The sequence below is a fragment of the Pocillopora damicornis genome, chromosome 6 (genome assembly GCF_964200805.1).
Source record: "Pocillopora damicornis chromosome 6, jaPocDami1.2, whole genome shotgun sequence".
Classification (NCBI taxonomy): Eukaryota; Metazoa; Cnidaria; class Anthozoa; order Scleractinia; family Pocilloporidae; genus Pocillopora; species Pocillopora damicornis.
In genome coordinates, this window is record NC_142675.1 from 16,216,813 (window position 1) to 16,499,246 (window position 282,434).

A 282,434-nucleotide genomic window follows, 5' to 3' on the forward strand; every position below is an offset into this window, starting at 1 on the left:
TTTTATACTTATTTGAACCAGGAAAGAATACAGCAAATGAACTTATGTAACTAACAATAAACGATTACGTAACGCGACGCCGAGAACAAAAAAACTACGAATACTTTGAACAACAGCACTAAAAACCAAACTTTACGTGATGAAATAACTGGAATCATTAGACAACAAAGAATTGACAAAAAATTCGCGGAAGAATTTACTTCTCGTGGCTACGCTGTTGAACAGTCTCTTTTGAAGCAAATGAAACCTGATAGCACCGTAAGTCATTGGGAAACGTTTTACGGAAATGAAAGTGAGGATTCTTTCACACATTTTCTGTTCCGAATTGTCGTCTGCAAGAAAAAAGTAACGCCTTTGAAACATTTGAGAACAGCGCTGGAACTTACCTTCGTGTTTTCTAGCATATGTAAGCGCTGTTAATTGAAGCAAAATTGCCATCACAGTAATCAAAATCACAATCTTTCCCATTGTTACCACACGTTTTTCCTCTCACACAAAAAAACGCACGGCTTCGATCCGAGAAACAGAGCGAAATGATATTTTGACGTCACAGTTTCAGTTTATGACGCACTTGCGCGAGACAAGTCGGTCCCAGACTCCTCGACTTTTCTTTCTAGTTTTCGAGAGAGTCTTATTGAGATTTTTTACAATGCAAGGAATTCTGTTCGTTGCCTGCCCAAAAAAGAAAGGAACAAATTATGGTAAAAAAATTCAAACAACTTCTTTAGGCTTTTTCTAGTTTAATTAGCTGTTGTTTTTTTTTTCCTTTGGGGAATGTTTTATTTGCCCAAACATGGACGTGGTTAAACTGCACTCTTTGGATGATATTACTTCATTTAATACACAAAAACCTTTCAATGACTTTTTAATACTGTATATATACAATCTGTCGATGGAGTAGCCTAAAATACACACGCACATTTAGCGAGTTGCGTAGTATTTTCCGAGTTCCCGAGGAATGAGAAAAAAATTACCTTTTCGGGTATTTTGGCTTGTAACGTTCCTTACGGCCTTATCTGAGCATCGTATCGATCGTATAAGGCATATGCGAAAGACGAAAACAAGACAAAAGAAACCACTGAAGTGTTCCTTATAACCAGCAAAACGATTTGATGCCCAAAAGTAAAGTTCGTTGCTTTGTAATCCACTATGGAATAACTTCAGAAAAATTGTAAGGATTTTGATATTAAGGTGTTCTGTAAATGAACTTAACAACTGCGTTTGTATGGTGCCGGTAGTTGATGACATCTGTTGGGGGGAATTCTGTTCTAAGTAATTGAACCAGCTTTCCAGAGTCAGTCCTTGAAAACAGTTAGAGCATGCTGTATGTCAGGCATTATACAGAGTCCTAGTCAAAAGTGTGGTTCGTAAGTCGATGATGCTCAGCAAAGTGATTGTTGCCATCACCATTACTCTTCGCTTATATGTGATCAGTCAGTGTACATCAATCAGGGCTAAAACCCGAAATCCATTTCGTTTTCCAGACCCTGTCGCTCGCGATTTCAATTTCCTCCGAAGACGGGCTTTCAGCCTCCGGTTCAAGGTCTTCTTCCTTGAATGGAACCTTCTTCTTCATAAATTTTCCATCAATTTCATGTTGCGTTCGACGTTAGGAAAACGCATACTATTCGTGTTGCCTTTCTCTGGATGCTAAGCATTTTAGGGGTTTGAGCGTCATCCTGGATTTCCTCTTCCTTCGTTGTTCCACCCCTTTCTAATTAGCAATTATTCAACGAAGTGAGGGTGAATATCTACTACTTTCACTGACACTGTGGTGAATAATTGTTTGAGAATATACCACTCAAAAACCCAAAAATGAGTATATTTCTGTAAAAATGCCTTAAATTTCTGGAAATCTAAGCTCTTGACAGGCGAATTTGTCTCATCGGCTGCCCGGAGGTAAATAGTACTTGGTACGGCACTTTCGACCTCGCCAATCAGCGCGCGAGTAGAGTACTAAGGGGAACTGACTGACCACTTAAGTAGGTGAAATGCGAGCGCTTTAAATCGTGGTCCCGCGAGTTGACTCCCATCGGTTTGGATGCAATGGGAAGGTAAGTAGACAATTTGCAGCCATTTGATAGAACGAAATGAGTTACCACAAATCAGAACTGTGGGTCACGCCAGCATTCGATGTTGGAAGATTTGATTATACACGAGACATGAATATGCATTCTTAAGCTAGATCGAATGCACTTTACGTATCCATGATTATTAATTTTTTTACTCGCAACATTATTTTTCATGAACCTTTCTACGAGCACCTACAGGGTTCTACAGAGAGGCACTTGGTCGAACAATGAGATCATTGAGCCCCCAGTGTAGTTTACCAGCAGACTATCTGGGAAAATTGTGCGCCATTTGTGCTAAATCAAATTTTATTTGCCAGGCTGCCAGGCGTCGATTCCAGTACACAAATTTACATATCATAACGACAAGAGAAGCGAATATAACGCGGTTACGGGATTGTCGGAGAGCTTTCGAAAGCGTGTGTTCGTTTTCGTTAAAGTGTGGTTCGAGAAATATTTCTCTGGATGAGAAACGGCGGCTAAAAATCCCCGTATCTTTGTGGGCAACATGATATGAAAAGGAAGTGACGTCGTAAGGGTGGGCTTCGAAGCAAAGTGTGAGTGATACTTCAGCGAAGTTGTCTGTTTGCCGTCCTTAAATATCGCCGCCGCAATCCGATAACGCCGTATGACAGTGCTGTGTGCCAAGCCGACGTGGTATTTCGTAAGATTTTCTCCATGTTGATAGCTCTCAGCGAACGATTTTTGAGGGACGTTCTCGATGGATCGCCACCTACGTTCATCTACGGCAAGTGTGAATGGCGACGATCACTGTTATTACGACAATGAATCGAGTTACCAAGATACAAGCGTCTACGATTGTGATGGCAATATGTTGCCAGACTTACTGGATTCTCAAATAGACAGTTCCCTAAAAGGATTGGACATGGGTGCCATAAAGAAAAACTCTTACGATCGAACTCGAGCTGCGATGGCGGTAAGACCAAACTTCATTTAAGGGTTGTACAATTGGAAGTGCTTTTATTTCACAAGACATTTCGATTGATCGATTGAGTTGTAGTTCAGGGTTTAGTGTTTATCCACAAGTATTACTCATTCATCAGTGTTTCAGTTTCCCTGGCAGGAAACAGCTGTAGAGGCAGTAATATTGTGGTTTGGCGTTTCTGTTGAAAGTCGATTTAGGGTTTTAACTTGTTCTGCACGAACTGATCATCTCTCGGGCGCGTGATGCAACGGAAATTTAGGTACGCACTTGAAATCATAACACAGGAATGCCGTGTTATGAGCGTATTGCTAGATTCTACATAGAAAATCTGTCGGAGCCGAAGATAGTATGACGGGCCTTTTTCATTGAGTTGCTACGAGTACGATGTTAAGATTCCCTTCGTGATAATAGCCTGCGATGGAAAATTCTTCTGTTTTCCATGTCAGTGTATAAATGAAGTGTCATAAAGGCGGATTTGATTAAACAAACATAAATCCCCAGATGTCAATTTTCCATGTGTCTGATATTATTTTGGAGGCATTAAATAGAAGTTCTTTTCCATTTCTCAACGGTAACAGCCATTACCTAAAAACATATTGTTAATGTTCCTAGAATCTTCTAACTGAAAGTTGATTTAATGGAAAAAAACAAGAATTGCAAAATCATATGTGCTGTTATTGAGAATTTAATCAGGGAAAAGTTTCAAGGAAACCTGAGGTCTATTGTCTTATCTCAACATCAGCTTTGTTGGGGTGTTAGTTTTAAACAACCTGTCAATAAATTGTGAATCCCTTGGAAATCACCGTGAAGAGCTTAATAATTGAAAATGGTTTGAGATAGTGACCTCCAGGAGTGCTAGAGAGTGTACAAAAATAGGACTTTGAATGATGAATAACTGGCAGTTTGCCGTACTTCCAGGAATTTCAAATTTAATGACAGTGAAAAGTGAGTCAGATATTTTAGTCTTGTTTTAAATTTTCTTGAGCAACAAGTTGGACTCTGCAGGAATCAAGTTTGGGAGATAAGTTTGGAAGATATCAGTGTAAGCTCTTGGATTTAGGGGATTAAAATAGCTCATGATTTCAAGATTACTGTTTTTTTGCTCTTTGTGTCTGCTTAGACAGGGTTTTCATCAAGAAGAGTATTAGTCAAAGAGTAGTTTAAAATGAAAAAGAATGCTCCATTTTTCTTGACTAAAAACAGCTCTGGATATCAAAACATACACAGAAAATTCTGCATAGTCAACAATTTTCTTATATCTTATGTGTAATGAATACTCAGACATGATATAAAATCTAAGAGGTTAGATGGTCAAGAGCTGTGTATTTAGTAGGACTTTTTGCATGCCACCCATGTTTTCATATTCTCTCTGGTCTGTAAAGACTTCATGTGATACCATTCAAACAAATCATTTAGTCAGCTTCAAGAGATAGCTGATTAAATGGGCAAATATTTAAATCACCTTCATTTAGAATTTGAGTTCAAAGGGAAGTGAAAGTACTATATTTTGTTTATTTTTCCTAATACAACAATGAATTTTTTTAATCAATCTGTTTGCACAGATTCATCACTAATGGGAAGTTCATGTACTGTGCTGTTGTTTTCTGATAATGTATTTTCTTGCAAGTATCTTAATGACAATCTAAGATTGTGGCTAGAATTTGATGCCTTCTTTTAAACTTTTAATGCGAGGTATTTGTGGCATGTTTCTAACTTATCGCAGTACACACATGTATATCTCTGAACACCTCTTCTAATTTAATTTTACATCAGTAACTGAATGAAAACCGATATGCAATTAGTTTCTTCTGAAAAAATTGTTTCACAATCAGTAAGATCTAAGCTGATCGTCTGATCAACTTGAAACTAGGAAATACAAACTTAAGGGTGAAACATCACTTATAGGGATTTTAGGATCCAAAAAAAATTGTAGATTGTTGAACTCTCACTGGAACACACTGATTACCTTTAGTTTTTATGAATGCTTGTCTTAACCATTGAACTCTTATGAGTGACCAAGACTGAATTTCTCCCTACAATACTTATGCAGAGTCAAGCAGACAAGTAATGAGAATAAAGTGAAATATCAATTAGGGATTATCAGTTGATCCAGTACCAAGTTCTCCAAAGTAGCATTGTAAGAATTGTATGGCAGACAGTAGGGAGAATTACTAATAAGATCTTAGGAGTGAAAGGGCTAAGTGTGAGTGTCTTTTCATCACTACACGTGAGGGATATGTATTTATGAAATTCTTAATTTGCTTGATCTCAACAGGCAATAAATCCAATGCTAGCGAAAAAAGTGTTACCTCTGGTAAGTGGAAATATTTCTACTGCTTTTTCTCCTCCTGCTATTTTTCAGATAGACCTAAATGCAATAACATTGTTATAGAAAAAAGCAAATGCATAAAACTGAAAAGGAAAAAACCAAATAGAAATTAGCATATTGAAATACCCTCTAGCTAGACTACATGCCTGGCAGCCAAACAATTCTCACATAATTTCCACTAAAAAATAATTTTAAACTTCTTGAGAGTCTTAGATGTTGGGTTAGAATTTTCAAGAAGTTCCAAAAATAGAGAAAGATGTTTTTCATCTTGTCACAAGCGTGGGACAAAGAAAAAAAATTCTGAGTCCCCATGAGGAATCAAACCTCAGACCTTTAGATTCTGGTCTGAGGCTCAATTCCTTATGGGGACTCAGAATTTTTTTCTTTGTCCCAAGCTCGTGACAAGATCAAAAACATCTTTCTCTATTTTTTTTCCGAGCCCAAAACTTACCATCTCTCTTATTCTATGTACAAGTTCCAAAAAAATAAAAATAAAATTCATGCTAGTGCCGTATGCTATATGCTAACTAACTTGAATTTGGCTTTTTCTTATTTTTCTATTTTGATTTTTTATGACATCTTTACGGCAATTTGGTGTAGATTTGTAGTGACTTGAACTACTGTACTGGGCATTGCCTTTTTACTTCTGAACAAGCTTTAAGAAAAATACATTAATGTTTTTAGCTGAATTGTAACTACTACATCTCCTTGATCATTTTTTGTAACTTTTAGAGGAATCATCCTTTGAGAAAAGTAAATTTGTTATTTTTTGTGGTGGCTTAAATTAAAAGTGGTTTTGAGAAATTCTTATCGATGATGTAAAAATCAATTTAAGTTGTGGTTGATGACTTTTGGGTTTGTTATTGTATGACTACTAGAAGTCATAGCTCTGCAGACAAATCCTTACAATGCAGACAAAATGTCTGGAGGTGCCAGGACTATGTCAACACATCCAGTTTTCCTTAGGATATCTATGTTTTGAAGCTGAGAGACATGTTTGAAAAATGAACAGCAGTGGGTACATCTAATTATGGGAAAAATCTTTATCATCTTCTTGGATGTATTCTCAAATTAAGTAAATGTTTCAAAAAGTACTGCAAAGAAACATACAAAGCTTGTTCTGTTAGCTGGGTCTTGTGTTGACAGGGTGTCGTGGCAGTTCCGCAAAATCAGTTGATGGAAGTTTCTAGGTGTTTTAATTCAGAATGTAATTGTGGGACATGAAACATCAATTGAAAAAAGGATTGGAAGAGATCACACAAAGTAGTCAATTTTTTTTAAGCCCAAAGAAGTACACATCCTATACTCATGGTTTATTTTTGATAAATTTTATTTGTTTGGGAAGGTTAGAACTTTCCTAATACAAGTCACACCGTTCATATTAAGAGTCCGAGCTCCAAACAATAAATTCCCCAATTTTAAATCATAAATTTTGTCTTTTGATTTTCACTGTTATTTATTTCTTTTTAATCTCAGCCAAATGAAGTGACAGTAGAGGAAGCCGCAGCAATTAGTATTCAAGCTTATTTTAGAGGATATTTAGCCAGAAAGCTCTTTGTTCAGCTGCTCTATGAAAGATTCATCAAGGTTGGTTAAAAACACAAATATGTCAAAAGTACAGTTCTGCTTGGCTGTACAATTATAGCAATGTTGTCAAGTGATCTGCCATTGGTCTTGCGAAGTTCTCTGAGGCACCCTTTTAATCCTTAAAGCTCCCAGAAGTAACTGACCAACACAGAAAAATTTTTCACACATTATCAATACAAGATCAAGGAGACGAGAAATGAAAATAAAGAAAAACATCAACCAGGGGATTAATAATTGATTCAATACCAAATTCTTAAAACTAAAATCATAAGAATTTTACAGCAGATGTTAAGGAGAATTGCCAGTGAGATCTTGGGAGTGAAAGGATTAATTTCAGAAATTACTTTTATGAAATAGTTAAGTTTACAATTCAGTGCTTTTTTTTGCTTGAAATGCATGGTAAATTCAGTATTAAGCTAATAGTTAAGTGGCCATCATGTGTACTATGAGTGATGATTATTCAAATTATATGCATCCTACTAATGTTCCTGTGATGTGTTTATACATGTACTTTAAAGAGATAAAGATCACTTTTGAAAATTGAAGGAAAATGATAAGATTTCAAGCTTGCACAGAATCTTGCTCTTGGTCATTTTCAAATATTTTTTAATAGGCAATAATAAAGCCTCCTACTCCTTAAGACAGGGATGTTGTTTAAATTTTAGCTCTATCTGTTGAATAAACAAATGAGGATTGTACATTATTATGCCATATAGCCATTGCTTATTCACTTTAACTTGCAAATTTTATTCAACAGTTTTATACAAATTATATTCAGTCTGAGGATTGTGAAAACTTTAACTGAAATGTCACAGATAATCTAAGAAAACAATTACCCTGTGGTAATTTCTGACTGATAAGCCCTCTAACTAGAATTGATTCAGACATCTCCTGAGTGTTTGTTCAGGTTGGAATATCCTTTAGTTTATTTTGTTCAGTTTTCTCATAAAGACTGTGGCAGCTAATTTAAATTGGAATTGAATTTTGTTTTGCTGTATTTGATGGATGTTGTTCTCTGTGATAACTGTAGGAGGAAGAAGAAAGAGAAGCAAAAATGAGAGAGCAAGTGGAAGAAGGAGAAATTTTGGTGGAAAAGTGAGTAGAATGGATGATTTCACCATCTCTTTTCAATGGTTAATAGTTCATTGTACAAATTTATCTTTAAACACAAGGCCATGGATGGATATGTCTGCAGGGTTATTCAAACGTATATTATCACATTTTGATTCAGATGTTCTTTAAATGACCAAAAATAGATTTTTTGTTAAATTGCTACCTTCGTTATGATACAGAATTTTTAAGGAAGGAGAAATATTTTATATCTGCAATTTTTCTCCTGTGGTATTTTATTGGAGGGAAGACTATAATGATATTATGGCTCACAGTAAATATGCTGTAGACACAATGAAACTGATTGAATTTATGATTTTAAGGCTATCCATTAGAGAGCATATTTTTCATGTGTGTTCTTATCCATGTTTTGTAGGAAATGTTGTTAAGTTGCTAATAAGATTAACATTGCAGAGTTTTTTCTAACTATATATGGTAGATCTTTCAAATTTGCTGCGTCATAAGTTCAAATCTGCATAATCCCACTGGTAGCAAAGCTGGATTCCAATTTGTTTACAATTAATGTGACTAAAAAAGTCCATGAATTCAGATTTTATAGCTCAATACTAATGTTAGTGCATTAAAATGTGCACTGTATTTCTCAAGTTAAAACTTTGAATTTTGGTTCACTCCAAACCTAATTTGAGTCTTTTTTTTGTCTTCATTTTTAGTATGAGAAGGATTTTTTCCTTAAGCTTTTTGATATTTTGTATTAAAATCTCCTTTTATTGGCAGAATATCATTGAGGAAGATGTGTAGAATTTTTGATATTGTACAAGATAAGAATAACATGCCCTTATTTGGAAATAACTTTCTAGATTTTTTAAGCTGGCTGTCCTTCAAAAAAGGTGATTTTATGAGTTGCTTCAAGACAGCAATTTGAAAGTCGTGTTTTGTGTAGGACCTGACTCTGAACTGAGTTGTAAATTGTTGAAAATATAAAGGGAATATTACATCACATCCAAAAATAGTACAGTGAAAATTTTTTTGACCGTTTTGTCTGGGGCTTTTATGTTAAAAAAATAATTGAAAATTTTCCCGTTTCAAAACCATACAGTGTCAATTTTATTATTAACATTTTGATGTATCAAACTTGAAATTATAATGCATGTAAGGGTTATAGAATAAAACAAAACACAGAGGGTAATTTTTTTTTAATCAACCACAAAATGCCAAAAATAACATGGGCTGAGTTTATGGTGATAGATTGAAAGCAAGATTTTATTTGTAATACTGGTATGTGGTGTTTCACACTTTGTCATGTCCAGACATGTGAATATATTTAATTTTAAGTCACTGTTCTCATTAATGAATTTTTCTGTACAGAAACAGTCAAATTTCTTCATAATGTTTTTTACTTTTATTTTAACAGCTATCGCTTGAACCTTGAAATGGAAGAAAATACCTGTTTGCGCAAAAACCTCCGGCGAGGAATTGAATGTGATGTTATAACGTGAGTTGCATTCTTTTAAGTTTTTATCACCTAAATCTGATGTCCTAAGTTATAATAAATTTTTTCTTGTATGAAGAGTAAATATAATTATTTCAAATTGTTATGCGCATACTGAAATTCAATTTTCCCAGAGAAACATTTTTTCAGCTCAAAGCAGCTTTTGTTCTCTTCCTTTAAAGTCTTGGATTTGGGTCGTTAAAGGGGCAGTGACTTTTGAATTTTGAATATATGAAGTAAACTAGTGTTAAGGGCTAGTGCATAATTCTTCCACTCAAACTTACAGTGACATGTAATGACTCTGTAAGATGCAATTGTCTTAACTGTTAATACTTTCTTGTTATCAGTTCTTTTAATATCATGATTTTCTATAAATGCCCCCCCCCCCCAAAGAATTGCTTCCCCTAAATAAGTGCCTCATTTTAGTGGCCAGGGGAAAATTTAACAAATGCAGCTGCACTTAAAGGGCTAAATGCAACTGTTATAGTTATTAACCTTTTACACCTTAAATGAGTATGCATTTTCTTCATAATGTTCTCTATGTATTTCTTAACATGTTGACAAGGAGGATTTGTTTAACAATCAAGGGCTTCTTTTGTTCATGATCATCTCCTTTTTTTTTTTACCTTAATGTTTGATTCAAGGGTGATGCTTGTAGGAGAAATCAGATGCTATGGTCACCCTTAGGGGTTAAAGAGTTAAGAAAAAACTATCAGGAAACTATCGATGTTTACAGTGAGGTTAGGAAAAATTAGAGGGTGCCATCTTTCTTATTTCTACTCATTTTAATTTGTTGAAGCATCCAAAGAGCCTGGAGACAACATAAGAAACAATCTCAAGATCAGATCATTGTCGGACAAGGGACCACAAACTCACACGACATGCCAGGTTTTGATGCGGCATCACAACCGTTTTTTTCCACTCCAGACATGGGAAGTTTACATATAAGGACAAACCCATTTATGAAGAGTGCAGACAATGCTTCTTTTTGCGATGATGATAATCTTTCGGATGTTTTCAATGACAGCCTTGAACAGGTAGAAGAGGAAAATTTAAGAAATACTCAAGAACATGGACCTCATAGACATGTTTTATATGATGGCAATCATGTCTTGGAAAGAGACACATTTAATGATGAACTACCTGGAATGGATTCTGTCAGCTCGCCAGCTGAGTTGCCATCACCAACAACTGACTGGGAATCAATAGAATCATGTCTCACTTCAGAGGGTGAAACACAGGACTTCGAAAGCAGTGAGCTACCAGACACATCCAATGGAAGGCTAAAACACTTTTCCTTAAAACCAAATGATTTGCAAATATGCTTTGTTGACGATACGCTCCTAAGTGACGTTGAAGGGGATGAAGATGGCTGTGTCATAAAAGAGTATATTATTGAAAAACAGGATGTTTCAGATGAAGAAAAACGAGATTCGGGTTGCGTGGCAGGTGATGATGAGGCATCGGAGTCCTTTAGTATTAAAACAGTTAGACCAGAAACACTGGAAAGACATGAAATATCTCAGGAGGAATCTGAGAAAGTGTTGATAGAACTGAGAAAGCAGGACAGTGAAAATGAAAAACAGGAAAATTATGCAAATGTAATGCTTGGATGGACTGAAGAGAGGTTACAAGAACTAAATTTGGAAGAACTGCAAGCACTCCAGAAAAATATGAGTCAACTGATTGAAGGTAAAGTGATGTGGAAAATTCTAGGACTCAAGTGTTGTCAATGCATGAATTGAAAATGTTTGATATTGAGCTTAATCACAGATGTTGAGTGATGCAGACTTGAACTGGAATAACAGATTTCTTAACTCTTTACACCCTTACATTAGTATTAATCTTCTCCATACTTTTCTGTATACATTCCCTTTGGTACTGACAAGGAGAATCCATTTAACCCTTTTACTCCTGAGATCTAATTAGTAATTCTCCTTACTGTCTGCCATACAATTCTTATGACGTTAGCTTAGGGAATTTGGTATTGGATCAGCTAATAATCCCATAATTGATATTCTTCTCTATTCTCATCACCTACCTGCTTGATATTGTATTGATATTGTAAGGAGAACTTCTGTCTTGGTCACTTGTGGGAGTGAAAGGGTTAACAATCAAATCTTCTTAGATTGGTGATCATTTTCTTTGTTCTCATGATCTTAATGACTGATTCAGCGGCATTACTGTAAGGAGAAATTAGATGCTGGTCACTTGTGGGGTTTAAAAGGTTATGTTGAGGTTTCTTTTTTTTATTTGTATGCTACAAGTCTTCGGTCGCAAACATTTAATTTTCTTTGCTAAAACAAGGTTTTTTTATTTTATTGGTTTTGAGTCAGTTCATGTTTCAAATAAAATTATGAGTGTCTTCTTTAGTTTTTGAAAAAACTGTGGTGCACTTTTGTTTTAATTATTTTGATGTTTGCTTCATAGCTCAAAATGAAGTGCTGGTAACTGAGTTAATGAACAGAGATGCTCTTCATCTTAGACAAGATTCTCTTCTCATGGATGTTGAGGATGCTTCAAAGTAAGTCATTGGTTATTTGTGTTTGCTTGAGAACAACAAATAATTTTCATATTAATTGAAGATTTGAGTCTTCTTAGAAATGGCCTATTCCAGGTGCAAACTTGCAGAAAAGTCCTGGCCATCTAGGTTTCTTCACACAGTTCTAACATTCCTTAGACAAACTTGAAGCACTGTTCATTTAAAACTTAACATTCCCAGTTCAAGGTGTCAAGAAAAAGTTTATTCACACAATAAACAATCAAGAGAAATAGTTAATGAAATTCAGTTCTTTTCACTTTCTTAAAACCCTATTCTGTTTTGTTTTGTTTTGCCATTGTTTTTTGGCTTTTTATTGACATGTGTAATCCTCTTTTCAGTTCAAAGTGATGAATCTATCTTGTTGACACTTCTTCAAGGCACAACTTATCATCTTAATCTAACATAAAAATTTAAAAAATTAGACAAATTTCAGTTTCTTATGAGATCAGTACCAAATGTTAATGAATCTATTTTATCCTTGTTTACTTGGGGATATACATTGTAACATGTGCTTCACAAATCTTATCATCTTACTTATTAAAACATAAACAACAAATAGTAATTTCTTAGTGCAACTTGTTGTTTTTCCATTGCATTACAATGTAATCAAGTGATGGGCAACCTTTTCTAATTAATTTGTGTGTGAGAATGTTATCATTAGACCCTTAACCTCTACAATTAACAGAGGATAATTGTGTTGTTTGGCTAACTCTTAACTTTGAAAGTAAGAACTTCATAGATTATTTATTAAAACCGATTATTAAAAATTATTTATTATCAACTTGTATTCATCTTGTCTCCAAGATTTCTGCTAAACAAGAGGCTTAACCCTCCTTTTAAAACTGCTTTTAAACACTGTATCTTTTACTTAAAGTATCTTACAGATGCCGCAACTTCTTATTAGGTAAACATGACTGAACATTAAGATGTAAAATAATTTGTTTTCTTTATAGTCAGATAACTGGGCAACATTATTTATTATTTCTTTTGTTTTTGTTTGTTTATGTTAACATTATTTGATTCTTCATTATTTTTATTTCAAACATCACTCACACCAGGAAACTGAAACATCTTCGAACAAAGACTTTCTGAGTCTGGCTTCATTGGGATTACACTTCTGTGTTGTTCAGTAGGACGGATTTCATTAGCTACAAGATCTGGCACATTTTATTTGTTGTTTTGCTTCACTTTTTTGTTGTTTACTTTTGTTTATTTTGCACAGAACTGCACAGGCACAATATCAGAAGACACAGAAAGGCAGAAAGTGATAGTTCTTCTCTGCACCCTTTATTGCTCATGAACAATGTTATTTTTGGTTTTTGTCCTGTTGATATTTTTGTTTTACTGAGAGTTGTTAGAGATACACAAATTATTTCAATTATCAGTGGAGCATGAAGTGATTGTATTTTATTTTTAATAAGTGAGGAAAAGGAAAAAGCTAGTTTATTTTTAAGGCTGTTATTCTTCCAAATGAAAGTGCAATTGTGATACTAGTAAGCAAATTGCTCTCCTAAAAATCTGAATAGGAATCCTATGAAAACTGAAACATTTTGACAGTTCTTACCCCATGTGATGGGTGTAGCTCATCTCTTAAGAGTTCCTCAGTGGTTCTGTTTATCTGCTTGGCTTGCCTTGTAATAATTATCTTAGGAAATTACAATCAGTTTGCACAAGTCACTAAACTGTTAAATTTATTATTAAAAATGGGTTTGAAAATAGTTTATTTTTGTATCATGTTTGTTAATATAGCTGAAGTTAAGGGTCAAAGATGTCTGGAAAGAGAGATGCGTAAAGCTGGTCACACAATAAATGCAATAATTATGTTATTGGTACTGCAAAGTGCTATTACCTAGACTCCTTATTAAGCAGACAACAGCATGAGTCACATAAATACTTCTTGATACAGGTTTCATTGTGTTGCAAATAGCACATCAACAAAACTATACTGAAAGAAGTCAAACCATTATTTATTTGCCAGGGTTGAATATTTGAACTATATCTTTTACAATAAAGAGCTTTCACTGGTTCTCATGATCAAACAACCCACTCTGGTTATTGTCATTTTGGATCAATATCAGTGTCTTAGCAACTGCACACCAAGCCCTCCCCTAATCCACTAATCCAACATTAACCCTAACTTCTTAACGGTTGACTGTTGTTAGGTTGGGGGATGCTTCAGTGTGTGGTTGCTCAGATACTGACATTAATCTACCTTTTTTTTTTTCTGCCTTCGTGGGTACAAATTGCTCCAAAGCTCAAGCCTCCCTGTTGATTAAATTTTGTTTTCCTTTTAATCTGATTAAAAAGAAAAGTCTCCTTTGAAATTTATCCCACCCATTTCATGGTGTTTGTTTTTTTTTTTCGGATTTTTAGTTGCTTCTTACACAGTTGCATATTTATCTCTCTTACCTCCAAACTCAGGCATGAATAATGGTTGGAACTTCCATTGCAGTCCTAGAATCTAAGATTTTTATAAGTGCTCATTAGTCACCTTATGGTGTAAGTAATCTCTCAAGTTGTCTTAACCCTATCACTCCCAAGATCTTACTTGTAATTCTCCTTACTGTCTGATACATTTATTCTAATATTAATTCTGAACAATTAGTGTTGGATCAAGAAAAAAATTTTCAGTCAATATTTTTCTTTATTCTCATCATTTGTCCTCTTGATATTGTATTTGTATTGTGAGGAGAAATTATGTCTTGGTTGATACAGGGAGTGAAAGGGCCCAACAAGCTCTTTCTTAATGGCAGACACTGCCATTATGTTTTTATGTTCACACTAGTAAGCCTTGCTGCTTCTGCTTATGAATGAACATTGTATTGATGTAACACATGTTATGAAGGTCAGCATTTGCAAATTGGGTCTAATCAAAAACCCAATTGAAATTGTTTATTTTTGGGAAAGAAAGGAGCTTTAGACAAAAGATAATGTTATTATAGATACTTAGTTGTGAATCATTGATTATTGTTGTGTAATGCTGTAAGGAAACTTCTATGATTGCCTCTTTGTTGCCCTCAGGTTAAATTAGTTTTTGACTTCTTTGTGTTGTTGCTTTGTTTGTTACTCACTGTTTGTCACTAAGATGGCATGACTCAACCTGACTTAAGTCATTTCTGGAATGCTTTGTGTTATATGTAGCTGTGGAGTTGTGCAATGTGTAGCATTACTATAATAGAAAAACTTTCTATGGCGCCATTTATTGATTGAAAGAAATAGTAATAGTTTAGAAACACTGTTGCAGTTTTTAAAGTCGATTTGTGCACAATGAAATAAATCGTTTGAAAACTAAAATGTACTGCTTGTGATAGTAGCCTGTTTTAATTCCTTTGAGAATGTGGCAGATTACTTGTAGAATTATTTTTGCGAGTTGTTTAATAAGCTATCGGAACAACGTTTTAGCATAGAAGAGAAAGCAGGCCCCTTCAAAGTTCCCTTGCCCCTCCCTTGAGATTTAGAAAGGAACGACCTCGAAACAGTTTCCCTCGGTTACCAGAAGGAGGTCTCGGCACGACTATCCGTTTGAACTGTTAATTTACAAAGAAAATCCTCTATGCCTTGTGGTAACATAAAAATCTCCGGTTTTTGACAAATAAGTCTTGCATCAATCATGTATCCAATTCTAAATCAAGTAACTGTAGAGCTATTAAGGTAAGATTTGAGAGAAAAGTTGTATATTGTCTTTGTGGAAATCTCCTTTTTGTTCAGTAACTGCAGCGGTTGGTTGGCGAAAGCCAGCACAAAGTTTAATCGTGACCAAATTTATTTTGTTTTCTCTTTATTAAAACAACCAAAAAAATCAAATAAACGCTGTAGGAAACGAAGAGATTCAAGGTATCGTGTAGATAAAAAGTTTCACAGATATATACAGAAAATAACAACGGTAAGATTTTTCTTTTGTTGCAATTTTTATTGTATGTAAGTACTTTATAACGACGTCTCGCAAAGTTACTAGGAGTGAGCTTGCATTTTAACCAAGAGTTAAAATGAAATTGCCCGGCTTATTTCATGACATCAAGAGCTCAGGAGTTCTTTGAAGTTATTGATGTACACGCGCCAACATGCGCATAAACAATCAGGTGAAGGTGTACAGATTCGTTCATCTCGTGAAAGGTGTATCCCAACAAGTTACGGAGATTCGTGAACTTTAAGACATGAAAGCATTGTTTGTGCATCACTATCGAGATACAGCCTTGATCTGACAATTTTATCGTTTGTGAATATCCTATTTTTTAATATATCAGAATGCCTTCAATGAGATGTGAAACGTGCTGGAATTTTTTAGAGCGTTAGTCGCTAAAGGCACACCCAGGAGAAATCACAGATTCCTAAGTGCTTTCCAAACTTCCCAAGTACTTTATTTCTCAATGAACCCCACAGCTGACGTACAAACCAATCGAATAATATGTATGTAACATTATCGAAACTGTTATTTCAAGGTTTTGCAAGGAGAAATTCCCTCTGCCAAGGCGAGATGAGAACACACACATTTATTTTAATTTTAGCAATCCATTTTTGTGTTCTCTGTCCGTGCTATCACTGTAACATATAACATAATTTCAGGGCAAAACATCTTTTGTTTTTGCCCACGTAGCTGACATGTTGGTCTCCTTTAAGTTGAATGACATTCTCATAACAAGAATCTACTCAAGTTATTGTGATATGCAAGCTCTCTAAATTTCAAATGAAAATGTGCACTTATAGAACAAGAAGAAAATTGAGCTGACAACAGAAGATTGCAGTTAATGGGATTTACATTTTACCTCACAATTTGAACTGTTTTCTCTATTTCTTCAAATTGCTTGGCAGAGTTCAGTTTTTAATGGCTTCATCATGGTAGTGATAGTCATGAATTCTTTTGTCATTGGCTTTGAGACAGTGGAGGAATGGAAGGTCCCTTATAAGAATGTCTTCAAAGCTTCGGATGAGCTGTTTCTTGGCATTTACACCATGGAGTTCCTGATGAAGCTGTATGCTGAACCAAGGGGTTACTGGAAAAGCAGTTATAACAGATTTGACTTTTCTATCCTGGCATTGTCATATGTTCAAGTCATCATGGATGAGCTGAATGTGGGTGATAAGATTCTCACACCTTTGAGGCTCTTAAGAGGTTTGTGAGAGTCACCTTGACAGTTAGATTGAGGAGAAGGGAAGTCTACACACAAGAGTGACTTGCACAATCGTCTCAGCTTATCCAAACGAGAACAAAGCTTCCCAGACCAGGTCTTCAACCTTGTTCAGTCAAGCTGAGTGAGCGGATAATTAGGCAACCAGTTCTCCCCAAATTTTTCTTTCAGATCCTTAGTAACCCAGATAAACACATAACTTTTCCTTATAATATCCATATATTATCCAACAAACAGGTAATGCGATTACTCAGACTAACCAGGTAAAAGTTATCTTGATCCAATACCAAATTCTCATAACTAATTTAACTAATTTACAAGGAAATGTGTAGTACCTAGGGGGGAGAATTAACAATTAAATCTTGGGATTAAAGGGTTTAATTTGTAGCAACTTGTTCTATCTTCTGTTTGCAGCTGCTCAAATATTACGGACCATCTCCTTCATTGAAGGCCTCCAAGTTCTTGTCACAGCACTGATTGACACTATTAGGAACTCTGTGCTCAATGTGGTGATCCTTCTTGCCATGCTGATGGCTTTCTTTGCTGTAGTTGGTTATTATATTTTTGGTTATGAAGAGGAGACTGGTGATAAAGAGAACTGGGGAACTCTCAGCACTGCTATGTTGACACTTTTCACATTTGTTACTGTGAGTTGTGTTCATGTTTTTTTTGTTTTGTGTTCAAACTGTTGTATCTAAAAGTGAATTGAATTTGGCAAGTTAGGAGGTTTCTGTCTTCTTAAACCCACCTATTCCCAGGTGAAGGTTAAATATGAACTTCAGCCTATTAAAAGCCCTTATCCATGTCTCTGTAGTGTGGCATAACTTTGCTGTTTTCCCAGGACAGGATGTCACTCCACTTCAGGTTAATTACCCTAGCTGTTTGAAGGCTGAGAAGCATTAACCAAGGGTTAAAAATCAATCCAGGTTTCTTTACTCCTTTGTACAAAAGACTTTATTGAGATATGTTCCTCTTTTATTATTAGAGCATCCAATCATCAGACTATAGACAAAAAGAATTTAAATTGAAATTTTCTTTTAAAGCTTGCAGATCTGAAAACAGATTACCCAGACTAACCCTGGGCTTTCTTAACCCAGCTTTGAACCACCCAGCCCTGATGCAGAGAAGCACTAATGGAATAAAATGACTTGCCCAAGAACATAAGACAATGATCTGACCCAGTCTTGAAACCAGAGCTCTTAATAGGGAGTCTAGTGGGCTAAATATTAGTCCACTGTATCTCCGATTATATTATTCCCCTTTCCAGGAATGAGCAGTAAATGATGTCTTATAGGAATGTCAATTCATTGATTTTGAACACAGACAGGTGGTTCTATAGCATGTGTTAAATTTATGTAATTAAATTTACAATTTGTAAATTGTTCTGTCCAGGTGGACGGTTGGACAGAAATCCAGAAAGACTTGGACAAAAGACCCTACAGCCAGTGGTTTACTGTGATCTTTATTTTCTTGGGCCACTTCATTTTCACCAATTTGTTTATTGGAATAATCATCATGGTAAGTCTAGTTTGTTAATAATTTATTGTCCTAACATCCTTGCTTTTATTGAAAAACATTTTTCATAAATCCCTGTTTGCGACTGTATACAGCAGGGCTGTACAAACCTGTATGGCCCCTTGAGATGCCAGCTGAAAAAAGTTAATGAAGCCGAAGACAGAGCAATATTCCAAATGATGAAATGTTTTTCATGTCTGCCAGACAGGAAAATAAAATTTTGCCTCTTGTTCGTGACACACAGACTTAACTGTGCTTAGTCTATGGGTCATGATCTCAAGCCAGATAGCAGTATTTTCCTATCTGGCCCTCTCATTCAGTCAATAAGTACATGGTATTGTTAATGCAAATTTTTTTGATAGTCATTCACTTCCTAGCCTTGTATGCCAATTGGTTATTGGTGGTGTTAACAACGGAGTTGAAAACATAAATTGGCCACCATAAAGAGTTTAAAGGCTGACTTTTCAAGCATTAGCCCTTTGTTAGAGCAATTGGTCTTTGACTGTGTGTTAACATTTCAATAACTTCTGTTTCTATATACGTATTTTTTAATATAATTTTCCATGATTAAAAACATTGTCTAACATTATAAATGTTTTGTAGAACATACACGAGGCCACAGAGAAGTTCATTGCCCAGCAGAGACAGGAACGTGAAGCAATTCTACAGGTTGAAACTTATCAACCATATAATTAATGAGTTCAAGTTTTTTTTACTTTTCAGAAGTGTCAAGGGTCCTTAATTTTAAAAGTTTACAGATAAATGGTTATTACTGGCAATTTAAAATTCAAAGAAATTCTTCAGGAAGAAGATTTTGTGTCGCTGACAATCAAGTTTTTTTTATGTAGATGAAGAAAGATTTCCTCTTCCAAAGACAACATGATGATGTCAAAGAAATGTTAGAAAAACAGGTATTTAACTGTTAGATTATGAGAAAGTCTGTTCACGAGAAACATGGGAAAGTTGCATGAAAAGTCCAATAATTTGTATAAATACCTTGAAGTTCTTAGATGGTCCTAACTGTACCTGCAGTCAGCAAAGAGAAGGATCATAACCAAAGCTTGAATGCACGTAGCCCATTTGATGTATTCTTGGTGACAAAAATCTTGTATGTTAAAATCTAGATAACCTAGAAACACCTGAAATGCAGACTATTTAGTGAGTGATTATCTCTGTCAAAATAATACTTTACATTTAAATAATTTTGACCAGAAAGATTGTCAAACTTAATGACAGACAGTTTTACTCATTATGCCCGAGAAGGTACATTTGGGCTCCATTGAAGAAATCAATTAAGATTCTAAGTAATTCCCAAGAATTAAAACATGAATCTTATGTCATCTTGAAAAGTTTTCCACGAACATTTCAACATTTGGTGTCTGGTCATTTTCAGAAATTCTCAGTAGTTCCAAGTTTTGAGTTTATTTTCTTTTGCATGTCTTGGAATTATAAGGAATATTCCTAAGGATTCCAATGATCTCTGTGTTTCTGTGGAATTTATTTTACAAGGAGGATTTTCTAGTACTGACCACCTTATTTCCATCCATTAGAAAAACAGCCAGTATGCTAACTTTGAAGAGATGACCCAGAGCTTCCAACAGACACTACGCCATGATGATTATGTAATCATGTCTGATCCTTGTGCCAATTTAACATGGATAGAGGCATTCCTTACTACAACAGACCATCTGGATCTTTACACTTACAGGTTTAGTCTGATTTCAAAAATTTATTTATCTATCTAAAGCATGAACTACAAGTAGTCCCTCATTTTGGCAAAGTCTGTCATACATGTTTTGTAAGGGGGGGAAGCCCTGATAAGTTGGAAAAAAAAATAGTACTTAGAGGGGAATAGCTCACATGCAACACTTGGGGTCTGGGAATCAAACTTTTAAGGCCCACATTGGTCAGAGGCAACTGTTGGACTTACATTATTCCTGCTTTGACCAACTTTTCACTGTAACCGGGTTGAATAGGTGAGTGGAGTGTTGTTGGAGAGAAAACATCGTGACAACTGATGGAGAAAGGCCAGGAGAGCATGGAGGAGAATCAACTATAAACCCAAACTATAATGTGACATTAGGTCTGGGAATGGAAACCAAGTCACAGCAGTAAAAAGCAAGTGCTGTCATAAATGCTCCATCCCAAGGAACATCCCTCCCCCTTAAGAGGGTCATTGGGAATCCCAAGTGCAAAGAATAAGCTGCCAAGTTTACAATCCTATGTCCCAGGGAAGGGGGGGTGGCCCAGAAGCCTCAACAGGATATGGGTAATAGTGATGCACAGTCTACATGTGTATGGCCACTTGGATAATTTTTGCAAATCTATAACCCCAAATATTCTGTCTGATTGTGCTTAGATTTGTATGGGTAAGGTTTATGTACCACACTCTATAGCAGTTTTATGTGACAAACAGATTGGCAAAACAATAGAATATCTTCTTGACAGAGTCAGGATTGCTAGGTCTTGATGCCACACCCTTATTCCTCCTCTGCCATCAAGGGTCATTTAACTTCATGGTCAGCCTTTAGTATGACATTAAATACTTAAAATTATTTTCTCTCCTTTTCAGATGCCAGCAAATCCAATTTCAAATTGCCAATGTTTTGGCAGATATGGCAGAGATGAAGTTAAAGGAGAAAGAGCAGCAAGAGGATGCAGTCCAAGCTTCAGCACTGCCAAGAGGAATGCAGTTGTTCATGAGAGCAAAGGCTGCAATGGCAAAGAAGAGTGCTTGATGCAAAACATCCCCTATCATTTATTGGTGTACTTCTTATTTTCTGCTGAAAGCTCACACAAAACATAATTTGGTCATATGGATTGGTGCTGCAATCAAGTTCAAAGAAATTTTTTGAAGCCTGTTATTAAAAAGTGGTCTCCCTTCATTTGGCCACTAATTTTGAGGTTTGGTTTAAAATATCACAACTTTGCATGTGTACATAAAAGTAAAGTACACAAAATTATCATTGAGTTTTATGTAGTTTTCAAAATTTATTTTCTGTTCTGTGACAATTGTTGTAAAGCATAAATATGCAAAATATATTGCAAAACTATTTTTTGGTACTAAATATATTAATACACTGTGCTTTTCTTTGAAAATGTGATGTCAATTTTGAAAACAAATTGTATTTCACTATTTAAAAATTGTTAGAACCTTTCATTACCATAGAGCGACATTTAAGTCTGCCTCTTTATTCTTAGTGAAAAATATTGTTGCTTTCTTAACAAAAAATTTGGGGCATTGTGGCTATATAGAAGCACAAAAAGTAACACAAGTTGGGATTTCCACTGGTTTTCATAATTAATCAGACTTATTTCTGTGAAGTTGGATCCCCAAAAGCTGCTCTAGATGTTGTCACAAATGAGTTGTACTGTTTCTTGAGCACTTTTGGATCAAGTTCTGGCTGATGACCTGGAAATGCTATTGGTTCTCTTGCTTTAAAAGAAAAAAAAAAAAATTTAAAATCAGATCTTCAACCACAAGTTTACTTTCACATGACTCTACTTAACAGTTAAGCCTGGTTTTTACTGGTTGTATGCACTGGCACAAGGAAAAGAAGAAGGGAAAATTCTGATTTGAATGTTCTGTTTTATCGAAAACCTATTGGTTGCTGCACTGGTAAAACCATATTTATTTTATAAAAGCAATATATAATAACTGACACAGGATGTTGGGCAAAAAAATTAAGTGAAAAGTTTCACCTCTCCCCACCTGCATGGTAAGTTACAAACTTTTCTTGTATTCTCCCAACATCCTAAGTGGGTTATTACACTGATATATGTCATAAACCAATAAAATGAGCATTCTATTGCTTGTTCAGTAATGTACACCAGTAAAGGGCAGAAAGTGAGAATTGAAGGTTTAATATACTGGAAGTCAATGTAAAGGAAGTGGGAGATTAGTACGCCTGTCCACCTCAGAACCCCCTCCTTCCCCCAATTGCTACTAGGAATGGCAGGCCTTAGTTCCAATCATTGTTTACTAGTCTTTATATCAATAATAACTGTGGTTATGTTCAACCTGGGGTTGCTTAAAGGCTCGTGATACCTTATGGAGGCTGTGATAATGGTATCCCTTAGTGTTTAGCTTTTACAGTAAATGGAATGTAACGCAACCCCCACTACGTCACGCTTTGAAGAATTACGAACTAGGAAAAAAAATTTACATTCTTGCTCACCTTCAAGATGTTTTAACGCCTCTGGTACTTTGCTTCTGTCAACTGCATGATATCCAGTACCATACGTCGTTTCAAAATAGTGATTATACTGCAGATTTGAATCGAAAAAGTTGCGGTTAAGGTACTTACGGCTGGACTTTGTTCGCTCTGATTTGCGAGAAATCTAAGATAAAAAAATCCTGATTGAATTGATGGCCTTACAGAGGGCCTTACAGTTATTGTACCTGTGAAGGAATTGGTTTTGGTTTTGAAATTCTATTGATGTCAAATCGCTGTTCATTCCAGTTGCCGATCAGAGTATTTGTGTTGTAGGAACTCTCGGTATTCGTGCATCTCCAACCAAACTGCTGAAGTTTTTTTTCGTCTGTATGATCCCAAACTTCCCCGTGGCCTGTAGCTCTAAGCTCACTCACAAATGGCATTATATTCTGAGAGGAAGCGTATGTCATCTTGGTGTGATATTGGATAATTTGTCCACCGTTATTCTTTCTCCGATCTTATCTTCTTTTCGAAACTTTGTTGATATGACAACAATGCGCCTCTTCGCTCGAGGCATGGGTTCCAGCGCTGGTGTAAGCCGCCTAGTCGGCATGGCAACAGGTTAAAGTAAATCTCACGCCGGCCATTTTGTTTTGACAGAATATGAAGACTTTTTTACGCTGAAATAACCGTATTCATTCAGAGGAAAAGCCATGTCTTCAACACAGACTGTAACTCAAGGAAAACTTCAAAACTCCAGAACTCACGACTACCTTTATGGTAAGTAATTGGGCTGATATTGAAACAAAGCTGAAATTTATTTTTCTCAAGCTCCATTTGCTAGACGTACCCTGTGATTGAAACTTCTCCTTTTTTTTCGCGAAACGAACTTACCAAGCACCCTTCAATTTTTTTCCTTTGTTTGTGCACTGTGAGGATAATAACGAAATAAGTGGTCTAGTATACTTTCGAGACAATCCTCGGCATTTACCCTAAACGATTATACCTTGTCCCACTGATACCCATCGGTGTAACCTTGTGCATTTGATGATTGAAGAAGATCTTATGGACGGGAGAAAAATAATTTTTGAATATGGAAGGTGCATCAAATTGAAATGAGAACAAATTTAAATAACGAACGAATCAAGGCCATCTAAGTATTTTAACGAGGGAGCAATAATCGTTACACTTTGTGTGTTGCATTGTGGCGAGATCTGATTAGCAGTGTCAAAATACATACTGCAGCTATACACTTTATTATACTGAAACCTGGTATACATATGTTTTAAGCGTATCTTTTTTCTTTCAGATCCACTTTACACATTATCAAGTGATAGGGACCATGCAAGAGCAACGTTTAAGGCGCACACTGGGACAGATAGAATCGTAAGGCTGAAATATGATGTCCACTCTTTAATTGCATTGATCTTTAGGGTATCTTATCAGTTTCGGACAGTCTGCTTTGAAGCAATAGTCATCAAATTTCATCTTTTCTCTGTCTATGCTACAGAAACGAGTTCCACATTTCAAGACAATGTTCAGTGACCTGCGTCACTATCCAAGATACAGCATCCATCTGGAGGTGACAGACCCTGTGCCTAAGTTCATACCGCGACAGTGGAGGGGATATGCTGATCAAGATAGAGAAGCTCTCATCAGATACACCAAGTAAGGCTTACTGTATTTCTTGAATATTGATTGCAAAACCAGCATCTATAACCCTACCAGCATGGTATTTTTCCAATATAAGGATGGATAATACCATTATCCATCATCCTTTGCCTTTTCTGATATGTTTGATCAGATAAGCATGATAATTTTTACAAATGCTATTTAATGAATTGCTGTTATGCAAGGCTTTTTATAGATAAAACACAGTTATGCGGGCCTCTTTGTAGTTAAGATTGTTCTTTATTAAGACTTTTACTCATTAGCTAAGTTTAAGGAGAAGCTTCAAAACAGGTTCCTATCCAATCCTAACCTGAATTTATCAAAAGAATTTGAAAAAAAGAAAAGAAAAAACAGATAATTTCAAGATTGTAAGAGTCCTTGTCAATCTTTAAAACAAGCAACATATATATGCATAAATTTGAATGAAATTTCACTTAAAGCATAAATGTAGTACCAGTAATTCTTTATTTTGGATGTAATTTATAGTATTGGGTTTTTCATCTCTATCAGGTTCAACTATGATCCATCAGTTCAAGTTCCTCCTAAACATCATGAGAAGGTGCATGTTTCTGGGACAGACCGATATAAGTTTTTCCGCAGGCCAATTATTCCATTTTTGCAGCAAGTTCCTCCAGATGTTCTCCTGCAGTCGTCTAAGTAAGAGACAATTATGTTCCAGTTTGAGTTTACTGTGGCTGATATTATGATTTGGTCAGCCATTTTAATTATTTGACACTAATTATCACTGTAAATGCATAATTACAGAATGGACCCCTTAGCTGCCCCTGAAATGGAAGCTGAAAGGCCACCCACCCCAGCTACACGTACAGTAGAAGTACAAACTGATTACAGAGACAGTGAGACACAAACAGACCCATATACTCCAGAGTATGTTGTACGACCAGGTTCACAACCCGAGCTACTCACACTGGCTACTCTTTCATATGGTAAATTTAGTACAAACTAGTGATTTATATAGGCTTGATTACCAGCGCCTGTTAAGGAAATGAATTAAACTCCTCTCCTAAAGAGAGGAGCACTGATGACGGTAACCTGATGAAAACAACAGAGCATTACCAGTGATACATTTATCATTATTTTTATTTCCTTACTTTTCTCATGCTGCTTAAGTACATGTTTGTGAGTGCCTGCTATTGTTGTTGTTTATGTGTCTGTTTACTTTCCTTTTTAACCTAAAATATCTTGTACCTAAATCACACAATAAAACTGATACCTCACTTTTGTAAAATAGGAGCCTGTAGCTTGCATAAGCCTCTTGGTTTCCGTACAGGTTTCCTTGCCACATGCTAAATCTTCAGCTATATCATATTTATGCATATGAAATTACTCTTTTATTTCTACTGATGCGTTCTAATTACAAAATGGCATAAAATAAACAAATAAACAAAAATTAATAAATAAACAAATAAAAAATGCAAACTTAAGTTATACCTAATACATGTAGATGGCAAGCTTAATGATTGTTATGTTACAGTTAAAGTGTGCATGCTTGGATCCAATCGACTGAAGATCAATTTGTTGAGTTATTGGAAATAATTGTTGCAACTACAGAGCAGTTCTTTGTTTAGTTTTCTAGATACATTTAATTGAAACAGCAACAGCAATACACTTGATACAACCATTGCCTTTAGTTCAGTCACAGTTGTCTCAGTTTTATATAATAATGAACATGAAGGGTAACTAACAGCCAGAAATAACCTTAACCCTTTACACCCAAACATCAATATCCATATTCTCTATACTGTCCTCCATACATTTCCTAAGGTGCTGATAAAGAGAATTTGTTTAATAATCAAGAGCTTTTTTAATTGGTGATCATTTCCTTTATTCTTGTGACCTACATATGTGATTCAGGGATGATATCATAAGGAGAAATTATATGCTGGTCACTATCAGGGGCCAAAGGGTTAATTTGATAAAATGCCAGGTTGCTTGATGGAATTAATTACCAATATATAATTTTGCAGATTATGAAATAAATAATTGAAATAAAGAGTTGACAATGCACTGTATCTATAGAAGTGCATTTTCCATTTAATCAAATCAGGTATCTGAAGTTTAGAACAAAAATAGCAGACAAAGTACTTAGTGCTACAAACGCAGGAATAATGAACTTGAACATATTTTCAATTATTATTTCTTGAAGGTCATGGCTTGCCAGCCGGACTAGCGGAAGTAGAGATGATTGAAAGGGCAAGGGCCAAACGAGCTTGGTAAGAAAAATTTTTCTTGATAAAAGGATGAAGGAATTTTATGCTTATGGATGAGCTTTGGTCTTCAGTTCATGATGCCTATCAAGAATACCTAAGACAAATAGGTTTTACATCTTTGAAACCCTTCAGCTTTGAACCGCATAATAGTCTCAACAGGTTGCGTCTACATGTTTGACGTGAGCTGATGTAGTTCATGTCCTCTCGTCTCTACAGGGAGGCAACACTTCCAGCTCTAAATGACACAGAAAATCTTGAAAAGAGAAAGCGAATGATGGACGAACAAGAACGAAGAGAGTGGTCATTCAGAGAACAAGAAATTGAGAAGTAAGTTTTCTGTTCACTCATTTGATAGAAATTTGTACTGAATATATATTAAAGAAATAAAAAACGCGCCGAGTGCATTATTGAGTTAGATAAGCAAGAGGGAATTTTTAAGAACACGAGAGAAGTGCCGAGAAGTACGAACCGAAGGCGAGTGCTTCTTGCACTTCTCAAGAGTTCTTAAAAATTCCCAAGTGCTTATATAACTCAACACTGCTCGAGGAATAAGTCTTTTTATTTCTTTTATAAAATGTATCGTGAATTGCGCGCGCACGTGCCGATGACTTAGGCTGCGTGTATGACGTAAGGCGAGTGCTTTATGGAAATACAATTAACCCGTTCTGACCAATCACGGCGCGCGCATTTATAAAAGCGTATCTGGACCCTTAAAGAAAATAACATTAACCACTATATTTCATGGCGCATCCTTTCATCAAGATCGCCCCACAACTGCGCAAACAAAAGATGCAACCTCTGCCTTAAAGAAAAATTACTCATCTTTCGCCGCCCCGAATTATTATCACTCAATAAACGTAATGAGCTCGTGTCCTCATGCCGCCGCAGAAACAAAATGTTACTGCGTAACAATTGAAGTATTGATTTTATGCAAATTAAAGTATATCAACGATGGTACGAATATTCTGGACAATAAAATCCCCTGATGAGTGAGCAGCTACGAAACAGGCTTGTATGGATGAAAGTATAGTCTCTCTGTTTTTTTTCCCCTATCGCAACATATATCGCGCTTTACTTCTACATATTGAGCACTGTAAAACGGAAAAATCAATACACAGACTTCCTATATATATATATATATATATATATATATATATATATATATATATATATATATATATATATATATATATATATCTGAAGACATTGAATTCCGTAAATCTCACCCTTCCTCCTTTTAAAGGTTGCAAGAGGCACGACTTGAGGTGTTGAAGAGAATCCTTGAACAAAGAGAGGAAGATCACGCTGAGCTGAACACAAAGAGACTGGATAGACTATGGTTAGTTTAGTTTGTAACTTATGCCCCATGATGTTTTATTTTATCCTAGAAACCTGCGCAAGGAAACATTTCTTGATAAATTCCAGTTGAGAACTCTTCTTGTCTGTGAAAGAACAAAACGTTTCTCGTTTGCTAAACACCTCCCCCCCCCCAAAAAAAAAGAGAGAGAGAGAGGTGCTTTAAGGCAAATTTATTGTTTATTTTCTTTGCACAGGTCAAACAAGCAGCAAGAAAAAGATAAGAAATTTCAAAGAATTCAAACGGAGCATATTAAAAGTAAGTTGCCGTCTTGTTTTCAGCTTGTACACTGTATTTCTCTCGTTCAGCAGGTGTATAATTATGTAACTTTATTAGAACACTCAGGTAGTACGTGCGCCATAACCGGTCAAATAAACGGGTCATATTTCACTGTACGGCCCGCTAAATTTAAGCGTTTGTTTGAATTGAAAGCCTGAGTAATTATGATTTTCTTGCTAATCTCGTTTTCTCGGTCTGTACTGCAAGTTATGAACCTCGTTTTTTCCACTCGGTACATAAGTTTCATAAATTACCTCGAACTCGGTTAGTACGAGGTTTCTAAGGAAGTTATACACGGTAAACTAAAACATGCCCTTCCGTTTAGCAGTTGTGTTGAATTTCATATGTTGCAGATAATTCCACAATAATCCAGTTGCTGTTTATCCTTCACATATTTTACTAAACTGCGGAGTCTTTAAATGATGTTCAAATTTCAAATGTTGCCAATAATTCCACAATAAGCCAGTTGCTGTTTTTCCCTCACATATTTTACTTAACTGCGGAGTCTTCAAATGATGTTTAACTTTTTTTTAGAAATTACACCTAGTCTTGAAATGTTTTTTTGGTATTTGCTGAAAAATGTTTTTGTCTTTCCAGCTGTGAGAAAGTTAAATGAAAAAAGACGTACAGTAGAAGGCAAACTGGAGCGACGAGACATAGTGCGAGACTATTCTAAGTTCGACTCTCAGACATATGCTCCTATGTCTCGTGTGGGAGTATTCGTGGACCGGGGATCTGAACAATATAATGTGAAGAGCTTCCATCTGAACACCTATCAGGGCCTTCTTGAGCTAGAGGCTTCACTCCCAGACTTTGTGACGCAGCCCCGGATTCAGGCTCCGAAGCCAAAGTCCAGCGGTAAGGGAGGCTTTGTCAAACGGAAGCAGCGACGTCAGAGGGAGCTGGAAGAGGTGGCGAATGCGATTGAGTTAGCGAAGAAACCGCCAGAGCCTGAAAAACCTCTGAAGTTTTTGGTGAAGGTGGAGAAACCGATACCGCGCCCCCCGACCCCATCAGTGCAAGTTCCATCCCAGGTGAGAGAGACAAAACTCACTAACTCACTAATAACGAGCGCGCGCAATTCATGATACATTTTATAAAAGAGAAAAGAGAGCAGTGCGGAGAAGCACGATCCGAAGGCGAGTGTTTCTCGCACTTCTCGAGTGTTCTTAACAATTCTCAAGTGATGAAATTAGGAGATCCTCGCAGCTAAGAACACTACTGAAACGAGTAGTTGTAAATAGGACCTGAAAAAAATTCAGGCCCGTACGGGATTTGAACCCATGACCTCTGCGATACCGGTGCAGCGCTCTACCAATTGAGCTAACAAGCCAACTGGGAGCTGGTCAATGAATTGGGTACAAATAAATTCTCAAGTGCTTATATAACTCAACAATGCACTCGGCGCGTTTTATATTTGTTTATTAAATTTGATTTATTGGCCGCCTTCCGCAAAACAACAGCGTCAAATCGCCAACTTTTGCGTGGTCTTTACGTTACGATCTGGAACTCAACGCTGCGCTCACACGTTGTACTTAAGTTGGGGTCTGTTGCCGTGATAGAAGGTAATTACAACCAGCCATTGTTGAATTCTGAAGAACAATGTGACTCCCTTTTTTAATCGACTTTTTCCCTCGGTGTTGTTCTCCTAACCTCTAAGTTCCTTAATTCCAATTAGAAAAGAGCTGTGAATGCGTGTTAAACGCGCGAAAGTGCACGTGATCGAGCCGTGACTGACGAGGCCCCATCTGATTAGTCGACTAGTCCTTACATACATACATACATACATACACACTTTATTGATGCTCCCTAAGTGGGCTTTTCAGCTCAATAGAATAAAAAAATACAAATATATAAATTAATTGAGAATGTAAATACAATAATATTACAATTACAAAATACATATCAATAATACAATATAATATATCAACTTAATAAAACATTTGCAAGATGACGTCTAAAATTCCTGGGGCATTTTAAGGACTTAATGTTATCATTCAAGGAGTTCCAGAGTTTGGCTCCTCTGAAAGCAAAGGAGCGCTGCCCTGTTGACAGGCGACATAAAGGTATATCCAAAGCACCAGATGATCGAGTTTGTCTATTATGGACTTGAGAACGTGATTTAAACATATCAGCAAGATAGTCTGGAACAAGCTTGTTAATACATTTGTGCATCATAGTAGCGTCATTTAGAATGAGTTTCTCTCTAATAGGAAGCCATTTCAACGATCGCAACCCATCCGAAATATGGTCATACTTTCTTAGTCCCAGAATAATTCGCCCAGCAAAGTTTTGGACTTTTTGTAACTTGTCAATATTGCTACTGCTGGTATTACTCCAGACAGTTGAACAATATTGGAGTTTACTAAAGACAAATGAATTTATTACTAACAGAAGTGTTTTCCTATCCAGGAGGTGCTTGATTCTGTTAATTTGGTACAATTTAAAAAGGCATTTAGAGGCAATCTCAGTGATATGTTGGTTATAACTGAGGTGTGTGTCGAGAAGAACACCCAAGTCCTTAACGACAGGCACAGGTGTTATTTCTTTGTCAAAAAGTGTTATACTGAATGATGACAGTTTCTTTAAAAGTTGTGGTAATCCAACAGCTAGAACCTTAGTTTTGTCCGGATTAATCAAAAGAGAGTTTTTACAGCACCACTGAGATATTCTCGTAAGATCTTCGTTTAAGGCGAGAATGGACGTGGGTAATTCGGCAGGTGAAAAGGACAAATACAATTTACAATTATCAACATAGGAGGCAGATAGACAACGTTTAGGAACAGAAAGGAGGTCGTTAACATAGATTGTAAACAAAACCGGACCTAAAATAGAGCCTTGCGGAACTCCGAACTCAAGTGGGAGTACTTTAGAAACTGCGTCACCGATTCGAACGCACTGTTGTCGGTTAGAAAGGTAACTCTGAAACCAATTCAACGCACCCTGGGAAAAATCGAGATTTTGTAGCTTGGATAACAAGATGTCGTGTCGAATACTAATATGTCCTTCTCGACATCTTTGAAAGTAAATTTACTACGTAATTCAGAAACTAACACAATTCTACTCCCAGGTTCTTTTCATCATTCTTGTAAAACCTGTTCGATAAATCTTGGTGCCTGAGGACTCTTTGATTCCGTACCGTCCATATGTTACGACAACAGTACCATGTCATGAGATCTTCGTTTGGACTGACACATTTTCTTTCTTCCTCTTTCTTTTATTTCAGCTTGAAGAGGAACAGGAGCTCGCCTTGATTTTCTTGCAGAAAGTTATCCGTGGTCGTGCCATTCAAAATATGGTGAGTTAGAACTAATGCTTTCTGTTTCTCTACTTTGTTCAGTTATGGACAAGCGGCACTATCAGTTCTTTATTTTCTCGTACATGTAATGTTTTTAATTATTATTTTATTTTGTATTTGTACCTTAGATGTTTGAAGGAAAGGAGAAGCGTCTGGAGTTGATTCAAGAGTTACGCAGTACGCATGCGCTGCAAGAAGCTGGGCAGGTAGAAAAGAGAAATGAGCGACAAGCTGTGTTGAGCTTGCAGAGGCAGAGGAGACTGGATACTAACAAGGTACATTGTTTGTCAGCCAATGATTTTACAGATCGAATGGACCGTATGTTTTTAGCGTTGTATGAAAAACAGAACCTGATTGGAGAATCTTCGTGAAATGATGAGCTTTCTAATAAATTTTATATCGCACATCGCCCCTTTAGTGTGACGAATTGTCCAAGAAATTCTCAGTCCTAATGGCCGCAGTGAATTGCGTGTACTATTTTGTTCCATGTAAGACACATTAGTCAGCTTTCTTCACTGGCTTTATTGCGGACCGTGATGTTCTTTTTTGAGCACTGGTGGGATCGTTGTGTTGTGTTTGTGGGCATTACAGTTAACTCTCACAGTTCTTTCCTACCCCTGGGAGTGGCGATGTGAGAATTGACGATATAACTGTTAAGGCGTTATCAGTAATAAAACTAGCATCCTAGCCAGGGAAGGGTAACAATACCCCTTTATTCATCATGTACAAAAATCGAGAGAAGCTCTGTTGGTGTAGGACAGTGTAGGCCAGTTGATCGTCGAGAAAACATAACTTTCTGCCACTGAACTCGTCTCCATAACGACGCCCGCGAACATTCTTTGACACCCCCCCTCCCCCCCCCCCTCTTCTAATGTAGTTAATCGCCAATGTTTGTGTGCCATCTTGGAGACCATCACTGAGCGGGGCACGAGACGCAGAAGGTGTCCCAACAGTGTAGCTTGAAGTGTTATTCAATCCTGATTCCCCTTTACTAACATACACACACGTTTCTTTGCCTGTATCTACACTCCTTTGCCGAGACAGTTTCTCGCTTGTCAATCTCTCTTCTTAGCGATCTCGATATTTCTTTTGATTGTTTAAACTGGTTGTCACTTATAAAACTGCTCGCCATGCTATGTCCCAATATGTTCTCACTCATTTCGTTTAACCAGGAATCTTTTGTGGAAGAAGCCCTAGCTCAGATGGAAGGCTCGACCCTTGCAGACATGTTTGACTTCTTGAGTAAGGAGCTGATTCGACTTCAGGTGAGAAATTTTTTACGATTAAGTCTGAATTCATTCAACAACATCCTGTCTCGTTTTGTCCACTAAAGCGTTTGGTCGGAAGTGTTTCATTCGCTGCCGAACGTCTTTCAAAGCGCCTTGAAAGGAATTCCTTTTAGCCTGCCTTCTCCTTTAAATTATTGTCGTTAGAGTTGCTTGATCAAGTAGTGACTGTTGTATGTTTAATTTTCCTTGAGCAACGCTGACTAACATAGAATTTTAAATGAATTTTCACCATCATTCGTTTGAAAAGGAAGGAGAAACTGCTAGAAATTGAATTTCTTAAATTGTTTCAAATTTGAGAGAATTTTTCAAGCGATTTTCCACTTTTTTATCTGTTCTGTATCTGGCGTGTGTGCGGCGAAAGGAAGGTTTATGAAGCAACTTTGCGTTAGTGCGTCAACTGGGGAAGTGAATTACGTTTGGAAATCGAGATATAAATCACCTTATATGGTCCACAAAAATAAAATAGATATCCGTAACAATAAATTTGAAATCGCATTGTTGCGGGCAAAGTTTAAATACTCTAAAAACGATCAAAATAAAAGCGGGAAGCTTTTACTTTTTTTGTTTTCCTTTTGCTCTTAGTAGACAAAAGATTTGGAGATAAAGTGCTAGTATCATTACTTTCTTGGCTGATATGTTTTTCAGGAATTTTTCCTTTCTTGTTTTGTTCTTATTACTTCGTAATATCGCTTGAGGAACGAAAATTTTGTGTTTGTGGTATTCTTTTCTCACTAATTTTTCCTAAAAGACTTGTCAGGACATAATTAAACAGTATGCGGTCAAAGTCTTTCGACGAATCACCACGAGCGATCGAACCGCGCATTACCGCTCTCGAAGATGTTCTTTCAATTTTGTCCTTTTTTAAAAGGCTTTCAAGTCTTGATTTATCTCGAACCGCAAATATGTCTTGTTTGATGGACTGACCAAGTGTGTGATGGTTCGAATATTTTAGGAAGAGAGAAGAATCCATGCTTTTGCCATGTTGGCTGAACGACAACGAAGGATTCGTGAAGCCGAAGAGGGCGGACGAAGACAACTTGAAGAGAGACGGCGGCGCGAAGAAGATGAGATTTTCAAACAGGTGAGAAAGAACGAGTAGTACACTACCTAAACATAGTAGTGTAACCATTAACCTTCGATGGTATTCTTCAAATATATTTTATTTTCATGCTTCTACTAAATCCACCTTGTTCGCTTTTTACGTAAAGCGGAGGCGCAAATGTAGGGAAACTGTAAATTCAGTTTTCTTTCCAGAAACGACGCGTAGTTAGACGCAAATGTCGCCATTAACAGCAAGAACCGACAATTAATTGTGTGCAGATGATTCCAAAGTTGTAGTGTCTTATTTTCCTCCGTTGATTGTCAAAGCAGAATCGAGGAAGATAATTAAAAGGCATGTTGCAGCTTAAGATACTTAAGATACTGCTAGAATTTTTAACCGACACTTTGCTTTCACCTAAATGGTTTCTATTTGATAGGGACTTTCGTTTTATTTTAACAATTAATGATGTTATTCTCGCTTTGAAAAATAATTATAAAAAACAATGATTTAAACAGTGCTTTACTGTCACCAGTATAGCGGCTGAATAGTAAAAATTATTTCAAAATAAAGAAACCCGCAGGTTTATGAAATTTTTTTTACGTTTGCCTTAGACTGGCTACTTTGTTGTTGTTCATGTACTTGCTAATATGTCAAAACCTCAATTTAAACTCCGAAACTCCGGTAAGAAATCTTACGGAATGATGGGTTTTTTTTAAAGAAAAATTGTATTTCAGCAGCAGTACCTCGATATCAAATTGAAAGTTTTTCATTTCCCCTTTCTCCCTTTTTTTTCTCCATTTTGTCTAGTCCTTTAGTGATTGTGTGATTCGGGCCGCTGATTTTGAAAGAAGTAGCCTGTCACGTCAGTTATCTCACATGTGATTGGTTGATTTGTGTTCAGGTTGTCAGGGTTCATCAGTCTACTGTGGATACGTACCTTGAGGATATCATCATGGGAGCCATCGACAAAACGGCCGAAGAACAGGTGAGTTTAGGATGTTTGTCTGGTTCTAAAGTTTATTCGCTCTCTTAGAGTACCCGAAAACTCCTATCTGGTCACGCATTCTTACAAAAGGAAGTCCTTGCAATCTTCAGAAAACGATGGGTGAACAACGAGACAGAGTTAGCGTTGTGGAAATTTTCTGTATCCAACCCAAAGAGAGTTGATGAAAATTTTTGGGTGGTGCTCAGGAGTTTTTTTAAAAAGCTAAAAATCGGAGTAAGGTATGATGCTGAACTGGAATAGCCAAAGAAGAGGAGGTCAGCGGCAGAGTTGGCGAGGACAGAGAACAAGCCCGGCTTCCGTTTAGTTCATAGAGGTTGAGGAGTGAAAGTCAAAGCAAGCAAATTTCTTCAGTGTCTCAATCTATTTTGGCTCTGAAGTGGACCAACTTATTCTGTGTGGCTGGCAAATTTTATCAACAACGTTTCCTTGTTGTTGCAGTCCAATTTATTGAGATACCAACGTAGGAAGTGTTTTATCAGACTGTAGCATACTAGTCTAATCATGGCTATAACACGATACCAACCTTTTCAGGCTCGTAAAGAAATCCAAGACCAAGCAGACAAGATCAACCAAATTGCTTACGACATGGAGAAAACGTAAGGGGTACTTTAACTGTTGCACTGAGGATATTATGATTTAAGGATGAAGATATTAAAGTATTCCGGATTTTACGTGGAAGCGTTGGAGGACTGAGAGCGAAAAATTTTAGAATTGCAGTCTCAGTTTGTTCCAGTTTTAAGTTCTCGTCAACCTTGGTGTTAAACCTGATTATCTCCTTTCTCCTTCAAAATTTAGGAAAGGAAGTTTGTAATTCCAAATATATTTTTGTTTTGGGTTTTTGTGGTTTTTCTCAATCAAGTGCATATTTATATCTGAAGATGGTTCGCAATAGTCCTGTCCTCTGAAAACCTTACTATTATTATCAACTTCTGCAGCCGAACCAGACTTCAATCTGAAGAAATTGTTGCCGAGCTGGTCACGTCGTTCTTGTTGCCAGAAGTGCAGAAAATCACCATGAGAGAGAACGGTAAGCCAGACGTCACTCGTTTTTTGCCAAAAACAAAATCATTCCTTTCGCTGTAGCTTGCGTAACTGCTAGTTTTGTAAGCTTTTAGCGGCGAAGCGACGAGAGGGTCTGAGACGAGAAAATGAGTCCACGTAGACAGCTATTCAGGCTAATTGCAGAGAACCTAGAAGCTATCAGGATACTTAACAACTAGATTATGAGCTCGAGATTTCTATATTTTCCTCAGTAAAGTAAATCTTTATTGAGGATACCCATTTCACCAGAAAAGAGAGAATTAAGGCGACACTCAAATCGACCACAATACATGGAAATCTAGAGCGAGTAATCCTATTGTTTTAGAATAACGCTGCTAGACTTTCAAACCTAAAAAACAAGACAAGCTATGTTTTAAGGCTATTTTTTTAAACCACACAAAGTTAGGCCACTCATTCTACTCACTACAATCACGGATTATATAATAAGCTGAATTAGACGCGAATTTTGTTATTTGCCAGAGGACTGACGCAAAGATGAGGTCACCATGAAAACATTTTGCTCCTTTATTACGTTAAACAAATAGATTCCATGTTGCCGTTGGCCAGTTCAGTAATAGATCACATAAGACATCAAAAAGTGGCAGTAACATCAGTGACACTCGGCTGCACCTTATGTGCTACTTTTTTCTTCTTAGCACATTATGATGTCCTATGTGATATCCTACAGAACGGATGGACGGTAACATGGAATCCATTTGTGAAATAAGATAAAGCGAATATCGTAGCCAATCAGAATGCACCATTTTTGATATAACGTTGGTAGGTTTATGTTAATTAACAGTACTGTCTGGTTTAATTCGCAGTGAAGAGAAGCCAAAGGAAACATCTTCTTGCAGCTCATAGGATTATCCATGGCGAAACAGAGCCTGTTATGGAACAGTATCCGCAACCAGAGCCTCCGATGGAAGTAAAACAACCAGAGAAACAACCTGACGAACCGGTGGAACCTGAAAGGCCACCTTCAGGGCAACAAGTGTCATCCCGACCGCCTTCGGGTCAGAAGCCGTCGTCTCGACCTTCGTCGATGAAATCTTCGCCTTCGAGACCGGTTTCCGGAAAATCACACAAATCGGACGTTGGAAGCTCTAAACAGCCATCTCGAACAGCCAGCCCAAAGTCCGAACAATCCTCAAGAGCAGGGTCACCAAAGACGCGCGGTTCCTCTCGTCCAAGTACGGCCAGGTCTCGGCCTCATTCGTCTCCTTCTCGTCCCTCGCCGGAACCTTCAAACGCTACCGACGAGGCGTCATAGAGCATTTAAACACAATTTTGAAAGTTAAAATTTCATAGACTTCCTAGTAGAGAGAAACAATTCATTCGATCATTCCATCTGCGATGCTATAAGTGAATTTCATGTTTTAATTTGCCGGGTAATAAAAATCTGTTATGGGAGAGGATTCATAGATTTTCATCTATAGATCACCACCATCGTCCTCTAAAGTACATACGTTAGGTACTATTCTTGTAAATAAAACTCATTATGCATATTACGAATTCCAATTTCTGCTTGACTATGTACCATTTGTTTGGAATTCTCACTTGGATTTTCTAATAAATAGTTTTGAATTTTATTTTATTTTGTCGGGAACACGTCAGTGAGATGGTAATTGCAAATGGTGCTGCACCCGTAAAATTTCTACAGAATACGGTGAGGGCCTGGACAATAACAAATGTGGCATTTTAATTATGGTCTTAAAGAGTTGATGTGTTACTGACTAATTAAGGGTATTTTTACCGAATCTAATTTTCTTAAGTCCATGGATTTCTCCCTTGGTTTTCTAACTATTTCAGGTTTTTAAGCATCAATAACAGAGTAAATTACGTGAACGTTCGATAGAGGAAAGTCCTGCAAGTCTTTATCATTACTAACCCGCTGGAAAAATTTCTCATCCACTTCTGCAATCTTGAATAGAAAACACGAACGGTGCGCACGACCAAGTTCTTGTTTCGCCTAAATTCATTTCCTTGTCAATTTTCGTTCCCAGCCTCCTCTCTTTTGGTGAAGAGGTCGATGATCGTAACATACTGAAACTTGGATGGCGAAGACCTGATGGAAAAACAACTGAGAAAAAGGAAAAATGACCTTAAGAAGCCAACAAGTCATATTCACAAGTAATAATTAGAAGGACGATTACAATAAATGTCTGATCAGTTTTTTTGAATAAGATTGATTAGGGTAGTTGATGCGATTCCACCAAATTTTAATACTCAACAACTTGATTCGGCGAGAGATAGAAATTTATTTAACACATCTAAATTCGTAACCCTTGGGTATCCAATTTAGCATTGATTTCTTTACCGTAGTTAACTGCCATTTTTTTGTATCTTCCGTTCCATTGAGGGCACGAAAAAAAGCCTTTCGTTCACTTCCTGTCAAAAATCAAGTCCTAAAATTTACCCTTTTTTCTTTGTTTTAGCTGAACGGATGTGTAACCCCACTAAGGAGCAAAACCACGCATTTTGGACTAAAAAAGAAAAAAAATTGAAAGATTATTCACCCGAATATTTCTTCAACGTATCAGCTCGCACTTTATCAAAAATATGAATCCTGAAATCCTGAAATTTAAAGGATCTCATATTTATGTTTTTCCTTATTTTTATGTCTTCATTATCAGTATTTGGTGACAATTTGTTCTTGCCAAAGTAATTTCATGTAGCAACCCGTCTGTGATAAATTACCCTAGTGAATTTTTTGTTGAAAAAAACTCCTCATCTGTTGGACTTGAATTACCCCTTTTTAACAACTTATTCACCAAAGTGAAGCAAGAATAAGCTTTCTCGTGTATTTGAAAAATGCAATCATAGAAATTTCCGTTTCAACTTGAAAATAGGACAACTGAAGTTTCACAGAAAAACTGATATCGTGCGTTTCCAATTACTACGATTTAAATTGGTAAAATTTGCAATATTTACCTAGGATTTGTTTTTGCTATCTCTCTCAACTGCTTGCAAATTCGTCTTTTTTTCCCGTTTTCTTTTAATTTACTGAAGCTGAAAAAGGTCTGTCGAGTATCTAAACATTTAGAATAAAGTTCTGGAATTTGTGAAACCCTGCTCTCTCTGCCTTCAGTAAGCGACTGAAAATGTCCAGTATCCCGGCCGTTTTGTCGAGATCTTATTCATTAAACCCATCGGCTTTGCTTGTCAATTATAGCATCCTCTGGATATATTCATTCTTAATTCATGTCAGAAATGTGTGTAGGTAAAGATAAACAAAGATCCCCTCGAAACTTGAATTGATAAAAACGTATTTTCACTGCATCACTAGAATAATGAATTAAACGCGCTAGAAAGCTGAAACGACAATATACAATTGCTCTAGCGCCCTATTCATACCTTTAAGACCCATAAAATAACCAATATGGTAAAGGTTTTTCAAATGTAAACAAATAACATCGCCGACAACTTAGCCTAAAGTACCTGTATCAATCAATTTCCATCAATCTGCACAGCACTGGACTGCTAGTACTAATTAAAATTCATAATATCGATCGAGTTATCGTCCTCGTTTTGGTATTCCTCAATTAATCTTCGTGTACCCAAAGAAAATTTTACTTCAAAAACAAAATAAAGAGGATTAAAGAATGTTAAAATGCGATCTACAGTCGATGGGAGGAATTCTCTCCGTTTCCGCAAATTCGCCCATTCGCGTGCCTGAAGCACACTCTGTTCTAAAACGGAAGTCAGAGCCGATAAAATTAGCAGTACGATACGAATTTATCTTCACTAATGCAGATTCATAATATCTGCTCTGTTTAACGTCGGTGTGGTTTTTTCATTGAGATATTTGAGCGATAAGAGCGTTTTCGAGAGTTCTCAGTCACCTTTCTTATTTAATGTAAATGCGGTTATGATAAGAAGAGCAACTATTTCAGTCAAAGGTTTATCCATTATTTCCAGAATAAATTTTTTTTCATCAAAATGGTTAGCTAAAACAGTAATGTAGATTTTTAAAAGTCGTCGGCATTGTAAAGAACAACCTCTGGATAATTAAGGACCGTTAAAATTACCTCGTCTACGACTCGTTCGGCGGTGAATTTTTGTTTTAATTAATTAAAAAAATTCGGGGCACGTGTAATTTTTTTCGTCTGAATCGATATCTTTCCAAAGAATTACTCTATACGGGGCATCTAATATCATCATTTAGCTCCATTTATGGTATAAAGAACCCTCGAAGTAGAATCATAGAAGGATTTCAGACGAAATTAGAGGGAAAGTTTTAAATTATTCACCAAAAGATTAGCCGCTTCCTTGCACCTGTTCAGCTCTTTTATCGAAGAATTGACTCTTGTGACGTCACATAATACTTCTGTAGCCAATGCGCATGTCCTAGCACTGGTTCTGTGGAAAAGGGTGCGCTAAATCGAAGCTACCTAAGGGGTTTTGGGCATTGTAGTACTAACTTAACACCGATGAGGAACGGATTTTTTGCAGTATTTTGCCATCTGTTAGTCACTTCAGTGTGACTCATCTTCGATTTTCCTTCACACGCTATAATTTTCTCGCAGAGAGACGTGGCTTGCCGAACTTCGTTCGAGCTGGTCTGGTCAGGGTGTTTGTGTTCGCCCTATTAAGACCTGAGTTTTCAGCTGGCCGCTCCATTTTGTTCATCTTTGAAGGCGTTGACGATCGCAGTCGAACTTGTGCTTCATGATCTTGCCTACTTGTGGTTGACATGGAGAGCAGCGACGCGAAGAAAGCGGGTACTCGGTTAGTAGGCACGAAAGAATTTATGTTTTTCCTATATGGTATGTTTGTTTTCATCGATAAGGGTGAGTTAGCCTTGTTCCTTGTTCAGTTTCATCTGCAATTAAGGCACAGTTTATTTCGATTCCCCTTGCGATTCGCTCGAAAGCTCGTTAATTTAGACAGGTATACACGATCTAATTTGACTGCGCTATGCTGTTATGAGGTCGAAAACAGTGCCCTATATCTATCCACTCGGTTTGTGATCTCAGCTTACAAGTCATCTTCTTTTTGCAGTGTATTCAAGAAGTCGTCCCCAAACAGCAAGGTACAGTTAATTTTCCTTGCTTTAGCTTTTAAAGAAATTTAATTGCCCGACACGCATCGTTTTGAAACATTTCGAACTATATATAGTCGATGTAGTATTTTCTTAAACGAGGGTATTAAATTTACCATGCACGATAGCGCAGTGTTTTGGTGTTTAGCTTCGTTAAATATATTCTAATTCGTGTATATATTTGATGGCTTGTGGTTCAAATGTTCACACTTTTGGTGTTGAGGTATAATAAGCCACCGAAATACGTCGTTTTTTGGGTTGGGATCGAGATTATTTTGAAAGAAAATCAGTGGAAACATGAGCTTTTATGCATGTCTGAGGTTTCGTTTGTGGGTCCAAACTGATGTAAACATCGCACAGAATGCTTGCACTTATCTCTATGTTTATACCTTCTGTAATTTTCTTCTTGGCTTAATAAAGTTGTGTACATATCAAATTTAGAACTAGGTAGTTTGAATAAATTAGAGCCACAAACAAACGAAAACGAAGGGAAGCATCTTTGCAGATGTTTCCTGCTATAGCTTAGCATCTAGGTTGGCTGAAAATTATCATATGAAAGGAGGTTTAAAAAGATTTGTTCAGTCCTAAAAAGGACGCGAAATGTCTTTATTTTGAACGATGTTAAATTAATTGTTTTAAGATATAGCTCTAGCTGTAATTCTGAAGCAGATGTAAGTTTGTACTATGGAGTACATCTTGTTTTGTTTCGCTTTTTAATTGAGCATGCTTTTGGAAAACAAGCCTTGGAAGAACATGAGATTAAAAAAGATGATGCCTGAAGCACATAAATTAATAGGCGCGTGAGGATAATGGCTGCGGGCAAGAGGTATACCTTAAAAACGAAGGCCATTTCTCTCTGTGTTTACTATACAAAGTGATTAAGAGAGAAATACTCGACTGAAAGCAAGTTTAGATGGATTGATTTGAAAAATTGCACAATTTACCCTTATCCTATTTTAGAGGAATTAGAATCAACTGATTTGTTGAAATTTTAAAAAAAAATTTTTTTCAGAAATTTTTCTTAAAACTTTTGATTAATTGAAAGAAACTCACATTTTTAAAAATGATATTTTCAAGACATTTTTTAAGACTGTTATTTAATTTTTCTTTTTAGTTGTTATCTTTTGATGGGTTAAATATTCTCAAACCTTATCCATGTTGGTACATATTTGCTTAAATGTGTGATTTAGTTACGTTTCCTTTTAGCAAAGTAATGTAGTGCAAAGAATTCTTGAAATTAACTTCAATGTACCTTAGACTTGGCGTCTTTCTGTTGCAATTAGCCACTTCGCTTAAAACACTTTTTAAACATCTGTGTTAAGTAGATGATAGCATCATTTGCTTTAGTCTGAATCAAGGGTAGTGGATTTGTGTAATATTCATTAATAAGTCTAGACACAGGCTAAGGCATCCACACAGGTAGAACTTACCCCAATATTAACCCTTTGCACCCTTGCATCAATATGTTTATTCTCCCTACCACCTCTCACATATTTCCAATGCCACTTACAAGAAGAATTTAAGGATTATAAGCTTCTTTAGTTTTGGTGTTACAACTGTGAAAACTGAATATGAAAGCAATCTTAACAAATGATGAACACTATCTATTAAGCAGTAGTGAAAATAAGGCCTGAAAAAAATTCAGGCATTTACAGGATTTGAACCAATGACCTTTGAAATACTGGTGCAGTGCTCTACCATTTGAGCTAACAAGCTAACCGAGAACTGGTCATTATGTTAGTTCATTAAAAAAAACCAGTAAAGTGATGAATCAATCAGCGAGAATATATGAAAATCATGTGTGTACTGCAGCATGAATGTAAAAGTGATCTTTGCAGTAATGAATATTACTTAAGCAGTGGTGAAAATGATACCTGATTAGTATGAGGTCTCATTATTGCAAAGATTGCTTTCATATTCACTTTGTAAACCGCCGTTCACAAAATATGATTTTCATATATTCATTCTCACTGTGAAAACTGTTCTACGAGTATTGTTGTGATGATTGCTGAAAGCACTAGCCCCAAGGTTGGCTATATCTGGTGTTAGCTGTTCTTTCAGGAGAGGAGCTCCTTTTCAAATGAAGACACTTAGTTAAACATTGTGTAGAACTATCAGAAAACAGCCCTGGAAGGGAGATAGCCTAAAAGCAAGCTTTGTCAAGCTTGTGGATGCTCAAAAGAGTTTGCCTGTAGGCTACACATATGTCGAAGGATGTTAACAAAACAAAGCAGCTCTTATTGCAACCAACTTGCTAAATAAACACTTCAATTCCAAAAATCTTAAAACTACTTCATTGTAGAGGTGATAGTGCATTTCTGTTGAGCTATCAGAATACAAATCTTTTGAGAGCCAATGATTAATGTGTTGCAGATATTCTGTATAAACGAGTTTAAAAAAATTGAAAATGTTAGTGTCATTTCTGTGGATTTAAGTTTTGGGTAATAAATTACAGTGCATTTAGTAGCTGATTCAATAGAATTTTTTTTATCCAATTCTGATATCTTTCCTCTTAACCACTTAATTGACTATTATCAGGAGACTCAACAATCAGATAACTCTTGAAGGAGTAAATGGATTAACACATTACAATTTTTTATCTCAATTAAATTCATGACCCTCCCACCTAAGCTAATTCTCAGGGAAATGCAGAAGAATTCATGGTTATGTAATAATGCATTGAATGAATCTTTTGATTTTGAAATTGTAACTCTTGGACAACATTATAATTTGTGTATGGTTTAAGAAAGAAGATAACCAGATTCAGAAGACCAGGTGCCTGTAATTTTATTTTCTCAACTAGAGAAATATTAATGCTAACATCTGTTACCCCACAGATCACTACTTATTTAGGCAAACGGGATTTTGTAGACCACATTGAACACATTGATCCTGTGGGTAAGTTAATATCTGACTGTGATTTCTTAAGCCTTTCACTCCCACGATCTCATTAGTAATTCTCCTTACTGTCTGCCTCACAATTCTCATGACATTAGTTTGTAGAATATGGTATTGGATCAACAAACAATCCTTTAGCCAATGTTTTTTTGTCGTTCTTATCACTGGTCTGCTGGATATTGCATTGATATTGTAAGGAGAAATTCTGTCTTGGTCACTCATGAGAGTTAAAGGGTTAGCAGAATTAAGTTGAAAAAAAAGTGATCTGGTGAAAATGCAGGCACATAAAATTATGAGTCTTCTGTCTAAGTTACTTTTTTGGGGTTATTTTGCAGATGGTGTTGTTCTGATAGATCCAGAGTTTGTCAAAGATGGGAAAAAAGGTATTACAAAATTGTGCTTGTCATGAATTATATCAGAAGCTTAAACCTAGACTAAAAGCATCACAGAGTTTACACAACTAGTACAATTTGTAATAAACGTTTATTTTGACAAAATATGTTTATGAGTAGGGCTATAGGTGACTTCTGATTGACTGAGCTGGGGTCACAAAAACCCTGTAAACACTATCTACTTATCCTGGATTAGTTGCTGTCAAATTCTATAGTTGGTGTGCTATTTCAGGGTGAATCTTTTCCAGTTGAAAAACATTTTAAATGACAAACGGGATAGCTGATTCCTGTAAATTATAGCCACTTTGCTGACTGGCATATGTAGATTTAAATTTTGACAATTTTTTCCTAGGGTAAATAGCAGTTTTGACCTCCTCTTTTAAGAGAGACAGAGAAATTGCTAGAAAAAAAATAGTGTTCAAAATTTTTGACAACTATCAACTGTTAGGTCCAATTTAGACATTGTGCTCCTGCCCTGTCAAATTTTATTTAGGAATTAAGTTTGACAAGAGCATGGTGGAAGTATGTTGTCTAGATGAAAATTTTTAATTAAATTCTGCAAGCAATTGAGTTTGACAAGCTCTGCCATGCTACACAACTCTGGCACTACTCCAATTCAAATGTTGTGCCGCTGCCTAACCAAACAAAAGTTATAAATAATGTTTAACTTAAATAAAGGCAGGATTGCACTCCCACTGAGAGTAACAAGAATAAATTAATACTTGGCCTCCGTTAATCCTGAATTTTGCATGACTCGAGCCCAACATGTGAATCAGAGTCATGATTCTGCTGTGCTAGAGTCAAACCTAATTCTAATTATGTTTGGCTTTGAAGTAGCAGAAGGTCTGAACAGGACCCTAGACATTTTTGAGAAAATCATGCCAAACAATTTTCTAGCATTTGAAAAAGTTACTTTGGTGATTAGAACAACATGCAAGTGTCATTTATTTTTTCTTTTTCCTATCAGTGTTTGCCCATGTTCTGGCAGCATTTAAGTAAGTCACAAATATTTACACTCTTATTTTGAATGTTCCTTGTGACTTATTACTTGTTTGTTCAAGGTCTTTTGTATATTTGTTTAATAAAAGTGCAAAGTGGAATTCCACATTAACACATAGAAAGTGAGAGTTACCCCTAATTTGTGGTTGAGTTCTGTCACTAATATTTTCAAATTTGCATATGATGTCTTTTTGAAAACTTTTTGATAAAGAATGTTTTTCCTCTTACTGATAGATATGGACGTGAAGATTTGGATGTGCTTGGACTAACTTTCAGAAAAGACTTGTTTCTGGTTTGTAAAGATTGAAATTTCCTTTCTACAGTTATGAGATTATTGTCATGAGCCACCCTTTTACTACAAAACAGGAGATGTTTTGAATTGATCATTTTAATTTTAGCACCTACATGAAGCCTGGGCAACTCTGAACAAGTCAAGTCTCACCATTAGTCCTGTTTTAGATTGAATGTCTTGTTAATGATGTAGTCTTAGACCCTGTACTGGGTTTAACCTTTAAACTCCCAGAAGTGATCAACATGTTACTTCCCCCAACAATATCCATACATTATCTAGCAAACAGGGGATGAGAATACTCAAACTTATTGCAGAGGAGTTGTCTTTCTTGATTTAACACCAAGCTCTCATTACTTCTTTACAAGAAAATGTGTAGCAGGTAGAAGGGCAAATTAAAAATCAGATCTAGGGAGGTAAGGGTTAAATGAATGAAAATCAGAAACAGAAAACTGAATTTTCCATAGGACTTAAGTACTTGCAAACTTGTGTTTTCAATGGGCTAAATTTGGAGTCAACAAACATTGGTTTAAGCAGCTTCTATGAAGGAAAAACTATTTAACCTTCTCATGCAAAACAGCTTTTACAACACATTTAAGCAAAGTATGAAAGATTTCAGCTCCCAAATTCACCAGCAGTTGATGAGTGTAGTTGCAGAGAGTCATTTCTATCAGTGGTCATTGGTATGTTACTCTTCATTTTTACAGGCCACTACGCAAGTTTATCCACCAAAAACAGAAGATCCAGTTCAGCTTACAAGGCTTCAAGAAAGGCTGCTGAAGAAACTTGGGTCCAATGCCTATCCTTTCAAATTTGAGGTTTGCTTTCCTCTGGAAATCCTTGAAAGTAATTCATTAATGTTCACAATAAAGTAGTTCTTTGTATTCAAGTGGTAAGTCAGTTACTGCTCATCGTGGGTCCTAAAAGTGAAAGAAGTACCATTACTACAGTAACTTTTAAAAAAATATTATTTTTACCAACTAGTACATTTATACGTACATTTGTCTAATTGCATTTGTTGTGATTCCTGTTAGTTGCCCCCAGGTTCTCCTTCATCTGTAACTCTACAACCAGCTCCAGGAGACACTGGCAAGGTATGCAGAATAATACTAGTCAAACTCTTTTTTAGGTGAACTTTGTAAGATGTAGAGGTACATTTGTTCAGCTTCAGTCAATTTGTTTTGTCAAAATGAATTAGAGATGCTGCATGAATGTGTTTTTTGCAAAGTAGCATGTGTTATTTCTTGATTGCATTCACTGAGACAACTGCTTAATGTTATTTTCAGCCTTGTGGGGTAGACTATGAACTTAAAACTTACATCAGTGAATCTATGGAAGAAAAACCACACAAAAGGTAATTCAATCACTTACTGCAGATAGCTTGTAGCACTTTGACAATCTTCTTATGGTTACTTACAATTCCATAACTCTCTTTTTAAGGTGCAAGGTGTGTTCCTTTGTTGTTCTCTGAATATTTTTATTATTTGATTTTAGAAACACAGTACGGTTGGCCATCAGAAAGATTACTTATGCACCAGAGCGACCCTTGCCTCAGGTAAGCTGAAAAATTAGATCTGGGGTAAAGAATGAGCACCTTCACTATTTGGGACCTTGCTTAGCACTTTGAGTATACATTTAACTGAATTAATTTTGGGAGCCACATCTTTTGTGTGCTTCATCTTTATCTTTTATTAGTAGTATTATTTATCTTTGTGTTGAATTTCACTCCACAGCCTCAGGCTGAGACGGAAAAGGAATTCATGCTTAGCACTCATAAGCTCCACATTGAAGCTTCTTTGGACAAAGAGGTAATGTTAGTTTTTAGAGGCACAGAGGATGGAGTAGGGGGGAGGGGTAAAGGTACAGTGTTGGATACCAAAGTTCTATGGGTGGGGTGGGAAAGGGTGTGCACTGAGTAGGTGGTGTAGAAGGGCACAATGGCAAAGGGATAGGAGCAGAAGAAGGTGTGAAATTGCAAGGGGGGTGTAGAAGATCAGGAAAAGGTGGAAGTTGCCTGGAGCAACAGAAATGTGTAGGGAGGGTTGGGGAGATTGTGATGCAGATGTCACCCTCCTCTTGCATTTGCAGTAAAGTGAATCTTATGCAGTTATGGATGTAGAAAATACTTTGGCTGAAAAATCTTTTTCTTTTGCAGATGTATTACCATGGGGAGGAGATTGGGGTTAATGTACATATTGCAAATAGTTCTTCCAGGACATGCAAGAAAATAAAAGTCACAAGTAAGGGAATTGGATGAAAAAAATACTCCAAATTTATATATTTTGGTTTTTTGTTTGTTTCATTATTTTTTTCTTCTTCTTCTTTGTTTGTTTGGTTTTTTTCCCCATTGCAAACTTTGTATCCACTGCCTTTAAAAGACAGATTTCTCAAATTGTTATGAGCACAGCAATGTTCTCATCTTTTCACTACATGCATGTGTTTACATTGTGGAATTCTTAGAAAGCCACAAGCTCTTTAGACTTTTAGCCTAGAATTGTGTCTTTCTTTTGCAGTACGACAGTTTGCTGACATCTGCTTATTTTCAACTGCACAGTACAAGTGTCCTGTGGCATCGTTAGAATCTGAGTAAGCATTAAGGATAAAGTTAGCAACAAATTCTGGTTACATTTTAAATCACTATGAATTGTTGCATCAAAAAAAAAGTTTTAAGAGGGATATTGTATATCTATTACTTGTGAGAGGAAGAAAAATCTGTGTCCTTCATTAAGATGCAAACTACAGCCAGTTCTGATGTTGTAGTGGGATGCACTAACATTTGTTTTTGTATTCTCCCCACTTCTCTTTTTATGTTCCCCATGTTACTGAGAAGGAGAATTTGTTTCCCAATCAGGAGCTTCTTAAGTGGTGATTGTTTCCTTTATTCTTACCCTCTCACAATTGTACATTTGATGTAAGAAAGGAGAAAGATGCCAGTTACTTTTAGGATTAAAGGAATTGTCAAATGTACAGCTTAACTTTGTTTACCTAGATTACAGGAATAAATGTAATAATTTTAAATTTGATTGTTTCACTTTTTATTCTCCTTGTAGAGATGGTTTTCCTGTGGGACAGAGTGGAACCTTATCAAAAGTGTACCGCCTCACACCACTCCTGAATAATAACAGGGTATGATATAAAGGCTGTTTGTTATCCTACACCACTTATGTTTATAGAAATAACTATATACCAGTATTTAGATGCTAAGTCATTCGGTAACTGACAATGAGAAGACGGTATGATTTCTATTTCTCTTCCCCCTTCCATCTCCTTCCTTTGACCGTCACTCGCCCCTTTGGTACAAATTTATTTCTCTCCCAAGCCTTTCACCAACAAAATACTGAGCACTCATTCGTCAAAATCACCCGGCTCTGCAGGCGTATTGATACCAACTAGTGTTACTCCTGAGCATTCAACACGTACTTGCATGATGTTGATAATGGTCACTTATCTAATGCTGGTTTCTGATTTTTTCTTGTTATGTAAGGATAAAAGAGGCTTGGCACTCGATGGAAAATTAAAACATGAGGATACTAATTTAGCCTCCTCGACGATGTAAGTAGAACTTAGCCCACACATCCTGATCAATTCAAAACTTGTATTACGTCCATTTTGAAATCACTTGTGATCCTTGTAATCTGATTGGCTCTCATTGGTGTGATTTATTCGTGAGTCGCACCATTTTTTCTCAAAATAGCATTTTTTTCCTCAGCCAATGAGGAAGCTTTACTAAAGTATTTAAATATTGCTGGCTTAGATTATTTTTGACGCTTGTATTAATCTGCAGTTGCTTTATGGTGCGTAAATCTTCCTCCCTCGCTAGAACTTTGTCACGATTTTCAGTAAATTTGATTACAAAGCAGCCTGCTGTCACTGTTCTCTACGTGAGTTCGTGGTATGAAAGGTTTTAACTGTACTTTTTTATTTTGTTATCTCCTTCCTCATTTTTAGAATGGATGACACCATTCCTAAAGAAAATCTTGGAATCATAGTAAAATACAAGGTCAAAGTGCGAGTCATAGTGGCTTATGGCGGGTAAGAGCGGCAATCTTGCTTCTTTTTGGCAGGGGGGGAGTGGGGTGGGGAAGGGGTTTGGATGAGAGTTTAAGTAAAAGGCAGAGGCTGTTCTCTTGCTAGGTCCACCCAATGTGACAAATATCATTCGCGTTTAAAATTCTCCATGCTTTGTCGTTAAATCCCCTCTCTTTTTCTATCAGTGATGTGACACTGGAGTTACCGTTCACATTAAGTCATCCCAAACCTCCAGATGAGACACCGCCGTCCACACCAGCCCCACAAGTACCCACAGAGGAAGCAGCAGGTAGGACACTGGGAGTGGGAAAGGGGGTCGGGTAGGAAAGTCGAACTGCTCGAGAATGTTGTGCCCCACTTGAAGTTTTCGAGGTCTTTTCTCTTTTCAAAGATTTTACTTCTATACGGTACTGCTTCCCGTAAGCGACCAAGGATTCTTTCACTTGAAAACTCTTGAATGAAAAACAAAATTCTCGACTCGTGATAAATTATCAACTCCCTTTCTGCTCCAAGTATTTCCAACTCAAATAAACTGCATGAAACTGTAAGAAGGTCATCAGCCAAAACTCTTATTTGAAGCAAATTTGAAGTGTACTTATTTTATTCGTCACTTTAACTTAAATATTTTTTGCAAACGCTTGGTAAGGAGGCAGAAAAGTGTGAGATCTTTTTCTCTGAAAATCGCCGAATGTCGTTTCCATACGTTGAGAAAAGTTAAAGAGTCGTCAGAGGAGACTGGACGCTACGATCTTTAACCCTTTAAACCTAAGAGTGACTAGCATCTAGTTTCTCCTTACAGTAATACTGCTGAGTCATTCATTGCAGTCCATGAGAATAAAGGAAATGATTACTAACTAAAGAAACTCTAGATTGTTAAACAAATTCTCCTTGTCAGCACTTTAGGAAATGTAGGAAGAACAGTGGGGAGAATATACATACTGATATTAGGGAGTAAAGGGTTAAGGGGTTAGTAACAGCTTGTATCTCGAGGAGAGATTAGCTTTAATGTTCAATTACTCATTTTTTATAATGACTAGGAGACGTATGACCTTGATTCTCCATATAACAAGACATTTTCATCAGTTTAACGAAAAAAAAAGGCTTTTTATGTTACTTGTTAGCGTATCGTCACGTTACTGACTCCAGTATGATTTGTTTGTAGGGGGTGCCGCTTCAGGTGACATTCCTGTAGACCACAACTTAATCGACTTTGACACTGAGTGAGTAAAAACGCGTACACAAACGCGCGTAAAAATAACAAGGATTTCAAATAAAGCCGGTGGCCAGCGGTCTACCGCCGCTCGTAAGATCACAGGCTGTTGTGTTTGGGTTTCGCCTAGCGGTAAAGCCGTTTATTACACCATCGGCAGCCGCTTATGGAAAAAGCCCGGAAGTGCCGGGCATGTGAAAAGTAGTTTTAAGGATTGAAAGTAACAGTTTGTGAAAATTCCATAGAAATGGTCAAGAGCCATACTTGATGTTGGATAATAAATTTGGATTCAATAGTGGAAAGGTTTTCAACATTTTTGTTTGTAGCACTCTCTACATTAGCTATTCAAAGCCAGTGTGAGGCTTAAAACTACTAACCAGCGGGAAAAAAAAGACTGAGTGATAAGTAAGGTAGTTCACTAAACCATTGCAGTCTGTTAATCCTTAAACCCCAAAGAGTAACTGACTTCTAACTACGGCTTACAATGTAACCCTTGAATTACCCGCGAAGGTCACGAGAGTAAAGATAGTGATCAGGACTTAGAAAATGTATAGGGAACGGTATGGAAAATATGTATGGTGATGTTAGGGTGTAAAGGTCAAATAGGAAAACAATGTAAAGTTCTCTGACCTTTTTTACAGAACATTGAGAGAAAGTTACTTATGAAAAGGATAATATTCTTGATATAATTCCAGACTTTCGTAACTAGTATAGATGAAAATGTGTTGATGTTAGTGATGAGAATTCATCGAATCGTCGTATTTTATTCCAGTGGTCCTGACAAGAATGAGGATGACGATCTCATCTTTGAAGACTTCGCTCGCCTCAGGCTCAAAGGAGGAGAACACCTTGACAGTGCAGACGCCTGACTTCCATTCAACGCGACAATTCACATGGGAGGGGAGAGAGAGAGGGAAGAATTGTCTTTCTAAAGAAACTGTGTCTACTTACTTCGTGGATTAGTTTCCTCTCCTAAGAGTTACAAATTTGAAGATATTGTCTTGATCTACTTAAATATTGTCAGACCACTTAGGAAAAGTAATGTATGGTATTCAATAGGAAGAAATGTCTTGAACTTGGAATTTCTCAGAAGAGGTTTACCGAGAGGTGGTAATATTACAGTATTAGTTTCAAAACCTCTCGGTTCCTCTGTAGACTTGTTTTCAGATTCAGCTACAAACGGTAAATAGAAGAGCGCTCTTGTGCGAATTTATGTATGAAAAAGCGATATTATTCGATTTCATTTTGACATAGTTAAAAACCGTTCTTAGACATAATTTTGGCATCATTATTTCTTTCTATGAAGAACTTTTTTCAAATCACTCAACAACCAAAAGACTGATTCGAAGACTCCAAACATTTTAATCATAGAAGACTAAGCGAAAAATAATTTGTTTTGTGTTATTTCTTTTATTTTTTCCTTGTGGAAGAACCTGCAGGATATTATCTGAGTGGAAATCGTGTAGTGAAAGGGATACGTTTAGTATGAAATATCGCCAGATATGTATACACAACTTCCTTGTTAAGACTTAAATTGCTATTCTCCCTATGTTATAACTACTTACGAAGACTGTAACTCGATCCTGTTTGATAGGAGCCTAGGGCAAGATTTTGAAAATTAGAAGAATGTCACTGTATTATTTCATGAATCAACGTCACAGAGGAGACGTGCTTGGGACTGGGGAGGGATAACAGTATTAAAATTGATCAGATGTATGTTGTATGCTTCACTCGTAGCGATTCACATCTGTGGCTAATAAAATTGATAAATTGTTACTGGATCAAGCTTTCAATCTCAAAATCGCTTTTGAAGGGAAAGACGAGCATGTCAGCTTTTGGAGTGGTGTGGTTTGAGGGTGCGTGAGACTCCCTTTCGAACTCAACGTCGAATCTAGGGCCTCCTTCCCGTTCCCTAGGGGGGGGGGGAGAGATGGAGAGAGAGGAGTAGGAAGAAGGGGAACCCTAGGGACGAGGTTGTCTCAAACAGGGCTGAAGAATACAGACCAAGCGCGCGTCAGAGAGCCCCCTTCAGCTTGTTTACCCATTTTAGGTTGTGATAATATTTTGGTGAAATCTTTCCTATGTATACATAATTTAAAACAAAACTTACAAGCCAAAGACGTCGATCTCTCAACTGATCCAGACCTTGAATGATAAAATATCATGATAGCCCTCAGAGATTTCTCAAATTAACATACATCTTGTCCATTTTAACCATATCTTGACAGATCCAAATCTTAACTAATAGGATGTCATGATAGCTTTAAGAGACTTCTCAAATTAATATATCTTGGCTTTTTTAACGAGATCTCCAGGGTTCCAATCGTCTTGGCGACAGCCATTAAGTCATCTTTTTGTTTGTCCGAACTGAAGATCTCTCCAGAAGTATTTTAGAACGTTAACGCGGTAGTTTGTTAAAAGAAAAAATTCATGTGGCAGTCCATGTGGCATGTATCATTATGATCTCATATTCTATGTCAGTTTGATCTATAAATTTTCACCGAAAGACTCTTTTTCGGGCTATGCGACAAATTTAAATGAAACCGCATAGTCCTCTTCCCGTTGTCATGGTTACTGAGGACACCTCCAAACAGGGAGAATGTTTTGAAAATATCGGTATACAGTGAACAAATATCAGAGTACACAAAACGAACCCTGATGATAATTAAAAAAACATATATAAACAGTGAGTGAGAGGTATTTAATAATATCTTTCCCATAAGCGGCTGCCGATGGTGTCATTAGCCAGCAGGTAAAACCCAAACACGAGAGCATGCGCGAAGGCTGAAAAGACGGCGGAGAGAAGTCTTACAGCCAGTAACCGGCTTTAATTAATTGCAACCACAATGAAAGCGATAAAGTGGATAACATCAAATATATCAGTTCGTTCCATTTCAAAACGCGTTATGTCAAAGAATCGAAAATGTAATTTGAATAACAGGGAGACTCTACACGAGTTTCACGAGAAGGTTACACCAGAAATAATTTTCGTTACTGATCTGAGGAATTACTCCCAAAAAATTCAAGGAGTTGTTTGTCAGGAAAACTGGCTGGGTTGGTATGAAGCGTCCGTGAAAAGTTACCAGATCGAAAAAGGAAATAATTTACGCAATAAAGTACGTTTTAAAGTTATTTTGGCACTTGTAAAGACTGAAGAAGCGTTTCCGTTTTTTTTTTTTTTTTTTTTTTTTTTTAACTGAGGTACAAATACAAAATATGAAATAAAGTGCCATGTTGAAGAGAATAATAAATAATGTAAAAAAAAAGTTTCAACAATTAGGGAGGCTATTTATTTCATGAAGCACGGTTAGTACAGAGCAGATAATGTTTCTAATGAAACAAAGAAAAACCTGAAAGCCCAATTTCCATATTTAGTATACTTGCTTGATTTTCCGTGGATATTCTGTCGATTCGCCCATAATCTCAGTGAATGCTATAAACTTAAATGTAGTAGCTGTGCCTAATGTTTACAAATTCATAGCGCTATCATAAAATGAATTACAAGGTACAAGATAATTTGTTCCGGAGAACGACCGACACATGACAAGATTTACGACATGGATAATACCAGCTACTTAAACCATCAATGAAGAGTTTCCAGACGAAATGATAACCCTGGAAACGGCATCAGCACAACAAGAGAAAACTTGGTAGTAATGTTAAGAGTATGAAACACTGGTATGTTTTCATTCAGAGCGAAAACGGAATATTTCGGTTATTTTGTACGCGTTCTATTTGCGGGATATTTTGCGGTAGCCACTCAACTCGAACTGAATGGGTAAATTGAATAGGTATTGCCCGTGAACTAGCGATTATATTTCCATCATTAATTTGCACGCGAGAAATTGAATAAAGGGAAATAACATATAAATTCGTTTTGGAGTTCAATTATTTTGTGTGGAAATCACCGAAACGTCGATGTCTATTTGTTGAGCAGTATTTCAAAGCTAACTATTAAATCGACTTAAGAAGCACCTGTTTGATCACGTGCAAGCTCGTTATACAAGAACCAATTGCTAGCGAGATCCACAAAAACATAGACTGTTGGTTTATATTAAAGGATTGCCACTTCACCGATGTAAACTCCACAGAATAAAACAACGTTAGCCTTGTTCTGCACTGAGCAAGCGACGGTGTTTCAGTCCTTCTTAGTATTGTCGAGCGGCTCTTTTCAGCAGGGGCGTTATTCACGTCCCAAGAACTCCGCAGTGGTATTCTCCTCGGTTTACTGATTTTACATGAACATAACAACTACCCGCTATGACTTGAAGAGGTCGTGTACAGCATCCAGTTCACAGAAACCTCACTTAAGATAGTGACGCACTCATCGAAGCAGAACTGTTAGAGGCCGGGTGGTTAGGATCCTGCGATCTTCCGGTTAGAGATTCCGCATTCGCGAACCATCCGAAGCAACTGATGTTCGAGAGCGCTGTGCGTCAGTTTTGATGAACTAAAGACGGGATGAAATGAAAATGAGACCAAATACTACGAGAGAGTACGGCTTGGATGCAACTGCCATCGTTGGTTGTGGAATCTCGCTGTTTTTTTGCCTGGTTTCTACTATCGCTTTTATATTTTTCAGGTGATACATTTCTCATTGTTCATATCCTTCAATGTTTAGAATAGTTTATCTCAAGTTAGTGCTTTAAGACAGACTAAAATAGCGTTGACTCCCACAGAAAACCCTTGTTAAATTTGTCATTTCCGCCTTAACGAAATTCCTTTTGAATGAAATCGTTTTGCAACGCTTAAATGAGTCTACCTAAAACTATCACTGATCACTCTTATGAAACATGATTTATGCAGACAGGGATGGTTTTGGCAGGTACAAACAAAACTTTTAATATCATGAAATCTGCGGTGAGGAATTGTAATTGACAATGTTAGAGAATGTCTGCAAATGATAGAAATAAAATTGGAATTCGTCGAAAAAGCCTCAATCGAGGCCAGTCAAATTGACTCCTTGATGTTTCGAACTTCTGCTCGTGTGCTAAATATAGTTTGAGAAAACTGATACATACACTTCGTGTATGTGTCGCTGAAACTTCCCTGAGGCTTTCACTATCGACCCCGTATTTACCTATAAATTGACAGCACACCTTGTATTTTTAAAGTTTAATCTTATTCCGGCCGTGAGCTGAATAAATACGAACGAAATCGCGCGTCAAAAACCAATGTGGATGTATATTCCACGATTTATTGTTGTAGCAAAAATATTTCTTGAACGGAGTTCGTATTTCTTTCTTTCGAATCAGCGAGATGTGTAGTTTTGCGTCAAAATACCGTTTGTTCGATTTCCATCATCTAAGTTCAAAGTGGAAAGATAAAAGAAGACAGAACTTTCTTTCGGTTCAAAGCGGCAAACATTTAAGGCGTCGATCAAGTATATTTTTGCCCACAGCCATTACGATATACAGTAGTTTTCCTCTGTCTTTCAATATTTTGACAGCTTTTGCAATTCAATGCGGGCAAGAATAAAAAGATCATCAAGCAGAATAAAAAAAAACATTTTGAACGAGGAACTTTGCATTTTCAACCGTCAATTGACCAGTTGTTTATATATTTTCCGCGTACGGAACATTATAAAACACCAAAACATCGATCAATATTATGATGCTCTCATCTTTCGAAACTGACGAAATATAAGAATGAATTTAACCATGCGAAATACATCGCGAAATTGAAATACTGAATATACATCTAAATCATTTATATGGGGCTATTGGCAACCTCAAAACCATTTGGATGCAAAGTATATGAATGGAACTAACTCCAATTTTCCCAGATGGTATTCGGCCTGAATAATATGCCATTGTCATAAATTTGATAACGGAGAGGAAGTGCCATCTTAATCCATTCCAAATATTCCTTTAGGCATTGCCGAAAACCATGATACGATTTTCTTTCTTTTTTTAAAGAACCGATTTTAAAATGTAATTTTTATCCCGACAAGCTGTTCATTGAAAATATGGTCTAGTCTATGGCCCTAATTAGCATCCAAATGTCTTTTTTCTTTCCACAGTGTTTATTTATCATTAATTTTTCAAGTAATTGGTGCTATCTCCAATACAAGGAGATAATCGCGGAAATCTGCATACATTTATCCGTTCAATTAATGGCGAATGTACACGGATCTACTAAATAGATTTGGGAAAAATGAACCAATATGTTTGCATTTTGAAACAATGTCGGAAAACCCTTGAAGTACCTTGGCCTCTCTTTCATGATTACTTCACCAAATCTAAAACTTAGAGGATGTTTCCAACGTTCAAACTAAGTTACCAAGCGACTTTTTTTCATCGTTTCTCCTGATAGACTCGATGACTCCTCACCGACTGTGCTGTCGAAGGAAATGGGAAAATAGCGGAATTATTATCAAAATTTCCGACTTATTGCCCGAAGGAAATCTTAATGGTTTATATGATGCAAGTGTCCATTTTTTGGAAATTTTACACCTTTTTAACTGAGTCAGGTTCAAGGAATATAGCAAAAACATACAATAAATCACTGACAGTGTTTATAGATCATGAATTTTGGGTAACGCAAAAAATCTCGCGGATTTCTCCACGTTTTGAACATTTTAGTTTCCGATCTATTGGTGGAAAGTTAATTTTCTGTTTCCAGATGCTAAATTATTTGTTAACAACAAAGACACTTTGCGTGAATTTTATGAAAAATTGACGAATGTTTTACGTTTTTAAGTCGTCTGCTAGCTTTCAGGCTTAAAACTGGGGAGTGCCCTCATACAATGGCTGGGAAACACCTCCAACACGCAACCAGAATGTAATTCATTCTTTTGGCATGGCTCAAGTGCACTTTGATTCTAAGAGGCTGCCAATTTTAATTCTTTTACTTTTTTACCATTTAAAAATGCATAAAAGAGTTCAGAAGCTGACGTTTTCAGTGTCAGCCCTCCGTCATTTCCTCTCACGAAGGGTTAATGCTCAAACAACAGCTTTTTTAACTCTTTACCGTGGCCAATCAAACCAAATTATCTTGTTACACAGGATATTAATAACCTGGGAAGGTGAAAATTTCCATGCAAAAAACACTGAACTCGTTAAGGAAAACTACCTCATATGTTCGTCGCCATCTTTAATTTGAGAGGCAGGGGAAATATTTCCATCATCTAAGTTCAAAGTAGAAGAGAGACACAAATGAAGAAAGTATCACGAGTATGATTACAGACAGAATTGGACGACACGAATTCCTGTTACCAATTAATCATAACCATTACAATTTCCGAAAAAAAGTACATGTAGAACAAATATCTCCAATGGAGAAAATGTCTAAAGTAAAACAATTCCTCCATTTTGGAAATTCCCAGTTTTTCTCAGGATAAGTGGTTGTCGCTATGGTTATTGTGATCAATTCTGTGATTGGTGGATTAAGCTGAGTGGACCAAGTACGATTGGCTGCTTCAACTGTCCGAATACAGGTGTCCGATTAGAGCTAACTGTCCGATTTCACAGTCCGATTACAACTCTACATAATAATTAGAGAAAAATAAAGCAGTCAGTTCACCAATCACATTTGAGGAAATTGTAATGGTTATGATTAACAGAAAAAACATACAGAGAGACAGGTGAAGCATTATTGGATGATTGCTCAGAATCCCTCATCTGCATTACAGTTCCACTATTCACTCGCAAAAACGTATAAAGGGATTTCCGTTTGATTTGTTTTAACAACGGCTACTTTTTTTTACTCTAGGCCTCGGACAGAGTCGTTTCTCATCAAACAGCATTTGATCTTGGCTGTGGGACTGACTCAAGTTGTTCTGTTGCTTAGCATAGCTGCTTACAAAAAGGAGGTAAGAAGACTGTAAATGCTCTCCAAAATTAAAACGTTACTGTGGCAATTTTTACTTAACGAAAAACAAAGTGGAAAGGTAGCGGGTGTTGATAGGTTCAGAACCTCTTCTTGAGAGCAGACAGGCAAGAAAAACGCAGTTTTGGTTGTGAGGAAAACGGTAACCCTTTCATTTTTTAAATTCATTTAATTATTTTGGCCTAAACCTAACCTTCTAAGTGTGTCCGCCCTTTTGAACTAAGAGTCTGGAACTAGGCCAACCTTCAGCAGACTGCGAATGCAGACGTAATTCCGGTTGTCACTATCGGAAATACCTCCGTCTCTCTACCCAGGAGTATAAAAGGGTCAAGGAGGCCTGAGAAATTCCGGAGGGTAGCCATGCAACTGACTTGCATCCCTTCCAGGGGTGAGTAGCACTACTCCTAGTGGCTTCATAGTAAGCTTAAGCTAGGTGCGTCACGTGGCTCGAGAATAAATATCACCTTCACTATACTTAATGAGTGCATAACCATTTTCTTCACAGGAAGGATGTCAAGCGATGTCGGTCATTCTTCATTATTCCGTTTCATCTTGTTTTTCCTGGTGTCTAGTGGATAGTTTATTCTTGTACTTTACTCACACCAACAGCTCTCATCCTCTAAGAAAGAATATTTATTATTTGCTACTTGGCTGGGGTGAGTATCTGGCCAAAAATGTTTCAAAAGGAGAAAGTTGTAATAAAAAAATACCAATCGCCGCGGATTGTAAGACGGAGAAATTTTCAATAGAGTGAGTAATTCGGGATTGCCATGGTTTTACTGAATTTTCCTTTGCGCTTGGTCCAGAAAACTTGTCCCATCCTCTCAACTAATCAGATGCAAAACTTAAAACAATCGCGCATTGGTCATTCGCTTTTCCCGCGCTTCAAGCAGTTTACTTCTTTTCACTTTGAGTTATTATTGGTTAATGATAATGTTAACCCTTTTTTAACTAATGTTTGACTGCGGACAAAACTTTGGATTTGGGTTTTCAACTCTTGCTTGCGAACTGTTCTATTAGGGTAAAAAACAAGCAGTATCACGTGCCCTGAGGGATAAACGCACAGGATACTTTTTTCGATAAAGTTTTGGCAAAATTAGCAGGAAAAAACCTGAGAGGAAAACAGCTGTCTTCCCGTAATCAAAGTTCGCAGTAGAGAGGCAAGATTCTTGAAGAGAATCAAGAAATGAAAGGAGAAAGGAGATAAGGGAAACGAAATAAATATAAATTAACTTATAAATATAAGTTAGCGAAATAGTTGAAGCGTAATGTTAGGGGAAGGTAAATGAGAAAACATGTTTGCATGAATGAGTTACTTATGGGCAAAGAGCAGTATATACTACCACAAAATTTCTCGGCTTGATAGGTTGCCAGTTTTACTTTCGTTTTTTTCCAGATATGGGGCTTCGCTCCGCGCGCAGTGCGTGCTGCGAGCTCCGCTTTTATGCATTACGCCTGGATCAATTCAACCTTTTTTACTGCACTTTACACCTGTACAAAGTGCTTCCATTGTCATTTTAATCAGTTTTTATTTCGTATTCCTCTTTAGGGTTTCCAGTAACCGTGATAGCAATATCTCTTGCCATTGGGTTTAAATCAAAACAGTCAGAGCAAGTGTAAGCGTTACATTCTTATCACAATTATTCAAGACTGCATGAACAGCTAGCATATCAGCCAAAAGGTTGGTCAATCGATCAGTAAGTCGATCAGTGAGACATCCGGTTCGCCCGTCATTTTGTTCGTCATTTCAGTCAGTCAGCCAGATAGTCAGTCATTCAGTCAGTGAGTCAATCGATCAGTCAGTCCATCTCTCAATCTGACAATCAGTCAATCTGCAGGCAGTTAGTCCGTTCCTAATGTCACAGCTGAATCATTCAGTCTAGTTATTTCGTCAAGTATTTACTTAGTCTATACATTTTTTTGTACTAAGTTCTTGTTTTTTTCTCTCTTTGTTTTCAGTTTGTCTATTTATTGTTGCTGGCCTTCCGATCACATATTGTGGGCGCTAGTTATTCCGTGTCTTCTCATTGCAACGGTAAAAGAACTTTTTCGTGTGTGTAATTTGTATTAGGTATCATTTTTGTTTTTTATGAAGGTGAAGGGATTTCACAAATTTAGGGATACGATTGGTTGGAAAAAGAACCAGCCATCTCCATAATTGAGAATATGATGGTCTATTTACGATTAATTGATTAACAGAAAAATGAAAAGTCTAATTGTTTTAACAAAACGTTTCAGTTCTCAAAACCTATGAAAAATTTTTTCAGCCACTTTTAAAGTTATTTCAAAGATGCACTGAAGTTGAAAGAAGCACAATTTTTACAAAAAGAAGTAACATTAAGATCAACAATAGTTTCACTTACCAACTGGGTGAAAATTTTAACGAGTGCCTCAGGGCTCCAGTTACTTGGAGGACTTGATGTCATCCGTCAACGAAATTTCGAATTATCATTGTAAATCCTAACTTTCTTTTGTTTGTTTTTATACAGCTTAACTTAATGATGTTGTCCGTCGTTCTTCATCACCTACGACAACCTTCTTATGATATCTGCGCTAGAGCTGTTCTTGAAAAACGATATACAAGGTGCTGTGCTTTCTCCGTCAATTTTTATCTCAATTTCCGGAACCTTATCAAATAATTTCTGGCATTCTAAAGTTACCACGGCGAAATGATCAAATAAGGGCCAAAAGTCTTCTACTTCGATTTAGACATTCAATTGAAAATTGCTCAAAAAATCCCCGATACTCGTTTTTTCCGCAGATATGGCATCCGCACCAATAGTATAATGTTACTTAGTTTGTGTCTTGGATGGATTTTTGGTATTTTGTCTTTCCGAGAGGGCGATGATGTCCTTTTTCAACTCTCTTTTGGACTTATTAATGGGCTTCAGGTGAGTGGATTGTTCATCGTACGGACTATCTCAAAATAAATGTAAACCACATACCGACATTTTGAATAGCCTGGCTCACCATCGATTTCTCTGTGACTCAGTAGCAGAGCATCAGACAGCGAAATGGAGTTTCTTGAATCGATTCTTTGTTTGAGACCCAGTAATTTTCTTCGCCCTGCACTCGTAACAAAACAAGTAACGTCTTTCTCAAGTCAACAGGGTGAGCTCAAAATTTACCATCTCTCTTGTTCTTCTTACACATATGGCGCTTGCAAAATAATTGATCTTAAATAACGAGGGAGGCTTCTTTACAAATCAACCGCATAAACAAATTTTCAGTTGATAGGGCAAAATCTATGCGCGCAATCAGGATCGAACTAATTAAACGCGCAATCGAACTGAGTGGGGCTTGATTTCCGACGAAAGACTAAGATTGCTCTCACTACCAAGCCAATGACTAATGTACAACATTATCCTTTGAAGTTGTTCTGTTCGGGGGGATAACTAGACGCCATCTTGGATCCTAGTGTCCACTTTAGAGCACGTTAAAGATCCCTAACTTAATTCCTAGAACGATGACAGCGTAAAAAAAAAAGGTTTTGTTTGTCTTTGAAAATGGCGACCGACTTTTTTTGAATTGGCTACCACTTTGAAGAATTTAGGAGCTAAGTGGCTATCAGAAGAAAATAATTAATTTCACCCACTGTTGGGTAGATGTGTACCTGTTCGTTAGCCTGCAGTTCAAGTCGTGTGCCCTTAACGGGAGAGGGTGGCCGTCGTTTGCCGCGCCATTTGTTTGTATTAAAAACCTAAGGCATACAAATCAGGGGGGCCACCCCTTAGCCGAAAGCTTTTCCTTACCCTAAAATGTTGGCCGCCCATGCTGGGAAGGAATCTTGAGTGATCACCTTATTGCATATGACCCTTAACATCGAGTTTCTTTTATTCCAGGGAATATTTTTGTTTTTCTTCCACTGCGTTTTAAACATTGATGTAAGTAAATACTGCTCATATATTATTCGTATTTTTTTTTCAAGATCCTTCTGTGTTGGTATAAAACCAAAAGCATTTGAGTAAGGTTATCTGCTAATAGCGCCAATGTGCCCCATTTTTTTCTCGAGAAGTCTAATAAGCTACTAATTAATTCCTGCGCAGATAAAAGGTTATTACCAGTCTGGGGTTCATCGTTGTAGTCATGAAGATGGCTGTTTGACGGACAAGGAGCGCAGTAAACGAGGCAATCCTCCCGCGCATGTGCAAGACCCACAGGTAGGCATGTTGGTCATTCCTGCTATTAACAACGAACGTTTTTTGACGTGGAAGAATCTGTAGGTTATTGTTTGAAGATAAATAAAAGGATACATTGCTTTCAATGGCCATGAATATTTGCTAAAAAGAAAAATTATTCTTGGCCAAAATTAAATCTGAGATTTTAAGCTTCCCAATTTACCCACCACAGCGAGAGAAAGCTACTTGGTGAGGTGATACTTTCGTGGGTAGTATCAGATATCTCGAATTTTTATTTTAAAAAAAAATAATTGGATGAAAAATAACAAAATAAACACCCTTCTTAAGTTACAGGGATCTCGTAGAAAGATCAGCAGCAAGAGCCCGGCGATAGAACACGTTCCTTTGATATCAGTGAGGGCCCAGACAAGGTCACCTCAGGTCAGTCTCGCATTTAAACTGGACATCTTCAAAATTACATTTTTTTTTAATTGTTAGTTTACGATTTCTAAGAGGTGTTTGAGGTAATGGGGCTGAAATTTAAAATTTTCTTTACGGCAGGTCCCGATGGGCTTCTACATGTTCTATCATCCTTAATCTGCGAAAGGATTTTAAACTAAGAAATACTTTTTACACTCGTATAGGAAGAAGGTTCTTCGCGATCCCAGTCCTCCGAACCAAAAAGTGATCCTCGGCCACTAGAGGTTACAGTAGCATCAAAGGTGGAATCCGAACCAGAGGTGAAAAAGGAAACCTCCGAGAGGCCACAAAAACCTGACCACGATGCTTATCCAAGTCTACCAGGAACACCAGAGCCGCATATCACTGAAGTGAATGTAAAACAGACGAAAAGACAGAGTCTACCACCCGAACTGACGCCGAGAAAAAGCAGCAAAAACGAGGTGGAAGGAATAAGTAAATCGGCGACAATAGCTGGTCTAGCGAGCTACACGACACCAGTAGCGGACAGTGGAACCTTCCAACATCCACAAACTGAACATTTAAAGGTGAGTAGCAACGAGTCAAACCTCAAGTAATATTTCTTGCTTCACATACATCGCCAGTCAGTGTCTATCCCGGGGGAGGGGCGTTTGAGGTGGATCACACAGTTTCCAGGGGAAAAGAGGGGGGTCAGTCGATACCAAAAGAGTAGAACCGGGGGGGGAAGATAAAATATTGACTGCCAATTATGGTGGGTCATAAGAATATTACAGAGAGCCTCATGGGTGAATCAGGTTACATCAACCCCCCCCCCCCTTCCCCCCTGTGATACATAATGATCGATCCCTTGTTTGAGCCTTCATGCAACTAACGTCATCTCACTTGCTCTTCTATGTGGTAAAGTGCTGCGTTCCTGTGTCAATTATTCAGGTTCATACTAAGGTGGAGAAATCCCACAGTGAGCCGATGTTTCCTCCAGTTAATGATCCAGCGAAACCGAGCGATAAGCCGCCCGCTGGTCATATGCACAGCAGTACAGACACTCGAAAGCTTAGTGTCCAATCCTCTGCCTCGACTGGAGGATCGGGAGAAAGAAAACCCCGACGAACATCACGCGGAACGCATCAAGGCGCTTCTTTAAACGAGGTAAAGTTTACAGGGATCAATGTCAAAATCCGAGCAACTGCACACCTACCCCTCCCCTTACCCAACATCAACCGTAAATTTGACTGTTGTTGGGTTATGGGAAGGGTGGGTGCGTAGTTACTCAGATAAAGACATTGATCCGGTAATGTCACCATTTACTGAGACCGTTAAGTCTTATCATCATTTCGTTTTATATCTACTTATTCCTTTTCTCTTTGCATATACTCCTGCATTTCAGCTGGAAAGCTTGTTTTCAAATCCGGTTTACGTCAAACCTCAGAGACCATCGGTGTCCAGTTTGCACGGACCACGTGACGGGGGAGAAAGAAAACATTCACACGAGGTATAAGGATATCATGATAGAAATTCATTCCTTTCGCTTGATGCTGACGATTTGATACTATGATGTTAACTGACTTGGATACATCTGCTTTGTTTCACAGATGGCTCAGAGGCCGGGGTCACGAACATCCTCGAGAAACACGGATGAAACAATGCTTTAAAAGAAAGATAAACGTTTCCAAGCAATTAGAAGAGATCTGCCGTCTAAAAAATCCGGAATCCGTCTTATTTAAATAATATGAAATGTTCTTGTCGGAGCAATTTCGACATTCGCGAAGAAGAAATAGAAAACTTGCGTTTTTTAAAAGGATTTAATAGGCCAAAATATTAGCTCCATCCTTTGTGAAATTTAGAGTGGACTTCGAAAAAAACAAACAAACTATCACCACGAGCCTATGAAAACTCAAAGTAGACATGTACAAACCAAACATCGAAAGCCCAGGAAAAAGCACGTGGCAAAGGCGTGGTTGGTATTTATTTTTGCATGTGATTGGTGATAGGGCGGCGCGAACCTTCTCAATCATTTCCAGGGTGCAGCGAAATAGAACCAAAGCAATCCAAGATAACATTTAACGTACAATTTAGGCATCTGTAGGAGCTTTTGAATACTTAGGTACTTGAACGCAGCCACTTTGAATTAAGAGTGATAACAAAATACCTATAATTTTACAAAAAAAAACACCTGAAATAAAGTTGCACTTAAGTTGAAAAAGAGAGAGAAGGGCTTTTATGCGTATCTTCGTTTCAGTATATACAAACCATAGCCCAAAATACAAAACGGAAGCCAGTAAAGAGGGCTCTAAGTTTAACTCACAAAGAGATCAGATTCTCTTTAGCTTAATGAGTCAAGTACCTGACCATGAAATTAAAACTCCCAAGGGCTCAAATCCTCGTTTCTTTCAGTCCCACGTGTTTAAAAATTCCTTATTTCTTCTATCTTTTCAAATCTGAACTCCGAAACTTCTAACAGCGAAACACTTCTGACTTAACAAAAGAATTCTCTTTTTGGTACATACTGCACAAAAACAGAGGAATTACAAGTAAATGTGGTGGTTGTTGTCAAAATACACATTAACTCTTGCAGTTGATAGAAAAATAACCAACTGTTGACAACTCAATTTGACTTTTTTTTTTTTAGCAAACCTGATGGTTCTTAAGCAATAGAGAAGTAAATTCTCAAGTAAATTCAATTTAGAGAACAAAAAAAGGAATGAAAACCTCTCACAACAAGTTGGAAATTAATCCTTTATTAATCACTGTAAAAACCCAGGTCAATAATTACTGATTTTACACAAAGAACAAAAAATAGCTTTTCAACACACTTAAGTCAGAAACAAAGACACATGTAGAACAACTTGACAGTCTATCAAACATTATAACCAATCAGGCTTCGTCTTCCTATGACTTCACCAACATAAAACCAGAAGGCAATCTCCACAGCAACCAAAGTATTTGCAGCAGCCTCCTTAACTGTAACATCAAGGAACTTGCCCTTCATGGCAGACTCTTTCAGACCAAGAAAGCTTTTCCTAATGGCTGGCCAGTCTGATGGCTTTGGAGGAAGCATCTCCACTTTGGCATTATTCAAGAAAGTCATAACAGGGGGCTGTGCTTTCTTAGCAGCATCTGGGTGTAAAAGACAATCTGTTATCTAAATAAACAGTAATTTTTGCAAGGTCTAAAATAATTGAACAAAACTAGCTTCTGACCACACCTCAGAGTCTTCATCAGCCACTTATTTATTACCATAAAAAAAAAACAGATCACTTCTAGCTGTTTTTACACAGACATTTTTCAACAAACTGAGGTCAGAAATAAAGGAACAGACAGTACAATTACAGGACAGTTCATACAACATTCAAAACAATCAAACAAGACTGTGAGATGCAATGTCAACAATGAATGTAAACAGTAAGGTGTCACACACTTATGTAAAATGTAAAATCTTATTACTATTCTTTCCTCATTCCCTTAAGAAAATATTTTGCAAAAAACACTAAGCCAACTAAAACACCTATATCTAAAAAACACAGTTTTTAAAACTAAAATTTCTTGTTGTAACTATTGGCTGTTACCATGTAATATTCCAACACAGTGGCACTGGGACAGCTAAATCAAGAATGAGAGGGAAAGAGTAACAAATTTTGTAGAAAGGGATCCTTATGTTCTATGGCAAAAACCAATTTTAACCAATTTTGAGTTGGTTTTCCTTCTACTCGCAAAATTAACTGAGTTCAACATTTTCACATATTCCTGCTACTTTCCTTGCTTCATATAATACTTTGCCAGATTGCAATTTTTCAAAAGATCCTTACTTCAGAAAATACTTTGCCAGATTGTAATTTTTCAAAAGATCCTTGCTTCAGAAAATACTTTGCCAGATTGTAATTTTTCAAAAGATCCTTTCTTCAGAAAATACTTCGCCAGATTGTAACTTTTTAAAAGATTAAAAAGCTCGTATCTTTACAATCTAAACATTTCCCTTCCAAAACGTTTTTAGTGGCCGAATATATATTGTCATCAAAATGAGTATTGGTTAAGCGAACAGGCTAAATCACATTTATCTTGCAAAACAAAAACACTAAGACTGCTTTCAAGAGCGATAAATTGCAATAAATATCTCCAAGTAGGAATTAGATTTACACAAACAATTAAAACAACTTCTTAAATAGGTGAGAAATACAGCCACACTACGAAGCTAGACCTTCAGCCTTCGATTTGATCTCTTACGTTTTGGATCACTTTCACCAATTTGCTCCTCTAACCATCGCTTATGTTACATTGCATTCAATTTACTTAACGGTGAAAACTATTACAACAGATTTCTTGCTATAGTATTCACCACAAAGTTTTAACAGTAAGTCGAATATCAGCCCACCGATAGCTGGTCTTTTCGTTGCAAGATTACACAAACAAATAAGGTAGAAAAAAAGAGATCTAGAAGAAGAAAAGAATGATTAAAATAGCAAAAGATTACTTTGATTTCTTACCAAGGGCTAGAAATGATATTCTAGTGACCAAACGAGGCGTTGCCGTCGCAATTTTCTGTCCAAAGTTTACCAACTTCTGCGCCATTTTGGATTTTTACGGCGAGGAGCTCTACCCAACATGCAATACGACCAGCATGACTTACGTGGTCATGCGCATTATGGTAATATCATACCACGTGCGTTAGTTGTGTTCCTGAAACTTTTCCAATGGGTAGACCAGGTAAGTAATTTATCATTTCTTGCTCATCAAGCAGAATTTTATCATCTACTGATTAGAGTTACGCATTCCAGGTTTTAGTCCGCGTGGTGGCCGCGGAGGAGGTGGAAGAGGTGGCGGCGGACGAGGTTTGTAAACATCATACGCTAACTGAATTCCCAGCTGAATCGAATCGTGCTGTTATACTGCAAGGTTTTGCGTTTACCTCGTGTCTGATTATAGTTTTAAGGGATTCTTTGTCAAATCTGTGCTGCAAAGTAAATTTTCATTTTGATCAGGGATGAAGGTCTTGCATGTGAGCCCAACATTTCGATAGATATAAATGTTGATCTCACGGACAGTGCTAAAACGTGCTCCAGTGTGCTTCTAATTTCATCCTTCACAAAGTCGTGCATAATCTTGTATGAAAATTTTGTTGTTGGAAAGCTATCAAAAGTCTAATCACTCATCCGGACAGGACTTTGTGTTTGAATCTATCCTGTTGGTAATTTAATATGAGCACACAGCAACACATTACCAGAGACAGCAAGATTTTATCCATGTGACTGTTGCATGAAAACACTAGAACTACTAATACCCTCTTTGGATGAGGTACTACAGCTGCAGTCCATCATGAGTTACCACAATTCTCACAACCTGAACAATTGGTCAAGTTTTTATAGCATTTGGCTGGGTTGCAAAGAACTCAGGTCACCTGCTGAAATTTAAAGCAAGGCTGCTCAGTGATGGTGAACTTCAGAAAAGCCCATTGTGCCTTACCAAGAGAGATCTCAACAAAAAAATCCAACATGGAAGCGGCTGCTTTTTCATTCAACAAATTTTGCAGGCAGTCAGAGCCTTGAGTTCATTAGTACTCTTTTATACACTTGGGTAGAGAGAGAATCCCAAGCACTCTAAGCATAAGGTTGTCTACCTAAGAATACAGTGCTGACTCAAATCGTACCTCAATCACGGAACAGACCATGGTCCTGCTGGTTAACCCTTTCTCCTCTAGAAGAGACCAATGAGTTATTCCACTGAGCAATATCAATACATTGTCAACATGATGAGAAGAAAAGAAAAGATTGTTAACAAGGGGAAATTGTTTGATTTCAATAATAAATTCTCAGGGCTATAATCACAGGAAATATTTAAAATACAGTCCATAGAATTGATTCCTAGATCTTGGTAATAAAAAGGTGCAAAAACACAGTTTGTGGGAAGATCAGAGTGCCCTCTGTTCAGGCAGTGACAAATAGAGATATTTGAAGTGAGCTTTGACCCTTTCCAATTTTTATCTTGCCAGATTCTATGTTTGTAACACTAGTTTTCTTCAGTGCAATGGAATGGTATTCTGCAGCTACTAAGAATTGTTGTTATGTTCATAGGTGGTTTCCGTGGGGGTGGTGGTAGAGGTGGAGGATTTGGAAGAGGTGGAGGAGGAGGCAGAGGTGGAAGAGGTGGAGGCTTTGGTGGTCGTGGAGGAGGCAGAGGTGGAGGCAGAGGTTTGACGTCATTGTTTATATTATCATCAACACAACCAGCACTTAATTGTGAACACATTGTAGATTAAGTAAAAGAAAAGTTTGTGTAAAGTACAAACTCCAAAGGACCATTAAAATAGGTCACAGATCAAGAGGCCAAATGGCCCTTAAGTTTGGGTACTTATCTCTGATTTTTGTAATGCATGGCTAGGAAGGGAACTGAATGCCTACCCCTCTTGTGGCCCACAAGTGTAGGTACTTATCCTGGATTTTTGCTGTGCATGGCCAGGAGGGGAACTGTATACCTACCCCTCCTGTGGCTTATAAGTGTGGGTGCTTATACCTGATTTCTGCAGTGCATAACCAGGAGAAGAACTGTATGCCTACCTCTCCTGTGGCCCATGAGTGTGGGTACTTACCCCTGAATTTTGCAGTGCATAGCCAGGAGGAGAACTGTATGCCTACCCCTCCTGTGCCCCATAAGTGTAGATACTTATCCCTGATTTTTGCAGTGCATGGCTAGGAAGGGTACTATATGCCTACCCCTCCTGGATAGGGGTGGTAGCTCCATCACAGGTTTCCTTGGTAGTTCCCTGGTGCCCTTAACCCTTTGCAACTTACCATAAGTGAGTCTAGTCTCCATACTAGTCTTAATACATTCCCCAAGGCACTGACAAGGAGAATTTGTTTAGCCCTTGAACTCCCAGATGTGACTGTGAATTCTCCACTTGAGCTGCTGCATATTTTTTACATATCTTGCAAATTAATTACAAGAATCTGATGTTAAATCAGGATAAAAAGTTCTACCTGATAATTTTGAGTATTCTCATTACCTGTTTGCCCGCTAATATATGGATATTTTAAGCAGAAGTTACATGTTAATCACATCTGGGAATTAAAGGGTTGAAAATCAAGAGTTTCTCATTATTGATGTTGTTGTTGTTGTTGAAAGGAGGTGGTCGTGGAGGGTTTAAAGGTGGAGCCAAAGTAACAATTGAGCCACACAGACATGAAGGTAATTTTGAAAGATAGAAATGTTGTGATATTTAACATCTAAGTGTAGTTAAAAGTGATGACAAGAAAAAACTCTCCTTATTTAACTATCCTGCTCAACAGTGACAGTTTTTGTACCCAGAAATTGTTGTTAGATATGGAAAGTTCTAGCTTAAAACGAATTGAATGCAGGCTTCAGTTACAGGGTGTAATAACTCTCTCTACCCATCAACTACCATGAGTGACTAAGGCAGAATTTTTTGTTACAATATCAATCAGACTAAATATCGATTGGAGAATTATTAACTGATTCAATACCAAATTCACAGAACTGACATCTTAAAAGAATTGAGTGGCTGACAGTATGGAGAATTACTACTGAGATCTTGAAAGTGTGAGGGTTAATTTCACCATCCTGCTTATACTGATGTGGGTGGGTAATTTGAATGCAAAACATGGTATGGCAGACCAATGTTGCTTGAAGGAGTATTTTCATTCAACTTTCAAAACTAGAAACATAGGTATACAGTAAATAACCAAAAAAAAAAAAAAGGGAGGAAAAAATACAAATGATAATGGAACGTTGGCCTTTCTGGGCTCAAAACACATGGTGTTGTTGATGAATGCGAGGAAACCATAGCGCATGTCGGGGAATGCTGACATGCGCGAATGAAGGTAAGGCAATGCAACAGAAATATGTTAAAGCATATGGGTGTTGATATACTGCTCATCAAACCAATCACTGGATGCTCCAAGGCAAGCACAAGACTAAAAGTAATATTTTAGTCATTCTTTATGGTTGATTTTTCTTTTCATGACAATAGGAGTATTTATTGCTCGTGGAAAGGAAGATGCACTGGTCACAAAGAACATAGTCCCTGGAGAAACAGTATATGGAGAGAAAAAAATATCGGTGGATGCACCAGTAAGATACGCTTTTTTTTATATATTCTTTTCTTCATTCAGTAATGAACATTTCTATAAATAATTTTCTCAAATATGGGAAAACTGGTCAATGCTGTCAAAAGGTTGTTGGTTTCATTGACAAAATTTTAGGAGAATCATCATAACCATCTCAGAGAATTATCTTTGAATTAAATAAAAGTTGAGTAATCATTTTAAACCTTCTGACACCCAGATGGATTGAGAAGACATTGATCTGTAATTTGGATTGTGAAAAATCAAGGTTAATTATCTGAAGTTGGCAAACTCTTGAATCAATCAATTCATTGTTTCTTTGGATTTTGTATTTTATTTGTTTAATACACTGGGAATGTTGAAAACATGGCTATTTGACATGGTTTGATGCTACCCTGGTTTACAGATTCAATGAATGTAACCAAAGAAGTTACAATTCATAGACCCAAGGTTTTGACATTCCTGTCTATTGCCTTCATCAGGAGTGATCTAAATGCTGCAACAAGAGGTCCTTTTATACAATCTCTCATTAGCTGCCTTTTTTTCTGACAAGGTGTGAATAGGCATCCGGAAATAAGCTGCCATCATCATTATTTAAAGGAGTGTGGGAGGATGATGAACTTTAATATATTACATGGCTATTTTTTTTTCAAATTTCCAAGTGTTAAACAGATATTGAGGTAACCTTAATAAGCTACATTGTACCTGCAGGGTTTGTGGTCAGGATTGAAAACCAAATATACTGATGTGTAGGAAATGTGCGGGATTAGAAAGGGGAATTTTAAAGGACCTTTTGTTACTGTTTAGGATGTTGGTGCTGGTGCCGAAAAAGTTGAATACAGGGTGTGGAACCCATTTCGCTCCAAGCTTGCAGCAGCCATTCTTGGTGGAATCGACAAGATACATATGGCGCCTGGATCTAAGGTGTTATACCTTGGAGCTGCGTCAGGAACAACTGTGTCTCATGTTTCTGATATTGTTGGTCCAGTAAGTAATGACCTTTTACACCCTAACATCAGTATGCATATTCTCCATACTGATCTCTATACATTTCCTTGGGTGCTGACAATGAGAATTTGTCAAACAATCAAAAGTTTGTTTAGTTGTTAATCATTTTGTTTATTCTTATAATGTAAGGAGAATTAGATGATAGTCACTCTTGGGGGCTAAAGGATGAAAGAAAAGCCTTTTGACTTTTTAGAAATTAGGTAATGACTCAATACTAAAGTGTGATAATTCCCAGTATAAACTGGGAGAACTGTGAAAGGGAAACAAAAATCTCCAAAACTATCAGAAAGGTCTCTTTGCAAATATCTAAGACTAGCGTCAAGAAAATACTGGAAGATAGAAAATTTATCTACAGTCAAATAATTTTTGATTCTGTCAGGGAAAGTATAGCTTCTTACAATGTTTTGACAAATTTGTTCAAGAATTTTGTAAACTTGATCATCCCCCATGAAGAAAATATAAAAACTATGAGTGAGTGTTACTATTTCAGATCCCCTCAATGTTTATCCATCATTTGTTGCTTTTCAGGATGGTCTTGTGTATGCAGTTGAATTTTCTCACAGATCTGGCCGTGATCTCATAAATGTAGCAAAAAAAAGAACAAATGTCATTCCAATTATAGAAGATGCCAGACATCCACATAAATACAGAATGCTTGTTGGTGGGTTTTCTTGCTTCAGTTACTCGACATTGTAGTTTCTTACCTAAATCTGAGGAATTGAGTGCCTGGTAATTTTCACTGTTCTCACATCAGTGTAATATTAAGCAATTATTTTGGTGCCATTTCTTCCCAATATTTTTTTGATGAGGTAGAATTTGCAAGAACATAAGGCAAGTACATCTGTTTGTTTAATATGGTAACCAGTGAAGCCAACTTCCCAGCCAGTGTTGCATATAGATGACATGAATTACACAAGCAAAGCTGAAAAGTGTTCTACAAATTTTACTATACATGAATTAAATGTTAAACTTAAGCTATTTGAGTTCCATGCATATTTCTTTTTTATTAAATTAGATATTTGTTAAAATTTTTCTTTTCCAGGAATGGTAGATACTATTTTTGCTGATGTGGCTCAACCAGACCAAGCCCGTATTGTTGCTATTAATGCTCATAACTTCCTAAAAAATGGAGGACATTTTGTCATTTCTATAAAGGTATGCAGAAAAATGGAATAAGATGTTCATTTTTACACCTTTTCCAAGGAAATTCAGCCAATCAGAATTTAAGAAAGCTTTGTTACTCTGAGTTTTTCCAATCTGTGCTTTTGTCTTATTAGTTAGCAGCAATATTTTCAGTTTTTTTCAGCATTTAGTGTTGGTTACTTTATTTGCTAATCATCCTTTTTATTTGGTGTCATGAATTTATTTATACACCCTTTGACGAAGTTGTTAAAACATCATCACATTATGGAGCCAGATCAAAACCACTCATAATAATCTCTACATTTTTAGGCCAACTATTAAGCTTTGTTGTAGTTTATGTAAAACTCTTATCTTATACCAAGGAATATCCAATTTGTCAGTCCTGTATATCTTTTCTTGATATACACACACACACCTATTGAGTATATTAAGAAAATACAAGTGGCTTATGGTTTTTGAACTCCACAACTCCCATGAGTGACCAAGACAGAATTTCTCCTTAAAATTTTTATACAATATCAACCAGATGAGTGATGAGAATAAAGAAAAATATCAATGTGGGGATAATAAGTTGATCCAAGATTAAATTCTCTGAACTAACATTGTAAGAATTGTATGGTTGACAGTATAGAGAATTACAAATTTGACCTAGGAGTTAAAGGGTTAAGGCAATAGACCCCACTTTTTATCCACTTACTTGTGTAACAACCCATGCAGGATGTTGGTAGAACACGAAAAGAGTTGGGAAATCATTAGTCGGAAGTGAGGGATTCACAATTTTTCCTGGCTGTCTCCCAACATCCTAACTGGGTTAATAAGTGGGTGAGGCAATTTAAAGTACAGTTAATTGCTTTAATCAAATAATTTTAAAATTAAACAAAGTATGTCTTAATTTTCTATTGGGTTACCAGTGCAAAAAACAATCAGTTTTGGACCAATCAGGGCATTCATATTACGTCAGTTATTTTGTAATTCATGGTATACCACATGTAGGCATTGCATTATCAGTACAGTATTCAGGTTACGTAGTGACGGACCATATAATTGTGTCATAATCAGACATAAATGACAGATCTTGTTTCATTGTGTCACTACCAGGCAAACTGCATCGATTCAACAGCAGAACCTGCTGCAGTATTTGCAGGGGAAGTGAAGAAGATGCAAGCAGAGAAAATGAAACCCCAGGAACAGTTGACACTGGAACCGTACGAGAGAGATCATGCTGTAGTTGTTGGAATTTACAGGTAAAGCATATACAACCTCCTGTACTAAAACATACAAAACCCAAAGCTTGCCTGGAACTAGTATTTTCAAGCATTTCCTATTAATCATTTTTCATTAGTAGGGGTAAGAAGTTGGCTCATTTGGGAAATTATTTTCAGGGCATTGAAATTGAAATTATACTTGGAAAGTAACACCCCTTCTCCAAAGCCATGATTAGTTTCATTATAAACTATACCCTATTTGCAAAAAAAACATTTTAGATCCTGTTTCTTGCATATAAGCCAACATAAGGGAATACTTCTCAGAAAATACTTGTATCACACAGCAGTGCTCAATTAGACATTTCCTTCAAAGAGAAACTTATATTCTATTGACTTAAGCAAGATTTTAGAACCTTTCTGATTTTGATGTTTCCTCCACTTCCTGTCAATGTATAACGGATCAAATTCCTTGGCAGGGGAAAGATGAATGTTGATATTAACATTTGACTCTTACTTTAGCAAGGAAAAGAAGTAGTGGTCATAGAAGGAAATTTTATTGATGGACATTGCATTTCTTTTGTTACAGACCACCTCCAAAGAAGGACAAGCAGTAGAATAGATTTCAGTTTCTAGGATTTTATTGTAACTTATGTCACATTTTGAAATAAAAAAATCAGTAATTTCTATATAATTTTAACATTCCAAAGAGCTTTTGTCTTAAAATCTTTACCGCTGCCTATACTTTTTAAGGTTGCATCAGTCCTTCTCTCTGTCGGAGTCAATTTTTACTGTAATAACAACCATATTAATGGGAGTTAACTTGGCTACTAGGATATTTCCTGGTATGTGGAAGTAACCTATGTTTATTTTGATTTCCAAACCTGCAAGGAAGCCTAAAAAAGTGAATTTCAATATAATTTATTTTGAAAATGCTTCACAAAGTTGTATGGGGATGACTGATCATGTTTTGATAAATGTACATGTATATATCAACGTTGATTTGTTCCTGCGCTCTGAAATAAAGTTGTGTCTACCTGGTAAATTGGTACTTCAAGAGTGGTTCATCTAGGTTAATTAATGTGCTATTAAATCAATTTTTTTCTATCCCGTTGAGAGAGCCATGAGGTTTTTAAAAGTCTGACAGAGTCCTTTTGAGGATTATAAGCAAAAGAATGACAATTCTCTTCGAGGTCAGAATTTAAAATGAGACATTGAGAGTTTGTTAATTTTGAAAATAGACCTGCCAGTCACGAACGTTAAGTAACACAGACGTTGTCATGCAAATAGTATTGGTGCAAGAAGAAAAGGATCTGCCTTTTTCGGTGGTACATATATTTGTATAACTTCCTGAGATAGACAAGGCTCCGCACTCCTCGCGCGGCCCAAACTTGTCCCGCTTCGCCCTGACAACCTCAAGTAAGCCTCGCTGTATACTTGAATCATATAGTACGAGAAAAGGACTTTTGTCAGCAGTTCAGGTTTTTATGCCTACGGAAAATTGCACGACTAAACAGGAAAATGACAGGAAATGAAAGATGAAAATTTTCACACACTATTTGTGTTTATTTCACAAATTAAAGTCATCTATCTACAGTTTCCCTGGAAACAAAGTAATAAAAAAGAAGGCTGATTGAATTACAAAAAGCTTAAGAGAAGCTGTATGGATTTATCTGGAACACAATTTTTCCCACTTATTTTTAACGGTAACGAAAATAATTCTTTGGGTTGTTACAAAATCACAGAAATACTTTCACAAATACCACAAAGGGCGTGTTTTCAGTTGGAAACTGGTTATACGATTTCAGCCATATTGGTTATGAACTGTGTTACTTTAGCCGTTTACAAGTTGATTTCGTGGCCTGTGAAGTCGATCTGGCGAAGATGGTGAGTAGAAGAAGAAAAACATTGACACAAATTTGGCTCAGATATGAAAACATACTCAGACAGTCCACCGTTTCTAGTTTCAAAAATACAAAAAATAGGCGTTTATAAGTCGACCTTCGGCAAACTTCTCCCGTCCTTATCGCCTCGAGGAGGGAGGAGGATTTTCGTTTTTGTCACCCCCCCCCCCCTTCCCACCTTTATTGGCTGTTAATGGGAGTCAATAGTCAATTTTCTATAGCGCTCCCTTAATGAAAGGCTCTGTTGATGACAACTGACCCCCTTTGTTCCCTCTGAGAATCATGTGATCCCCAAAAAGCAAGGTCAGTTACCTTAGACGGAAATAACTCTTGCTCCTAGCATGTTGCCCCTTCCAAACGAGAAAAAAATAAAATATTTAACATTTCTTTGCAGTGTCTTGTTTGGATACATAGCTTTAGAATTTACTAAAAATACTACAATCTAATTGGCTACGCTATTCGCTATCCATTCCGTAATTGATAATGAGTAACTTGAAAAGCTTGTGTGCAGTTGCAAACAAAATAAAACAACAACACTAGCCTGTCTTTTTGTTAAGTTTTGAAAAACGACGGGAAGATGAACACTTAGATAGTAAGATCTTTCGAGCTTATAATCAAAATAAAAAAAATGAAGTTATTATTTTTTCGTGTCATTATTTAACAGGTGTTTGGAATAACGTAATTTCCACTAATGTACATATCCCGATCGGCCGATTTCGCCCTTAAAAAACATTACTTTCCAGGATTCGTATTTCATCAGTGTTCAAAGTTTCAGAACAAGATATGAAACAAAGCTCCCCTGAGGCTCTACCACTCAGGGACCTTTTAAACTTTCTTTGATAGACATTTATATCACCATACAGACCATGCGGACCTGGTTTATTCGTGTCCAATCCTTCCATCATTTCGGCATGCTGCATACGGGAGCTGAGGGAGGCCCGTCCCCTTCCCCCTGCCTCATCTCATTCGTTGGAATTTCCTTTAAAAGATAGCTTTCGAATTCAAATGAAAACCGCTCATCTGCTATTACAGGAAGTCGCACGTTTTTTGCCAGAAGCGGTTTGTAATCACAGGGTGTGTCCTTGTAAGACGACAAAGACACATTTGGATGCGGTTCTGCACGTGAAATTGGGTCAGAGTATGACGTTGTACTGCTTTGTTCGGGAGCATCAGTTCGACTGTCGGTTGGGTTGCCTGTTGATGGATTATCTTTTATCTCAGACGTTGGGGAATCTGTGGTAACGTCTGAACTTTTTGAGTTTACTTCGAGTGATTTCTTTTTTAAAAGGTCGTCCATGGGTTCCATTAATTCCACCTCTCTTGGTCGTGTTGTATTCCAGTACACCTTTTTAATGATAAACAGGTTTATCTCCGCTGTTCTGGCTCTAAACAGCAAGCGGTAAGGCCAGTTCATTTGCAGCAGTGTGGCGATCCAGTAAAATACGGGACTCATCCAAAATGGCTTCACATTCATATCGGTATAGGCAGAGATGCGCTTTCCCCAGGTCAAATCGAGAAATGCCCAGTCGGTATATCTCCAGCGAGAGGTATACTCGTCCAAGCCTTCCATCTTCTCTGACATTTCTTTCAGCTTTCTCTTACAAACCTCTTCTGTTTCTTGGTCACCGAATAAGATTTTCGGGTAGCACTTAATGCGAACCAGATCCACGCCCTTCAGGGGTGGCCTGTCTCTCTTGGAAACGTCCACCCATGACCCGATTATGAACTCTTCACATGCCAGTTGTGTCACTACGTTCACAGTATAGGTCTCTGTATGAGCTACTCGGTTTCGTTTAAGGTCCCTGCGGTGGACCGTTCTATTTCGCTCTTCGCGATGACAACACTCCACAGCAATGTTTATCCTCGGGGGGACTTCTCGCAGGCGTTGAATATACTCCAAAGCTGTGTCATCTTCTATGATGTTTTTAAGGTAATGCAGCTCTTCGGAATAGAAGCTCTCTAGCAGGACGATCACGGCACAGACGCCAAGCATCACCGAGGCAAAGATTTTCATGACGTAAAACACTGAACCGTAGGTGGTGCAATGAGTCATTTCACAACCAATAAGGAAAAAAAGCCACAGATAGAAAGAGAAAGACATGCACATAGAAACAAGCCTTGCGCACGGACAGGTGTGACGAGTTCCTTCGAATTTTTTTTCTTCCCTTAAGATTTTCTTCTCATAATCTAGGACAGCTTGTTGATATTCTTGGACAGCTTGATCGAGGTCCTCTTGATTTTTTGCAGAGGCAGCTTTCTGTAGTCGTTTCTCCTGATCCTCCTCAAACTGTTGCCTCTCTTTCTTTCTGAGCTGTTCGTAGTAGTTCAGCGGTCTTTCGAAATCGCCTACCGATCTGATTATAATGACGCAGCCAGTACAGCAGCCGAGCAAACACGGCACCAATATTTGCAAACAGACAGTCAAGCTAATGACCAGTGGCATAACACTGGGGTATTCGTCAAAATTGATCGTGGAATTCATGGCTGAGGAGGCAAATTTGTGTCCGTCTATTAAACTAATTAGTTTTCACCTTCCTCACTCTGACTTACGTTCCGAGACCCAGTTGAAACGTTGAACTTCACATGAGACAACCTAAATTGCAATTTTGTACGACTCAAACGGGTAAAGTTCAACCACTGATAAAGCATCTATCAAAAGGTGGACGTTTGTCTTCACACGTTCCATCCGATCTAGGCAGACGGACAGAACGTGTGGGTCGATCCAAATTCAGTTGGACGAACTAAACTAATTCAAACGTTAAACTTAACATAAATCTAATTCTCTCAATGATTAATTCTGTGCGCAGTTCGACGTTTAAACTGTGCCCTCGACTAAATAAAGGTAGCTAACTAAAGAGACATGATGGATGATATTGATCGCTGTCGAGATAATCCCAGTTCTTCACAGGTAAACAGCGACAACGTTGAGTCACCCGAGATCCACAGACGATGAGCTGTCCCATCTTTTCGGCAAAATCCGCCCACAAGTTAAAAAAAAAAATCAGCGAAAACACAAACTTTTTGTGCACCGTACTCCTAGAGTTTTTGTGTGACGCGCTAACATTTTAGGAGCCATAACGCTCTTGTTTCGCTGGATTTGTTCGACTCGCGCGACAGAATTCGCCGAAAAGGAGAGATTATTCATAGTCTGCGTGATCAATACAATCTTGAAACTTTCTATTTATTGATCGTTCGTGGTTTCATGAGGAACTCTTTATCGGCTAAACATTGTAATAACACCAACCTGCGCTTGAAAATTGTAAATAAGATTCTTTTTTCCTGTTTCAAGTGATAATTTGGCAAAACATGGTACAATGCATGAAAAATTGGGATAACAGGATTAAAGTTGCCCATAATTTAGGATTCTGGAATCACTTGGATCTATATACGGGTAATTTTTCATAATGCACATTCGGGCGATTTTTTTTTTGCCGAAAGTGTCACATTCTTCGTAAAGTACTCGCTTATATCCGCAAACATACGTCTAATCGAAAGACAAATGTGTTGCTTTATCCATAGGTAAAACAAGGTGTAACAAAGTTAGATATTTTTTCTGCTTGTTTCCGAAGGGTTCCGCTGAATTACCTTTATTAACTGAAACGAAGAAATCACTTCATGCGCCCAAAAAAAAGAGAATAGCTCGATCTTACCTCTTTTGCACGTCCGAAATACACGAACGTGACTTGCTTGCAGGAAGAATTGTCTGATTAAAAATTCACCCTCATCCGTTCCGTGTTGGCATATCCTACGTCTGACAGTTTCAATGACAAGTATTTTTGACACAAATGTAACACACGACGTTGAATTAACTTTATTCGTTGATAAATTCAAAGTATTCAGTTACCCAAATCAAATGAAAGAGAAACTTAATATTCGAACAATTGAAGTTACCTTCTCACTTCATAAAACTCAGTCACGTAAGAAAAATTGGCCTTTCACGCATCACGAAGAATATCCAAAATTATTTCAAGTTCACGCGAAATTCAAAATGATCATGTTTCACATGAAAATAGAAAACCAAATTCACGAATTTGGTACTTTTCTGGTCTTGATCAGACTTAAGCAACAAAATAGGACGTAATGTTTTACCTTATTTTTTAAAAGAACCACTCGTGGTCTGTTTTATGATTTCAATTGATCCATTTGAAGTCCATATACAATCAAATCCCTGATCAAAACCTAACCACAGCCGTGTGAGCACAATACGTATGCATTTTCAAATAGCCGGAAATTCATCACACAAAACAATATGGTTCACGAATCACGTTTAATTCAGCTTTTCATTCACGAGTCATGTTTGAATATAAAAGTTGTTTCAAGTGGACATGAAAAGATCTTATTATATTTTTTGAAACTGCCTATCTTATTATATTTTTTGAAACTACCTTCATACGCAGCCATTCTTGTCCCACCCATCAATCTTTCGATCTTGATTTTTCATTCAATCCCTTTTCCCCATAATTTTGCCTTGATATTATTTCCTCGCATAACCCATTGCCGTTTTAACTCGTGGATATGCGAAATATGGGAAAGAGTAATGTTGGTATTCGTAACTCGTTTTAAAAGCTCCTTCATCTTTATAATTAGGGCTAAACTGCACGAGAACTTTTGCAATCACACGGGAATAATAGGGCGCTTTTAAATCATGGGCCAATCAAAGGATTCAGAGGGACGGAATACACTTCAGGTAAGCCTATGAGAACCCAAAGAAAAAAAACCTCTCAAACGGAATAAAGCGCGGGAAAAAGAAAGGCTTGAAGTCCTTATTGGTTTCAATTACGCCTCTGATTGGTTGAGAGCGTGAGAATTTTTTTCTTCGTGAGGTCAATCACAAAGCAAAATTAACTCTTTACACTCTACCATTAGTATCGATATTCTCTTTCTCTCTCTTCATTTCCCGAGTTAACGACAAGGTGAATTTGTTTAACAATCATGAGTTTCTTAAATTGCATTTGATCAAAGGTGATACTGAAAGGGGAAATTAGATGCCCGTCACTCTCGGGGCTGAAAGGTGAAGTGAGACTGATGAAATCGCGGATTACTTTCGACACTCAGTTGCGAGTTCCTCTCTTCCTATAATTTTTTTATCCTGTCAAGATACCCATACACTTTTAGTATCTATCATTATTCCATTGCAATTAAACTGAAAGATAATTTGTAGAGTTTTGCTGATTGCTGAGCAAGGGCTTGTTAGCCGCGTCAATGTCCTGTATGATGTCATCATGTGCGCCAGGTACAGTTTGAGCAGGATAAACCTGTTTAAATGCGGTCTGTTCCGAGAAAACAGGTTGGCAAAACACCTTCTTTCTCAGCGTAAATTGAAGAGAGCTTGTTTGAGAGACGAAGAGCCATCTGTAAATCCAAGACAACTGAAGAAATGTAAAACACCAGAAGAACTGCTCGTTCATCCAGAAGGGCACGGACTCCTTCTTATGGTACAACACAACGTACGGATGGTGATTGGCTACGCTATCCACGCGGGAGAAATCAAAATGATGATTCAAATGACGTGTTTTCTCAATTAAGGCTGACTTTTGAACTTCAAACGATTCTGCAGCCGTTCTGTCAAGTGTAATGTCTATGTGAACACGAAGTCTAAAAAGTCGTCCATTTTCAGAGACTTCTAAATTTGACTCATCACACCAAGACGAGTAAACAAATGGCTGGCGAACAGTCTTCCTCCCGACCTTACTCCAGCGATCTTCTGATCCTTGATATTCTTGGCGTCCTGTTAAAACATTTGTCCGATAGACAGCCATACGTTGGTGTTTCCATTCATACCTGTCAATCACCATCTCAATTGACGGAGGCTCGCGCTGAAGAGACTTGACGTATTCCCAGGAGAACATGTTATGTAACGCTGCTCTTTCACTCGAGAAAAAAGCCTCCAAGGTAACGAACACTGCGCAGACTCCGCACATGACAGCAGCCCAATAAAACGTAAATGAGCGCGCTTTGCCATCACCTGTTGCCAGACATGCGCAAACTGCGCAAAGCCACACCCAGAAAGTGAAATTCATGAAAATGGAATACACCCGCATCATTAACATATATCGACTTTGCATTGCGTTTTGAACAGCTTCTAAACGCTCTGGGGATCCTGGTCGGCTCCTTTGAGAAAAACGGACGATTTTGACTAGCATGATGCCTAACCATATGAAAGTTGGACAAAGAACGTGACAAGCGAAAAAAGCAATGACAAATATCATGAACGCTTCAGACTGATCCAAAGGCTTTTTACTGGTCGGGATATTCTCTGGATTTCCCGTGGGGTATGGAAAAGGGCCTGGGGCGGGGACTGAAGTATGAGGCGGTATCGGACCAGAAGTTATAGGCGGTGGGACTTGACAAGTGGCCTTTGACTCAAGCAACCAGTTCTTCCTTCCATGATCCTGCTCGCAAACGAAAAACTCCACGGGCGAAGATCGGTAGCCTGTCGCGCAAAACGAAGTGGAAATGTCTCCCGGACGATTTCCGGCGTGAACTACCTCAATTGAGTTAGCTGGAATTCCCGGGTCGGAGCATGCGTCTCTATTTTCACAGTTCGGTCCGTGCGTGGAGTCCTGACAGAGACATACTGTCTCATTATCAGCGGTGTAAACGCAAGTACCCTGGCCATTACAAGGCTTGTCATAACATTCGTTTTCTCCATTGGCGATTCCTCGACATTTCATTCTCAATCCACTTCCATTAGTCCATCCCTTTGTAGTCCAACTTTCCCAATAGTTTGTCACGTACTCTGGCCTATGTGCTAGATCTTTCGTACGAAGTAAATCGGCCCCAGATCCAGTATAACTGGTGCCAACCCTCCAGTAGCCATCCCGGTAGTATAAATACCATTCCTGTCGGCTGTGCTTGAATACGGAACGGATCGACTCATAAACGTTCGGAACTTTGGCGAAAAAGTCCGTTCGAGGATCGTTAAGAATTTCAGCTTGATTTCCGGTGACGGTGTCATTCAAATAAACTTTGCCTGAATTGCATCGAAAGTATTCATCGTCCACACAAATAGCTTTGATGTAAGGTGGTCCTAAGACAGTTTTAAATGTCTTATCGAGTGGTGAATAGTACGACCACTCTTTCACGACATCACCGAACAAATCTTTCTCATTTAGCAAGCCAGACGCCAACCAAGTCTTCGGATCAAAGTCGTTGCTGAGACGACCAACAACACCAAATGTTTCTGTGACTTTGAGCCCAAAAGCGAGAAGCTTTTCTCCTTGCGATGTAAGATCTCTGTAGTAGAAGAAGAGACCCGAAGGACGATTAAGATAGACAGGAAAGCCATCGTTGTTCGAGAATAACTCGTAAACTCCTTCCACTTGGACCCATGGCAAAACATTCTCGTCGATGTTCTGGAAAAATATTTTTGGACACATTTTCTTTTGGGCAAAGCTCGGCCCAATTAATGACAGGATGAATGCCAGAAAGAAACTTGAAAACATATTTCAAGCTATCACCTGCTCACTGCGTTTTCTTTGAAAATGTTTCAGCTTTTTAAGTTGAGCAATAAAGCAATCGACAAACTTCCGGTGAATATTGCAACAAATCTTCCAAACGGCTTTGACATGCTAAAACGGACCGGAAGTAAAGAAAATTTTATTGTGACGTTAGTTTTACACTCCCTTGCCATTTATAGCGCTGAGTAGGACAAAGTCACATCTGTAAACGCATTCATCCAGGAGTTAAATAGTAAACGTGAATAATCTTTAAGAAGAATGTGTAGCGTGACGATCTTCCACTGTCACGTTCCTAACCCTGCCTGTGACTGTGACTGATCGTGTGAGGTTATACGACATAAATAACGCTTGCCAGGTTACAAAGCGCAACGCAAAATAAAGGGAGTTACTACATCACGGGCGACGAGCGGGGATAGAAAAAACGACCCAAATATGAGCGGTCAGCGGTGAAACATCTTTTATACTTCATATAGAGACATAATTTGTTGTTCCAGAGACAATCGTGTTGTAAAGCCGAAATGTTAACAGTTTACTTCACAGTTTAAGCAATTTTTCAAAAGTGTTGATTGAACTCATATCTTCTACTGCTTTAATAAACAATGGAGGCTTCGGAGAGGGAGTCAGTGGCATTTGGAAAGGCACCAAGAATAATTATATATATGGTTTGTAGCTAGCTGGTCTGTAAGATTTGCAAAGACGACGATGGAGAGGATTGGCTTGGGTGCGATAGCTGCGGCCAGTTTTTCCATGCAAGTTGTCTGGATGTGCCTTTCGCGGAGACGCTTACGCAACATTTCACCTGCCCTTAGGGTGGCTTCTTGTCAGCACAAGTAGAGTTTAAATTTTAAAGCTGACTATAACAACGAACCAGATGATGAACTTAATGTCATGTACAGACCTTAATTTGCAAGATAAGAAATACAGTCCTTGGTAGTCAATTAAGATAGATTTTCGCGAGCGTCAATGGTGCAGAATCGTAACTTGATGGAGCCAACAGTGGACAACATCCCAGAATTCAAACTTTGTGATTTTTTTCTCTGCCTAAACGCTAAGTCAGTTGTTCAATTGAATAGGAAGAAAAACATTTCGAACGGAAAACAGCATTATTTGCACGTGTGGATCTTTTGAGAAAAGGTCTCCTAAACGAGTGGTCTTGATTGTAAATATTTAAGGAATGGTAAATACATTAGCCTTAACATGGCTGTTTCTCGAAGTTCAGTGTTTTCCTACTTGCCTTTTTTCCACGTGAATTGGGGGCGATTGAATAGATATAATATGCAGTAAAAGAACTTCAGCTGATAGAAATTTTAAATTTCTCATCTTAGGCTGTGGATACAAAATTCAAGTGAAAAGGAAGCCAACTGTGATTAATGCTTTGAACAAGTCAAGATACGTTTTTTTCGTCACACAACAAGTTACATAACGTGAATATCATTCTTCTTGATGCCTTTCCCGGTGTCACCAATGCCTTTCCCGATGCCTCCGTTGGTTGATAGAGCATTAAAAGTATTGCTCCAGTTAAAGCTTGAGGAAACTTGCTTAACTTTTTAAGTAGCGAAGTGTAACTTGGTTACATTTCGGCTTTACAACACGATTGTTTTCTGCAACTACAAAACGTACATTTAATTCTTCTTGGTACCTTTCGGATGCCACCGATGCCTTCATTGTTTATTAAAGCAGTAAAAGATATATGTACAATCAACACTTTTGAATTGCTTAACATTTTATTTAGCGAAGTAAACTGTTTACACTTCGGCTTTACAACACGATTGTTTCCTGATACTACAAATGATATGTCTATATATGAGGTATGAAAGTTGTTTCACTGCTGACCACTCGTATTTGGGTCGTTTTTTCTATCCCCGCTCGTCGCCCGTGATGTAGTAACTCCCCAAAATAAACGTGCGGTGTTTTTCTTTCGAATTATTTAATTTGAATTCAAACCTAAATATTGAATATTTTGAGGAAAAAACGGGTACAGAAATGAGTGGAATGGCAGAGATCGAGGACCAAAGCCGGCGAAATGAGCTGGAAGAAGAGATGTCACGGTAATGGTCGTCAAATGTTGACTTTTAATCCGTGTTTCCAGATCTAATCTCCATAATGTCAGAACATAGTTAGTTTTTCTTGCCTCACAATGATTGAAAAATACGTTAAGCTTCCGGCTTTAACTAGTTATTACAATTTGTAACATATTATATACATATAGAATGTTTGTTTCCGCCGGGCGTCAATTAATGTTTTTTCGCTTTTTCCTATGGGTTGACAGTAGTGAAGTGCTAATTTTTGAAATGGTTCTCTTATTTCTTGTCTTTGTTTCTGAATTATTGAATAACCTTTTGGAGTTAATGTGTAACTACCATTAACCCTTAAACTCCAGTAAGTGACCAAGATAGAATTTCTCCTGACAGTACCAATGCAATATCAAGCAGATAAGTAGTAAGAATAAAGAAAATATCATTAGGGGATTACTAGTTGATCCAATTCCCAATTCTTTGAAGTGATATCACAAGAATTGCATGACAGACAGTAAGGAGAATTACTAATGAGATCATGGAAGTGGAAGGATTAAAAGTGCTTTGTGATTATGTGTAGCTTTTACCAAACCCAAAACCAAAGTGATTGTGACAGCCAATTAGGACGAAGGGAAATATGGCAACAATCTAATTACTGCAACAGGAGAGTGCTGATTTGTATTAGCATTGTCTGCTAATTGCTACAGATCAAACAGTTGTAGCAGGTATCAAGGAAAAAATTTCAATACTCAAGACTTTTGGCTGCCCCTCTTTGTTATTAAAAAGTATTTGCTCCCTGATGCTTACTACTGCCTTGCTATTTTTCAGGTTTGAACAAGAGATAGCAGAACATCCAATTTCAAGGCCAATCATAGCCACAAACACATTTCGTATGGCATCACAAGCAATCCAGAATGCAGCTACTGTTCCAGAGGTTAAACCACAACAAGAAATGCCTAATAACCAGCATTTTGTCCAAGGAGCACACCCACGTCCATTATTACAACCTTCTAATCCTAATTTACGACCACCAGTTGTCCAGGGCACTTTGAATCAAGTCCGTCCTCATATGCAGGGTCCAATCCGACATCCTGTGCAAGCCCCTCCCAATCAGTTACCTGGTCCTCGAATACCACGTACCATGACATTGCCACCCAGGATGCCTCCTATGGTACCGCAAATGGTCCCTAATCCTGGAGCCATGCCTGTTATGGGCCCTGTAGCAGTACCCATGGTCCCAGTACCCATGCCTGTTCCGTTACCTGGTATGCCAGTGGCAGGGCCAGTTGGTGCCACAGCCGTGCCAGTAATGACTCCTGAGGAACAGAAAGAGTGGGGATCTACATATTCACAGGCTGGGAACTCAGAGGCAAAGGATAAAAAAAAACCTAAAGAGAAAAAATTTTTGAGGGTGGCAGGGAACCAAGTGTGGGAGGATTCGTCATTAGCAGAGTGGGAGAATGGTGAGGTTGTTTGTGCTATGTTGCTGTATTCACCCCCAAAGAGTGACTACCATCTAATTTCTCAAAACAATATCCCTCCTGAATCATGTATTATGGTTAAGGAAATGATCACTAACTTAGGAAGCTTTTTGATTGTTGAACAAATTCTCCTCGTCAGCACCTTGGGAAATGTATTGGGAGAAGCAGAATATGAATACAGCTTTGTTATGGTGTAAAGGGTAACTTGGCCAGTGAGTCAATCAATCAGGGAGCTGATTATGGTTAGAAACCCTGGCCTTGTGTATGCATAGTACTGTAACATCTATCTGTAAATTATGCAATCATTTCCAGTCAAAGCTGGAAATATGCTGCTGTACAAATATCTTTAATGGTAGGACCTCATAATGGTAGTTTTCCTTTTATCATTAGTTATGGCAAAATTATTTGGAAGTAGAAGACTTAATATGGTAGAATTGCTGACAGTTTTAGTCGGCTACAGGCTCTTAATGAAAACATATGTATTTTCACTAATGATCATTACATTTATTGTTTTTAGACGACTTTCGTGTGTTTTGCGGTGATCTTGGAAATGAGGTTACTGATGAGATCCTCACAAGAACATTTGCAAAATATCCATCTTTACTAAGAGCTAAAGTTGTGCGTGATAAAAAGACAAACAAAAGCAAAGGGTATGGATTCCTTAGCTTCAAAGATCCTAATGACTTCGTCAAAGCTATGAAAGAAATGAATGGTAAGTCTCAGTGATGTTATTGTGGACTGTGAGGGTAAAGGTCATGCAAGTATATTTTATATGTGAGTCAAACTAGCAAACTTCACAGGTTATTCAATGGGTATTAGAACTTGGAGAGTTCGTTGGCTGCTAAGCAGATTTTTCTCTTTTGAATGTCTTGGGCTATTTTTCCTGTTCAGATCTGAGGAATATTATGATGTTACCTTGTGATTTCTCTTGCTTCTACCTTTCAAAATGAAATCCTTTTTTTAAAAGAAAGGCTGTTTTTCATATGTTGGGAAAATCCCAGATGGTCAGTGAATTTGCTGTTTCCAGACCTTCCAAGAGTTTTGTGATGGATTAAAATTTGATATCTCACAGTAGACATTCCCTATTGTCTGGAATGGGTGGTAAACAATTGGGGTGATTGGGAACATATTTATTTCCCAACACTTCCCTAGCATAAGGGTAAATTGATTATTTTTAAGTAAAAGTAATCTTCCAAATAGCAGCATAATTGTTTTTTGTACAAGACCATGATGTGGAAAAATTTGTTAAGTGTAACAAGATGAAAATATATAATTTAAGAACAGTAAGATGTTTGTACTCTTTATCAACAATTTCTTCTATTGAATTTAATTTGTACATTGGCAGGCAAATATATTGGGAATCGACCAATCAAGCTTAGGAAAAGTACTTGGAAAGACCGCAGTATAGAAGCTGTTAAGAAGAAAGCAAAAGAAAAGAAGCGCTTGGGTTACAGATAACAATAATGTGGAAGAAATGCGAACTTAGAATGTTATTAGTTCCATTATGACCTTGTATCATAAATTCCTTGTGAATATGATGCAGATGTTTGTGAAAGGCAAAAATTTAGTCTGTCTACTGCTATTTAGTGAAGAAGGCACCAAGCCAGCAGATGAAATGCAGTTCAAGCTTTTGTGAAGGCTGTAGATTCTTCCTTTCAGTTTGATTACTCACTTTAGTACCAAATCTTTTGTTAAAAGTAAACTAGCAGGTTTGACAAGGATAATTGGAAATTTTCTATTCAAACTGGAAATCTCTTTTGAACATGACCATTTCAATTAATCCTCATGCTTATAAAAACTAATAAGGGAAATGGTTGGTTGTAAATACTAAATATACAGTCTTCTTTTGTGAAATTTGTGCTTATTCTTTATTTAGCAAGTAGATTCCATGTTACACTTTTCCTGTCCAGCAGTAGAAAGAACAATAAAGGGGTACATGAGGGGCAGCCTTTGACCCATAAGAATGACTAATATCTAATTTCTCCTTGCAATATCATCCCTCAGGATGAATCCAACAAGAATGAAGGAAACGATCACATATTAATTGAGCTCATCCAATTTTTTTTTTCTTTGTACTGCTTTTCTCTGCTTTGCTTAGCTTTTCAGGACATTGACACACATCATAGCTAGCGAAGTTACTAATTAATTACAAAACCAGCTATCAGGAGGATTTTGTTTAATTAGTAAACAAAATTTAATTGGATGTTCCATGAGAACACGCATGCATGACCAATTAGAACTTCTGTTATACCGTGACCAAAAAGTACCTGCTATTGTGATAGCTTTGACACGAGAAGGATACGGAGTAGTTTACTTTTCTAGAAAGTGTAATTCAAAATGGACCTTGTTCTTGACATACTCGATCAAAATTTCTTTACACCGTACGTGTACCCCGCAACGTGGCCAGAAAATGACTGCTACAGGCAATTCATCTCGCTCTTCGTGGTCACAAACATCGGCGGCGTTGTTATGTATTTTTCGCTCGCAACTTTCAGCTTCTTTTTTGTGTTCGACCGCGCGCTTATGAAACACCCACTGATTCTAGAACACCAGATCTACAAGGAAATCATGGTGACTTTGAAATCAATACCGTTTATGAGTTTTCCCACGGTATCGCTTTTCCTTCTGGAAGTGCGAGGTTACAGTCAGTTGTACCTGCCAAGTAATTTCAGCTGGCCGCATCTCATCCGCGACATCATTTTGAGTACTACTGGCTTTCTCGTCTTCACCGACGCATTGATTTACTGGATTCATCGTGGATTACACCATCGTTCAGTGTACAAATATTTGCACAAAGTCCACCATCGTTGGAAGGTGCCAACCCCATTCGCCAGTCACGCTTTCCATCCGATCGACGGATTCCTGCAGAGTCTGCCATATCATCTTTACCCATTTATTTTTCCACTCAACAAAGTTGTGTATCTGGTGTTGTTTGTTTTCGTCAATATATGGACGGTGTCAATTCACGATGGAGACTACAGAGTGCCTGAGCTGCTGCAACCTTTCGTTAACGGATCTGCCCATCACACAGATCACCACCTCCTCTACAACTGTAATTACGGCCAATATTTCACAGTCTGGGATCGGATCGGTGGATCTTTTCGTCACCCGAGCGCGTTCCAGGAGAAAGGTCCAAAATTCGAGCTAAAGAAAACTGCTGATAAGATGGGATGAGTATTGACCGGGGTATTTGAAAGCAAAGAGTAATAACAGAACGCGAGCGAAGTTTGATAGATCGCGTGTGAAATGTACAACAACTCCTGCGTATCTGTTATTTATGGACGTAAACAGTCGCGTGTGATGTTAAAACAAATAACCCTAAAGTTTATATTGCACCACCAGTGGTACTAAAATAGTTTTTCATTGCGTTTACAATTTCTCCGAACGGTATACCAATATTACATCTTGTCCCATTTCATCTCCCCGCCCACTAATGTTGTACTTTGCACGGACTTTGACCCCTTATTGTTCCACATTGTGTAGGTAGGAGCCTAAGAAATGTTCGAAGATTTGGTAAATTTTAAACTCTATTTCCAATGAACACTAATTTGTATTAACTTCCTCAAAACTTATGTTTTTCTTTTTACTTTTTCATTATAAATTTAAGTTTGTAAATGCACTGAGACTGATGAAATATGTTTTAAGAACTTTTGTTATTGTTATAATTATTACTATTATTATCATTATCTTTATTACTATTATTTCATGATTATTGTGTTAGTCTTTCCACTCTGATTAAAAAAAAAAACTATGACAGAAAGTGAAAATAAGTTACTTATAGATAACCTCTTGGATATAATTTTGTCTCCAGAAATGTCTGTATGTAGGCATACTTCAATCTGATGTTTTTTGATAAAAAAAAAAAAAGGTGATGACTAATGACTGACAACGATTTGGAGTTTTGCTGACGTAAATGGCTTAAAAAAAGATTGTATTTGGCATTTCTTTATCAAGAATTTACCCAGGAGACTTTCAGGAAGAGAAGATTCTGTTTCCATCAAGAACTAAAAATGTTTAGTGGAATGCCAATGGACTAAATTGTTAACCTGTGTCCCCTCATTTTTTTTTCTTGATTTACAAATATCTTCAGCTAGATGCAGAATCACTTCATTAATTAATTTTTATTGTAAGAAGTGAGATTATCTAGTAGAGATCACCTTTTATAACACAGTAACTTTTTGAGTATCAGTAAGTAATTCACCTACATTTATGTTAACCCAGCTTCACAGAATAAATGAATGAACAACTACATGCATACCTTTCTCATTTGCTTTCTTACGTTAAACATTAAAATTTCCTGTATTTGTGAAACATGCAGAGGCTGATCAGTTAGAGCACTGGACTTTGGGTGAACATCTAAGGGAATGAGCCCTAGGTACCCCCTTCCCCGCTAGTGCCATCATGGTATATTCTTGGGCCAGACAATGTATTCTCACACTGCCTTTTTCTAGCCAGGAGAGTGTATATATAACCCCTAAGAGTGACTAACATCTAATTTCTCCTTAAATTATCACCTCTGAATCACACATTTAGGTCATGAGAAAAAAGGAAGTGATCACCAGCCTGAGACTCTTGATTGTTAAACAAATTCTCCTTGTCAGCACCATGGGAAATATAAAAAGAATAGTATGGAGAATATGCATATTAATCTTAGGGTGTAAAGGGTTAATACTTTTTGGTGTAGTATCACTTAGTGTTTTTACAGGATGTGCAATATTTTGATGCACCCACAAGGTGAATCAAAATACAAACAATGAGTGAAAATGCTCAGTGATAATACAAACTCAAACGTTGACTGACAAGTCATTTTTAATCTACTAACTTTTTAATTTTTTCTCCTTTGAGTCTAACATGCGCATTCAATCAAGTTTTTGTTAACTCTTAGTTGTTTACATGTAGAAATAAAATACTTGCATACACACCAAGAAACCTGATTGAATATTGGGATGTAACATGTGACTGACTTAAAGCATCCCATCCAGAGGGGAGTAGCCAGAGTACTATGGAAACCAGGATGAGCTGTGACCAGAGGAGTCACTAGGCTCAATTTTTTACTTTACCTTTGTCCTTGACTCTGGTATTTGTTACCCAGTAGAGCTGCAATCAAATTATTTTTCATTGTGCCAAAATGTCAAAGGTGCACATCCGTAACAGTAGACATCTCTATACAAAGTGCTGAAGTCACCTCTTTACAGCAAAGACTCAGTGGACATGAAGAGATGTAACTCTCCCTCCCCCCCTAGTGAAATGTGCCCCAAGACCCCTTAGAAACTTTCAGTATTGGTGAATGCTTTTCAGCCCTTAGCTTCCCCCTCCCTCCCTTGTGGTACTGGTGGCTTATGGTTGGTGCACTGTACTTGGGGTCAAGTGGTCTGGGTTGGGGACCTAGTAGGGTCATTGCATTGTGTTTTTAGAAAAACAATTAACTCTCACAGTGCCTTCCTCTACCAAGGAGTATAACTGGATACTGATGAATTGTCAGGGAAGCCTGATGAAATGCTGGAAGGAGACCTTGTGATGGACTGACATTTTATCTGGGGGGGGGGAGGGGGAAGGTAACACTGTCCTGGTTGTCTCATGCTATGGAAGTCAAGTAAAGCTCTGGCTGGTTTGCCACTTATTATAGTACAGACCTTTCCTCCCCTATCTCCTCCATCTTGCGCTAATTGAATTTTAGGTTCCACCAATGGATAAGGGGTCTGTAAAGGCAGAAAAATAATGTAGCTTAATGGATAACATTTACTTTTGAGTATTATATCAAAAAGAGTATTGGAAGTTTTTCGTTTGTTTAGAGTATTGCAGCTTTTACTACACTGATTGTCTAAAATTTGTGCCACCTTAATTAAATATTTAAATATTTATAAACATAGCTATTTGCTTCCCTTGCGAAATATGTAGTTTGTGTTTTGAACTGCAGTCCACGGGAAATTATAGCTTTCGTTTAAGAATTTTATCTTAACTTTGAAACCACTGCTGGTGGGTCGAGAAGCTGACTTTGTAATATGTCACGTGATGTACTTATTAGCGTTGCGTGACATCCCAAGGACACGACCGAGAAGGGAACTGAGAGAAGCTCGCTAAAGACTTTATTGAGTTTATTTTCGAAATTAATTCTCTACAAAACTAGGATCAGAAGGTTCTCGTTTTGAATAACCTACCCACCCTCTTAAATTTGTTCAAGTAACCGTTTCGTTCCGGTTTCCTCGTACAGACCGAAGGAGGTCAATGCGACGCAGCTGATCTGAAATTGGAAAATTTCACAAAAATGCTACCATCCTTGTAAAAGAAGACACAATTTTTTCCATGCATGGAGATATATCTCTTAAGTCTCCTTCTGCTTTTTACCTTTGTTTACCTCACTTTAGGGTATTTGGTAATTGTATACTTTGATGAAAACGGATGAAGAGAATCGCTGTAAATCCAGGAGATTCCTGAAAATAATGAACTAGGACTAAAACTCGGTGGCTTTAAATACTGGATTGCATCGATTTTTTCCAGTGCTGCACTCTTTGATGGGCCTCGCTTGGCAATCAACGGGTTATAGTTTAAACTTTTGAAATTAGAAAAAAAAATCCATATGGAATCGCCGAACTCACAAATTCTGCTTGGTAGTGGTATCGTGCTAAAATCAACTTTGCAAAGTGATTAAGCAAGACAGTTCTGGTGGAAAGGTTGGTAAGACCTAAGCCCTTGCTAATTATTTTTTGGGAAACTCGTATTTAATTATTTCGTTCTTTATTTTTTTTCATACCTCCTCGTTAGTGTTTTTTTTTTTATTAAGTTTGTTAGCGTTTTTCTTTGTCAGTTACACCTTTACGCACGTTTCTCATACCGCACATTATTTTACAGTCTAGTTGTATTTAAAGCCAGCTCCTTTTACGCATAATCACTTTTTAAGTCAGTTTACCTAAAGTCGTGCTTGGCGCAGTTCTCTGTGTATGAGTCTTCAGTACCTATTCAAATTTTTTTTACTTTGCGAGAGCTAATTATCATGCAAAATTCCCAGAAGAGCGAGGCAGCCTGTGCTGGAACCAAGATCTCTCGAAAAAGCATCGCATACATCAAAGTTCAAAGTACAATGCCAGAAACTACGTAGATATCACACTCTTTCTTCAGCTAATTTTTTTTTCCTGAATTGACTTTCATTTCATTCCCTTTAGCTTATTTGTTATCGAAAGGTGAAAGAGTTAGAATGTTTCAGCCTTGCCATAGTAACTGACTGGCTACTAAAGAAAGACTTTGAAAAGAGACAATGTCAGTAGAGGTTTATCTGACGACACAAACAAAATGAATCAAACAAACAATTAAACAAATAAAATCACAAAGGGTGTGACCTCCTGATCAAACTGTTTCCAGATCAGATATATGTTAGACTTTACACGGACGTGTCCGATTGCACATGTACTTCCGTTCGTGAGGCTGCTATGAATAAATCTAGTCGAAGTCATCTATCTAAGAGCGTTGCCTATGGAACCTGCCTCTCGATCTCTTTCTCCTGATTTTCTCTAGTTACTATGCCATAAGCATGGGTCACTACCTGGTATAGAGTTTTCAGACATACATATTTTACGCAGGTTTATCAAGAATGAGTCCGATTCTTGTTTAACTAACATATGATGAATTAAATGAAAACGAGTTTTCGTAGGGAACATTTATCTATCATATCGGAAGGTGGACCGGTAAGATTGAGGCGCAGGTCACGACAAACAATGGACTTTCAGATAAGGGGTCAAAAGGGGATTTACGAGCAAATAGAGGGTGGGGCTGAATCTCGTAGACGGATCCTGCTGTGTAACTGCACAACTTCTTCGCCGTGGAAGGTCCGGGTAAAAACTGGTGCGGAGTCACTTGTTGTTTTTTTCCTGTTTGTTTTTTTATCATTTGTTTGTTTTTTTAATTTTCAATGATGGTTTTTTATTCATATTGACAGCAAGATTGTTTATCTGAAATCTAATATTATCTCATTCATAACAGGTCAAAGCAATATCAGAAAATAGTCACTAGCTCGTCCTCTGTTATAAATAATGCATGTTTGCTCAAAACACGTGTTTCCCAGCTGACTTGAAGATAACTCGCATCATCACCGACAAGGAAAGTTTTCTCAGATGAGAGAATTTTACGGAGCTCGGAATGGCGTTATATCTCAATGTTTCATATTCATAAGGAAGGCGGTCTCTTTTTCGATTGTTTATATGAGTATCGACAAGACGAACTTGGCCTTCAGCCAATGGGATGGAATTTTTTTAAATCTTTATTGTCTAAGAGTACTTGATTTTATTCTGTAACTATTCAAAATGCTATCTTAATACAAACCAGCAGGTTGTCACAGTCATGTCAAGTGACTTTAAAGTTCAAATCCTGTCATGTATCGGCTGAGTACCATGGACATACAACCGTGACACACGGGTGCGTATTTGTCAGTTCGCATGTTACATGCGGCACGTGTCCGACGTCTTCTTTCAACACAAAGCGCAGCAAAAACACGCGAAAGAACTTGGATGCACGAAATATTCCTTTACTTTGAAAATAAGAAGAAGATTTAGAAAGAATTGCTACACTTCAATTCCTTGGTGAGTTACTATTATTTTAAAAACTGTTTTGCCCCAAGCCTTAGAGACTATAATTAAAGAACCCTCGATCATGTGCTAGTCCAATCAAAAATAGTTATTAAATCAATAATCTCGAAATTTTTCACATAGTCAAAATTTACTAGTAGGAAACATCTTGTTGGGAACTTCTCGCCAAATATTTTGTGGTTTAAAATTAGTTTAATGCGTTTTTAGTTTAGTGTGATGTATTGACATTAAGTCTTCCTGTTTCAAACTTTCAAACACTTCCGTCGTATAATGATCACCTGTCCAAAGGTTGAACAACCTCTCCCTCGCCGGGGTTGTTTATTTTTATCATGAGCCTTTGGTTTTACGAGCGATTTTTTTTATCATTTACCATATCTCTAGACCAACTGTAAAGTGTATTTTTTTTTCATATGACCAGTAAAATAAAGCCGTCAAGGCGAAACTTGAATCATCGCGTTGTCGCGTTCAGGACGCAGTCTTCCAATCGCTCAGCTCTGTTCTTCCTTTATTTACCCATAACAGACGCATATCGGTGTGCGCGCATAGGGACACTTTTACTCAACTTCCGGTATTGAGAAGAATTATTTCATCTCTTCTTGTCGTGAAAAGCGGTGATATACTTTTTCCCACCATTTCTTTGACTTTTTTTTCCTTTGACAGTTTTTTTGGGGTCGAAGTCGCCTAAGGATTTTCTATTGCTGTTTGAATCATACTAAATAGCAAAACAAAAAACAAAAAAAACAAAAAAAAAACTTGTAGAAAGTATATAAACCTTTATTTCTTGAAGATAGGGTAGAGTTGGAAGCGTTCACTAAACGCCAAACCTTCATTATATATAATTAGGAAGTTTAACAGGGGGCTTACATTTTTACTTCAATACCCTGTTCCTGGGAGCTGGATTGTAAACGTGAAAGTAAAAGTGGGGCGAGCGAGAGAAAGACGATTCGGGACTACTTTTGAAATCCTCATCAATTTTCTCATGCCTATTTACTGGTTCTTCTCGATCCGGAGAGCATTTCAGAAGCTATTTTCATTTAGGTTCTTGCTCATAAAATCACGCGCCGCTTTGGCGCGCTGATAAATGAAGAACCATAAATACCTGCATACTGCACGTGTAGAAAATTAATTAAACTCTATGGTTAAAAAATTTCGGGCTAAGTAGGAGTACCGCACTAGTTTTTAAGGTACACCTTTTTCGGAACAAATTGTTGTTTTATTTCTTTATTTGTTTACTTTTAATTGATCTATTAATACATTTACTATTTAGCATAATGTATGGGCCTCTAGGCTTTTACGTAAGCCTTGATTAACATTGAAAGCAGAAACTGTAGGCGTCTGAGTGGGCGAAGCGCGGTGTGCAACAAATGAATTGTTTGCTGTAAAAAAAAAAAACAGAAGCGTTTAAATTAAAAAAATTCCTTTAAGTCCCCAAGCGAGCTTGGCAATAAGTCTTTTTTTCACTGAGGTTCCAAACATTTTGCAGAGTGGGTTACAATACCATCCCTTACTCGTGAAAAAGAGTCCCTCGTGAAGCAAAGTGACTTTTCGAATCTTGTTTTAATAAACACTAAACTAAGAAGGTGCATAATGTCACCTGCAAGGTTAACCGGAGAGATAATTTGAGTTCGAGACTTTTTTTGTACATTCTTTTTTATTTTCTTTTTTCTTTTCGGCAGAGGAAGCGGGTGGGGAACGGCTTGCGAAACTGCCAATTTTTTTCCACCTCAGTTTCCTCCCCCCCCCCCATCCCCCCCATCCCCCCATCCCCCCCGCCATTTTCGCTTCCGAAAAAAAAATCTACACATATATTTCTAAAAGTTCATTTTGCCGTTATTGAATTCATTCGTTTGAACGAATATTTTTAATTTGGATGAATGCCTTCGTTGTTGGTAGGTGGAAAATTAGAGTTATGAGATCATCACCCTTTTAGGAGCCGGCATGATCACATTTTGACATGACTCATACTCACGTTTAATGAAGCCAGGAATATCTTAATTCTCTTGTCAAATGTTGTTAAACATGCAAAACCACAGAAATACTCCTGTCACGTATTGGAAAAGAAGTAATTTCTTTTTAATACGAACCTGGTGAATCTAGAACTGTCGAAAAATTACTAAAATGAAGTCAGTTTTGTTACTTTTATCTTTCCTCTCGTTTTGTCAAGTTCACCGTGTTTGCTTCCTTTTGTGAGAATTTTTTTCACTTCTTTTTATTGCTGCTGCTGCTTAAAAAAAAACAAAAAAAAGAGGTTTTTAGGCTAAAAAAGACCACGGTTAAGCTTGCTCTTCGTCGTTACTGATTAAATGTCGAATTCTTACAACTCTTCGTTTTTGTAATTGACATTGTCATAGCAACAGTGCGTCGCGTCATCGGGTTTTTGTTACGACCTCCTTTCAACGGTTTTATCGGACAATATTTCGTTCGAATTTCGAATTTTTTTAACGCCGAGCAATCGATCACCGTATGGAACTTCGGTTTCAGTTAAGAATTTCGTTGAAAAGCTTTCCTTGGACAAGTCAGGAGCTTAATAATTGATGTGTGAAAAGGACTGGAAAAGTTGTAATTGGGGAGCGGTTCGATTGATTCAACTTCAACGTGATTGCTGATTCAGCGCGCGATTTTTGTTTTTTCGGAAGAAGGAAATTTTGGTTGAAAGACAACTTTTTGGGGATCACAGGATTGTTAGCCCTTTGCTTGTGCTTATTCTCAACCAGAATGGATTTCTCTAAAATCTATGCGCGTTGAGGAACGAAGAGTGATCGTTGAATTTCACAGGTAAGTCCGTAGATGCGAGATATGAAAATATTTTTTCGCGAAGGACTCTCTCTTAAGAGAAGTTTTTGAATTTGGCGGTCTATCTTGTCTGCTCGGGCTCCAGATCGCTCGGAAACTTAGTGAAGATAAACCAAAGGGTTGAAGTATTCACTGAGCGGCCATGAGATGTGAGAGATCTCCTTGTAGACTCAAGGTGCTTCCCAAGAGCTGAATACTGTCAAAACACCCTTGTGGTTTATTTTTGCTAAAATGTTAATGAGCGAGCTCTGTGACAGCAGCTTGTGCGCACTGTTTGCAAAGTTTATAACGTAATATATGTTTCTAATAGGAAAGGTTATGGTTTGTTGGAAAAGGATACCCGTTGTGCATGTGAGAATCTGTCTTTAATTTACCTTGACTACTTGCGCGGTATTTTACATCTTTCATGGTGTCAGCTGCGAAAGTGCGATCTCGAAGGAGGTTTTGCTGTTTGAGAAAATCTATAACTCTGTTCTAGTCCTAAATCTGTTGATAAGTGTGGGGCGAAGTTTAGAATTGTCCTGAAAACCTTCTTGAAAGCTTTTTGCAGCCTTCTTCGTCGTTTTGAGAAGAGGGTTTCAGAGAAACTATGCCTGATAGAGATTTTGACGCGCGGCGAACTGTAGATTTTAAGTCGCCAAGGACAGCCTTACGAAGGGAAATTACCTGGTGTTATTGTCTGTGTTGTCGATCTTCCAGGTCTCAACTGTTTGAAATCAATATTCTTTAAGATTTTGAATAATTTTGGGCGGAAATGTGGTAGAAGAAAGCAAGATCCTGATGTTATCGGTTGGTTAACGTCCATTCGTTGCGCAACCGTAACTCGCTTTGTATGAAAGGTCCGAAAGTCTTGAATTGTTGGCGGTCCTCCCGACATACAGTGTCGCTTATAATCATTGTTCATTGTATGGACGCCTCAAATCCGAAAAGTACGTCTCGCTATATACTTTCAGTTTCGGTGAATTTCAACCTAAAATGCGACGAGAGACAAAGTATGAAACTTTGGAACCTCGTTCCATGAGTACGAAAGCGTCGATGTTGGCCCGCCATGTTTATAATTTCATTCATTTGAATTTTCGCCATAGCTGCCTTGTCTACCTTGATATTTCCTGTATGAGACCGGTTTTGGGTTCAGATTAGCTTTTAAGTCCAGTTTAGTTGTTTAGAGTAAATGCCTACTTCGTTAGTGAGAAAGATAAAGTTCTATCTGTATTGCTCTTGCTAGTTCTGTAGTCGTCTTTCTAGAAATCAATGACTATTGGGCTGAAGTAGCCGACAGTTCGGTGCGTGCGGCTGGCTTCTTGTTTATTATCCTGTCGCCTTCTCAGAGTAGAATGAAAAGATAAGTCGTTCTCAAATCTTTAGTTCAGATTTCCTCAGTGTCTGTAGATTGTAACAGTTCATAGAGTCGTAGATGGGTTTCCATAAAGACAATTCGTTAAGCCATTTTGCGCGGCGAGCGGATTTCAGCTTATAGACGACCTCTTGACATGGCTATGCGAAAAAAAGTATTCGATTGCGATGTCGTGAGCATTTTCTGAAAGTGTTCTTGTTCTACTGCAAGTGCTTTTCTATGAATTTGTTACATTGTCTGCGATATGTAGCATGTTTTAAAAATGCTAATATGTATACTTATTATATTCTGTTATTAATTCCACAAGTATTAAGCGAGGAACGAAATTACACGGTCCATTAAGTTGGTTTATCTTGGCCTCTTCTGTAGACAACGATTGCGCCAAAATACTGCGTGTTTTGATGTCACTCAACCATGTGGTTGCTTCCAACCCAAGATGCAGTCTCAGAATTGTACTCGGTGCTCGAGGCAATGATAAAACAAATTAATGGCAGAAGATTAAATGTCATTTCTTGTTCAACATTACATCACTTGTAGTTTTGCCTTCACCGATCCAGTTTTTCTAAAGAACTCAAGTGGACTTGTCAGTATATTGTTAAGAACGGTCAGTTTATTTTTCCAAATAAGATAAACCTAATAATCTTGGCAGAGAAATTATTTTACTTGAAAGAAATGAATGCAAGATCAACATCATTCAGAAGACCAAAGAGTGACTTGCTTACTTTTTGCCTTAAGATTGTGCTCAGCAAAGTGTATCAAACCAGGCCACTGTTGTTCAAAGGTTGGTGAATGCTCTTCACTAGGTAAATCACTATCCAGTAGATAGCACAGTACATTTCTTAAAAGTTATCCATGAGATAGTGATTTATCTGTTGGATAGCATTATCTATTCTTTGAACAACTGGGCGCAAGAACGTTCCAACCTAACAATAGAAAACTATTTTCAACTCTGATATTGGTACTTGATTTTTGATCTCAGACATTTTTTTTTTTTCAATCCAAGTAATATTTTTATCACAAAATATCTTTGTAGAAAGTTTTTGAGGTGATTAAAAGCAATAATATTTGGTTCTGAAATCGCAGCAAACTTCAAAGTAAATGGGTGTTCTTAAAAAAGCCATGTAGGTTTAAAAATGTTCATAGTGGTGAGAGAAGGGATTTATATTTAGCAAGACAAATCAATTAGTGATTAATTAATTGTCTAATGATGCTTTAAATATTTTTATGGCTTCAAAATTGTAATTGAATTATCAGAGTCAGCTTTTGATAGTGTCCAGGAAATTTCAAATGATCCACTAACTGGACTGTAATCCCATTTTGAATTATGTTTTAGGTATTGTTGGACAGATCTATTAGAAAAACAAACAAATTTCACTTGAATTGTTTACTTGACAGATTAGTGTGGACTTGATTAACAGTAATTGATTACTGAAATAGTAGCTGTATTGAATTCTTAATGCCATTTGCAGTTTTATTCAATGGTATTAATTCATTTTCAGTTCTGAATTGTAAATTAAATAAATCAGAGGTCTAATTTAATAATGGTGGAGTGGTTTTAATCCACGTACAAAAACAGCTGTGAACACACTTTTCACCCACTCCACAAAAAATCACTTTCACTCCATTTACAAGGTTTGTAATTAAGAAATGAATTCACAACAGATTGGATAATGTAACAGGAGAACGTACTAACATACAACTCCATTTCTGAATTAAAGTAGCTCAGATCCAGAATTCCCAGATCATGGATGCTTTCATTAATATTGTAATATAAGAGTTGGATGCTACGAAAGTTTCCTGTTTACTTTCGTCATGTTACTTTCAAAAGTTAAAAAGAAACATTTGCAATTAAGTGGGGAAGTTAGATGTACCTCCTTTCAGACATTTAAACCCCCAAAGAAGGAAACAAAATATAACTTAAGGGTTAACATTTCACTATATAAAACTCAACACCGTCCTCTATCTCTTGTTAAAGAGTTGGATTCAAACTTAAAAAGTCTCTTGAAAGCTGTTTGAGTGAACTTACATTATAATGCCTGGAAGACAACTGTTTAATCAATTTGAAGTTGAAAAATAAGGAAATATCCTCTATCAAGCTTGATGTTAATTAACATCTCTTTGTCAGGCAATGTGGCACATTTTGCGGGTTGAAGTGAAGATTTTGGTGAGGTAAAGTGTATTTTAGCCGATTCAAATGTTAGCGTGATTTTTTACCCTGTTTTGTTTTTTATTTTCAGTTTTAATTTTCTCAATGCCCTACAAAGAAATAATAGCAGTAATACAGGCTATGTTCTTGGGCTTTAATTTGATTTTGGCCCTTCTTAGAGTCATTTTAATCCTTGCCTAGGGAGCCTGCAAACATGAACTAAATTGGTCTACTATATATCATTTGATAACAAGTGTCATTGGGAACTTTCTGGTACTTTTTATTTATTTGTCTTCCAGAGTATTGTGTATGATATATATCCAACTAATAATTTTTAGAACTGGTAGAGTGATGTCCTGTTTCAAGAGTGAATCCTTTACTGAACAAGTCTTTTTTACAGTTACTTGTTCATGTGCACCCAAGAGAGGTTTTTGTTTCACTTAAGAAAAGAAGGTGAAAGACAGAACATGAAATAAAAGAGAAATGTAGAGTTACACAGTGGACATGACTTGAACCATTTTGTTAATTAACCAAGCATTTTAAAAACAGTTTTGTATTTCTGAGCAGTGCCATTGATACTGATAATATGTTTAAATATCAGAACAGTGGGTGGTTGTAGGAAACAATTAGTTGTTGGTTTAAATGGCTGCTGTCAGGGAAACAGTTACAAAAATTAACCGTTCAGAACCCTTTGAGAACTGGTGTCAAGAGTTGAGGTTTGAAATATTTTGAACCCTTCTTGATGTTGATCGATCAAAAAGGATAAAGGATCAGAAATGTCTGACGTGTGACTCCAGAATGCAAGCTAATGCTGAATCTATGTCTGTAAAATCAAAAGAAAGTCAATAAAATCTTGCATGAGGCCAAGCTTTTATTTGACAGTCAGATTTACATGTTTTGTGATAAATGCAATAAATGGCCTGTTTAATTATTGTTTTGGATTGAAAGTGTTTGTCCATTTTGGCAGTCTCAACAGGAGTTTCAAATCAACTTCCTAGTTGATTATTTATGAAGAATCATAGCATTTTTTTAAGAATTTCATTTATAACCAAACATTTCCTACTCAGAAGTCTTTTCTGTAATTCAAAGTACACAAGAATTAGTTATACTGTAAGTTATATAGGTAATTTCCTGTAGACAACATTCTGGAAAGTAGTTTAAAATGGCAAAAATGTGATTAAAAAAATCATATCTGTTCACAACTGCAAAGCAATTCAGTTAGCTGTTGTATGTGTGTTAATTTTGTTTTAGGTTAATTAAATAGTCATTGGTTGAAATCTAGATTTATAATTTATGTGTTTCATTCACTTGTTGGTCACAGAGCAGGGAAAAATACTTTGGGGAAGTGGATATTCTTTTCTCTCTATTTACTCAGGTAACAAAAGAAATTCATTTTTTCATTTCAGACAAGCATTGTTCATAAGTCTTCTCTTGTCATAACTGCGTGAATTAAATCGTTTTATGACCAAGTAAATACCACAAAAAAGTTAAAATTTCATCACTATTAAACACTTTTATACCTTGTGGTTGATATCCTGAAAGGTCGTGTGTGAAATTGAGTAGTTTTTTTGTGAGGTGTGGCTCAACATTTTAGCGTGGATGGGGCAAAATTTATAGTAGTGACAAGAGGTTCTTTCTACCCTGAAAACTTAGGACAATTTTCTACATCAGTCTGCAAAAGGTAGTTTTTCATTAATGTTTAACATTTCATTCATGGTTGTGAACATTAAAATTTATGTTGTAGTAATCCTTTACACTCAAGGTGTGCCCCTGTATATAGTTGATGGAAAAATGCAGGCCTTGGAATTCACAAAAGTTGGTCTTGAATTGTTCAATTTTTAGCTTGTATCCAATCATGCTTAGATCGTATTTTTTAAAATAGCAGTAGAACTACCCAAAAATAATATTTTTTCTAATGAACCTTTAGTTTTAAAAAGTTGTTCATAATACTACTCTGTAGAGATTTCCATTATTAATTTGTGAAGCTGCTTTGAGGAATTAATTTATTGAGCTTAATGTTATACAGAAATCTGTCATTTTCATTTCTAACCTACATGTAAGTGTGAGTGAAATTATTTCTCAAGTCTTTTATATTTCTCGGCAGTAAGGCTTTGTGTGCTGATAGTCTTAAATTTAGCCTTGTGAGTTAGGTTAAAAGCATGAATTGGAAATCAAATACATTGCATTGTACCCAGCATGTCACTATTTGTGACGTTAAACTGGATTTGTATCAGTCCAGGGGGTCTCTGTGCAAGCAGAAGAAAGAAAATGCCTACAACAATCATCTTAAGTTACATAAACCATTTATTGGAGAAAAAAGGGCAAACATTTATTGCTGTAGTCTTTGTATTTTTGTTTCAATTTTAACATCTGGCAGAAAAGATAACGTAACCCAACTTTTAAGTGTACGGTACTTGACAAATCGTTTTGCTCAAAAGTCAGTCTTACAATTTGCTTTTCAGTCTGTTATGTTGCACATAATTTACCCCTAAGAATTGTCACCAGTTGAGAGTAAAAAAAGCGTCATTTTACTATGAGATACTTTTCACAGCATAATTTTTATAGCATGGTGTGTTCTTGGTTTACCCATGTGTGCAATTCTGATTATGCTTGATTTTACTTGTCACAAATGAATGACACCAATTAGTGTAAAGTACTTCGTTTGAGGCCCTTCTACTCTTGACTGATATTGCTGTGGTAGAATTATTTGCTCCTATGTATTCACGTACCTTCAACCCTTCACAGTATTCATATGTTTTTCCTTTTTTTGTGTGTGTGCCCAATTGAACAGGTAGTGTCCTTGCCCGCAGTAGTTTTATTCACATTTTGATGATGACAGATATGTTCATGGTTAATTTTGAAACCTGCCATTCAAAGGAATTGATTAGCGGTAGGATTATGCTCTCTCTCCATGCGCCATTAGTTTTTATGGTGCACGTGGGCTAGACATGCCATTAGGGAAATTATTTTTGATATAAGTGTATCAGTTGTAACCTATGAAATCTTATGATAGTAGTGGTTTAGAATCTTACCAATTTGTTGTTAATATCTCCCTTTTTTTCCATTGAGTTTGTCTTTTAAAATGAAATCAAAATCCAATTAATTATTTCATTAGCTGTTGTGGATGTCATAACAAAGTAATGTTAAGGCTTTAAACTTTGAACCAAAATGAAGAAAAGGAAGAAAAAACAGACATTGAAAGCATTTTAGCCATAACAAATGCATGTGCTTTTGACACAGGTTTCTGCGTTTGTTTTGTTCCAATATTTTTGGTGTTAAAATTGCCAGCATATGAATCAGGATTGTTTCTCTTTGAGCAGCTAGGATGTCATGCTGGAGTAGGTGATGGACATTCCTCCTGGGGGTGCAACTACTGATAGAGGTCAGTGTATATCTAAAATATTTAAATTCCAGCACAGAGTCAAGTATGGTAACATGATTTACTGTTGATAAAGAAGCCACCTGGTAGCTTGTACATCTTAAAAAATTTAGAATGAATTTTCCTGTCTTCTCCATCCTCAGTCTTCCTTGTGTTACCTTGATTTACTGTTTCCTCTTTTGTTTTTTTCCTCGTTGAAGAATTATTTGACAACTCTTGTGTGTTGAAAGTAGTTTCATACAGTGCAAAAAAAAATGAGGACAAAGTTTGATGTGCATGTAGCATCTTCACAGGAACATTTACAAGAGCATTCCAAAACAATTATCTTCCAGGCAGGGAAAATGGAGGTTAATTGCTATTTTCTGAGGCTCTTGTTACAGATCTTTTGCCTCTGTGGTTTAGTTTAAAATGTTAAGACAGCTTTCCATGGGCTGTGCTTTGGCAGAACCCACGTGCCAGAGATGACAAACTGTGTGTACTTAAATAGCTGTGATTAAATGAAATGTCTTTAGAGCTGGGCATCTCAGAATTCAGAGACAGGCTTGCTAGTACTTGGTAATTCTCTAAAGAACACAACTTTTCTTTCAAGTTGTTCCATTAATGTCAGAGCTTGTCAGGACTAGTTTGAATAATGTTCTTGTTGTGGTTACCTTCACCATCTCAGAAACGTCTGTGCTTTGTACTGGCTGATTCTCTTGGCTTCTTTACTACTTCTGTTGCTATGTTACTTGGTAGTATTTTTTGCAGTTCTAATGTTACTTGTTCACTTTTTCTCTCCGCTATTCCTTAAAGATGGCAATGGAGATCAGACATCCAGAGTAGCTTCTGACATGAATTACGTTGCTGGAAACACAGAAGACCAACCGGTAGATGAGGTGGATTTTGCTGGAGTTCAAACATTCTATGGCAAGATCCCAACTACGTTTCGTGACCCGAGCTCTGCACCCCTAAGAAAGCTCAGTGTGGACTTGATCAAAACTTACAAGCACATTAACGAGGTAGTGTGGAATGTCCAATGACCTAATTCTTAATTTGGTTGTTAATTCTCCCTCTAGCTGCTAAACATTTGGTGTTAGATCAAAATAGCAACTTCTATGTGATAACTTTGAGTATTCTCGTCACCTGTTTGCTGGATAAGTTATCAACATTGTAGGGAGAAGTTACATGTTGATCACTTCTGGGAATCACAGAATGAACCTTTCCACCTTGAGCCTAACTTTAAATCTGGGGTTTTCTCTTAGTGAGTTGGGATTTGAATGCAGCAAGACAGAAGCTGTTTTAATGTATTACAGGAAGTAGATACTCTGCTTACTTCAGATGACCAAATTTTTTTTCAATCAATACTTTCTCATTAAATCAAACAAAAATTAACTAGCCTTGTAATCATGTGTAAAGCTCTTCTGATAAGGGGAAAAAAACAGTCAAGCATTTGCTTTGAAAGATACACTTTGATACAGTGTAAGTGTGTGCACTCTCTAGATTTGTTGGTCAGAAAAGAGGAGTGTTTCATAATTATGATAAAAGTAGTTATAATGATAATAATAATTATAATAATGGTGATGATAATGATAATAATAATAGTAATTATAATGAAAATAATAATAATAATAATAATAAGATTAATGACAAGAATAATAACTTTACATTTAGAGGCTTAGAGTAAAACACACAAAAGTATACAAACTGATTAACCAGTGTCCTTTGTTAATATTAAATGATTAAAAACTTAGAAATTTGCCTTTGTTAAAAACACAACATGAAGATGATTTAAAACAACACCTGAAAATATCCTAAACTACAGCTACTGTATAAATAAAATAAAAGAAGTCTGTAAGTGTATTGACAAAGAATTTAATTACAAGATAAAGTGATATAAATGCCTAGAACTATTTTTAAAATGTTGAAACCCCAAGTTCTTAACGCTAGCCAGATTTGGTTCACTCATGTTGCTCAAGGTGACTTTTTGATTGAATTTTCAAGAATTAGAGTTATTTAAAACAAGATTATATCTCACGAGTCGGGGAAAGAATTCCAATTTTAGTTTTTTTATTAATTTTTGAGTTGTGTATATTCAAACGGGACACTTGCGTCATCATTATAACAATGTTTATTTGTTTAGGTGTATTATGCCAAGAAGAAGAAACGCAAGGAGTTGGAGAAGAATGATGAAGGAGGCCACAAAAAAGAGCCGCGACTGCACAATGATGGCTATGACGATGAAAACTTTGATTACATCATTAAAACAGGGGAGAAGTGGTTTGATCGCTATGAGATTGAGTCTCTCATAGGAAAAGGCTCATTTGGCCAGGTAAAATATAAATTTTTTTTTTCTGTTTTTTTCTCTAATTTACGCATGTGTAAATCACAATCAGCACTTTAGTAATAATATATTTACTTATGTAAAGGTGATTGTTTTGTTATTTTTCAACACGACTGGCATGCAGAATATTTATTTTAATTTTCTTGATTATTTTTTGTATTTTTCTTGCTGAATGTTTACAGTAGTGTGATTTGCCCAAGTTAGGAGAAGTTGAAAGGCAATCAGAATTAGCTTTTAGGGTGGAAAGATTCCAACTTCAGCATTACAATTACACAAAATTTGATGAAAACAGAGACTAATTTTTTGCCCTATTCAGGCTGACTCACAAACAGTCCAAATATTTTTTTGGGGGTTAGAATTTGGGTGAATTAATAGTCAGCATTTTTAAGTGTTTTTCTGTGATATGTAAATGTGCAAATGCTTAGGGTTTTCCCCTGCAATTTCCAACTTAATATTTAACATATATGTGAGCAGAATATTTGAGTAAATTGTGGAGCTTCAATTTTTTTTCCAATATATACAACCATGTAATTTCTTGGTTTCTACTGAAGCAGTAGAATTTATGTCATGTTTTCAATATTTGAAATAACTTTTCATTTTCATGTTTTTACCCCTGAATGAAAGTTAGAGTATCTAGTAAACATAACAAAGTGTTGATTTCATTTATTATTCTCTCACTGGTATGTTGCATTAAACAGAAAAAAAAAAACGAGAAAAAAAAAGCTCATGATTTTAAAAAACGCAACATTAGGGTAAAAATCGAATAAAGGGGGTAAGTTTCTGAAGAAACTGGTAGCGTGACAGTGGGGGGTTTTAATAGAATAATTTTGTTTTATCAATTGATTTGATGATTTAAATCGGGCACCCTAAAAAGTTTCTAAAGCTGAGTGTTAGCACTTCGTAAGAGCGAAGATAGTTATGGAAGTAGAATCGCTCTGACGAAGGGCTTCGCTTGAGACGTCAGCTTGGAAACTCTCTACGGTGGCCAACTGGAATTATCGAGTCATAACCAGACTAGTTATTTGTTGTCTTTGTTGTTTTCTTTCCCAATTTGAAAGCATACAGGCTTCTTTGGTCACAGCACACCTTTAAATATTGTTTCTTTGTGAGTTGATCGTGTACTTTTGCTATAACAACAATGTATTTCTATTTTCTTGCGTTTAGTCTCTTGTTCAGAGCGGGCAGTAAACTTATTTGACGGTGTTTTCTTCAATTTCTTTTAAAACTCCTTATAGGTGTGCAAAGCGTATGATCATCAGGAAAACGAATACATCGCCATAAAGATAATAAAAAACAAGAAGCCATTTTTGAATCAAGCTCAGATAGAAGTTCGTTTGCTGGAGCTAATGAACTCACACGATCCGGATGGAAAATACTACATCGGTAAGAGTAACCAGGAAACAACCAATCAGTTGTAAGAAAGATATCACAATGAGCTAATGAAAACTCGCCATAGTAAAACATGCAGACGGACTCAAGCGCGGGAAAACGCGTGTGACCAACTTCTTGATCAATTCAGGTTCTACAAATGATTGGTTGAGAGCTTGGTGCAGCAAAACAATGACATCACAGTAAGCTAATAAAACTTGCATGCAAACTTACCTGTAAACTGTTGCATTTCGATCATAAAGATGCATTTGGAGTAGGTTGATTTAGAACAAAGTCGATATGTATGCTCGGTAGTCTTCGGGGATAGTCTAAGTTTGTTAAGTAGGGGTTTCAGTGGATGAATATGGTTAAACTTTCAAAATTTTGAAAAATATCGCCATTTTTATTTATGTAGACGTTGATATGGATTCATAAGCTTATTAGTGACATGCGCAGACGTTATTCAGCTTTGTCACGAGTGTAAACATTTGAAATTGTTATACGATTGTGTGACGCAAAACCAAAAGTAAATGATCGCTATGGCCAATCAGAACGAAGGACAATATCAAGAGCAAACTATACCAAGCGCGGGACAGCGCGAGTTTTTTAGTTCTGCATCTGATTGGTTGAGAGACAAGCGCCAGCTTGCACAACCAATCTCAGAGCAGAGCTGGCAAAACCAATATGATCGTGGATTACTCTGGCTGCTCAATGTACCCCTTTCCTACTATGATCAATCAAAGGAATTTCTCCTTACGAAATCAATGAAATTCTCTAGCAGTCACTGATGAGAACAACTGAAAATATCAACGAGGGAATAGCGTTAAAATTCACACGTCTTATACTTCTTAAAGCGATAGTTAGTAACAAATGTATGGTAAACTACTGCCACTAGGGTTTAACTCTTTGACCCGTAAGAGTGACTAACATCTAATTTCTCCTTACAATATCACCCCTAAATCACACATTAAGGCCATGAGAATGAAGGAAATGATCAGCAACTAAAGAATTTCTTGATTTTTAAACAAGTTCTCCTCTTTAACATCATAGGCAAGGTATATAGGACAGTATGGAGAATATACATACTGATGTTATAGTGTAAAGGGTTAACACCTGCATAAGACACAGAAGGGAGATTTCACCTTGCTTTTACTGAAATACTCTTCCACTTCATTGATTTTGTTTATTTGATCTCTCAACAGTGCGGCTTAAGAGACACTTTATGTACAGGAATCATTTGTGCTTAGTGTTCGAACTGTTATCGTACAATTTGTACGACTTGCTACGAAACACGAACTTTAGAGGAGTGTCATTGAATTTGACGAGGAAATTCGCGCAGCAGATGTGCACCGCGTTACTGTACTTGTCAACGCCTGAACTAAATATTATTCACTGCGATTTGAAACCTGAGAACATTTTGTTGTGCAATCCTAAAAGAAGTGCCATCAAGATTGTGGATTTCGGAAGTTCATGTCAGCTTGGGCAGAGGGTAAGAACGGTATCTTTGGTTTGTTCCGTCTGTTTTGATAATTTTTATAAAATAATTTTTTGCGTTTTTCCAATTATGTAATTATTGACAGCACATTTTGGTAGCAGTGAAAAGCGCGGGAAAAATCATGAAAGCGATATTAGGGTTTTTTTCTTTGCCGCTGATTGGTGGCAAAGTCAAATTCTTTATTATTATTGGTTGAGACGTGCTGCGGGGTTAAGTTTGAGACAAACCGCCTGTGAAAAGCACAGGGAAAAATCTCTTTTTTAATTATGTAGTTTTTGACAGAACATTTAGATGGCAGGGAAATGTGCGGGAAAAAACGTGAAATTAATATTAGGGTTATTTTCTTTGCTGCTGATGGCAGCAAAGACAGATTCTTTATGCTTATTTGTTGAGACGTACTGCGGGGTAAAGGTTGAGACAAACCGCTGGTGAAAAGCGCGGGAAGAATTGCGAAAGCTTGTTGACGATTATTTTTGAGGCTGACTGGGTGCTGTCAGATTTTCTCATCAAATTGGTTGAGACACGTTGCGTGTTGCTTTTTATCGTAGCGAGCACGGGAAACGTTGCTTACACCAAATTATTTTTAGTGACCTGATTGGCTGAACAGGCGACATCTACACTCGCATATTTTCCAAAAGTTGTGTTGAAGTCTCGTCCAGGGAAAGCCCTCGGACTTGAAATGGTGTTGACGGTGTTCTTACAGGAAAGGGATGTGATGGCTGTCAATAATTGAGTCATATCGAATATGCACCACGCTTGCTAGCACTTATCAATCGTTTTGCAGCGGGAAGGTAACACTCCATCTCGATTTCCAACACATCATCCGACTTCAGTGTATTATGCCCTCTCTTTCTGGATGGAAAGCCCGTCCATTTGTAAGTTACGCTCCCTTTCCTCCCCCTCCCCCCCCCCCCCCCCCCCACTCACCCACCTCCTTTTCACTAAGCTTTTTGACATGTTTTCCTGTTAGCTCGCTGGAACACAGGCTCTATGGTTGAGAGAAGCGCCGTGAGAGTGAAGTGTTTGGCCTTTAGTAAACTCTCAGATTGAAGTCTGATTGTCGACGTTATTTGTTTTGCTTTTATGGACTCGTCAATCGACTGGTGGATATTTTGTTTTTAAGTCTACTCTGATTGCATTGGCAAAGTGATTGTTTTCGAATATCGCTAGAGATCTGTTGGAAAGGTCAAGGAAAACCGAACTGAACACAAAATAAACAACTTCGATCTTTCTAAAGCATATATTTTTTTTGTGCGAATGTTATTCAGTCAACGGACTAGTGCAGTTTGTATTCTATTTAGATGAAATCTACAAGTATCTTCTGTTACGTGTGAAATTTTGCTCAAGCTCTTTTGTTGACAACTGTGGGTGCAATGTTATGAAATTTCGATGTTTGACGTTTCAGAGTCTGTAATGTTGAGGTTTTCATCCTAATATCAATTAATTTGTCGGAAATTGACTCGTGCTTATTGATTCTCGAGGGCTCTTAGTGTATAGCCGAACAATTTAAACAGAAAAGGAAAAAAATGTGGCTTTCCTATTGTCCTAAAAGCCTTGGAGCCAGAGAAAACACACCCGCGCGTAGCAGTGTTCATTGTGATATCAGAGTGAATTTTCTCCACACTTCAACGCGTTTGACGATGACAGCCGATTCATAATGAATTAGGGGAACAAAGGCAAGCAACAATACTTCTCAGAAGTACCGACATAATACGAATTAATATTTAAACAACTGTTGGTGAACACGGACCAATCACAGCGCGTTGTCTTGTACAAACAGAGCCGTGTGGTAATTGAAAAGTGTCTAGGAAGTATGCAAATCAACTCTGCTGAATAAAACTTGCCTCCTACACCACACATTTTACATTATTGATTAAAAGCAAGGTGTTTTGAGGTAATTTCTGTCATTTCCATTTCTTGAAGTTCTAGTATTTAAAGTTTGTTGTGCACGAGACTAGCACGTGTCTTAAATCTTAAATGTACGCGAAAGAAAAAAAAAAAAAAAAAAAAGAAAAAAAAACGTCGGAGGAATATTTCGCAATTACGACTTTAGCTAATTAATTACACCAACAAATAGATTGTTGATGCGTCTTTGTCGCTCTCGAGCCATCGATTGTGTTTAAATTGCCTCAACGTAATAGTTTCCTTTTCAAAATCTTTCAGAAGCCCTTTCAAATCACGAAATGACTGCAATTGAAAGTGAAAATTCCCTCCGGGCTTTTCGACGAGGCCAGACTTTCTGGCGACAATGTTTAGCAGGTGGAAGCGAAATGCTGGCCTAATATCAATTTTTTTGTAGTTAAAAGATAACCTCTATACTTCCAACCTTACCGCTGTAATGGACTGTAAAGACCTTAGTTAAAATTTTATTCAATTCAGTTTTCCTTTGAAAAAAGAATCAGGCTTATTCTTGGTAACAGCAGTTTCCGTGCGGGCATAACTTTCCCGCAGTTAAGACTTCCTTTGGAATCAAGGCGGAAGAAAACTTTGACAGATAGTTTTAACTTATAAATTGAAAAGTTTTTGACCAAAAGACATGGACTTCCTGCTGTCATCGTTATTAATAGATTTTTGTTTGAAATTCTGTCGTACTTTTATCCATCTTTCCTCTTCTCATAAACATTTTACGTCAATTATTCGAATCTCAAAGCAACTAAGCCCTTTTTCCGACTTTTCTGTCAAAATGCCCACGGTTAGCAACGTTTTAATCATAATGTTATATATTTATGTTTATTTATTCGTTCATTGATTATTATTTTTTTGCGTCTGACATAGCGCTGCAAATACGAATATATTTTTAGTGTAAACTCTGTAAGATCTTAGTTGATCAGCGTTTACTGTTATGATTGCGTTTGCAAGCTTCGTGCGTCTCGCATTTCGTCAACGCGCTTTGCACTTCTCAGGGACCGGTCGTTATGTGTTGCTTGATTTTTCTTTTTGGGGGGGGGGGGGTGAAAGGGTCGAAGGATTTTGTTTGTGCTACTATAAAATTGAGCTGATCCCCCTCTAAGGCTTATTATATTCCAATGATCCTTTAGTTCACGTCCATTTCCCTATGATGCTCGATTTCCTCTCGCGCTTTTTTCGCGTTCCATGTTAGTGGGTTTTCATTTTGGCTTTAATTCTTAATTCTTAATTCTTAATTCTTACGCAGATTTACCAATACATCCAAAGTCGGTTTTACCGTTCACCGGAAGTACTTCTAGGCGTGCCTTACGATCTTGCAATTGACATGTGGAGTTTGGGATGTATTTTGGTCGAAATGCACACCGGAGAACCACTCTTCAGTGGGGCAAACGAGGTGAATGAATGATTGTTTTTTTCTAAGTAACAACTATTACTCTCACGTAAATGTGAATAGTTATTGTCCACGACGTCAAAAATTAAAATTTTTCTGTTGTACTTTTAGTTTGAAATATCCATTACGTCCTTATTCTCATAGTTATGCTGTCTTTCTTCTTCAGTTTGATCAAATGATGAAAGTTGTCGAGGTTTTAGGCATTCCTCCAAATCACATGTTGGAAAGTGCGCCTAAAGCTAGGAAGTTTTTCGATCGCTTACCAGATGGTACATACGCTTGTAAATCTAGTAAGGACGGTAAAAAGGTAAGACAATCTGTAAATATACTAGAGACAGAAAATTAGTTGCAGCTTTCCCCACTGCTCCACCTTCTATCTTTTACCTCCTTCCCTTCTTTTCAACCCCCTCACGTTTTCCCTCTCCCTTCTCCTATCTCTCACACCCTTCCCCCCCCCGTCCCTTCTTGCTTCCCTTTGTCCTTCCTATCACCCTCCCTCCCACGGTCTCTCCTTGTTTTGTTTCCTTTCTCTCTCCATCGTTCCCTTTATACGTTTTTCCCTTTCCACCATCTCTCTTTCCCCGTTCCCGCCCTGTTTATCTCCCCTCTCTTTCTCTTCCTTCCTCGCTCCTTACACGCCAAGTGAAGGAACTTGACGTATTCTAAAATTTTGCCATGACCATGTAAATTGTGGAACTCATTGAGTTTACGACCTGTATTCCAAAGGTATTTTAATGGTTGGAGAGGGAAGTCGCCTATCCATGGATGGCAGTATATATGTCCTTTGCCTTTTCAGAAACATTTGCTTAAGCGTTTTGTTTCCTTTACCCAAGGAATACCGACCGCCGGGAACAAGGAAACTACACGATATTTTGGGATGCGAGAAAGGCGGACCGGGCGGCAGAAGACAAGGAGAATCTGGACACTCACTTCAAGATTATTTAAAATTAAAGGACCTTGTTTTGCGCATGCTTGAATATGACCCGAAAGCTCGAATAGCGCCGTACCAAGCTTTGCAACATTGCTTCTTCAAAAAGACTGCTGACGAAAGCACAAACACCTCGCATTCAGCGAATTCTTCTCCCGCCTTGGGAGGTACGACGAATAGAACTTCAAGCACAACCAGCACTGCGGTGTCCAGCAGTGGCACACGCGCATGCTCCGACCCCACTGTGCACGCGACTGTGACGTCATCTGCCATGGAATGCGACAGCCCAAGTGGAAAAGGACCACAGACATGGGGCAATGGGGGCGGAGGGATGTCATCGCAATTTAAAAGAACTAATGAGAGAACTTGTAATAATTCCGATTCGAGAATCGCTGGGCAAGGAATTCAACAAACTGCGACGTTGCCAGGGGCTCGCAGTGAAGGCTCGTCAGCCTACAGCTCCGCCTCAATTAACACATCTCTTCACAGCGGCGAGGCAGGACGAAGCCAGGGACGAGACTTCGGTGTCAGTGGAGGAGTATATTGCAGCTCAGAAACTGTTTCTAATTACTCGTCGTCTTCATCTTGCAATTCAATGACTGTTGAGCCTCATGGATCAGCTGTGGGTAGCTCTCTCCCCCCGGAAGCGTTTACGCAACTCAACTACTCTGCAACGAACTTGTCACTTAATCCGGGGGAACATGAAGTTAATTGCGTGGGATCATCCACGACAGTTCCTAATTCGGTGGCTAATCCGCGGGGGATTTCAGTGGGACACCGGAGGGATTTTGTACGACAGCATTCACCGGGAGACGAATCCCCTATGGTTGGGGTTTGCGTTCAACAAAGTCCGGTGGTTAGCAATTAGGGATCCCGAAAAAAACCTGGCAGTCGATGACATACGCGGTGACGACGCCCACCCGCCTGGTCCTGCTCTGTTCCGCTGCCCTCTGCCCCATAAATTTGCGGGCAATGTTCCTCCGGTAGGAATTTGAGGGCCGTTTTCTTCTGTACACCGTAAGTTGCCTGTATAAGGGGAAAATCCCCCTCCTTGGCGGAACAAGGGGCATAGAATACCGGGTTTTCGACTACGGCTGTCCCGCCCCCTTTGATGCCTCCAAACCTCCAAAAATGGCGTCAACGCCGTACAGTGTTCTAAGCATGCGCTTGCGATGCCAGCCGCTTAATTCTTATCTCTTGTATAGACGTGCAGCTACTAGCCCGTGCGCGCTTGCCTTTTGACAGCTAGCTGCTGTAGTTTTCGTCTTTTTTCGATTGCCTTCGGGGGAAATGCGTCTGAAATGATTTTTTCTGATTTGGAATGGTTATGTGAGTTTGGGGAGAGTGTTTTAACGTTTTGTCTATTCCTTTCGATGATTATAACACTCCTCAACACGACATGAATTTTTCCAACGTTCAGAGTGAAGCTTGACTGTTTTAAAACAGAAAATTTGTCATACCTGGAGAATTTGTTGTTGTCTTGGAACTTCATTTGAAACTTGTTCGACTCTAGGGATTTGTTTAGTCTTGGATGACATTTTTGACCCAATTAATTTGCTTCACATTTTACCGTTGATGTTCATATTGTTTTGATGTGCTCAAGTTTTTAACAGCTGCCAAATCATTGGTAATTGAAAGAGTCATCCTTTTTTTTGCCAAGCTTCGATGATGCGCAAAGATGATCTTTTGTCATTTGTTTTTATTCTGTTTGGACTCAAATACTCGTCCATTTGCTACCTTTTAAAACTTTGTTTTTATTTGATCATTTTTTACCTGGCAAGAGAAATCTTGTGTGACAACTCGCAAGTCTTGGGAATTTTTTGGTGTTCATCTTAGGCCAGTCTGTCAAAATACGGTTAACTTATTGGGAGTCTGTTCGTGTCACGTTTTCGAAGCTGTGTTCTCAACCAAAAAATTTTGGTTTTGTAGCCACGTAGCAAAATAACACTATGTAATACTGAAGTCGCACAGAATCGTGATCAGCCCTTATAAACAGCATCGGAATATGTTATTTTAGTCTCGATTTACCATATTTTATTGATAATATTTCATGTAATTTATTTATTTATTTTAGTGGCTCTAGGACCGGCATGAAAACGTTCGATGCGAACAGACCTCGTCCCCCGTCCCCCGTCCTCTCCCCCCCCCTTTCCCCCTAGGAGGGCATCGATTCTTTATACAGTTCGTCGAAAGAATTGAAATTTTGGGGATGGTTGAACATGGGATGCTTAAATTATTTATTGAATGGAAAGGAAATGGGAAATTTGTGAATAATCGTGTTGTTTCTTTGGTTAGACGCTCGCTTTTTTCCAAGTCAGGGGTTCGCGCAAACTTCATTCGAAAAAGAAATTTACTTATCCGTTCATCATAGATCGTGTGTGAACACGCGTGACCTATGCGTGATGGAACAAGGTTTACTCTTATGCTTACGTGACCATGTGTTATCACGCAAAGTGATGTCACAAGGAAATGTAGGTCTGCTCCTTGTTAATACGTTAGAGGTAGGCTGTTAAAAACTGGCCTTCCATCAAATTTGAGCTGGTAAATTAATTTTTACTAGTCGGAACTTCGCAGCTGCGAGACCTTATCTACGCGTTGGTCTTCTGTTTTTAAGTTTTACTTCTATCACCTGCAATGGTTTCAAAAGGGTTACCTTGTGGTATCATTTCTTTTTTACTTATTTCCACTTTTAGGCAGAAATTCTGCTGTGCAATTTTATTTTCTAGAGCAGCTAGCTAATGATGTGTTGAAGCTTTGTCGGCTCTCTTGCAAAAATTTTAAAGCCAGCGTTTTCTTTTACTTTATTTAATGGCACAAAATGCGTGCCTTTTGGCTCTTGCTGAAGCCTGACTTAACACCAAAAAGCGATTTAGGCAAGAAATCAATGAAAAAAAAAAAGATGTACATTTTAAGAAAAGATAGTATACTGTAAAATATTGTAAAACTTTGATTTTTAACTGGAGTCTTACAAGACTTAATAAAGTGTCATGTAAGTCTTTTTTTTTTTAATAAAAGAAGATGTAAAGTTTCACATCAAGGTATTTTATTATTCTTTAACCCTTAAACTCCTAATAGTGACTTGCATATAATTTCTCCTTACAATATCATCCCCAAATCACACATTAAGGTCATGAGAATAAAGGAAATGGTCACCAACTAGAGAAGTTCTGGATTATGAAACAAATTCTCCTCATCAGCACCTTAGGGAATGTATAGGGAACAGTATGGAGAATATGCATACTAGTTTTAGGGAGGAAAGGATCAAAGGCAGCTAAGCACTTCACCACAGGAGACCTGGTGGCCTTGTGCATGGTGCGCTGGACCAAGAGTTCCAGGTTGTGTTGTGTACTTGAGCAAAACACTTAACTGTCCCAGTGCCCCTATCCACCCACGAGTATAATGGGTACCGGCGAATTACCAAGGAAGGCTCTTGAAATGGTGGGGTAACCTTCTGATAAACTTGAATCCCATCTCGTGGGGGAGGGGAGGGGGCATTATAACTTTTCTTCTACCTCTTAGAACAACCAGCAGCATCTTATTTCTTCTCACAGTATTACTCTGATTAAAATATTAAGGTCATGAGAATAAAGGAAATGATTTCCAAGATTTGGATCGCTAAACAAATTCTCCCTATCAGTATACTAGGAAATGTACGGAGAATGTATGAAGAATGTGCCTACCAATGTTCACACCTAAAGTGTGAAGGTTAAGGCTCAGACTATGGAGACGCAAAAGGCAGCGTAAGGAGAATGCAACTTTAGAAGATGCGCTTTGCAGTCAACCTTAAGTTTTTTCCTTATCACTGAAAGTTGCACGATCAAACCTTTATCGTTGGAAGGCGCTCGATCGCATCACCACTTCTAGTAATATTAGTTCCGTTGGAAGGTGTCATAAATATAATTCGCCTGTTCCATCGGAAATCACGTTTCTCTATCGGAATTTATTTGTGACATTTGTGTGTAATGGACAACACTCATTAACATTCTTGACCACGTTTTTAATAATCACGCGAACAACGAACTGTAACAGTATTTTCTGATTGGTCAGATTTTTGCACGAAGAATTTCCGCGGGAAGATTGAGCCGATCACATGATCTGGTGCGGAAACCCTTTGCTGCTGTTATTTTGAGTGTTTCTTGCAACAGTGTGGGAGTGTGCAAGATTATCAGTTGAAAAATTTGGATTTTTTTCTAGGACAATTTCCCTCCTCATTCTTAGCGTGACCTTTATTTCATTCCACGGATCAGATGGCGAAAGCTTCAACTTTAGCGGAGACCTTAGCGAAGGAGCTGCAATGTGGATTTTGCTCGCAGCAATATAAGGAACCTAGAGTTCTGCCATGTCTTCACTCTTTCTGTAAGTCATGCCTGGAAGAAATGTTGAGTAAACAAGGAATCGGTTGGAAGGTTGGGTGTCCGTGGTGCCGAGCGAGCGTGGAGGTGAGTTGTTGATTTTAATGATGTTCTCTGTGTATCTTATTTCCGTCGCTCATCAGGAGGAAATTACCATCTTTGCACGACGAGAATTGTCTAATTTGGCTTACATTGGCCATGTTTGACATGTAACATTTAAGATAGGTTGCCAGTCCCACTGATTTTTCTCTGCCTATTATTTGTTGATAGTTTTAGCACCTGGTTTTAGAATGCTGTTGCGCGTTGCTTCCTACAGTATCAAATTGTATCCAGAAGAATCGTTTCGTCGAATAACATTCATTTTTTAAAATTTCTGATATTTTCACGAAAGAAGTAACATGTACATTGAAATTATTCTGATTGATTGCGAGTTAAAGCTGATCGAAACTGATTTATCCGCAGTTTTATGCAATAGGAATTCAGGATCTTTGCACATGGAAGGGGAGTGTCGGAAAGGTATTTCAGAACGAGGAGGGGGGACTGGTGTCATTTTCAAAACAACTCCAATGTCATTGGCAAGGTTGCAAGAGATAAGGAACTCGATTATCAGATGTTTTCTGATTAGGGTTCAGGCATCTTTCTTTGTTCAAATCTTTATTATTATCTTTTTTATTGTTTATCTCAGTTGTGTTTTTTTTGGTTGGAGTCCTTTTGAAAATTAGCACAACAGGCACAAAATGTCTTCTAAATAATCCCTCTGTTTGCCTTCCCAGATTCCCAAGGGAGAAGTTGATTTATTGCCAGATAACTTCATGCTTAACAACATGTTGGCCATGCTGACTCTTCTTTTGGAAAGAGGTAGCCTTGGGTGTGATAACTGTGACAGTGGAGACCCCCCTGTCAACAGGTGTGCTACCTGCTTTCATTTTCTGTGTGAGATTTGCACAATGGGACATAAACGGGGCCGCAGCACTAAAAGCCACCACTTGATGAACCTGGAGGAGGCTGTAGAGGAAGGACCTATGGCTGTCTACATGTCACGTCCATCCTTTTGCAAAGAGCACAATGGAGAAATGCTTAAGCTCTTTTGTGAAACATGTGACAAAACTGTATGTAGTGACTGCACAGTTGTTAAGCATCAGGGTCACAAATGCATTTTTGTGAGTGATGCATTTGAAAATGGAAAAAATAATGTAAGGAAGATTCTTTCAAAGACAAAAACTCAAGCATCCACCCTCAAGAGTGCCCTGGATGGTATTTCAGTAATGAAGAGAAGCATTGAGTCTCAAGCAAAAAAAGCTGTGGAAGAGATTGGACAGCGATTTCAGGACTTGACTGTTAGTCTTCATACTCGCAGTGAGGAATTAGTAAGTGGGGTACAAGAGCTCAAGAAGGCAAAACTGAACACTTTGCAAATTCAGCAAGAAGAATTGGAATTGGCCCTGGATATTGTGCAAAGTAGTGTAGGGTTCACCGAAAAGACTATCAAACATGGCAGTGAGGTTGAAATTTTGAACTTACACAAACAAATATCTAACAGACTACAAGAACTGAATTCTTCTACTTGGCACTTAGTACCCCGTACTGATGATGCCATTAAGTTTATAGTTGAAAAAGAACTGAAAGGAGAAGTTTCATCTTTTGGTGTTGTTACAGATGTCATGACCAACGCTGAGACATCAACCGTAATGATGGGTCATGGTTCAGAGGGCATAATCTACAGTACACTGTGTGGACAGCCTGTTCAGTTCACAATAATTGCAAGGGAATGGAATGGAAAGAAGAGAGTAGAAGGGGGTGATCCTTTCACAGCTTCTTGTGACAGTGGTGCTGGTTTTAAAGCCCTGGAGGTGAAAGACTGTGGAGATGGTACTTACATTTTCTCATACACCCCAGAACAAGAGGGTCAGTATAAACTGGTTGTGAAGCTGTTGGGTCGTGATGTGAGTGGAGGTCCGTTTACTTGGTCTGTAGAAAAATGGCATCTTCTGTGTGTTTCAGGCAGCTCTAAAGGTGAAGTGTTGTTGTCTGAAGAAAAACTGACTGCTCAGTACAATCTGAAGTCAGCGGTAACCTCTGCTGTCTCAAAACCATACTCTAATGCTTCATGTTTCACATCTGGTCAAAAATTTACTGCTTCAAATTCACCATTTGGCAGTACCAGTACTAGCACTGCAAGCTCACTTTCAAATGGAATTTCCCAAAAATCCAAAAACTCACACAACAATGGAGGCACTGATCGGCCCTTTGGTGCAAACAGTTGGGACTATGTAGTAAGTTCTACTTCATTCTACAATGGTAAACATTCATGCAAAGCTAAATTGCTTGGCAATATTCAGGAAGGTTTTAGCTTAGGGGTCATCAGCACCTGCAGAAGATCACATGGCAATCTGGCCAGTCTGGGAAACTGGTGGGTGTGGAACTCCAAACAAATGAAGCACCTTTTGCTCTCAAGTAACATGCATGTTAAGAACAGTTCTATTATAGACTTTGAAAGCAATGACATCGTAGAAATGTACCTGGACTGTGACGAAGGAACACTGATAATGTTCAATCAACGTACCAAAGAGTCAGACATTTGGTATGGCATCAACGGAGATACTTGTCCAGTGTTTCACATGACAAGCCATGGAGACCAGGTTTCTCTACTAGTTTAGAGGGCTCAGAGTTTATTTGAGGATATTAAATTATTCCTAGTTTAAACCAAAAACACATTTTAAGAAGAGTGCAATTTTAAATTGTGTCAAAAGTAATCTTGGATTGCATTCATTCTGCAGTTATTGGGTGATATGCATACCTAAAATATGCATCAGTGGCAAGCCTGCCTTTTCAAAGCCTCTGGTACTCTCCTTATGTTCACTTACGGCTCTTTTAGGCTTTTTGATATGACAATTTCCTTCACTGTCAAGTTCTGATTTGCTTTTGTTGCTTAAATTTTGATTTTTATGGGACTGAATCTTGAATTTTGATTAACAATTACTTTATACTTAGTTTTTTTTAAAGTGTAGCTGTCTCTTAACTTTTTCATTTTAGTATCAATTTATTGTATTCAATGAGTTATATCCTGTTTGAAAATTACTCACTGAAGTAGAGGTAAATATCCACCACTTTCATTGACACCGAGGTAAACAACTGTTTTAGTATGCCCAGTATATGTCATATAGCAACCTAAAAGGTACTTTATTTCTGTCAATTTAATGGTTGGAAATTAACCTCTTGACAGGCAATAATGTTTCTTTAGCTACTTGGAGGTGAATAAAGCTTGCTCATCACTTCCTAATAACCAATATATCAGCTTGGGAAATTATGCATTTATTCAGAAATAGTTTTAAGCTTGTACTCACTGTATTATGTTTTTATTAGTACAATAATTGGTCTATTTCTTGTACTTTTTTTGGGTAAAGTGACTTGATGTGAAGTTTATATGAAATAATTCATATTTGTACTGCGGTTGTAGATGAAAGTGAAATGTGATCATCGCAGTAAATTTTTTCCAATTTAAGCAATTGGAAAGAAGAAGCCTGAAAAAAAAATCAGGGCTTCAACGGGATTCGAACACGGGTTCAAATCCCGTTAAAGCCCTGATTTTTTTTTCAGGCTTCTTCTTTCCAATTGCTTAAATTGGAAAAAATTTACTGCGATGATCACATTTCACTTTCATCTACAACCGCAGTACAAATATGAATTATTTCATATAAACTTCACATCATTTCACTGCACGGGAAGATATGAACTCAATAAATTGACCTCGCTCCCAATGTGTGGCTTCATAGCTCAGTTGGTAGAGCATCGCACCGGTATCGGGGAGGTCACGGGTTCGAATCCCGTTGAAGCCCTGATTTTTTTCAGGCTTCTTCTTTCCAATTGCTTAAATTGGAAAAAATTTACTGCGATGATCACATTTCACTTTCAAAGTGACTTGAATTTAAAAGATGTAAGATCAGCTCTGATATCTGTGCTAAAAGGGTTTATAATTCAGTTTATAAGTTTGCAAAATCCATGGGAACAACTGGAAACATATGGTGTTTTTTCTTTCTATTTGAAATCTTAACCCTAAAATCAGTATGCATATTCTCCATACTGTTCTTTAAACATTTCCTAAGATGCCAACATGGAGAATGTTCCTAACAATCAATAGCTTCTTTAGTTGGTGATCAGCTCCTTTATTCTCCTGACCTTCACGTTTGATTTAGGTCTGATAGGGTAAGGAGAAATTAGATGCCAGTCACTCTTAGGGGTTAAAGGGTCAAGGTCTCATCTGATAATTATTAATGAGTAGCTCACTGGAACAATTGTTTGACATTGATGTTAAATTCCGACAGTCCATCTCACTACAGGGCATGATGTTTTATTGGGTAGTTACAATTATAGTTGAAGGTGAATAAAAAAATATTGTTATGAAAAAAAAATAAAAATAAATAAACTGAAAACAAACCTTAGAGAATTTTTTTGAAGGTATGACTAGATAATTATGATCCCACTAATACCTCAGGCCAGCCCTTCCTCTCTGCAATGAATGTGGGTGCTAGGTGACTAATACAGCCTAATCCTCTGTCTCCCAATGATTACAAGCTGTTCACGAGATCTGATTTAACATACTGGTATCTAAGTTGGAGGAAGATAGATATTTTGTTAGAACTGTTTAGAATGTTTCTCTGCAAATTCATACAGATTTGTATGAATTGAAATTCATATGTAAATCACAAGCTTATGTTAAGTTTCCACCATAAATTTCTATAATATAATAATAATTTGTACATAAAATTGAGTATCAAATGAAGGAGACCTTTAAACCATGGGCCTTAGCTAAATAATTATCACCTATTTGCTTAATTAGCAGGTATTCTTGTTTCTCATCCATATACATATATAATTGTCAAGCTCATTACAGAATGAATAGTCTCAGTGAAAATGGATGAGACCATGAAAATTAACCTGGGTGTTATTAATTTCAAATTGATGATTTTCAAAGCATCATATGTCCCTTTGTGAATAGTCCTATTTACTTTTATACGCTTGGTTGCCAAGCCTTTGAACGGGAGTGAGGATTGTTGTTAGGATGCAAACATTGCCGTTTTTCAGATGTAAATTACTTTGTTATTGTGCTAACTAGATACTGGTCTCTATCACAACTGAAGGTCACCTTCAGTCTCACTCCAAATCAAAGGCCTGGCAACTAAGTACACAACTGTAAAATGGTCTATTGCTGTCAAATCCTTATAAAGATATCTGTGTCCTTTTCATCTTTTTTATTTACCTTACTATTTCGAAGTACTTTATCAGCTTTCCAAAATCTGAGAAGTTTTATGAATTCTCCTCACAGTTTCAAGGCATGTTAAAACAGCAAACGGGTCATCAGAATGGATATAATTTTTAATCACCCAGAGCAACTTACCTAATTCATAACACATCAAAATTTTCTTAGCTTAAAATGTTCTGTGATCCATTTTTTTGGCTACAAGCCTTTCTCTTTCTTTTGGGTAACCAACTCCTTTGTTAATCAGCTGGCTTGTTTTTTTTCGTTTTTCCGGCTTAGGAAGCTCAACTGCTTTATCCATCACCATCTGGTAATAAAAATTATGGCTGGAATATTAATTACTTCATTGAGTTAATCTCCTTGAGAGGTGTCAATTTAAGATCATGGGTAGCCTGAAAATCTTTAGCCTTTTTCCAATTCTGACTGAAAAAAGAAATTTATTATTTTTTTTTTACTTGATCAAAAACCCGCAATTTCTAGGCCTGCCGAAGTGCAACTTCGACGTTGTTTCGCTCTTCACTAAAATCCCAGTTAATCTTGCCGTTAAGGTTGCGGAGGAGATACTCAGAGAAGATACTTCCCTAGGACAAAGAACTTCTTTGCCTGTGGGGGATACTATTCATCTGCTCTCTTTTTACCTCAAAACCACGCAATTTACATATAACGGCACCTACTATCAACAAGTTTTTGGTACAGCGATGGGTTCGTCTGTCTCTGCTGTCATTGCTAACATGGTAATGGAAGACGTGAAACAAAGGGCCTTAACCACTTCACCGGTTAAACCCTTTTTCTGGAAACGATATGTCGATGATGTTATTTCTGCGGTATCCGGAAATGAAGCGGAGCACCTCCTGTCGCATTTGAATTCAGTAGAGCCGTCGATCCAATTCACCCTTGAGCGTGAAAAGGATAGACATTTTCCCTTTCTTGATTTAAATGTGTCCAGAGGGGTTCAGGGTAATTTAGAGACAAGTGTCTACCGTAAACCTACCCAAACCGACTAATACTAATCGGCGTTACCACCAGCGCCTCTGTTTGGAGGCTTGGCATATTAACTCCGCCCACGCTCCTTTAAATCGTGACGATGGCGGTTTGCTTCCTGACGCTTATTTACACCTCGTCAGAAAAAAGGCCGCTAATTAGTGATCATATAAAAGAATCTCTTGTTGCAGCGTTTAGATCACTCCTGATGAAGGCATTAGACAGAGTGTCGAAACGTTGGGTCTGTGAATTGTAACTTCTTCGGTTACATTCATTAAATCTGTAAACCAGAGTAGCATCAAACCATGTCTGATTGTCCACCTGGTTGCCGTGTGAACTTTATTATATTTTAATTAGACATACTTGTACGCATTGTGTACCTACGTTAATAGAGGGTGGAACGTTATATCGACAACATAATTATCACGTGACTTTCCAGTCGATTTCCCAGAACCTCTAAGCTGTTATGATTTCCATTCGTTCGTCGAACTGACTTGTGCGATTATTTCACTCTTTTTCGTGTGAGGAAGGAGATCTACCAAAGATGGCTAAAGCTTCAACGTTGGCCGAAAATTTAGAGAAGGAGTTGGAATGCGCTGTGTGCCTGGAGCAGTTCAAAGATCCCAAAGTTCTTCCATGCCTTCATTCCTTCTGCAAAATATGTCTGGAGGGGCTGGTCTGTAGAGAAAGAAAAACTTGGAAGTTGAACTGCCCTTCTTGTCGGATTATTGTAGAGGTAAACTTGTGAATGTGGTGTACTGTTCTTTACAGTCGTGATGTGAAATCGTTGAGTGTTCGGCCACACCTCTACAGGATCTTTGTAGAACTGTACGCACATGTGTGCATTGGAGTAATGAAAGGGTGGATTTGAATTTACGCTGCACGAGTATTCTTTGAAGATTGAAGGATATGTGAAACAACAATAAAGTTATAGCACGATGTAACAACGTTCCGTAATCTTTGTGCAGAAAATGTGATTTTTCAGAGGATACTCGAAGTCGCTTTCTAGCCGCCATCGCGTTACAGAGATGGCTTTACGCCGATTTCGCTACTCGTCGATTTCGCCATATGTTCGCTACTAACATGCCAAATTCGTTGCTTCTGTTAATTCACAGTTTTAATTTCTCTTTTAACCATAAACCACAAGCAGTATCTGTAATTTATACTGCCAACTGCGTGATTGCCGTTTTGAGAAGTTAGTTAAACTGATCTTATGCAAATTGCCTTCTAGTTTGCTTTTAACCGCCTCGTTGATTTTTGAGTTATTTTTAAAGAAAAAAAAATTGTCCTTCTTGTCGCATCAGCGTAAAGGTTGGTTTGTGAAAATAAATTATTGTTGATTGTGGTGATGTGGGACTAAACTAGTGTAACAACGTTGAGGAACTAATGACGCCTCTATTAGTGTGCTTGGAAAGATCTGAATGCATAATGTAGGATGGGCTGTGCGGAAATTTTACCATCGGATGTCTTTTTCTTTTACCTCTTAAATGCTACCACCACTTTTTAATGGAGAAAAAGTGAAGTTTAAGCTGCGCTATTTCCCTTTTAATTATTAACATAATTAAGTAATTTTTGTCCACTTCCTGCTTTAGTTATTTAAATTTGTTTTTTTAGTTAAAAATGTGCAATCTGATTGTTAGATATGAGCTTGGAAACGACAAAATAAGGAGGAGAAAAGTGAATTGATTCAAATTTTCCAAATAGTATCTCTTTTTTTGTTACACAGATTCCAGATGGTGAAGTTGATTCTCTGCCAATTAATTTCTTCTTGAACAATTTATTATCTATGGTTTCCCTTCATGGAGATTCAGGGAGTAGTAAATTGGAGTGTGATAACTGTGAGAGTGGCGATCCGCCTGTGAACAGATGCAACACATGCTGCCATTTCCTCTGTGAATTTTGCACACAAGCTCATCGGAGAGGGCGTGGCACAAGCTCACATGGTGTGGTGTCGATTGAAGAAGCTAAAAAGATGGGATCTGTGGCTGTAACCAAACCAAGTCTTTGTAATGAACATGATGGAGAGCTGTTAAAGCTGTTTTGTGAGACATGTGAGGAGGCTATCTGTAGAGACTGCACCATTGTGAAGCATCGAGAGCACCATTATACTTTTGTAAAAGATGCTTTTGCAAAGAATAAGAAAATCATGGTGGAGATTCTTTCAAAGACAAAGGGACAAGCAGGGTCACTGAAGAAAGCAATAGATGGTGTCTCAGAGATGAGAAGAAGTGTTGATTTAAATGCAGGTCAAACTGTTCAAGAAGTGCTTAACTGTTTTCTGAAATTATCAGCTTGTCTGAATGCTCGCTGTGAGGAATTGATTCATGATGTTGAAGAAATAAAAAAAGTGAAACAGAAGTCTTTGGAAATTCAACAAGAAGAACTGGAAGCAGCCTTAGGAAGTGTGCAAAGTAGTGTAGAATTCACAGAGAAGGCTTTGGAAAATGGAAGTGAAGTTGAGATTTTGAACATGCGCAAGCAAATGTCAAGCCGATTAGAAGAACTAAATTCATTAAAGTGGCAGCTGGAACCACGGGTGCATGATATATTTAAGTTTCTTGCTGAGGATCAATTGCTGGAGAAGATCACTAACTTTGGTCATGTTGCTAGTTATATAAGGGCATATGCCAGTATGTCAACTGTAACTTTGGGACATGGGATAGAGGGTTTGATGTACAATACAATCAGTGGGCAGCCTGTTGAATTCATAGTAACTGCTAAAGAGTGGGATGGAAGGAAACGAGAAGAAGGTACTGATGCTTGTGAAGTAGAAATTTGCACCCAATCTGGTGAAACTGCATTTAGTGACTATGCTAAAGATATTGGCAATGGAACATACAGCTTTTGGTTTACTCCAAACACGTTACAACCAAATGAGTACCAGATGTCAGTGAAACTGAATGCTTCTCATGTGAAAGATAGTCCTTGTACATGGATTACTGAAAATTGGAAACTTTGCACAGCAAATGGCAATTACCCGTATCAATATAATTATTCCATTACCCTGGACAGTAACTCTTTGAGGGCAACCTATGGGACATATAACCATTATTTGGACACAGGTTTTTTTTCAGGCACTTATCTTCAACAGACTGTTGTTGTGCCTCCAAGTTACTATGACGTTACCTCAACTTCTACACCAGTACCTCTCACAGTCTTTGGGACATCTCAATTTCAGTTTGGTAGGCATTCATGGAAAGTACAAATATGTGGTGATAACTTTGAAAATTTTTGTTTTGGTGTTGGCGTTAGTCCTGCTGCACAGCAACCTTGTCAAAACAAGTGGACATGGACATCAGGAAACAAATGGGAGCCTTTAAATCAGCTTCAGAAAAGTACAATGACAGCTTGTAGGAGTGGAAACATAATTGAATTTTACCTGGACTGTGATAATGGAACACTTAAAATGTATAATCAGGGTACCAAAGAGTTTGACACTTGGTATGGTGTCAATGGTATAGTGCGTCCCATGTTTCAAATGGGTAGTTGTAATCAACAGGTGTCCTTAGTTTTTTAGGAAAACAAGAAAATCTATGTTCTCTGTCAGTGGTATGAAGCATCTCATGTTTGAAATGGATATTGGTAATCAACAAGTTCCTCAATTCTTTGAGAAAACAAGAATGGGCTAAGGAGAAAAATGATGTCCTCCTTCTTACTTGTTAATCTACACTTTTAAATGATGCAAAAATGTTGAATTTATGCTTTAAATTTTTAAATTGTGAAAGCCAACATCTTTCTCTATTTCTTTACCAAGCTCAAAACTTACCATCTCTCTTTTCTAATAACTTGCATATTGTACATTAGCCAAAAATACTATCAGAGTTGAGAGAGAAATGGTTAAAAACGTGGACGCACTGTACACTTTCTCCACATTGACAACCTGGGCCTGGTCATTCACAGCACAATTAACATAAACCAGGGTTAGTGTAAATTTTTAATTCATTTTAATGGCCTTGCAAAGGGATCGTTTTTTTGCTGTTAGTTTTAAGTCATGTTGAGATAAAACCCAATAAAGCCTTAACTCTTAAACATGCTCTTCTCCCCTAGAAATTAGAGCCAAGGTTAACTTTTAATCCTAGATTAGCTTTAACCACTTTTCAAACAACTAACTCCCTGGTTAAAATTTGATCTATGACAAATCCAATTCTTGTTACAACACAATTGATTATGCTACTGTACTCCTCCATGAAATAAAAGAGGAAACAATTTTTTATTTCCTTGTTTTTTGGTAAAAAAAATTATAAATATTAAATTTAGATGGATTTTAGTTTTAAGGGTGTTGTATAACTGGTACTCTAAGCTGAAATGCTTTTAAAGTCACTTTTTTTAGTAGCAACCAAAAATAATAAAGTAGTCACCAGAGATAAAATGTTGGTTGCCAGAAAATAAAGTAAAGAAGACACTTTGAACATTTAATGATGTACTGAACCAATAACAACAAAGCATGTGTTTAGAAAGAGCAGTGTGACTGACATTTGGTTTTCTTGGATAACCAAAAGAGGCAAATGTTTTTAGAAGATGATGACAGCTTATGACATAAGCTTATTTCGAAAATTTGTAAAAACATAACAACTTGCTATACAATTATGACATCTGATGATTTTCTGCAAATATCTCAGATGAAAGGTGAAAAAATTCAGAAGACAATTCAGAAATAGAGGTTGAATTCATACTGATGCAGGATATTGAGTTATGCAATTATAAGGTTTGGTAGTGTGATGTCTTAGTTGCTATGCATTTTTAGGGAAGAGTTATTGCTTAAATTTAGAAATGAGTGTAATGTAAAATAAACAAAAACAAAGAGCACACTTATCAATTTGACTATTTATTTAATTTTACAAGTATTTTGGTGAAATAACCCTCTTCAGTCTTAATCTACAGCACAGCTCAGTCTTTGTCCAACTGTTGATTGTTCTAAAAATGAGAAATCTGGGGCATAATTTAATCTAACAATGCTCTTTAATTAACAAAAAGGTCAATCAGATTCTCCCTGCCCTCTCTAGATTCCCATCCTCCAACATGTAGGCTGGTTTATACTTGTTACCACCATCACTACATTTTAAGGGAGGCTTAGGTTTAGTATTGTGGGTGCTTCCTAGTGATGTGTACCCTTGACTCTAGGTTGAGTTTCTTTCAATGTCCTCATACCTGTTCTAATGTTTCCTGTTATGAGATTCAAGTTGTACCTTCTGGTGGTTTCTGAGATGAACTCTTCTGCTTGTGGAAATTGTGACTTGTAGAGAAAGTATAAGGCCTTTAGCCCTTGGGCAGGTAGTGATAATTTATTCATTGCAGCATGCGAAAGGCAGAGCAGCCCAGTGCAGTTCTTGTGACCATTGAAACTGATGCTGAGCTCATCAAGAGAATACAGCTGAAGTGTCTGTTTTATAATAGCCCTGGCACCTTTGAGGTAAGCAATTGTGTTTGATTCATCTCCAGGATCACCCTTGCAAAATGGCTTTTGGAATTCCTAGGAATTTATTCCTAGGAATAAAGGTGTGAATTTTCACGGTAAATTCGGACTGGGAATTCCTAGGAATTCCCAACCATAACAACTCTGGTTCTAAAAACCTAGAAATTCCTAGAAATTCCCAGAAATTCCCAGAAATTCCAAGTTTATAGCCAACAGGACTTGGAATTCCTAGGAATTCCTAGGAATTCCAACTCAGAGAATCAATGACTTTCCCTGAAAAGCTGTAAATCTAAAAAGTTCCTAGGAATTTCTGGGAATTTCTGGGAATTTTTGGGAATTTTTAGGAATGTTTAAGAATTACTGGGAATTTTAAGCAAAAATATGAGGCTAATGATATAAAATAAATACTTTCAATTAAAAAAACCCAGCTAAAATTCAAGTATTCAATGAAATTTATTTAGAAGCTTAATGAAGGCTTACATGTAAAATATTTTTGATTAATTATTAACATCAATGTGTGGTAATATTAGGATGGAATTTGATTTATTTTTCTTTTCTTGAAAACTTCATACGGATTAATCCTCAATTACAGCTATTCATATAAAATAGTTCTAATCAATCATTAAATTTGGTTTGACACAAATTGTGAATAAAATCTGTTGATTCTTTTCCATAAAATACAATATCTTAAGTTATATTTGAAAACCAAGCACTCTTGGGAGTGAAGGGGCTAATTACAGACAAATAAAATTGATTTTTTGATTAAAATCTTGTTGTAACTGTAACAATAAATTAGAATGAAGTTATCCTAAACTGCAAACTTAGCTGCTGTTTGTACTGTTTGTATTTTTTTTCCTGGGCCCACAATGAGTTGGCCTTGAATGAGGTTGTCAACAAGAACCTTGACCATTTTGTATCTGGATTCCTTGACATCTGAACTTGAAAAAAAATAATATATTAAAATATGTATATTTAAAGCTCAGACCAGGCTTTTAAGATGGCTATGAGGAAAAGGGCATTCATTGGATTCTCAAATTGAGAAATCTCTGTTATATTGAGTGACTTTTATATTGGAGTTAGTACATCTCTCTCATGGATTTTACTAAAAAAGGGCTGAATACATTATTTTGTTTTTACCAAGGAGGGCTTCTTTATGTACTAAGGTTTGTTTAATAACAGTTCCTATTATGAATCTTGAATGTTCCCAAACGTGACTAGAGGAATCTTGAAACCTTACTGATAGGTTTATTTCATTGTAAAGCATAAGCTTAAGAAACTGCGGCATGCAAGTGACCGATTCGATTCTCAGAATTAGTCTAGTTTCAGTTGCGCCGAGCGTTATGTAAGCTTAATTCAACCCGCTACATCTATTCTTTTATAAGATTTTGATCACGTAACGAATATCGCAATTTTTACTCACCACAAACTTTCAAAATCGTAGCTTTACAGATGGCCACTTGACCCTTGTTTGTACCAGTCAATATGTCAACTGTTGTCCCTTCTTTTAACTCCAAGGCGCCAATGACTTTCTTTTCTTTTACAACACTCACGCTATTCTCGTTTTCCCATTGAACCACAATAAAAGCTATCTTTAGAAATGTTATATTAAGCAAAACAGTTAAGAAAAACGATCAACCGATGAAAAGTACATTCAGAGATGAGCGCCAAATGGAGTCTTCTTTGTTTCCGATCACGGGCATGATCACGTGGATCTTTTAGGACTTGTCATTGGCTAGCAAAGTGAATCCGCTGGCTTGCCGATTGCAGTGTTAAGAGAAGCGCCCAACTTTATTCTGACTTCTCCGACCGGTTCTCTGCTTCTAGAAGATGGATAGCTTGGTGATATAAATAAAGATGTGAGCTCACTCTATGTAGAAATAATCGACAAGAATCGATCGTATTACAAATGCACGATTTGTGGCCGAAAGTTGTCGAGGAAACAAAGACTCGAAACTCACTTGAGTTGTGTTAATGGCAAAGGTGAGAAATAACACAAGCCAATCACAGTTTTGAATGCGACTACAAATCGTCTTTTACCCTCATATTTATAAAAGAAGGATACCACAGCCGGAAGTATAAGAGATACATAGATGATCCCAGTGTACCAGTACCTAAATCTACAAAGCTTGACCGTAGCAAGCGTTCAGCATTACGTTCCAACACCGCCATCTCGATTCCTCAGTCAGTCGTTTCCACTGAACTTAAAGCAGTATCGACAACAGAGTAGAGTGCGTCTTACAAAGGAGAAACATTTGTACAAGAGACAGAAGTAGCTATATGCGATTACAGAGGTGTGTCGGAACTCTGGTCCACAAATAGTTATGCACTGCCCGAAGTATAAAACAATTTTGTTGATAGCTGACAGACAGAGAAGAACAACAAGTAAACTTAAGAGCTGTTATTATTGAAGTGTGACTAGCACTTTTCATTTTTATATAAAGAAGGACTTGTAATTTACACCAAAAATAAAAAGATGTCATATTTTTTGGGAGATCCAGTGATTGGGACAGTTAAGAAATTAAGTTATGAAAGGAAACTTGGTTGGTACTTCTCACTACTAACAAGTCTTGTTGACAAATATTTTCAGATCAGAGTTTCAAATAAAGTAAATTGAAGACGTCATATAAAAGGTGTTTTTCCTCTAAGGGAACATTGACTACCTCTGTCTTGTCTGCATGCCAAATGTTTGCAAAGTGTGTGGATAATCCACAAGTATTGGAATTCTTACAAAAATGTTTTGTAAGAATAAAAACAGCAAAACAAATTACAGCAATTAGTCATGAAAATAGAGCAAAAAACTGAAAAAAAAAGCAGCAACAACAATCATGAAAAAAGAAAGATTAATTAGGTGTTGAATTTGTTTGTCTAAGGCATGAAATTTCTACTAAAAGTATTGTCAACAAAAAGTCTCTGACAGCGTTTGAGGCAACTGAGCTTGACTGTTCCAAGGTTTTCTAACAAAGGCAACCAGTAATGTAGGTTAGGGAAGTAAGATAACAATGTAATTATTGTTAATTATTGTGGAAGTTGGCAATTTCCATTTAACATAACTGATAGCTGGTTCATGAGAAAATCCATATTAATGTAAAGATTTACTAAAACTTAGTTTGAGTAATAAATTTCATGATCTTTAAGTTATAAACATGTACATGTATGTATATCTCTTGGTAAGTTTTGTATAGCATACCTTTTATTGAGCCAAAGTTTTAAGCCTCTGAAATTACTCTTTTTCTTAAAACGTTCACATTCAAGGTATTGAGAATTTCTTAGAATTTATGTGGACCTCAGGGTATTAAAATTGCCTCAAATTAAATTCCCAGAAATTCCCAAGAGTTCCACACTTCTTAAATTATAGGTAGTTTGTAAAGCTGAGAATTCCTAGGAATTCCTAGGGATTCCAAGTCCTCACAAAACTGGAGTCTTCCTTTCTCAGAAATTCCCAGTTATTCCAAGCTTTTTAAATCAGAGTTAATTTGCATAGTTGGGAATTTTTGAGAATTCCTAGGAATTCCTAGGAATTCCTAGGAATTCCCAGAAATTCCCAGAAAACTGGGAATTCAGTTTGCAAGGGTTAGAATTGTTTCCATTCGCTCCGTTCGCCATCTTAACTTGATTCCGGCGAAAGTTTAAAGTTGAAACCTTGCTCATTTCACGGCCAACTGTAATTGATGTCATATCCATTTTGTTCATTTAATTTTTGCAGGATTTGATCTCTAGGCTATTTTAGTTTGTTTGATTATTTGCCTTTATTTAAAAAAAAATGAAGGAGATAAAATTTTCAAAAATTTACTTTTTGATATTCGAACCAAGGCTGTAAGTTGTCCTCCACGTGAAGAACTTTTTCCTTCTGATAACAGAGATGAGTTGTTATGTGAATGACTTAAGAAATTTATCTTTTCAAGTCAGTTTTAAGTGTAGAGCTCTTAATCTAAATAACTTACTCTAGCGAGAATAGGCAGATATTTGGGTTATGTCAAGTGATCATTAATCCTGGAAGTGTCCAAGGTAAAAGTGCACACTTGTGTAAAGTTGTCATCAACAAAATGTTCAGCGAGTTATATTTATACGCTAAGTAAATGTTTTTCTTGATTTGAATTGCCAGTCATATTCCCATTTGTGCCTGACTTGGTGAATGAACAGTTCAATTAAATGTGTTTAAATGTACTTAAATTCTTTCAAAGATAAAAACTCGATCATCCACCCACAAGAATGCCCTGGGTGGTATTTCAGCGATGAAGAGAAGCATTGAGTCTCAAGCAAAAAAGAACTGTGGAAGAGATTCAACAGCAATTTCAGGACTTGACTGTTAGTCTTAATACTTGCAGTGAGGAATTAGTAAGTGGGGTACAAGAGCTAAAGAAGGCAAAACTGAACACTTTGCAAATTCAGCAAGAAGAATTGGAATTGGCCCTGGATATTGTGCAAAGAAGTGTAGGGTTCACAGAGAAGACTATCAAACAGGGTAGTGAGGTGGAAATTTTGAACTTGCACAACAAACATCTAACAGATTACAGGAACTGAATTCTATTACTTGGTACTTAGTATCCCGTACTGATAATGTCATCAACTTTATAGTTGAGACGAAGTTTCACCTGTTCAGTTCACCATAATTGTCAGGGAATAGAATGGAAAGAAGAGAGTAGAAGGAGGTGATCCTTTCACAGCTTCTTGTGACAGTGGTGCTGGTTTTAAATCACTGGAGGTGAAAGACTGGGAAGATGGTACTTATGTTTTCTCATACACTTTGAAGAAGAGGGTCAGTATAAAATGGTTGTGAAGCTGTTGGGACATGATGTGGGTGGAGGTCTGTTTACTTGGTCCATAGAAAAATGGTGTCTTCTGCGCATTTCAGGATGCTCTGAAGGTGAAGTGCTGTAGTCTGAAGAAAAATTGACTGCCCAGTTCAATCTACTGTCAGCTGTAACCTCTGCTATTTACTGCTTCAAATTCACCATTTAGCAGTGCCAGTGAACTAGTGCTGCAAACTCACTTTCAAATGGAATTTTCTGAAAATCTAAAACCTCACACAGCAAGGGAGGCACTGGTTAGCCCTTTGGTGCAAACAGTTGGGACTACGTAGTGAGTTCTACTTCATTCTACAATGGTAAACATTCATGCAAAGCTAAATTAATTGGCAATATCCATGAAGGTTTTAGCTTTGGGGTCATCAGCACCTGCAGAGGATCACATGGTGGGTGTGGAAATCCATACAAATGAAGCACCTTTTGCTCTCAAGTAACATGCATGTTAAGAACAGTTCTGTTACAGACTTTGAGAGCAATGACATTGTAGAAATGTACGTGGACTGTAACGAGGGAACATTGATAATGTTCAATCAACGCACCAAAGAGTCAGACATTTGGCATGGCATTAATGGAGATACTTGTCCAGTGTTTCACATGAGGAGCCATGGAGACCAGGTTTCTCTATTACTTTAGAGGGCTCAGAATTTATTTGAGGAGATAAAATTATTCCTATTTGAAACCAAAAACACATTTTAAGAAGAGTGCAATTTTAAATTGTGTCAAAATTCATCTTGGATTGCATTCATTTTGCAATACTGTAAGCTCAACTATTGGGTGATATGCATACCTAAAATATGCATCAATGGTAAGCCTGTCTTTTCAAAGCCTGTGGCATTCTCCTTATGCTTCCTTATGGCTCTTTTAGGCTTTTTGATGCAACAATTTCCTTCACTGTTTAAGATTTGCTTTTTTTGCTTAAATTTTGGTTTTTATGACACTGAATCTTAAAAAAAAAAAAGAAAAATCTAGCAATTTTCCCACAAAGACTTTCAGGACTCTGTTTTTCTTTGAGATGTTCTTGGAAAAATATTGAGACCTGGAGACATTGTAAAAACTGTTGAGACTTCTTCACAGGCAGGCACCATAGAAATGTTTCAAAAGCAAAGCAACAAATCCTGGAAACCTTTGTTGGTGAAATTTGATGGCAATAAATGCCTGATTTAAATGTCAAAGGAGATCAATCCTTCTTATCTAATTATTTCTGTAGTTGTAAACTTTGTCAGTAAGCATACGATGACATGTGTTTTCACAGTTAATGAAATGTTATCCCTTTACAGTGCTGCACGAATTTGTGCATGATTTTATTTGGAAGTTCATGTTTTGTTCTACATATTTCACAAGAAAATTGATGTGCGCTTTCAGAAAACGCTGTCTTGTCTGTCAAATATTTCTTTCAACATAATAACATGTTCAGTTACCTGTTGAGGGGCCACACAGTGAAAAGTAAACAGACTTTTTTTTAATACAGATGTAAATTTGCAATGGTGCTGAACATCACGTGCCTAGTGACATGATAGATCCACAAAGACATTATGAGAAAAGTGTTTGTGCTTGTCTTCTTTGAAGAAAGACAGAAACTAGTTTGGTCAAATTTAGTTTGTTTACTAGCCAGTGTCTAGTGGGAAATAATTGAAAACCACTAGCCAAAACTGAATTTTTACTAGTCTGTGGCTTGTTGGCTTCTGTTAGTGCCAAGCTTTGCAGTTACAATGACTTCAAAGAATATGTATGTTAATGAGCCGTGCAGACCTGTGTGTGTGGATGGTATTCTCAAAGTTGAAAGCTAGTATACAGTGTAATATAATTCTTCTGAGAAGATAACTTTGCTGTGCAGGCTTTTTCTGGTTTGTAATACAGTATACCTGTAAACCAGCCAATCTGATTGTGTAAATGTATATGATCTTATCGACTGAAGCCTAATTAGTACCTTTTTAGTATAGTTATTTCTTACTACTCTCATTTGTGTGAGACATTAAAGTAATTATGATCTTTATCAACTAAAGCATCAGTACCTTTTCAGTAGAGTTATTTCCCACTTAATCAGACCTGAACTTGATTTACATTTGTGTCAAACATTTAAAGTATACTTGTACCCCACATCAACAACAAAGAAAATGATTTTCACTTGAGCAGTATACTTAAAGTGTACTTGTACCCTACATCAACAACAAAGAAAATGATTTTCACTCGAGCAGCATACTTAAAGTATACTTGTACCCTACATCAACAACAAAGAAAACGATTTTCACTTGAGCAGTATACTTAAAGTGTACTTCAAAAATGGTACTGCAGATGTACTTAAGTAAGTGCAGTACTATTGAAGTATTATTGAAGTATGATTGCAGTATAACCACTATTGACGCAGTATACTTGTAGTATACTTAAAGTATACTTCAAGGCTATCTTTTTTGGTAAGGGTGCCCCCTTTCTACGCTGGTGCGACAATGGTTGAGTCATCTGCATACTTAAAAAGGGCGGGAGTGGAACCTAGCTTAATATCAAGGTCAACAACACGTTAAATAAGTAGGGGCCGCTCACACCCCCCCCCCCCCTTATTTACTCCTCTCCATTTGTGGAGGTAGTTGTTGTTGACTATACGTTGTTGTCTGTTATAAAGAAAACTGTGATACCAGTAGATGATATAGGCATTCAGGGGCAGCAACTTTAGTTTAATAGATAGCAGCTCGTGCCTAACTAAGTCGAACGCTTTGCTGAAGTCCATTGCGAATACCCGTACTGCCTCACAGTCTGGATTAGCTAAGTGTTTGTTGATAAAGTGCTTGATCGCTAACAGTGCACCAGTGCAATTTCCACTTTCACGATGAGCAAACTGAGGGTTGCTAAGGTTTTCTTCCACAGCCTCCTTCACAAAGGTGTTATAAACAGCTTTCTCGAACACCCTGGCTATAACCGGAGTGAAATTTATACCACAGTAGTCAGACTTTTCTTTGGGTATGTTAACCTTGAGTATCGGATCGATATTCGATTTTGTCCATGACATAGGCCAGGTGTGCGTGCGCAGAGGCAAATTTCAAATATGACTGAGAATTGGTGTTAAAATCTCAGCCTGTTCCTTCCAAAGCCAAAACGGGATGCCATCAGGACCCGTAGCCGTTCGTGTGATGTTGCTAAGACTTTTCCAAACAAGCCTCTTAGGAATCTCAGGTACTTCGATTTCGCTGCCGACAACCACATCTACTGATGCAATTTAATTCAGTTCCGTACAAAGTTCATGAAAATAATCATTCAGCTGGTTGGCAAAGGTGCAGCGTTGTCTGATGTCATCGAGTTAATCTCCTTGGGAGGTCGTCAATTTAAGGTCAAAGGTAGCCAGAAAAATCTTTAGCCTTTCTTTTCTGACTCCGACTGAAAAAAAAGGATTTAATATTATTTTTTAACTTGATAAAAAACCCACATTTTCCAAGCGTGCTAAACTGCAACTAATTAGACATACTTGTACGCATTGCGTACCTACGTTGATGAAGGCTGGAATGATCTTTCGACAATATCATTATCACGTGACTTTCCACATCGATTTCCAAGAAACTCTAAGATGTTATAATTTCCATTAGTTCGTCGAGCTTACTTGTACGATTATTTCACTCTTTTTCTTGTCAGGAAGGAGATAGTTACCAAAGATGCTGAAGCTTTAACGTTGGCCGAAAATTTAGAGAAGGCGTTGGAATGCGCTGTGTGCTTGGATCAGTTCAGAGATCCCAAAGTTCTTCCATGTCTTCATTCCTTCTGTAGAAACGCTGGTCAATAGAAAAGGAAACGCCTAGAAGTTGAATTGCCCTTCTTGTCGCATTAGAGTAGAGGTTAGTTTGTGAAAATAAATTAGCGTAGATGTTAGTTTGTGAAAATAAATTACTATTGATTGTCGTGATGTGGGACTTAGTAAACTAGTGTGACAAAATTGAGGGACAAATGACGCCTCTATCGGCTTACAGTAGGGAAAGGGCTGGTGAATGTGGTTTTGAATTCATATCACACAAGTGTGGTGAAACATCAGTGACGTTGTATTGCATGGCGTGGCAGCCTTTTCTCAATTTTTTCGTTTAAAATGTGGTTTTCAGAAGATACTAATCGTTATTAAAATTCATCTCCTGGCCACCAAGGCGTGACTTAAATATACATTCCTTTTACGAAAAAGCCAACATAACATTTTAAGCAAGCAGGAAACCTTCAGACTTGAAAGCCCGTGATAAGAACCGGTGGTCGGATGTTCTAAATCCTTTTACCTCTTAAATGCTACCACCGCTCTTTAATGGACAAGAAGAGAAATTCAAGCTCCGCTATTTCCCTTTTAATTATTAACATAATTAAGTAATTTTTGTCCACTTCTCGCCTTAATTATGTAAATTTGTTTTGTTAGTTAAAGAATGTGTAATCTGATTGCCACATATGAGCCTGGAAACCATTAAACAGGCTACCATCTGTGACTGAGATTGGACAAAATAATGAGGAGAAAAGTGAATTGATTTAAATTTTCCAAATAGTATCTCTTTTTTTGTTACACAGATTCCAGATGGTGAAGTTGATTCTCTGCCAGTTAATTTCTTCCTAAACAATCTATTATCTATGGTTGCCCTTCATGGAGATTCAGGAAGTAGTGAATTGGAATGTGATAACCGTGAGAGTGGCGATCCGCCTGTGAACAGATGTAACACATGCTGCCATTTCCTCTTTGAGTTTTGCACTCAAGCCCATCGGAGAGGGCGTGGCACAAGCTCACATGGCATGGTGTCAATTGAAGGAGCCAAAAAGATGGGATCTGTGGCTGCAAAAAACTCAGTCGTTGTAAGGAACATGATGGAGAGTTGTTGAAGCTGTTTTGTGAGACATGCAATGAGGCCATCTGTAGAGACTGTATTATTGTGAAGCATTGAGAGCACCATTACACTTTTGTAAAAGATACTTTTGCAAAGAATAAGAAAAGCGTGGTGGAGATTCTTTCAAAGACAAAGGGACAAGCAGGGTCGCTGAAGAAAGCAATAGATGGTGTCTTAGAGATGAGAAGAAGTGTTGATTCAAATGCAGAACAAACTGTTCAAGAAGTGCTTAATTGTTTTCAGAAATTATCAGCTCGTCTGAATGCTTGCTGTGAGGAATTGATTCATGATGTTGAAGAACTATAAAAAAGTGAAACAGAAGTCTTTGGAAATTCAACGAGAATAACTGGAAGCTGTCTTAGGAAGTGTGCAAAGTAGTGTAGAGTGCAATTTTTTAAATGGATATTGGCAATCAACAGGTTTCCTGGGGTTTGAGGAAAACAAGAATAAGGTTAGGAGATAATTGATGTTCTCCAAGTTTCTAACTTTGAGTATCTACATTTTTATATGACGCAGAAATATTGAATTCATGTGTGAACTTTTTTTAAATTAGGAAAGCCAAGAATGAAACTAAAACTGCAAAGAATTTTGATAAACCTAAACTTTGGCCCTATTTTGGTCTTAGTCTGTTAGTAAATAAGTGGTTTTGGTAGAATTCATCACTTACAATAGATAGTTTTGGCAGTTTGTATTATAGTCAGAACTTAAAGTGCCTCAGTCTGTAATAGGGTGTAATTTCAACATTAATAAAGTTAATGAGGAGTTTCTAGATCATGCAGTGTTTATTTGTAACAAAACTAAAGGAAAAATATGAAGTATGACAGGAAAGTTCTCATTTTTGGTGTTGTGCTTAACCATCTATAGTTTGTGTCCTTAGAGGGTATAGGAATTATATAATTGACCAAATTAATCCAAAAGGCTTTAAGTATGCATGACAAAGTCAGTTTCCATTCTCCATTCAAGATAAGTGAGGTTTACACTTTTCAATTTAAAACTGGTCAGCACATGATGTCACTTTCTTACTAGAGTAACCCTTTACACCCCAACTTCAGTATCCTTATTCTCAATACTGTCCTCCATACATTTTCTAAGGTGCTAATAAGGAGAATTTTTGTAACAAAGAGCTCCAGTTTATTAAAGAGGTGGAAGATATCCTGAGGCAGCTATGGTATTACTTTCACAACTCACCAAAGAAAACAGCTTGTTTCCTAAAGTGTTAGATTCAACTTAAGAAGCTTAATTTGAACCACACAGAGAAGACAAAGAAGCTGTTAGCGAAGTGTTTAAAGAAAGCATGCCAGACAAGGTGGCTAAGGTTTGATGCATCGGTCACTGCAGCATTGCAAAGCTATGAAGCCATTGTTTGGTCCTTGCAGGAGATCGATGATGCAACAGCTATTGGATTGATCAGCAGACTGAAGAAGGTTAAATTTATTGGTACTCTTTACATCCTCCATGCCATCCCACCAGTCCTTTCCTCTCTATCAAAACAATTTCAAGCTGGTAATTTTCACTTCTCCATGATACGACCGGTAGTCAATTGAGCTGTTTCGGCACTTAGAGAATTAAAGGAAAACCAAAATACCTTTGGAGAAATTGCAGTCTGACATGGACTCTTTCACCAACATCTCAAGTGACCTGAAATTTGGCAGAGATAGTGGAAAGGAGTTAGAAGCCCTTCTGATCAACTATGTGGATGCTCTAACTTCCAACATCACGGATCGCCTTGGAAGCTATCCAAAGGTCATTGAAGCTTTTGCTATCTTTGATCCTCACCTTCTTCCCTCCAGTAATGAGGAAAGTTTCAAAGAGTATGGAGAAGCTGAGATTACAGTACTGGCCAATCACTTTTTCCCTGGCAGTGAAGACAAGAAGACCAAGTTACTCTGTCAGTGGTTCCATGTTAAGTTTTTTCTGTCTGCTGAGCAGTTAAAAGGCTTGCCGATAGGAAGTCACAGCAGCACATTCTTCATGTCTTTCCTGCTTAAAAATGAGGGCATATTCCACCCCTCAATCTCTGAAGAATTGCTGTATGTGGCTGAAGTCGGGCTTTCACAACCTTGCAGCAACGCTTGGCCAGAGAGAGGAGGGAGTGTTATAAACATTACAAAGATAGTTTCGCAACCGTCTCAGTAATGAGATGTTGAATTCGTTAATGCAAGTTGCCATCAATGCCCCAGATAGTGCCCAGTCCAGTGATGTCGTCAAATCTTCAGTTGATAATTGGTTAAAAAAAGAAGCCAAGAAAGAAACTAAAGAAGACCTCAACTGTGAGATCACTGCCTGAAGCCAATCTGGAAGCCGCTGAAGCTTCAGACAGACAGTGTCTTGGAAGTTGAACCTGGATGCGAGGAGGCTGAGGATGAGGATGTCAATGTGATTGCTGAGAATGAAGAGGCAGAAGCTGATACAACAGCCATTGGCCTCCCTGACGTTTATTATGACTCGGCTTTTGAAAGTGACAGTGACACAGATATGGAGTTTTAGTGATGAAGATCACCCCCTTCAAAATTCATCTCAGAATGACAGTGTTGACAGTCCTAAGTGACTTAATAGGAAATGGCAAAGTTTTTTCACAAATCCACCATACGAAATGGCGAAGTTTTAAAAATTCCATCTAGAAATTAAGTGTTGTGATGTTATTGATTTTGGAAACCAAGTAAATGATAAATAATTCTGTGATTGTGAAGAGGAACATCAAATGCAAACTCATGTAAACCAATCTTAATGTTGCTAAAATATGATGACAGATGCTCACATGTGAGAAGTGACTACTAAATTGTTTTTTTTTAACTCACTAATAAAAATGATTAGATCTTCTTAGAGAGGTAAAAGGAATGTTAACTGTTGCCAGTTAGAATAGTGCAAACATATAAAAATTGCTTCAAGGAGAGGCAATTTCAGCTGGTGGAAAAACCCTACATTCGTTTTGCTTCAGGGGGCTTTGCCCCCTGGACCCCCAACGGGGTGCTGCCCCTGTACCCCGCTGGGGGACTCGGCGGCCTCAGACCCCCTGCCTAGCGTGGGAGCCTTCAGCCCCCAGTGCCGCCTACTTTCTTACATTCTCCTTCTACTTCATATCTTTTTAACAAGCCTGCTGACAGATTACCGACTGTCTGCTGCCTGTTGGCTTAAAGGTCTGCTTAAAGCTGTTACCTGGCAGTCGGCGGATAGCTTTTTTTCGAGGAATTCGTTTTCACAATTACTTTCAATTGCATGAAGCTAAGCAGCTTAACCTTTTTTTACTTGAGCAAATACCCACAATTTCTAAGACTTCAGAGTAGACCTTTTTAGCTATGTGGTCTTTGGGTACACAAGAATTCAAATCGGCTTCTCAAGTACATGCTTCACACGTTAATACTTAGACGCGACCGCAAATTGCCGAATACAGACGGTGCAAACAAGCAGGCCGTTCAGACCGTGGTTTGTTCGCTGGAGAATTCTAACTGTTACAGCTCGCGGGACACTGACAACTTCATTCATGACCTATCACGCAATCGACTTGTGTTATGGGGTTCTTTTCAGCCTGAGGAAAAAAAAGTTTCCTTGCTAATAAATTATTTTGCGCCTCGATGGACGTTAAATAGAAGTAAAAAACTTTGTTGGGAATTGGTATTTGACTGGATGATAGGCAGTACTACTAACAGCCGGTTTCGCTACTTGTCGAGTACGCTACGTTCGCGTTCGCAACTTACATGTCGAATAAACTACTTACTTCATCCTACCATTCTATCATTCTACTTCGACGATCTTTTAGAACGAATATCTTGTTTTAAAGAAATCTGCCTTACTCAACCTGAAATGGGCGCCATTTTATAGCATATTACCGTGATTGACATCGAGCCCGACCCAACGGAACAGCGGCATTATCAAGAGAGAGAAAGCACAAAACTAGTAAAAAAGACTCAAAATTAATCATTTTACAGTACTTTCTTTATCATTAAACTATATAAATTTCAGTCTATATGCACGCTAAAAGATTTCTATTAAGAGTAATGCAAACGAATTGAATCTAGAGGTACCAAATCTAGGCTACTACACACAGCGCTTGAAAAGCTTATTAACTAATTGTAACTTTGATTACAATTATCATCTACAATTTTAATTTGATTACAATTATTATCATATAAAATCCTAAATCCTACTTAACTTGAAGACGCATTCAAACCTCGATCGTAGAAAAACCCGAAAATGGCCTTGAAGTAAGCTGATTGAATCTAGGTTATGTACATGTACATTTGATAACAACAATCCTTAAATAACCTAAATTTTTTCATTTAGGATATATGTGATTTGTAATAGCTAACAGTTTCCCTTTATCCAGTTCAAAATCGCGAAGCGATGATGTGTGATGGTTTCTTGAGAAGACGGTTTGCTGAAATGTCTCCTGTCTCAAACTTCTCCCACGCATCGAACAGATGGGCTTGTATGTTAAGGTACTGTCAACGCTGGATCCTCTTCCACTTCCTCTACGATACAAGGCGGATCTGAAGGGATGCCAGTTTCGCTTCCTTTAAGAGTAACTCGACGAGTAGGTATTACGGGATCTGTGATTTTTCTTGTACTCGACGATTTAGGCCATGTTACCACCCTTCTGTGTAATTTTTTTTCTCACGGACTGTTGGAATACGCTCCAGGAGGACGGGAGCCACATGGTGCTTCTAATCCAGGTGTTGTTAATATACTGGGTGAAGGCTTGTAAGGGTTCTATTACTGCTTAAGTTTCTAGTCGGTGGAAGGTGGTTGGAATTTCTTCAGCTGGTAGAAAAGGTAGGGCTAAAAGTTTCCTGATAAGGCGATGCGTGCCGCGGTCGTTTTTGTATGCTTGTTAGAGACCGAGTTCCTGGACCTACAACAGAAAAGAGGAAAAACTGAGATTAGTTAGAATTTTGTGTTAAGCGTATTAGATTAGCATGTAACACTTGTGTACTAAGTTTTTTATTTTTAAATTGAAACCATATGTTCAAGCGTCGAATTGAATCGAGGCAACTGAAAACTGGAACATATTAAATAAACATCACGTCAACTTAACGCTAGTTCAGGTTTTTCTTGTTCTAAATGATGCAGATTGATACTTATTAGTTGCTTTCTCTGCCATTTTATGGCAGATCTAGAAAAACGACTGTTAATGGCTAGCCCCTCTAACCTTTGGTCTGGAATAGATTTCTTGAGGAACATTTCTATGAAAGAAGCTTACAATTTTGTTGACGTCGCCAATACGTTCCACCCTACAATCAGGTTTACCTGTGAAATCCAACCTCGCAACAATCACAAAAATTAACGAGGCAATTAAAAGCAAACTAGACGGCAATTTGCATATGATCAGTTTAACCGCCTCCTAAAAACGGCAATCACGCAGTTGGGAGTATAAATTACAGTTATTGCTTGTGGTTTATGGTTAAAAGAGAAATTAAAACTGTAAATTAACAGAGACAGCGAATTCGGCATGTTAGTAGCGAACATGTAGCCAACTCGAACGTAGTGTCGAGTTCGCTATGTCCGATGACAAATTCATCTACTGTGGTAAGAAAAAATGATAACGTGGTCTGTCAATTTTGGTTTATGAATCTATCTCGTTACTCTGAAGTTTTCCATCAAGGGATTTTAAAAGCAACTACTTTAAATTTAGTAATTGTAACTTTGAGCGCGCAAATACATACATTGTTTTAGGTCATTGTGACCGAATTTAATTTCGCGCCCCGGGAGAATGCGCCAAAACACCAATTTCTTTTGAAAATAAGTATTTTTTTGCTTTGATAGCAAAGTAACCACGGCTAAGTTTGTTTTCCAATGTAACTATTCGAGGGACCTTAACGCAAAACGCGACAGTGATGATGAATGAGGACGTGCGAAACAGAAGCTCTAATGGGCAGGATAACAGCTCAGAACGTGTATTTTAAAACTTTATACATTTCTCAGCCGTCTTCTGAAAAACGACAGCGTGAAATCAAAAACATTTGCGTGGTCTGTGAACGGAAACCTCAGCGGAGAATTATCGAAGTTTCCATATGAAACTCAATAAGGCTCACATAGATTAAGCTGAAGTTTAATTGTGGCGTCTTCAGAAACTGTGAACGCATCCAGCCATTTGCAAAATCATAGTTTTAAAAACAAATTCAATTTTTTATCGACGTCCTTCTCCGCGTTGCTCACTGCTAAAGGCCCTTAGTACTAATTGACCTTCTGCAAACTTCTATAATGAAAAGTCAGACTGCCTCAGTATATTTCAAACCCATCAAGTTAACCTGTATACTTCACGAGTTTGTGTTTGATTAGCTGTCACGATACGGTTTGATGATTGGACAGTTTTAACTTCTTGGGTATGAAAAGCCAACTCAACAAGCTAAAAGGTAGCTGATTGGCTTATTTTGTACTAATCAATCATGCAAGATTCTTTTTTGGTGTTCCAAAAGGGTTTTAGCCAGTGTTGATCATAGGTAGCCAGAAAATCTTTAGCCCCTTATAATTCCGGCTGAAAAAGCAATTCAATCAAGTCTTTTTTTAACGTGATTAAAAAACCACAGTTTCTAACCCTTCCGAAATGCAACTAGTTGAATATACTTGTACGCATTGCGTACCTACGTTAAAAAAGGGCAGAACATGATATCGACATCATAATTATCACGTGACTTTCCAGAACGTCGATTTCCAAGAAACCCTAACAAGCTCATATTTTCCATTCGGGCGTCGAGCTGTCTTGTGCGATTATTTCACCTTTTTTCTCGTGAGGAAGGTGATTTACCAAAGATGGCTAAAGCTCTAACGTTGGCCAAAAATTTAGAGAAGGAGTTGGAATGCGCTGTGTGCTTGGAGCAGTTCAAAGATCCCAAAGTTCTTCCGTGTCTTCATTCCTTCTGCAAAATATGTCTGGAAGGGCTGGTCGATAGAAAAAGAAACGCTTGGAAGTTGATTTGTCCTTCTTGTCGAATTAGTGTAAAGGTTAGTTTATGAATGTGATGTATCATTCCTTGCTATCGTGATGTGAAACCGTTGAGTGTTCGGCCACACCGCTACAGGGTATTTGTAGAACTGTACGTACATGTGCACATTGGAGTAGTGAAAGGATAGGTTTGAATTTACGCTACACAAGTATTCTTTGAAGATTAAAGGATTTGTGAAACAAAAATTAAGTTAAGGCATGATGTAGCTGCGTTTTCGCAAATTTTGTACAGAAAATGTGATTTTTCAGAGGATGCTCGAATTCGCTTTTCGGCCGCCATCGCGTTACTGAAATGTATCTCTATTTAACGAAAAATAAAGGGGTTTCAACGACGCTTTTGAATAAAAGGGAGACTTAGAAACTATTTTCCCCCAAACTCTTATTGCTAATATGCAATTTTCAAGAGATTTGAGCAAGATTTTCATTTCGCTATCCCTTAATTATCTGATAGAAAATTAATCAGATTAAGTTACCCATGCAGTCGCTTCTAGTTACAGCGTCATATGCGTACCCTTGGCGTGTACTTTGATAGAGCACAACTACTTTATTCAATCGCAACCGTTGGTCTAATGGTTCAAATGATTTCATTGGTAAATGAGGTAAGAACTGTAAAACAAACTGAATGTTAGAGACATGCATGAAGACCTGTGAACTGGCTCTGTGAACCAGCTAGAGACCAGAAGATGTAATAAGAAAGACAAGGAGTTTGATTTAGAATTCGTACAAACCTTACCCCTGTCTCTGTACATATACACTTATTAGTTGAGAAAAACATTTCAACAGCAGATTTTGACATCACATTCTTGCTTCTGTTTTATTTCACCCAGCTTCCCGAGGGAAAAGTTGATTCCCTGCCAGTTAATTTCTTCCTCAACAATTTAATGTCCCTGGTCTCACTTCATGAAGATTCAGGAAGTTGTAAGCTGGAATGTGATATTTGTGATAGTGGAGACCCTCCTGTCAACAGATGTAACACATGCAGCCACTTTCTTTGTGAGTTTTGCACCCAAGCACATCAGCGAGGACGTAACTCAAGGACACACTGTCTGGTGTCACTTGAGGAAGCCAAAGATATGGGATCTGTAGCTTTAACAAAACCCAGTGTCTGCAAGGAACATGAAGGAGAGTTGTTGAAGCTGTTTTGTGAAACATGTGATGAAGCTATCTGTAGAGACTGTACTATTGTGAAGCATCGTAAACACAAGTATACTTTTGTCAAAGATGCTTTTGTAGAGAAAAAGGAAAGTGTGTTGAAAATTCTTTTACAGACGAAAGGAAAAGCAGGGTTACTAAAGGAAGCAATCGATAGAATCTCAGAGATGAGGAGAAGTGTTGAATTGCATGCAGAACAGACTGTTCAAGAAGTGACCAATACTTTTCAGAAACAAATAGCCTGTCTGAATGCTCGCTGTGAGGAATTAATTCATGGTGTGCAAGAACTGAAAAAGGCCAAACAGAAGTCACTAGAAGTCCAGCAAGAGGAACTAGAATCAGCCTTGTGCAGTGTACAAAGCAGTGTGGAATTCACAGAGAAAGCTCTGGAAAATGGCAGCAAAGTGGAAATTTTGAACATGCGCAAAAAAATTTCCAACCGATTACAGGAACTAAATTCTGAAATATGGCGTCTAGAGCCATGTGCACACGATGGCTTTAGGTTTCATGCTGATGAACAACTTCACCAAGTGTTAACCAGCTATGGAACCATCACCAATCTCTGTACAGACGCTGGTACATCAACAGTCACTATGGGGCATGGTTTAGAGGATGTGATGTATGATACAATCATCAAGCAACCAGTTGAATTCACAGTTACTGCGAAAGAGAAGAATGGAGAGAAACGAAGAAAAGGTGGTGACAAATGTGAAATAAAAATTTGTGTACCAAAAGGCAAAACTAGATTTAATGATGCGGCTCAGTTTCCAGCTAAAGATGTTGGCAATGGAACTTACAGCTTCAACTTTACTCCAAACCAAAAGGATGTGCAGTACCAGTTGTCAGTGAAATTGAATGGTTGTCATGTTAAAGGTAGTCCTTGCATCTGGCCCATCAAAAGATGGCTACTCTTCACGGAAAAACATGAAGCTCCCTTCATTCAGTTGGACAAAAATTCAAGGGTGGCAACTTATGTGGCATTTGAGGAAAATGATCTAGACGATTATGAAGACACAGATGAAGAATCAGATGAATACCTAGATGAAGAAACTGTTGTAAAAGAAATTAAATATGCAGATGATGGTACAGATGAAGGTACAGATGAAGACACTGATGAAGACACAGACCCAGATGAAGACTGGACTGAAAGACTCACAGTCTTTGGTACTTCTTCATTTAAAGTTGGAAAGCATTCATGGAAAGCCAAAATATCTGGTGAAGTTTCTAATGGATTTTCCTTTGGTGTTGGTGTCAGCAAGGAAATGAGGTGCCCTTGTAAGGACCAGTGGATGTGGGAGGCAGGAGAAAAGTACCACCCCTTATACACTGAGAAAAGTACAATTAAAAAATGTAAAAGTGGTGACATCATTGAATTTTATCTGGACTGCGATAACAGAAAGTTAACAATCTACAACCAGCGCACCAAAGAGAGTGACTCATGGCAAGGTATCAAAGGTAAAGTGCGTCCTGTGTTTGAGATGTCTCAAGATGGTCAAGAGGTTTCTTTAATTTTATAAGGAAAGGAAAACCAATTTATTGGAGTGTAATTAATATCATGTCAATCTAACTAGACTGGCAAAAATCTAATACAGTTATCGTAATTTGTCATTACAGGATAAACGCAATTTGAAAGTGGAAGGAAATTAATGTTAAATAGGGGCAAATTTTGCCAAAATGAAATATTAAGGTAAAATTTTAGTCTTATTATTATTACTGTCATCATTAATTATCATCATTATTGCTGTTATTGTCAATACCTTAACCCTTTAACTCCCAAAAGTGATTAACATGAAACTTCTCCCTATAATACCATACATTATTCAGCAAACAGGTAATGCGAATATTCAAGCTTATCAGGTAAAAGCTGTCATCTTCATCTAGCACCAACTTCTCATATCTAATTTGCAAGGAAATGTGTGGCTGCTAGAGGGGAGAATTTACAATCAGATCTTAGGAGTTAGAGGGTTAAAAATATCAGATAGTACTGCTTTTACATGATAAGAAATTTTTTTCCCACTTGTTTCCAAAAGCAGTCACTGTGCTTATGCTAGAAGACATAAAATTCATTTTACACTTCGATTTCATTTTAGATCTAAGTTATAGTGTTGTATGCAAATATATATTTCATAACGTTATTATTTCAGGCAAATTCTATGGTGGAAACAGAAATCTGTTTCTGTGATAGGGTAACATGAGAAAAACCAGACTGAGTTTAAGAGCCTTAAGGTGCATCTTTGCAACAACTAACTGAAATGCAAAAACTAAGTTAAGTATTTGTTGGTATGTTTGAAATAAGGACTGATTATTTGAGAGTCTTCTCAAGCTTGAGGGAGTAAAGAGAGATCTTTAAATATTGAGCCACTAACAATAACAATTGAATATTAATTTCTAGAAGCAAAGTTACTTAGTAACGCCCAGTGGGCATAGTTCTCGGAGAAGAACAAAATTATTATTGCAAACTGTAGCAGCAATGATATAATTGAATTCTACATGAACTGGGACACTGGGCTACTAAAACTGCTCAGTGCATAGCACACCAGAGTCTGACACTTGGCAAAGTGTCAAGGGTATAGAGCATCCTGTGTTTGAAATGGATACAATTGGAAAAACAATTAGAAAAGCTTGGTTTTTGAGGAAAACAAGACGAGTTAAAGTGTGAAGTTAGTAAAATAATCAATATTTTGAAAATTGTTTTTCCCCCTGATTTTTTGTTGTTGAAATTTTGATCAATGACACATCCTATTCTTATTACAACACAACAGAAATTGACTATGCTATTGTACTCCTCTGTAAAATAAAAGAGGATAGTTTTTTATTGCCTTGTTTTTTGGTGCAATTGCAATCCATCAGTTCATTACCATATCAAATTTGGATGGATTTTAGTTTTTAGGGTGTTTTGTATAATTAGTACTCTTAGCTGAAATGTTTTCAAAGTCACTTAAAAACCAAAAACCACAAATTGGTCACCGAATTTTTTTTGCCAGAAAAAAAATTAAAGAAGACACTTTGAATATTATATGATGCACAGAGCCAATAACAGCAAAGTGTGTGTTTGTGGCTGAATTTGGTTTTCTTGGATACCAAAAGAGATAATTTTTAATAGAATATGATGACTTAGCTTGAGTAATATTTTAAGAAGATTTCTATCTAAATTTGACTTCATATTTGAATAACAGTAGTGAAAACATTACAACTTGTGACACAATTGCTTAGCACAAGTCACCAAAAATTAGATTGCCAAATTGGCAACTTACTTTGCAAATTTACCCAACTTTTTTTCTAGTTGCAGCTTGGAGCTTGTGCTACTAATTTTGTGGCCTTATGTAAATACCAGAATTATGTCATTTATTTAGAATTAAAGAGCAATCCCCTTTGATGCATAGGTGCTCTTAAGGCTTAACTGAGACTGCCACTATTTTCAACGGCCCTTAAGTCATTTCTGGAGGTCTCGTGTCTAGCTTTGTCTTATGGTAATCTCTTAAGATAATTGAATAGTTGTATCAAATGTTATAACCGTTTATGTGTTTTCATTAGAATATTCATACTAAAATCAAACTGCAGCAAAACTGTGTGACAACCTGAGGTGCAATGCACCTATTTGGGTAGGTATGATGTAGTGATAGATTTTCTGAGATTTTTTTGTAGAGTGTAGAGGAAAAACACCAAATAACTAGTTATATGAATCATAGACGTTGTTTTGAATGGCCCATGGCCTGAAATTCCTTGTTAGAAAAGACATTTTAAACACTTACTTAACCCTTTAACTCCCATGAGTGACCAAGACAGAATTTCTCCTTACAATATCAATACAACATCAAGCAGACAACTGATGAGAAAAAAGAAAAATATCAGTAAGGGGATTATAAGTAGATCCACTACAAAATTCTCTAAACTAACATCACAAGAACTGTATAGCAGACAGTGAGGAGAATTACTAATGAGATCTTGGGAGTTTAAGGGTTAACTAAGTTTATGGGCCTAAATTTCGATCAGGTGAAAAATTTCAACAGACTTCTGTAATAAAGTTTGACTTTCTTCTTTGTAAGAACATCCAAGTGTTCAGTTGCGAAAAAAGGAGCCTGCATTGCAATTTGTTACACTGTGTACTGACAAACTGCCCTTAGTGCCGAATACGTTGTCACATAGCCTGATTCCAGGGAAAGCTTAAAAAGCGACATCATGTTTACACCCTCTCATCCTAACGGCATTGTGCATAATCTTCATACTGTTAAATGACCAAAGGCCAAGGCGTAAGGCCAAACGACTTTTCCAAGAACCGCGGCACTCCAAGAAAAACATACAATCACATTATGAACAGATATGAGTGAAAAATAGCTCGATTTTCCCGAGGGATCTTTTCCAAAAGCCAGTTTCACTAACAAAGGAACACGAGCCATTTTCAAATGGGACGAGTTACTTTCATGCTGATAAGAATTCGAAATTAGTTCACTAATTCATCATTAAGAACAAGATCTTTGTCAAAGGCCCTAAGCGATACTCTGCATTGTAATATCGTCATTAGTTGGGCTAATTCCACCAGTAGTTATATCAACAGGATATTTAGGGGAGAATTCCCTTGCGAAATGGCTTTTGGAATTCCTAGGAATTCCTAGGATTTTCCTAGGAATAAAAGTGTGAATTTTCACGGTAAATTCGGACTGGAAATTCCTAGGAATTCCCAACCATAACAACTCTGGTTCTAAAAACCTAGAAATTCCTAGAAATTCCCAGAAATTCCAGTTTATAGCCAACAGGACTTGGAATTCCTAGGAATTCCAACTCAGAGAACCAATGACTTTCCCTGAAAAGCTGTAAGTCTAAACAATTCCTAGGAATTTTTGGGAATTTTTAGGAATGTTTAAAAATTACTGGGAATTTTAAGCAAAAATTTTTAGGCTAATGATATAAAATAAATACTTTAAATTAAAAAAAAACCCAGCTAAAATTCAAGTATTCAATGAAATTTATTTAAAAGCTTAATAAGGCTTACATGTAAAATATTTTTGATTCATTATTAACATCAATGTGTGGTAATATTAGGATGGAATTTGATTTTTCTTTTCTTGAAAACTTCATACAGATTAATCCTAAATTACAGATATTCATATAAAGTAGTCCTAATCAATCATTAAATTTGGTTTGACACAAATTGTGAATAAAATCTGTTGATTCTTTTTCATAAAATACAATATCTTAAATTATATTTGAAAACCAAGCACTCTTAGGAGTGAAGGGGTTAATTACAGACAAATAAAATTGATTTTTTGATTAAAATCTTGTTGTAACTGTAATAATAAATTAGAATGAAGTTATCCTAAACTGCAAACTTAGCTGCTGTTGGTTTTTTTTTTGGGCTCACAATGAGTTGGCCTTGAATGAGGTTGTCTACAAGAAGCTTGACCATTTTGTATCTGGGTTCCATGACATCTGAATTTGAAAAAAAATAACATATTTAAATATATATATTTAAAGCTCAGACCAGCCCTTTAAGATGGCTATGAGGAAAAGGGCATTCATTGGATTCTCAAATTGAGAAATCTCTGTTATATTGAGTGACTTTTATATTGGAGTTAGTACATCTCTCTCATACATTTTACTAAAAAAGGGCTGAATACATTATTTTGTTTTAACCAAGGAGGGCTTCTTTATGTAATAAGGTTTGTTTAATAACAGTTCCTATTATGAATCTTGAATGTTCCCAAACGTGACTAGAGGAATTTTGAAACCTTACTGATAGGTTTATTTCATTGTGAAGCATAAGCTTAAGAAACTACGGGATGCAAGTGACCGATTTGTTTCTCAGAATTATTCTAGTTTCAGTTGCGCCGAGCGTTATGTAAGCTTAATTCAACCCGCTACATCTATTCTTTTATAAGATTTTGATCACGTAACGAATATCGCAATTTTTACTCACCACAAACTTTCAAAATCGTAGCTTTACAGATGGCCACTCGACCCTTGTTTGTACCAGTCAATATGTCAACTGTTGTCCCTTCTTTTAACTCCACGGCGCCAACGACTTTCTATTCTTTTGCAACACTCACGCTGTTCTCGTTCTCCCATTGAACCACAATAAAAGCTACCTTTAGAAATGTTATATTAAGCAAAACAGTTGAGAAAAACGATCAACCGATGAAAAGTACATTCAAAGATGGGCGCCAAATGGAGTCATCTTTGTTTCCGATCACGGGCATGATCACGTGGATCTTTTGGGACTTGTAATTGGCTAGCAAAATGAATCCGCTGGCTTGCTGATTGTAGTGTTAGGTGAAGCGCTCAACTTTATTTTGACTTCTCCGACCGGTTCTCTGCTTCTTGACGATGGATACCTTGGTGATATAAATAATGATGTGAGCTCATTCTATGTAGAAATAATCGACAAGAATCGATCGTATTACAAATGCACGATTTGTGGCCGAAAGTTGTCGAGGAAACAAAGACTCGAAACTCACTTGAGTTGTGTTCATGGCCAAGGTGAGAAATAACACAAGCCAATCACAGTTTTGAATGCGACTACAAATCGTCTTTTACCCTCATATTTATAAAAGAAGGATACCACATTAGGAAGTATAAGAGATACATAGATGATCCCAGTGTACCAGTACCTAAATCTACAAAGCTTGACCGTAGCAAGCGTTCAGCAACATGTTCCAACACCGCCATCTCGATTTCTCAGTCAGTCGTTTCCACTGAACTTAAAGCAGTATTGACAACAGAGTAGAGTGCGTCATACAAAGGAGAAACATTTGTACAAGAGACAGAAGTAACTATATGCGATCACAGAGGTGCGTTGGAACTCTGGTCCACAAATAGTTATGCACTGCCCGAAGTATAAAACAATTTTGTTGATAGCTGACAGACAGAGAAGAACAACAAGTAAACTTTAGAGCTATTATTATTGAAGTGTGACTTGCAATTTTAATTTTTATATAAAGAAGGACTTGTACTTTGCACCAAAAATAAAAATATGTATTATTTTTTGCGAGATCCAGTGATTGGGACATTTAAGAAATTAAGTTATGAAAGGAAACTTGGTTGGTACTTCTCACTGCTAACAAGTCTTGTTGACAAATATTTTCAGATCAGAGTTTCAAGTAAAGTAAATTGAATTCGTCATTTAAAAGGTGTTTTTTTCTCAAGGGAACATTGACTACCTCTGTCTTGTCTGCATGCCAAATGTTTGCAAAGTGTGTGGATGATCCACAAGTATTGGAACTCTTACAAAAATGTTTTGTAAGAATAAAAACAGCAAAACAAATTACAGCAATTAGTCACGAAAACAGAGCAAAAAACTGAAAAAAAACAGCAACAACAATCATGAAAAAAGAAAGATTAATTGTATGTTGAATTTGTTTGTCTAAGGCATGAAATTTCTACTAAAAATATTGTCAACAAAAAGTCTCTGACTGTGTTTGAGGCAACTGAGCTTGACTGTTCCAAGGTTTTCTAACAAAGGCAACCAGTAATGTAGGTTAGGGAAGTAACTTATGTTCATAACTAACAAAGTGTAGATAACAATATAACTATTGTTAATATTATTGTGGAAGTTGTGTACCAAGGAACAGCCAATAAATGTTTGATGATTTTGGCACATCAGTGAACATGAGACATTAATTTGCATCACAATAAAAATATTTTTTGATCATGGAATCCAAGAGTCCTTTGAGGTTAGAAAGCAAATCTGTGATATGAGTACATTGGATTAATTGGCAATTTCCATTTAACATAACTGACAGCTGGTTCATGAGAAAATCCATATTAATGTAAAGATTTACTAAAACTTAGTTTGAATTATAAATTTCATGATCTTTAAGTTATAAACATATACATGTATGTATATCTCTTGGTAAGTTTTGTATAGCATACCTTTTATTGAGCCAAAGTTTTAAGCCTCTGAAATTACTCCTTTTCTTAAAACCTTCACATTCAAGGTATTGAGAATTTCTTAGAATTTATGTGGACCTCAGGGTATTAAAATTGCCTCAAATTCAATTACCAGAAATTCCCAAGAGTTCCACACTTCTTAAATTATAGGTAGTTTGTAAAGCTGAGAATTCCTAGGGATTCCAAGTCCTCACAAAACTGGAGTCTTCCTTTCCCAGAAATTCCCAGTAATTCCAAGCTTTTTAAATCAGAGTTAATTTGCATAGTTGGGAATTTTTGAGAATTCCTAGGAATTTCTAGGAATTCCCAGAAAACTGGGAATTCAGTTTGCAAGGGTTATTTGCATAATTGGGAATTTTTGAGAATTCTTAGGAATTCCTAGGAATTCCCAGAAAACTGGGAATTCAGTACGCAAGGGTTGTTTTACTTCGTGGGCAATTTCCTCCACGTCGTCTGAGAACACAGAAACTTTTCCCACTTTAACTCTTGACTTCTAAGGACCATAATTTCTTATAGCGATATTAAGAATTTGTATCTTTGGTAAGACCGTTTAGGATCTCGTCTCCTATGATGGTAATCCCAGCTGTCCATTTAGGATTGTTTCCAACCGCTCCGTCCGCCATCTTAACTTGATTCCGGCAATCAATTCAATACTGGAGCAATGTCAGGTCACGTGAGATGGCGAACTTTTCACTACCAAACAGCACAACATACCCTTGAAAGGTTTTGTCAGACGTAATCATTCCGTAAAATTTAAGGCGAAGGAGTGGATGAATTCATGCAGGTAAGCTGTATGCTACTTTTGTTTTGTATACAAGTGGAGAGGATAGGTTCCAGATTTAGTCAGAACTGACTTTTGCAGGCTGTGAAAGTAGGCGCAAATTCCAAATTTCTAACTTGTCAACTGGGCTTAGACTTACAACATACTTATGCGCGATGATACTGTTAGAGGAATATATGAAGACTCACTGCGAACCGCAGTAGCTCGATGCGATTTGGTTAAAGTTGAAAAAACTTTGCTCATTTCACAGCAATGGATGTCATGTGCATTTCGTGAATTTAATTTTTGCAGGATTTGATCTCTAGGTTAGTTTGTTTGATTATTTGCCTTTATTTAAAAAATATGAAGGAGATAAAATTGTCAAAAATTTACTTTTTGATTTTCGAACCTAGGCTGTAAGTTGTCCATCAAGTGACGAACTTTTTCCTTCTTCTGACAGAGATGAGTTATGTGATTGACTTAAAAAATTTATCTTTTCAAGTCAGTTTTAAGCGTAGAGCTCTGAATCTAGATAATTTACTAAAACGAGAATAGGCAGATATTTGGGTTATGTAGTGATCTTTAATCCTGGAAGTGTCCAAGGTAAAAATGCACACTTTGTGTAAAGTTGTCAATGTTTAGCGAGTTATATTTATACACTAAGTAAATGTTTTTCTTGATCTGGATTGCCAGTCATAGATGTATTCCCAGTTGTGCCTGACTTGGCGAATGAACAGTTCAATTAAATGTGTTTAAAAATACTTAAATTCTCTCAAAGATAAAAACTCAAGCATCCACCCACAAGAATTCCCTGGATGGTATTTCAGGGATGAAGAGAAGCATTGAGTTTCAAGGAAAAAAGAACTGTGGAAGAGATTGGACAGCAATTTCAGGACTTGACTTCTAGTCTTAATATTCACAGTGAGGAATTAGTAAGTGGGGTACAAGAGCTTTAGAAGGCTATAAACTGAACACTTTGCAAATTCAGCACGAAGAATTGGAATTGGCCCTGGATATTGTGCAAAGAAGTGTAGAGTTCACAGAGAAGACTTTCAAACATGGTAGTGAGGTGGAAATTTTGAAGTTGCGCAAACAAATATCTTGGCAGTACCAGTGTTAGTGCTGCAAACTTGCTTTCAAATGGCATTTCCCAAAAATCCAAAATCTCACACAGCAATGGAGGCACTGGTCTGCCATTTGATGTAAACAGTTGGGACTATGTAGTGAGTTCTACTTCATTCTACAATGATAAACATTCATGCAAAGCTAAATTAATTAGCAATATTCATGAAGGTTTTAGCTTCGGGGTCATCAGCACCTGCAGAGGATCACATGGCAATCTGGGAAACTGGTGGGTGTGGAAATCCATACAAATGAAGCACCTTTTGCTCTCAAGTAACATGCATGTTAAGAACAGTTCTATTACAGACTTTGAGAGCAATGACATTGTAGAAATGTACCTGGACTGTGATGAAGGAACACTGATAATATTCAATCAAGGCACCAAAGAGTCAGACATTTGGCATGGCATCAATGGAGATACTTGTCCAATGTTTCACGTGATGAGCCATGGAGACCAGGTCTCTCTACTGCTTTAGAGGGCTCAGAATTTATTTGAATAGATTAAATTATTCTGTAGTATAAACCAAAAACGAATTTTAAAAAGAGTGCAATTTTCAGTTGAGGCAAAAGTAATCTTGGATTGTATTCATTTTGGAATACTGTAAACTCAATTATTGGGTTATATGCAGACCTAAAACATGCATCAGTGGCAAACCTTTTCCAAGTCTCCTACACTCTCCTTATGTTTACTTACGGCTCTTTTAGGCTTTTCAATGCAACAATTTCCCTCACTGTCAAGTTCTGATATGCTTTTGTTGCCTAAATTTTGGTTTTTATGACACTGAATCTTAAATTTTAATTAACAATTACTTTGTACTCAGTTTTGTTTAAAGTGTAGCTGTCTCGTAACTTTTCTATTTCGGTATCAATTCATTGTATTGAAATATTTCCTATTTGACAATTATTCACTGAAGTGGAGGAAAATATCCACCACTTTCATTGACACTGAGGTGAATCTTTGTTTTAGTATACCCAGTACATGTCACATAGCAACTGAAAAAGTACTTTATTTCTGTCTATTTAATGGTTGGAAATTAAGCTCTTGACAGGCAATAATGTCACTCTTAAGCTGGTTAGAAGTGAATAAAGCTTGCTCATCACTTCCTAATTATTCAATATATCAGCTTGGAAAATTATACTTCCATCCAACATTAGTTTTATGTTTTTATTATTACAATAATGTGTCTATTTCTTGTACTTATTTTGTGTAAAGTAAAGTAACTTGAATTTATTAGTGGTAAGATCAGCCCTAACATCTGTGATAAAATGGTTTCTAATTTAGTTTATAAGTTCCCAAAATCCATGGGGACAGCACTGGAAACATGGTGTTTCCTTTCTATTTGACATCTTAACTCTAAAATCAGTATGCATATTCTCCATACTGTTCTCTATACATTTTCTTAAGATGCTAATGTGGAGAATTTGTCTAACAATCAATAGCTTCTTTAGTTGGTGATCAGCTCCTTTATTCTCCTGACCTTCATGTTTGATTTAGGTGTGATAGGGTAAAGAGAAATTAGATGCCAGTCACTCTTGGGGTTTAAGGGTTAAGTTTTCACCTGATAATTATTAATGAGTAGCTCACTGGAACAATTGTTTGACATTGATGTTAAATTCCAACAGTCCATCTCACTCCAGAGCATGATGTTTTATTGGGTAGTTACAATTATAGTTGATGGAGAATAAAAAATAAAATCATGAAAAAAAAAAAATAATAAACTGAAAACAAACCCTCGATAATTTTTTTGAAAGTATGACTAGATAATTATGATGCCATTGATACCTCAGGCCCACTCTTCCTCTCTGCAATGGATGTAGGTGCTAGGTGACTATAGTTTTGTCCTTTAAGACGCGAGAGAGCAAGATAGTGAGTCTGAGTCCAGTAAGCTTCTTTGAACACAAACTTTAATCACTTGAGAGGCAGGTTACCTTTAGAGCTAACGAAAACAACAACAACGCGATAGCGACTCTCTTATTATGAAATATGTTTTTTTGTTTCGTGTAACCCGAGAACTGACACGTGAGTAGTCCGAAGTGATTACATAACAGTTGAGAGTTACATAAGAAAGAAAAAGCAAACGTTGATGTCCGGAAGGTTTTTTTTGCATATCATAACAACTATTACCAGCCTAATCCTCTGTCTTCCAATGACTACAAGCTGTTCATGAGATCTGATTTAACATACTGGTATCAAGCTGGAGGAAGATAGATATTTTGTTTGAACCGTTTGAAATGCTTCTCTGCAAATTCATACAGATTTGCATGAATTGAAATTCATATGTAAATCACAAGCTTATGTTAAGTTTCCACCTATAAATTTCTCTAATAGAATAATAATTTTTACCTAAAATTGAGTATCAAATGAAGGAGACCTTTTAACCATGGGCCTTAGCTAAATAATTCTCACCTATATTTGCTTTATTAGCAGGTATTCTTGTTTCTCATCTATATAAATTTATAATTGTCAAGCTCATTACAGAATGAATAGTCTCAATAAAAATGGATGAGACATCAGACATGAGACAGAAAATTCACTAAGATGTTATTGATTTCAAATTGATGATTTTCAAAGCATCATATGTCCCTTTAAGAGGCCTACTTGCAGTAGTTATATACATAATGTGCACTTTTGTTTTTATTCATTTACTTGTTTATTCCTCTTTTCTATACATTCTACACTTTTATCTCTAAATACCTATTTTTTATTGATGTATTTCTTTGATTTTCTTTTTTCAAGATTATGAAGTGCCATAGAGTAATATATATAGCCCTATATAAATGTAATAAATTATTATAACTATTATTATTTGTGTTTTTTTAATAGTCCAATTTACTTTTATGTGCTTGGTTGCCAAGCCTTTGAACGGGAGTGAGGCTAAGGGTGGCCTTGTTATGATGCAGACATTGCTGCTTTTCAAATATAAATCACTTTGTTATTGTGCTAACTAGATACTGGTCTCTATCATGACAAGGTCACCTTCAGCCTCACTCCAAATCAAAGGCCTGGCAACCAAGTACACAACTGTAAAATGGCCTATTGCTCTAAAATCCTTATAAAAATATCTATGTGTCCTTTTCGTCTTTTTTATTTGCCTTCCTATTTCGAAATGCCTTATCAGCTTTCCAAAATCTGAGAAGTTTTATAAATTCTCCACACAGTTTTAAGGCATGTTAAAACAGCAAACGGGTCATTAGAATGGACATACTTTTTAATCACCCAGAGCAACTTACCAAATTCACAACAACAAAATTTCCTTAGCCTGTATTTCAATAAATGTTCTGTGCTCCATCTTTTGGCTATCAGCTTTTCTCTTGCTTTTGGGTTACCAACTCCTTTGTAAATCAGCTGGCTTGTTTTTTTGGGTTTTTTTGGCTTGGGAAGCTCAACTGTTCATCCATCACCATCTGGTGATATAAATTAGGGCTGGAATGTTAGTTATTTCATTGAGTTAATCTCCTTAAGAGGTTGTCAATTTAAGATCATAGGTAGCTAGAAAACCTTTAGCCTTTTCAAATTCCGACTGAAAAACGCAATTTATTTAATTTTTGTTGCTTTTTCTAAGCCTGCCGAACTGCATATTTGTACTCATTGCGTACCTACGTTGGTAAAGGGTGGAACTTACATCAAGAACATATCATCACGTGATTTTCCAGACCGTTGATTTCCCCGAACTCTGAGCTCTCATACTTTCCACGCAGTCGTCGAACTGTCTTGTGTGATTATTTCACTCTTTTCCTTGTTAGGAAGGAGATCTACCAAAGATGGCTACAGCTCCAACGTTGGCCGCAAATCTAGAGAAGGAGTTGGAATGCACTGTGTGCTTAGAGCAGTTCAAAGATCCCAAAGTTCTTCCGTGCCTTCATTCCTTTTGCAAAATATGTCTGGAGGGGCTGGTCTGTAGAGAAGGAAACACTTGGAAGTTAAACTGCCCTTCTTGTCGGATTATTGTAGAGGTAAGCTTGTGAATGTGGTGTACCATTCTTAAGAGTCGTGATGTGAAATCTTTGGGTGTTCGGCCACACCTCTACAGGGTCTTTGTAGAACTGTACGCACATGTGCGCATTGGAGTAATGAAAGGGTGGGTTTGAATTGACCCTGCACGAGTATTCTTTGAAGATTGAAGGATATGTGAAACAACAATAAAGTTATAGCACCATGTAGCAATGTTCCGTAATCTTTTGCAGAAAATGTGATTTTTCAGACGATACTCGAATTCGCTTTCTAGCCGCCATCGCGTTACAGAGATGGCTTTACGCCGATTTCGCTACTCGTCGATTTCGCCATATGTTCATTACTAACATGCCAAATTCGTTGCCTCTGTTAATTCACAGTTTTAATTTCTCTTTTAACCATAAACCACAAGCAGTATCTGTAATTTATACTCCCAACTGCGTGATTGCCGTTTTCAGAAGTTAGTTAAGGTGGGACTTAACCTAAAAAAGACCCCTTTTTTCAATGACTTGTCACATCCACAGTTTTTAGTTAAACCATATAAAACCATATATCACTGAAAAGCTAATGAATCACAGATTTCAGTTTTTTCAATTATTTCTGCACACAGTTTATTTGTAACCTGATACCAGCAAAATATTGTTACCCCATACTGTGCACAACCCACATGTACTCTAGAAAAGAAATCTTGATATGGAATGCAGCTAGCTCTGATTTGTTTTTATAACTATATAGTATATAGGCTAATCATGGGGATGAGCATAGAGTTTTAAAAAATATAAAAAACTTTGGTTCCAGCCTCCAGTTAAAGTAAAGCAAAATTTTTGGGGTGAATTTCCACCACAATTTTCTTTGTAACTTTTGACAAAGTAAAGCTACAGAAAAACCCTTTGCTCATTCCCAGACACTCTTTGAAAGCAATAAACATTGAAAATTTCAAGTCAATTGGTTAAATCCTCTATGAGATATGTTTTCTAGAATGCGCAAAATGCACATTTTGAGAAAAGTGCGATTAAAGTTAAAAAGCTAAAACGAAGATTGTCTGCACAAATTTGCATGGCTATGAACTATCCAATATCATAGCAAATGTTTCTTTCAGTCACTTAGAAGCCTCCAGGTTCATAGGTATCACCATCAGCCTCCCGTAGGGCATCTTCTCTGCGTGTGCGCCTCATTTGCTCTCCTTGCCGGCGCTTCTTTTCTTTAGCAGAGGTCTGAAGGTCCGATTTTCTCAACCGCCTCTTGTCCTTTTCTTCTGAGGCCTTCTGAGTGTACTCCCCTGCTGGAATTACCAGTCTCTGCATTATTCTTGCTCTGCTGGCAGCTCCACTATGAAAATGGCACACAGTAGAAGCAACTGCACATCTAATCACCTTGGCACCATGATGCTTGTGTTTTGGGCAGCGTGCCCACACCAGTCCGTTGATGCATTCATTGCGATTTTGGGTGGCGCCACGCACACACCTTTGGAGCAGCTTAGTTTCACTAAGTGTGATGAATGTTGGCTTCAGCAGTTCAAAGAACACTTCAGGCAAACAGTCACCTGCTTCATAAGTATTTGTTCCAGTAGCACAATCTTGTTGCCATTTACACCAGGAATCCTCACCAACAGGGCAGAAGCGATGTTGTTTAGCAGCATCTTGTGACTGGACACTGTGATGGAGGATGGCAATGATATTTTTCTTCATGGTGTAAACAACAACATCAACCTCTCTTTCTGTTAGGTTTGCTTTAGTTAGGGTGTTTTGTCTAATGGCTAGACCATAGTACTTCTGAAGGCGTTTAATGCGGCTCTCAGTCAGTCGGCCCCGTCCTCCAATGGGTTTGCCATCTGCAAGTTTACCTTTGGTTCTTGCTTTAAGATTAAGTAGGTGCTTGCCCATGCGTTTTTGCACGTGCCCAACACAATCCAGTTTTTCCACCTTGCAGTCATCGCCATATATATTCTCCACAGTATTGAATGCCTTACTGTCTCCGTCAGAAACCATCCATTTATACCTTATTTTATGCAGTTCCACAGATCTACTCCAAACAACTATGGCACCCTCAGCTTCCATTGCAGGTGAGCTTCCATTAAAATTAATGTCACACTCATTGGAAGCAAGATGCTCAATCTGCCATGCTTCGAACTCCCCGTCAGTTTGACACTGAGACCTTTTCATGGTACATTTCCGGCATTCTTTTGAAAGGACATGATAATCAAGAACCTCTCCAGTGTCTACAGATATAACAAAAACAACTCCAGTCAGAGAGGTAAACCCCCTTTTCGCCCATGTACCATCAAACGAAACGGCTGCATCGACTACATCATCATTGACTTCATCTCCACTTTCCTTCAGGATGTACTCGCGAACTCTTATCCCTGCCTGTGTCATTTCATCTTTGGCTTCAGCTTCTAAAGCCTCAAGTATTGTGTCTACTTGTCTGTAATAAGCAGGTAGTGATAGACATGGCATGTTCATGATGCTGCAAAAGGTTACTAGCCCTTCATAGCCACCTCCTGTCTCCAGAGAATGATAGACTGCACGACGATTTACGTCAAAAGATTGCCCTTTCTTTGTTATTGTATCTGATGTTTTCAATGGTGTAGCTTCAAGGCAGGAGCTACACTCCACAGAGAGGTCTGCCATTAGCCCATTTCTCCCAGAAGAATTCTCCTTCAGAGTTAAACTCCCTAGAACATAATAACAGTATACACTAAAGTTATTTTGTGCATTCTCATACATGTATATGAGTCACAAAATTTATTCACCACATACCACACAACAGACAGTTACAACTGTAATTTTTAATAAATGAAAACAATAAAGATAGTACTGAAGAGAAGTAAAAAAACATTCTTAGAGAAAAAAATGGAAACTGCACACTGTTACTAGCATATGCTACGAGACATGAACAGTAAAGAAAAGGTTAAAAGTAAAACAGATGTTCACTTATGTTTTCTCACCTTCCTCGCACACATGTGCTTCAGACAACGTGGCATATAATTTCTTGAGGTCTACAAGTCTGTATCCCTCTCCCTGAAAATCATTTACATCAGAAATCTTTGATGAACTATCTGGTGAATCTTCTGGTCTCATTTTGAGTCTCGAAGCACTGATGGAAGCACTTTCGGCATCTGACAGAGCCTCATCACACGAGGAACTCGATGCTGAGTTTGTGACTTCTCTATCCGCACGCGGCATTTTCTTCGCTTTCCTTGCGTATCTCTGCACTCCAGTAAAAGGCTTTCCTTTCCGCTTTCTTCTATATACAGTATTCTTCTTCCCTCCTGGCATTTTAGACAAAAACTTCGCTGATATAAAACTCGAATCTCGCTCTCACAGTATCTCCACAGTTGAAAACACGCCAGCTTTCAATCCCACGCCACCTCCGACTAGCTATACTTCATGTAAGGGGTCATATAGCTTCCTCTTGAAAATACTGAGGAAATTCTAGGAATTGGATGGACTTTCGGGCTTCAAATTGGAGCAAGACTGAAAGATGCTACGTTGCGTTGCCATGGTAACCAAAAATATTTTTTTACTAGCTTGCAGAAAACTTATCGTAGGCAACAAAATAAAGCAAATTAGTCTTAAAAACTCATGTCATGGCTTTCTTCTATGCCTGAAGTTTCAGATTTCTCCAAAAACAAAAATTGCATTTTGTAGTCAAATTTTAGGTTAAGTCCCACCTTAAACTGATCATATGCAAATTGTCTTCTAGTTTGCTTTTAACCGCCTCGTTGATTTTTGAGTTATTTTTAAAGAAAAAAAAAACCTATGTTAGCGTATAGAGAGCGGTATGTTGCTCACACCGATCAGATTGTTTAGGGTAGGTATCTTGCACCAATCACATCGCCGCATTAAGGTATGTATCCCGCACCAATCAGAGCGTCGTTTTTGTTCTTTGGTTTGAGAGGTGTTCAAATTTCAACGAAGTTATGGAGGATTCGGAGGGAGCGGTTCGTAAAATGGAATCATCTTTTAGAATGAGAGATTTTGGCTTTTCTGCGTTTTTAACGTGTACTTTACTGCGCTTTAAGAGAAATGCGATACCACTGATGAAAGTAGAAAGACAGATGAAAGAAATCAGATTACCTATAATAAATGTGTTACTCATGTTGTGAAAATAATGGATAGTTGTTCGAGAGAAAATGCAGTCCTGTGCACTGTAGCACGACCATGGTTGTTGTTCCTTCACGACGAGAGTGAGTGGAAAAAATATGAATCAAATATTGCTCGAGGTGTCGTTGAATTGCACCGAACATTTTGATTTAAGCAGTTCTTTAACGGCGAGCTATATTGCAAGATTCATGATTTGTTGAGTGTGCCGTTTATAGTTTGGTTTGCTCGCGGCTATCTCTAGATGATTGTCTGATTAAAATTAACAATGAATGATTGTGTGTATGTTTTCGATTGTGTGTATGTTTTCGATGCCTGGAAAAAGTGATCTTGTGGAGTCGTATGTGTTTGGCTAAGGACGAATCTAGATACCATCGTTAGCATGTTTATTTGATTTTGTTATCTGGCTAGAGAGGCTAAACATTGATAGTCGTTTTTCTAGGTCTGCCATAAAATGGCAGAGAAAACAAAAGTTCCCGTAAATCATTTGTGGGAATTGGTTACTTATGGCCATCGTGATCTTCGTATTACGGCAAATATAGTCAATCCCTCCTGTTTGAGGGATTTTGTGTAAAGGGAGCTCACATCCAGAGTGGCGTGTTTTCAATAAAGTTGAGTGTAATAAAGTTCAATAAAGGTAGTATCTTTTATCAGATTTCCTTAAAACAAGATGTTAGTTCTAAAATATCGTGGAAGGAGAATGTAGGATGAACTTAGTAGCGAATTTGGCATGTAAGTAGCGAACATGTAGTAAACTCAAACATAGCGTATTCGACAAGTATGTCTATTTTACAATAAATTGAGCATTTCAACGACGCTCTTGAATATGCAGGAGGGAATCCAAAAAAGTTTTGGTTCCATAAAAAGGAAACTTAGGCAACTATTTTCTCTCCAACTCTTAATTGCTATCTGTGCTTTTCAAATGATTTAAACAAGATTTTCGCTTTGCTATCTTCATCTGATAGAAAATTAATCAGATTAATTTATTCACACAGTCGCTTTTGATGTTGTTTAGATGATTTAAATGATTTGACTGACAAACAAGACAAGAACCGTTAAACAAACTGAATGTTAGCGAAATGCTTGGAAGCCTTTGAACTAGTTCCATGAACCAGTGTAGAGACCGCGGTAGTTGAAATAAAAAAGACAAAGAATTTGGTTTAGCATTCGCACAAGCTCTGTACGTATACACTTATTAGTTGAGAAAAACATTTAAACAGCATATTGTGACATCATATTCTTGCTTCTGTTTTATTTGTACCAGCTTCCTAAGGGAAAAGTTGATTCCCTGCCAGTTAATTTCTTCCTCAACAACTTCATGTCCATGGTTTCACTTCATGAAGAATGTAGTATTTGCGATAGTGGAGACCCTCCTGTCAACAGATGTAACACATGCAGCCACTTCCTTTGTGAGTTTTGCTCTCAAGCACATCGAAGAGGGCGTAACTCAAGGACACACTGTCTGGTGTCACTTGAAGAAGCCAAAAATATGGGATCTGTAGCTGTAACAAAACCTAGCGTCTGCAAGGAACATGAAGGAGAGTTGTTGAAGCTGTTTTGCGAGATATGTGATGAAGCTATCTGTAGAGACTGCACCATTGTGAAGCATCATGAACACAAGTATACTTTTGTCAAAGATACTTTTGTAGAGAAAAGGGAAAGTCTGGTAAAGATTCTCTTACAGACTAAAGGAAAAGCAGGGTTACTAAAGGAGGCAATCGATAGAGTCTCAGAGATGAGAAGAGGTGTTGAATTGCATGCCGAACAGACTGTTCAAGAAGTGATCAATACTTTTCAGAAGCAAACAGCCTGTCTGAATGCTCGCTGTGAGGAATTAATTCATGGTGTGCAAGAACTGAAAAAGGTCAAAGAAAAGTCACTAGAAGTCCAGCAAGAGGAACTAGAATCAGCCTTGTGCAGTGTGCAAAGCAGTGTGAAATTCACAGAGAAAGCTTTGGAAAATGGCAGTGAGGTGGAAATTTTGAACATGCGCAAAAAAATGTCCAGCCGTCTACAGGAACTAAATTCTGAAATATGGCAACTAGAGCCATGTGCACACGATGTCTTTAGGTTTCATGCTGATGAACAACTTTACCAAGTGTTAACCAGCTATGGAACCATCACAGATCTTTGTACAGAGGCTAGCATATCAACAGTCACTATGGGGCATGGTTTAGAGGGTGTGATGTATAATATGATCATAGGGCAACCAGTTGAATTCACGGTTACTGCGAAAGAGAAGAATGGAGTGAAACGAAAAGAAGGCGGTGACAAATGTGAAGTAAAAATTTGTGCACCAGAAGGAAAAAATGTATTTGATGATGTGGCTCAATTTCCAGCCAAAGATGTCGGTAATGGAACGTACAGCTTCAACTTTACTCCAAACCAAAGGGATGTGCAGTACCAGTTGTCAGTGAAATTGAATGGTCATCATGTTAAAGGTAGTCCTTGCATCTGGCTCAGTGAAAGATGGCTACTCTTCACAGAAAAACGTGAATCTCCCGTCATTTTGCTGGATAAAGATTCAAGGGTGGCAACTTATGCGACATTTGAGGAAAATGATCAAGACGATTATGAAGACACGGATGAAGAATCAGATTTACACCTAAACAAAGAAACTGTTGTAAAAGCAATTAAAACCTTTTTAAAAAACCCACGTACTGTCTTAGATAAAATTAAGGATTTTGGTGCAGATGAAGACACAGATGAAGACACTGATGAAGACACAGACCCATTTGAATACTTGAATGAAAGACTCACAGTCTTTGGTACTTCTTCATTTCATGTTGGAAAGCATTCATGGAAAGTCAAAATATCAGGTGAAGTTTCTAATGGATTTTCCTTTGGTGTTGGTGTCAGCAAGGAAATGAGGTGCCCTTCTACGGACCAGTGGATGTGGGAGGCAGGAGAAAAGTACCAACCTTCACATACTCAGGAAAGTACATTAAAAAACTGTGAAAATGGCGACATCATTGAATTTTATCTGGACTGTGATAACAGAAAGTTAAAAATCTACAACCAGCGCACCAAGGAGAGTGACTCATGGCAAGGTATCAAAGGTAAAGTGCGTCCTGTGTTTGAGATGTCTAAAGATGGTCAAGAGGTTTCTTTAATTTTATAAAGAAAGGAAACCAATTAATTGGAATCTAATTAAAATCATGTTAATCTTGCTCGACTGACAAAAATCTAATACAGTCATCGTAATTTGTCCATACAGGATAAATGAAATCTGAAAGTGGAAGGAAATCAATGTTAAATAGGGGCAAATTTTGCCAAAATGAAATATTGAGGTAAAATTTTAGTCTCATTATCATTACTGTCATCATTATCATCATTATTGCTGTTATTGTCATTACCTTAACCCTTTAACTTCCAAAAATGATTAACATGAAACCTCTCCCTATAATACCATACATCATTCAGCAAACAGGTAATGAGAATATTCAAGCTTATCAGGTAAAAGCTGTTATCTTCATCTAGCACCAACTTCTCATAACTAATTTGCAAGGAAATGTGTGGCTGCTAGAGGGGAGAATTTACAATCAGATCTTAAGAGTTAGAGGGTTAAGAATTTCAGATAATACAGCTTGTACATGATAAGATTTTTTTTCCACTTGTTTCCAAAAGCAGTCACTGTGCTTATGCTAGAAGACATAAAATTGATTTTACACTTTGATTGTAGTTTAAATCTAATTTATAGTGCTGTATGCAAATATGTAGTTCATAACGTTATTATTTCAGGTATATTCTATGGTGGAAACAAAAATCTGATTCTGTGATAGGGCAACATGAGAAAAACCAGACTGAGTTTAAGAGCCTTAAGGTACATCTTTGCAACAACTAACTGAAATGCAAAAACTAAGTTAAGTATTTGTTGGTATGTTTGAAATAAGGACTGATTATTTGAGAGTCTTCTCAAGCCTGAGGGAGTGAAGAGAGATCTTTAAATATTGAGCCACTAACAATAACAATTGAATATTAATTTCTGGAAGCAAAGTTACTTAGTAAAGCTCAGTAGGCATAGTTGTCATAGAAGAACAAAATTATTGCAAACTGTAGCAACAATAATACAATTGAATTCTACATGAACCAGGACACCGGGCCACTAAAACTGCTTAGTGCATAGCACACCAAAGAGTCTGACACTTGGCAAAGTGTCAAGGGTATAGAGCATCCTATGTTTGAAACGAATACAATTGGAAACGCAATTGGAAAACATGGTTTTTGAGGAAAACAAGATGAGTTAAGGTATGTAGTTTGTAAAACAATCAATATTTTAAAAATTGTTTTCTCCCCTAGATTTTTTGTTGTTGAAATTTTAATCAATGACAAATCCACTTCTTGTTACAACAACACAACAGAAATTGATCATGCTATTGTATTCCTCTGTAAAATAAAAGAGGACAATTTTTTATCACCTTGTTTTTTGGCGCAATTGCAATCCATCAGTTCATTACCATATCAAATTTGGATGGATTTTAGTTTTTAGGGTGTCTTGTATAATTAGTACTCTTAGCTGAAATGCTTTCAAAGTCACTTTTGAATAGAAACCAAAACAACAAATTGGTCACCAAACTTTTGTTACCAGAAAAAAAATTCAAGAAGACACTTTGAATATTATATGATGCACAGAGCCAATAACAGCAAAGTGTGTGTTTGTGGCTGAATTTGGTTTTCTTGGATACCAAAAGAGATAATTTTTAATAGAATATGATGACTTAGCTTGAGTAATATTTTAAGAAGATTTCTATCTAAATTTGACTTCATATTTGAATAACAGTAGTGAAAACATAACAACTTGCTACACATTTGCTTAGCACAAGTCGCCAAAAATTACAGATTGCCAAATTGACAACTTACATTGCAAATTTATCCAACTTTTTTCTAGTTATAGCTTGGAGCTTGTGTTACTCATTTTGTGGCCTTATGTAAATACCAGTATTATTTCACTTATTTAGAATTAAAGAGCAATCCCCTTTGTGCATGGGTGCTCTTAAGGTACCTGAATGAGATTACCACTATTTTCAACGGCCCCTAATTATATAAGTCATTCCTGGAGGTCTCATGCCTAGCTTTGTCTCATGGTAATCTCTTTAGATAATTATATAGTTGTATCAAATGTTATAACTGTTTATGTGTTTTCATTAGAATATTCATACTAAAATCAAACTGCAGCAAAACTGTATGACAACCTGAGGTGCAATGCACCTATTTGGGCAGGTATGATGTAGTGATAGATTTTCTGAGATTGTTTTTGTAGAGTTTAGAGGAAAAACAACAAATGACCAAGTATATGAATCCTAGACATTGTTGTTTTTAATTGCCCAAGGCCTGAAATTCCTTGTTAGAAAAGACATTTTAAACACTTACTTAACCCTTTAACTCCCATGAGTGACCAAGACAGAATTTCTCCTTACAATATAAATACAACATTAAGCAGGCAAGTGATGAGAAAAAAAAAACATCAATAAGGAGATTTTAAGTAGATCTAATACCAAACTCTATAAACTAACATCACAAGAACTGTATAGCAGATGGTAAGGAGAATTACTAATGAGATCTTGGGAAGTAAAGGGCTAACTAAGTTTATAGGCTTAAATTTTTTATCAGATGAAAAATTCCAACAAGACTTCTGTAATAAAGTTTGACATTCTTCTTGGTAAGAACATCCAAGTGTTCAGTTGCGAAAAAAGGAGCCTGCACTGCAAGTTATTACACTGTGTACTGACAAACTGCCCTTAGTGCCGAATATGCTGTCACATAGCCTGATTCTAAGGAAAGCTTTGAAAGAGACATCATGTTTACACCCTCCCACCCTAACATCATTGTGCACAATCTTCATACTGTTCCTTTAGCATTTTGTAAGTTACTCACAAGGAGAATTTGTTTAACAATCAAGAGTTCCTTTAGTTGATGATCAATTCCTTTATTCTTGTGACCATAATGTGTGGTTCAGGGTTGACATTGTAAGGAGAAATTACATGCTAGTCACCCTTCAAAGCTAAGGTTTGATTCCAGAAATTTCTCTATCCCAAAACATTGATAACTTGTATAAAGAAAAGAAAAAAAATTGTGACAAACTTAGGGGAAAAAATGAAATGTCATAAGTACGTATTGTGATCTATAATGTATGGATACTGTGAGTGAAGTGACTGTACCAGAAAAAGTTAAGGAATTTTAAAAACAATTAATTAAATGTATTAAATAGGTTAGAGCATGTGGCTTTAAAACCATTATAACATTTAAAAATGGCTGTAGAATTAGTTTTTGTCCAGAACTAAGTTGCCTAAAACTATGTTAAACCATGTTTCAGTGCTTAAAAAAAAAACCTATTTGGTTGTCTGGGGCAACTAGACTTCTAGCTTGGGCAAGTAACTTTCTCTGCTTGCTTGTCTGTCAGGTAAGCAACTCAGGAAATCGACCATTCCATTGAGTTTAATAACAAATTGCCACAACTTCAAAACAGTCAAAAGCTCTCAAGAGTCAAAAGGTTGCATGATTTAGTTGTACATCATCTGACTGAAAGAGATGCTAGACATGGTTTTTTGGCAAATATTTGCGAGGGGCTGAATTTCTTTGTGATTTAATTAAGTCATATCAGCGCAGTTCACCAAAAGTAAACCATTCTAGATCAATATATAAACATTAAATGTTGCAAATTCAGTCATTATAGCTTAAGCAACCAGGAGGTAAAAGAATCCAGCCCTGATGGTGGAGTAGGAAAAGAGTGACATTGTCAAGTTTGATAATATTTCAGACCGTCATGAAAGTCCATACTTAGATGAATTCCAATGCATAAGTAGAATGTAGCAAATCCTGTCAATAGCCAGTGCAACCAATTGAAAATGGCAGTTTATATAAATTTTGTATCAAAAGTTAAATATTAAATAGTTTGGAGAAGACAAGGGAAACACAACTTAGGTATAATGCCTTTGTATATCCAATATCTTGCAGTTTGATACTATCACTTGTTAGTGTTTAATTAATTTCCATTTTATCTCCTCCCTATAAATTTTTTAATAAGCTCAGGCTCACAGGAGAATGATTCAGGTATGTGCAGGTTGGCATTCAAACTTTTCCCAAGCTCTGATTGTTTGTAGGTACCTTAAAAGTTCCTACTGGAGGTACACAGCAAAGTCCAAATTTGTACTATGCAAGGTTTTTAAACCATGCTATTTGATGATTATCTGCACATATATTAGATGAAATGTTAAAAAAATAAGAAAGAAAATTCAGAGATAGAGGTTCAATTCAAATCAGCGCAGGATGTTGTATACGATATTGAGCTATGCAATTACCATGTCTGTTTGTGTGATATCTTAGTCGCTAAGCATTTTTCAGGAACAAGTTCCTGCTTCAATTTAGAAATGAGTGTAATATGAAATAAACGAAAACAGAGTACGCTTACTCATTTGATTATTTATTCAATTTTCAAAGCAACCATGAAAAGAAAAGTATTTTTAAACTTTTGCATACCAAAGATACAAAGTGCATAGCAGACTATAATTATCTTGATGAGCTATCTGCTCTGAATACACAAAGTTGCATAGTTTAAGGTCAGAAATAGTTACAAGCAACACACATTGTGTGTTAAACCGAACCATTCCCAACCCCCCTCAAAAAAAAAGGGTACCTGCATGTACATGTATTTAATTGACATAACCCTTTCTAGTCTCAATCTACAGCACAGCTCAGTCTTTGTCCAACTGTTCATTCCAAAAGTGAGAAATCTGCTGCACAAGTTAATCCAACAGTACTCTTTACTTAACAAAAAAGTCAATCAGGTTCTCCCTGCCCTCTCTAGATTCCCATCCTCCAACATGTAGGCTGGTTTATACTTGTTACCACCATCACTACATTTCAAGGCAGGGTTAGGTTTAGTATTGTGGGTGCTTCCTAGTGATGTGTACCCTTCATCATATAGACTGCAGTACGGAATATTACATTCCTGGATCACTGCCCAGACATCTGCATGATGCCAATCAAGAATTGGATTAACCCTCATGTAATGTGGCCAGTCTGGGTCAGTTGGAGAAAATGTGCGCAGTATATCAGAAAATGGGTCATGCCTTCTGGTGCCCAAAAACATTGCCTTGACTTTTGGGTGAGTTTCTTTCAATGTCCTCAGACCTGTTTTAATGTCTCCTGTTAATGTTACGAGATTCAAATTGTACCTTTTGGTAGTTTCTGAGATGAACTCTTCTGCTTGTGGAAATGGTGACTCGTAGCGAAAGTATAGGGCCTTTAGCTCTTGGGCAGGTATTGATAATTTATTCAGCGCTGCATGCAAAATGTGGAGCAGCACAGTGCAGTCCTTGCCACCATTGAAACTGATGCACAGCTCATCAAGAGAATACAGCTGAAGTGTCTGTTGTATAATAGCCCAGGCACCTTTAAGGCAAGCACTTGTGTTTGATTCATCTTCGGGATCAAGGAGGCTGTACACTTTCTCCACATTCACCAGCTGCTTAGCATCCTTTTTCAGAGAGGTAGGGCTGGGTGGACCTAAAATATAGCAATAGGTTATTAAAATATTAGTTATTTTCTAAGTGGAGAGAAGGTTAACCCTTTTACTCCTGGGGGTGACTAATGAGCAATTTCTCCTTACAATATTGGTGCATCATCTGTCAGATAGGTGATGAGAAGAAAGTTAAATATCAATAAGATGATACTGTTTGATTACATGACAAATTCTCAGAACTCCAATGATAAGAGCTGTACAAAGACATTGAAGAGAATTGATGTTTAGATCTAACAAAAGAAAGGGTAGAGACTCCTTAATGGAAATATTGTGAATGACCATTCCATAATTTCTCCCAATAATATTGTCACAATCAGAAATGTGATAAGAAAAAAAGTGAAATATTAAGAAGAGTTTATTGTTTGATTAAACAACAAATTCTCAGAGCTACAATTATATAATATTTATTAATGACAGAGAGGAGAACTTATTTTCAGATCTAGGGAAAGAGAAGGTGGAGACCTCTCAGTGGAGAAATTACAGTATCAAGTGCTCCTTCACTGTGATTGTCCAGATAAATTTTATCCTCAAAAGGACTGTTGTTGGTTACTGTCAGTGATAAGTTCTCAAACCCTTTTCCTCCAAGAATTTCATTTATCAGCATTAATGAAGGAGTGCTTTGTGATTTGACTCCAAATTCTCACAGTTAACATCACTAAAAATGTATCACAGCGACAAAGGAGAATTCATTTGAGATCTCTGCTGTAAAAGGTCTCTTGGATGCAGCTTAACACATCTGCCCCCAGTTGTTTGAAGAATGGATAATGCTATCCAATGGATAATTCTCTACCTGATGGATAGTGCAGCATATTTTGTTAACACTTCTTTGTTGGATAGCAATTTATCTGTTGGATCACTTTATCTGCCCCTCGATCAACTGGGCCCACTCTAACAAATGACTACTCACTGGACTTAAGTAATGACTTCTGCAGAGGTTTTCAAAGCCTTATAGTCACAAACACAGTCAGGAGTCTTAGAGGGCTAGCGCACTTCATGATTAACCTCTTATGACACACTATCTCTGCATCACTGCAACATTCATTGCAAATGCAGTTAAAAAAAAAAGTTAGAGGCTCATCCCACAATCAAACAAGATGAAGTGAATCTTATTTTCTAACTAAGAGGTAAGATAGATTTCAACTCAATCCGTAAAACATACAAAAAAAGGACTTGCAGTCATGATAACCTCCTGCTTAGTAATCTACATATACTTTTGTGAAACAAAACTTACATTCTGAAGGTGAAGCATCACAGACACGTGCGTCCTCCTCAGTCTTCACCACATAGTCTTTGGGTAACTTTCCCAAGAGACAGTCCCAGGCCTCTTGGAGATCCTTTAAACTATCAGACTCCACAGTCAGTTTTACTTTAAAATTTTGGTCACAGAAATCAGGGTATGACCCTAAGTGTACTATGCCTTTAAATTTCTCACACACCTCATCCAGAATGGAAGCAATTTCTGTCTCATCTACTGAGAGGTAAATCTTTCGCAGCAGAAACCGCTTCTCACGGTTGGAAATTAAAAGAATATCTTCCAAAAGGCCAAACGACTTTTCCAAGAACTTCGGCACTCCAGGAAAAACATACACGTTATGTACAGATATGAGTGGAAAACAGCTCGGTTTTCCCGAGGGATCTTTTCCAAAAGCCAGTTTCACTGACGAAGGAACCCGAGCCATTTTCAAATGGGACGAGTTAATTTCATGCTGATATGAATTCGAAATTAGTTCCACTAATTCATCATTAAGAACTAAATCTTCTCCAAAGGCTTTAGCGATGCCTTGCATTGTAACATCGTCATGAGTGGGGCCAATTCCGCCAGTAGTTATAACGACAGAATATCTAGAGGAGAATTTTCTTACTTCGTGGGCAATTTCGTCCACGTCGTCTGAAATCACAGAAACTTTTCTCACTTTAACTCCTAAGGACCATAATTTCTTAAAGAGATAGTAAGAATTTGTATCTTTGGTATGACCTTTTAAGATCTCGTCTCCTATAATGATAATCCCAGCTGAACACTTGTAATCGTTTCCAACCGCTCCGTCCGCCATCTTAACTTGGTTCGGGCAATCAATACTAGATCGATATCAGGTCACGTGACTATAACTCTGGCAACGAAGTCAAACAAAGATGGCGGACTTTTTATACAAGACAGCACAACAAACGCATTCAAGGTTTTGTCAGACGTGATCATTTCTTAAATTTTTAGGCAAATAAGTGGATGAATTCATGCAGGTAAGCTGTAAGTTACTTTTATTTTGTATACAAGTGGAAAGGATTGGCTTCAGATGTAGTCAGAAGTGACTTTTGCAGGCTGTGAGAGTAGGCGCGAATTCCAAATTTCTCACTTATCAAGTAGGCTTTGACCGAAAACTTACTTATGCGCGATAATACTGTTAGAAGATGAAAGTGCACTGATCTTAATGCGAACTGCTGTAGCTCAATACGATTAGCTTAAAGTTGAAAAAAAAAAACCTTGCTCATTTCACAGCCAATTGTCATCGATTTCCTGTATATTTTCAAATTTTATTTTTGCAGGTTTTGATCTCTAGCTTATTTTGGCTTGTTTGATTTTGTCGTCTTTATTTGTAACACATGAAAGAAATGCAATTGTCAAAAGTGTAATTTTTTTTTGATGTTCGAACCTTTGCTATAAGTCGTTCACCACATGCAGAACTTTTTTTCTTCTGATAACAGAGACGAGTTACGTGATTGATCACGACTTAATTAAGTTATCTTTTCAAGTCAGTTTTAAGTGTAGAACTCTTTGTCTAAGTGATTGCCTAAAATGAGAGTGTTGGCGAGAATGGGTAGATCTTTGGGAAATGTAGGGATCATTAATGCTGGGAGTGTGCCAGGTAGAAATGCACACTCTCAAGATCTGATTGTTAATTCTCCCCTCTAGCTGCTACACATTTCCCTGTAAATTAGTTATGAGAACTTGGTGCTAGATAAAGATAGCAGCTTCAACCTGAGAAGTTTGAATATTCTCATTACCTGTTTGCTGAATAATGTATGGATATTTTAAAGAGAAGTTTTATGTTAATCACTTCTTGGAGTTAAAGGCTTAGAAAAATGTTCAGAGAGTTATCTTTATATACTAAATAAATGTCTTTCTTGATTTGGATCACAAGTCATAGATGTATTCCCATTTGTGCCTGAGTTGGTGAATGAACAGTTCAGTTAAATGTGCTTAAATGTACTTTTCAGAGAAAGAAATGAAATCAAGTTCCAGTCAAGAGAAATAAATAAAGACTGAAACATGGAGTTGGATGAGAGGCTGAGGTGGATAGAGACTAGGGTGACATCATCTCTCAAACCACGAGCAGAGGAGCTAAAGCACATGTTCACCAATGAAAAGAGCAGGTGTTGTTTTTTAGTGTTAGCCAAAGATTTTGTTGCTTCTATGATGATATAAGAGTTCCATACAACCTAAATTATATTTGGCAATCAATCTTTGTGTTGAAAGTAGTTTTGTGGTAGATTCTGATACTTACTCCCTACTCAAGGGTATATATTTATATATATATATATATATATATATATATATATATATATCAAGATACAGAACATTTAAAGGCTGAGGTTCCAAACTATGATTTTAGTAAGCAGAATAGCTATAAGTTTAGTTCATACTGGGTATGGAAACTGGGTTGATTGCCTTCCAGTGAGATTGTAGACTTTATGTAAGACTTTTAAGAACCAAGCTTCAATCAAGGCATCAAGATGTGAGCCTGTTTCAGGATCACCATATAATGTTTTTGACCACATTACTAGATTGCCTTATTCCATTCAATAAAATGTAAATACCGTGTTTCCTCAAATACGCCCCCGTTCCTCGTTAAAAATTTTGGCTAAGGGGAGGTGCATCTATTGAATAGAGAGTGGGGGGTTCTTACTAAGAAGCTATCAACCTGTACTAATTCTGCTGTAATTGAAGCTTTAAAAGATATAAATAAAGTGTTAATATGAGCAGGAGTTCCTTTTATCTCTAGATGTAGCTATTTCTGAAAGTGAAGAAGGATGGAAAGGGAGCTAATTTGAGAGGGGTGCTTGTTTGAAATTATGGCGCAGGGTGTGGGCGCTTCATTGGGAGAGGGGGCCTAGTAGAGAGTAGGCACTTATTTAAGGCAATGTGATAAGTCACTTAATATTCAAAATTTACATCTAGTAATTTTACAAGGACTAAATTTTGAGAGAGTCCTCAACATCCCTCCTTCTCATTTTAGTTGAGCAAATGTTGTGTAAGTAGCTCCTTTCCAGCCAAACTGTACTCTTGCAAGAGCATTGCAAGTTTCATTTATTATGATTGACTATTTCTCTTTGTAGAGAGGCTATGTTTGAATTTTGCAACAATGAAGAGATGAAAAAGCTGTTTATATATTACTCAACATCTCCTGCTGGCAAAAATCTTGTGGCATCACTTACTCCACCCAGCAGCTCAAAGGAAAAGTCTGTTTACTTTGTCAAGATTCACGAAGCAGGAAAACTCTCCAGAGACAATATAGTGACAGATGTTGCTTTCTGTGATTGTTCTTATCAACCTTTGACCCATGCAAGTACTTTAACAAAGGATGTGTTCTTGCCACTGTTAAGTATTGAAATGGGTGGAGGTGTGAGTGCCGACAAACTTATGGACCTAGTCCACAGGCTGGTTTCAGTCCTGCAAGTTTGCGAGGGCAGTTCAAAAGATCAGGTCACTCTACCGCTGCCATCTATTGAGGTGTTGTCAGAGGCAGCAGCATACAGTAGTAGACGGCCTGCTGTCATTCATGTGTTGGAGACAGCTGTGGTTAATTGGATAAAACAGATCAAGGTAAAACAAAATCTTGGGAAACTATGTTAATTAAAGAGTTGTAATGAAATTTCTACAGTGTGTGTTTGGCAGATACATTATCTAGAAGCTTTGGTGCCATTTGAAAATAAATTGTAAGTGGATTCTCTATTAATTTTTTATGTTTTTTTTTATAGGTGACTCTGAAGCTGGACCCAGAGATCCAAATAAAAAAGTTTGGTCCAAAACCAGGTCCATTGGATGAAATAGAGGTATTGTTTCCTACTCTAGAGTACAACACTTCGAAGCTAAAACTTGGATTCACATCATTGTGTATAAATTGGCCTATCAATTGCACAAAGTTAACATAACATGTAGCGACTTCAATTTGGGGAAATGAACAGTGCATTACCTGCCTGAAACTTAAAATGAGTCCAGATTTTTTATTTTGGGACACTGAATTTTTTTTCAAGATGAAAAAAAATTCATAATTCCCTCCCACTTTGCAGTTTTGTTCTTCTCTTTTGACATACTGTAGCATGTAGTAGTTCCCATATTGTAATGGAGGCAGTGGAGGGGAACCAGGGAAATCATATGGCAATAAATCTTTTACACCCCAACATCTGTATGTATATTCTCCATACATATTTTTGTGACCTTAAATTGTGATTCAGGGATGATATTGTAAGGAGAAGTGAGATACTGGTCACTCTTAGGGATCAAAGGGTTAAAGAGAGTTAAATTTCTTAGTGCCCTCTTGGGGAAAGTGTAATAATATTAAACCTATTTAGGAGAAGACTACAAGTGTTATAATCTGCTTTGAGTGAATTTATTATCCATTAAATTAAAAAAAAAACATGAAAAAACCTTTTTTTTTTTTCATCAGATGTGGTCAGAGCGACTGGAGAAGATCACATCAGTGAGTGAGCAGTTGTGTTCACATGTGGCTCTTAATATTATGATGAACCTGGAAGATGCTCATAGTACATATGCACAGTCCTTTCATCTTGTCAAAAGAGAAATTGCAAAGGTTAGGCATTTGTGAACAGTAATTTTGTGTCTAAACAATTGATTCTTCTCTTCCTCATGGTTGGTCATGTGTAATGGAAATACTGGAAAATTGTGATCATATAAAAGGCATAGTTTTAAGTCCTTGGTTGGTTGGCAATAATGTATCTCTTCAATGGAAGAAAATGCTTTTACTATAAAGTGAGAGGTTTAGCAACCGATTATTCTGTACTTGTGTATCTGGGAACCCACATCTAATGTCTGGTTTATTGGAGAAAATGAAAAAAAAAAATCTTTTTTTCTGTAAACTTCTATGGTTTTCTGTCAGCGGTTTATTATTGTCTGAGGATTGTCACTTGCAGATGTTTCAGGAAAGGAGTGCTGAATAATTGTTTTGTTCCTTGAAAACTTCATTTATTTTCTACTCTGCAGTTCATACTAAGATGTCTCTAATAGGAAAAAAGGATCTGGCAATGCATGTTTTCAATTCTTTTGTATTTTTTCATACCAAGGCTGAAGCAGAGACCAATGATAACCTGCAGTTTCTGAGCACTCTCCTACCTTGGTTTGAGAAGCTTCATTATGCAACCAAATCTGCTGATATGGTATCTGTTTTCCCACCGTTGGTGCACACTCTCTATCTTGTCTGGGTTCACTCAAGGTAAGTTTTGTTACAAAATCTGACGTTAAGAACTAATATAAGCTTTCAGCTAATCATGTTTAAATGTGGTTTTCAAGGAATTTTTTTTCAGGATGGGACTTCCATTAAACAGATTTGTTCAACTTATTTTGGCAGCACTAAAGGGAAAAGAGGCTGGTTGTACTTCATGTGATTTCATTTCCATTTTAGGTATTACCATGACCACAGAAATTTCACAAGATTACTGACCATGTTGTCAAATGAGGTTGTCGCTCGAGCAAGGCAGCTTGTAGAAGAACACGTGTTGGAAAATCTCCTGGCAGTAAGTGAATTTTCTATGTTAAAACTACACCTTTTTAGCTGTATTCATCTGCTCAAAACTCTTAGGAAACTCAGATAAGGAACATCAGCCTGTGCATGGGTATTGAGTTGGACATGTTCTTCATGATGATCGCTCTGGTAACCTTCATGTTTCTTTCTCTAGTCTTACACCAATTTGAAAGATGCCTTGCGTGTGTGTGCTGCATTCCGAGGTTGTTACTTGGATAAAAAGGACAGAGCTGATGAGACAAATCAACAAAGATTATCTGAACAGTCAGGAACTAAGTAAGTCCGTATACAATTAAGACATTCCTCCACCTCTGAGACCTCTCCATTTGAAAGTAAACAATTCACATTTTCGATTCCTTGTGAAAGGAACTTTTGGTAGCCTGGGCGAAACCTCTCATTATTGACGTTTTGGCGTGAGCGTTTTTTCGCCCGAGGGAAGGTATGGAGCTGTGAACAACGCGAGCTGGGAGGGGTCTGAAGGGGTTCAGTATTGATAATTCAAAGGGTGGATAACGCTACCTAATACATAAATCGCTATCCAGCGGATGTGTTCACAAAACGTATTGTACTATTGAATAAAGGGGGTAAGTTTCTAAAGAAACTGTGATGCTGCATCGGTGGGAAAGTATAACAGGGTAATTTGATATTATCAAGTGAGTTGATGACGTAAATTTGGCCTCCGTAAAGAGTTTCACAGCTGATGTTTCGAGCGTTAGTCCTTTATCATTCTCTCTGACGAAGGGCTAACGCTCGAAACGTCAGCTTTGAAACTCTTTACGTTGGCCAATTTAAGTACTGTTCTATCCACCGTTTAGAAATTTATCTAGTGGATAGTGTTATCCACCCCTCGAACAACCGGAACCGATTTGATAAATTGTGTTCGAGTTAAGGCTGCTGTTAGACAACATAGATATGTTTTCAGCGTCCGTATTTTTACCCGATTGCTCAGGACAGCCTGGGATAAATATCAGTGTACAAAAGAGTATTACATCGTTGACATCCTGAGCATTGCAGTTGCATTTTTCCCCAGTAGGGACAGCGGAGGTGTTGTGTGGCACAGCAAATTATACAACAACAGCCTAACACCAAGAAATACAAAGATGTTTAATCGACGTAACAGCCTCTCAGAAAGCAACAGTGGTTATGATACTCTAGAACTATGGACTGACTCTGCGTGGCCTGCTCGAAACAATTCGTGTTTTACATCGCTAAACAGCTTCATGGAGCGTTGTAATGATGTACTGGAGCTCGTTCAGACAACTCAACATTTTGAGATGCTAACGTGCACTGCTCAAGTTGGTGGTGCTGGTGGTAACAGTTTGGACAGTCAAGTGAGGGAGATCCATCGCAAATTTAAGGAAGCTGTACGTTCTTTTCAGCAGATGCCACATGTAAGACCACAGAGAATTGTTTGTTTATTTTCAACTCTGTGTATAAAAGACATACCCACTTACAGTGAAGCTTAAACTTGTTTCAAGCGGTTTTTTTTTCTAACACGGTTTAAGTTTGTTTTCTTCATATAAGCTGCTAAAACTCGAAATGTTTGTTTCCTTGAAATTTAGCACATTGACGATACAAGTTGGTGACTACCTGAATCTTATGAAAAATTGGAGTTTTTCAGTTCTCTGTTTCTGATTTTCATTCGGTTAAACCTGTTTAAGGAAACGTGTTTTGATGGTGTGAATGGGAAATAAGGCTAGACGTACATTTACCTCAAATGACGTATTCAGAATTGTAGCTATATCTCCAACGTAAACTGCGAATGATGTTTTACAAGTAATATTGTTCAAAAAAATGTTGTTTTTCAGGATGTGTTGAACGCAAATGAAACTCAGGAGTTTGAAAGAGAATTCTTCGCCTTCCGTTCCGTAACAAGGGTAAGTTTTTTTGTTTGTGCCGTTCTATTTGGTGACGTTTATTTAATATCTTGATTTAAGTTTATCCAACCTGTTTCTCAGGACTTAAAGCAATCTTATTTCATCGCTCTCAGGATTTAGAGTACAACCTGGCCGATGTGATGAGACAAAGTTTTAAGCAGTGCTGGGACACAAGAGCCAAACTGAGGCTTCTGGAAGTGTTTGAAGGAATCAGTGGACGAGAACTTGTTCAGGTGAAAATCAAAGAGAAGGAAAATGAAGTATACTTGTAAAAGTCATGCGCTAAAGCACATATCTGGTAAATTTTCCTAACGTTACGTCGTATCCAGGAAGATTAGCAACACTTGGTTGCATCATGTCCGGACTCTAAATTCAACCGTTTGCAAGGCCGCCATTTGGCAAGCCAAACTTTAAAAAATGGTCGCTAGGAATAAAATTCTAGTCGTCAGAGAAACAAAACTCGTTTTTGGAGGTAAAGGCGGTATCTCAAGGCTCGATACTCGATCACCAAAGAAAAAGAGGTACTTTACACACAAGAAAGCTTTCGAGCATTTTCAAATTTTATTGTATGCAATCTTATACTATCTTGACCATAAACACAAGTTAATAAGTACGTTGCAGCCAAATGTATTATGGCCACCAATCACAGATCGCCAAATTGGGGACTTTCGAGGCAAGTGTAGTGCCCTATGTTTTTTCCCACTCGCCTCAGCGATCCAAACGGTTATAGCTTGGGGAGCTGCATGTCACATGCAGAGGCTAGAATAATTTATGATAGCCATGCAAGTCAGTCCCGTATACAGACGTAACCTTTCCAATTTTTTTTTCCGAACACCTTAGACAAATCTGAAGGTTACGTTTACTGCTTTGGTGCTTGGTTTCACTCAAGAGTTACTGGACATGAGAGTATTCTTCGAGTCTCACATGGACTCCCCTCCGACTTATCCTCACCTTCCTCCAGTGTTAAACAAGTTACTTTGGCTTCGCGGATTCAAAATACACATACAGGTACTTGATAATACTTGAACAACACTAAAAGAATCTTTGGATTGAGAAGTATTTCCTTCAACCTGTATTTGTGATTATAGAAACGTGGGCGTCCGATTTGTCTCATATTTTGCAAACTTACAACTGAATTAGAAGTTTAGAAGAAACACTATATGTGTAACCTTGCTACGTCTGATAGGCTCAATTGGAGGATGACATACATACGAACCACGAAGAGAAGTTTCAGGGCTGATTTACCAATAATGCAATAGCCAATCAATAATAAAAAAAATATTGAGGCTGGGAGCAAGAAAAGCCAAAAACATTAGAGTATGTCAAGGGAATTTAGCCCCAGGCATTGTTGATGGTTTCTCTAGTAGCTCTTGCGAGTGACCTGCAAGGAACTCCTTTAGAAGTTTGGCCATGTACTAAGTTCATCACGCTCAAACAGTTTTTAAATTTTGTTTTTTGTAGGAACCCATGTCTCGGCTGCATCGTGTCTCTCCAGCTTCACTTAAAGGTGACGATGGATGGCGTCTAAGAGATACATACTCAGATCTGATCAAAGACATTGAAAGGTAAAGGCAACTAGAGGCAGTATTTTATTAGCACATTTGAAGACAATTTTCGTACTGGTAGGCTTCGGTCTTTTGTCTTTAGATCTAAAACCGCGGTAGATGGTTAACTTTTTGTTGAGTTGAGGAAAATACAACAGGGGTGGTGATGATCCTACATTTGACGGGAACGTGATAACAAAATCTTCTTTCGTGATGTTCAGGTGTAAGGGAAAGCTTTTATATTCCTTTCCAAGGTGCGAAGCAGAAACTATTCGTCAATGGCAAAGCAAAATGGAACCTGAATTGAGGACCAAATTAAAACAGCCTCTTTTGGTGAGTTGACCAAGGCATCCTTTATAAAAGGCACGTTGTTTCTGCATGTACGAGCAACTTTGGATATCGCTTTACTTCCAAGTCTGCACAAAATAAAAAGGGATTGGCACAGAAAATTATTTTAAGATGAAGAATTGATAACCAAAGATCAAAATTGAAATTGGAAGAGGTGTTACAAATGTTTCTTCTGTCATTACAGAGGAGATAACCTTATAAATGACTGAATATCCACCCTTATTCATAAAAAAGGTTGAAAGGGGAAAATACCTCACGAGATTGGAGTTGTTTCGGTGAAGTTAAAAATGTGAATCAAACCACAAAATATCACTTGGGTAGATCGAGGAACAGCCAAGAGGTATGCATAAGCCAAAATTAATCAGGAATTGCCATCGATGGCCTATGATGGTCAATAATTGTCAATAATTGTCAAATTGTTGGCTAAGGATGGCCAACAATGGTCAAGGATGGGCAAAGATGGCCGATAATGGAGAGATATAACTTGTTTTATTTGCTAATTGTAGATTGCGGAACCTGCAAGCGAGGGAAGTAGACCCACTCTACACGTGAACTTTGATCCTGAATTGATGCTTCTTTTACGAGAGGTTCATTACTTAGGAGGAGAGCCCTTCTTGACACGTCTTCCCGACCCTGCCCGAGTGCTGCTGAGATCAACAGATGACAGTCTTCTAAGGTCCACTGCTACGAGGCTTGAAACTATCGTGACACGGTACAATTCTGTGATGGCAAACATGAAGGAGTTCGAGAGGCCTTTGTTTGAGAGGAAGCTTGCAAAAATTGATGAGGTAAACCATGCAGTGGTTAAGAATTATTCACTGGAGTGAAGGTATATATCCCACACTTTCAACGACCCTAAGGTGAAGAAAAGATTTTGTATAAAATACATAGAAACCGAAAAAAATAGTTTATTTTTGTAAACATACCGGAAAATAGTCGCAAATTAAATATGGCCGTAATGGATAATCATAGGAGCCTGCTCGTGGACTAAGTAGACGGCGGTCAGCGGTCTAAGGGGCAGCGGTAAACCGCTGGTAACTGGCTAATTTTGAAACCCTGTTCCTGTCGCACCTGGAATGTTATACTGAGCTAAAAATATTTTCCGATTTCTACCTTTCCAAAGTTACAGTTGTATTGTTTGAAACACAACACTACCAGTAATAGCACAAAACGTTTGAATAATTCTTCTAACATTATATTGTTTTGCATGAATATTTTCTGACTAAGGTTATCTTTTTTGTTCTCTTTTTCATCCTCTATCTTGCTATCACAGTTGCTCGGCCAAGGACTCCATGTGTTCACATGGAAGACAGTGGAATCAGCAGATTTTGTTGAGCATGCGTCATACCTGGTTTGTGACGATCTCCATCGCAACCTGGGCGTGGTCCAGAGTAACTTCAGAGAAATCTGCAACATAGCAGCTTCGTGGTCTGACAATGGACTATTGGATGTGTTCAGTCCACGTGATGTTAGCAAGTCATTCTCAATGGACAAACTACAGGAACAGCATGGGTAAATTGAAAAATAAAAGATAAAAAATAAATAAATAAAACATGGAAAGCGATTGCGAACTTAATTGCAGTTTTACAAAATTTTTGCTTAATTACTATTTGCAGGATGATTTACGAGACGCATAAGCACGCTGTCACTGTAGGAGGGCACAGAATCCATGCCTTATTGCAGTCTACGTTTGAGGTGAGATTGGCTCGACTTTAAAGCTTTTTGGGAACCCTAGAGGATGTGGTGACGTTTTGGTTAGCGCGCTGTAATCTGGTTCTAGACTGTGCGCCTTGGCTCGGTCCTTGAGTTATTTTCAAGAGCAAGGCGCTTAACTCTCAGTGTTCCTCGTCATTCAGGAGTATATATGGGTAGCACGATTTATGAGGGTAATCTGAGGTAAAATAAGGGCGTCATCCGCTATGGATTACCATCCCTTCCTAGTCGTTTAACTCCATGGGACGGATGTAATGTATGAGCCTTGAGTCAAGTACACTACAACGTGTTCATTGAATAAAAGGTGATATAAAGTTGGTTGTCAACTGCTTGTTTTTATCTGTCAGGCGGCGCAGATAAGCCGTGCTTCTCCTGCCTGGCAGAGTTACATCAAGTATGTCAGTGGAGTCGTGATGGAAGGACTGAAGACATCTACTCAAACCTCATTGCAATCCATGTTGAACCAGATTGTATTCTCCAATATGTCAAATGTGAGTTCTCGCGGTATACCTCTTCACAAATAGAAACAGCTACCGGCACCGTACAAACAACTTTCTCACTCCATTTACATAATCAGTGAGCCAAAAAGAACTTCCTAACTTTACTGACTGATCACAACCGGACAGTCCTAAATGAAGAACATTACTTAAGTATTACAGCCTATAGTAAGACGGCAACACTGAAAATTTAATCGATCCTACCATCTGATCGACAGATATGAGTTTGTGAGAACACAAAGCAGGAAAAATATTAAAAGAAAAATTTTCAGCCGTATTTTGACCCTAGATCTCCTCACAACCCTTCACTCTCCTTTCTGTCTGCCATATAAATTATGATGTTAGTTTGGAGAATTAGGTTGGATCATCTTATAATCTACTGATTGATAATTGTTTCCTTATTCTTATCCCTGGTCTGCTTGATATTGTATTGATATTGTAAGGAGAAATTCTGGCTTGGGAGTTAAAGTTCTATTCTTTCCAACAAGCCCTAATTCTACTGATGATTTTCCAGACCTATTCTCAAGTTGTCTACGATTTGAGTGGGTAACATAATTTAGAGCTGATCCTCAAGAAGTAAGAGAGGCTGGAGTTTGTTGATTTTAGATGGCTCTCACTTATATTGCGAACATTTCAATTAACCTTGCAGGATTCTGAGGTCCTACCAATACTGACTATTCGCTTGGAGCTAACTGGTTCCCAGGTTTTGTTTAACCCATCACTTGATGACAAGTCAGCCTCATCCAGCGTCCAAGAGAGTGTAGAAGGATGGTTAAATGACTTTCTCGGACGTGGTGATTTCGTGAGGCCTGTGGATGAAGATCTAAAGGTAAAGTTTTAAGGAATTGCGGAGCTCTCAAGAATGACTTTTACGTGAAATCTTTTTTTTCGGTTTAGAAGTGACTTATTAGAGAAAAATGTAACCTATGGTATCGTTAGGAGTATTAGGTTTTGCATTTTATTTAGTTGTTAAATGTCAGCCATAGAGAATTTAGGTTCGAAAAGAAGTCCTTAGTTCAAAAGAAAAAAAAAAAGGAAAAACAAATGAAAACAAATGCCGCCGATAAAGGTGTCTCAGAATCAGAGGTGTTTTTTTCTTAAATAAGAGAAATACCTCAATGTCTAAACGTTTACCGCATTTTATATCTGAGGAGCTAATAACGTATAAGAACATATCCCGTTCTTTCAGAGCTACAAGGAAGTCATTGTTGATGATGATGAGGTACAGACACTAGTGAAACAAACCAAAGATGTGGTCGAGCAAAATGCCTCCGAATGCAAGGTAGGAATCATACATGGCATGCTGCTCCGAAGTAGTAATATCACTGATACTACTAAAGTGTTTTCGTTAGATCCGAGTTTTAGCAGCGAGAAGGAAAGTTGATAGAAAAATTTTCCCTTTTCTTCGTTGAATCACTGGTAAAAAAAAAAAAATTTACACCCCTAAATCAGTATCCGTATTCTCCAGACATTCTCTAGACATTTCCTGAGGTGCTGACAAGGAGAATTTGTTGAACAATCGAAAACTTCTTTAGTTGTTAATCAATTCCTTTATTCTTGTGACCTCATTTTGTGTTTCATTATATATTATATATATATATATATTGTAAGATATTGTAAGGAGAAATTAGATGTTAGTCAATCTTGGGAGTCAAAAGGTTAACAACAAAAAAAACTATCATAAATTGATTGCAGAGTTTCCTGGCGACGTTTCGGGAGTATGCATTTTTATGGATACAAGATGTACAACGAACATTTGAGGAGTTTCTCGCAGGAAATATAGTGGCTCATCCAAGAAAGATGAACCGATCCGAGCTTATACGATCCAGAGCATCACAGACATCAGAAAAATCGAGGAAAGAGAAAGAAAGAGACCCGAGGTAGGTTGTTCTCACATCAGGTTTTCAACTTGTGATGAGGTGGTTACTGTTGGTTTGTCGAAATACGGGGTTTATCGTTGGAATCTGGAACGGATATTGTAGAAGACAAATGGCGAAAATGTTTGGACCGTATGTAAGGCTTTGGATAGCGTGTGAAATCCTACATTGATTATCCGTTCAATTCCTTTCTTTCTCTGTCCGGCGTTTCCTGTACCAACTTTGTTCATGACTGTGAATATATGAAAATCATATGTGTGAATTGCGGTTTAAGAAATGAATATGAAAGCGACCTTCGCAGTAATGAACACTTCTTAAGCAATGATGAAAATAAGGCCTGGAAAAGAAATTTAGGTCAGTACAGGCCTTTGTTGTAAGTCATGTCACTCACTTATGATTTTGTCTGTACTCAGGTCCAACCGCAGCTCAGCTGCTGCCTCCACACTCAGTACCAGTGGAGCTATGGGATTGTCAGAAAAGACTTTCCTCAACCCCAAGAAAATGACAGCTACTAAGGAGGTTAGGGATGAAAAAGGACCATCCTTGGATGATTTTGACAAAGAGATAGAGATTTATCAGGTATGTAAAGTCGTAGTCATCTCCTCTTCATTGACATCAGATGAGACTGTTCGGCGAATCTGTCAAAAGAAGAGTCTTTTTTTTGCCCTTCTTATGGAAGGAAATATTGTCTCTATTTACCCCTAACACGATCTTCTCAATGTAACATACAACTACCATTTACACTTTGAATAAATAAATATTGAATTTTACAAAATAAATTTGAGAAAGAAAAGTCAGAAAAGCCATGGAAGCTTTGAAGCTGACGGCTTTCACGACCAGGTCATCACCTTTAAATTTTCAATAAAATGTAAACAGAATAAAAGGGTAAGGTTGAGATTTGAATTTTACCATTTTCTTAGACCGCAAGAGACGAGATCTACAATCTGCAGGATTGGTGCGATGTAGGTTGGATGAGAGTGAACATGAGGCCAATCAAACAAGTACTTGGCACTTATGCCAGCAAGTGGATGTTTGTTTACACCAAATATCTTTCGGATCAGGTAATACAAACAGTTATCTAGTAACAAGATTGAGGGTCAGATAAAGCGTCAGGATTATATCTCTCATATAGACAGAAGGCAGCTATGCGTTAGATATTCAGTGATCTTGGCTGTGGAATGATTGTCTTAAGGCCTATTTACACGGCACGACTTTGTCGCATGCGACAAGCTTACGACAGGCCTACGACATGACTTAAGAGTCGTAAGCGAGTTGTAGGTTTGATTTACACGAAACAATTCGTGTCGTAAGCCTGTGGTAAGCTTGTCGCATGCGACAAAGTCGTACCGTGTAAATAGGCCCTTACATATTCTGTTTTCTTGTTCAAGGGTCCTTGAAACATGTAATACGTGTTTTTTCTTTGAATTTCGTTACGATTGGCGTTTCATATTCATCTACTCCTATTGTTCCATTTCTAGGTGTCTTCAACGTTAAATGATCTTGATTCCTTTCTGAAACGCATCGAACCTGGAATAGAAGCGATTACAGGGGAAGAGCAAGACATTGCTTCTTTTATGCGCCTCATGAGAGTTTTTAATGAGGTAGGTTCGTGATGGTATATCAGATTCATTGTCTATGTAAAGAGAATAACTTTCGGGTTTGGGTTTTATAGGTGAGTACTCAGCAAGCGGAGATGGACAGCAAGTTTGTAGCGATGAAAAGAACCATTACTCTCTTAGAAAAATACGATCAGAAACTTCCAGATATGACTCAAAAGTTCTATGCTGCAGCACCACAGAGGTACGTACTTTTCATCACAAATAGGATCTAGATAGAATAAGAAAGATTGTAAGTTTTGAGCACGGTAAGAAAATAGAAGAAGGTGTTTTTTCGTCTTGTCACGAGCGTGGGACAAAGAAAAAATTCTGAGTCCCCATGAGGAATGAAACCTCAGACCTTCGGTTTTCGCGCTCCGATGCTCTACCACTAAGCCACATAGACTCGCGTCCTGAATACTGCTAGAATCAGCGATGTTGATAGCGTCATGTTCGTAAATAGAATAGGAAAGATGGTAAGTTTAGAAAAAAATTCTGAGTTTCAGAAAATTTTTGTTTGTCCATTGCTCGTGACAAGACGACAAACATCTTTTTCCAATAAGGATCTAGTCACCCAAGAGACCAAGCATTTTGAACCCTTTAACCCCTAAGAGTGACTAGCGACTAATTTACAATATCACCCCTCATAAGGGTAATGAGAACACAGGAAATGATCACCAACTAACGAAGCTCCTGATCGTTAAACAAATTCTCCTTAGCACCTTGGGAAATGTATAGAGAACAGTATGGAGAATATACATAATGATTATAGGGCGTAAAGTGTTAAAACAGCGCTAAATTTTTTTTAAAAGCGGTTCAGAATGCTGTAAGAACGGTTCCTTGTCTGTTTTGGGCCAATAAAATACAAAAAGCCACTGAATTTTTTTTTTTTTGCTTCTTGAAAACGTTGAGCTTGCTTAGTTTTTTCTGCTCATTAAAAGAAAACAGTGTACATTGTTCTGATGAGAAAGCTTGAGTCTTCAAAATGATCTTCACTGTTGTTTTGTGATTACGAGTTCTTAATGAGGATCTTCGTTTTTACACAGGTGGAACAACTTGAAGATGAAAGTAAATCAAGCCAAACAACGTCTGGGACCAAGAATACAAGCTGAGGCCTCCAGTGTCACACAGGTAGCTAACCCCGTCAGAAGTGTGCTCTCCGTAGCGTGTTCTTTCATTCTGATTCTGATGGTGTACTTTAAAAAAATGTTGATTGAAGAGTGCAATTAAGGGAAGGACACAAAACTGCTAATTAAATCTCACCCACAAATTACCGGTAAATTTTGTGCTTTTATCCTATCCATTCTACAGGAGCTTAGAGCATTTGGGGATCGCTGTGAATCTCTGGCCAGAGAGTTCTCTGATTCCGAGGCGTTCAACAGAAAGTGTCCTATTTATACTGCTTTCACCATTATGGACACGTTTGGCAGAAGGCTCGAGATTATGGAGAGCGAGGCGCAGGCTAGTACTAGGACATTTTTTTTGTTTTTATTGGTTGTAAGAGCAGTTTTCTAGATACGTCAGTAACTCAGACATGTTTCCCAAGCTTGATGTTTTCTTTCACCGTAGATAGATACAGTTATTGTTGTTATAGCTTCTCTGGCAAAAGTTCTATCTGTTGGTTTTTGTTAAAAGCGGCGGTATGCAGTGGGATACACAAGGGGTGTATACCGCGCTTGGCTTAGAGCGCCGAACTTTCGTGCTTGTGGTCGACGGTTCAAGTCCCAAACCGGTCCGACACTCAGGGTCTTGAAATAACTGAGGAGAATGTGCTGCATACGCGAAACATTTGCAAATGGCTAGAAATCTTAGTTCTCTTGGAGAAATAAAATAAAACTGGTTAGCAGGGGACTTCAAGAACCCACGCACTTATCGCAAAAGAGTAGGGAGCGTAGCTTCTGGTGTTGGGTGTGGCTTTGTTAGACTTCTTGTGCAGACTCCATTTAAACCAGCTTTAAGGCTGAACTGGGCCAGCTTGCTAAAATATTGCAAGTAAATAAAATGTATTAATAAGAATAGGCTCAATGAATGAGGGTGTAAGTCTCTATAGAAACTGTGGTGCTGCGTCGGTGGGAGAGTATAAAATGGTAAATTAGTATTATGAACTGAGTTGATAACGTAAACTGGCCACCGCAAAGAGTTCCAAAGCTGATGTTTCGAGCGTTAGTCCTTCTTCTGAAGGAATGATTTCTAGGGCTAACACCCGAAACGTCTGCTTTGAAATTCTTTGCGGTGGTCGATTTACATTATCAACTTAGTTGATAATACTGTATTACCCTGTTCCTAAGAGTAGGCCAATTTGACTCTTGTTTATCAACAGGACCTGATTGAGCTTCAAGAATTGTTTGAAAAGGCTGTGGTTAACTTTTCTGTTCTCCCTCGGTAAGTTGCGTGAACAGCGTCGAATTTTCTTTTAAGTGTGTGACTTATTCTTAAGGAACCTTTTCCTTGCCATCGTGCCCATCTAAAAGATTTACTCATCCCCCTAGACTTCGCTCTGACTTGGAATGTTTACGCGAGGTCTGGAATACGTGGCGGGCAGTGCAGGAACAACACACGGAATGGAAACGAGGTCGTTGGCAGCGAATCAACACAAAGCTTATGAGGAAAGCCACTGAGGCGCAAACTGATGTCGTGACAGCTCTGCCTTTTGAGGCGCATGAGTGGGACGTGTTTGTTGGCATGCATGATGCTATCCTTGATATCCAGGTATTATAGAACCCCCCTCCAAGAGCTTCAAGGGTTTGACGCTTTTGTGCTATGTATCTATGCGCTGTGCATCTATGAAAAAGAAATGTCACAATCGGTTAAGTTGGATCTTGTGCCTTTTTTTCTTGCAACTGTGACCAAAATAGCTCTCGGAACGGCATGCGTCTTTTAGGGTCACTTTCGCTGGTAGATTCAGCTGCTGGGTCAATTCATATCAAGGGAACAAACGAGTTTTAAGTGTAAATTGTCACCGGTGATATCTTCGTAGTACTTAGGTAAAATGTTCTCATTTTTCCGCCTAGATAAAGATCAAAAGCTAGCGTAGAATGAAAAGTTAATACCCTGAAGTTAAGTTATTGGCATTGGGCTTAGATTTGTGGTTGAAAACGTCGTTTTAATTTCTCTTGCATCGGTGGTGGGCTTAGATTTGTGGTTGAAAAAATCGTTTTCATTTCCTTTGCATCTGTTGTTGTTAGGCTTGCCTACCAATCATTGATGATCTCAGTCGCTCGGCCATGCGGCCTCGACACTGGAAGCAACTATTACGTGTAACGGGAGGAGCCGTGCAGATCAGTAATGAAGGATTGACGAGAATGACTTTGGGACAGCTCCTGGAGCTGGGGCTACACAGTAAGGAGTTACTTAATAGATTGAAGTTCTCTTTATTGATTCAAGGAGTAGGTCATTGTCAGTGCATTGTGAAAAATTTAGTGTCAATGTTTCAGTCACGATCCGTTTCAATCTCTTCCATCTTTGGCCTTGGTTGTTCTTTCTTAGTTTTTTGTAATGCTTTTTTTGTGTTTTTCTTTCTTAATGAACAAGTATTTGTAGTCTCTCTTGAGTCGAAGGTGCTTCAGCATGTTGCAGAAATATCTCAAAATATCCATTCTCTAGGAGAAAGCACTTACATTAGAAATTTAAAACAGTCTCAATTATCAGCAGTATCCACTACTTAAGCAAGCTTAATCAGCGCTTTGCTACTATCATTTCATGCTTATCCGTAAGTATTTTACTTTTTTTCCCACAGTAATTTAAAACGAAGTTAGAATAATAGGTTTCTGACGACAAGTTTTGGTAGCCATTGAAAGACTTAAATTCAAAATGTGTGTTTGTTTGCTGTTATTTGTAGACCATGCTGAAGAGGTCCGGTCCATAATTCAAAGGGCTGCAAAAGATGTGGCTATTGAGAGTTCACTGAAGACGTACGAAGAAGTCTGGCTGAGTAAGATCTTTGAGCTCAGGGTGCACACTAGAATGAAGGGCCCCTCCTCTGCTGCTGCGGCCACTCAAGAGGTAAATATGGCGACGAAGCGTAGATCAGGTCTGAGGCTCGATTCCACAGTGGTTACCCAGATGTTCTTTGTCCTATGCTCGTTGCAAATCCAGCGTCATCTTTTTTCATTCAACTTAAGATTTACCCTCTGTCATATCGTTTGTCAACTTGTTAGATTTACTTCGTTCTGCATAATATAACAGAACTCTCAATTTTTTTAAAAAGACCGCGTTGCTATTTTATTTAAACTCTTCTTCAATTTGTCTTTTCGGCATCTGGAATGAGGATAGTTTTTGAGGTTTTAGTTTACGGTAAGAATTACTGAAAAGTAGAACTCCGTCTCTGCGAAGACAAACGAAAAAATTGTACCCGAAAGTTTTTTCTTGCCGCTTGTTGTTCGCGGGTAGGAACAGTATTTATAGTAGCAGTAAAGGCGGTTGAAAATTAATGTACAGTGTGGGCTTTCATGTATGTCCGATGATGGATTGCTTTCACAGACACCTGGCAGCGAGTTCGGTAATGACTCTGATATGAACATGCATGCTCCCCGCGGTCTGTCCAGTCGAGTATCAGTGACAAGTCATGGCAGTGGTGGAGGCTTCAGCGTCAAGGATGGAGCTGGTGGAAGCCACAAGACAAGGAAGACGTCGATCGCTGGATCAGCTACTTTCTCTCACTCCCTCACGAATTTAACTCAGGTGACGATGCTTGGCAGATTTTAGTTTGCAAAGGATTTAGCGGGAGAGTTTGTGAGAGTCGCTCTAAGGGGTATAAGGGGGCGTAACAGTACACAATCAATCAGGGAAGGGCATATTTTACCGAAAGTACAGGGTATATTGTACCGCCCGTTGTGGTTTTCATTCATGCGTTCTCGGGCAATTCTTTCACGTATTATCCAAATACACTAAGTAGAGTACAGATAGAGCGCGAGTCGAGTACAAATATCACGCGATATTGGATAGTTAGTTAGTTTGTACTGTAAAAGAAACCTGTTTAACCGGTCGGCTGCACGCGCTACGCTTGTCTATTTGCTTCGCTTTTTCCTCATAAGAAGTGCATTTAAAATTAAGCGGTGGAATTATAAATAACTTATTAGTCGTTTTAGTGTGTAGTATTGCTGAGTATTTTCACTCGTTGTTTGTATTTTAAAAAAAATACGGCGTCAACTAGTTTGAGAGTACCTATTATTTGACTCAAGCTACAATCTTTTCATACAACAGTGTTTCATTTTTCTTACACCAAATGTGATCTCCACAGGACACAGGCCCAATTTGTTTACTGGATAAGTGTGAACCAATTTTTGAAGAACTCGAAGATCATCAGGTATTTTGAGTATGGTGATGTCTGTGACACACTTTTCGCTGAAATGGACGTTAGGTTACTTAATGTCATCATCCAATTTAAAAATTGGGAATTTGGCTGAAATTTCCTTAAAAATGAAAGTATAAGAATTAGTGACGTGGATTTCTTGCGTTTTGTGCAGGTTTCCCTTCAGAGCATGCTCAGTGGTAGTGCCGCCGGCTCATTTGCAGACGACATCATGAAATGGCAGAAGCGATTGCAGACAATAGAAGCTGTGCTAAGTGTTTGGCTTGAAGTACAGGATAAATGGATAGAACTGGAGGATGTACGTATAGATTTCTGCTCGTGAAATAGTAAATGTTATAACTTATAAGCTTGTAGAAGCTTTTATAGGCGTCGATTATTACAACACTTGAAATAATACGACAGTTTTCTAAAAAGAGGCTTATCAAACTAATTAGAGAGCTTTTTTCGTGTTGTATAGAACTGACTGTTTAGCTTTGAACAGCACTTGTTCCCTTGATGTGTAATGTCTTCACGCAAGTCTTTGGTTATTAATGAAATAAATTTTAATTTGACCAACGGATGAACTGCAAGTGAAGAAATGATCCTGCCAAGTCAGGTGCAATTTAACTCTTTGACTCCCGCGAGTGACCAAGACAGAATTTCTCCTTACTGTATCGGTACAATATCATGCAAACAAGTAATGAGAATAAAGGAAAAAAATCAATCATGGGATTACTAATTGATCCGATACCAAACTCTCCAAACCAACATGATGAGAATCGTTTGACAGACAGTAAGGAGAACTACTAATGAAATCTTGGGAGGGTTAAACAATTTCCGAAAAGAAACCTGAATACTCAGGCTTCGATGGGATCCGAAACGGTGCCTTTTTCGGGCTTCTTTTCTGCAGTATCTAAACTGCAGCTTACCTGCGAAGATCATTTCCTCACTCGTCTCTGGTTAGTTAAGTGTCCTGCACAGTTCTGATGTAGTTAAACTTCTGTGTAGGTCTTCTCCAGTTTGGATCTCCGCATCGCTATGCCTCATGAAACGAACCTATTTTCTGCTGTGAATCGCGACTTCAGAATCTTGATGAAAGTCACAGAGAAAAATCCAAACGTGCTACAGGCATGCTCGAGGATAAGTAAGTGGACAGCGTTATTAAATCGTACCCCAGCCTGGTGGTAATACTATTACCGTTACTTATTTACAAATTGTTTTTCCCAAGAGGTTGGTTTGCTTGTGGTCATTTATATGTTAAGTTAAAAGTTTCAAGGGCAGATGAAATTCCAAACGACAAGAGTCTTTTAAGATAACGACTCTGTGAACTTGAGCTGGAGGTTTTCGCGAACAAACTCGGATTATTGTCCAGGGAAAGGTTGTAACCTATTATAAGAGGATGATGCCCAGTTTCTCCAACTTTCTTGTTCAATATTCATTTTTACTTCTGTATGGAAGCTGGCAGACAATTAAAATTCTGCGACAACCAAATTTCATACTTCCCCCTTTCCCCCATGGGACATTTTTTGTTCTCTTTGAGGGAGCAAAGTGTTGGTTTTAAAGGCACAAGTATTTCATAAATGATAAACCATTTCTACTCCCGTTATATTGGTGGTTCATATTTCTTGCAGATATTCAAGCCAAACTAGAGAAGTTGAACATGAATCTTCAGCAGTGTTGGAAATCTCTTTTAAATCATCTTGAACGAAGGCGCCAGAAATTTCCGCGCTTTTACTTCCTCTCTACTGAAGATGTACTTCATATTGTATGCAACGGTGTGTCATTGTTGATCATTTTTATGCTTCGTTTTGTTTGTACAATAAGTGATTTAATTACTCTTGTGATTGACTGTTGCTGCTTCTCCGTTCCCAAGGTTACGATCCAGGCCTCGTGAATCCATATTTACCGAAAGTTTTGGAAAACCTTGGTGCCCTTGTTTACGAGGAGATTGAAAACGAAGGACAAGTTTATTTTAGCATCACCGCTGTGGTCAGTTCTCATGGAGAAAAACTTGCTCTTAAACAGGTGAGTAACCCCAAAGTAATTGGTATCTCAGTGATGGGTAGATTTAGTCAATAAAGCACCATAAGCAGGTAAAATTCGTCTTGAGGTCTCCCTGAGATTTTAATGAAATATTGCCTATTTCTAACAAACGCTTTTTGCTTAATTTCCATACATATATACATACATACGTAAACTTTATTTAGACTCGAATTTGAATGTTGCCAAAAAGCTAACGTCTTCGGGTTAAATATAATAAAATAGAATGAAAATACAAATTTTGCTAAGAATATTAAATTTACATGCCTATCAATTAATACATTAATAAAATAATTTAATACAATAAAATACGATGTAATTTACAATCGATATAAAAATACATGCTTGTGATATCAAATGTTAAAATTGACAAACTAAGAATTGGTGTAAATCCTCGCAAGCTCTCAGGCCATCAGGTAGGGAATTCCTTAGTTTAACAGCTGAATAATTAAAAGAATGTAGACCACATACTCGGCTTAGAAAGTGACAGGATGTGGTGACTACGTAGGTTGTAATTTGCAGCGCGGGGAGGGAACACGGTCGTCATATAATACGGGTAGTTTTCTACAAACAAGCTCCGTGGAACAGAATGGTCTTCCCTTCGGCAAGACGCCCTGTCCTCACATTGTCTCTCTAATGCTAATGAGAAAAACACCCAGGGCCCGGTTGTTCAAAACCGCGATTAAACTAATCACCGATTAGGCCTAATCGGCAATTAAATTTCTTAATCGTGGGTTAGTTAATCGTTGGTTAAAAAACGGTTGTTCAAAGGGAGATTACTCGGTCGATTTACTAATCCGCGATTAAGCATAAAATGAATTATATTAATTAACTATAATTTATTTTGTGCTAGTTTACGTCATAAAATTGCCGGAAATTTATTTTTGTCAATATGGCTTCTCCAGCGAAGAAAGTGCGGAAAGCAAACTTTTCACCCGCTGAAATTTCCGTTTTAACGGAAAAATTTGAAGAAAATATGGACATTCTTCAAAGTAAATTTACCAACAGTATAACAAATGCAAAAAAAAAACAAGATTTGGGAAGAAATCTCGGAGGCGGTAAACGCCGTCGGTGTGACAGCAAGATCAACGCAGGAAGTACGAGACAAGTGGAAAAACCTCCAGAGTCAGGCAAAAAGAGAATTCAGTTCCTTTAAAAGTGAACAGAAGAAGACAGGTGGTGGCCCTGCTCCCCCGAACCCATCAGAAGCCAGTTTAAAAATAATAAACATGTTCAGTGACACATCGTCATTTACTGGGTTACAGGGGTTTGAAACAGGTAAATTTATAAATGGAAACATTATTGTAATACCTCTCAATGTCCATACCTTGCATAAAATGTATACTTCGCTAACAAACACGGCAAAGCTTCCGCACAGCCCCGTACTTCATTATGCATACAGTCCTTTGTTAGAAGAAAACAATAGCGCAAACAATAGATTACCTTTGGGACTATTCGCTTTGTTTTCAAGAAGTTGAATTTTTTTTTTTACTTTTACTCAAACCTTTAAAAAATCGCCGTTTTTTAATTAAAAATTGCGCTTAATCGAGCGCTGATTTAAAATATGTAACAGTCAAATAAAAATTACTATGCTTTATGAAATCTATAAATCAAAACAGCTTAAATTCCGCCTCATATTAGCCTCAAAATTGTTGTTTTTGAAAGCAAACATTCGTAAAACGATGAAAATAACATCGATGCTCACCTTTAAAGTTGTTCATTGCCGTTGTCGTTTTTCCTTTTCTCTTTAACAGTAGAGTTGCTTATTTTTCTCTTTGCTTCCTTTTTCTTCGCCCATCAACACCAACACAACCATACAACAAGTCAGCCATGTTGTGATTTTTATTTTTTAATCTGCCGATTAAGGATTTAATCCACCTAGCGAGCAGGGTTAGATGTAACCCTTGGTTTGATCGAAGGTTAGGAATAATCGGGCTTTGAACAACAGAAACTAATCGGCGACTTAAATTTAATCGGCGATTAGCCTATTTAATCGTGGATTAGCGCTAATCGCAGTTTTGAACAACCGGGCCCAGGAGTATAAACTGATGACAGTAAGATATGAGGAACACTGGACGAATTGCCGTGGGGCTATATGCGTTGGACTGGGACTAGTATCATAAAGAGTAGGCAAAGCAATACGCTGTGTCGCTTCGTGACGCTGAAATTGGGATAAACTCCCATATTAACCTTTTCACTCTAACATCATAATGCATATTCTCCATACTGTTTCCTAACGGGCTGACAAGGAGAATTGGTTTAACAATCAAGAGCTTCATTAGTCGGTGAACATTTTCTTCATTCTCATGATCTTAATGTTCGATTCAGGGGTAATCTTGTAAGGAGAAGTTAGATGCTAGTCACTCGTAAGGGTTGAGGGCTTAGTTGACCATTGGGCCCTTGACTCTTAAGTGTTTCTGAAATGCATGTAATCTGGCGCTAATCACTGTATCATTTCATTCCAGTCCGTGCTATGCGAAGGTGCAATTGATAGCTGGCTCCTTGGATTGATCGGTTCTCTGAAGCAAACTCTCTTGGATCAACTCACATCAGTGCTTTCTCCTGCCCCACTTGTAAGTAACGAAGCCCAGCCTGACAACGCTGAGGGTGCAGCCCAGCTTGACGAGCCCCCCCGGACAGCTGGAAGTATGAGCAGAGTGGAGAGATCGTTCACTCTGGACAATTGTTCTGAAGTGATTTTGTTGGCGACGCAAATTGAGTTGTGCAAAAAGATCGATAAGTCACTGAAACAGGTATAATGTTTACTTTATGTAATGCTGGTAACTTGACTTTATTTCTTCATTCGGAGAGAGAGACTACTGGTGATGACTGAAAGCTCGATAATGTGATGCGAACATAATGTTTGAGCAGCTCATCCCGAGTTTCTGTCGCTTAGTGGTGATGCTTTAGATCCCCGAAAGGAATGTTATGGCTTTAAGTTCTTTTTAGAGACTCACATATCTCTTCGTCCGCACATTCGCGTCAGTTTTTTACCGTAGATGTGTAGTAAATATCTTTGCCAGACTGTTTTTGACTTCTGTTTGGTATCACAGGCAATGTTTCAAAGTTGCTTTTTTTTATCTTTATAATTATTATTATTGTTATACATTTACTGATCGAAAATTACTTAGTAACTTACTTTGAATATTTTAAATATATTGTCATCCCAGGTGGCAAGCGGCGAGAACAAAGAAGCCCTAGGCGAAGTCTATGACAAGCTAACCACGATTTTAGAAGCCACAGCGATGATGCTTAAAGGTGTCGATAAGGAAGGCCAGCCACAGGGAGCTGAAGCTGGGTACGACAGTGGCGTGAACAGTGACAATGACCCGGAAGAAGCAGCTATGAAAAAGATGAGTCGTAACACCAGTGCCAGTCAAGACCGGCCTGGTACAGGTGTGGCACAAAACGACGAAGAAGTCTCGAACATTTCCGGTGCGTCGCAAAAACAGAGGGTGCCACCTGAACCGGATGAGGCAAAACCTGAAGGCGTGAATAACAAGATGCTGCTATTTCCGAGCCAGATTCAGAAGATCAGTAACATCATCGCCATGTTATCACACAAGAGAAACTTGGTTCAGAGACTGATCGAACACAGACAAGAGTGGGAGGCACTTAAGAACCCAGAAGACAGTTTTGATTGGCAGTGCCACGCGCGTTGCCGCTGGGAAGAAGAACAGCAGGCTTTCAAAGTCGACATTTTGGACATGGAATTTGATTACGGATTCGAATACCAGGGCACCACATCGAGACTGGTTCTCAGTCCTCTTACGGATAAGTGTTTTGTGGGTCTAGCTCAAGCAGTCAAGACACGAATGGTTGGAGTTTTTACGGGCGAGTTCGTAAGTATTAAAATTCTCTCGTTGTATTTGCAGATTAATTGTCCACGATGTTTACTACCTGCCACGTTAGATCAAGACGGCAAGCGGTTAACCCCAGTGACAAATAGTGGACCAAAAACAGCATGAAATTGTCGTTAAATAGCAGGGGTACAATTGTGGTACACCCAGTGGCTTTGTAGATGGTGCACTTGATACCGGATTTAGGCTTACAGCTGGTGAACAGGCGGGAAAACAGGACAAAATTCTGTAGGGCATGCTGCCAGGAGGAGCAATAAGCTGCCACAGTGAGGCTAGTCAATGTCAGGTCCTTTGAATTAGCGTAGTGACTAATATACTTCCTTAAGTGGTTCAAGTGCCGGTTTTCTCTCTTTAGGGAGCTGGAAAGACAGAAACCATCACTGAACTGGCCAGGATTCTAGGCAGTCCGCTGTACACATTCAATTGCTCCACGCCAATGAACAGAAGTACTCTTATCGACATCTTCAGAGGTCTTGCCTGTTCTGGTATGTTTAGTGCGTGTTGTGAGTAGGTAGATTGGAACTGAGAATACAGACAGAACATAACAAGAAATTATGTAACCTTTGTCTAACTTCCAGGGCTCGTTTACATACTGCTGTTCCTTTATGTGCGGCTGTAGTGTTCAACACAGGCATCTCCAACATTATTCGGAAACATTTTGTACACAACATTTTTCCTCGACATGTGTTTCTTGAGCTGCCTTTTCCTTCTTTTAAAGCGGGTTTAAAACGAAATGTGATTTCAATTCGATTAATTCCTTGATTTATTTTGGAAATATTTACATCTCAGTTTTTGTTGTTCATTTTCATTCCAACTGGCGACTCCTTACAACTCTTCAGGCCAAAATATAATTTAACCCTTTAAATCCCAGAGAAGAGTAATATATAACTTCTACATATAATATCCATACTTATCTAGCAAACGGGTCATGAGAATACTCAAGCCTATCAGATAGAAGTTTTTATCTTGATTTAACGCAAAATTCTCGTACCTAGTTTACAAGGAAATATGTATCAGCTAGAGGGGAGAATTAGCAATCAGATTTTTGGAGTTAAAGGCTTCAAGAAAGCTTCAGATGATAACGCCTGGTGATCCTTTAGGATTATGTGGTCATCGCATGTGACATCCTTTTGAATAACTAGGCTCGCTGTTTATTTAGTTTCCTTTATCATCTTCTTTTCTTTATCATTAGGTGCATGGATTTGCCTTAATAACATTTCGACCATTCAGCCGCCCGTTTTGTCTGTTTTAACACAACTTGTAACAGTAGTTCTTGATGGTTTGAAAGCAAGCAAGTCCACGGTTGTTCTTCACAACGATGAGATAACACTGGTGCCTCAAGGCGCGTGCTTTGGAACACTGAATTACTCTGCTGACCAGCACAAAACGGAATACGATCCATCGGTGGGTTTTTTCCCGTCCTTCAAGTCATCCGCCACTTTTCTTCCTGTAGATCTGTGGGAAAAGTTCCGCCCTGTGGAACTCGTTGGTCCTGATCTGCAGGTCATTATTCAGGTGTGGCTGTTAAGCCAGGGCTTCACGCAGGTGTCCTCTCTGGCATCCAAGATTGTGACCCTAAGGAACCTTTGCCTGCAGCTACTTCCGAGCTCCTCTAAACCTCTCCCAGCAGACCTCTGTTTATGTCTTCAAAAGTGTGTCGGCTGGGGAGCTTATGCTTTGAAAAGAATGATTGAGGATGCAGGATCTCATTTGGGGACAAGTTCTGAAGAGGTTCACGTGTTAGCTACAAATAAAGGACCCTTGAACGAGGGGGAAGATGTCTCAGAACGTGCAGAGTCTCCTACTGAAGCTGTTGATGCTGTGAATGTACCACTCGAAGCACTCAGACACGATGGTAAGTTGTGTCATAAATTTGTCAGTGTTAAAATTGCAGGCTTTTGTTCCCAACGTAAACCCCAGAGCCCTTTCCCTCCTTTGCAGCTGGTTAAGAACGAGTGCAACTCCTGCCATGTTTTAAATATCTTTTTATGTTACTATGTTGTCTTGGGTTTGTTCTTCAATTAGAACTTCTGGGACCAATGGAAAACCAGGATGCATCCAATGTGCAAGACGAGCAAGAGATACTAAAACTCGAGGAACGTGCCGTTGTACTTGCCTTGCGAGACGCATTTATGCCTGGTTTGGACGGGAGTGATGCCGTCATGTTCGCCACTCTGTTAGCAGATCTGTTCCCCAACGTTCAGGTTCCAATGATCTTTGAAAGTTACGGCTCGGAAGGGACTAAGATGCAAATGAATGAGCAAGTGAGCAACTTAGAGGAGATTCCTGTGCTCTCCAAGACTGGTGAACTTGGTGTAAATAATACGGAAGGTGCGTAGATAATCTAATGTGGCAAATCAAATAATCTAGTTCAAATCAAATAATCTAGTTGTGGCCGTCAAATATATTAGATAGAGATCACCAATATCTTAGCGATTGAACTTTTAACTGAATACCACAACTATTTCATTATATTCATCACACTCATTTTCTCTTTATTTTTATTTATTTACTTGTCACAGCATGAATTTATATGGGATAAAAATGGAATTGTAGTTTTTATTGATTATATGTTGACTGGACCAACTGATGTAATATAAGGAGGGCCACGGGTTTGTCAGTCTATGACTGTAAAGTGTTTACCCTCGTTAAATTTATTTGTTTATTTATTTATTTGTATATTTATTTACACAAAAAATTAAATAAATTAAACAAGAGGAAAGAGTCGAAGGATATTATTTGTCCAGCACGTAGCCAACTACAAGTACATTGGCTACGATGTGGAATACTTTGAACCCCAAGAATTCATTGTCAGAGTAATATCATACGGTTGAAATCAAAGAACATTAAACTAACGTACAAACTCCTAAATACATACGTTGGCTCTAAATTGATAAGTTTTGTCTTGTGTTTTCAGTGCTGAGTGATATGCAATCTGCTATAAAAGTGGCTACGAGCAAACTTGGTCTGCAACCCGGTGCTGCTTTTCAAGCCAGAGTGGCTCAGTTGGCCGAGCTTGTCAAAGCGCACAAGCTGGTGAGTTATACTTTTTAATATTTGTTGGTTTGTGATGATTTGAAGCGGTTGGAACGAGCTTGTGCGCGTTCTTCTACTACTCTCTTCCTGCGTCACCATGTCTGTATTTTCAGTTAAAACATTTATCCTAACATTTTAATATTTGTTATTTGCAATCTTTTTTAATCTTCTCCATCCTTAATTTTACACTTTTCGTTTTGGTTTCTCGTTAGTGCTCGTTTTCGCCAGGAATCTATTATTGTTAGGCACATTTGGTAATAAATGAAGAAGGGTGGTAAATGTTTTAAGCTCGGTCGTCTAATAAAGAAAGACGTGATTCATTTGTCACGAGCATGTGACGACGAGGATTCCAACCTCACACCTTTATATATAGCGTTTCGGTGCTCTAACACTGAGCTACAGAGGACTGCAGCGAACTCTTTCGTGACGAATACTTTATGAAGCAATCGCGGAAAATACTGCGTACACAACTATACAAATGTACATAATTTTCACTTTATTTCAGCGCCAGACATTATGACTTACCTGCTTTAAATCCTCCTAGAGTCAAATAAAGCCGTCACAAACTAATCTGTGTCAATTTGACCACTTGGCTAGCTACTCACAAGCAAAAAGATCAAACTAAGATCACTATAGCAAAGACACAAACTTGTTTAATAAACCTTCTTGTTATCTCAGGTGTGTATAACTGGACCAAGTGGGTGTGGGAAGACCGAATGCATCAGGACCTTGGGTGCGGCTCACAGAGAGATGGGACACTTAGTGAAGACAGACATAGTGTGCACAGAGGCTGTAGAGTCTGAGGAGCTACTTGGATATGTAGACCCTGAAACTAGGTGTGTAACGGAGGGAGGGGGGGGGGGAGGGAAGGGGGAATGGATGATTGCGATAGTGAAACCCATTAAACGTGGTTGGCTTGTCGTTTCATAAAGTTTTCGATGCACGGCGTAGTACCCAGTTAAGGCAAAAGCTTAGCGCAGTTCCATTGTACTCTTGAAACGATACAGAGTGCGTTTGTTTCAGCGATGTTCTCGCTTAACTCTTACATCTTTGTTTCTTTGATCTTTCGTTGCAAAGAGAATAAATCTAGCCCTACAATGTAGGTTTAGATTTTCAAAAACATCACTGGTATACAACAGCTCTTTTCAAAGTTAGATACCTTCTGGAAGAACGGAATTCTAGAAATAAGATAAACACTCTTTTATTTTTTTTATCCAGGGAATGGCGAGATGGTGTATTGACTGTGTTACTTAGACGACAGGCTCAGCAACTTCGTCTCCAGGAGACAGAGAGCAAATCTGCGGGAAAGCCTTTGATGAAATGGCTTCACTTGGACGGGACGGTAATGTACCCACCATGAATTATTAAGTTATTTCAACAGAACTATTACTTACCAAAGATTTGTTTAATTTCTTCTTACTGCAGATCGATCCATTGCAAATGGAATTGTTTGGTTCAGTCGTACAGAATACAGGTTAGTGTTTCCGGTCGTTGATTTGCTGCGATGAGGCAATCGAGTAATTTGATTTTCAACTGTGTGTCTCCACCTGTCCAGGATTGTATTAATGTTGCTCTGTTATGTTCTGTGATTGATTTAAGAAACTTGCACCAAACCCTCGGCCAACCTGATCCCAACGAAAACCAATAGCGACTTGGTCTCTCACCTTTCCCTGAACATCAGGCAGCTTGCTCCTTTTAGTTATTTCTTTTAACTCTTTGTTACATTTTCCTCTTTTCCATATGACTTTTTGCAATACTTTGGTTGTTTTTTTTACAACAATCAATTGAAACGCGCTCTCTGCACAGTTCGAGCTTTGTTTATGTTTATGTGATTTTATCAACTTGTTTGAGCTTCGACGTTTTAGTTTGTGGAAATATTTTAGAATAATTCCTCTAGATCATCATCAGTAATTATTCATCTATATTTATTTACAGGAACGGTAGTTATTGGCAACAACGAACGAATTAAAATTCCAGATGCTTTGCTTATCGTTTGGGAAGTAAGAATGTTTTTAAAGTTTTATTTTCAGTCAACAACTCTTGATTAATACTCGTGAAAACCAAATTAGACTTTGTTATTAAATATCCCTTTGACTTTCCTTTAAAGCTGGAAACTCTAGAGAATCTCAGTCCAGCGGTACTCTCCTCCGTGGGCATGCTCTGTATGAACACCTCCGATGTCAACTGGCCACTTTTGGTTGACCGTTGGCTCGCCAAACGCTCCGAACGTGAGGCAGATCCGTTGAGAGAGCTTTGTGATCGCTATATTGGTCCAACATTGGCGTACCTGGCATCCAAAACATCGGTCCCACCTATTTCAGGAGTACCACCAACACAAAACAAGCCTTCAAAGTTGCGTCACGTGGTACCTGTAAGCGAGATGGGTATGGTGAACACTCTGCTGACTTTAGTAGAGGTAGGCCTGTGAGTTGTGTGCATTGGTAAAATTTTTTATTATCAGGTTGGAAAATAAGAACTTTGTGGTACTTTATTTTTAAAGTATATCCCTGTGGTTCAGTATGAAGAGCCATCGAGAATTGGTACTCTTGGTGGACAGGATGCTAGTACGGTTGTAAAGTATTCGTAGCACCTCATTGGTACACATCGTACTCGGGGGGGGGGGGAGGAGGAAGGGGCACTGTGAAAGATAAAGGAAATTTTCCTTTGTACAAAACTAGCAAATCAAGTCACGTTATAAATTTATTTTAAAGGATTGACCTGAATCACATATGTTGATCGATCTTGATAGCAATAACATACCGAGAACTCTGTTTTGTTCCTCTCAGAGTTAGCCTTCATTGAAATTATAATCTAGGAGAGTCTTTTCCAGGGGTTTAGATTTGAAGCCCAGAGCTTCCAGTGTGTATGAGGATTGACAGCGAGAAATTTATAGTTTCACTTCAGCTACTTTCGGCATGTCGATCTGTATTTTGTAGGCAATCATATCAAACTATTCAGACTTGATGCTACCAGAGCTTGAAAATTATTTCTGCTACTCTGCCATGTGGGCGTTTGGTGGCACGTTAGTGGAAGAACATCGTCCATTTTTCAGTCAGTGGTGGAGAGAAAAGTGGAAAGATTATGTGATGCTCCCTGGAGACGAAGAGGTTGGTGATCAATTTATTCGTGCTCACCCCCTAAGTAGTAACAACTAGTAAACTCAACAAGAGCCTGGGAAATAACTTTAAATTGATAAGAAATGGAGGCAGCAGCAACACATACGTATATTTTACCTATTTATGCAAGTTCTAAGAATTCTTCAAATCATTCCCCTTCGCAGCGTATGAGTTTTATTCACTCACCCCGTTAAATTAATGCATTGTTGAGGTTAGATATGTTAGAAGTTACCGAAACGAGGGCTTCGGAGAGAACTTTGTATTGATAAGCAGTGGAGGCAGTGGCCACACTTTCATGTATTAGGGCTGTTTATGCAAGCTCTCAGAATTTGTTATCATCAAACACGCTCAGTATTTCAAGTCGCCCCACTAGGCTCAGTGTGAAAGTTATTTTCTTACCCATTTGAAGTTATGCACTTTTGAGGTTGGGTGTAACCCAAAATTTCGACAGCCATTATGTTAACTCTGTCTTTCAGGGCTGCTAACTTGTTAGTTCACTTTTTAATCATTTTATTTTTTCATCTTCAACATCCAGCGCCACCTCCAATGTTGCCCTAGTGTGCTTTCTGCGGCTGCACAGAGCATATTTGCCTTCCTGCCATTGGTCTGAACCAAATATAGCAAATACCTGATAAACTCTCATTAGTGGCGTACTCTCTTTGTTCTAACAGGTGTGGAATTACTACGTGTTTCCCGAGACTCACGAATTCCTCAGCTGGGCCGACTCAGTTCCTCCTTACTCACAGACAGCAGCTGAAGGCATTCCTAATGAAGCATATGTTCACACGATACAGAATGAGGTCAGAATTATGCTCATTTTGTCTTATTTAGGCTAAATAGGAATTTTGGTCCACATCAAATTGCGTACAGTTTTAAAGAATTTAACTCCTTAATTTGTTAACAGCGTATTTCTCACCTTGTTGGTTTGCTGAGCGATGGCGGAAAACCGGTTTTACTGGTTGGCGAAGCCGGTTGCGGAAAGACATCCATCTTACGTCATCGAATCAAACAACATGGTGGAGATATTGGTGAGGTTTTAAGCTTGACAGTGTTTTGTAATAAGTTCACCACATCCAGAAGCTTGTGGAAAGAACTGTCATCTTGCCTGGAATGGAAACACGCCAGAACTTTCGTACCGAAAGGAAACAAGAGGTTAACTTGTCTGATTGACGATCTTAATCTGAGCAGGGTAAGTTAACCACTATATTTGGGAATTTCTGAACTTTCAGTATAGGTCCATCTGAAGACTGCAGCCGTGTGATTTAGGAGATCCAAAATTTAGTGACTAGGTTGAAAAAAATCGTCACAGAAACATTTCTAGACTTATTCGGCCATACTCCGCCTTTGAATCATGCTATTGGGCCTGTTAAAACTCTATTTTGTCGTTGTCCTCCATAACGTCAGTGTAAGTCTTTTTCTTTTACGTTGCCGTTTTTTCGTGAAGTTGCAATGGGAAACTCTTGCTTGATTTAGTTATTAGCATAAAGAAACGCAAATTTCCCTTACATCATTTGAAAGCTCGTAATCTTCGTTATTTTGTTTCGTCTCGTAGGCAAACAATTTTGGTGCCCAGACCGCTCAGCAGTTAGTTCGCCAACACATTGATCATGGCGGCGTTATTGACCCGGAAACCTACCAATGGCGGGAAATACATGACGTCACTTACCTGTCATCATATAATCCACAAACTCCGCCTACAACAGCTCGACTAAACAGGCGACTGTTGCGTCACTTTGCGCTGTTCAACGTCACGTTCCCTAAGTAAGTAGTTTAGAGGGGTTTCAGATTAACTGCGCTGTAATCATGACGAGATAAGCCCCAGTGAAAAGCCTCATGAAGATTACCTCCGTTTTCGTGTCAAGTCCCTATATTAGGTGTGTTAAATACCGGTGATCTTGAAAAGAAGACGAAGCCCTAATCTCTGGTTTTCTTGGTTAATAGCATCGTAACATTTGAGCCTAACGTAATGAATTTGAACTTCCTCTTTCAGCCAAGATGAACTGCACCATATCTACACTCAACAGCTTGAGAAACACTTTATAATTCATGTAACTCAGTCCCAGCACACAACTAACGACAATGCATCACAAGAAGCTGCTGAGGGTCATTCCCAACACCACGGGACCGGTGACCACGATAAGGCCATCCGGGATCTATTGTCTGACGTTAGTCACGTGACGGTAGAGCTCCAGGATCACCTGCGGGGCATGTTTCTGCCCACGTCACAGAGATGTCACTACATGTTTACCATGACGGATTTGACCATGGTGTTCAGGTGTGGAATTATAGAGACTCTCCTGTAGAAGGATAGATCGAACTAAGAGACTGAGTCTCTTTTTGTTTAAAAGGAAAACCAGAGTAACCTCCACGGCCAAGGAAATTTCTAAAGGGGCCAGTGAACACATAAAGTAAAAACACGCAATTTTTTTGAAGCGCGGGAGGACGCATGTGATTAAATGACGTTTGGTTTTAGTTCTGTATCTGATTGATTGAGAGAATTGCGCAAGTTTTCTTGCCCAATCACAGGGCAAAGGAAAAAAACAAAATCTCATGTTAGATTTCCGTTTCCAGAAATTCTGGGAGAACCTTGAAATAACTAAAACGTAAAGAACGTTGTTATTCGTTTTTTCATGAGCGAGAGAGAAAGACTGAATCTGAGGCCCCCTTTGGATTCACACCCTAGAACTTGGACTCCCCATTATTGCCCCACGCGCATGACAAGGCGGTAGACATCCTTTCCTTTTCTTAACTTCGCTCAAAATTTGCTAAAAAAATACATATTTGGTAACTTAGCTAAAGTGGAAAACCCATACGGCCTTAGTAGAAATTGAAATTGCGGAGAAAAAGTTCTTAAATTTCTTAGGTTTGTTTTATCTTAACTTCCTTTTCGATTCTGTACAGAAACCTATGCCTTACATTACGCCCGGGTTGCGCTTCTCAAGACCTCTTGTTACTATGGAAACATGAATGTGACTGGATCTACGGGCGCCGTTTGATTGACTCAGTCGACAAGGAGAGATTTCAACAGACATTCCTGAATGCTGCTAAAAAACGCTTTACTGAGGACGAACAGGTATGTATGAAAGTTTTTGTACGCCATGAATAGATTAGTTCATGTATTTAGTTCTTTTTATTGATATGTATGAATGGTTTCTGTTTTTTTGTGGAAGTTTACAGACTTTGTTCTTGTATCGATCCCAATTTGAATATTTTGTCATTATCCTGTTTCGCTCGTGTCTATTCGGTTTTCTTTCATAATTCCGCTCGGTCATTCTTTACTTCATGTTCGTTTGTTCGACTGGTCGGTCGGACCTTCGGTCCTTCTCCGGCGCATTCTAATTTTGATCTGTTCGTTCTTTCTTTAGTCTGTGCGTAATTTTGCAATATGTATTCTTAAATCTGTCGATTGCCTCTACTTTCTTTTAGCTGTCAATTGTGACCAGCCCCACGCCTTTCTTCACGAACCTAGTGGATTCTGAAGAAAGCACGGGTGAGGTGATTGGTGCTGGATCGTCGGAAGGTGCCGAAGATGACGTACATTTGTCGTATAGAAACGTCTCCGATATGGCAAAGGTGGGTCATCCTTTCATGAATAGGCAAGAGGAGCGTTGTAAGCTTGAACTCTAGTTCTCTGCAAAGTACATTCGGTCGCTATTGGATGATTAATTATTGATGAAATAGCATATCTACGAAGTGACCTTCTTTCTTCTCAAGTAAAGAAATGATCCTCGCGCATGGACTGCAATTGAAGCAATTGCAGCAAAGAAGCCTAAAAAAATTCCGGCTTCGACGGGATTCGAACCCATGCCTCTCAGGTAATACTGGGCTAAGAAGAAACGTGGGGAGTTTCTGAGTTGAGAGTGTTTAAGTCTGAATTTGGAGTGGTGGTTTTTGTGGAGGGGTAAAACTAGACAACTGAAAGGAAGCCTTCAGAGCAAGGTCGAAAATCAACAACCAACTCAGCCCACAAGTGACCCCAGGCTCAGGACCCAAACCATTACGCTTAACTTGTTATCTTAGAAAGAAACCGAGGATGTCGCTATTGGTTAGCTTTCTATGTTTCTGCTAAATGAGAGTTATCAACGGCATTTTTTTTTGTGTTGTTTAGGTTCAAGCTGTGTTGGAGCACGGGATTGAAGAATATAACAAGGACTTTCCAAGACTTAAAATTGCTCTTTATGAGGTGAAGTTCCCTTTTAGATGCATCTTTTGTCTCTCTGCCTAATTCATAATGACTGGTTATATCAATGCCGAAGGCTTTAGTAGGAAATTTTGAATGTTAAATATTTTTCAAAGTCTTCTTCTTTTATCACGCACTCTTTCTTTATTAGCCATTATTAGGCATGGAAATTAATTGGTAGTGACTGTCAAGTTTTTCTCGTTGACAGGATGTGATGGAAACCATCTGCCGCCTGGTCAGAGTTCTCCAGAGCCCCCATGAATGTGGTCACGCCCTGTTGATATCACAGGGTTCTCCTGGTATGAGTACAAACTTGGCCCAGCTCGCAGCTCATCTGTGTGGTTACTCTGTGTTCAGAATCAACTCCTCAGCTCTGACGACCTCTGAAAGATACACACTGGACAGTTTCAAGGGAGATTTGGTGTCGGCTTACACAAGGGCAGGTGTCAAGGTGATCACCAGCTACCAGTTCAATGTAATACCAACATTGAAATCGCTACGCTAAGAGTTCAGAATTTCTAACCAAAATAACCCTTTTTAATGCCTTTTGTAGGGTGAACATTTAATGCTGTTGTTACCGGAGTCAGATTTGACTGACGAAGACTTCCTTGTTCACGTAAGCGAGTTCCTAGTGTCCTCCTCAATATCGCATCTCTTTACCGAGGAAGAACAGACGTCAGTTATCAACGCTGTCAGAACTGAAGTCACGCAGGCCGGTCTGGCGTACACACGAGATGTCGCTTGGGATTTCTTTCTCAAGTAAGCTCTACGCTGCTTTTTTTGTGTCTCGAAACATGTTTTGGAAAGTGTATCTCGTTGAGATCTCAATGTTATTGGTTGTGAACCGATGTTTAAAGAATCTTTAAAGATGGTCAGAACTGCCAGGATTGATCCTATGACAGCGCGGTGTGATGCTTAAACCAACTCAGCTATTAAGGCCAAAGCGTCCATGGGATAAAATAGAACATTTCATCGAAAACGCGATACCAGCTGCTGTTCTAACCTGAAATACTTTAACTTCTCTTCCCCAGGACCGTCAGAGAAAACCTCCGTGTTATTCTGACCGTGTCATCACTGGGACCAAGGTTTCAGAAGCGCTGCCGTGATTTTCCTTCCTTAATGAACACAGTGTCCATCATCCTCTTACCCCACTGGTCTAAGGAAGCGTTGGTGACGCATGCGTATCATGTCCTCAAAGGTAACTTCATTCATGCTTTACATGTTAACTACTCCGAAATGCAAGGCGTGGCTCCTGCTTACTTATATACGCCTCTGATTGGTGTGTGATGATACATGATCATTTTTGTCATTCCCTCTAGATGTCGAGACTTTCTCACCGGTGCAGACAGAAAATTTAGCCCACTTGCTGGCTTCCATGCACTTGTCCATAAAACAACAGGATTCTGGCGAAGAACAGTGTGGAACATACGGACATATTACCAATACGGGATTTGAAGTCTTCGTAGAGAGGTAACCAGCCTTTTTAAAGCTAATTTTGCGAAATTTTTATTTGCTTTCTCAGGTGAGAATAAAAAAATCGATTGAAGCCATGACCTTCAGAGGTGAGCTGCAATTTAAGCGATTGCAGAAGATAAGCCTGAAAAAAATCCAGGCTTCGATAAGATTCGAACCGAGGCCTCCTAGATACTAGTCGGGTGCTATTACCAACTGAGCTATGAAGCCACCTGTTGAACAGGAGCTCATTGTATCAGGGTAAAAAATAGCTGCAATAACTCAAGGCTGAAAGAGACACTCAGTGTAACTTTAACTCTAAAAATGTGTTCAACGTCACGAGATTCAATGTTAGTAACCCAGAGGCCAAAAGGTACAAGAGCAAAATACTTTCAACGTTGTTTTGAACGATTCTTTTTTCCAGGTTTGTATGTTTGATCAAAAAGCGCCAACAAGTTTTACGAAGCGAACATGAACAAATGGCGGCAGCTCTTCAGACTATCGAGCGAGGAACACAGCTGGCAGAACAACTGAAGACACAGCTTGGACATGAAAAGATGGTGCTTGAACAGAAGAAAGAGGTTTGTTCTCACCGAATGTAAATTCAGCTCGAAATTTCACTTTTTCGTTCGTTCTGCCACCGCTTCTGCGACTTTACTTTACAATTAAATATTATGAAAGTTGGACAGTTCTAACTTATGATTGAAGAAATAGGCAGTTGCTGTACAACTGACGAAAAATTCAACTCTGTATAAGCAACACTTCGTCAACCATTTGTCAGTGTCTGTAGCTTCTGTAACTCGAATACATATCTCCCGTTTGAAGTGTGTTGGTTAGACCGGCCTTCAACTTCATGCTATTGCTCTCAGCTTTCGTTTGGCTTTGATTTAATTGTAATTATTTTCGTTTCTATCTTTTCAGGGAAATCTTCAGTTACTGCTGCAGATTGGTCAGGTAACAGATAGTACTTCGAAAATGCGATTTTATTTATTGAACAGCGTTAGTAAATTGTATGGGCCCTGGGAGCTTTTTGTATGATAAAGAGAATATGCTTATTTTTTATTTTTAAGGACAAAGCGATAGCTGAGGAACAAGTTAGACTCGTGAAGCGACAGCAAGAGAGAATACAGAAACTAAAGAAGGTAAATCGATAATTCCAAATGCAGTAGCTACACTTAGTCGTTTTCAAGCGATAGTAAATCAGCTTGACTGTAGCTGTTCGTATCGTACGTGAGACTGGGCCCTTTGGAACTAATATTTTCTTAGCTGGTAGACAAATCGCTGTTTTTGTAGAGTGGAATAGATACACAAGTGAACGCAAAGGAGCAAAGCAACATCTTTTTTAACATGCAATACGTTTGCCAATTTCTCAGCTATCTCCTTTAAGACTTTTAAATTGACGCACAAATCGATATGCGAGTTTGCGAGTCATTTTAGATTTGTGGCGGAGTTGGTTGAGATAATGGGAAGAGTTTATTTGACCATTGATAGAGCCTGACAGAGCAAAACTTAAGTATTCTCGGGTCACTTGGACAATCATAGATCCAAATGAGTTCTGAATGTTCCGCGAAATTAAATCATTTGTCGTTCCCAGGCTTTACCTGAATACCAAATAGCACATGAGCGAGCGGTGTTCAAGGCTGCTGCTGTCGTGTCTGATACCAAAAGAGTGTTAAAGAACCTCGATGGACAGGGACTGGCAGAATTACGCGCTTTGCAGAAACCAGATAATGAAATTGAAGATCTCTTGGCTGCCATCATCATTATAGGTGAGCATGGCAAGTTGTGGTTTAGTGTAGGGGCCAGCGTACCCTTGGCGAAAATGAATATGACACAACAACTTGCATGCGTCCAGACTCCTTGTGTTCTTGTAAATAACGATTTACATACCAGGATTTATCCGGCGACGATTCGAAATTATTACTTCTTACAGGAGAGCCTCAAAATCCTTAGCTAAAAACTAAACTTGGTGAAAAACAGCAAAAAAACTTCAAACGACGCCCAAGCAACGCACATGGCGTGAGAAACTGCGCCTTAGGTATATTTTCAGCGGCGCTATAGACTATAAGTAAATTCAACGAATCATACATTTAGCGAAGACGAAAATAATTTTCTGATCCCAACAAAATGCAGAACGTGAGTCATTTATGAACCTGGTGATGTCTCAGCTCACCAGGGCTTAGGAGCGCAGAATCCGATCTTCTGAAGTTCGATTCGTCATTGGGACGCAGATGTATTTTATTGGTCTCTTTTCATTTTGCAGTGAAATCGCCATCATCTGACTTGACATGGAACAAGGGAGCTAAACGCCTTATGGCCAATTTAGACAGGTGAGGCCGTAAATAATGTTCATGATTTTAATTCTGGGCGCTGAAAGGAAACTTTTCTGAAATGAGGTTAACAGCGATCCCCTCACATTGTGGTGGCCTGGGACCGATTTCTGTACCTGGTATCACATACGAGTAAGGATTATTGATTTATCTCGTCCATGGCCCAACGATTTCCCTCTCTTATTTGTAGAAATCCGATTTCAATATTTTGGGCTAAATTCAACTAATTAGCATGTTAAGATGCTATCATTGATGAAAATTATACCTTTATCTTTCATGTATTAATTTTTATGATGTTATTACCTCAATTTCAGGTTTCGGGAGGAACTTGGTGTGTTTGACGAGATGGAACTTACCCCGAGCACGTTAGAAGTGGTGGAACCGTACCTAAAGAAACCTCACTTCATTGGCGATTATCTTGAGAAGAAAACCAGTAACCCTGCAGTGGGATCCCTGTTACAATGGGTCCGAGGAGTAGTCAGGTAAAAGCCAGACACTACAGTGATACCAAATCGTGCATTTACGGATTTTTCTCGAGTAATTTTCAAGATCCTGGCAACCGGAATATAATTTGTCAATATGAAGACGAGTGCGGCAATTTTGTGTGAACCTTGCTTCACGGTGGCTAATTTACGTTTTCAACCCAGTTGTTAATACTAAATTACCTGCGATACTCTCCCACCGACGCAGCACCACAGTTTCTTTAGAAACTTACCCCTTTACACATATTGATTAAGGATGATTAAAGATATATTATGAAAATAGGGATGAAATAGATTTAAGAAGGGTCACATCATGAGGTGGCTCTTAGTCCATTCGGCTCAGATCGAATTATTGAAAGTAGTTGTTTTAGTTGTCAAGGGAAAAAACCAGCAAAAACTCCCCTGGAGTAAGGCCGAAAGGTAACAACAAACTCACCCCACATATGAACCCGTGTCGGACCCAAGAGTCGATCCCTGGGCATAGGTGTCAGAGATCAACGCTTCTTGTGCCGTGCGGTATGCCTGAGTTGCCTTCTCACTCTTATTTCCGTCGATTTCGCGCCTTGGTCAACTCTTCACTGATTGTAGATTGCTTTTTGACACTTCCTTTTCCTTTCAAGATACCATCGCATGATGCAGTCCAAAGTCAAACCGCTTCACGCGAAAGTGTCTGAAACGTCCTCTGCAGTTGAGCTCGCTGTGGGAAAATTGTCCTCTATGGAGAGTAAACTGAAGGACCTTGAAGAACGCTTAAGATCTCTGGCCTTAGCTTACGAGGAGGCGTCCATTGACAAGTGCCGGCAGTACGAGCTCACAGAGACTTTGGACTCGCAGCTGTCCCAAGCAGCTTACTTTGAAGAGGTGAGCTGATTAAATAAACATAATTGTATCATGTTTTTGTTGTTATGTTAAACTGTGTTGCCAAACATGAATAACTGTATTACGTTTATTGGATTGAACTGCTATTTACTTCTTATAGAAATTTGCTTAGTATTAAGCTCGAGCTGGGCCTAAATTTGTCAGATGCTCTACCAACTGAGCCTTAAGGAAATCCTTAGCGAGCAAGGTCTCATACAAGGCTCAAATGTGACAAGCGCACGACACACTCTAAGTATCACCTATTTGTTGGGGAATAGTTTTTTGTTTCTGGAAGATACACTATGGCTTAAAGCAAAGTCCCTTTAGCTCTTTTGGCGGTGTTTGTCTAACATAGAAGCCATCCTTAAGCGGTTTTCTTTATTCACAAGGTGCTCTCAAGTGGTCGTCAAAAATGGCTGCAGCTCCTCGAATCCATCAACACACGTGTAGCGGCTGTTGCAGGTGGCGTGGCCATGGCAGCTGCGTTTGCCACCTACTTAGGCCCCTACTCGTTCAATTTCCGCCGAGATATGTTGACAGTGCACTGGCCCCAGTGTTTGGACGAGCGGGGTGTGATGTTGGTTGTGGACAGCAGTAGTCCGCATGGCGGTGCAGAAATGTTCGTGATGGAGCAGTTACGGACCGTGCGAAGCGCTAAAATGACTGAAGGCGGACAGGAAACAGCTGAAGCGCAGCTACAGGAAAATGCAGAAGACGAAGGAAAGGAACAGGAGAATGAAAATAATGGTAAAATATACGTTAACTTTCTCTCCAACGAGGCAAATCTAAACGTCGCGACACTTCACGACAAAAAATTATTTTTCAAAGGGCACCTTGATTTCTCCTGGAATCAACTTGTGCCTATTGCTATAACTGGGGCAACTCTAATACACACACGAATAGGTTTCGTTGGGATGTAAATAGCTAAAAGTCCTGGAAAGGGGGGCAAGGCTATCGGAGGAGTTCAACCCGATTGTATGGAAAAATAATTTCAATTGATTGGTAAAGTAGAATTTTTGGCCCGAGGACCTAGCGCCACCCCGCCAAGCCGCCTTACTGAGTCATAAGAATCCTTTTGTGTTTTTTAATAGGTGAGAATACAAACGATACTCAACCAGAAAGTGACCACGAAAGACCACACAGCGCAGAAATAGAAAAGCAAGACGTAGAACAAAGCGAGAAAGAGGACAGTGGACCGCAAGCGCAACAAGAAGGCGAATCTGAGGAGTACATGATGTCTGTCGGTAGAGATCAAGCTTTGCGTCGAACAAAATTTACAGAATATGATTCATTTGTTTTAGCTGTGCTCAAGCTTTTATTGGGCGAAAATCATGTGCGGAGGCTGGTCACTAAAGGAATGGGACCAAGAAAAATTGAGAATGCGGTCTTGTCTAAGTCGTCATGGCAACGTGTCCCTCTGCTCGTGGACCCTTACGATAAGGGACTTGAGCTGATTAGGATCATCGAGGATGGGGAGAACTTGCTGGAGATTGATTTGGCGGAGAGGTGTGCAAACAGAATTTAGTTTGAGCATGTGAAAAGCAAGAACATCTTATGCAAGGAATTCCCTTTGCCCAGTAGTGCTCGAATTGCATAAAGTAACTCAGATAATATTTTGTAAATACGTTCAATTTTTCAGTATTCGCTGGAACAAAGGGTATCCTTTAGTTCCTCGCATTTTAAAGAATTTAAGTTTTCGATCTTTAATCTCATAGTCACGCTATATTTCCGTACTAGTAGCGGGTCGCTATATAAACTTTTAAAGTATTTTGTGCACGAATGAATCACCCAAAATGGTTGGCTTTCTTACCGTCAAACAGATACATTTGTAGAGGATTGCAACGAAGCCCTAACGTGGAAGCTTATGCTTTGTCTATTGATTATCAGTCGTTTTTTCCCCCCCTTAGTGATCCTTCTGCGATTCTGAAGATTGAAAAGGCGATAACAAGTGGTACAGCCCTGGTGTTGTATAATATCGATGGCGATATTGACTCGCTGTTCATGCCTCTTATTTATCACAAAACTACATCTATCAGTGAAGAGACAGAAAAAGGTTTGACATAGTCTCATGCTTGGTACTTGTGCTTTGCATTAGAGAATTTTTCAGTTGTTCTAGACCGTGATTTGTTCTTCATGTGGTTTCTTTAAGTACTAGATCCTAGCCGTGAGAACACATCGTTTCACTAGAAATATATATTTTTTCTTTTGGACGAGATATCTATAGTTTGGTAGTGTAATCGTAGTGCACCCCCTAGTGTTGATAAAATGTAATTAATATCCACCACTTAAAAGGAATGCAGATTTCACAGGACAATAGCCAACCAACAAATGTATGCAATGCACATATTCGAGTTTCCATAGCCTCTGTTTGAAAAGGAACGCATTGAAAATGCCTCCAATATGGAAATAATTAAAATTCGTCGTTCTCATCCAAACGAAACTCATTTTTACACGAAAGGTTTTACTCTGGGCCTCATTTTGAAAAGAGGGGTTTTGATATCCCGGTTCATAATATTTACTTGGTGCATTTTGAATTTTTTCTTCGTGTTCTTTCCTGATATTTTTTAGCCTGGTATCCTTTAAATTAATTTTGAAGTTTTAAAATAATTCATTTCACTTGCTTGCTTCCAGCTTTCCAGATGGTAAAGTTCGGTTCCCGTCGCGTCATGTGTCACCCGGAGTTCCGATTATACCTGGTATCCAGATCCTCTCGACCGGCCTTTAGCACGGAAGTGTCTTCAATCACGACTATGGTGAACTTGCGCTTGGACGGGGAGGCCTTAGCCGAGGAGATCCGGATCGAGGCTTTTCACCGCGTACAGCCTGAACTTTACGTTGAGAGCCGCAAAAGCTTGATGGTAATGATGGAGTTGTTGAGGCTACTAGAGAACATCGATGGCAAGTTGATGGGACTGGTCACAGAACGGCAAGGGACAGACATATGGGAGGAAACTGAGATCATAGCTGAACTGGTCAAATGTAGGAGTGAGGTGAGTGTTAGTTCTGGCTTGTTAGACTGGGCACCATAGCGTGTGGGCCAGTGTGTGCTTAAGCAGCCGCTTTATCACTTTCATTAAGAGTGCTCTTCTGGAAGAATAGTCCATTTTATCGGTGTAAGCTTTTAAGAGAACTGAGGATCGCATAGGACTTTGATTTCAAACGTAGCTTTGTGCCTTTCCTTAGATAAAATCTCTCAAAATTGAAATCGCATTAAGTCGCATCAAATTAAAAGCATTATGGGTTACAAACAGATAACATTTTGACTTCAGTTACGTGCTTCCTTTTGTCGCTCCAGGTTGCTCAACGTCTGACTCACACCTTGAACAACTTTAACAGACTTAAGAGTCTGCGCGAACTTTTCCAACCGCTGGCCAAGCGTGCGGTGATGATGTTCTCCTTGTTGAGCTCCCTATCCAGTGTACAACATGAGTACCGCTTTTCCCTGGGGTACTTCCTGTCCCTGTTCCGCTCGGCAATCGGACGGGATGTGGAGCCATCCAAAGAGAGACTTGAATACGAATCGGACGATGAAGAAACCAAAGGAACTAAGGAAGAATCACGAACTGCCGTATTGATCAAGGCAATTGAAAAGGAAGGAACAGACACACCTGTCCAGGGTATGTCGTGCTTCTCAAAACGTTCACTCAAAGCTAGAGCTAAACGAAGTTATCATCATCATTATTTTTTATTTGCCCTTTTAACAGTTTAAATGGGAAAGGTCACCTCACACGCAACAATATATTTTTAAAAAAATCAGTGCTGCGAATGTGCTGCTTGGCCTATTCAACGATAATTTAAGTAAAAACTCTTGCATTTTCGTCTTATGACTAAAAAGACTTGACGAACGAGTGACCGAAACAGGAAGAGAGTTCTTAATTTTTAGGACCTTGGTAGAAAATTGTGAATTGCTTGAGATTGGTATGATACAAATTCGTTCGTTAATTACTGGCTGTTCGGTGAATTTAGAATCTTAGAATTTTACGAAGTTGTTGAAACTGTTATCTTTACAACGTACCAATATTATTATGGGGACAAGTGATACATTGATTGTGACTAATAGGGAAACCACTCAAAGTAATCTAAGGAAGACATCGTATCTGAAGGCTTTCCTTCTCTTGGTGAGCACAGGGTTGAATATTTCGAAGTAATTCCATTTCAAGTTCAGATTGATAATAAAATATGTTCGTTTATTGGCAAAGGCAAAAGAGGTAACAGTTCTAGCTCCTAAGCTCTTGCGGCAAGAGTATTACAAATTACTTATTAATTTCTTTCACTCCATAGGTGAAGGAGAGCGAAGTTCTTCTCGTAAGAGATTACGGAAGCGAATGTCTGTTGTCCTGCCAGCTGAAGTACAGCTGCCTTCTCCTGGCTTAGAATATACGGCACTCAGTTCCGAACAGAGTGATCAGCTCACGGACTCACTCAGTCAGTCATTTTATCGCCATGTTAGCAGGTAATAGTTCTTATAAGCGGAAAATTACTAAAAATAAATGGACATTCGCGAAGATTCTTCTATCACGTTGCAAAACTGAAGATTTTTAAGAAACGGTTGATTCAAACTTGTAAACTCTGTAGAAAATTCTCCCTTATTTTTTTCATGTGTTCCCCAATTTCGAAAAAGAGCAGGAATCACGAAGTTGCAATGATAACTTTGTTGATATTTTCTCTCTCAGGAGCATAGACCAAGATCACCGTCTTTTGTTCGCCTCTTTGCTCACTCTCTACAAAATGGAAAAACGTGCTGAAGGCGGACCAACACAACAAGAAATCTCACTCCTACTCTCAGGTAAGACCATAAGAAACGTCTCTTACCAGGATCTCACTCCTAAACTAACCTCCTCGTCCCCTTCTATTTTTAGGCACGATTCCATCCCCAGTCCCTGCACTATCAGACTTCGATCCCACTCTCCTTCAACCGAGCTGGATCCCGAAAGAGTCCTGGGAGCTGGTTCTTGCCGTCTCTAGTCTTAAGGGTCCTTTGGACGGTATCTGTACTCACATTGCGTCTAAGCCTGGCCCATGGAGGGACTGGTACGAAAACGAGCGGCCTGAGACGAGGCAGCTGCCTATAGAAACTGGAGACACAGACGACGCCACTTCCTTGAGTGCAATTCATAAACTGTTGATGATTCGCTGCTTGCGATCCGACAGATTTGAGCGTGCTATGCGTATACTTGTGGAGAGTGAAGTTGGAGATTTGATGGAGAGAGCTCTTCCGAATTTTGATGAAGTCCTTTCCAGTATTAAGCACTCGATTCCAGTTTTTGTACTAATGCCAGACCACTCGACCGTGAATACGCCGTTCATGATTTCTCCAGTCGACAGCATACGGCGGATGGCCGAGGTAACACTCGTTATACTGATTGTGATGGCTGTGTCAATTGAGGTGCTGTGGTTCTCTTTCGTTCGGTGGTTCAAACTAGTCGGTTTTTTTACTTTCCTATGTCTTAATGCATTATTGAATGCTGGAAGAAAGGGAATACTATCCTAGAGGCTTTCGAAAAGTTTCGATAAAGAATTTAATATGAAACACGACAAACCCATAGTACCCAAGCTTTTCCAGATTGATTGGAGGACATTTTCCTAGTGGAAGGTTTTCGTTCAAATGGCACGTCTGCGACTCATCCAAAAAACTACTCCAACAAAAGCGAAACACTTTCGCCAATTCATGAAGAATCAGTGGACACGAAGAAAAAAAAAATCATACTCATTTTTTTGGTTTTCTTTTTTTTAGTAACTGTTTCATTGTCAACTTTCAATGCCACCGCTTAAAACAGGATTTGCAGATAGTTATTACAACATTGTTTATCGCGTCGCTCCCATTGCATTCTTTACTTTACTCTCAACAACCTGACAGAGCTAAGGAAACTTTAACTGTCAAAAGGTACGGACTAAACGCAGAGACCCACTGTAGGGACCCGTCGTTATTTATCGCTCGTTGGGGTGGTGGAGGATTCTAAAGGGGATCACAGGTCTTCAGGGGCAATAGAGGGGTGATCAGTCGTCGCCAAGAGAGTGTAAAGGGGGGCCATAAACAATTTGTTTCCAATGAGGGGAGGGGGGGGGATGTACGAGTATTACAGAGCCTTAGATGGGATCAGGTAAATTTTATCGTAATGCAACCAAAAGCCTCTAAATTCACCACCACCCCGGTGGCAAATATTTACTGGTTCCTTAGCTAAGAGGGTTTCAACTTGATTCTTTAATAACTTACGGTCGATTTAAACACGTTCTTAACTCCACCAGAGAAACTACAGTTGTCCCTGTAACGAACAAAACTTCTCGCCTTTTAATATTTCAGGCTCACAATGTGCAGTGTCAGCAGATATCTGTGGGACACGGACAGGAAGAAAGCATTGATGTTGCCTTAGCAACCGCCGTCCGGACTGATACGTGGTTGGTGATTGAGAACCTTCAACTGGCTTCCCGCCACTGGTTAGAGCAACTCTACAATCGTCTTTCCAGACTTCAGTTACAAGCGGGTGCGTTGAATTTTTAACGTAGATCTCACGACCTTTGATATAGAAACACTACACCTGCTAAACGCAGCGTTTAAGATATCCAATGTACCTTAAGAGAAGTACATTGATTCTTGTAATCATGTAGCTTGTGTCTTCTGACAATGTTTTGAAGGAATTTCTGACTTTCAAGGTAACTGCTATTTGATCTCTAAGATATTAAAGGAAGTAACCCTCTGACGGCAACCCTGTTTGATTATCTCTTTCTTCTCTCTTCAGAGACTTCTTCCGCTCCGTCCCAATGGCGAATTTTCCTTCTCTGTGAGCCCGCGGATCACTTACCAGTGGGACTTCTGTTGTTCTCGCACCAGTTGGCCTGGGACGTGGTCCAAAGAGAAGTTCCTGTGTATCAGCCCCTGGCATCTACCGGCCTGGACTTGAAGAAAGTCGTCACCTCCACACTTGAGGTATGGTGAAAAATTTTTCATATACACAAAGCATTATACAAAGATCGTTTGCTGAATATTTTTTAAACTTGTCTGTGTTTTTTTAAATTTTTTTTTATTTTTATTTTAACAGGCCGTTCCTCAGGCCTATTGGGAACAAGCTCGTGACCAGTCCCTCGCAGTTCGTTCAACTCTGTTTGGTCTGTGCGTCAATCACAGCGCTCTGCTCATGCGCCATCAGCTGGGAACGCGAGCATCCAGCCGACGATATCCTATTTCAACACGTGATTTACTGACGTCGTTTGAGATGGTGATTGGTTGGGCCAAAAAGGAAGAAGGTTTAAGAGCGTCACAGTCGAAGGCGCTTTCAGATGTCATATCCAGGGTAAGATTTTGGGAATTATTAAACAATTCGAAACCTATCGATGAGGACTTTCTTTCAACGCGAATCTGGTATTAAGTCAACTCCCAGTCTAAGAAATGAATCATAAGTTTTGTATTGAAACTGTTATGCAGCGTCGGCTGGTTTGAGGAATACTTCAATTCATGGGTCAGATAATAAAGGTTATTTAAATGCTGCAACGAGCTGATATTTTAAACATTCGCCATGTACTTGAACAATCGCTAACGTTCGTAACACGAGCTAATGTGCTACTGAATTAGCTACAGCGGTATAGTCACCTTCATGAGTATAGAGGGTGTGGTTAAAAGGGTGCGAAATCTGATGAAATACTAGGCGCGGAAGGAGAGGAATGAATGTACTCTATTCTCAATTTAGAATTGCTCGAATGCTTACTTCCTTGTAGGGAATTTATGGCGGGAAAATTACAGACACATGGGATCGTCGTTTCGTGGAAATCCTGACCCGACAAGTGATAAGCGAGACTGCTCTTCAACAGCACTCTTCGCTCACCTTGGGTTCAATTAGCCTGCCAGTGCCACCAACTAATGTGGACCCGACCGATTACAGCAAATGGTTCCGTGAGAAGACTGAGTCCGAAGACACAGATATAAGCGCTGTAAAGGCCCTGGGGCTGAATATCAGTGTAGAACGGGAATATAATGAAGCGCGGTGAGTTTAGTTTCGAAGACGATCAGTGTTTGATTTCAGATTATTTTAATCAGTACATACTTAAACTCTCTCAAGATGAGAAAAAGGGGAATGGTCTTCACAGCTGAGCTCATTTATCAACGAAGTCATAAAAAAAATATCTGTATCCAAGAATAAGTGCTCATATTTAACGTTTGTGATCTTTCCAATTTTTTTGAGAATGCGAATTCAGCTGTGAATTGGGTTTTGTTGATATGTTAGCGTACCTGCAAACTTTCTTTTCAAAATACGTTACGATGGTTTTCGCCACACTAACGTTCCCCTGTTGCATTAGTAATATGGGCTGCTTTCTGCGCATCGTTCCTTTAAAAGTTATTACCTTAAAATGCTTAGATTCTTTTCTTACTGAATTCACAGTGCCTCGGAATTTATTTGCAAATTAGACAAGCTTTACAGAGACATCAACAACACTACTGCGCTTTCTCTGGAATCCTTATTGGACAACAAAGTCGACATGCCTCGCTTGCGTGCTTCAATGGACATGTGTCTTGAACAGCTCCCAACGTTATTGAAAATAGAAGGCGAGGGAGCCATGCCAGTCACTCAACTTCTTCCTCGCGTGCTGTCTCAGCTGCGAGCTTTGTCAGTTTACTCAGAGTCTGGCAGTAGTATTGGGAGCGAAGAACATTTATCAGAGTCTATGAGCTACGTATTACTAAAGGTACAATTATGTGACATTTATTTTTGCGCTATGATGATGTAAATGAGGATGGTAAATGTCAAGCATGGCGACTTTGGTGAAAGATGACGTTGTTCAGTGAATGATACAGGGATAATCGAAAAAAAAGAACCCCCAGTGTTACCAGTAGGAGTCGAACCTAGGACCTTCCTGTTTATTATTTCGGATACCCTACCACTGCGTCAGAGGAGACTCGTAGGAGGCCAGGTCGCTTAACTAGGTTGTATTTGCACAATGATGATGTAAATGAAGATTCTAAATGATAAGCCACGGGAAAAGGTTTTGATGGTGGTTGCGTTTTAGGCTCACAAACAAGCCAATTTTAGTAATGGGAACCTCCACTCACGGATTATCTGAATAGGAGTGGACCTTAAACGATGGTAACCAATACAAAAGTTATAAGAGCATTTTTTCAGGCGGAACCAAAGTCGTGTTCCGATGTATTCTTTCTTGTTACAATTATAACCTTTGATAAGTTGTGGTTGTGCAAGCCCATGAACTCAAAATAAAACTGTTTCGTTGTCTGTTTACTACTTATGAACATGGAAATTCGTCACTTAATATTCTCTCTTTCCTTCTTAGGAATGCCAATGGTTTAACTGCCTTCTTTATCACATTCGACACTCTTTGCAAATTCTGGAGCAGTGTGTGTTGGGAGGGTCACCAGCAATCCCAACGTACCTGGCACGCATTGTTGACGCGCTTCAACAGGATATGGTGCCTAGTGATTGGTTGCATCCGCATGCTCAGCCTTCCCCCCACAGTTTAACATCCTGGCTCAAAGGTAATGCATGCGCCTTGTCTTTCTTTTTTTCCTTTTTTTTTTTCCACAGAACCTGCAATTCTCCACCAAGTATGCATTTTCCATTGACTCCCCCAATCCTAACACCCTTACAACAGTATGCATACTCTCCATGGGGCGTGGACTGGTTATTCAAGGTGGGCGATTGTTGAAAGTTATGGATGTGCGCTTCTGTGAGGAAATAAGGTGTACCACCTAAATGTCAATTTGATAAGACATCACAAACTGTTGTTATCTTTTCTTAATCTGAAAGGAGTGTATCGCAGCGAAAAAGGGAAAAATACAAATCAGACTTTGGAACAAAATCTGAAGTAAACGTTAAAATAAAAAGAAATTCAGAAGTTCTTCTCAAGTAGAATCTTCAATTTTCTTCGGTAATTTTGAGAGTTTTCTCCGTAAAATCGGTGAGATTCATTTATGTAAAAAGGATAAAAAGGAAGAATTTCGACTAAAATTTTTTTCATCCAAACAGATTTTAATCGTCGCCACAAGCAGCTTAATGAATGGGTGCGACGTGGCGTTGTTCCAAATCCAAACTCGGAGCCTTTGGTTGGGCGTGGTCAGCTGACCTCCGTCTGGCTTGGTGGCCTGGCCAATCCGGCAGCACTGGTAACATCATTAAAACACGAGAAGGCTGCGATGGTTGGATGTAGAGTGGACGAGGTAAAGTTGTACCTTATTTTTTTTTTTTCCAAAGCGATCGAGAGTATCATTCAGTTAAACATTGTTACGATGGGAGTAATTCGCGTTGGGATAGTCACAAGAAAAAGTTCTACCATAATCACCATAGAGATGTTTTACAAAAGCTGTATGGAAGTCTAATGGATGAATCCTTCACCGATGTCCCTGGCTTGTCTTGATTATTATTTTCAAAGCTTGACAGGAAATGAGGAGAAAAGGAGTTGAGGGTGGGAAGGGAGGGGAGGGAGGGGGAGAGTGGAGGGGAGAGAGTTACATATTGCGCCACCGATCACAAACGAAACGGAAGGGGCATTCCTAAATTTTAGTCTGAGGTGATCCAGAACCACTTGGTGTCTAGTACTTGCGTTGTATTTTTATCGTTGACGACAGATCACAGTTATGTGCTATTATAAATGTATTGATAATAAGGGAAACTAAATATAAATTTCAATATATTTCCCATATCATACGGAATCTGATTCTGTTGTTGTTTTTTCTTATGGATGATTGTAAAGATAATATCTCTGTGTTTGTATTCATATTTACGACAAATTTTGGTGAATCTTTCATAGGTGGAACTTCGTTGTTCTTTGGCAAAGTCCTACTTGTCGCGTGACGACAGAAAAGATGAGACCGAGCAAGGCCTGGTCATAAGTGGGCTGTATATTGAGGGTGCGTCTCTGGACCTCGATAGAGAATGCCTCGTAGAACTGACGTAAGTTTTGTTAGTTTTAGTGTTACCATTCGGCTCCTTGGAAAATAGACAGTTTTTTCTTCAGAGTCGATACTGCCTTTGTTATGAAAGAAGACAAACGTTTTATTCGCGAAAATTGATGTCACAAGTTAACTATCCAATCAATTCAAAGGTTTGTTTAACGACCGATTACTGCTGTTTCCCTCTTTGCTATCAGGTCAGCAATATCACAACTACCAGACCTCTTTGTTTCTACTGTCATTCGTGAGGATGAGGAAGAGCCTCTATCCGATGAGAGGAACGAGGCAGAAAAAACGGAAATCTACCACTGCCCAGTGTTTATGAATAGGGTAAGTGTTTGCTTAATTCTTGTTCAAAACTTCAGCTTTAAATATCAAGAGCGCATTTTGTGCGCGTGATATGTTTGTGCTGAAAAGGGAAGCCTTGAAGACTACTGTTGTTAGTTGCAATAGCTGATGTTTCGACTGCAGGGTGCCCACAAAATTTCTGTGGGTCCCCAGTGGTTTCTATGACTTGTGCGTAAGTCATTCTCAGAGTTAAGCAAAGAGTTTTTGATCCTTCGTGATGGGATTAGTCAGCGTCGGTAAAGTTAGGTCGTTCTGTTTAGTTTGATGTTATGTTAGGGTCTTGAATGAGTCCGGTCCAAGCCAGGTGCGCTATTCTATATGATCACATAAGCGCATTGTAATTTCCTTGCATTTTCGGGCTTTATATTTTGCGGTCGAATATCTTGGTTTTAACTTTCATTGTATCTAAACCATACCTAATCAACATATCTCTTGTCTCTTGTCCCCAAGGCTCGGCAGTGCTGTTCAGTGACTTTACCCATCAAATGTTCCCACACCGCGGAACATTGGATCCTAGCTGGAGTCGCCATCGTGTTAGATCCAGGCAACTCAACAAGCTCTTGGAAACTGGTGCCGAGCAATTCTAAGCCTGAGTGACTTCCAGAATACTTAAGCGTTGACTTAGTGTTACCTAACGCTTTTCTGTAAAGATTGTAAAGATTGTTTCAGTCTTTAAGAAGACAGTACAAATTATGTGCCTTTTTCACCGTTAACTTGTAAGAAATCAAAGAACCTCTTACGTAAAAACAAGAGTTAATGAAAATTTTCCAATGTAAATATCCTTTATAGATATGAGCATGCGTGTTCTTTCAACCTGTCCCGTCCCATTGTCGCCAATTCTCAAGTATTTGATTCGCGTATTGCTATTTGAACTGTAAGTTGCTGCAACATACTTTAGAAGTGTCAACAACAATTTCTCGAAACATTATGCTTCAACTTGCCATACGCAGAATGATACGATGCGAAAAAATGTTTGAACTGACCCAATGTCGCAGAGAAAGTTGATTGAAAGATATGTCTTTAGAAACTCCTACATTATTTATTCACTTTGTGTTACTCAATTTTGTAACGCTAAGACATCGGGAATCGTCGTAACAAGTTCAAGCGATACTTGAGCACTTTGTTACAGTTTAATGGAAAACTTGTTCGGAAAATGCTTTTTTTGTACTTTCTGAATCTACACCGAAAAATTATGCGTACATTTATTTGAGTTTTTCTTCCGTACTTGGCTTTGTGATAAAGTTTAACGAACTTCCCTAATTATACATTCTTGTATAGTAACACATTGTCATAACATGGACATACAGTTATTTTTCTAAATAAAGAGGTTTGCATTCTATACAAGTGTTCGTTTTTTTTATTAAAATTTCCCATGGTGTGGCAGAAGATTGAGAACGTGTCTTTTCCAAAACCATCATCCACCTGCTTGTATACATTGGCGCAATAATCAGATATTGCTGTTTTTGATCAGTTCATTCCTTACGTATTTCCAAATGAGCAAGAAACCAAGAAGGACAACTTTTTCTCGTGATCATCTACTTTGGCACCGCAGGTAAACGAATATTTCTTTCATCATCAGAGCGATGAATACCACAGCAAACAATACAAAACTCATCTTCTGATAAATGGATTGTTGTACTGGCAGATCACGTGGTGATTACCCGGCCGTAAAACAATGCTCGTCAGACTCGGTGTCACGTCTTTTGTAGCCGCGCTCCGGGAGGTCGCGGTAGAGCTAGAAGTTGCATCCCACGAAGCTCTGAAGGATTTACAGTTAAATACATATCAGTTATGCAGGAAGTTTCTATTCCAAGGTCGTGACATTTCAACAACAGTGAACACTTCTAAATTGCCGACAGTACATGTGTTGAATAGATACAATCCTACTAGAATGATCCACCGTACTACACAGAGAAAGAATGAACGGGAAAAATCTAAAATCAAATTCAATCATCGTACAAGAAGAAGGCAATTTTAAGGGATTGCGCGACAAAGTGACAGATGAAATTGATAACCGCTGATTGAATACAAAGTAGGCTCACATAAATGCAATACCTGCAGTCCGGATTATCCCGATATATTAGAACAGCCATGACGTCATGAAGCTATGGTTAACAGGAAAGATGGTGGACCTTTTAGGCACACAAAGAAAATATGTTGTTTCCAGTCTCTCTTAGCATCCATCTGGCATTTTCGACCTAACGTCGAGAAGGAGAAAAAGCGGCCATTTTGGAAGTGAGAGAGCGCAAACTGTCTTATTATCATTGACCTTTTTCGGTGTCAAGCGACGAGATAGATGCGATTTTGAGGTCTAATCCTAAGGTTAATAAAGAGAAAGCTTTTTTTTTTAGTATTTGCGTAATTTTTGTTGAGCCGTTTACAAGCTCACAAGTTTACCTAAACCGCTTTTGTGGTAAGGCTTGAGTAATGCATCGTTCCTTCGTTTTTACGGCAATTGTTTTCAATTTTTCTCTCTTAAGTACATGGAGGAGCATACTCGACTGCTCGAGGCACTTTGCCGAATTTTGTGAAAAAAATAAAGGGAGAAGAGAGGAAAGAAGACGTTGCTAAGTACGCTGATGAAATTAAAAAAATTTGAGAGGTCTCTGTGTTAGTGGATTCACCGAATATGCACCCCAGATTTATTTGAATCCAACATAAAGACCAGCTCCCAGTTGGCTTGTTAACTCAGTTGGTGGAGCGCTGAACTAGTATCACAGAGTTCAAATCCCGTACGCGCCTGAATTTTTTTTCAGGTCTTATTTCAACTACTAGTTCTGTAGTGTTCATAGCTGCGAGGATCGCTTAGATTCGTTTCTTCACCGCAGTGTACATATATGATTTTCATATATTTACAGTCATTACTGTAAGTAACTGTTGGACTAAACAGTTGTTCTAGCGCAGCATAACATTGTTCCGGCCGGGAAAGGATAGCCAATTTTTGAATCCAAAATTGACTTAAAACTACCAAGAAAACAGCTCGAAAGTGTTTTTCTATCAATGTTTCCGTACCATTTTCCAAGAATAACAAACTCTCATTTCTATACTTCCTTTTTTTTGAAAGGTTATCCAAGTTAAGTCATATTATGTCGGTTATGAATTCTCCAGAGCAATGGCTATAAAGGTTTAAGGTGGCCCGAACTATGTCTTTTTCTAGGAAATGTTTTTGACCCTAAAATCTGGTAATATCTTATTTTATTCGCACTGAGATATGATGCCTTATGAAATCTTAAATTTTGTTTTCTGAATGCCAAATATCGAAGAAAGCGGTTGACGTTTAAAGGCCTAAAATTCGACTTAGAAATAGACCTCTCCTGGCTCCCATAAATATCTATATATCTTTGTTCAAAGTTTATCGTAATTGGAAACGTGTGGTCCGTCGCCATGTTGATGTTGCAAGCAAATCCTGTGGGATTTGAACGCTTTTTTTTCCTAAGCAATTTCTTCTGTCCCTCTAAATTTGCACACCCATAGACTACGTTACTGAACTGCACTCTACAGTGGTTGCATCAGTCATGATAAAACGCGGACCTCAAACCATGGAAACTGTGCAGACCACACAGACAATGCAGGCTGTGCAACTTTTTTGCTTGTTTTTGTTTTTTTTAACTGTGATTTACATATGATTAAGGTGTAGACACCTTTTTCTTACCCTTGGTAACGTTGGAACTGTTTCCGATTTTTGGACACCACATGACGAAACTTTACGAGGTTATTTCGAGCTCACGTTACCCGGCAAAACAAAATCGCAGGCTCAAGTTTTTCGAGCACATGGAGATTAGCCCCACGCGGCAAGATGTATTGCAATGAAATTTTTGTGGAAAGCGACGCTGACTCAGAGGTAAGAAATGTGCTGTGTTAACGAAGCAAATTGTTACCACGAGATTCACAAGACAGCCCAACGAACTCTACAGTAAAGAAAGTGCTGCAAGCTAAAATTGAACTTTACTAGGGGGGCGTCTACTCTAGACTGGTGTCCCATACAGAGTTAACGATTTGGACCAATTACTTATATCAAACTATACCACAATATTGTTCACTTTCTCTTACCATAAAACTTTGAAGGTTCCGATAAGAGCGCTCATTGAAGCAAAGAGAGAATATGAAAGCAAAGATCTCCAAGATAGGGCAAAATATCGTGGGATTCAGTTCCAACTTACATCCCACTTTCCCATTCCTTCCATTCTTCCACTTAGAGTGACGCTTGCAAACCCAAATGACTGCGACAAACTATATGTGTGAGTGGTAAAAACGTGAGCCCTGCATAGTGTGCAAGATCTTTTTGTTACTCAGCGACAAGGGCCTGAGATGTTGGGCTCAGAATTAAGATACTGGACATAATCATTGCTTTATGTTTTTACAGAGACTTGCTTTTTGTGAATGATTTGCTCTCTGAATAATCTCAATCAACATAAAGTTTACTCAGGATGGAGAATGTGCACACGCCTTAATCCTGTTTTTCTTTCCCTCGCTTTCAGATGAAGCAGGGTGGCGGTATGACAGGGACATTGGTGATCCTAAGGTGTGGTCTTATTACGCACATATTTAAACCTTCATTGTAAATTACCTTTTCTCGTTCACTACTTCTAAATTTCATATCATTTTGGTATTAATTTTTTCGAAATTCCTGTTCCCAGCCCTTTGTAGGATGCATATCACTCTGGAATCTAATAGGTAAATGTGGGCTACATCGAGGCTAAAGTTCTCTTTAGTTCAGGTGGATAACATCCAACCACTTTTACAGAGGTTCTTTGGCTTGACTCCTTATCCTGATATTTTTCTGCCCCAGTTACAATTGAAGGTATTATTTTCTCTTTAGTCAATGTATATCACTAACTTAGCAATCTAGCCAATACACCGCTTCCCCGCGTCCTTAACATTAAATCGTAAAACCGACGCTCTTCACTTTTCTGTGGAAATCTTTCCCTCAGTCCCTTACGATTACAAGTTGCTCGCAAATATATCACAACAATTGATCAACCTAATCTCTTTGCTGAAGGAAACTTCGATCGCATGTCGAAACTAATAACTACGTAGTTGCCCCAGAAACCTTCTACCATCCTCTGAATCAATCCGATGCAAATCTTGACCAATCGAGACTTTACAACTCGTGTCTTCTTGTGCTTCAAGGAATGCACTGTTTTTTTTCTCTGAGCTTTGATATGCGCTTTGCGATGTTTAGCTTTACTGTGATTGGCTATTGAGTTGTGTTTACTCAGATATAGGATTTTAAAAATGCTCTAATCGCAAGCAGAGAAAGCGACAGACTATGGCTGCAGGAAGGTTCGCTCGTTAGGGAGCTTCGCTTACTAATATCTTACTGGCACTCAAGAGCATCCCTAGTGGTTTTTTGGTTATGGATTATAAATTTTGCTCCCCAAACGCGAGTATCACATGCATCTTACGAGACTCCCTCGTAGCACAACGAAGCGTTTCATTTCTTATTATTGAAGACGAAGATGCATATTTCTATATTTTGCAATATTCATTTATTCCAATATATTCTACATTACGTATAGCCTCCCAGAATCTCTCTTCGTCCCGTCGTCTGAGAGGAAGAGAAAGACAGACGGAGAGATAAGGGGTCTTAGTATAGATCAATGTGTTTAGAGTCCTATTCCTCGTTTAATTAATGAAAATTAGAATAATGAAATCTGTTTAAAACACCTCATTCTAAGAAACTTATTTAAAATTGAAATACTTAATCTGAAAAAGATCACAGAAAACTAAAGTTATTCACTCGAAAAATCTAAAAAATAGATTTACAATACTTCATTTTCTCTGCTTTTGGTCCCCTCTCCTCCTTCTGAAGGCAAAGAAGAAAATCGAACTCGATACAACACCATTCCTTTTAACAACTGTACGCCGAAACTGGCTAGGTCCCCCCATTTCAGTTTAAAATACCATCCTGTTGATCAAACTGTTTAGCGTTGACGTAAAAGCGAGCGGGTCAGTATAAACAAAGTAGCCTACACATAGTCGTGGAAGCAATTAATACTTTCGCCAAACCTCACAATGATCAAGGGAGCTAACAATTACCTAATATTCTGCAATAATAACTCATTGCTTGGCGAAAAGTTTATGACAGGCGACGCAATAATAGCCAAATTGATTTCAGCTAATTAAGGACACGCGGATCCTTTATTAAGTGGGAGCTGGTCGATTTTTCCTCTCTAATATCCACTGTGTGTCGAGTTTAATTCAGGGATCAATCTTAAGACAGATTGAAATAGAGGAAAATTGCTCATCTGAATGACGGGTAATGAGTGCTAGTCACAACTTGGCGGCATAAAAGGATGCAAAGAGTTTCTCCTTGGTACCTTCTAATTAGAATAACCTCTATAACATACATTTTACCTAGTAGTCATAGCCGAGGATGGGTAACTTTCATTTAAATAACACTAACATATGCAAGCCTATGAGTGTTCAAAAAAGCTCTCTGTAAACAGTAAAAGTGTAATTACATTTGTATAGAATAGTTGCCTTTAAAAAAAATGTTATTTTTAAATTTATTTTTGTAACAACTGATTTCAAGTGTAAAAGTAGGAGCAAAATATGACTGCAATTCTCTGATTTTCTTACTTTTCGTATTTTCGAGTAATTTTCACCAGTAACTCTTTACATTCTGTCGCTGTTGGTCTCTGGTCTGGAACAGGATTGCAGCAAGATATCATAAGTTTGGTCCACTCTGCTGGAGGAGCGAAGCTGCCGTCCCCTACGGGGCATCTAGATAGATAACCTTTGACCTCTGTCGGAGGAGGGATTTCTTCACCGTTCTCAATAAGGTCGGTAAATATTTCTTTACCGTACCACATTTCCCACATCATGATGCCAAAGCTGTACATGTCCACTTTTGAGCCGTACTGGATGCGTTCTCTTACTTCCGGCGCCATGTAATGCAAGGTCCCGCATTGGGTACCCGTGATCAAGCTTTCAGACTTCGCCCAACCGAAGTCTGCAATTTTGATGACTCTGTCTTTTGAGATCTGCAAACGAGGAAAGACAGCATCTCAAATTTGCAAGAAGAAACATTTAATATGTAAATACAGTCAAACCTCCCGGAAGCGCACACCCGTAATGTCTAGTCTGGGTGGTCGCTTCCAGGAGGTGGTCACTTACCCAAGGTCAGGCCACAGGAGGGTCTATGTTTTAAGTAATCAATTTGCACATGATGACCGGACCCTTTTGCCAGCGCTTATCGAAACCTACGTGTCAACATATAGTAGTAACTTTTAGTGGCTCATTCAGGGAGAAAATCCTAGTATCTGTACATGTGGTGATTGTTTTGTATCTCACAAATGGCTTCAAAACATTGTATACTCAATGCAGAAAGGCCAAAGTTCACTTCAACTTGTTGTAAATCGCCATGGGCAAATTGATATAGCACTTTACAAATCCTCCATTATTATTATTATTATGATTGTTATTATTATTATTAGAAAACAATTGAAACTTGTAAACAAGCATCTCTAGAAGTACTCGCTTCCTAGAAGTGGTCGCTGTCGAGAGATTCTAATTATGGTGATTTGACTTAGAAACTTTTGGTATTTTGAAAAAGTGGTCGCCAACGAGAGGTGGTCGCTTACGAGAAATGGTCACAAAGGGAGGTTCGACCGCATACCTCCTCGTGGTTTATTCAAGTTGCTAATAGCTGAGTTCACAGAAAGATTTAAGATGTTAATCGAAACAGGAAATATTATTGTTACAACGTGTATTAATATATTTAAACTTGTGCTTTAAGAAAAGGGTATAACGTTTACTTCCGTCGGAACTGTAACAAAGGTAAGGTACGAAAAAGGCCCCTAAGTTTTCACCTTTGAGTGTCAGCTCGTTTAATTTGCTATTCATATCTCCTAGGATTTATTTCCTTCTTTTCCGTCCTCTGACCCATTTTTCCTGTGTATCCCACTGGGATCGTTAAGTCGTGTAGAGGTGTTCAATTCACTTACTCATCAAGTCATCATCGATTTTAAATGGAGCTTGAAACTAAAAGAGAGCTCCAAAGAAAACGCAGAAAAACCACAGAGGTAACAAGAAAAAACATGGAAATCTAAGGAAAAGCTAACACCGATCGAATTTAGCAAACTGGAAAAACGTCAGCGCGAGCTTTTAGGCAGGTGTAATTATTATTTAAATCAGCTCATATAAATGTAATCATCATTATCAAAAGTGTTAAACAACGACAGCTTTTTCAAGGTCGAGAGAATAAATAGATTATTGCCAATGCATTAACAAACCAGCATGTTGGACAGCTTAATATCCCGATGAACAATGCCAAGATTGTGAAGAAATTCCAGCCCCAGTAAGATATACACGGTACATCGAAGTATTTTAACTGCAGCATCCTCCGTCATCCAAGGAGTTTTTCTTTTTTCGTTGAAGATTTGATCCTTCAGACTTGAGGCGCACAACTCAAGGACGATATCCAAGGAAATCAGCCGGCCATTTTGAACATTCATGCACACTCCATGGAAAGTCAAAATGTTTTTATGTTGTACTTGCCTGTGTGACGAGAAAGAAAGAAAACCGAAAAACTGCAATGTACGCTTTCCTTTCTAAAGTTACTCAGAAAATACGATATAAAATAACTGATTATGCCGGTGTTAAAACCGTAGCGAGAACGTTTCCAAGTTCCGGTGCACTATGTGCCTCTTTACCTATCACCCATATGTATTCGGACAAACAGCGGTATATTTGAAGACCTTTGAAGTAACTTTGTGTGGCATTTAAAACGGTGCAGCTCAAAAGACAAGAAGCAGACTTTTAAAGTATGGTAAAACCAGGAAAATTCCTAAGTCAGTGTGTGCATTTGTTTGACTGTCTTACTATCTGTTTAGCTATCCAGACACTCATACCTTAATATTCCTGCTTCTTCAAGAAACCGAGCAACACTTTGTGGTTGAAGCTCTTGTTGTAGTCTTTTTACAGCAACACTCTGTCCTTTTAGTGTTCCCTTAAAGACTTTGGCTGAGCTTCCTATTCCCAGCACTTCTCCCATATTGCAAGAAAGCTTTTTGCCATCGATTTGGCCAGACGGGTACATGACTGGTACTCCGTTTTGGATGGCGTCAAACAAAAGGTTGTCGCTCATATTCCGCAGTTTCCAAGACAGGTCGACCAGGGCTTCTTCATTTCCTGATTTATCTGCTATCCTCCTGAAAGCCTCACATTGCTGATCGTATTTACTGATGATCGCTGAATGACATCTCTTTATTTGAGAAATTTGATTTTTTTCGTTAGCTAATTCTCTTTGGACATGATCCCGAAGACCTTCTTTAATGAAAGACTTTAGAAACTGTGGGGAAAGTTCTTTTAAAGCTTTACAAGGATCTTCCCTGAGCTGATATTCCTTGTGATACTTTGCGACGGCCATATAACCGAAAGCGGGTGCAAAGAGAGCTCCTGCAGCTAAACCAACAGGAATCAACACTGGCATAAAAACTACACCAGCTGCCACAATTACCTTTTTCATTTTTGCATATAAAGGCAAACACATTCTTCCAGAGTGCAATTCAAAGGGAACAGACTGATCCTCTGAGTCAAGAACACGGTCAATGTCACAAATGCCCTTTTGAAGATCAGAGAAATATCGAAGACGTTTTTCCTCCAGGTCTGCACGAGCTTTCGCGAAATGTTTTTCTCTATTTTCCACGCTTTTAAGTAAAGAATGTAATCTTCGATCTATGCATTTACCAAGTTCGAATTTGATCTGTCTGGAACTATGACGATGACCAATAACAGGCAAGTCCTTTTCGGACCAATCGCAAAATTTCTTCTGAACTTCTTCAGATCTCAAGTAGGACGTAAGCTCTTTGCACAGTTCTTCTTCGTGGAAATGAATAGCATCATCAATTTCATGGATGTGAGAGCCTTTCTCGAGCTTCTGCAGCAACTCATTAAGTTCTTCCCTTACCTCCAGGCATTCGTTTCTACTCCTTTGAGTATTTTGTATTTGCACATTTGCCAAATCCTTTAGCCAGCTAATCTGGCCACTTATCCAGCTGTTGATTTGAAACAAAGTTAATTCCGTATTCGATCATTTTAGATACAGTTCAAATCGCAACCCACCCTTAAAAGGACCAGTGGCTGAAAGTTATGCAGGTGCTACCCTTGACTTTAAACTCTTGGCCTTTTCCTCGGCCAGGCTGGTTTAAAGGCGGCAATGACTGCCTTCAAGCGAAAATCCTAACTGATTGTGTCTCCAATATCAATAGAAGCCTCTTCCAAGATGTCTTGACACTCTACCACCCTTCAGCTATTGAATCTTCCCTGCCTACTGACGGAGCAGTGGCAAGGAATAAGCCTGACGGCTAGTCAAGCTAAACAGTGCATTTTCAAAATAAGCTCGGAAGCCCCCTTCACCTTAAGAGCAATTTAGAATAGGCGGAGGAGTCCAAAACCAACCCTCTCCATCCCTGTGCTTTGGACGCACCACAGCCGCTGACCCACCCTATAATGGGCCAGTCCCTCTGCTGCGTATCGGTGCTGTCCTTGACAATAAGCCCCTCCATTTTCAGCTAAGAGGTTTTTGCAAACCCTCGTACACCTGCTACTTCGGACTCTCGGCCACCCCCAATCACTGGGTGTTCACCACTAGCAGAGGTGTGGCAGGACAGGAACCTGACTGTTAACCTTGCAACACAGTGGGTATGTTTTGCGAATCCAAGCAGATATATCTTTGTAGACTCAACGAAACATACCCAAAAGTGCAGCAAGTTTCACCTCCCTTCCCAAGCCCCCTACTTTGGAAACTGAAAATTCTCTCCTATCCGCCCGCTGCAGTGATCTAGTCCACCATCTGAGGTGCAGGAGGGCATGAGCCTGACTTTAAATCGTGGGAGACAGTCCAAGACACAGAGTGATCATCCACTAACTGAGGTGTCACAGGGCACGAGCCTCGCTGTAAATCATTCAAGACAGCGGGCGGATTTTTGTAAATCTGGTTTTTAAGAGATTAAATTTGTAAATTTGAATTAATACGTTCTGATATTCGTTTCCCATAGATTAGATTGTCAAACAAAAAGCTTTTTTTACTTACAGATAGAAGAAGGTAGCTTTCATTTTTACATCACGGAGTAAAAGGTCCTGAATTGCACAAATGAGCGTGTACAGATCATCATTCATCTTGCCTGACTCCATTAGCTCCTCTTTTGCTGTGTTCATAGATATTCTGACCACTTGACATTCTTCATCAAGTTTGGGAATTCTTTCCCTTAGTCTGCGTATGATATTCTTTTGGAGCTCCTCTGTTTCGGTTTTGTCATCTTTTCCCTCCATTGCATCCCACTTGTTGCAGACGAAAAGAGCAGATTCAGCAGTGATGCCTGGTTCTTCTCTTCCTTCGTAGAGCTTCTTCCATTCATCCAATACTCGAAGCTAAAAAGTGAAAAAGTTAAGATGAAATAAAATGTCTAACAGAAGACTCTTGGCGTCTCTTGTCAAGTAATCCCACACTTTCCCTTAGTTGTTGTTCACTCTCTACATCAACATTATACTCCACTTTCTTTCTCTTTTTTAACGGATCTGATGTTTATCAACTAATTGTTGTATTTAATAGCATACTCATTGATATAACAATTTTCTACATTTTCTAAAGTTTTTCATCAGCAGAAGGAGATGTAACAGTGAGCTCAATTTTGGGGTTATCCTTTCTGTTTTTCTATACCTGGCTCTATTTGTCAGACAAATGCCATTTTAACCTTGTATTTAGTTCTTCACATGTTGAACCTACGTATAATCTACCGTCATCAAACATTATCTTATATATCTTACCATTCTTGTATAGACTATTAAACTTACTATTTGTCAGTTCCAACGTAGGTTGTTCTCTGGTAACATATCTATTGTTTAGCTCTTTGAAGTTCAGACGAATGAATTCAAACTTTCTGGTACGAGATAATGCAGTATACAATTGTTTTTTAATCTATGCACTTGACATTATATATATTATAGTTCTCATTTATGTCTGCACCTTGGTATTTATACACTGTAACAGAGAAACCGGGGATAAAGTGTTCTGCAAACTCAGCAAGATCAAACCATTTACCATTTACCTTAACGTTAATATATGTTTAATATCCTCAACAGTAAACTCCATTTATTGAATATCTGTTTGTCTTTGATATTTTGTGTTGCAATTATAGGAGTACCAATGCAAGCTTTATACTTTTCATACTTTAAGTCAATGGTTTCATACTTCTTGTTCACTACAATCCTATCACAGCATTCCGTAATTACTCTTATCCTGGTAGCATTCAGATAACAGATCTTCTTATTGTACTTACCAATTGGTTCAAAGTAAGTGGATATCTTTCAGTGTCAACGAATATAGCATGCATATTATTGGTCTCTTTATCACCAAAAGTTTGTAAGGCGAATGAAGCAATGTGAACATCGCCAATGATCAAAAATGCTTTAGACGCGAACGAGTTACTGTGTGACAACAACACTGTGAAGACCCATCATGTCAATCGATCAGATTTAAAAAAACTTGGCTTTCTAGACAAGATCTTCAGTAAAAAACAATTCTTTTTATTTCCAACAAAGTTTGTAAGAATGTCAAGGCGAATAAAGCAGGGCGAACATCGCTAATGACCAAAAAAGCTTTAGACGCGAACGAGATAATTATTTTGCGACAACTCACTTTGAAGGTGTCTACGTTTGGTCCGCCTCAATACCGGGCTATGCAGGTGAACGGCAAACATTTCTAAACGCTTTTGCAATACAAATACGATTATTATCTAACCAGAAGGTGACCAGAATCCAAAGAAGGGCTAATAGGCAATTGCAGAGTAAGGTGTTTGGATTTTGGGAGAAATGTGAGAATGGTAAAAAAAAACAGCGGCTCAATTACTGAAATCGATGTCGACATTAAACGGACCTTCAAGAGCAGAATAATTGCATGATATATATAGATTTTACATGTTCGCTTGATCCTTAAAATACATCAAATTTTATCGTAAATCAAACGTTCTCGATCATGAATAAATGATTCTTTAAAGTTAAAAAAACATGTGGTTCCGTGTGGTTGCTACGGTTGTCATACAAGAACTCGTTCGTGCCTAAAGCTTGTTTGGTCATTGGCGATGTTCACCTTGCTTTGATCGCCTTGAAATCCTTATACACTTTATTGGAAATAAATAGGATTGTTTTTTACAAACGACCTTGTCTAGATGGCCTAGCTTTTTTTTGAAATCTGACCAATTGACAAGATCTTTAGTGAAAACACAATTTTTTTTTCTTCCAACAAAGTTTATAAGGACCTCATGGCGAATAAAGCAAGGTAAACAACACCAATGACTAAGAAAGTTTCAGACGTGACCGAGTTATTGTGTGACAACAACGCTGTAAAGACTCATCATGTCAATCGGTCAGATTTTTTAAAGAAAACTTGGTTTTTTGAACAAGATCTTCAGTAAGATAACAATTCTTTTTATTTGCAGCAAAGTTTATAAGGATGTCAAGGCAAATAAAGGAAGGTGAACATCGCCAATGCTTTAGACGCGAACGAGTTGTGTGACAACAACACTGTAAAGACTCATCATTCCATTATTAAGAATGTGCATACACCCACTTCAAATGATGATGCAGTTATTAAGGTATTTTGGGAGACAAAATACAGAAAAAAAAGTGATGATAACCAATTATTGAGATTTGGAAGTGGTAACGGATTCTGATGGTAAGACCATTTATGACCAGAGTAGAGTTCAATATGATGATGAGGCTGTGACCTTGAAGCAGACGAAAGATATCACAGATAAGAAAATAGATATGGATAATCTGTTGCCCCAAACATTGAAAAGCATAATATACCAGATAGTGACAGCAATGATAATAGTGATAAGCACGTGGTCAATAACAAATATGTTGATAGTAAAACCTTTACTTTGGTTTTGATATGAAAGGCAATAAGGAGATTAATGTAGTGGACCAAACAAGTGCAAAAGATGGAAGCAATGAAAGTAATGTTGATACAAAACAAGTAGTTTGTTGAAAACTGATGGTACAGGGGTGATGACTGATAATTTGAATATGAATAGCAGAAGTAAGAATTATGTCAAACAGTTACAGGCGCATGAAAGCACACATGCTGCTGATGTTAATTTTATCAATAGAACTATCAACAATAATAATACACAAACAACTACTAATTTATTTCTTGAGTAGAATAGAAATATATAGAAATATATAGAAATAAATCCAGCCAAATTAAAGCGTTAATGACTGAGAAGTAGTCTTCAGGTTAAGGAAGAGGTACGGGAGATTGATGCATTCCGGTTTGCTTGCTATTTTTCTTTGTTTATTGTAACAAGTAATAATGGTGAATATATGAAAGTTAAACATTCTGTTAATGTCGTGAATTCTTGGGCGTCACCACTAATTTTAAGTAATATTTACTTAATTTCGATGTGCAAGTTGGTTTGTAAAATGCTTAAGATTGCTTACCAGGTCCTCTTGCAATCCTCCGGCCTGCGGACTGTTTATCACGTAAATGAACGCATTAGCTTGAGAAAGGTTGTCCATGAAAATACTTTTAACATGATCTGATTCACCAATTCCTGGGCTGTTCACAATCACTATACCACCCTAAATTATAGAGAGAGGATTAATAAATTATGAAATTCGAAAAAGCCGAAAAAGTGCAACATCCCTGACAGGGAAATAAATCTAAAGCAAATCTTAATATGAAAAAGGTTCAAGAAATCTTCAAGCTCCATTGTTGGAGGCCAAAGGGAAAAAAGTAAAGAAAAGTGACAAAATGTCCTTCAAAGGCCAAATGTGGTGAGTCTCCTGGGAAAAATGCTCTAAAAGAATTATTTGAATCTTCAATATACAGTTGCTAAACTTTTAGCATTCTAGGTATAGTTTGAGGTTCTTAATGAAGAAACATAATCAGGTGTTTTGTTAAGGCTTGGTGATCTGATTAAGTAAACTTGAAAGAAAATATGAAGTCTCGTTAAGATTAAAATGATTGTTACTATTATAACTTTCCTTTTCATACATAGTAGATTCTAAAGGATTGATGGTTGATTGAGTAACATTCTTACCTCTAATAATGTGTTGGGAAGCATTATCTCTATTTTCTTGCACCAATCTTCATCCTCTATTGACTTTTGAATGTACTCTTTGATTTGGTCCTCAATGTTTCCTCCCTTGAGGATACGTTTATGTTCACTCTTGTTGGAAAAGTGCAGCACAATTTCCTTCTCTGAACCATGAGATATTTCACAGGTAGTCATAGTCTCTTTCTGGATATTGGAAGGAAGAAGTTTCTCACCAAGCAATAGATTGATCAGACTGTTCCTACCAGCACTGGTCTCACCTGTTAAAAAATATTAGATACATTCTGTGGATGTGATCCAAAATTGGCTGTTATTAACTGTACACAATACTGCACAAATCAAAGTACTAGAATGACCCTTTAATAGAGATCAAAGAACAAAACATACATGTTGGATTGGTGCATTGACAGTAATTGGCCTTCAGATCATTGTTACAGGCAGCAATGTGGAGCCTTTGTTGTTTAAAATACAATCCGGAGGCTACTATGATTTTACTTCAAGTGTCTGCTAAGGGGAAATTAAAAACGAAGGAAATCATAACCCCTAAAAATATCCGTCACTGTTTCCATCAATGTCCACTTGCAAGAATGTTTAGATACAAAGTTAGTGTGCTAATTCAAACTAGTTTTTGTGAGGGCAGCAGTATGTAGGGCTGTCTGCTTATAAGTGTCTTTTGGCCAGAAGTACAGATGTTGGCTTCAAGTGCACAAATGTTTTTGCTTGGAGAAAAGTGTGCCCTATGGGTACCTATTTTTAGACCTACCAGCAATGAAAACGGTACATTTCTCCCTCTCAAGGTCTGCGAGGCGTCTTTCAGCACCAGCCTCAAATACCTGATTGCCTTCCGGAGTAATCAAGTTAGTTTGCTGCTGAATTTCCTTCACTTTAAAATAGTATTGTTTCAGTATCCGTAGCTGATTTTGAGTATCCTCCAGGTCTTTTAAGATCCATTGATATCCCTAGTATAAAAAGGTAGATGAAAATAAATAAACCTGGATCAAAAATACCTCACCAACCCTAATTAAGCCAGTAGTGTTTTGCAGTACTCGGCCTTGGATGAAGTCCTGCCTCAAGGGTAAAACAATGCCACTCCTTTGCTTCAAATAAAGTTTGAAAACTTTACCTAAAAAAATTTCTCATTTGTTCCATCAGCTGTAGAACGTTCAGACACATCAATTGATCTGATGCCAAAATAGATTGGTTTTGTAACCATCCTAACTCTACCGCTGATCTACAGGCTTTCGACTGCATTTTGACCCTGCATGTAGTCTAAATTTTACAGGGAATGACTTTCTGGTATGTACATCCTGACGAGATATTGTTACGAACGTAGCTTTGCATGACATTAAATGTGTGTGATTCGAGGAAGAGTTCTATTCTTGGGTTAGATCATCCACATTTAGGGGGATGTAATTAAACTCTAGAGAATTTTACTCCTGTATACATGAGCTCTACTTTTAAGCAAAGATAAACATTTAAACAAAGTAATGAACAAACAAACGCTTTCAAAACGATGTTCAGATCAGAGTACATGTACATGGTAAGAGTTCCAAAAGGAAGCCAAATCCATCATAATCTAGCACAGTTATTGCTGCCTTGCTTATATATACTTCTCACCATGGGATTGCTGAAGAACAGCAAATAGAAATAAATCCAGCCAAATTAAAGCGTTAATGACTGAGAAGTAGTCTTCAGGTTAAGGAAGAGGTACGGGAGATAGAAGATTTTTTGCAGAGACAAAGTACACCGGGTTTTAAGCAAATCCGTGTGGTTATAGACCATTTCTAGAGAAGAATCCACCACAAAAACTGCTCGTAAGATACCACTGATCTTTTGAGTATATTTCCATTCTTGTTACATGAATATATTCGGACGGTTTTATATATAGCAGACGATCAGTGAGACAGAGATAACAAATGTGGTAAACACACTCTGTTGTCAGGTGTAAGATGCATAACTAATCAGACGAACATGGATGTATGTTGTCACTCGCGGTCGATTTCAAAATATTCTCAGCTTAAAGAGCAAAACTGAATGTGAATACTGTCGAAAGCTTGCGCCTATTTGTGTGCGTGAAAAAAATTAAGAGCTTTCAGCCCTCGATTAACTTTCTTCGTTCGAACAGACGAGCACATCCAAAAAATACCTGTTGCTTCGCATACGGGGGCAACAGAATCCACTCAAAATTCATAACCTACGTGCACGGCAGTCGTCTTGTTTTCTCAGACCTCTTTCTCGTTTCAGCTTCCGTTTCATCCAAATGCGCAATGACTAATGTATACCTTTCTGCTTCTTTTCCGGATCAACTTTATGCAAAAACCGTGAAGATCAGGAAGAAGTGTCATTCAACATTTCTGGTAGTAAATGCTTGCACCGTCGGTATTGGATTACTTAATGCTGGCGGTTTCTATCCACTGAATCTTTGTTTATTCACCCGTATCAGGTCAAGGATTAAGATCTTAATTTAAGGGAGGCTGGGCATGGCTTCGAGGTAGTAAGACGTGCCGTTCCGCGCTCTGCTCGAAAAGTATCTAAAATGGCTTCAAAGTTTTTAGTATGAGTATTCTGCGCTCAGGAAAGAAGCTTAAAGTTCAGTCTACCATGTCGGCGGAAAACGTTGCGGAGCTGAGTCGCCTGGTGAAAAGTCTTGCAGAAAAAATCGATAAGTTGGAAGCTTCGAGCCAAAGTCGCCATGATACTATCTTAACGAAGCTGACAACGCTTGAAACTACAACGAGCGAATTATCCGCAGGTTTAGAAGGGATGAACCAAGAAATGGAAGCAGTGAAACAAACCTTGCAGAAGAAAGCTGCTTTAGTACAAGTGGAACTACTTGAGAAGAAATTAGAAGAAATGGAGAATCGTTCTAAGAGAAATAATATTGTTATTTGGAACATTCCAGAAGGTGCCGAAAAAGACTCGTCCTGCTTAGCGCTTGTAACTTCCATCTTAACGGAACACATGGGCCTAGAGGAGATAGAAGTAATGCGGGCCCACCGCACAAATATCAAACAAAGGCAAAGTCCTACAAGTGGTGCAACTCTACCTAGGCCAGTTCACGTATATTTATTAAAATATACCGCCAAGGAATACATCTTGCGTAATGCGGCCTCTAAGTTAAGAGAGAATCCTTTCCATCAAGCAAATCTATACATTTCAGACGACGTATCAAAATCTGTGAGGGAGCAGCGCAAAAAGCTTAAAGAGAGGCACCTGAATGAAATCCGTAGTCGAGAAGATGTCCAATTCGCCTATATTCCTTGGAGCGTACCGGCCAGGATCATTTTTAAATTGAATGGTGAGTCAAAACTTAAGTCCTTCTACCTGCAAGCTGAAAATGCCAACACCAGCTAAACCGACAACTGGACTTGATCGCGTATTGCTTTACTATCAAATATACTATCTTTGCTCTAGAACTGTCTACAATATTTTAAGATGAATTATCTAGCTCTTCATTTAATTTCACGAATTCGAAGGCCGCTCTTTGTTAATCTTTTTTTTTTTTTCTGACAAATGATAAAATACATTTATAGGAAGCCATAATTACTGTCAATCATGTTATTAAGTTAATATTTTATCGGTTTGGAGCGAGTGCGGCTGAAGGGGAGAGAAAGGATGCTACACTCCTTCAGGAGGAAAGATGAAAATTTGAAATTTGATATTATTTTCCAAGCTAAATTATTTACTATGTGTTTATATTTTTGTGTCAGTGTTTTCGTTTCTTTGTGTAGAGCGATGCAAATAATTATTCAAAGGTGTGTTATAAGGCAAATGGTCTTCCAGGTTTTTTCCGTACCAAATCAGAAAAATCATTGCAGAAATGAGTGATTTTAGAATGCTTTCATTAAATGTTAGAGGCTTGAGCAATTTTAAGAAACGACGCGCAATTTTTGCATGGTGCAGAAAACAAAATGCAAATATTATTTTTCTTCAAGAAACGCATTCAACTGGAAACAATGAGAAACAATGGAAAGCTAAATGGGGTGCCCCTCTGGAGCTCGCTCATGGGAGTAGTGGTTCAAGGGGTGTTGCAATACTCTTTCGAAAGGGGTTTGATTGCAAGATAATTAAAAAAGTCATTGATCCCAATGGGAGATATATTAGTATTGAAGTTCAAATCAATGATGAAAAATATTTTTTAGTGAATGTTTACGGTCCAAACAATGATAATCAAGCTGTGCAATTCTATGATCATTTAATTGACGTTCTAAGGAAAGAAGGTCTCGCTTATGAAGATAAAATAATAATAGGTGGTGACTTCAATTGTCCCATTAATCCGCTACTAGACAAAAAAGGTGGGATACTGGTATTAAGGAAGAAAGTTGTTGAACGCATTGAAGAAATACAAACAAAATTTAATTTGCATGATGTATGGCGTGTAAAAAATCCCCAAGCAAAAAGCTTTACATGGTCCCAAAAATCTCCATTTATTTTTTGTAGATTAGATTATTGGCTCATCTCAAATTCACTTCAGGACTTGATTAAAGATGTCAACATCATTGCAGCAATAAGGTCTGATCACTCAGCAATTTTCTTACATCTACAGGAAATCGAAGAATGTCAGCGAGGCTCGGGGTTTTGGAAAATGAATACTTCCTTATTGACTGATGGAAATTTTGTTCAAAAGATGAAAGAAAAGCTAGACCAATGGAAAAAAGAGGGAGAGGAATTTTCAGATGTGAGAGTTGCTTGGGACTGGATTAAATATAAAGTCAGACTCTTTTGCATAAATTACTCAAAAGAAGTAGCTAAGACCAAAAGGGAGAGAGAAGAAATGCTGCAAAGAAAATTGCAAATTGCTCAAGCACAGTTTCAGCAGGCCCCCTGTGAGGAGGTCGAAAAAATTCTTGATGAATGCAAAGCAGACTTGGAAAATTTTTATGAGGAAAAGGCTAATGGATTAATTGTGCGTGCCAGGGCGAGGTGGCATGAATACGGAGAAAAGAGTACTAAATATTTTTTGAGTTTAGAAAAGAGAAATTACACCAGGAAACACATAAGAAAGCTCTGTTTAAGTGGAGTCATTACTAAAAACTATCAAAAAATATTGGATTCCGCTACGGAGTATTACAAGAACTTATATAGTAGCAAATTGAAGGTAGACCAATCTGACTCATTACATCACTTTCTTGGAAATTCGAATATTCCACGACTATCGCAAGAGGAAAGATTAAGCTGCGAGGGTCAAATAACCATAGAGGAATGTGTTAAAGCACTTGATACATTTGACACGGGGAAGACGCCTGGAAATGATGGAATTCCTTTTGAATTTTATAAAATTTTCTGGAATTCTGTTGGTGAATTAATGACTGAAGTTTTTAATCATTGTTTTGAGCTAGGGCAAATGTCAAATTCTCAAAAGCAGGCGATCATCACCTTGATCGACAAAAAAGGAAGGGACAGGATGTTTTTGAAAATTGGAGACCAATCTCGTTGATTAATGTCGACTCAAAAATCGCAACTAAGGTCATCGCAAATAGAATAAAAAATGTTCTTCCCTCTGTAATCCATGCAAATCAATCCGGTTTTATGAAGGGTAGGTTTATTGGGGAAACAGCTCGTTCAATCTTAGACATTATCGCTCATACTGAATCACTACAGTTACCAGGTGTTTTACTGTTTATTGATTTTGAAAAAGCTTTTGACTCCATAGAACATGAATTTCTTTATAAAGCATTAGAGTGTTTTAATTTCGGACCCTCCTTCATAAAGTGGATTCAAACGTTTTATAATAACCTCTCAGGTTGTGTTCTTAATAATGGTTTTTTCTCTTCTCCTTTTCAACTAGAAAGGGGTGTTAGGCAGGGAGACCCTCTGTCGCCTTATTTATTTTTAATTGCCATTGAAATTATGGCGATATCTATAAGAACAAATGAGAATATTGAAGGCATAAAAATCGGGGAAGATGAAACTAGGTCTCTGTTGTACGCCGACGACATGACAGCTACTCTAGCAAATATTTCATCAGTCGAAAAAGTAATACAAATCCTTAATGACTTCGAAAAATGTTCTGGCTTAAAAATGAACCTTTCTAAAACCAAAGCTATGTGGGTTGGAAAAAACAAAAATTCTTTAGAAACACCTCTGGGCCTTGAGTGGTGTACTGGTGTTAAGACCCTAGGTATTCACTTCTCCTGTGATCAAGAACAAGCTATAAAACAAAATTTCCAGGATAGATTAAATGAAGTTCAAAAAATGATTAATTTATGGAAACTCAGAGGTCTCTCCCTATTTGGCAAAGTAACAATGATTAAATCTTTCCTAATCCCAAAATTATTATATGTTTCCTCAATAATAGAAACCCCACCCGAAATTATTAAACAGATGGAGAAAATGATCTACAAATTTTTGTGGAAAGGCCCTGATAAAGTCACAAGGCTTTCTGTGATAAATACTTTAGAGAATGGTGGACTGAATCTCACAGACCTTGAGCTACATATTAAAGCATTAAGATTGTCCTGGATTCCGCGTCTCATAGATGAGAAGGAAGGGCCCTGGATTTCTTATCTCAAATACAACTTAAAAAAATACGGAGGATGTTTTCTTTTTAGATGTAACTATAATGTAAATGATCTTGACTTAAGTCTTAGTAAGTTTTACTAACAGCTTCTAAGATGGTGGGCGGATTTTAGATGCTCCTTTTCTGATGTGAATTATTCTCAAAATGTAATTTGGAATAATAAGGATATACGAATTACTAATAAACCTGTTTTTTATAAAACATACTTTGACAAGGGCATAACTTATTTGAATGATTTACAGTTCGATGTTGACAATGTGCGTTCTTATGAATTCTTTAAGCAAAAAAGACTTAACACTAATTTCCTGACTTGGACAGCCTTGAGATCTTCTATTATTAATATGAAATCAAAAAGCTCCTGCCCCATCCCCACAGCGGGTAATCTCGATCCTATGAATTTTGATTATAAGTCTAAATCTTTTAATGCATATACTGCAAAGTGTAAACAGTTTTATTCTACGATGATAACAAGTAAAGCGAGAATCCCGAATGGCTTTAAAAAGTTGACAGCGGATTTTGAGCTTTCAAATGCGCAGGAAGTTTTCTCTATTCCTTATCTTGTTGCGAGCGAAACGTATGTTTGGTCGTTTCAATACAGAGTATTGAATTTCATTTTGTTTACAAACGATGAATTGTTCAAAATAGGGTTAAGTGATTCGGACATGTGTTCTTTTTGTGGAACCTATACGGAAGATCTGTACCACCTCTTCTTTAACTGCTCCTTTGTGCAAGCTTTTTGGAACGTATTTACAGTTTGGTGGTTTGATCTTAGTGGCGAATATTTAATTTTGTCTTTAAAAGATATTATGGTTGGCTTACTTCAGAGGAATGATCTGTTAAATTATTTGATAATTTTAGGGAAATTGACTATTTGGGAATGTAGAAAAAATAACACCTCTCCAATATTTAGATTGTTTTTGCACAAGGTTGAAGTTAAAAAACAAGTTGAAAAAATAATTGCTATAAGAAACAGAAAGCTTCGCGATTTTCAAATTAGATGGGAATTTCTCATATAATTTTGTGTTTGCCCTTTTTTTTAAGGAAAAGAATGGAAGACCAATGCATAAACTTAGATCTCATATTCTTCCTTGTTTATTAGTTTATTGTAGTTTATTTTTGTTAGAGAATTAACTGGGCGTCGCCATCGCCGGTATGTGTCACTGTGCAATGTTAAAAGAAAATAGTACTTTTTGTATGTAATGGCATAATTAGTAGATTGTGTTGTTAATAGAACTGGATACTGTAAGTAGTGTAATTATTAGTGACTGTAAATAGTGTAATTATTAGTGACTGTAAGTAGAGTAATGTAAATAAGCATTGTAATTAGTGTAAGTGGTGTTTCATATTGTATTTTAAGCATTGTGTTTGTAATTTAAAAAAAAAATTTAAAAAAAAAAAAAAAAAGATCGTAATTTAAACGGGTCTAGGATATCTCTATTTCATATTTTCGGGAGGTTAAATTCTATGCACGAAGTTTCCAGAACTGGCTATGCATTTCGCGAACTATTAGAGAAAACAGACTAGTTTCAATATGAAAGAGTTAATACTTTGCTTCGCATACATAAAAAGTTTTGCTCTTTGTCTCTTGCCTGGACGCTGGGTTGACCTTCATTGTAAGCATACTCTACTGCTTCGTCCGGTTTGTAATTTTCATTTCCGTGAAAATTCATGTTTTGTTTGCGGAATTGTCCACTGACTTTCATTAGGCTCGTTCCTTGACCTATTTTTAACCGATAGGATTGATGTTTCGAATGAACATATTGTCGATGTAAAGTACGAGCAAACTGGTTTTTAATTACCCGTTGACATGCTCAAATTTTTACATACTTTGATTGTTTCATGGACGCGCTTGCTCGTAGGTGAACTATTTATAAATACTTAAGCATAGACGAAACTTGCTATTGAGGGATCAGCGCTTAGAACAAGCCACGATTGAAAGAAAACATAACTTTGCATCTATATTGACATTTTGTTTACACATCCATGAATTTAGTGAAATAAAACTACTAATTCCTGCTGTCTATCGCGAACATTCTATAAATAATACTCTGTTCATTTCAAAACAAGGTCCTTAAAATTATCTTTCATGATCAATTATGATGTTAATTTTTATTTTCGCTTCATATTTTGATGAATTATGTATGATATGTAAGTCTATGTGAAACTTAGTGCATCCCGCACCGGAAAAATTAGAAAAAAACATACGTCTGCGTCAATGTTGACATTTTGTGTACAGAATTCTCCTAGGTCTGCTGTCTGACGCAAATTATAACATTCCAAAGCAAGGCAGTGATCTGGGAAACACTGCATATGTATGGCCATGCAACCAATTTGGCTTTTTAGTTTGATGAAATATAAAAGTTTTAGTTTTGCATGTCTTCCGTTTTTTGAGGTATGTTTGTTTGGCCTTGATTGATCAATAAGAGCTTACCATCTCCAAAGTCCCATTTGATTTCCTCAACTCAGCGACTCTCTCTTCGCACAGTTCCTTTGCCCTTCCCATGTCCGTAACCTCCTCTTTGACACATAGCAGCTCTAACTCTTGCACCACATCCAAAACACTTTCGCTTCGCCGTTTAACAGGCATCGGTTTCAACCCTCGTTTCATCTTGTTTTGACGTCTAGTCACTGAAAGTAGTCATTAAAGCTATCGAGTCTCTTGCGATGTTTCATTTAAGCTGAGTACAGTTAGCCCGAGCGCGATTCAGCGACTTATGTCTTCAGTCGAAAATTCAAAGCTGTCGGAATAATTAACTCGAAGAACCACCTATTTCTAAACAGTCACTGCCACAGGATGATACTACTTCAGGAAGTTCAACCTTTTCAACTTTTATTTTCATCCGCTTGAGTGATCAGTTTACTAAAGGCAATAACGGAATAGGAAAGAAACAAGGAAATCACGTCTGCTCAAAATGTGCTTCCGTGGCGAATTTCATCAAGACACGTATTATGTATTTTGGGAAGTCTCTCTTATACCAGGCTTTGAAATAGCTAATAATTAAAATATAAATGTAGCAGAAGGGTAAGGAAGTGGGTACAGTGGACACAGAGGACCACAGGAACAGAGGGTACAGAGGACAAGAGGCACAGAGGACCAGTCAAACAATGGGTACAGAGGACCATAGGAAGAGTGCGCACAGAGGACCGGTGGAACAGTGATTACAGAGGACCAGAGGACTAGGGGTTTCAGACGACCAGTGGGCGCAGAGGAGCAGAGGAGCAATGGGTACAGGGGACCAGAGAAACAGTGCGCACAGAGGACTAGTGGAACAGTGGGAACAGAGGAACAGGCATTGGGTAAAATATGGACTAGGCCATTGGAAAAACGATAAGAATTTTCATTTCCCTCATGTACTTTAAAGACCTAGCTCGTTTTGTATTTTATTGCGATGGGCTACATCGAGGGAGTCTTTGTTTCCTGAAAATTGTGTCTTGCAAGAGAGCTGCCATAAATTTTTATATTTGAGTTCTTCCCATGCCGTATGCACAAATGCAGGAAGAAATTTCCGCAGAATGTTCGACAAGCCGACAGTTTTGCCAGAAGCTAGCATTCAAAAGTAGCGCTATAAATATCAGAGTCGGAAGTAATGACCTTATAATAACCAAAACGTGAGAAATAATCTCTTCCTACAATTTGTATCACTTTAGCCGCTAATTAATGCATACTAATGAACACTCGTCTAATCGAAAAAAAGATAAAAAACGGAAGAGTGGGCGTGGTCCACGAAAACTCCCGTGCATTAACAAAACTCTTAATTCGTGCAATCTGTTAGCAACTTTGGGTATAGTCATTTTCGTTAAACAATAAAATGCAAAATGAGTTATCTTCATGGAACGAGCAGTGATCGAAAACCATCGCACGTAAAGTCAATAAAACACTGAAATTGTTTGAATTGCAGACCATTCGATCTGTCCAGCTAAGACTCATACAACCCGTCAATTGTATTATTGGGCTTCCCCGGTGAACATTGATCTTGTGAAAGCAAAATTACACCTCTAAGATACCGAGTTTGTCAGGCTAAAAATTTCTCCGATGAATGCAAGCTTTCTCACCAATCATGTAACAAGCCGCAATCGCCTCTGCTGACAGAAAGGCTGATGTAAAAATAGATCCACTTCAATAGACCTTTTCCTTATAGGGCTTGTAAAAATTTAATGTCATGTTAACCACGAGATAACCCTGATTTGCAAAACGAAACAAAATGAAAAAGTTTTATTTGTGAGAATAACTCAAATCGGTAATTTGCGAAAGGGAAATACTTCATTTGAGAGTTTGAAATCCGTAATATTCGAAAAAGGTTATTCTGTAGTTTGCACTTCTGTGAATTTAATGATCAATGCAGCGGCTATGTAAAAAAAATTGCGCCCTTAAGCCATGAAAGGCAAACCTGTTATTTGAAACATTATCCAGCGCCGAAGCTGTGCTGTTTTAATCACTAATGTACGAAGTGGAATGCGTGATATGACACTCAAGCGTTTGCTTATTGTATCAAAAAGGAGAAACCTGTGTATCTGAAAAGAGAGAAGATTGCTTTGTACGATTGTACCAACAATGATTTTATATATTAAAGTTATAAACGTTAAAATTGCGATAGCGCAAATGAAAACTTAGGGCTAAGGACCGGAAATTTCGTGATCTTGTCTGATAAGGTCAATGAAAAAAGGAAGATAGAAAATGTGGTATACACAGAGGGAAAGGGGAAGCAACTAATGGTGCATAAGTCTACTCAAACGCCACACGCATAACTCAACAGTGGAGGATCGTAGACGCGATATTTTCAGTACCAATTTAAGTCCAGAGTTTAGGTGGCGGTTTTGCATTTGTATGACAAAGAAAGGAAGGAACGCCACGGCCCAGCGCAAGAATTTTCGGCACACAAAAAGTCAGTCGAAAAACCGATTAAAATTTGTATGATCGAGTAAAAGCTACATTAATCAGTAGTGTTTACTATTAAAACCACGTCCCACCCCTCGCTGCGTAATATTCTTTCACCCCATCCTGAGTAATAACACTGTGCCTTCCACGCCTCCCTCAGTACTGATAGACTGTGTCCAACCCCTCCCTGAGTACTAATGGTGTGCTTTCTCTCTCTCCCCCCCCCGATAAAATGGTCCAAAAAATTATTCAAAAAATGGTCCCAAAAAATAGTCCAGTCTATGTTTTACCCTATGCCCAGAGGAACAGTACGCACAGAAGTCCAGAGGAACAGAAGGCACAGAGGACCAGAGGAACAGTCGGTACAGGGGACCAGTGGAACAGTGAGTACAGAGGAACAGTAGGCACAAAGGACCAATGGAACAGTAGGTACAAGGGACCAGTGGAAAAATGGGTTCTGGGGACCAGGGGATTAGAGGAACAGTAGGCACAGAGGACCAGTTAAACAGCGGAAATGGTAGACCAGAGGAACAGTGGACCAGAGGACCAGAGGACCAGAGGACCAGAGGACCAGAGGACCAGAGGAACAGTGGGCACAGTGGGCACAGAGGACCAGAGAAACAGTATGCACAGAGGAGCAGCAGAACAGTTGGCACAAAGGACCAGAGGAACAGTGGACACAGAGGACCAATGAAACAGTGGGTACAGAGGATTAGAGGAACAGTAAGCACAGAGGACCAGTGGAAAAATGGGTACAGGGGACCAGAGGAACAGAGAGTACAGAAAACCAGTGGAACAGTGGCTACAGAGGACCAGAGGAAGAGCAGGTGCAGAGGAACAGTGGGTACGGAACGACCAGAGTAACAGTGGGCACAGAGGACCAGAATAACAGTGGAACAGTGGGTACAGAGGAACTGAGGAACTGAGGAACAGTGGGCATAGAAGACGAGAGGAACAGTCCGTACTGAGAACCAGAGGAACAGTGAGTACAGAGAACCATTGGAACAGTGGGCACAGAGGACCAGGAAAACATTGGGTACAGAGGACCAGAAGAACAGTTGGTACAGAGGACCAGAGGAACAGTGGGTAGAGAGGACCAGAAGAACAGTGGGCACAGGGGACCAGAACAGTAGGTGCAGAGGACCAGAGAAACAGTAGGCACAGAGGATCAGTGGAACAGTTGGTACAGGGACCCATAGGGACGATGGGCACAAAAGGACCAGTGGAAAAATGGGTTCAGGGGACCAGAGGACCAGGGGACCAGAGGATAGAAAGGACCAGAGGAACAGTGTAAACAGAGCACCGGCGGAACATTGGGGTAACCATAGGAACAGTGACTATAGAGGACCAGTGGAACAATGGGTACAGAGGACCAGAGAACAGAGGGTACAGAGGACCAGAGAACAGAGGGTACAGAGGACCAGAGAACAGAGGGTACAGAGGACCAGTGGAACAGTGGGTACAGAGGACCAGAGAACAGAGGGTACAGAGGACCAGAGAACAGAGGGTACGGAGGACCAGAGAACAGAGGGTACGGAGGACCAGAGAACAGAGGGTACAGAGGACCAGTGGAACAGTGGGTACAGAGGACCAGAGAACAGAGGGTACAGAGGACCAGTGGAACAGTGGGTACAGAGGACCAGTGGAGCAGTGGATACAGAGGACCAGTGGAACAGTGGGTACAGAGGACCAGAGAACAGAGGGTACAGAGGACCAGAGAACAGAGGGTACAGAGGACCAGAGGAACAGTGGGTACAGAGGACCAGTGGAGCAGTGGATACAGAGGACCAGTGGAACAGTGGGTACAGAGGACCAGGGGAACAGTGGGCTCAGAAGAACTGTAGGTACAGAAAACTAGAGGAACAGTGGGCACAGAGGACCGGAGGAACAGTGGGTACAGGGGACCAGTGGAACAGCAGGTACAGAGGACCAAGGGAACAGTGGGTACAGAAAACTAGAGGAACAATGGGCACAAAGGACCTCTGAAACAGTGAGTACAAAGAACTAGAGGAACAGTGGGTATAGAGCACCAGAGGAACAGTGGGTAAAAAGGATAAGAAGAACAGAAGACCAGAGGAACTCTGAGTACAGAGGACCAGAACAACGGAGGACCAGAGGACCAGAGGAACAGTGAGCACAGAGGACCAGTGGAACAGAGGGTACAATCAAACCGATAAAAAGGCTTGCTTAACGCGTTTACGGTTAATGATCCCGATATTGTAAGTAAATGTCCTGCAGTGACAGGCCAAGGTGACATGGGTGTGCCGTGAAACAAAAGCCTTTTGCCTTTTTATTGAAGTCTACCTTGATATTCAGATTGGAGGCAAATAACCAGAGCAAAATTTGTAGTGATTGATGATGCTCCAAGTTAACTGTTATTAGGAAAAACATGGGTATGCCGTGAAACAAAAGCCTTTTGCTTTTTTATTGATATGTAAAAAGTTTTCATTTGACTATCTGCTGACAAGTCTTTGTATTATATTTCAACCCAGAACACAGAAACCTGTGAAGAGCGTTTCCAAGAAACCTACGAGGAGTATTCATCGAATCGAAGAAGCCGAACCAGCAATCACTGATGATGAAGTTTACTACATGTAGTCAGTCATCGACAGCAGCCGTTCTAAATACACGATTGAATCTCCGCTAAGAAGTGGACAGACAAGTAATTGGATTGAGGTAACCATGCAGATTGATAGTGGATCAGAGGCAAATTGTTTGAGAATGCCGGAAGATTTTGTAAGGATTCAAAACCGATCAGACTTGAAGAAAACTCGTGCCATTTTGAAAGCGTATAATGGAGAGCGTGTGTTTCCCAAAGGTGAAGTCTACCTTGACATCCAGATTGGAGGAAAAATAACCAGAGCAAAATTTGTAGTGATTGATGATGATCTAAGTTAACTGTTATCAGGAAATACATGTGAGGAGTTGGAACTCCTTTCTATTAAGAGAGAATTACTCGTCAACTCAGTTTCTGACGTGAAAGGGTTGACCAAGGATGCTATTTTACAAGAACACAACTGTAGTGTGACCTTCAAGAATGTTCTAGAAGTAGCTGTGTCATGCTGAGTCATCCCTGAATCAATACATAAATAGAATCTATTGCAATTTTACGGAACGTTCTAGATCCCCAACCGCACCTATAAAAGCCGAGCTTGTAACTAGATGTAGCAAGTACTTTAGTTACTAGTATAGCCCGTCCGATATTCAATAAAGGTGTATGCTGCAGAATACAAGACGTCCGCACCTCATTGCGCTAGTTAATTGGTACCTTAGTACTCGGTACCGACAATTCATCACGGCTTCTTCTTCATTTGTTTAGTGCGCTAGTACGTAAGTACCTTAGTACTTGGTACGGACGACTCATAACGGCTTGTTCTTCCTTTGTTTAGTACGCTAGTACGTTAGTAACGTAGTACTCGGAACAGACAACTTAAACAAATGAAGAACAAGTCGTGATGAGTTGTCAGTACCGAGTACTAAGGTACTAACGAACTAGTGCACTAAACAAATGAAGAACAAGCTGCGATGAGTCGTCATTACCAAGTACTACGTACTAACGTACTAGCGCATTAAACAAATGGAGAACAAGCCGTGATGAGTTGTCAGTACCGAGTACTAAGGTACCAACGTACTAGCGCAATAACCAAATGAAGAACAAGCTGTAATGAGTCGTCCTTACCGAGAACTACAGTACTAACGTACTAGCGCACTAAACAAATGAAGAACAAGCCGTGATGCGTTTTCAGTACCGAGTACTAACGTACTAGTGCACTAAACAAATGAAGAACAAGCTGTGTCGAGTCGTCCGTACCGAGTACTACAGTAGTAACGTACTAGCGCACTAAACAAATGAAGAACAAGCCGTGATGAGTTGTCCGTACCGAGTACTACAGTACTAACGTACTAATGCACTAAATTAACGAAGAACAAGCCGTGATGAGTCCTCCGTACCTGGTACTAAGGTATTAATGTACTAAAAAAATGAAGGTGCCGTGGTGTGCGCCTGTACTAACCAGATGAGCAACCTGTGGTGGGCGTTCATAACGACTACTTTATTATTAAGGTACTGGCGCCTGTAACAAACGAACAACAAGCCAATGTGAGTTCCCGTTCTGAAAGCGTAAAACATATGCCACTGATTGACGCAGAACTCACTGCAAACACACAGGACACTCAAAGTTTACCCACTATCTTTCCTGAGTTTCCTTTTAAGAGGACACGCGCTCCGCTTTTACTGTTGTCCGTTTTTCATTCATTTTCTTTTTGGACTGAGATGGGGTTGAGGTTTATAGAATGGAAAAAACAAACAAACAAAAAGGCTAACATCTAGCCATCTTGACTAACGCTGAACAAAACTTGGAAAATCAGTAATTTACTCTAACACAAGAGAAAAAGATCAGTGCAACCCATTGTCAAATAAATGCTCACAACCTAGATGTTTTCTTTGTTTCAACTATTGTTACAAAATGCCAAATCTTTTTTCTCGTTTTACAATACCATGTTGCTTAAAAGAACAGGTAATGAAAAATGTCAGCTGGCTAAAAGCACCTATAATTTTTATTGTGGAAATAAGGTGGGCGATTGCAAGCAGGAAAGATGGGCACTAAGGTAGTCAATCAAACTGGCTTCACCTTGCTAGTCATTTGATAAATAAACATAATGTCTCTATTATCTTTGTATGAGTTCTTTTTCTAAAACTGGAAATGATACTTTTGTCCGATATCACACATTGAAGGTAGCAATTTCAAACTTATGTATTTCTTTAGGCTACTTTTCATCAGAAATCCCAAGTTAGGGTGACTGGGAAAACACTTTCCTTTTTCAGTGTCTCTCAAACTCTGGAATGAATTTGTGTGGTGTTAAAAACCTTCCTGGGGAGGAAAGAAGGGTGGAAGGGAGGAAGGAAGAAGTCCTTGTCAAGGGAGGGATGTCTTCTTTAAACTGATATCACATACAGAAGTAACTATTCGGACCAATCAATTTTATTAAACTCTTCCACGATATCGTTAATTTTCTCTTACCACAATACTTTGAAGGTTCCGATGCAAGCGCTTAGTGAAGCAAAGAGAGAATATGAAAGCAAAGACCTACAAGATTGGGAAAAATATCGTGGGATTCAGTTCCAATTTACATCCCACTTTCCCATTCGTTCCATTCTTCCACTGAGAGTGACGCTTGCAAACCCAGATTACCGACTGCGATAAACTATGTGTGAGTGGTAAAACCTCGGGCCCCGCATAGTGTGCAAGATCTTTTTGTTACTCAGCGACAAGGGCCTGAGATGTTGGGCTCAGAATTAAGATACTGGACATAATCATTGCTTTATGTTTTTACAGAGACTTGCTTTTTGTGAATGATTTGCTCTCTGAATAATCCCAATCAACATAAAGTTTTCTCAGGGATGGAGAATGTGCACACGCCTTAATCCTGTTTTTCTTTCCCTCGCTTTCAGATGAAGCAGGGTGGCGGTATGACAGGGACATTGGTGATCCTAAGGTGTGATCTTATTACGGACATATTTAAACCTTCATTGTAAATTACCTTTTCTCGTTCGCCACTTGTAAATACCACTTCTAAATATCATTTTGGTATTGATTTTTTCGAAATTCCTGTTCCCAGCCCTGTGTAGGATGCATATCACTCTGGAATCTAATAGGTAAATGTGGGCTACATCGAGGCTAAAGTTCTCTTTAGTTCAGGTGGATAACATCCAACCACTTTTACAGAGGTTCTTTAGTTTGACTCCTTATCCTGATATTTTTTTGCCCTAGTTACAATTGAAGGTATTATTTTCTCTTTAGACAATGTATATCACTAACTTAGCAATCTAGCCAATACACCACTTCCCCGCGTCCTTAACATTAAATCGTAAAACCGACGCTCTTCACTTTTCTGTGGAAATCTTTCCCTCAGTCCCTTACGATTACAAGTTGCTCGCAAATATATCACAACAATTGATCAACCTAATCTCTTTGCTGAAGGAAACTTCGATCGCGTGTCGAAACTAATAACTACGTAGTTGCCCCAGAAACCTTCTACCATCCTCTGAATCAATCCGATGCAAATCTTGACCAATCGAGACTTTACAACTCGTGTCTTCTTGTGCTTCAAGGAATGCACTGTTTTTTTTCTCTGAGCTTTGATATGCGCTTTGCGATGTTTAGCTGTACTGTGATTGGCTATTGAGTTGTGTTTACTCAGATATAGAATTTTAAAAACGCTCTAATCGCAAGCAGAGGAAGCGACAGACTATGGCTGCAGGAAGGTTCGCTCGTTAGGGAGCTTCGCTTACTAATATCTTACTGGCACTCAAGAGCATCCCAGGTGGTTCTTTGGTTATGGATTATAAATTTTGCTCCCCAAACGCGAGTATCACATGCATCTTACGAGACTCCCTCGTAGCACAACGAAGCGTTTCATTTCTTATTATTGAAGACGAAGATGCATATTTCTATATTTTGCAATATTCATTTATTCCAATATTTTCTACATTACGTATAGCCTCCCAGAATCTCTCTTCGCCCCGTCGTCCGAGAGGAAGAGAAAGAAAGACGGAGAGATAAGGGGTCTTAGTATAGACCAATGTGTTTAGAGTCCTATTCCTCGTTTAATTAATGAAAATTAGAATAATGAAATCTGTTTAAAACACCTCATTCTACGAAACTTATTTAAAATTGAAATACTTAATCTAAAAAAGATCACAGAAAACTAAAGCTATTCACTCGAAAAACCTAAAAAATAGATTTACAATACTTAGTTTTCTCTGCTTTTGGTCCCCTCTCCTCCTTCTGAAGGCAAAGAAGAAAATCGAACTCGATACAACACCATTCCTTTTAACAACTGTACGCCGAAACTGGCTAGGTCCCCCCATTTCAGTTTAAAATACCATTCTGTTGATCAAACTGTTTAGCGTTGACGTAAAAGCGAGCGGGTCAGTATAAACAAAGTAGCCTACACATAGTCGTGGAAGCAATTACTACTTTGCCAAACCTCGCAATGGTCAAGGGAACTAACAATTACCTCATATCCTACAATAATAACTCATTACTTAGCGAAAAGGTTATGACAGGCGACGTAATAATAGCCAAATTGATTTCAGCTAATTAAGGACACACGGATCCTTTATTAAGGAGCTAGAGCTAGTCGATTTTTCCTTTCTAATATCCACTGTGTGTCGAGTTTAATTCAGGGATCAATCTTCAGACAGATTGAAATAGAGGAAAATTGCTAATCTGAATGACGGGTAATGAGTGCTAGTCACAACTTGGCGGATGCAAAGAGTTTCTCCTTGGTACCTTCTAATAAGAATGACCTCTATAGCATACATTTTACCAAGTAGTCATAGCCGAGGATGGGTAATTCCATTTAAATAACCTTAACATATGCAAGCCTACGAGTGTTCAAAAAAGCTCTCTGTAAACAGTTAAAGTGTAATTAAATTTGTATAGAATAGTTGCCTTTAAAAAAATGTTATTTTTAAATTAATTTTTGTAACAACTGAATTCAACTGTAAAAGTAAGAGCAAAATATGACTGCAATTCTCTGAATTTCTTACTTTTCGTATTTTCGAGTAATTTTCACAAGTAACTCTTTACATTCTGTCGCTGTTGGTCTCTGGTCTGGATCAGGATTGCAGCAAGATATCATAAGATTGGTCCACTCTGCTGGAGGAGCGAAGCTGCCGTCTCCTACGGGGCCTCTAGATAGATAACTTCTGACCTCTGTCGGCGGAGGGATTTCTTCATCGTTCTCAATAAGGTCGGCAAATATTTCTTTACCGTACCACATTTCCCACATCATGATGCCAAAGCTGTACATGTCCACTTTTGAGCCGTACGGGATGCGTTTTCTTACTTCCGGCGCCATGTAAAACAAGGTCCCGCATTGGGTACCCGTGATCGAGCTTTCAGACTTCGCCCAACCAAAGTCTGCAATTTTGATGACTTTGTCTTTTGAGATCTGCAAACGAGGAAAGACAGCATCTCAAATTTGCAAGAAGAAACATTTAATTTGCAAATACAGTAAAACTTACCGTAAGCGCACACCCGTACACTCTCGCTGTCGATAGATTCTATTTATGGTGATTTGACTTAAAAACTTTTGGTATTTTGAAAAAGTGGTCGCCAACGAGAAGTGGTCGCTTACGAGAAATGGTCACAAAGGGAGGTTCGACCGCATACCTCCTCGTGGTTTATTCAAGTTGCTAATACCTGAGTTCACAGAAAGATTTCAGATGTTAATCGAAACAGGAAATATTATTGTTACAACGTGTATTAATATATTTAAACTTGTGTTTTAAGAAAAGGGTATAACGTTTAATTCCGTCGGAACTGTAACAAACGTAAGGTGCGAAAAAGGCCCCCAAGTTTCCACCTTTGAGTGTCAGCTCGTTTAATTTGCTATTCATATCTCCTAGGGTTTATTTCCTTCTTTTCCGTCCGCAGACCCATTTTTCCTGTGTATCCCACTAGGATCGTTAAGTCGTGTAGAGGTGTTCAATTCATTTACTCATTAACTCATCATTGATTTTAAATGGAGCTTGAAACTAAAAGAGAGCTCCAAAGAAAACGCAGAAAAACCACAGAGGTAAAAAAAAAAACATGGAAATCTAAGGAAAAGCTAACACAGATCGAGTTTAGGAAACTGGAAAAACGTCAGCGCGAGCTTTTAAACAGGTGTAATTATTATTTAAATCAGCTCATATAAATACAATCATCATTTTCAAAAGCGTAAAACAACGACAGCTCTTTCAAGGTCGAGAGAATAAATAGATTATTGCTAATGCATTAACAAACCAGCATGTTGGACAGCTTAATATCCCGATGAACAATGCCAAGATCGTGAAGAAATTCCAGCCCCAGTAAGATATACAAGGTACATCGAAGTATTTTAACTGCTGCATCCTCCGTCATCCAAGGAGTGTTTCTTTTTTTGTTGACGATTTGATCCTTCAGACTTGAGGCGCACAACTCAAGGACGATATCCAAGGAAATCAGCCGGCCATTTTGAACATTCATGCACACTCCATGGAAAGTCAAAATGTTTTTATGTTGTACTTGCCTGTGTGACGGGAAAGAAAGAAAACCGTTTTAATTACTCTTCAGCATTGCAATGTAAGCTTTCCTTTCTAAAGTTACTCAGAAAATACGATATAATACAACTGATTATGCCGGCGTTAAAGCCGTAGCGAGAACGTTTCCAAGTTCCGGTGCACTATGTGCCTCTTTACCTATCACCCATATGTATTCAGACAAACAGCGGTATATTTGAAGACCTTTGAGGTAACTTTGTGTGGCATTTAAAACGGTGCAGCTCAAAAGGCAAGAAGCAGACTTTTAAAGTATGGTAACACCAGGAAAATTTCCTAAGTCAGTGTGTGCAGTTGTTTGACTGTCTTACTATCTGTTTAGCTATCCAGACACTCATACCTTAACATTCCTGCTTCTTCAAGAAACCGAGCAACACTTTGTGGACGAAGCTCTTGTTGTAGTCTTTTTACAGCAACACTCTGCCCTTTTAGTGTTCCCTTGAAGACTTTGGCTGAGCTTCCTACCCCTAGCACTTCTTCCATATTGCAAGAAAGCTTTTTGCCATCGATTTGGCCAGACGGGTACATGACTGGTACTCCGTTTTGGATGGCGTCAAACAAAAGGTTGTTCCTCATATTCCGCAGTTCCCAATACAGGTCGACCATGGCCCTCTCTTCCAGGGCCTTCTCTTCCAGGGCTTCTTCATCTCCTGATTCATCTGCTATCCTCCTGAAAGCCTCACATTGCTGATCGTATTTACTGATGATCGCTGAATGGCATCTCTTTATTTGGGAAATTTGATTTTTTTCGTTAGCTAGTTCTCTTTGGACATGATCCCGTAGACTTTCTTTAATGAAAGACTTTAGAAACTGTGGGGAAAGTTCTTTTAAAGCTTTACAAGGATCGTCCCTGAGCTGATGTTCCTTGAGATACTTTGCGACGGCCATATAACCGAAAGCGGGTGCAAAGAGAGCTCCTGCAGCTAAACCAACAGGAATCAACACTGGCATAAAAACTACACCAGCTGCCACAATCATCTTTTTCATTCTTGCGTAGAAAGGCAAACACATTCTTCCAGAGTGCAATTCAAAGGGAACAGACTGATCCTCTGAGTCAAGAACACGGTCAATGTCACAAATGCCCTTTTGAAGATCAGAGAAATATCGAAGACGTTTTTCCTCCAGGTCTGCACGAGCTTTCGCGAAATGTTTTTCTCTATTTTCCACGCTTTTAAGCAAAGAATGTAATCTTCGATCTATGCATTTACCAAGTTCGAATTTGATCCGTCTGGAACTATGACGATGACCAATAACAGGCAAGTCCTTTTCGGACCAATCGCAAAATTTCTTCTGAACTTCTTCAGATCTCAAGTAGGACGTAAGCTCTTTGCACAGTTCTTCTTCGTGGAAATGAATAGCATCATCAATTTCATGGATGTGAGAGCCTTTCTCGAGCTTCTGCAGCAAATCATTAAGTTCTTCCCTTACCTCCAGGCATTCGTTTCTACTCCTTTGAGTATTTTGTATTTGCACATTTGCCAAATCCTTTAGCCAGCTAATCTGGCCACTTATCCAGCTGTTGATTTGAAACAAAGTTAATTCCGTATTCGATCATTTTAGATACAGTTCAAATCGCAACCCACCCTTAAAAGGACCAGTGGCTGAAAGTTATGCAGGTGCTACCCTTGACTTTAAACTCTTGGCCTTTTCCTCGGCCAGGCTGGTTTAAAGGCGGCAATGACTGCCTTCAAGCAAAAATCCTAACTGATTGTGTCTCCAATATCAATAGAAGCCTCTTCCAAGATGTCTTGACACTCTACCACCCTTCAGCTATTGAATCTTCCCTGCCTACTGACGGAGCAGTGGCAAGGAATAAGCCTGACGGCTAGTCAAGCTAAACAGTGCATTTTCAAAATAAGCTCGGAAGCCCCCTTCACCTTAAGAGCAATTTAGAATAGGCGGAGGAGTCCAAAACCAACCCTCTCCATCCCTGTGCTTTGGACGCACCACAGCCGCTGACCCACCCTATAATGGGCCAGTCCCTCTGCTGCGTATCGGTGCTGTCCTTGACAATAAGCCCCTCCATTTTCAGCTAAGAGGTTTTTGCAAACCCTCGTACACCTGCTACTTCGGACTCTCGGCCACCCCCAATCACTGGGTGTTCACCACTAGCAGAGGTGTGGCAGGACAGGAACCTGACTGTTAACCTTGCAACACAGTGGGTATGTTTTGCGAATCCAAGCAGATATATCTTTGTAGACTCAACGAAACATACCCAAAAGTGCAGCAAGTTTCACCTCCCTTCCCAAGCCCCCTACTTTGGAAACTGAAAATTCTCTCCTATCCGCCCGCTGCAGTGATCTAGTCCACCATCTGAGGTGCAGGAGGGCATGAGCCTGACTTTAAATCGTGGGAGACAGTCCAAGACACAGAGTGATCATCCACTAACTGAGGTGTCACAGGGCACGAGCCTCGCTGTAAATCATTCAAGAGAGCGGGCGGATTTTTGTAAATCTGGTTTTTAAGAGATTAAATTTGTAAATTTGAATCAATACGTTCTGAAATTCGTTTCCCATAGATTAGATTGTCAAACAAAAAGCTTTTTTTACTTACAGATAGAAGAAGGTGGCTTTCATTTTTACATCATGATGTAAAAGGTCCTGAATTGCACAAATGAGCGTGTACAGATCATCATTCATCTTGCCTGTCTCCATTAGCTCCTCTTTTGCTGTGTTCATAGATATTCTGACTACTTGACATTCTTCATCAAGTTTGGGAATTCTTTCCCTTAGCCTGCGTATGATGTTCTTTTGGAGCTCCTCTGTTTCGGTTTCGTCATCTTTTCCTTCCATTGCATCCCACTTGTTGCAGACGAAAAGAGCAGATTCAGCAGTGATGCCTGGTTCTTCTCTTCCTTCGTAGAGCTTCTTCCATTCATCCAATACTCGAAGCTAAAAAGTGAAAAAGTTAGATGAAATAAAATTTCTTACAGAAGACTCTTGGCGTCTTTTGTCAAGTAATCCCACACTTTCCCTTAGTTGTTGTTCACTCTCTACATCAACATTATACTCCACTTTCTTTCTCTTTTTAAACGGATCTGATGTTTATCAACTAATTGTTGTATTTAATAGCATACTCATTGATATAACAATTTTCTACATTTTCTAAAGTTTTTCATCAGCAGAAGGAGATGTAACAGTGAGCTCAATTTTGGGGTTATCCTTTCTGTTTTTCTATACCTGGCTCTATTTGTCAGACAAATGCCATTTTAACCTTTTATTTAGTTCTTCACATGTTGAACCTACGTATAATCTACCGTCATCAAACATTATCTTATATATCTTACCATTCCTGTATAGACTATTAAACTTACTATTTGTCAGTTCCAACGTAGGTTGTTCTCTGGTAACATATCTATTGTTTAGCTCTTTGAAGTTCAGATGAATGAATTCAAACTTTCTGGTACGAGATAATGCAGTATACAATTGTTTTTTAATCTATGCACTTGACATTATATATATTATAGTTCTCATTTATGTCTGCACCTTGGTATTTATACACTGTAACAGAGAAACCGGTGATAAAGTGTTCTGCAAACTCAGCAAGATCAAACCATTTACCATTTACCTTAGCGTTAATATATGTTTAATATCCTCAACAGTAAACTCCATTTATTGAATATCTGTTTGTCTTTGATATTTTGTGTTGCAATTATAGGAGTACCAATGCAAGCTTTATACTTTTCATACTTTAAGTCAACGGTTTCATACTTCTTGTTCACTACAATCCTATCACAGCATTCCGTAATTACTCTTATCCTGGTAGCATTCAGATAACAGATCTTCTTATTGTACTTACCAATTGGTTCAAAGTAAGTGGATATCTTTCAGTGTCAACGAATATACCATGCATATTATTGGTCTCTTTATCACCAAAAGTTTGTAAGGCGAATGAAGCAATGTGAACATCGCCAGTGATCAAAAATGCTTTAGACGCGAACGAGTTACTGTGTGACAACAACGCTGTGAAGACCCATCATGTCAATCGATCAGATTTAAAAAAACTTGGCTTTCTAGACAAGATCTTCAGTAAAAAACAATTCTTTTTATTTCCAACAAAGTTTGTAAGAATGTCAAGGCGAATAAAGCAGGGTGAACATCGCTAATGACCAAAAAAGCTTTAGACGCGAACGAGATAATTATTTTGCGACAACTCACTTTTGAAGGTGTCTACGTTTGGTCCGCCTCAATACCGGGCTATGCAGGTGAACGGGAAACATTTCTAAACGCTTTTGCAATACAAATATGATTATTATCTAACCAGAAGATGACCAGAATCCAAAGAAGGGCTAATAGGCAATTGCAGAGTAAGGTGTTTGGATTTTGGGATAAATGTGAGAATGGTAAAAAAAACAGCGGCTCAATTACTGAAATCGATGTCGACATTAAACGGACCTTCAAGAGCAGAATAATTGCATGATATATATAGCTTTTACATGTTCGCTTGATCTTTAAAATACATCAAATTTTATCGTAAATCAAACGTTCTCGATCATGAATAAATGATTCTTTAAAGTTAAAAAAACATGTGGTTCCGTGTGGTTGCTATGGTTGTCATACAAGAACTTGTTCGTGCCTAAAGCTTGTTTGGTCATTGGCGATGTTCACCTTGCTTTGATCGCCTTGAAATCCTTATACACTTTATTGGAAATAAATAGGATTGTTTTTTACAAACGACCTTGTCTAGATGGCCTAGCTTTTTTTTGAAATCTGACCAATTGACAAGATCTTTAGTGAAAACACAATTTTTTTTTCTTCCAACAAAGTTTATAAGGACCTCATGGCGAATAAAGCAAGGTAAACAACACCAATGACTAAGAAAGTTTCAGACGTGACCGAGTTATTGTGTGACAACAACGCTGTAAAGACTCATCATGTCAATCGGTCAGATTTTTTAAAGAAAACTTGGTTTTTTGAACAAGATCTTCAGTAAGATAACAATTCTTTTTATTTGCAGCAAAGTTTATAAGGATGTCAAGGCAAATAAAGGAAGGTGAACATCGCCAATGCTTTAGACGCGAACGAGTTGTGTGACAACAACACTGTAAAGACTCATCATTCCATTATTAAGAATGTGCATACACCCACTTCAAATGATGATGCAGTTATTAAGGTATTTTGGGAGACAACATACAGAAAAAAAAGTGATGATAACCAATTATTGAGATTTGGAAGTGGTAACGGATTCTGATGGTAAGACCATTTATGACCAGAGTAGAGTTCAATATGATGATGAGGCTGTGACCTTGAAGCAGACGAAAGATATCACAGATAAGAAAATAGATATGGATAATCTGTTGCCCCAAACATTGAAAAGCATAATATACCAGATTGTGACAGCAATGATAATAGTTATAAGCACGTGGTCAATAACAAATATGTTGATAGTAAAACCTTTACTTTGGTTTTGATATGAAAGGCAATAAGGAGATTAATGTAGTGGACCAAACAAGTGCAAAAGATGGAAGCAATGAAAGTAATGTTGATACAAAACAAGTAGTTTGTTGAAAACTGATGGTACAAGGGTGATGACTGATAATTTGAATATGAATAGCAGAAGTAAGAATTATGTCAAACAGTTACAGGCGCATGAAAGCACACATGCTGCTGATGTTAATTTTATCAATAGAACTATCAACAATAATAATACACAAACAACTACTAATTTATTTCTTGAGTAGAATAGAAATATATAGAAATATATAGAAATAAATCCAGCCAAATTAAAGCGTTAATGACTGAGAAGTAGTCTTCAGGTTAAGGAAGAGGTACGGGAGATTGATGCATTCTGGTTTGCTTGCTATTTTTCTTTGTTTATTGTAACAAGTAATAATGGTGAATATATGAAAGTTAAACATTCTGTTAATGTCGTGAATTCTTGGGCGTCACCACTAATTTTAAGTAATATTTACTTAATTTCGATGTGCGAGTTGGTTTGTAAAATGCTTAAGATTGCTTACCAGGTCCTCTTGCAATCCTCCGGCCTGCGGACTGTTTATCACGTAAATGAACGCATTAGCTTGAGAAAGGTTGTCCATGAAAATACTTTTAACATGATCTGATTCACCAATTCCTGGGCTGTTCACAATCACTATACCACCCTAAATTATAGAGAGAGGATTAATAAATTATGAAATTCGAAAAAGCCGAAAAAGTGCAACATCCCTGACAGGGAAATAAATCTAAAGCAAATCTTAATATGAAAAAGGTTCAAGAAATCTTCAAGCTCCATTGTTGGAGGCCAAAGGGAAAAAAGTAAAGAAAAGTGACAAAATGTCCTTCAAAGGCCAAATGTGGTGAGTCTCCTGGGAAAAATGCTCTAAAAGAATTATTTGAATCTTCAATATACAGTTGCTAAACTTTTAGCATTCTAGGTATAGTTTGAGGTTCTTAATGAAGAAACATAATCAGGTGTTTTGTTAAGGCTTGGTGATCTGATTAAGTAAACTTGAAAGAAAATATGAAGTCTCGTTAAGATTAAAATGATTGTTACTATTATAACTTTCCTTTTCATACATAGTAGATTCTAAAGGATTGATGGTTGATTGAGTAACATTCTTACCTCTAATAATGTGTTGGGAAGCATTATCTCTATTTTCTTGCACCAATCTTCATCCTCTATTGACTTTTGAATGTACTCTTTGATTTGGTCCTCAATGTTTCCTCCCTTGAGGATACGTTTATGTTCACTCTTGTTGGAAAAGTGCAGCACAATTTCCTTCTCTGAACCATGGGATATTTCACAGGTAGTCATAGTCTCTTTCTGGATATTGGAAGGAAGAAGTTTCTCACCAAGCAATAGATTGATCAGACTGTTCCTACCAGCACTGGTCTCACCTGTTAAAAAATATTAGATACATTCTGTGGATGTGATCCAAAATTGGCTGTTATTAACTGTACACAATACTGCACAAATCAAAGTACTAGAATGACCCTTTAATAGAGATCAAAGAACAAAACATACATGTTGGATTGGTGCATTGACAGTAATTGGCCTTCAGATCATTGTTACAGGCAGCAATGTGGAGCCTTTGTTGTTTAAAATACAATCCGGAGGCTACTATGATTTTACTTCAAGTGTCTGCTAAGGGGAAATTAAAAACGAAGGAAATCATAACCCCTAAAAATATCCGTCACTGTTTCCATCAATGTCCACTTGCAAGAATGTTTAGATACAAAGTTAGTGTGCTAATTCAAACTAGTTTTTGTGAGGGCAGCAGTATGTAGGGCTGTCTGCTTATAAGTGTCTTTTGGCCAGAAGTACAGATGTTGGCTTCAAGTGCACAAATGTTTTTGCTTGGAGAAAAGTGTGCCCTATGGGTACCTATTTTTAGACCTACCAGCAATGAAAACGGTACATTTCTCCCTCTCAAGGTCTGCGAGGCGTCTTTCAGCACCAGCCTCAAATACCTGATTGCCTTCCGGAGTAATCAAGTTAGTTTGCTGCTGAATTTTCTTCACTTTAAAATAGTATTGTTTCAGTATCCGTAGCTGATTTTGAGTATCCTCCAGGTCTTTTAAGATCCATTGATATCCCTAGTATAAAAAGGTAGATGAAAATAAATAAACCTGGATCAAAAATACCTCACCAACCCTAATTAAGCCAGTAGTGTTTTGCAGTACTCGGCCTTGGATGAAGTCCTGCCTCAAGGGTAAAACAATGCCACTCCTTTGCTTCAAATAAAGTTTGAAAACTTTACCTAAAAAAATTTCTCATTTGTTCCATCAGCTGTAGAACTTTCAGACACATCAATTGATCTGATGCCAAAATAGATTGGTTTTGTAACCATCCTAACTCTACCGCTGATCTACAGGCTTTCGACTGCATTTTGACCCTGCATGTAGTCTAAATTTTACAGGGAATGACTTTCTGGTATGTACATCTTGACGAGATATTGTTACGAACGTAGCTTTGCACGACATTAAATGTGTGTGATTCGAGGAAGAGTTCTATTCTTGGGTTAGATCATCCACATTTAGGGGGATGTAATTAAACTCTAGAGAATTTTACTCCTGTATACATGAGCTCTACTTTTAAGCAAAGATAAACATTTAAACAAAGTAATGAACAAACAAACGCTTTCAAAACGATGTTCAGATCAGAGTACATGTACATGGTAAGAGTTCCAAAAGGAAGTCAAATCCATCATAATCTAGCACAGTTATTGCTGCCTTGCTTATATATACTTCTCACCATGGGATTGCTGAAGAACAGAAAATAGAAATAAATCCAGCCAAATTAAAGGGTTAATGACTGAGAAGTAGTCTTCAGGTTAAGGAAGAGGTACGGGAGATAAAAGATTTTTTGCAGAGACAAAGTACATCGGGTTTTAAGCAAATCCGTGTCGTTATAGACCATTTCTAGAGAAGAATCCACCACAAAAACTGCTCGTAAGATACCAGTGATCTTTTGAGTATATTCCCATTCTTGTTACATGAATATATTCGGACGGTTTTATATATAGCAGACGATCAGTGAGACAGAGATAACAAACGTGGTAAACACACTCTGTTGTCAGGTGGAAGATGCACAACTAATCAGACGAACATGGATGTATGTTGTCACTCGCGGTCGATTTCAAAATATTCTTAGCTTAAAGAGCAAAACTGAATGTGAATACTGTCGAAAGCTTGCGCCTATTTGTGTGCGTGAAAAAAATTAAGAGCTTTCAGCCCTCGATTAACTTTCTTCGTTCGAACAGACGAGCACATCCAAAAAATAACTGTTGCCTCGCATACGGGGGCAACAGAATCCACTCAAAATTCATAACCTACGTGCACGGCAGTCGTCATGTTTTCTCAGACCTCTTTCTCGTTTCAGCTTCCGTTTCATCCAAATGCACAATGACTAATGTATACCTTTCTGCTTCTTTTCCGCATCAACTTTATGCAAAAACCGTGAAGATCAGGAAGAAGTGTCATTCAACATTTCTGGTAGTAAATGCTTGCTCCGTCGGTATTGGATTACTTAATGCTGGCGGTTTCTATCCACTGAATCTTTGTTTGTTCACCCGTATCAGGTCAAGGATTAAGATCTTAATTTAAACGGGTCTAGGATATCTCTATTTCATATTTTCGGGAGGTTAAATTCTATGCACGAAGTTTCCAGAACTGGCTATGCATTTCGCGAACTATTAGAAAAAACAGACTAGTTTCAATATGAAAGAGTTAATACTTTGCTTCGCATACATAAAAAGTTTTGCTCTTTGTCTCTTGCCTGGACGCTGGGTTGACCTTCATTGTAAGCATACTCTACTGCTTCGTCCGGTTTGTAATTTTCATTTCCGTGAAAATTCATGTTTTGTGTGCGGAATTGTCCACTGACTTCCATTAGGCTCGTTCCTTGACCTATTTTTAACCGATAGGATTGATGTTTGGAATGAACATATTGTCGATGTAAAGTACGAGCAAACTGGTTTTTAATTACCCGTTGACATGCTCAAATTTTTACATACTTTGATTGTTTCATGGACGCGCTTGCTCGTAGGTGAACTATTTATAAATACTTAAGCATAGACGAAACTTGCTATTGAGGGATCAGCGCTTAGAACAAGCCACGATTGAAAGAAAACATAACTTTGCATTTATATTGACATTTTGTTTACACATCCATGAATTTAGTGAAATAAAACTACTAATTCCTGCTGTCTATCGCGAACATTCTATAAATAATACTCTGTTCATTTCAAAACAAGGTCCTTAAAATTATCTTTCATGATCAATTATGATGTTAATTTTTATTTTCGCTTCCTATTTTGATGAATTATGTATAATATGTAAGTCTATGTGAAACTTAGTGCATCCCGCACCGGAAAAATTAGAAAAAAACATACGTCTGCGTCAATGTTGACATTTTGTGTACACCTTTATGATGTTAGCAGAATTCTCCTAGGTCTACTGTCTGACGCAAATTATAACATTCCAAAGCAAGGCAGTGATCTGGAAAACACTGCATATGTATGGCCATGCAACCAATTTGGCTTTTTAGTTTGATGAAATATAAAAGTTTTAGTTTTGCATGTCTTCCGTTTTTTGAGGTATGTTTGTTTGGCCTTGATTGATCAATAAGAGCTTACCATCTCCAAAGTCCCGTTTGATTTTCTCAACTCAGCGACTCTCTTTTCGCACAGTTCCTTTGCCCTTCCCATGTCCGTAACCTCCTCTTTGACACATAGCAGCTCTAATTCTTGCGCCACATCCAAAACACTTTCGCTTCGCCGTTTAACAGGCATCGGTTTCGACCCTCGTTTCATCTTGTTTTGACGTCTAGTCACTGAAAGTAGTCATTAAAGCTATCGAGTCTCTTGCGATGTTTCATTTAAGCTGAGTACAGTTAGCCCGAGCGCGATTCAGCGACTTATGCCTTCAGTCGAAAATTCAAAGCTGTCGGAATAGTTAACTCGAAGAACCACCTATTTCTAAACAGTCACTGCCACAGGATGATACTACTTCAGGAAGTTCAACCTTTTCACCTTTTATTTTCATCCGCTTGAGTGATCAGTTTACTAAAAGCAATAACGGAATAGGAAAGAAACGAGGAAATCACGTCTGCTCAAAATGTGCTTCCGTGGCGAATTTCATCAAGACACGTATTATGGATTTTGGGAAGTCTCTCTTATAACAGGCTTTGAAATAGTTAATAATTAAAATATAAATGTAGCAGAAGGGTAAGGAAGTGGGTACAGTGGACACAGAGGACCAGAGGAACAGAGGGTACAGAGGACAAGAGGCACAGAGGACCAGTGAAACAATGGGTACAGAGGACCATAGGAACAGTGCGCACAGAGGACCGGTGGAACAGTGATTACAGAGGACCAGAGGACTAGGGGTTTCAGACGACCAGTGGGCGCAGAGGACCAGAGGAGCAATGGGTACAGGGGACCAGAGGAACAGTGCGCACAGAGGACAAGTGGAACAGTGGGAACAGAGGAACAGGCATAGGGTAAAATATGGACTAGGCCATTGGAAAAACGATAAGAATTTTCATTTCCCTCATGTACTTTAAAGACCTAGCTCGTTTTGTATTTTATTGCGATGGGCTACATCGAGGGAGTCTTTGTTTCCTGAAAATTGTGTCTTGCAAGAGAGCTGCCATAAATTTCTATATTTGAGTTCTTCCCATGCCGTATGCACAAATGCAGGAAGAAATTTCCGCAGAATGTTCGACAAGCCGACAGTTTTGCCAGAAGCTAGCATTCAAAAGTAGCGCTATAAATATCAGAGTCGGAAGTAATGACCTTATAATAACCAAAACGTGAGAAATAATCTCTTCCTACAATTTGTATCACTTTAGCCGCTAATTAATGCATACTAATGAACACTCGTCTAATCGAAAAAAAGATAAAAAACGGAAGAGTGGGCGTGGTCCACGAAAACTCCCGTGCAATAACAAAACTCTTAATTCGTGCAATCTGTTAGCCACTTTGGGTATAGTCATTTTCGTTAAACAATAAATGCAAAATGAGTTATCTTCATGGAACGAGCAGTGATCGAAAACCATCGAACGTAAAGTCAATAAAACACTGAAATTGTTTGAACTGCAGACCATTCGATCTGTCCGGCTAAGACTCATACAACCCGTCAATTGTATTATTGGGCTTCCCCGGTGAACATCGATCTTGTGAAAGCAAAGTTACACCTCTAAGATACCGAGTTTGCCAGGCTAAAAATTTCTCCGATAAATGCAAGCTTTCTCACCAATCATGTAACAAGCCGCAATCGCCTCTGCTGACAGAAAGGCTGATGTAAAAATAGATCCACTTCAATAGACCTTTTCCTTATAGGGCTTGTAAAAATTTAATGTCATGTTAACCACGAGATAACCCTGATTTGTGAGAATAACTCAAATCGGTAATTTGCGAAAGGGAAATACTTCATTTGTGAGTTTGAAATCCGTAATATTCGAAAAAGGTTATTCTGTAGTTTGCACTTCTGTGAATTTAATGATCAATGCAGTGGCTATGTAAAAAAAAATTGCGCCCCTGAGCCATGAAAGGCAAACCTGTTATTTGAAACATTATCCAGCGCCGAAGCTGTGCTGTTTTAATCACTAATGTACGAAGTGGAATGCGTGATATGACACTCAAGCGTTTGCTTATTGTATCAAAAAGGAGACACCTGTGTATCTGAAAAGAGAGAAGATTGCTTTGTACGATTGTACCAACAATGATTTTATATATTAAAGTTATAAACGTTAAAATTGCGATAGCGCAAATGAAAACTTAGGGCTAAGGACCGGAAATTTCGTGATCTTGTCTGATAAGGTCAATGAAAAAAGGAAGATAGAAAATGTGGTATACACAGAGGGAAAGGGGAAGTAACTAATGGTGCATAAGTCTACTTAAAAGCCACACGCATAACTCAACAGTGGAGGATCGTAGACGCGATATTTTCAGTACCAATTTAAGTCCAGAGTTTAGGTGGCGGTTTTGCATTTGTATGACAAAGAAAGGAAGGAACGCCACGGCACAGCGCAAGAATTTTCGGCACACAAAAAGTCAGTCGAAAAACCGATTAAAATTTGTATGATCGAGTAAAAGCTTCATTAATCAGTAGTGTTTACTATTAAAACCACGTCCCACCCCTCGCTGCGTAATATTCTCTCACCCCATCCTGAGTAATAACACTGTGCCTTCCACGCCTCCCTCAGTACTGATAGACTGTGTCCAACCCCTCCCTGAGTACTAATGGTGTGCTTTCTCTCTCCCCCCCGATAAAATGGTCCAAAAAATTATTCAAAAAATGGTCCCAAAAAATAGTCCAGTCTATGTTTTACCCTATGCCCAGAGGAACAGTACGCACAGAAGTCCAGAGGAACAGAAGACACAGAGGACCAGAGGAACAGTCGGTACAGGGGACCAGTGGAACAGTGGGTACAGAGGAACAGTAGGCACAAAGGACCAATGGAACAGTGGGTACAAGGGACCAGTGGAAAAATGGGTTCTGGGGACCAGGGGATTAGAGGAACAGTAGGCACAGAGGACCAGTTAAACAGTGGAAACAGTAGACCAGAGGAACAGTGGACCAGAAGACCAGAGGACCAGAGGACCAGAGGACCAGAGGAACAGTGGGCACAGTGGGCACAGAGGACCAGAGAAACAGTATGCACAGAGGAGCAGCAGAACAGTTGGCACAAAGGACCAGAGGAACAGTGGGTACAGAGGACCAATGAAACAGTGGGTACAGAGGATTAGAGGAACAGTAAGCACATAGGACCAGTGGAAAAATGGGTACAGGGGACCAGAGGAACAGAGAGTACAGAAAACCAGTGGAACAGTGGCTACAGAGGACCAGAGGAAGAGCAGGTACAAACGACTAGAGGAACAGTGGGTACGGACGACCAGAGTAACAGTGGGCACAGAGGACCAGAATAACAGTGGAACAGTGGGTACAGAGGAACTGAGGAACTGAGGAACAATGGGCATAGAAGACGAGAGGAACAGTCCGCACTGAGAACCAGAGGAACAGTGAGTACAGAGAACCATTGGAACAGTGGGCATAGAGGACCAGGAAAACATTGGGTACAGAGGACCAGAAGAACAGTTGGTACAGAGGACCAGAGGAACAGTGGGTAGAGAGGACCAGAAGAACAGTGGGCACAGGGGACCAGAACAGTAGGTGCAGAGGACCAGAGAAACAGTGGGCACAGAGGATCAGTGAAACAGTTGGTACAGGGACCCATAGGGACGATGGGCACAAAGGACCAGTGGAAAAATGGATTCAGGGGACCAGAGGACCAGAGGACCAGAGTGTAGAAAGGACCAGAGGAACAGTGTAAACAGAGCGGAGCGGCGGAACATTGGGGTAACCATAGGAACAGTGACTATAGAGGACCAGTGGAACAATGGGTACAGAGGACCAGAGAACAGAGGGTACAGAGGACCAGAGGAACAGTGGGTACAGAGGACCAGTGGAGCAGTGGATACAGAGGACCAGTGGAACAGTGGGTACAGAGGACCAGGGGAACAGTGGGCTCAGAAGAACTGTAGGTACAGAAAACTATAGGAATAGTGGGCACAGAGGACCGGAGGAACAGTGGGTACAGGGGACCAGTGGAACAGCGGGTATAGAGGACCAAGGGAACAGTGGGTACAGAAAACTAGAGGAACAATGGGCACAAAGGACCACTGAAACAGTGAGTACAAAGAACCAGAGGAACAGTGGGTATAGAGCACCAGAGGAACAGTGGGTAAAAAGGATAAGAAGAACAGAAGACCAGAGGAACTCTGAGTACAGAGGACCAGAACAATGGAGGACCAGAGGACCAGAGGAACAGTGAGCACAGAGGACCAGTGGAACAGAGGGTACAATCAAACCGATAAAAAGGCTTGCTTAACGCGTTTACGGTTAATGATCCCGATATTGTAAGTAAATGTCCTGCAGTGACAGGCCAAGGTGACATGGGTGTGCCGTGAAACAAAAGCCTTTTGCCTTTTTATTGAAGTCTACCTTGATATCCAGATTGGAGGCAAATAACCAGAGCAAAATTTGAAGTGATTGATGATGCTCCAAGTTAACTGTTATTAGGAAAAACATGGGTATGCCGTGAAACAAAAGCCTTTTGCTTTTTTATTGATATGTAAAAAGCTGACAAGTCTTTGTATTATATTTCAACCCAGAACACAGAAACCTGTGAAGAGCGTTTCCAAGAAACCTACGAGGAGTATTCATCGAATTGAAGAAGCCGAACCAGCAATCACTGATGATGAAGTTTACTACATGTAGTCAGTCATCGACAGCAGCCGTTCTAAATACACGATTGAATCTCCGCTAAGAAGTGGACAGACAAGTAATTGGATTGAGGTAACCATGCAGATTGATAGTGGATCAGAGGCAAATTGTTTGAGAATGCCGGAAGATTTTGTAAGGATTCAAAACCGATCAGACTTGAAGAAAACTCGTGCCATTTTGAAAGCGTTTAATGGAGAGCGTGTGTTTCCCAAAGGTGAAGTCTACCTTGACATCCAGATTGGAGGAAAAATAACCAGAGCAAAATTTGTAGTGATTGATGATGAATCTATTGCAATTTTACGGAACTTTCTAGATCCTCAACCGTACCTATAAAAGCCGAGCTTTTAACTAGATGTAGCAAGTACTTAAGTTACTAGTATAGCCCGTCAGATATTCGATAAAGGTGTATGCTGCAGAATACAAGACGTCCGCACCTCATCGCGCTAGTTAATTGGTACCTTAGTACTCGGTACCGACAATTCATACCTTACCGTACTTGGTACGGACGACTCATAACGGCTTGTTCTTCCTTTGTTTAGTACGCTAGTACGTTAGTACCGTAGTACTCGGAACAGACAACTTAAACAAATGAAGAACAAGTCGTGATGAGTTGTCAGTACCAAGTACTAAGGTACTAACGAACTAGTGCACTAAACAAATGAAGGACAAGCTGTGATGAGTCGTCGTTACCAAGTACTACGTACTAACGTACTAGCGCATTAAACAAATGGAGAACAAGCCGTGATGAGTTGTCAGTACCGAGTACTAAGGTACCAACGTACTAGCGCAATAGCAAAATGAAGAACAAGCTGTAATGAGTCGTCCTTACCGAGTACTACAGTACTAACGTACTAGCGCACTAAACAAATGAAGAACAAGCCGTGATGCGTTTTCAGTACCGAGTACTAAGGTACTAGTGCACTAAACAAATGAAGAACAAGCTGTGTCGAGTCGTCCGTACCGAGTACTACAGTACTAACGTACTAGCGCACTAAACAAATGAAGAACAAGCCGTGATGAGTTGTCCGTACCGAGTACTACAGTACTAACGTACTAATGCACTAAATTAACAAAGAACAAGCCGTGATGAGTTGTCCGTACCTGGTACTAAGGTATTAATATACTAAAAAAATGAAGATGCCGTGGTGTGCGCCTGTACTAACCAGATGAGCAACCTGTGGTGGGCGTTCATAACGACTACTTCATTATTAATGCACTGGCGCCTGTAACAAACGAATAACAAGCCAATGTGAGTTCCCGTTCTGAAAGCGTAAAACATATGCCACTGATTGACGCAGAACTCACTGCAAACACACAGGACACTCAAAGTTTACCCACTATCTTTCCTGAGCTTCCTTTTAAGAGGAAACGCGCTCCGCCAGCTCTCCGCTCCATTTTCTTTTTGGACTGAGATGGGGTTGAGGTTTATAGAATGGAAAAAACAAACAAACAAAAAGGCTAACATCTAGCCATCTTGACTAAAGCTGAACAAAACTTCGAAAATCAGTAATTTACTCTAACACAAGAGAAAAAGATCAGTGCAACGCATTGTCAAATAAATGCTCACAACCTAGATGTTTTCTTTGTTTCAACTATTGTTACAAAATGCCAAATCTTTTTTCTCGTTTTACAATATCATGTTGCTTAAAAGAACAGGTAATGAAAAATGTCAGCTGGCTAAAAGCACCTATAATTTTTATTGTGGAAATAAGGTGGGCGATTGCAAGCAGGAAAGATGGGCACTAAGGTAGTCAATCAAACTGGCTTCACCTTGCTAGTCATTTGATAAATAAACATAATGTCTCTATTATCTTTGTATGAGTTCTTTTTCTAAAACTGGAAATGATACTTTTGTCCAGTATCACACCTTGAAGGTAGCAATTTCAAACTTATGTATTTCTTTAGGCTACTTTTCATCAGAAATCCCAAGTTAGGGTGACTGGGAAAACACTTTCCTTTTTCAGTGTCTCTCAAACTCTGGAATGAATTTGTGTGGTGTTAAAAACCTTCCTGGGGAGGAAAGAAGGGTGGAAGGGAGGAAGGAAGAAGTCCTTGTCAAGGGAGGGATGTCTTCTTTAGACTGATATCACATACAGAAGTAACTATTTGGACCAATCAATTTTATTAAACTCTTCCACGATATTGTTAATTTTCTCTTACCACAAAACTTTGAAGGTTCCGATGCAAGCGCTTAGTGAAGCAAAGAGAGAATATGAGAACAAAGACCTACAAGATTGGGAAAAATGTCGTGGGATTCAGTTCCAATTTACATCCCACTTTCCCATTCGTTCCATTCTTCCACTGAGAGTGACGCTTGCAAACCCAGATGACCGACTGCGATAAACTATGTGTGAGTGGTAAAACCTCGGGCCCCGCATAGTGTGCAAGATCTTTTTGTTACTCAGCGACAAGGGCCTGAGATGTTGGGCTCAGAATTAAGATACTGGACATAATCATTGCTTTATGTTTTTACAGAGACTTGCTTTTTGTGAATGATTTTCTCTCTGAATAATCTCAATCAACATAAAGTTTTCTCAGGGATGGAGAATGTGCACACGCCTTAATCCTGTTTTTCTTTCCCTCGCTTTCAGATGAAGCAGGGTGGCGGTATGACAGGGACATTGGTGATCCACAGGTGTGATCTTATTACGCACATATTTTAACCTTTATTGTAAATTACCTTTTCTCGTTCACCACTTCTAAATACCACTTCTAAATATCATTTTGGTATTGATTTTTTCGAAATTCCTGTTCCCAGCCCTGTG

The 282,434-nt window shown here is 38.2% G+C and overlaps 24 protein-coding genes, 2 long non-coding RNA genes and 3 pseudogenes across 36 annotated transcripts in view; 18 read left to right on the forward strand and 11 right to left on the reverse strand.

The window, feature by feature from the left end:
* Positions 1-535, reverse strand: part of LOC113668760 (uncharacterized) — a 3,583-nt gene extending 3,048 nt beyond the window's left edge. Inside the window, exon 1 of the mRNA XM_089209260.1 lies at positions 387-535. Within this exon, the coding sequence (XP_089065386.1) occupies positions 387-468 (82 nt within the window). The 5' untranslated portion in view covers positions 469-535. The remainder of the gene's footprint in view (positions 1-386) is intronic.
* A 1,828-nt stretch (positions 536-2,363) lies between these two features.
* Positions 2,364-13,859, forward strand: LOC113668791 (uncharacterized). 3 transcript variants are annotated; one of them, XM_027184743.2, is made up of 8 exons: positions 2,364-3,006; positions 5,291-5,329; positions 6,821-6,931; positions 7,962-8,026; positions 9,414-9,494; positions 10,291-11,183; positions 11,922-12,015; positions 12,372-13,859. In XM_027184743.2, the coding sequence occupies exons 1-8, from the start codon at positions 2,791-2,793 to the stop codon at positions 12,379-12,381; spliced, it is 1,509 nt and encodes a 502-aa protein (XP_027040544.2). In that variant the 5' UTR covers positions 2,364-2,790; the 3' UTR covers positions 12,382-13,859. The 3 variants fall into 3 exon arrangements, with proteins under 3 accessions (XP_027040544.2, XP_027040543.2, XP_027040542.2); XM_027184742.2 differs by having other exon boundaries at positions 13,092-13,859; XM_027184741.2 differs by having other exon boundaries at positions 13,256-13,859.
* Positions 13,860-15,537: 1,678 nt separating this feature from the next.
* On the forward strand, positions 15,538-21,773 carry LOC113668782 (cation channel sperm-associated protein 3). 2 transcript variants are annotated; one of them, XM_089209275.1, is made up of 9 exons: positions 15,538-15,684; positions 15,850-15,916; positions 16,843-17,143; positions 17,574-17,806; positions 18,552-18,677; positions 19,278-19,343; positions 19,523-19,585; positions 20,225-20,382; positions 21,247-21,773. In XM_089209275.1, the coding sequence occupies exons 1-9, from the start codon at positions 15,644-15,646 to the stop codon at positions 21,410-21,412; spliced, it is 1,221 nt and encodes a 406-aa protein (XP_089065401.1). In that variant the 5' UTR covers positions 15,538-15,643; the 3' UTR covers positions 21,413-21,773. The 2 variants fall into 2 exon arrangements, with proteins under 2 accessions (XP_089065401.1, XP_089065402.1); XM_089209276.1 differs by lacking the exon at positions 15,850-15,916 and having other exon boundaries at positions 15,544-15,684.
* Positions 21,646-23,399, reverse strand: LOC113668808 (cilia- and flagella-associated protein 68). Its single transcript, XM_027184765.2, has 3 exons — positions 23,077-23,399; positions 22,853-22,940; positions 21,646-22,110 (listed from the first exon to the last, which is right to left on the reverse strand). The coding sequence occupies exons 1-3, from the start codon at positions 23,299-23,301 to the stop codon at positions 21,986-21,988; spliced, it is 438 nt and encodes a 145-aa protein (XP_027040566.1). The 5' UTR covers positions 23,302-23,399; the 3' UTR covers positions 21,646-21,985.
* Positions 23,400-23,439: 40 nt separating this feature from the next.
* On the forward strand, positions 23,440-37,637 carry LOC113668794 (cilia- and flagella-associated protein 91). Its single transcript, XM_089209274.1, has 18 exons — positions 23,440-23,611; positions 24,141-24,217; positions 24,342-24,499; positions 25,013-25,159; positions 25,268-25,449; positions 26,670-26,736; positions 26,950-27,060; positions 27,977-28,072; positions 28,287-28,348; positions 28,967-29,403; positions 31,596-31,667; positions 31,796-31,942; positions 32,840-32,932; positions 33,909-34,037; positions 34,900-34,983; positions 35,536-35,600; positions 35,940-36,031; positions 36,870-37,637. Exons 1-18 carry the CDS (start codon positions 23,545-23,547, stop codon positions 37,316-37,318), a joined length of 2,535 nt encoding a protein of 844 aa, XP_089065400.1. The 5' UTR covers positions 23,440-23,544; the 3' UTR covers positions 37,319-37,637.
* A 2,571-nt stretch (positions 37,638-40,208) lies between these two features.
* On the forward strand, positions 40,209-52,687 carry LOC113668789 (arrestin red cell). Its single transcript, XM_027184740.2, has 19 exons — positions 40,209-40,776; positions 41,050-41,080; positions 43,927-43,987; positions 44,323-44,370; positions 45,347-45,374; positions 45,613-45,670; positions 46,375-46,485; positions 46,702-46,761; positions 46,954-47,021; positions 47,162-47,222; positions 47,401-47,475; positions 47,823-47,907; positions 48,181-48,253; positions 48,718-48,793; positions 49,152-49,219; positions 49,616-49,699; positions 49,882-49,985; positions 50,859-50,916; positions 51,679-52,687. The coding sequence occupies exons 1-19, from the start codon at positions 40,742-40,744 to the stop codon at positions 51,773-51,775; spliced, it is 1,281 nt and encodes a 426-aa protein (XP_027040541.2). The 5' UTR covers positions 40,209-40,741; the 3' UTR covers positions 51,776-52,687.
* A 1,492-nt stretch (positions 52,688-54,179) lies between these two features.
* On the forward strand, positions 54,180-65,495 carry LOC113668800 (adhesion G protein-coupled receptor L1). Of its 4 annotated transcripts, none has more exons than XM_089209277.1 (14): positions 54,180-55,488; positions 58,620-58,719; positions 59,242-59,392; positions 60,286-60,352; positions 60,696-60,771; positions 61,226-61,320; positions 61,498-61,627; positions 62,579-62,620; positions 62,783-62,896; positions 63,203-63,295; positions 63,499-63,861; positions 64,199-64,441; positions 64,680-64,784; positions 64,885-65,495. In XM_089209277.1, the coding sequence occupies exons 1-14, from the start codon at positions 55,373-55,375 to the stop codon at positions 64,942-64,944; spliced, it is 1,755 nt and encodes a 584-aa protein (XP_089065403.1). In that variant the 5' UTR covers positions 54,180-55,372; the 3' UTR covers positions 64,945-65,495. The 4 variants fall into 4 exon arrangements, with proteins under 4 accessions (XP_089065403.1, XP_027040557.2, XP_089065404.1 ...); XM_027184756.2 differs by having other exon boundaries at positions 64,226-64,441; XM_089209278.1 differs by having other exon boundaries at positions 63,209-63,295.
* A 519-nt stretch (positions 65,496-66,014) lies between these two features.
* LOC113668805 (ATP synthase F(0) complex subunit g, mitochondrial) lies at positions 66,015-67,881 on the reverse strand. Its single transcript, XM_027184761.2, has 2 exons — positions 67,774-67,881; positions 66,015-66,409 (listed from the first exon to the last, which is right to left on the reverse strand). Exons 1-2 carry the CDS (start codon positions 67,856-67,858, stop codon positions 66,150-66,152), a joined length of 345 nt encoding a protein of 114 aa, XP_027040562.2. The 5' UTR covers positions 67,859-67,881; the 3' UTR covers positions 66,015-66,149.
* Positions 67,882-67,926: 45 nt separating this feature from the next.
* On the forward strand, positions 67,927-75,762 carry LOC113668802 (rRNA 2'-O-methyltransferase fibrillarin). The gene is made up of 10 exons (XM_027184759.2): positions 67,927-67,993; positions 68,065-68,118; positions 69,358-69,474; positions 70,406-70,468; positions 71,271-71,371; positions 72,172-72,351; positions 72,901-73,033; positions 73,415-73,527; positions 74,614-74,759; positions 75,307-75,762. The coding sequence occupies exons 1-10, from the start codon at positions 67,981-67,983 to the stop codon at positions 75,332-75,334; spliced, it is 948 nt and encodes a 315-aa protein (XP_027040560.2). The 5' UTR covers positions 67,927-67,980; the 3' UTR covers positions 75,335-75,762.
* A 1,621-nt stretch (positions 75,763-77,383) lies between these two features.
* Positions 77,384-84,455, reverse strand: LOC113668783 (uncharacterized). The gene is made up of 2 exons (XM_089210847.1): positions 81,766-84,455; positions 77,384-79,145 (listed from the first exon to the last, which is right to left on the reverse strand). The coding sequence occupies exons 1-2, from the start codon at positions 84,064-84,066 to the stop codon at positions 77,523-77,525; spliced, it is 3,924 nt and encodes a 1,307-aa protein (XP_089066973.1). The 5' UTR covers positions 84,067-84,455; the 3' UTR covers positions 77,384-77,522.
* Positions 84,456-85,949: 1,494 nt separating this feature from the next.
* Positions 85,950-91,888, forward strand: LOC113668801 (uncharacterized). The gene is made up of 4 exons (XM_027184758.2): positions 85,950-86,129; positions 86,925-87,559; positions 88,095-88,289; positions 88,923-91,888. Exons 1-4 carry the CDS (start codon positions 86,065-86,067, stop codon positions 89,033-89,035), a joined length of 1,008 nt encoding a protein of 335 aa, XP_027040559.2. The 5' UTR covers positions 85,950-86,064; the 3' UTR covers positions 89,036-91,888.
* LOC113668803 (lathosterol oxidase) lies at positions 89,915-90,751 on the forward strand. The gene has a single exon (XM_027184760.2). It carries the CDS (start codon positions 89,915-89,917, stop codon positions 90,749-90,751), a length of 837 nt encoding a protein of 278 aa, XP_027040561.2.
* A 4,108-nt stretch (positions 91,889-95,996) lies between the features above and the next one.
* Positions 95,997-118,267, forward strand: LOC113668768 (dual specificity tyrosine-phosphorylation-regulated kinase 1B). 2 transcript variants are annotated; one of them, XM_089209279.1, is made up of 9 exons: positions 95,997-96,147; positions 105,767-105,828; positions 106,618-106,823; positions 107,945-108,133; positions 109,381-109,528; positions 110,716-111,002; positions 114,163-114,309; positions 114,473-114,613; positions 115,140-118,267. In XM_089209279.1, the coding sequence occupies exons 2-9, from the start codon at positions 105,792-105,794 to the stop codon at positions 116,100-116,102; spliced, it is 2,118 nt and encodes a 705-aa protein (XP_089065405.1). In that variant the 5' UTR covers positions 95,997-96,147; positions 105,767-105,791; the 3' UTR covers positions 116,103-118,267. The 2 variants fall into 2 exon arrangements, with proteins under 2 accessions (XP_089065405.1, XP_027040518.2); XM_027184717.2 differs by lacking the exon at positions 95,997-96,147 and adding an exon at positions 98,533-98,928.
* A 1,058-nt stretch (positions 118,268-119,325) lies between these two features.
* LOC113668761 (E3 ubiquitin-protein ligase TRIM45-like) lies at positions 119,326-122,999 on the forward strand. Its single transcript, XM_027184708.2, has 2 exons — positions 119,326-119,673; positions 120,360-122,999. The coding sequence occupies exons 1-2, from the start codon at positions 119,482-119,484 to the stop codon at positions 122,241-122,243; spliced, it is 2,076 nt and encodes a 691-aa protein (XP_027040509.2). The 5' UTR covers positions 119,326-119,481; the 3' UTR covers positions 122,244-122,999.
* A 3,211-nt stretch (positions 123,000-126,210) lies between these two features.
* On the forward strand, positions 126,211-130,632 carry LOC113668771 (E3 ubiquitin-protein ligase TRIM45). The gene is made up of 2 exons (XM_027184720.2): positions 126,211-126,560; positions 127,551-130,632. Exons 1-2 carry the CDS (start codon positions 126,369-126,371, stop codon positions 129,339-129,341), a joined length of 1,983 nt encoding a protein of 660 aa, XP_027040521.2. The 5' UTR covers positions 126,211-126,368; the 3' UTR covers positions 129,342-130,632.
* A 1,270-nt stretch (positions 130,633-131,902) lies between these two features.
* Positions 131,903-134,918, reverse strand: LOC149044206 (uncharacterized). Its single transcript, XM_089210848.1, has 3 exons — positions 134,877-134,918; positions 132,658-132,826; positions 131,903-132,170 (listed from the first exon to the last, which is right to left on the reverse strand). The coding sequence occupies exons 1-3, from the start codon at positions 134,916-134,918 to the stop codon at positions 132,046-132,048; spliced, it is 336 nt and encodes a 111-aa protein (XP_089066974.1). The 3' UTR covers positions 131,903-132,045.
* A 494-nt stretch (positions 134,919-135,412) lies between these two features.
* On the forward strand, positions 135,413-136,824 carry LOC149044207 (uncharacterized; annotated as a pseudogene).
* Positions 136,825-139,653: 2,829 nt separating this feature from the next.
* Positions 139,654-141,643, forward strand: LOC149044208 (uncharacterized). Its single transcript, XR_016187598.1, has 2 exons — positions 139,654-139,860; positions 140,564-141,643. It is a non-coding gene; the product is annotated as an uncharacterized LOC149044208 (long non-coding RNA).
* Positions 141,644-141,801: 158 nt separating this feature from the next.
* Positions 141,802-143,488, forward strand: LOC149044209 (uncharacterized; annotated as a pseudogene).
* Positions 143,489-145,063: 1,575 nt separating this feature from the next.
* Positions 145,064-146,322, reverse strand: LOC149044210 (uncharacterized; annotated as a pseudogene).
* A 1,151-nt stretch (positions 146,323-147,473) lies between these two features.
* On the forward strand, positions 147,474-153,011 carry LOC149044211 (E3 ubiquitin-protein ligase TRIM45-like). The gene is made up of 2 exons (XM_089209280.1): positions 147,474-147,813; positions 148,642-153,011. Exons 1-2 carry the CDS (start codon positions 147,622-147,624, stop codon positions 150,481-150,483), a joined length of 2,034 nt encoding a protein of 677 aa, XP_089065406.1. The 5' UTR covers positions 147,474-147,621; the 3' UTR covers positions 150,484-153,011.
* On the reverse strand, positions 152,662-155,149 carry LOC149044212 (uncharacterized). The gene is made up of 2 exons (XR_016187597.1): positions 154,881-155,149; positions 152,662-154,393 (listed from the first exon to the last, which is right to left on the reverse strand). It is a non-coding gene; the product is annotated as an uncharacterized LOC149044212 (long non-coding RNA).
* A 2,479-nt stretch (positions 155,150-157,628) lies between these two features.
* LOC149044213 (uncharacterized) lies at positions 157,629-159,850 on the forward strand. The gene is made up of 3 exons (XM_089210849.1): positions 157,629-157,634; positions 157,923-157,936; positions 158,695-159,850. The coding sequence occupies exons 1-3, from the start codon at positions 157,629-157,631 to the stop codon at positions 159,206-159,208; spliced, it is 534 nt and encodes a 177-aa protein (XP_089066975.1). The 3' UTR covers positions 159,209-159,850.
* Positions 159,851-162,385: 2,535 nt separating this feature from the next.
* Positions 162,386-172,450, forward strand: LOC113668770 (E3 ubiquitin-protein ligase TRIM45). The gene is made up of 2 exons (XM_089209281.1): positions 162,386-162,686; positions 168,052-172,450. The coding sequence occupies exons 1-2, from the start codon at positions 162,495-162,497 to the stop codon at positions 169,906-169,908; spliced, it is 2,049 nt and encodes a 682-aa protein (XP_089065407.1). The 5' UTR covers positions 162,386-162,494; the 3' UTR covers positions 169,909-172,450.
* On the reverse strand, positions 163,270-166,102 carry LOC149044214 (uncharacterized). The gene is made up of 2 exons (XM_089209282.1): positions 165,632-166,102; positions 163,270-165,358 (listed from the first exon to the last, which is right to left on the reverse strand). The coding sequence occupies exons 1-2, from the start codon at positions 165,960-165,962 to the stop codon at positions 163,788-163,790; spliced, it is 1,902 nt and encodes a 633-aa protein (XP_089065408.1). The 5' UTR covers positions 165,963-166,102; the 3' UTR covers positions 163,270-163,787.
* A 1,744-nt stretch (positions 172,451-174,194) lies between the features above and the next one.
* LOC113668772 (bifunctional FAD diphosphatase/FAD synthase) lies at positions 174,195-177,393 on the reverse strand. The gene is made up of 2 exons (XM_027184721.2): positions 176,540-177,393; positions 174,195-175,292 (listed from the first exon to the last, which is right to left on the reverse strand). Exons 1-2 carry the CDS (start codon positions 177,357-177,359, stop codon positions 174,568-174,570), a joined length of 1,545 nt encoding a protein of 514 aa, XP_027040522.2. The 5' UTR covers positions 177,360-177,393; the 3' UTR covers positions 174,195-174,567.
* Positions 177,394-177,417: 24 nt separating this feature from the next.
* LOC113668774 (uncharacterized) lies at positions 177,418-230,733 on the forward strand. The gene is made up of 85 exons (XM_089209283.1): positions 177,418-177,543; positions 178,519-178,674; positions 179,638-180,124; positions 180,280-180,354; positions 180,969-181,112; positions 181,603-181,751; positions 181,941-182,052; positions 182,215-182,336; positions 183,091-183,451; positions 183,869-183,937; positions 184,051-184,170; positions 184,778-184,945; positions 185,399-185,502; positions 185,736-185,814; positions 186,336-186,617; positions 187,103-187,341; positions 187,446-187,524; positions 187,890-188,033; positions 188,689-188,868; positions 189,229-189,321; positions 189,735-189,919; positions 190,330-190,495; positions 190,837-190,977; positions 191,395-191,517; positions 191,589-191,716; positions 192,558-192,642; positions 192,823-192,972; positions 193,832-193,893; positions 194,001-194,220; positions 194,697-194,850; positions 195,350-195,513; positions 195,991-196,191; positions 196,751-196,816; positions 196,977-197,120; positions 197,810-197,945; positions 198,433-198,576; positions 198,675-198,826; positions 201,307-201,594; positions 202,012-202,683; positions 203,057-203,186; positions 203,894-204,556; positions 204,727-205,032; positions 205,619-205,737; positions 206,416-206,573; positions 206,956-207,079; positions 207,163-207,211; positions 207,673-207,737; positions 207,845-208,153; positions 208,674-208,844; positions 209,525-209,653; positions 209,758-210,042; positions 210,406-210,614; positions 210,844-211,128; positions 211,755-211,926; positions 212,280-212,426; positions 212,962-213,036; positions 213,242-213,484; positions 213,587-213,792; positions 214,065-214,231; positions 214,353-214,503; positions 214,910-215,066; positions 215,407-215,439; positions 215,556-215,627; positions 216,080-216,254; positions 216,749-216,815; positions 217,130-217,297; positions 217,918-218,158; positions 218,545-218,902; positions 219,247-219,661; positions 220,063-220,208; positions 220,787-221,145; positions 221,451-221,772; positions 222,437-222,608; positions 222,829-222,941; positions 223,015-223,499; positions 224,457-224,637; positions 224,893-225,080; positions 225,193-225,444; positions 225,866-226,131; positions 226,528-226,831; positions 227,432-227,633; positions 228,124-228,314; positions 228,905-229,047; positions 229,244-229,376; positions 229,845-230,733. The coding sequence occupies exons 2-85, from the start codon at positions 178,571-178,573 to the stop codon at positions 229,989-229,991; spliced, it is 15,945 nt and encodes a 5,314-aa protein (XP_089065409.1). The 5' UTR covers positions 177,418-177,543; positions 178,519-178,570; the 3' UTR covers positions 229,992-230,733.
* Positions 230,734-234,868: 4,135 nt separating this feature from the next.
* LOC113677067 (uncharacterized) lies at positions 234,869-253,780 on the reverse strand. Of its 3 annotated transcripts, none has more exons than XM_089209870.1 (8): positions 253,408-253,780; positions 245,220-245,415; positions 244,442-244,716; positions 243,840-243,980; positions 240,433-240,770; positions 238,250-239,395; positions 237,632-237,896; positions 234,869-236,380 (listed from the first exon to the last, which is right to left on the reverse strand). In XM_089209870.1, the coding sequence occupies exons 1-8, from the start codon at positions 253,582-253,584 to the stop codon at positions 235,973-235,975; spliced, it is 2,946 nt and encodes a 981-aa protein (XP_089065996.1). In that variant the 5' UTR covers positions 253,585-253,780; the 3' UTR covers positions 234,869-235,972. The 3 variants fall into 3 exon arrangements, with proteins under 3 accessions (XP_089065996.1, XP_089065997.1, XP_089065998.1); XM_089209871.1 differs by lacking the exon at positions 253,408-253,780 and adding an exon at positions 246,603-246,855; XM_089209872.1 differs by lacking the exon at positions 253,408-253,780 and adding an exon at positions 246,655-246,847.
* Positions 253,781-262,300: 8,520 nt separating this feature from the next.
* Positions 262,301-275,426, reverse strand: LOC149044215 (uncharacterized). 2 transcript variants are annotated; one of them, XM_089209876.1, is made up of 8 exons: positions 275,016-275,426; positions 272,280-272,475; positions 271,502-271,776; positions 270,900-271,040; positions 267,494-267,831; positions 265,281-266,456; positions 264,648-264,912; positions 262,301-263,811 (listed from the first exon to the last, which is right to left on the reverse strand). In XM_089209876.1, the coding sequence occupies exons 1-8, from the start codon at positions 275,190-275,192 to the stop codon at positions 263,404-263,406; spliced, it is 2,976 nt and encodes a 991-aa protein (XP_089066002.1). In that variant the 5' UTR covers positions 275,193-275,426; the 3' UTR covers positions 262,301-263,403. The 2 variants fall into 2 exon arrangements, with proteins under 2 accessions (XP_089066002.1, XP_089066003.1); XM_089209877.1 differs by lacking the exon at positions 275,016-275,426 and adding an exon at positions 273,715-273,915.
* Positions 275,427-282,434: the final 7,008 nt, after the last annotated feature.

Bases quoted from the DNA above. Each gene is read 5' to 3' on its own strand.
- LOC113668791 (XM_027184741.2), top strand. From the start codon at position 2,791: ATGGATCGCCACCTACGTTCATCTACGGCAAGTGTGAATGGCGACGAT. The intron at 6,932-7,961 runs GTTGGTTAAAAA...TGATAACTGTAG, and splicing joins TCTATGAAAGATTCATCAAG to GAGGAAGAAGAAAGAGAAGC. The intron at 9,495-10,290 runs GTGAGTTGCATT...AATTTGTTGAAG, and splicing joins ATTGAATGTGATGTTATAAC to CATCCAAAGAGCCTGGAGAC.
- LOC113668782 (XM_089209275.1), top strand. From the start codon at position 15,644: ATGTATCCAATTCTAAATCAAGTAACTGTAGAGCTATTAAG. The intron at 15,685-15,849 runs GTAAGATTTGAG...TAAACGCTGTAG, and splicing joins GTAACTGTAGAGCTATTAAG to GAAACGAAGAGATTCAAGGT. The intron at 15,917-16,842 runs GTAAGATTTTTC...ATTGCTTGGCAG, and splicing joins ATATACAGAAAATAACAACG to AGTTCAGTTTTTAATGGCTT.
- LOC113668808 (XM_027184765.2), bottom strand. From the start codon at position 23,301: ATGACATACGCTTCCTCTCAGAATATAATGCCATTTGTGAGTGAGCTT. The intron at 22,941-23,076 runs GTACAATAACTG...TCAAATCTGCAG, and splicing joins CAAAACCAATTCCTTCACAG to TATAATCACTATTTTGAAAC. The intron at 22,111-22,852 runs GTGAGCAAGAAT...TTTCTTTTAAAG, and splicing joins GGCGTTAAAACATCTTGAAG to CAAGAGAACCAATAGCATTT.
- LOC113668794 (XM_089209274.1), top strand. From the start codon at position 23,545: ATGTCTTCAACACAGACTGTAACTCAAGGAAAACTTCAAAACTCCAGA. The intron at 27,061-27,976 runs GTAAGTTTTCTG...CTCCTTTTAAAG, and splicing joins AGAGAACAAGAAATTGAGAA to GTTGCAAGAGGCACGACTTG. The intron at 34,038-34,899 runs GTGAGAAAGAAC...ATTTGTGTTCAG, and splicing joins AAGATGAGATTTTCAAACAG to GTTGTCAGGGTTCATCAGTC.
- LOC113668789 (XM_027184740.2), top strand. From the start codon at position 40,742: ATGGAGAGCAGCGACGCGAAGAAAGCGGGTACTCG. The intron at 41,081-43,926 runs GTACAGTTAATT...GTTACCCCACAG, and splicing joins AGTCGTCCCCAAACAGCAAG to ATCACTACTTATTTAGGCAA. The intron at 43,988-44,322 runs GTAAGTTAATAT...GTTATTTTGCAG, and splicing joins TGAACACATTGATCCTGTGG to ATGGTGTTGTTCTGATAGAT.
- LOC113668800 (XM_089209277.1), top strand. From the start codon at position 55,373: ATGAAAATGAGACCAAATACTACGAGAGAGTACGGCTTGGATGCAACT. The intron at 63,296-63,498 runs GTCAGTCTCGCA...ACACTCGTATAG, and splicing joins CCCAGACAAGGTCACCTCAG to GAAGAAGGTTCTTCGCGATC. The intron at 63,862-64,198 runs GTGAGTAGCAAC...TATGTGGTAAAG, and splicing joins CACAAACTGAACATTTAAAG to TGCTGCGTTCCTGTGTCAAT.
- LOC113668805 (XM_027184761.2), bottom strand. From the start codon at position 67,858: ATGGCGCAGAAGTTGGTAAACTTTGGACAGAAAATTGCGACGGCAACG. The intron at 66,410-67,773 runs GTAAGAAATCAA...TTTTACACCCAG, and splicing joins AATATCATTTCTAGCCCTTG to ATGCTGCTAAGAAAGCACAG.
- LOC113668802 (XM_027184759.2), top strand. The intron at 69,475-70,405 runs GTTTGACGTCAT...TGTTGTTGAAAG, and splicing joins AGGCAGAGGTGGAGGCAGAG to GAGGTGGTCGTGGAGGGTTT. The intron at 72,352-72,900 runs GTAAGTAATGAC...GTTGCTTTTCAG, and splicing joins TTTCTGATATTGTTGGTCCA to GATGGTCTTGTGTATGCAGT.
- LOC113668783 (XM_089210847.1), bottom strand. From the start codon at position 84,066: ATGTTTTCAAGTTTCTTTCTGGCATTCATCCTGTCATTAATTGGGCCG. The intron at 79,146-81,765 runs GTTTAATTGCAA...GGAAGGTGAAAA, and splicing joins ACTCTACAAATTATCTTTCA to CTAATTAGTTTAATAGACGG.
- LOC113668801 (XM_027184758.2), top strand. From the start codon at position 86,065: ATGAGTGGAATGGCAGAGATCGAGGACCAAAGCCGGCGAAATGAGCTG. The intron at 87,560-88,094 runs GTGAGGTTGTTT...TATTGTTTTTAG, and splicing joins ATTAGCAGAGTGGGAGAATG to ACGACTTTCGTGTGTTTTGC. The intron at 88,290-88,922 runs GTAAGTCTCAGT...GTACATTGGCAG, and splicing joins AGCTATGAAAGAAATGAATG to GCAAATATATTGGGAATCGA.
- LOC113668803 (XM_027184760.2), top strand. From the start codon at position 89,915: ATGGACCTTGTTCTTGACATACTCGATCAAAATTTCTTTACACCGTAC.
- LOC113668768 (XM_089209279.1), top strand. From the start codon at position 105,792: ATGGACATTCCTCCTGGGGGTGCAACTACTGATAGAG. The intron at 109,529-110,715 runs GTAAGAGTAACC...ATCTCTCAACAG, and splicing joins GGATGGAAAATACTACATCG to TGCGGCTTAAGAGACACTTT. The intron at 114,310-114,472 runs GTGAATGAATGA...TTTCTTCTTCAG, and splicing joins TCTTCAGTGGGGCAAACGAG to TTTGATCAAATGATGAAAGT.
- LOC113668761 (XM_027184708.2), top strand. From the start codon at position 119,482: ATGGCGAAAGCTTCAACTTTAGCGGAGACCTTAGCGAAGGAGCTGCAA. The intron at 119,674-120,359 runs GTGAGTTGTTGA...TTGCCTTCCCAG, and splicing joins GGTGCCGAGCGAGCGTGGAG to ATTCCCAAGGGAGAAGTTGA.
- LOC113668771 (XM_027184720.2), top strand. From the start codon at position 126,369: ATGGCTAAAGCTTCAACGTTGGCCGAAAATTTAGAGAAGGAGTTGGAA. The intron at 126,561-127,550 runs GTAAACTTGTGA...TTTGTTACACAG, and splicing joins CTTGTCGGATTATTGTAGAG to ATTCCAGATGGTGAAGTTGA.
- LOC149044206 (XM_089210848.1), bottom strand. From the start codon at position 134,918: ATGGATATGACATCAATTACAGTTGGCCGTGAAATGAGCAAG. The intron at 132,827-134,876 runs GTTTCAACTTTA...ACATTTCTAAAG, and splicing joins TTGGCCGTGAAATGAGCAAG to ATAGCTTTTATTGTGGTTCA. The intron at 132,171-132,657 runs GTGAGTAAAAAT...TTTCAAGTTCAG, and splicing joins TACGATTTTGAAAGTTTGTG to ATGTCAAGGAATCCAGATAC.
- LOC149044211 (XM_089209280.1), top strand. From the start codon at position 147,622: ATGGCTAAAGCTCTAACGTTGGCCAAAAATTTAGAGAAGGAGTTGGAA. The intron at 147,814-148,641 runs GTTAGTTTATGA...TATTTCACCCAG, and splicing joins CTTGTCGAATTAGTGTAAAG to CTTCCCGAGGGAAAAGTTGA.
- LOC113668770 (XM_089209281.1), top strand. From the start codon at position 162,495: ATGGCTACAGCTCCAACGTTGGCCGCAAATCTAGAGAAGGAGTTGGAA. The intron at 162,687-168,051 runs GTAAGCTTGTGA...TATTTGTACCAG, and splicing joins CTTGTCGGATTATTGTAGAG to CTTCCTAAGGGAAAAGTTGA.
- LOC149044214 (XM_089209282.1), bottom strand. From the start codon at position 165,962: ATGCCAGGAGGGAAGAAGAATACTGTATATAGAAGAAAGCGGAAAGGA. The intron at 165,359-165,631 runs GTGAGAAAACAT...ATTATGTTCTAG, and splicing joins AGCACATGTGTGCGAGGAAG to GGAGTTTAACTCTGAAGGAG.
- LOC113668772 (XM_027184721.2), bottom strand. From the start codon at position 177,359: ATGGCGGACGGAGCGGTTGGAAACGATTACAAGTGTTCAGCTGGGATT. The intron at 175,293-176,539 runs GTAAGTTTTGTT...GCTATATTTTAG, and splicing joins TGATGCTTCACCTTCAGAAT to GTCCACCCAGCCCTACCTCT.
- LOC113668774 (XM_089209283.1), top strand. From the start codon at position 178,571: ATGGAGTTGGATGAGAGGCTGAGGTGGATAGAGACTAGGGTGACATCA. The intron at 192,973-193,831 runs GCTAGTACTAGG...GTTTATCAACAG, and splicing joins TTATGGAGAGCGAGGCGCAG to GACCTGATTGAGCTTCAAGA. The intron at 206,574-206,955 runs GTGTGTAACGGA...TTTTTTATCCAG, and splicing joins TATGTAGACCCTGAAACTAG to GGAATGGCGAGATGGTGTAT.
- LOC113677067 (XM_089209870.1), bottom strand. From the start codon at position 253,584: ATGAAACGAGGGTTGAAACCGATGCCTGTTAAACGGCGAAGCGAAAGT. The intron at 245,416-253,407 runs GTAAGCTCTTAT...TTTTTATACTAG, and splicing joins CAAATGGGACTTTGGAGATG to GGATATCAATGGATCTTAAA. The intron at 237,897-238,249 runs GTATGAGTGTCT...CTCGTCACACAG, and splicing joins GAAGAAGCAGGAATATTAAG to GCAAGTACAACATAAAAACA.
- LOC149044215 (XM_089209876.1), bottom strand. From the start codon at position 275,192: ATGAAACGAGGGTCGAAACCGATGCCTGTTAAACGGCGAAGCGAAAGT. The intron at 271,777-272,279 runs GTAGGTCTAAAA...ATTTTTTAACAG, and splicing joins ATGTACCGTTTTCATTGCTG to GTGAGACCAGTGCTGGTAGG. The intron at 264,913-265,280 runs GTATGAGTGTCT...CCCGTCACACAG, and splicing joins GAAGAAGCAGGAATGTTAAG to GCAAGTACAACATAAAAACA.